Source organism: Brassica napus, chromosome C1 (genome assembly GCF_020379485.1).
Source record: "Brassica napus cultivar Da-Ae chromosome C1, Da-Ae, whole genome shotgun sequence".
In the NCBI taxonomy this organism is placed as follows: Eukaryota; Viridiplantae; Streptophyta; class Magnoliopsida; order Brassicales; family Brassicaceae; genus Brassica; species Brassica napus.
The window spans coordinates 14,526,498-14,807,809 of record NC_063444.1 but is presented as its reverse complement, the minus strand read 5'-3'; the positions used below and the strand labels follow the sequence as shown (position 1 = coordinate 14,807,809).

The window sequence follows — 281,312 nt, the reverse complement described above, 5'->3', positions numbered from 1 at the left end:
CATAAGAGCGAGACAAGCCCTCTAACTCAATAGAAGACTGATGGTAAGGCAACGTCTGCTGCCACGTTGAGTCGCTATAAACCGAGCTGCCTCTGTACAACTCCCCTATAGAGCCATCAAAACCGTTCGTGTTGTTGTTGTTACCAGAGAATGATAACGCAGAAAGTCCAGAACCTGTCCCAAAGCTTCTCCCATAGCCATTAGTATCAGAAAGGCCCCAGTTTCCTCTGTTGTTACCAACAGAGACACCTAAGTTCAAGCCTGGACTGTTTCCCCACAAGTCTCTATTGCTGGGGTTGTAAGCAGAGTCGCCTCTGTTGAATCCAATTGGAGAGTTGAACCGGTTTGGTGAAGCATTGTTGAAGTATTGGTCGCCAGGGAGCCGGTTAAACCCAAGTGTGTTTCCATTCAAACTCAGTTCTTGATTCGAGCCAAGACCAAAGTTAGAGAAAGCATTTCTACCGCTACCAATGGGACTAAACCGTCCACCAGGGTTGTTACTATAACCAGGAGCAAAACTATTGAAGTAGCTATTATTAGAGACTACTCCATAGTTATTACCGAACCCAAGAACCGGGCTGCTTCGGTTAACAGAAGCTTGGGAAGGCTCCTTTGGCACTGCTCTTTTAACCTCAACCATTTTGCCGTTAAGCTCGTGGAAGGTCTTGTGAAGAACTATATCCACAGACTCTTCGGAATCAAAAGTGACGAAGCCAAAGCCTCGTGGCCTCTGTGTGTTGTGATCATACATCACCACAACATCAGAAACTGTACCAAACTGATCAAAGTAGTTCTTGAACTCAGCCTCGGTGATGCTCGATGGTAAACCACCTACAAAGATCTTCTTTGTTCTCCCACCATTACCACCAAGGTGCATTGGACTAGCGTGCCGTTTCAGCACTTGCTGCTGATCATCCCGTGGAACAGCTTTCTTCGCCTCGACCTGCAACAACATAGAAATATTAGAGAAACCCCATTGGGCCATTGGTCAAGGCACATCAATGAAGGATCTTTTGATTTAGAGCAAAAGATTACTAACCGTGCGGCCATCGATGATGTGTTTCTCCATGATGACTCTCTCTGCAACAGAAGGATCTGCGAATACGATGAAACCAAAGCCACGTGCACGTCCTGTGGCACGGTCTCTCATGATCACGGATTCGACTAAATCTCCAAACTTGCTAAAATACTCTCCGAGCCGTTCTTCATCTGTGTCCCATGAGATGCCGCCAATGAAGAGCTTCCCCAGATCCGATACAGATTCCATCTTTTGCTCCTGCAAAAAAAAACAGGGATCAGTAGAAGATGTTGTGCAAATCTTAATGACGTTTTTATTTTTTTTAAAGAGCTCAAAGCTTTGAGATTTATGATGAGTTTCTTCATTTCATCTAATCGTAAGATAATCATCTACAGAGATCGAGACATATGGAAAACTGAAAAACAAACGGTAAGAGAAACATTGAAAATCTACTTCTTTTTTTTTTTGTCTGAGAACAGAATCCAAGTCCCCGATCAAATCGGAATTGAGTATCCTTCAAATCTGACAAATGGATCAACAAAGCATTCATTAAAAAAAAAAAATTATATATATATATATATATACATATATAATCTTGAGACAAAAGAAAAAAAAAACTACAAAGGAATGAAACAGACATTGAATAGGATGAAAAAAACGGCAAATGGACAATGACAGAAGAAAAAAGAAAAACGTTAGATTTGAAAAAATCAAAATCAAACTTGTGGGTGTTGAAACTCACCATTTTGGAGAGGACCCAGATGATGATAGCAAAAAATGTGGAAAACCTTAAGATCTGGAAAAGGGGACAAGGACAAGAGAAACGGAGGATGTTTTGTTCATTCTACAAGACATCCCACTCTTTCTGTCTAATGGGTTCCTTCTCTTATCAAGATGGCCTCCCTCTCTCTCAAGTTTATTTTATTAAAAAAGATTTATTTTTGTTTTATTTTCTGTAATGCTTTCTTAATTTTATTTACTTCGAATTCCTCAGGCTAAAGATGGTAAAAGAAAGAGGAAACAACAGTCACATATTATAATAGGGGGGCAAGATTTGAGATTTGCATCTCTCTTTTGGTATGTAAAGATTCATCTTTTAGAGAAGGCGGATGATATCCTTTAGTTTTTAAATTTACTTTTTCCCACACATATATTTATCTCATTAATTTATTTTCCCACTTATAATACATTTGTCAGTTGTGAGAAACAACCATGCTATAGTTACTTAACATTTTTACCAAAAAAAAAAAAAAAACCATGCTATAGTTACATTTTGTTTTTGTAGATTTGCTAATATACCGTTTAATTCTTTTTTTTCTTTTCGACAATATACCGTTTAATTCAGTTATTGAGTCGCTCAGTAAAATTCAATTCATGAGTAATCTCATAAATATATATTAATCTTTGAGCAGCATGTTTTCGTAGTCACGTATCATCATTACGATGATTCTTATAATTTTAAAAAAAATAATTGGTTCATATAAATATATATTATATTTTTATTAAATTAACTATCAAATTGATTAGTAGTGTAGAAAAGAATTGATAATAAAAGTTACGAAATTACATAACATGATTAAGATATATATGTTAATTAATGATTATGAATAATACATAATTGATAACAATTTTTGTATCATCTTTTTTTTTTAATTTTATATTATTAAAAAAATTGAACAATCATATTAAGCATATAATAAAAAAATTAGATTTTTTTCTTATATGTTATATTTTGAATTTTTTTAAACGACTATAAATATAAAAAAAATGGTAAAAGTCTCACATTGAAAATTTTGTGATCAATGGTTTAACTTTATTTTATTCAAGCAAGATATAAATGATAATAAATCGTATGAATATGAAGTTTCATTAATAAATATTCATATTATATATATATTAATATCATTTAAATTAAATTATATACTATATAAAAATATATAAATATGTCAATTTCAAAATTTGCATTGAAAAATTATTTAGATCTTAATATTTTAATTTTGAAATTTGTATTGAAAAATTTCATATTAAATTTGATGTGCTTAACGATTTAAATTTTTGTTACAACAAATATAAAAATGTTTATAAAATCATATGAGTAGGAAGTGTCAATAATAAATATTTATATTAAATATACTATATATATGTCAATATCATTAAAGTTTAATTATATATCATATAAAGTAAATAAAATGATTGTTTTGATTTATTTACCAATAACATGATTGTAAATAAACAAAAGGTATTGGTTTTGATTTATGTGTTTACTCTAATGTATATATTTTTATGTATACAAATTATTTTTTTTAATAGGTGATTTCTAATATGTTATTCGATCCTAACAATCTCAAAAATACACTTTTCAAATCGAAGCGATTTTTAATATTGAAAACACTATATATATATATATATTATTTTTTATTCAGATTAAATAATTTAGTCTGGATTTTTATTCCTAAAAAACTTTTAGTGAAATATCATGACAAGATTTCAATCACCTCTTTTTGTGTTTGTTCAAAGAATGAGAGATTTGATCATCCGTTTAATATTTATTTTTCCTAATACCCTATCTAGCTATTATAATTGTAAAAATGAGATATTTGAACTATTTGTTATAAGTTTTCTGGTTTATCATTTAATAAATCAAACAGTTCATAGTTTATACATAGTTTACATATACTAGAATGGTAAAATATTGTAGATATATATATATCGATTTATTCTTAAGTAACTAAACTTCAAAAGCGTAGGTTAATAAAATAAGTAATTTGTTTTGTTGTTCTAGAATTATATGATTTTTAGACCGAACTGGTGAATATATACTAGACAGACATTTACATTTCGAATTTGCACTTATATTCTATAATAGCTTGATGTGTTATATTTGAACACTAACTTGTGAATAGAGTTTGCTGGTGATTTTGTTCAAAAATTTGACTCATCTGGAGTGGAACTAATTTTTACAGATGTAAATCTTTTTAAATTGACACTCAGAAAAAAATTAAAAAGGAAACAAAACTCACACCAGTGAAACAAAAACGAGAATGAAAACAAAATTTTATAGATGTAGAAAATGAAATCACTTATGGAGAGTCAATAGTAGAAAAAATTGAGAGAAGAAAACCTAATTCTCTTTCGTCATTTTACAATCGATGTTGTCTATCTGGTTTTGGTGATTTGTGTCAGCCGCAAAACTTAATTTTATTTTGTGCATTTGAAGTCTTAAAAATAATTAAAATGAGCTTAATACGTTAACTTTTCAACAACGATGATACATTTAAGAGATCAACATTTGTATTCGTCATTTTACAATCGATAAAAATTGTAGTGTTACAAAATGTTAAAACCATTTAATGAACAAACATTAGTATAAAAAATTTACTCCGCGCATCTGCGTGGATTATCATTAATTAAGTGTATTAGAAAATCTACAAAAATAAGTTGAAAAAATGTCAACGAAGTAAATCGTTTTTTTTTAAGGATATAACATCAACAAAAAAAAATATTGTTTCTTTAACCTATCAAAAGCTTTTTAAATACAACACAATAAGAATAAAAAAAGCAATGTTAACATCAAAATACCAACATGTTTTCCAAAACCTCTATACATTATTCCTTGCTTTAGAAACAAACCATGCTGAAACTTTATGCATATAATACTATCATATAACTCACTTTTGCAACTAAACAGTCTTTGAGACGATTTTTTTTATTGGTAATTGGGTGAATTGACATATTGGGTAAATTGTCATATAACCAAAATTTACACCCAGTTAATATATATTTTTCCCTAAAAGATTCTATTATAATCTAAACAAGAGCTTACAAAGATGATGAAACATAAAGCCGACGAGTTTCAAAAACTTTTGGAGATAAAACCGCATCAGGACCGTGCTTCCATTGTAAAAAATGAAGCTTTCGCTTACGGCAGCAGTTTTTAAGAAAATTAATAGGGCATCTTTTCTTAGTATTTAATATGACACCAGGGCATCTTTCATTAGTTATTATTTTGCTTAAATCATCTTTTATCAATTATATTGCTTTAATCCTACATAATAGAATGTATATATACGTAAATGTCAGTAATTTGGGTAAGCTTAATATAGATTAGATGAAGAGAATCATAGATGTTGATTTTTATGGTTATAATGGTCTAATGGCTAGCTACCTAATGATATTCTGGTAGTTTTAATAGTAAAATAACCACATAAAAATAGACAACAAAATTGTTAATCTTATAAAAATTAAGATACAAAAAAAGATTAAGTAATATTGGTTAATTTGTGCATTGAAAAATGATTCAAAACATTAGAAAATTTGATTATTAATTTGATAAAAAAGCAAAATTTATATTTAGAACTTTAGAATGAATATTTTATTTTTTGATTTTTTTTCGTAAAAAATTGCTATGTAACAATAGTATTTTGTTAGTGTAATTTAAAATGTTGGGCATTATATTCTAACTGCGCTTTTGTTAGTCATAATTGTTCGCACGGCTCTGGCCGGATTGCAGGCTGGCTGATAAAAGACAATTCCCTAGATTCTAACCAAAAACTAACTACAAACCTAAGCTTGGGAACATCCAATTAATATATATATATATATAGCACATTAATAAACAAAATATATTATGTATCGACTTTTCCCACAATACATACTATACACTATACATATTTTGTATTAACAAACATCACAATCACATTCTTGCCTATAATAAGAGCTTTACCATTTTGAATAAAACTTATCTATGTAAAATTCCTGTCAAATTTTGGCTTAAGAAATTATATATGTAAAGAAACCCATTAGATACGTCTACGTTGACATATAATGAATTTATTTATGATTATACAAGATACGTGAATATATAATTAGGTACTTCACTACAAGAAAACTGCCGGATACCGACGGACAAAACCGTCAGAACTCGGTCGGGAAACAACGATTCCGATACACATTTCTTGTTTCAGATGCAAATTCGGGATATGTTGATTGAAAAAGCTTCCACGCTTTTGCATCAGAAGGATGTGTTATCTCACCATTTGTTGAGTGCTCTACATGTCATCTCATTGGTTCTGCTGTGTGTTCTGGCTGATATAACCTCTTCAATCTTTCAGTCAACGGCAAATACCACATTCGTTTGTATGGCACCGGAACTCTACCACTCGTTTCCTGATAACGGGGCTTGTCACAAAATTTACACTTCTTCCGGTTCTCATCTGCTCTCCGGTAAATCATGCAGTTAATGATGCATATATCTATCACTTGATAAGGTAAACCAATACCAGGGACCAATTTTTGAACCTCATAATATGAACCAGGTGCAAGATTATCCTTAGGTAGAACATCTCTAACAAAATCCTCAATCGCATCCACACATTCTTCAGGCAAATTATAGTCAGTCTTTAGCGCCATCAATCGACTTGCAGATGATAAAGGTGAATGTTCATCTCTACATCCTCGATACAATGGCTGCTTAGCTGCATCTAACATTTCAAAAAATCTTCTGGCTTCTAAATTGGGTTCTTCTCGTCTATCTCCTTCCTCTTCACTCGGCGGTAAATTTTCTCTATATGCATCATTTACCATCTGAACAGTCTCTACCCCAAAATCTACATCCGTGCTAGGTTCATCTAACCTATCGGCAATGTGAGGTTCGCTACTACTAGTCTACTACTACCATAATCAAATCTTTCTCCATGAAGATACCAAATCTTATAACCGGGTGTAAAACCTTTTAGATATAAATGATTCATACTTCCATTTTCTTAACGCTTCTATTATTCTTACAACTAGAGCATGGACATAACAAATACTTACTTGTTCTTGCTTCCGGTTGATTTTGAGCTACCGCCATGAATTCTTGAATACCACGTGTGTATTCTTCCGTAAGCAAACCTGTATTTGGATCCATATGAGGTTGATCTATCCAAGAACGAAAATTATAAGGAGAGGCCATGATTTTTATTGTTTTGTTGTGAGTTGAAAGAATGAAGGAACGGTTGTATTTATAGGAAAATCTGAAAAATTACCGACGGCAGATAGCCGTCGGTAATCCGTCGGGAAATCAAACGACTATTTTAACGTTCACATTCCATCGGGATTTCGTCTGTAATTCATCAGGATTATTCAACTTTAAACGGCTATATATAACGGTTATTTAATATGTCGGTATGTCGTCGGTAGTTTCTATATTTTTCAACGGTCATATTTTCCGCGGGATATCATCGGAATGCTGTCGGGATTACTAGACCGAATACGGACGAGCATAATCTGTCGGGAAATTCCGACGGAATACCGACGAATTTGACAAAGCTTATTTCCGACCATTTTTCGTCGGAGTTCTGTCGGGATATTCCGACGGAATTTTTTCGGTCGGGGTTTCCGTCGGGATATCCCTTGTTTTCTTGTAGTGCTTGATTGGTATCTTAATATTGCAAAGAAGAATCATATGCCCTACAACTACCATAAAACAACGCTAGATCTTGATCCGCGCAAGCGCACATGTATTTTTTCAATTTATATGCATATATATTTATTTTAGATTATTGGTGTTGGTGGTATACATTTTTAACGTTAATCATATATATAAATATTTATATAAATATTTCAAATACAATAATTTTATAGTTTATATGTTATAATTAATCAATTGTTTAAAATCGTCACATGCATTTGTCGCTTCTTATTATATATTTATCTTATTGTGTTTGCATTTAGTTACTGAAAAAAATTTAATATATGCATGAAACAACATATCTGAAAATTATTTGTGTTTAATTTATACTAAATTCTGACCCACCGCCCTTCTAAGCTGGATATTTTTTTACAAATATTTCTTACGCTTATTCATTTTAGATAATATATTATTGTATATACAAAATTTTAAGATATGTAATTTTTTTATACATGTATTATATAGTTTGCGAATATTAAGCCATTCTGTCATCATATTATATTTTTAACATAAATATTTATATGTATAAAAATAAATTTATCAATTTAATATAATTTATCACATTTAGTTCAATATAATAGTTTATTTTAACATGATTTATTATTATTGTAAAATATATAAAAATAAAACAGAATTTTTATTTTTCATTTTATAAACGATAACTCAATATATATCAATGCATAATAATAATTCTATTTAAAATTAAACTATATCATTATTAAAGTAGTTACAAAGATTTTCTCTTATTAGCTTTAGTGAATATATGGAATTTACCAACATAATTTCTGGTTTTATTTCTAAATTTGAAAATTATATATGGAAGTTTAATTAAATGGGACCTACATAATAGAAGAAATATTTTGAGATACTGTTAAGTACAACAAAAAATATTTTTAAAAGAGAAACTATAATATATTGTACTTATAAACTAATTTTGTAGTAAATATTTTTATTTGAAAGAGAAAGGATATTTCTTTCTAACAAAATCTTTTAGAGATCTTTATAAAATGTATTTTGAAAATTAATCAATTTAAATTTTTATTATCATTAAAATATAATTAAAATATTTATATGATTTAATTTTCGCTCATCAATCAAAAATAAATTTAATTTGAAATTCTAATTATATTTATGATAATTAAAATTTAAGTTAATTAATTTTCAAAAATAAATTTTATCCTGATTCTGAAAAGATTTTCTTAGAATTTTATTAAACAATATTTATTTTTATTTTAAATAAAAGATAAAAATATTAAAAGATATGATGATTAAGTTATGTACGTAAAATTTGATAAACTTTTTAGAGGATGGTCTAAACAAAAAAAATCACATATGAACAAAGTCATGACTTCTATTTTAATATATAAGATACTATTTTCTGCAATGTTATTATTTTTTATTAATTTTTTAAAAAAATTAAAATATATTTAACCTTATCTTCCCCAAAAAGAGACATCCGGTGGCATACAATTCCGGTTAACCGAACGAAACAGAAACCCTAAGTTACATGAAGCTAAAGCAACACCCCAAAACAGGCTAAACAACGCAGAGAGAAGAGGAATTTGATATTTATTTTAATATTCTGTTTTGTTGACATTTGATCTTTTCCAATATGGATAAATCTTCTGTTATGTGGGTGTATTATATATGATTTTTTTTTTTTTGGAACTGATTCATGCATTAAAATTAAAAATATAGTGGCAAAAATGATTACAAGACCAACTTTAGTAATAAAACCCTTTAGAAACCCATTAAAAACCCTTTAGAATATGATGTTTACACTAAAGTAATAATACAAATTTATAGAATGATTTTTATTTGATTAGGAGGAATTTGAGTTTTGAACTCTAACCTCTTTTTGATCCGGAGTTAGTTTCTACTGATACTAACACATCATAAACCATTTCTTTACTTTTTTGAAAAAGATCATAAACCTTTTCTCCCACCAGATTTTAAATTAGGAATACAATAACACCAATGTATGCGTTTAACCACCAGCATACTCCGGGCGGTTGGTAATTCTATAAAATTATTAGAGAAGATAGGGTCTATACTGCATACAGCTTGATTCTGTGTGGATGCAAAAGTCTACCGAAATGTTCTTTTTGGACAAAATGATGTTTTGAGTATCCAAAGGTTGCATTATATTTATATAAATATATGCAGACGGCCAAAAAGAACTATATAATTATATATTAAGCATTCGATGATCTCATTGACATAAATAATACATTTGTTTTAGTAATTTCCCCTCAGAGGTATTATTAGGTGCAGGGCCCGTGCCCAGACTATTAGAGGCCTAAGACAAATATTTTTTTTCATTTCCGAAAGAAAAATGTTTCAAAATAGTTTACAATTTTTTTTTAAAATTAATTTTTAGTTTTTACTTATGATGAATTATAAATTTAAAAAAATCGAATACTGTTGATTTAAATTATTTATATATTTAATTATAAAAAATTAATCAATTTTTAATATTTTTAATATATGCCAAATAATAGAAATAGAGTGGATGTGTAGATCTATATATTAAAAGAAAACATAGTTTTTCAATTATTGCTTTGTTGTGTTGCATGTGATTATTTATGAATATTGTCGGACCCTAAAACATACTAATCTGAGAGATTTGGATAAGCTTGCAAAATATCCACTAAACGCAATCGAACTTTGAGTACTACTTAAGTACTTAAGATGAGATTACCAAACCAATAAGCTATACAAAACATTGACGTAAGGGGCCCCTAAAAATCATCTATTTAATTTGCTCGGGGCCTAACCGTGCATTTTCCAATAGGCACTAGGCACGACTTTGATTTGGTGCAGTTAATAACAGTTTACATGTTTGAAACGTTGAGTTTATGTCATAACAGTTTTCGCATGACCATATTAATTCATATGTCGAACATTATTGATAATTAAAAATGTTTACGGTCAGAAAACTATAAATGTTCATCATTTATTTTCGAAAGATCTCACTCCTTAAAAGGTCTCTAGCACTTGAGTAATAAGATCACTATTCCTCAGTATATGCCTATAGTATGGACTAAAACAATTCAAAATTAAATTACACCAAACTAAAACATTGAAACCACCTTTTATATTGGTCAAATGTTGCCAAGGACAGCAACGTTCTTGAACTTTGTAAATATTCAGGTAAACTTTACCACTTCTAGTTCTAGATCATTGTCGAGTATTTTTATTTTCTTCCGATTAAATACAAAACTTCGATGTTTCAATATATAATTCACATGGAATTTTATCCTCCAGTGGATGGACTAGCATGCGAAATGATTACCCTAACAAGATAATTAGATCATTAGTTAAAAATGTAAATTTAACAAAAATATATTGACTTGGTTCCCACATAAAATTGGCTGGTTAAATCAATCCCAATATTTCTACAAGTCATACGATATACCCTAACAAGATAATTATATTCTTAGTTCCCACATAAAATATGTTGGTCAACTGTGTTTCTCTATAAGCCATAGGCCCATAACTTACAAATGGGCTATGTTAATGATAGTGTTAGTCGAGGAAAGCGTAATGATAGTGTTAAGTGGATCTAATTGCTCATTTTACAATGGGCCATGATCTAGTTGACCTTAAGATATTATGCACTGTGTTAGTTAATAGTGGCCATTAGCCCAATAAAGCTCGAAAATATAAGGATTTAATGATTTGAATATTATGACGTGAATTTCCTTGTTTACTTAATAAGGTCCGCTAATTTCCTTCTTTTAAATCAAGAGAAACGTGAATTTCCTTGTTTGTTTCCAAATTAATATGAAAATAAGAAATCCTCTATATATTAATTGAGAAGCATTTGAAAAATTAGAACCTTAATTTTGTATTAATTAAAAAAATCTCAAATCCTAGGTGGCACTATAAATGCCTTCTAAATTTCATTTTAAAGAATTCTAGAGCATCTAATATAAAATATAATTTAATCTAACGATGTCACATTATTTCATAATTATATAACACTAGAGAACATTATATTAACCTAAAATATAGAAAGTGTGTATTCTTTCCTTAAATAAAAGCTACGGAATTACCTAATATGATTTATATATATACGAGAATTAATGATTATAAATAATAAAGATTTGATAACAATTTTTGCATCCTTTTTCATTTTTGTTTAAATTTATATTTTAAAAAAAAACTTAAACAATCACATTAACCATATAATAAAAAAATTAGATTTTTTCTTATATGTTATATTTTGAATTTTTAAAATGACGTTAAATTACAAAAATGAGGAAACCTTTATATGTTATATATATATTTTTTAAACGACTTTAAAATACAAAAATGAGGACACCTTATATGTTATATTTTATTATATGTTAGAATTTTCTTATATGTTATATTTTGATTTTTTTAAAACGACTTTAAATTACAAAAATGTAAGTTTTCCTTAAGTATACGACTAAAATCATTAAAATGACATGTATCAATTCGATGGTTGATTTGAAAGCTTTCAAAACCATATGGAAGATAAAAGTCAAAATAATTCAATTGTGAAGACAATATTGTTTATTTTTTTCAAGAATGTGTTCGCTGGAAAAAATAAGGTTTTCATGTCATAATTTGTTTAATGTCCACTAGAGAACATTATATTAACCTAAAATATAAGAAGTGTGTATTTTTCCTTTAAATAAAAGCTACAGAATTACCTAATATGATTTACATATATATGACAATTGATGATTATGAATAATAAAGATTCAATAACAATTTTTGCATCCTTCTTCATTTTTGTTTAATTTTATATTATTAAAAAAATAAACAATCACATTAACCATATAATAAAAAAATTAGATTTTTTCTTATATGTTATATTTTGAATTTTTTAAAATGACTTTAAATTACAAAAATGAGGAAACCTTATATGTTTTTTTTTATTTAAAAACGACTTTAAAATACAAAAATGAGGACACCTTATATGTTAGATTTTTTCTTATATGTTATATTTTGAATTTTTTAAAACAACTTTAAATTACAAAAATGTAAGTTTTCCTTAAGTATACGACTAAAAACATTAAGATGACATGTATCAGTTCGATGGTTGATTTGAAAGCTTTCAAAACCATATTTAAGTTAAAAGTCGAAATAATTCAACTGTAAAAACAATACTATTCACTTTTTCAAAATTGTGTTCGAGGAAAAAAATAAAATTTTTATGTCATAATTTGTTTAATGTCCACTAGAGAACATTATATTAACCTAAAATATAAGATGACATGTATCAGTTCGATGGTTGATTTGAAAGCTTTCAAAACCATATTTAAGTTAAAAGTCGAAATAATTCAACTGTAAAAACAATACTATTCACTTTTTCAAAATTGTGTTCGAGGAAAAAAATAAAATTTTTATGTCATAATTTGTTTAATGTCCACTAGAAAACATTATATTAACCTAAAATATAAGAAGTGTGTATTCGTTCCCTAAATAAAAGCTACGAAATTACCTAATATGATTTACATATATATGGCAATTAATGATTATGAATAATAAAGATTTGATAACAATTTTTGCATCCTTCTTCATTTCGTTTAATTTTATATTATTAAAAATAAATAAACAATCACATTAACCATATAATAAAAAATTAAATTTTTTCTTATATGTTATATTTTGAATTTTTTAAAATGACTTTAAATTAAAAAAATGAGGAAACCTTATATGTTATTTTTTTTAAAAACGACTTTAAAATACAAAAATAAGGACACCTTATATGTTAGATTTTTCTTATATGTTAGATTTTTTCTTAGATGTTATATTTTGCTCTTTTTAAAACGACTTTAAATTACAAAAATGTAAGTTTTCCTTAAGTATACGACTAAAAACATTAAAATGACATATATCAATTCGATGGTTGATTTGAAAGTTTTCAAAACCATATGGAAGATAAAAATCAAAATAATTCAACTATAAAAACAATACTGTTCACTTTTTTCAAGAATATGTTCGATGGAAAAAATAAGGTTTTTATGTCATAATCCGATCAACCCATGATGTATTAATTATAGTTTTGTTCTATTATTTTTAATAAAAATTGATCTGATCCATCGGAAAGAAATTATATAATAACAACAAAAATATTTTATATATATAAATAAAATGATCACATATATAAAAAAAATTATTGATAATATATAGAAATAAACTCACGTCTTATCCTAGTTGATAAAGTAAAATAAAAAGGAGGTTAAGAACAAAAAAAAGAGAGAAATATATAAAAAAGGCAAAAACAAGTGGTCGGAAAGTCGATTACTTTCTTACAAAATCTTCACTAACACAAGCTTTTAGGGAGAAATAGCAAAAAGCTATCAATCCGCCATAGCCGAGCTTCCTTCTTTCTTTCTTTTTTTACTTGTTTCGTTTCTTATACCCTTGAAAAATCCTTCATTTCTCTAGATAATGAACCCTCAAGTTAATAATGACCGGAAGGAGTTTCCGGTAGATCCCACGGCATCCAGAGGAGGAGGCAATGGTGGTGGAGGTGCGAGGTACAAGCTGATGTCACCGGCTAAGCTTCCGATCTCGAGGTCTACCGACATCACTATTCCTCCTGGGCTGAGTCCCACTTCGTTTCTGGAATCTCCCGTTTTCATCTCCAACATCAAGGTTAACCACATAGCTACTCTTTCTCTACTTCTTTCACCTCTTTTTGTGGGTTCGATTGAGAAATTAGGTTTTCTGATTGCATTTTTTTTAAGACCTAAAGTATTGATTTTTATTTCGTGAAATTGGACATTGCATTCAGTCGATTTTCTTGTAGCAACCAAAAGAAAAAAGAAAACAGATAGTTTTGTTTTCTTTTTGACATTATTGTTCCACTTTTTTTTCAGTTTTTTTGTCGTTGCCTCAGATTCTGATTCGGATCACTGTTCATGTTGTGGTTTTAAGTGGAGCCTTTACGATTCTTCTAGTAGTGCTTAGTGGTGGTAGTGGGGGGTTTCTTAATTGGGTTCTGTAATTTGGTGGAAGATGCTTCCTGTTTGCTCACAAGGAAATGGCATCGTTTCCATTTTTTTGTTTCTTAATCATTTCACAAAGTGCTTATAATAAAACTATGATTATTTTTGCTTACGTTAACAGAGAGACTTTAGCCCAGAAGATTCTCATTCTTCACGTTACCTTATACTCTCTGCATCGGTGCATTTGTATCCGTTCAGCATTGTTCTCTCGAATAAACCCTTTCGTGTCTGCTACATAGTTTATATATATATACTCTGGCCTCTTTCTCTCCATCTCTTTTTACCTTCACATTGTTCAGATTACATTGCTTATATTAGAGGTATTGAATGATTCTGTTGGTATCTCGTTTTATGGAGGTTTAGGTTAAGTGATGCTCAAACCTAAAAGTGACGGATAGTTGGTGTTTATGTTTCCACTTATATAAACTTTCTATATGTGAATTTTTCAGCCTGAACCTTCCCCTACTACTGGTTCTTTGTTCAAGCCACGACCAGTGCACGTTAGCTCAAGCTCTTATACAGGAAGGCCATTCCACCAGGACAGCACCTTCCCCGAGCAAAACTCCAGTGAATTTGAGTTCAGACCTCCTGCATCCACTATGGTATTATTGTCCCAAGAAGTGTTTTTGCTTAGAATGTTATATCACAAGAAACCTTATATCCAGTTCTTGTATACTGTTCCGTGGTTGGCATTGTCTAAATATTTTTATTGATTTCAAGGTTTATGCAGAGCTTGACAAGCATAGAAGTGAGCCAGCAGTTCAATTTCAAGGCCAAGGCTATGGATCCTCACACTCACCTTCTTCGATCAGTGAGGCTGCAGCTAACTCAAGTGAGCTAAGGCGGCCAACTCAAAGCTCAGATATTCCGGCCGGATCTGAGGTAGATGAATCAGTCCAGGCATCGCAAGATGACCCGAGGGGAAGTGCGCCATCAGTATTGGCGGATGATGGTTACAACTGGAGAAAGTATGGTCAAAAGCATGTCAAAGGGAGTGAATTCCCGCGGAGCTATTATAAATGTACACATCCTAATTGCGAAGTGAAAAAATTATTTGAAAGGTCTTATGATGGCCAGATCACAGATATTATTTACAAGGGTACGCATGACCATCCTAAACCTCAACCTGGTCGACGAAACTCTTGTAGTCTTGGTATGTCTGCACAAGAAGAGAGAGTAGGTAAGCATCCTCCAATGACAGACAAGATTTCACATATTCTCCTTGACAGTATCTATAACTTCATCTGTTCCTTCTTCTCTTTATTTATGAATACAGAGAAGAGCGTGTACAACTTGGCACAAGCCATTGAGCAAGCTGGTAACCCTGAAGTACCTCTTACAACTGAGGATGGTGGAGAAGTTGCAGTGTCAAATAAGAGTAATGATGACCAGGATGAAGATGATCCATATACAAAACGGAGGTATTAGAATACAAGGATTCAGGTGATTTGTTTGAAACAGTGAGTGATTTAACATTCTTCTAACTTTACGCAGGAGGTTGGATGGGACCATGGAAATAACTCCACTTGTGAAACCTATCCGGGAGCCTCGAGTTGTTGTTCAAACTCTGAGTGAGGTTGACATACTTGATGATGGTTATAGGTGGCGTAAGTATGGGCAGAAGGTCGTAAGAGGAAACCCAAATCCCAGGTTCGTACAACCACAAAACTCTTTCTGCTCAAGTGTACATACACAAGCAAAACTTGCAGTTCAAAATGATAGCTAGTTGTTTGGTTTGTGCGTAGAGTGTTGATTCCTTTTTTTGTAGGAGCTATTACAAGTGCACAGCTCCTGGATGCCCAGTGAGAAAACACGTGGAGCGGGCATCACATGATCCGAAAGCTGTTATAACAACATACGAAGGCAAACACAATCACGATGTCCCCACTTCAAAGTCTAGCAGCAATCATCATGACAACCAGCCTCGGTTCAGACCAGGTGAAACAGACACCGTCAGCCTCAATCTTGGTGTTGGAATCTCGTCTGATGGACTTGACCACACTTCCAACGAGCGTCAGCATCAGAATCAACAACAACTCATCAACCAAACTCACCCAAATGGAGTCGGTTTCAGGTTTGTTCATGCTGCTCCCATAGCATCGTACTATGCTAGCTTAAACGGCGGTTTGAATCAGTATGCACCGAGAGAAACTCAGAACGAGACTCAAAACGGTGACATCTCGTCTTTGAACCATTCTTCTTACCCGTATCCGCATAACATAGGGAGAATACAGTCTGGTCCTTAGAAGACAAAGGAAGCGACAGTAATGGATTCTTCTTAGGTTAGGATTGGAATGAGACATTGTTCTATATGATTCATGTCTCTCTCTCTACTGCAGAGAGCTGATCTTGATTTGAAAATATTATAACCACCATATATATTTGTATGTGTCACCTGTTTTGAGTTCCAAGGATGTGTTGTAAAAATACAGTATGTTGAATGCTTTTTTTGAAAAACAAGAAACAGCAATATGTTATTAATTCGATAAGTTCTATTAAAGAAGCTCAGGTGCAGGACAAAGTCATGATCCAAGGTCCCAGGAAAAGCAATTTGTACTGTCCTAACTCATAATCCTCCAAGTGGTCCGCAAGCAGACTAATACAACAACTAGTAAGGAACCCGTTAAAACCCATACATAAGCCCAAATAAACACCCAAACCCATAGTAAGGAAACAATAAAATATGTTTGTACTTATTTTTTTTTTTTTTTTATAACGACTGTTGTTTCCATATCTTGTCGGTGATGTAATATTTATAAATGATATAAAAGGGTGGAAATTTTCGTATTAATAGTCAAAAATAAACAATCTCGGACAATTACAAGAACTAAAGATGTTCGTCTAAACAGTTCGTCTAAACAAGTAGCTTTCTATTTTATGGTTTGACGTCGTCTGGGCCGAGCTCGCCTAGTGGTCGAGGTCGTCCAAGACTTTGTCTGTGATGAAGAGGCGAGGTTCTCCTTTTATGTACTTTCTATACGTTTCTGACCGTCCTTTCAATGAGTCTGACGTCTTCTATTTATAGTGACGTACGTTTTGTCTTTTAGCGAAATCTTGCTTAGCGAGCCGGACCTGATTTTGGGCTTAGCTCTTAATGGGCATGTGCTAAGTCCATCTCCAACAATTGTCCCCCCCCCCCCCCCCACTGTTCGCCAAGTGTCGAGTCTTGGTGAATTCTTCTGGAATCTTCTGTATGAGAAAATCAGGCCAGGCTCGGGAATTGTCGGGAAATAGGCAACACATTTTTCCTTACATATATATATAAGTGATGGTTGGGTCTTATTTTTTTTTTAGTTCTTGTCCCCCACTTGGAATCAAGGTAAAAAAAAATTCTTTTGTGTCTTTTTTTTGTGTGGCTCCTTCTCTCTCTTTCTTATCTTTTTATTTTTATTTTTGGGTGGTCCTCCTCCTTTCCTTATCTCCCTGCCGACACAAAGAAAGAGGGGTTTTGGTCTTGGGTTTGAGGTGTAAGAAAGAAGAGGCTGAGTTCGTTGAAAACAGGCGGAAGCAATTGTTGGAGAGGCTGTGCTCGCCTAGTAGTCGTGGTCTGTGGTGTGAGAGAAGAGGTGCTGAGCTTGTTTTTTTTTTAAAAAGGTTTGGTCGTGGGCTGTGGTGTGGGGAAGAGAGGCTGAGCTCCCATTTTTTTTTTTTTTTTTTAAGGTTTGGTCGTGGTCTGTGGTGTGGGGAAGAGAGGCTGAGCTTGTTTGAAGGAAGAGTTGTTTGGCTGTGGTCTGTGGTATGGGGAACAGAGGCTGAGCTCCTTTTTTTTTTTTTTTTTTTTTTTTTAAGGTTTGGTCGTGGTCCGTGGTGTGGGGAAGAGAGGCTGAGCTTGTTTGAAGGAAGGGTTGTTTGGTCGTGGTACGTGGTGTGGAGAAGAGAGGCTGAGCTCCTTTTTTTTAAAAAAAAAGGTTTGGTCGTGGTCTGTGGTGTGGGGAAGAGAGGCTGAGCTTGTTTGAAGGAAGGGTTGTTTGGTCTTGGTCTGTGGTGTGGGGAAGAGAGGCTGAGCTCGTTTGAAGGAGGAGCTGAGCTTGTCACCGGTGAAAGGTTGAGCTCGTCGAAGGAGGGGCTGAGCTGGAGAAGAGCTCGTCAATGGTGGTTCTGAGTTCATTTGGAGAGGCTGAGCTCGTCGAAGGAGGAGCTGGGTTTGAGAAGAGCTCGTTAATGGAGGTTCTGATTTTGTCTTCTGTCGTCCCGAGTTTATCGACTGCGGCTCCGAGCTTGCCTCTTGATGTCTCGAGCTCGTCGATGGCAGCTCCGAGCTCGCCTATTGATGTCCCGAGCTCGTCAATGACGGCTCCGAGCTCGTCAATGGCGGCTCCGAGCTCGTTGTTGAGGATCCCGAGCTCGTCTCCTGTCGTCCCAAGCTCGTCAATGGCGGCTCCAAGCTCGTTTTTAAAGATCCCGCGCTCGTCTCCTGTCGTCCCAAGCTCGTCAATGGTGGCTCCAATTTCGTTGCTGGAGATCCCAAACTTGTCTGATGTTCCGAGCTCATCTGATGCTCTGAATTTGTTAATGGTGGCTTCGAGTTCGGCTTTTGTTTCAAGCTCTTCAGTTTTGTTCCAAGTTTGTTTCCTGTCGTTCCTAGCTCGTCCCTTGGTTCGAGCTTGTCGCTTGCTATCCCGAGCTTGCCGTTTGTCGACGGAGCCGTGTTGTGGTGAGGTGGGGTTGAGCTCGTCGTCTTCTGGTTTGAGCTCGTCTCTCATTTAGTTGGTGTTCCTCTTGCTCCTGGTGATAGTGAGTGCGTGGAATACTTCAAAGCGACGAGGGCTCGGGGTTGGACTGAGGTGAGGCGATCGGAGGTTTGGCAGTGCATCCCGTTTATTGACTCAGGTTGAAAATATGAAATTTTTTTTAGTTGTTGGGTTAAGTGTGAGCGCGGGGCTGCAGCATTGAGAACGGATCTCGTATATTTTTTTTTGCAAATTTTATTAAGTGTGAGCGCGGAGCTGCAACACTGAGAACGGATCTCGTATATTTTTTTTGCAAATTTGATTAAGTGTGAGCGCGGAGCTGCAGCACTGAGAACGGATCTCGTATATTTTTTTTGCAAATTCGATTAAGTGTGAGCGCGGAGCTGCAGCACTGAGAACGGATATTATATTTTTTTGCAAATTTGATTAAGTGTGAGCGCGAAGCTTCCACTGAGAACGGATCTCGTATTATTATTATTTTTTTTGCAAATTTGATTAAGTGTGAGCACGGAGCTGCATCACTGAGATCGGATCTCGTATTTTTTGCAAATTTGATTGTGTGAGCGCGGAGCTGCAGCACTGCGAACGAATCTCATTTTTTTTACGTGAGAGATGGTCGTATCCTGGTATTTGTTTGAAAATATAGATTTTTTTTATAGAACTAGCTGAGCCTCGTGAGAGGTTGCCTACGTACCCCACATGCGGGGATGAAGCCGACCGTAGTTCACCTTTACAAGGAAAGTAAATGCTAGGATTAAAAGGGCGGATCCTCCTGGAGTCTTATTTTTGGTACATCAGGGGCGCGCCGGTCTTCTTGCTTGCGCCTTCTTCTTAGGTATATTTTTTATATTTTTTTATAGAAATGCAATATGCCTGAGCATCTTCTGATCCTTTACTGTTGCGAGCGTGCTTTCCTGTGGAGCGACTGGATGGTTGGTCGCTGATTTGATAATTGGATTCTTTTCTGCTCTTTCCATCTCTGTACGCTTTGTCATAATGTTGTCTAGGTTCGTAGTATTCGTCAGGCTCTTTATCTTTCGAAGATAATTTTTTGGTGGCTGCGTGCTTTTTGCTGAATGCAGCTTTATCTTCTTCGATTTCGATGAAAGTTATCGCCCGATGGAGTGCATCTTCCAGAGTCAGTGGTATATACTTCATGAGCTCTTCTCGGAATGGTGATTCGTGCCAAAGACCGTTTTGGAGTGCGAGGACTGCTGCTTCGTCGAGTACGGTAATGCGAGAAACGATTGCTCTGAACTTGTCGATGTACGAGCGTAGTGTTTCCGTAGGTTCTTAAGCCAGAGTCCATAGGTCGGCATTAGTTGCACTCTGTTGGATAAACAGCGAGTAGTGTTTGAGGAAGGCCGTCGAGAGTTGATTGTAGTTGTCGATAGAATGAGTTTCAAGGCGTGAGAACCAACCGAGGGCGAGTCCGCTCAAATTTTCCACATACAATTGACAGAGACCGGCGTCACGTTCTTCTGGTGAGAAATTGGCTCTCCCGGTTGCGATGCTGAAGGCAGTGAGATACTCTCTTGGATCAAATGTTCCGTTGTAAGTCGGGAGTTTGATTTTGTTCTTCTGATGTCGGACAGGGATACTGAGGAGACGAGTTGTAAAAGGTGTATAATGGGTCTCGCGGAGTACACAATCGATCTCTGGTGCTGCGCTGGTTGCCTGATGGACTTTGGAGTTCATGCTTTGCAGCTGAGCCCTCATTTCTTCAATGTCGTCGTCTCTGTGTTGGGTCTCCCTGTTGGTGATCTGCGGGAAATTGATGTTTTGAAGATGTTGATCATTTAGATAACTTGGGCGCTGCTGTCTGGAGTCGATGATTGGTGCTGAAGATTCGTTCACATGATTCTGATGTTGTTGTCCGGAACTTGTGATTGGTGCACGTAGATCGTTGGCTTGGATTGATCGCTGCTGTCCTGAACTGGTCATTGGTGTTGGTAAATCGTTGAAAAGAACACGATGGAGTCGTGGAGTGATATCAACTTGTTGTGATCTTGATGCGCCAATCTCGACAGACTGGAGTTCGTTGATGCGGTTGTTGCAAGCAATCTGAGAATGCGCGAGGTCGTCCAAACAAGAGGTCGTTCCTCGAGCGAGCTCGTTGATCCTTCCGAGAACGGTCTAAAAGATCATGGAGATGTCTGGCTGAGTGGAGTACATCATTCTTGTGTTAGGTGGTTGTGTTGCAGCTGGGGTTACGACATGTGTTGTCCTGTTTGTGGGTTGCAGAGGAGTTCTGATCTGAGCGTAAGTCTCTAGATTTATTGGTTGGACTGAGGTCGTCGGTATGAGAGACGTGGTGCCGGCTGGATGACGCGAGGTCGTAACTGCAGCTGGTAGGGCCGAGGTCGCCACAATAGACGATGTGTTGTTGGCTGGAAGGGCCGAGGTTGTCACCATTGATGGCTGGGTCGATATCGTCGCCACTAACGTCGAGGTGTTGGCTAGATGGTCCGAGGTTGCCACAATTGATGGTTCGCCCGAGTTCGTCGCCACTAGCGTCGAGGTGTTGGCTAGATGGTCCGAGGTTGCCCCCATTGATGGTTCCCTCGAGGTCGTCGGTATGAGAGACGTGGTGCCGGCTAGATGACGCGAGGTCGTAACTGATGCTGGTAGGGCCGAGGTCGCCACCATAGACGATGTGTTGTTGGCTGGAAGGGCCGAGGTTGTCACCATTGATGGCTGGGTCGAGGTCGTCGCCACTAACGTCGAGGTGTTAGCTGGATGATCCGAGGTTGCCACCATTGATGGTTTGTCTGAGGTCGTCGTTACCAGTGTCGAGGTATTGGCTAGATGGTTCGTCCGAGGTCGTCGCCACTAGCGTCGAGGTGTTGGCCAGATGGTCCGAGGTTGCCACCATTGATGGTTTGCCCGAAGTCGTCGCCACTAGCGTCGAGGTGTTGGCTAGATGGTCCGAGATTGTCATTACAGCTAGTTGTGTGCTCGTTATTCCAGGATGGTCGGTGGTTGCAGAAATCGGGGCGTCTGGTTGCACTGTGGGTTCTGTGACTGTCGAGCTGTCTGGAGGTGAAGAAGAATCCTCTGCCCCACGGTGGGCGCCAATTGTTGTTTCCATATCTGGTCGGTGATGTAATATTTATAAATGATATAAAGGGGTAGAGATTTTCGTATTAGTAGTCAAGAATAAACAAGCTCGGACAATTAGAAGAACTAAAGATGCTCATCTAAACAGTTCGTCTAAACAAGTATCTTTCTATTTTATGGTTTGAGGTCGTCTGGGCCGAGCTCGCCTAGTGGTCGAGGTCATCCAAGACTTTGTCTGTGATGAAGAGGCGATGTTCTCCTTTAATGTACTTTCTGACCGCCCATTCAATGAATCTGACGTCTTCAATTTATAGTGACGTACGTTTTGTCTTCTAGCGAAGTCATCAATTGTTGCTTAGCGCGCCGGACCTGATTTTAGGCTTAGCTTTTAATGGGCTTGTACTAAGCCCATCTCCAACAACGACTTTCTTATTAGTCAATTAGAGGTTACATAATCATTATGTAGATCCAAAGTGATAGATGAAAGTACATAATAATGAAAATAGAATGAAAAATCAAATGGTATTTGTTGTTTGTAATTATTATAAAGTTAAACCTCTTACTTCTAATTAGATGGTCATTAATATTAAAAAGTCTTACATAGTTCCATAATACATTATGTGTCTTAGATTATAGCCTAAAAATAATTTCAATTTATCTGTATATATAAATGCAGTTAAGTTTATTACTTAGAAGTGAAATTTTATTAATTATTACTAAATCTTCCTTTTAATTTATATTAACTATAAGCCTTATAATAATAAATATAAATTGGTACGATTTAGATAATTACTAAAATAAAAATTAATATTTTGAGGTCACAAGCTATACCATAAGATAGATTTTTGACTAGTTTTCCGACAGTAACAAAAAACCTTTGACATATATGGATGTTCTGAGTATTTTTTTTTTGTTATACTTTATTATACTTTACATATATATATTCTAAAATGAAAAATGATTATCTATTTTATATATGATTTAAGTAAGATAAGTAAATGCAAAAATAACATATAATAGTAAAATAGAGTCACTACAAGAAAACGTGAGAGTGACGACTACCATTTACGACTACAAATGTGTAGTCGTAAATTAACTTCGACGTTACGTCTAACTTACAACTATGTTAAAGTCCGTCGTAACTTAGACGTAATTTTGCTACTAAAAGGTTTAGTCGTAAATTGGTCGTAAACTAACTTCGCATTTACGACCACACTTTCAGGTAGTCGTAATGTGGTTGTAAATGTACGACTAAATTACATCGACAAGCTACCATCTGATTAACGACCAATTTACGAGAAACGTAGTTGCACATTCGTGGTTAAGTTATTATCAAACGTAATGTTATTTATTATATAATTAATGAAATTATATATTTATATATATATCTTGATGATCCAGGTTGATTTTGATGATCCATTCTATCCTCAGTGGTTTCACGAATTCATACAAGGTCTGGTCCCTAAGGTCACCACATCAACTATGTATTTCACACGAGGCTACACTTTTCACACTTACGAATATGGAAGTCGGCGAGCAACAATGAAATATGGAGTATTTGTGAAAGGTGAAACTGATTTCTTTTGAATCTTACAAGAGATCATCGAAGTGGAGTTCCCCGGCCTGGTGAAGCTGAAATGCATTCTCTTCAAATATGTTTGGTTTGACCCCACCGTCAATAGAGGTGTTCGGTATAGCAAGTTTGGAGTTGTTGATATAAATGCTACACAGAGGTACAACAAATGTAAACCCTACATATTGGCATCTCAAGCAGACCAAGTTTGTTTTATTCCATACCCGAAGATCATACAATCTGGAATATCTTGGTTAGCCGCTATAAAAGTTACACCTCGAGGTCGAGTCTTGACTGATGAACAACAGCCTTTACAAGAAGATGCCGTAAATGAAGTAGAAGTACCTGAGCAAGCTACAAATGATATCTTACTTGTTGATCCACACAACCAGGGATATGAAGAACTTCCAGACGATGCAACAGACGAATCCAACGAAGATGAATTTGAAGAAAATGATGAAGTGGATGATGTTTCTGATGACGAGTGATTGAGTTTGATTATGTTACAGTGTTTGTGTTTTATTATATTATTAAACTCTTTGTATTGCATTACAAATAATATATAACTTATTTTCATGTTTGCTCAATTATATATGAACTTAGTTTAAAAAAAAATCTTTGTACTTTGGGTACTTTGGGGTTTAGAAGTGTATACAACTTATGATGTTTGGGGTTTGGGGTTTGGGGTTTCGGTTTTAGGGTATAAACACAAAACGAAGCTAATTAGTCGTAAAGTACGACTCAGTTACGACTAATCTTAACTCTTCCCACATTGGTCCCTAATTGGCCGTAAAGGACTTCGTCCCACATTGGTCGTAATTTTAATTCTTCTTTACGACTATTAGTCCTTAATTGGTCGTAAATAAAAAAAAAATATTTAGTCCCTAATTGGTCGTAATATTATTTTGTCCCCCATTGGTCGTAAATTTATGTCTCCTTTACGACCGCTAGTCTCTCATTGGTCGTAATATTACAACCCATTTACGACTAACACCAAAACTCTATATATACTCGGACCTCGCGAAGCCATTTGGTTGCTCATTCCCTTCTCTCTCTAGGTAAGTCTTTTTTTTTTTAGTTTTAGGTGGTTAGTTAGGTGATTAGATTAGGTTTGGAATTAGTTTAGGATGGAAGTAGATTAGGATGGAGTTAGATTATGATGGAATTAGAATAAGTTTAGATTATTTTTATATAAAAAATTGAATTGTTTATAATCATTTTTTTTTTGTTTTTTTTTTCTTTCAGATTGACGATATTGCTATGGCTGGCGGTAGAAAGAGACTTAGGAACCTTGCGTCTAGAAACTCTTACGGGAGTACCTTTCTCAGACATCCGGATCCATCAGCTTCTACCTCCGGCACATCATCCGACTTCTTCGACGAAATAAACCTTAATGCTTAGTTTTTTTCGGTTTTAATTAATTTGTATTTTGAATGTTTTATATTATGGATATTATTATGTTTACGGATGTTAGATATTTTCTTTTAATTTTATCAAATTTTAAAAAATTAAATCAAACTAAATTTAAATATTTGATTTTAATTAATATATAAAATTCGTAAATAAATTCAAAATTCAAAAATAAATAAATAAAGTTGGTCAAATTTACGACTAATGGACATCTAAAGTCGATGTAAAGTGGTCGTTACCTTACGACTAATAAACATCGACATTAGATGTAAATTGGTCGTAAGGTTACAACCAGTATACGACTAATATGTCTAGTCGTAATATTACAACCAATGTGCCTCTAATAATTAGTTACGACCAGGTTATAACGACCAATCGATTTTTGAAGTTAATTGGTCGTAATGCCCATATTACGACCAACTAGCTACTAATACTGTAGTCGTTAAGGTCCTGTTTTCTTGTAGTGTGATAACCTAAAACAATTTTAAAGTGAGAATCTATTTTTATTCAAATGGTTTTTGAGATTAATTCAAAAATAGTTGCTTTTAGGTCATTAGTAGAATTGACCCTTTTGGATTTTAACACTGGATTCATCAAATGAAAATTAAAAAAATGTTTTGTTTAATCAATTGTTATCATACTAGCTTAACTTACATATATTAAATCTCAATTTAATCAATTCATTAAGGATATTAATTTAATTTATATATTAAAAGCAAGTAAAAAATCTAAAAAAGTTACCGATTCAGTTAAGATGGATATTACAATTATTATGCAATAATTTTAATATATATATATATATATATATTAAAGTTTTATAAAACAAAATATAAGTTTACCAAAAATTACTAGGGAATTTAAGCCTATAAATCTTTTTGTAATAGCTCATTTTGATTATTTCCTAGTTTTGCCAAAAAAAAAAAAGATTATTTCCTTGTTTAAATTCTTAATTAATACTTTAGTTTCATAAAAGATCCTTTAAATACACGTTAAAGAGAAAAAAAAAAATTTATTCGTTGAAGATATAAGGTTCAACACGTGTTTCAAAACCGGAAGTCAGGCTAGTGTTCAACCGTCATCGATCCGCGAGAAGCATCAAGCATCAAATCTGGATCGTTGATAAAGTTCTTCAAGCATTGGAATGGACCGCGATGCTTATCCCTAACATCCGACGTGGCATTTAACTGTGTTTAAAAACTGGTTTTGTGTCCGAATACTTTTACTTCTCTCTCTCTCTCCTCAAAAAGCTATCGAAGAAAAAGCTATTTGTTCTGTTTCGAAAGGAAGAGCAGTGCTGAGTCTTGGGACAGTGAGGTGAGATTCCAAAGTCTTCTCCTTTAGAACCCTTTGGATAATCGTTATAAACTGTATGTTCCGTGCTTTGTTTGAAGTCACGTGCTCTTTGTGTGTTGTAAAGCTGGGACGAGAAGTTAGGGTTTCTCATGTGCTTCGTTGATCTGTGAATTTCGATGTTTTTGAGAAGTTATTGTCTCTCTCTTTGATTAATGCATGAATTTTTAGAGATTTAAGTGGAAAAAACGATGACTTTATGTGTTTCTCTGAATTTGTGTGATGTAAGCTGAAGTGATCTCTGTGAGTTATAGCGTGTGGTTTGATTTATCTATCTAGATCTTTGTTTTCATCCAGAATGCATTGAAAATTAGGATAAAGGTTGAACCTTTATGTGATTTTCAGATTTGTTTTCTTTAATGCTTTCCTAGATTTTTTTCTATCTTGATCATTCTTGTTCAGATCTAAAGTAGGAGTAAGAGATTTATTGTGGAACACACATGAGATCTAACTTGAATATCTCTTCAAGGTTTCTTGTTTACTCTATTGTTGACCAATTTTCCTAAAGTTCAGTCCTTTATTTGCTGCATACATGCCAAGTCAATTCGTTCTACATGTTCTTTATGAGATTGAGTTACTGTTTTTGCCTTTTTGGTAGTCTTTGGGTGTGGCTTCAGTTCAGCAGATGTTGAATTTGTTTATAGGGGAGCATGAATTTATGTCATCACAGCAATTTTGATTATCTTTACTGATTTGTCATGCAGCCTTTGGTAAGAAGTGTTTGCGGTGGAAGAGACCTAACAATGGGGGAAGAGGATTCAAAGGCAGCCGTTGAGCCAACAGCAACGAAGGCTACTTCTCTTGAAAAGCCATCAGAGGCTGTGGCAGGAAACAAGGAGGATAATGCTGGAGGAAAGGAAACACAAGAAATTAAGAAAGGTGAGGAGAAGGCTGAACCCGAGAAAATGGAGATAGATGCTGAGACTGATAAAATGGAAGAAGATGCTACGGTCACCAAAGATGAGAGACAAGCAGAGGCTACCAACATGGATGATGATGGTGTCTCTGGAGGTGGTAGTACAGTGGAAGATATTGTAATGAAGGAAAATGTGGAATCTAAAGACAGTAACAATGGCAAAGATGATGACAAGCAAGAGACTAAAGAGGCAGACCACAAGAAAGCTGGGAAAGAATCAGAGGAGGACGTAAAAGATGAAGAGGAAAAAGCAAATGGAACAAAACAGGAGGAGGAGAAGCTGGTAGATGGAGACAAAGGGACAGAAAAAACTGAAAACGTGGAGACTGTGGATGAAGATAAAGAGGTGCAGACTGTGGAGGAAGACCCAAAAGTGGAGACTGTGGATGAAAAGGAGGAGGAGGATAGTGCAAAAGAGCAGAATGAAGAGGGCTTGGTTGAGGAAGGAGAAGAAGTGAAAGATATGGAAGAAGATAAAACAGAAAAAGTTGAAGAGGGAACTGTAAAGGATGAGGATGGCGATGAAAAAGCTGAGAGCGGTGATGACAAGGAAGATGAGAAAGAAGAGAGCAAGGGTTCTAAAAAGCGTGGTAAGGGAAAGAGTTCTGGGAAGAAGGTTGGCGAGAAGACAAAAAAGGATACAGAACCCAAGACTCCTTTCCCTGACCGCCCTGTGCGTGAGCGGAAATCTGTTGAGAGGCTTGTCGCAGTGATTGATAGAGACTCTTCCAAAGAGTTCCATATTGAAAAGGTTTTGCCAATACTTTCTTGAGATTAGTCTAACTTCCTTTCTAGACGTGTTCATAATTATCTTTTGAATATTACAGGGGCAAGGTGTATATCTCAAAGATATTCCCAACGGTATGTTCCTGCAAACCAAAATTAAATATTCCTTTATTGGTTCCGTTTTGTCATATAATATATTAATATGTAATTGAAATGAAAATATAACTTGAATGTTTCTCTGTAGTTGCATACAAGGTAACGAGGAAGAAGTCGGATGAAATTTTGAAGTTGCTGCACACAATTCTATTTGCGAGGAGAGGGAAGGTGAGTGCCTTATTCCGCCACTCTAATAGTTAAACTTCTAAATTGTCAATCACAGGCATACTCTTGTGGGTTTGAACTCAAGTGCTGCTGCACTCTTATGTTAGCCTCATGTTTTATATATGACTCTTTCTTAATGTTTTTAACAGGCTGCTCAGATCAAGACAAACATATTGGGATTCTCAGGCTTTGTTTGGCATGGAAATGAGGTGTGTGATATCACACATAGAAGGTTATTTTAAGCATAGCTATGGTCTGTATATAATTTTTTGTCTTTGGTGTTTGCAGGAAAAGGCAAGAGAGAAAATAAAAGAAAAGCTTGATAAATGTAACAAAGAAAAACTGTGGGAGTTTTGCGATGTGTTTGACATACATGTTTCCAAGGCTACAACAAAGAAGGTCAGTATGGTTATAAATGTAGGCAAGTTTATGATTATTCATTTCCTTATTTAATCAAATAATTCTAACTTATTATGGCATGTTTTCTCAAGCACAGGAAGATATTATTACAAAACTGATTGAGTTTTTGGAGAAACCTCATGTGAAAAGCGACGTTGCAGCTAATGAGAAAGATAAGGTATTTTGGTGTTAGAAACGTTGTTTATATAGAGTTTTCTTTGTGCATGTTCCATTCTCTTTAACATTTTTCCGTTGAAACAGTCAAGTACGGGAGCTAAGCGCAAGAGAACTCCCAAGCAAAGCTCGCCTGCTGCTGGGAGTTCATCCTCCAAACGATCAGCAAAGGTATCAACTAGTCTCAAAATTACTTATCTGCAACTGTACATCACTGGTCCAAATTGATCTGATAATATTATTTCCACTGCCTTTTCAGAGAAAGCGAAAGTCTGGAGAAGGAACAAAGGCCGTCAAAAAGATTTTAGCTGATTCTGAAGATGAGTCTGAGGAGGAGAAAGAGGAAGAAGAGAAGGAGAAGAATGCAGAAGAGGAAGTTAAGAACAAAGAGGAGGAGAATGAAAACGGTATTCCTGACAAATCTGAGGATGAGGCACCTCAGCCTTCTGAAAGCGAAGAGAAAGATGAGCCTGAGGAGCATTCTGAGGAAGAAACGCCAAAGAAGAAGCGTGGTTCGAAAGTGTCAGCTGGGAAGAAAGAATCAGCAGGGAGAGCCAGAACCAAGAAACCTGCAGCTGCTGCAAAGTCCAGTCCACCTGAGAAAGTTACACAGAAGCGATCATCAGCAAAACGAAAGAAGACGGATGATGACAGTGATGCAAGTCCAAAGGCGTCTTCTAAGAGGAAGAAGTCTGAAAAAGCTACCAAGGCCCCAGCCCCTTCAAAGTCTGCTTCAAAAGAGAAGCCAGGTTTGGATTTTATCCTGTTTATTTTTGTCTTCCAGTAAAGATAATCGGTCAGGTAGAATATATCATGTGTGTGTGAGTGTAGGGGTTTATCAGATGCATTGGAGAGAATCTTATTCCTTGATGAACTCCATTTGCAGAAGCTAACTTATACTGCAGCCACTAATGTTTTCTGACATCATTTTTTCATCTGTGTTTTCGCCTATGCTAGAAGTAAAAAGTGCTGGAAAAGGAAAAGAGAAAACCAAAGGGCCAAGCGATAAAGTGCTAAAAAAAGCAATCGTTGAGATTTTGAAAAGGGTGGATTTTAATACGGTGAGTTAATGTCTCAACCTTTTAATGGCATTCTGCATTTTCTGAAAGCTATTTAGAGTTTGTTGTAAAATATCTATACAAACTATATATACCTTTTATATCTAGATAACCTTATGGTTGATCATTGTTGTTATTCTTCAGGCTACATTCACGGACATCCTCAAAGAACTGGGTATGAACAGATTGGTTTCATTAATTTCTTTGTGGTTAGATTCTGTTTTTATGTATGTAAAATATAATATATATATATATATTGTTTCACCCATATCTCAGGTAAGGACTTCAAAGAAGATCTCACCCCAAGAAAGTCATCTATAAAGGTGATGATCCAAAGCGAGCTCACCAAATTAGCAGAAGAGGTTGATGAACAAGAGGAAGTGGAGGAGAAGAAAGAAGATGATGCAGAGAAGGAGAAAGCAGTAGGGTCTGCTTCTGCTGAGGAGGAGGAGAAGAAAGAAGAGAATGCAGAGAAGGAGAAAGCAGGAGGGTCTGCTGTTGCTGAGGAGGTGAAGGAAGGAGATCATGCAGAGAAGGAGAAAGCAGGAGGGTCTGCTGATGCTGAGGAGGTGAAGAAAGAAGCGAGTGCAGAGAAGGAGAAAGCATGAGGGTCTACTGGTGCTCAGGAGGAGAAGAAAGAAGAGAGTGCAGAGAAGGAGAAAGCAGGAGGGTCTGCTGTTGCTGAGGAGGTGAAGGAAGGAGTTTATGCAGAGAAGGAGAAAGCAGGAGGGTCTGCTGGTGCTGAGGAGGTGAAACCTAAACTTCTTTTTAGTCACATACCGACTCTCTTTTTTTTTTTCTCTGTCTCTCTCTCTCTCTAGCCAACCATTTAATCACAGGCACTGTTGCCTGATGCATAGTGCAAATTTATAAGTTAAAAACTGTGGATGTAATATTTTGTTGTTGTTTTGTTTGAGTCTGGATTGCGCAAACCAGTTTTACTTTTGGTAGAGACAAGAGGAAGTTTAGCTGCTTGCATAGCCAAAGGATAGGGTTGCTTGTAAAATATACATATACCATTTAGCATAAAAGCCTCCTTGGATTGTCGTTTGATTTGTGAGGCTTACTTTTCAGACATTGTCCAGTTTTCTTTTAGTTTCCTTCTTCGGGTACAAAGGAGGAGGTCAAGGGTAATAAATGAATAAATATGGTTACCTTGCTTCCCTATTTGTTTTCATGTTGGTATGTGAATATAAAGATACGCGTAAAGGATTGAAACTGTTGTGCTGCTGTTACAATTAGAGTACTTCTGTGACTGTTTACAATTGTTGTTACAATTAGAGTACTTCTGTGACTGTTTACAATTGTTGCGACTGTGGCTTTCATAAACGTTTACTTCATAAACTTTAGGCTTTAAGAAGTTGACTGTTACTTAAAAAAAGTCTAAAGCCACTAAATACTGGCTATTGTAAAACTTGAACGTAACAAGTTAAAGTTTAATAAAAATGACTTTAAAGGTTTTAGAACAAACTCTGATTGGCTACATATTGTGGCTGTAAAAACTTTATAAGCATGGAGAACTAATAACACTTGTGACATTAACCAGATTGTTTTGCAATGTGACATTACAAATACACACCAATGGCTAAGCATGGAGAACTAATAACACTTGTTCAGGCTTAAACCATTATGGCTGCTGTGCTCTATTAGTAGACGGTCTACAGACAAATCAAGTTAAGCCTAGCTAAAGCTGAAGGTTTGGAACCTGATTCTTGATGGATACTGACACATTTTTTCCTTCACTGATCTTAACTGTCGATTACAATCAACAACATACAGCAGAAACTCAATAAATTAATAAACACTATAAACTAATAAATGTTTCTGCTCCCGAGTTGGACTGGTTCAGAATATGATAAAAATCAATAAAATAATAAAATAATAATATTATAGAAATTTCTATGTAAATATATGGTTCCATTGAAATCATAAATTAATAATTTTTGTATATCTACATTTTATATAAGTACAAAAAAAATTGCATTATTTGCTTTATTTTCACAATATAATTATCGATATATTTTTTTAACATTTCAATATTTTTGCTTATATTTAGTAAAATTATATCTAAACCACATTTAAATTTTTATAAATTATATTTTATATACACCAAATAATACAATAAAATAACGTGAAAGTCTAATTTAAAAATTTCAATTAGTGTATATACGGTAAAACCAATTATTTTGTTTATTTTATAAAAACATATATTCTAAAATAAAAAATCTAAAAAAAAACTTTTTGTAAATTATTAACTCTATAAATTAATAACATATCATAGTCCCAATATTATTAATTTACAGATTTTTTACTGTATGACTAAACAACCTAACAAAGAACAAAAAAAAAATCCAATCACAGATACCCAGCAAGCAAAGATGTCATACCTCTTATTCTTCTTTTCCTGCTCACAGTGGGTGCTAATCCTGACGATGGTGAGATTCAAAGCCCGAAATGGTGTCTACCAAAGCCGGGATCTTCTTGGGCGAGCCGGCGTCGTAATGAACCTGTACTACCAGATCTATAGTTGCACAGACCAGTCTTGCTTTTCTGGTGGCGACGGGATGGTCGTGACGACCAATCCCAGCAGCGGTGCATGCGTCTACGTCTACCCGTCCTCAACCGCTGACTTTATCCCTCCAACGATGGTTCTGTTGTAGACCTACACAGTACATAACATATTGGTTAACAAAGAACATCTAACACAGGAACCTAAGATCAGTTTCTTTCAATGTGTCAAAGTTTTCTCTTTTAGAAATCAACATAAGAATGCAAAACTGCTTTAAAAGTAACTTAACTAAGCTTATTGAGTGCTAAAGAAGTAGGAGTCATAGAAGCTCCCTTTAGTTAATGAGGTAAACCGAAGACTTTACCGGCTCGATTGCAAAATAGAATATCGGTTAGTACATAACCGGAGTTAAAAAAATACTTTGGGACCTCTCAGTAGAGAATCACCACTGAAACTGAAACTGAAACATTCACTTCTCTCTCTCTCTCCTCTCCAGAGTTTTCAGTTTCGATCTATCAAAAGTTTCGAACTTTAAATGGCAAGTGGAAGAGACAGAGACGACCCTTTATCCTTCACCAGCAACCCATCGTCGGCTTCCTCTCCGGTCACCGTATCCGATTACCTCGACAACTTCGGCGAGCCCACTTCTCGCTCCGGGAGCTTCCAAAGCGAGAGCTTGCTCGGCGGAGGCGGCGGAGATAGCAGTAACGACGCCGATTACGGATTCGCTCGTCCCGATTTCCGATCGGAGCAACTCGCTGGAACCGTTCAGTTCTACGAGAGGCATGTTTTCCTCTGCTACAAAAAGCCTTCCGTGTGGCCCGCCAGGATCGAGGCGGCGGAGTTCGATCGGTTGCCTAGGCTGCTCTCTGCTGCTGTATCGGCCAGGAAAGGCAGCATGAAGAAGGAGGTGAGTTTGATGTTAACTTGAATTAGAGTGTTGCTTGATTCATATATGTATTTAGGTCTGATTGATTCCAATGGGTTTGTTATTTGAGCTCATTTTACTCTCATTTGGAGATCTTTATGGTAAAATAAAAAAGACTTGCTTTCTGTTGTTTCGGGTTAGTTAAGGTATAATCTGTTTAAGGTCTTTTAAATGGATCATCAAAATCATTCTTATCCTTGGACTGTTGGGGTTTGGTATGGGTCAGTTAAGGTAAAGTGTCTATTTATGGTAAGAATCTATATAATAGCAACATGTAAATAATTTGTCTATACTGTTCAATATGGGATCATACAACATACAAGCCAGCTTTCGAGCCTTGATGTCAGTGGTGTCTCTGATTTATGATAGTAGATTGCTTACTCTTAGGGTGTGGCTTCTTGTGATCTTTGCATCAGTCATGAATATCTTTTTTTAACCTATGTGCCTTGCCATTTGTAGACTCGACTCACAATATGCGAGGGCCACGATGGAACAGAGACATCCAATGGTGATGTACTCATCTTTCCTGATATGATAAGATACAGGTAAGGGTCCAAATATTCTATAACAGTCGCGACTTATTTATTGACAGTTTCGTTTCTATAATAACTGCAGAAGGTTGACTCATTTTGATGTGGACACATTTGTGGAAGAGGTGCTTGTGAAGGATGGTGAATGGCTTCCTGGAAATCCTGAAATGCTTAAAGGCTCATATGTCTTTGTCTGTTCCCATGGATCCCGAGACCGACGATGTGGGGTTTGTGGGCCGCCGTTGGTTAGTAAATTCAGAGAAGAACTTGAGTTTTATGGTCTTCAAGGTAAAGTGTCAGTTAGCCCATGTTCTCACATTGGTGGTCACAAATACGCTGGGAATGTTATCTTCTACCAATCAAAGATCCACAGGAAAGTCACAGGACACTGGTATGGGAACTACAGATTTAAGCTACATTCATCTTCTTCTAGTTTTATTGCAAGATGGAATTAGAATATCAGAAGTCTCTACAATGTCTGCACTAATCATATCATACTTTTGACTTGATGATTGCTATCTCTTGTGTCAAGGTATGGGTATGTGCAACCAGATGATGTACATGTTCTCTTGGAGAAGCATATCATCAAAGGGGAGATTGTAGACCGGCTATGGAGGTAGTAAGTTCAAAGATTCTGGCTCTCACAGTTTCCAAATCACTTAGTAAATAGTAAGAAAACATTGTTACTTTCTGATTTCTAGGGGTGAAATGGGTCTATCAGAAGAAGACCAGAAGAAAACTCAAGAAAGACGGTTGCAGGTAAACGGTGCTGGCCATACAGTTAAGAACAACGGGAAAGTCACTCAGGAATCATCATCAGCTCACAGCGCCGATGTTTCCTGCTGCCAGTCAGGAGCTGCAGAATCTAATGGTTGTTGCCAACAAAACGGGAACAGCTCCTCGTGTTGTCAAGACACAACCATGATGTTGTCTCTGGAAACCTCGGAAGATAATCAACTTGAAAATGAGAACAACACTGAGAAGCTTACACCGGGAAGAAAAACTGCGGAAAAGACTTTCTTCAGAATAAATAGTGTCAAAGGATCTTCAACACGTAAGGTTTGCGCAATACCAACATGGTTAGAGAGCTGGGAGCGAGAAGATACGTATGCCGCTCTTGCTGTTGTCTGCGCTGCTGCTTCTGTGGTTGTTGCCTATACTTGCTACAAACAGTTATAATGAAGAAGTTTGTAGCCTAAGATGATTGTGCATTGTGTTTTGTTTCTGCTTTTAAACTACATGTCCCCTTCGTTTCAAGAGGAGGGTGATGTTAGTACTGTTTGGTAATATGTATCCAGTTTTAACTCTGTCCTACTACTTTGCAAGATTGGTCTAAATGACAAGACTCTCGAGTGATGAAAACATTCAGAATTTTCCAAGAATAGCATTGACAAAGAACTAAAAATTCTTGAAGAAACGGAGTTGCACATTGTTGATAACGGTTTGATAATCAATCAAATCTAATGGGAGTTTTCTTACTGAAAAATTTCAAAAGAAATCAAATTCAAGATAACTACTCTGATCAGACTTGACACTGGTAGATGTGGCTGGTGCAGGAGTAGCAGGAGCATTCTCAAATTCAACCTGCTTCGGTATCTCTGGAGGGCTTGCGCATCGAACCAATGCCCAATTCACTCCTTCAAAGAAAGGATGTTGCTTAATCTCTGTCGCACCACGCTTATACGCTAACCTATGCTGAGGCTCCTTCACAAGCAGACTCCTAATCAAATCCCTAGCAGCAAAACTGACAACTGGAGACTCAGGGAAACGCAGAGGCTGACCCACAACGTTGAAGAGCGTTGCTCTGTTTCCAGACCCTTTAAAAGGCGTTTTACCAAACAAAAGCTCGTACAGAAAGATCCCAAAAGTCCACCAATCAACCGCACTCCCATGCCCTTCACCTTTGATGATCTCAGGTGCCAAGTATTCATGTGTGCCAACAAATGACATCGAGCGAGCGCTTGTAGGCTCAGCGATGAGTTCAGGCAACGGAGTGACCTGGTTCCCGGTTTCGGTTTTTGTTTTCTTGTCCTTCTTGTCTTTCTTGGATTTACTTGAGAAAAACCGTGGAGAGAAGCATGTCGTTGGAGCAGACATGCAAGACGGCTGTTGGATGCAAGCGGGTTGCGCACAGTTACCAGAGTTCCTTTGCAAGGCTTCAGACACCAGTATAGTTGATCTGACCACTGTGGGGCTAACGGTACACCTCAAGGAGAGGTCGAAGTCGGTAAGCATCACATGTCCATCATCTCTAACAAGAACATTCTCTGGCTTAAGATCACGGTATATGATCCCAAGCATGTGAAGATACTCCATTGCTAGTAGTACCTCCGCTACATAAAACCTGTAAAAAGGTAAAAAGACCAATATGATTCAACACAACATTAACTTGATTATATGATTTTAAAGAAAGTCTTACTTTGCTGCTTGTTCTATGAAACGCTTCCCGGGCTGTCTTTGGCGAAGGGTATGCAAGTCACCTCCAGGACAGAACTCCATAACCAAACACGAGAACTTCTCAGTCTCGAAATGACTATACAAAGTAGGGAGAAAAGGATGGTCAAGACACTGCAATATCTCCCTCTCGGTCTGAACCCTAAGAAGCTTTTTACGGCTAGCCAAAGCTCCTTTGTCCATCACCTTCATCGCAAAATAGCACCTCGTTCCGTGCAGCTCAGCGAGGTGGACAGTTCCGATATCTCCACCACCCACCCTCTTCAAGAGCCTAAAATGGTTCAAACCCAAAGAACCCTGTTTCGCTCGAACGACTTGTATCGCTTCCCATCTCACGTCATTCGCCTTGTGAGGCTTGTTGGTGCTTAAACCGCTGCATGTGCTCTCATCGCTGATATCACTGCTTGTGCTTGGTCTGTACGTGTTGCGCTTTCCGGTCTCGGCAAGATCAGACTGTTCGTTAAGTTTAACTTCTCCGCTGGATTTGCTGCCACCGCTTTGAGCCATAGACAGAGTTGAAGATACTTGATCTGCCAAAGTGCTGACTGAGATACTTTGGCTGGAACTGGAAACAGATGCTTCAGAGGTTTTCTCATCGTCATTTTCCTTGTTATGTTCTGAAAGAACTCCAGGACCAGACTTCGAGGCCATGATTGATAAACTATCTACTTAGCACCCAAAGAGCTTCTCCTGCCTCCAGTTATCACTGTTGTGACCGATCCGTATGAGCTCTGAAATAAGCAAAACATAGCGTCTGTTACTTTGCCACAAAAGAAAAACAGTTTACAACATTGGGTCTCCTAGCTTATTAGGACAATAATTAAAACATTTCAAATTTAGATAACATAAAGTAGGGCTAGTTAGTAATAAAGAAACATACTTTTAACATACAGGTGAGCAGATAAGCTCCATAAACGCTTAAAAAAAAACAGAAGACAAACTCATAAAGAAAACCATGCCTCAATCATTGTAAAAACATCAAGCGTTATCCGTCAATTAACACTGAGAAATGTAAAATTATAAATCTTCACACAGAAAACAACACGTCTAAAAGAAAGAAGCTTTAGCTCTACACCGTTATGGATCTCGAGCTCAAAGTTACTGTGACAATCAATTCAGAAAATTTCACACAACCAAAAGTGATTCACTATTTCCACTATTTCAGAAATATTCTGTTTCTCCAATGAAACTGATAAAAAAAAACATAAACCATAACCAGACACTTCATGCAAAGTAGAATTGTATCCTAGATTTCAAACAGATCTCAAGAAAGTAAGAACAATTAAGCAACGCTCTTTTGGATCTGGAGAGAAACAAAAAAAGAAAAAGAAAAGAAAGAAGGGAAATTAACGAGAAATACCAAGAAAGTCATTACCTTTAAAAAGAGCTTTAGGAGAGGAGGATCTTGATACAAAATTGTTCTCAGGAATTGAGAAGAGAAAGAAGAAAAAGGGATGTTAAAAAGGAAGAAGAAGAGGAGAGGCTTTATTAATCATGTATTGCTAAAGAGGAAGATGAGGAACTCATCACCTTCCTTCCTTCCTTCAATGGCAATGAAATGAATAGAGAGATAAAAGAGAGAGATATGAATCAGAGAGTGAGTGAAAAAGAGAGAGAGAGTTGGGTCTACCATGAAAAGCAGAGGTGGGTCAAAGCAAAAGTTTTCGACTCTTTTTTTAGGGCTTTTCAATTTCCTTTTTTTCTTTACTTTCCATGTTTGTATATTTCCCAAAACTCGAATTCATACACAAATATCTCAACTTTCGAGAGTCCTCATATGTCTTGCAATTTGGCCACCACATTTTTCAAATAAAATAAACTCTATAAATTAATAAAGCTGAAACTATGATATTTTATTAATTTATTAAAAAATATTCTAGATTTTTCAAATTTAAAATATACTTTTATAAAATATTTTTTTAATGTTTAATTTCTAATTTTTAAAAATTTATTATTGTATATGTATTAACTAAATTTTAAAAATTAAACTTTTATATTATTTATCATATTATTTGTTGTATGTATTAATTATTAATTTATGATTTTAATGAGGCCATATAATTACATACACTTTAAAAAAATTAATTTCAATTTTGTTATATTTTAAATCGGTTTAACTTAGGATCGAATTTTTTTTATTAATTTATGTATGTAACTAGATTATTAATTTTTGGAATGGAATAATGTGAAATGACTTATTCCATTAATTCAAACAAAAAATTCACTATTTGACATGAATATAATGAAATACTCATTTTATCAATTCCAAAAATAATTAGAAAAAATATAAAGAAAACTATTACATAACAAATTTGTTAATGAATAAATAAAATGAATTTCAATTTATTTTTTTATTTTTTTGTTTTTATTATTTTTTTTGTTTTTATTCCAGTCCTATTATTCCATTTATTTTTATTTTATTAATTCATATTAGTTTATTAGTTACATCATACTTCCTCCGATTCATATTAAGTGTCGTTGTAGAAAAAAAAATTCGTTGCAAAATAAATGTCGTTTTAGTATTTCAATGCAGAATTTATTAATTTTAGTTTTCAGTTTATTTTTCTATTGGTTGGAATATGGTTATGTGTATGAGTATTGATGTTTTTATATAGAAAATATAAAAAATTAAATATCTTTTTAATTCATGTGCACAAATATAAAATAACACTTAGTATGAAACAGAAAGAATATATGTTTATTAATTTATCGAATATTAATTTATAGAGTTCCCGCTTTATATTTGCAATGTTTCTGAACTGTTATGAAAACTATGCAAGACAATAAATAATTATATGCAAGAATGATGTAAAAAGTAAATGTTATATGAAAAATGTATCTAATCCATTACGTTGTACATACATTTTGCAGCAACAAGGTTTTCTAGGAATTAATATTTACTTTTTACCTTTAAAAGCTGTATGTTTCGGGGTGCAAAGGAATCTGTTTTCAGTGTTCTTTATACGATTTTGGAATATCCATATGTTAAGTGCATACATCAATTATACAATGATACTTTTTCTCAATGTGTGTTTGTGTACTGTGTACAGCCAGGATAATATGTGCTGAAAATATAAAAGATAGTAACAAGAAGATTCGTTAAGAGAAGTTAATGATAAAGGTCCGTCCCCAAAGAGAATCTGACAAAAGATGGATCAAGAACTGAATGGATTGTCATGTTTCACAAGTCCCGCTTTAGAAAACCTTCACATCTCCCCCTAACAATGAACAGCTCACTCCAATTCCCTCTGTTTCAATTTCATCAGATTGATTCCCTCATTCTATCCTTTTATGTTGTGTAATGGACCCCAATCGACCAAACTTTATCTATTCAATAGAAGAGTTGATGTGATCAGAAAAATCCATAGTCTGTGATAAACACTTTTGTGGTTACCCTGTGACAAAAGTGGGGACTCATTTTGATTTTTTTTTCAACTAATTTATAATTCCACAATGGAAAAAGATACTAAGAACAGGTCCACACAAAACAATCTTATGAGATTGATACAAAACTTTTGTTGGACATGCATGCAACTTGTCCACAAGAGTGTCACTGTTTCTTTCCCATGGTTTTAAGTAATCCAACTCAGTTGATTAAACAAAATACAAAGCTACTGCAACAGATACCTTAGCCTCAGCCAACAAAACCTCCTTTCTTGTTTCCTTGGCCATGACCAGAACACCAATTGATTGTTCTCCGATATGCATCAAGAACCTATCTTCTCCCAGGCTCCTTAGTATTCTCTCTCATGACTTTTCTTTTATCTTCCCTGCAACATATTCAACTATTAGATACATATGATTCAACAATATAAAGCAGGAAAAACACTAGAAATCTTTTACCTAGCTTGTGCAATTTCAGCCTTCCATTGTGATCTCTTCTTCTTTTGCTTCCTGGGTCCTTCCACATTAGCATTTTCGGTTTTGAAGTTTTTGTTCTTTTTGCCTTTGTTGTTCGCCTTTGAGATTGAAATTCTTTGTTTGTTCATGTCTACATTGGCTCCAGAAGGTTTCTTCAACTCCTTAATGGACTCATCATCGTCATCTTCATCACTAGACAACTGAGCTTGCTCTTTTGTTTTAACCGGCTCATCACCTTCTGAAGCCTTCGTTTCATTGCTCATCTTCTTCAGCTGCAGGACGAATAAGAAAGAAATACATTATCGATTTGAGCACTATGATATTTTTCATAGAACATATATTCTAGTATCTTTCGGGGGAAAAAGCTGATCACAGGCTAAACCTCAGGTGTATAATACCTTTGCCACAAAGAATCCGTCCATGTTGTGGACGTGGGGATAGAAGCGTCTAGTTTTCTCCAAAGTAGGGTGGAACCGGTGTTCTCTAAATCTACTAAATCTGATGACATGAAGTAGAACATTTGTAGTTAGACGAAAGAGCATGAAACGTTCCTATGGAGATGAAAATGTATATTACCCTGCTTGCCCAAAATCAAGTCCACATGGAACGAGTTTGACATCCCTCTTTTTTAAGGCATAATCGATCACAGCTTCGTTCTGCATAGTTTTGTTTTATAAATCAAAATACTGACAAAACATGAGGACGCAAGAACAAAAACAGTGGAATAAAAACAATTACGGTTAACCAACCTCGGGAATCATAATGGAGCATGTTGAGTAAACAATATATCCACCGGTTTTGGATTCGGCGTCCACCAAATCAATAGCAGCAAGTATAAGTTGCTATGCAGAAAAATATAAAAAGAGTATGGTTAGCATTACAAGCCTCAGGCATCCTTCTAAGCTTATCACAGTAACAAAATGTAAAAGGTTGTTACAACAATTTTCATCATTAAAAAAAATCGTTTGGGAATGTAAAAGAGTAATAAAGGCCCAGCCAAACCTTTTGCAAATCAGCAAATTTCCTTATGTCATTGGCACTTTTGGAAGTTTTAACTGATTCATCTTTTGATATAACCTGCATTATGTAGAAGAAGACATAAAAGTTACGGACATGGAGAAAAACTTAAGAGACGATAAGAGGGCCGAAAGAAAGTTTCTTACTCCAGTTCCACTGCAAGGAGCATCCAACAATACTCTATCTACCGAGTTCGGACCAAAAACCTTGGGTAGCTGAGAGGAAAACAAAATGGTATAAACAAGAACTGCAATGCGAATAGTAGAGAAGGTGTCCGTAAAATTTTAGTTCCGTGATACAGTTTTGTCAGTAACTTTTCATTTGGTAGAGCTCATGGTCTACAAATAGTTTGCAGAATTTAATATCCTCAAGTATGTATATAGGTTCAAGAAGCTAACCTCTCTTCCATCATAGTTACAAACTATGGTATTTGTCACCCCCATGCGATGCAGATTGGCAGTGAGTGACTTAAGCCTAGGTACTTTCATCTCGTTTGCATATATTATGCCTGGTCACAATTATCATCATAACGTTAGGATAACCAACTAAAAATAAAAATTAGAGGTTAAGAGGACAAAGAAACCAATGAATGCATACCAGTATTCTTCATTAGGGAAGCAACATAAGTTGTTTTACCACCAGGGGCAGCACTGCAGGCATAGAGTATAAAGACCTTGTTATATATATATATATCACACTAAACTAATTGCATCTCCTACGTAATGGAGCATTCATATTGACTAGTCCGTTTCTAATAGAACTTTGAATTACAAGACATGATATAAATCACAAACATGCACTTGAAAATCAACTTAAGGTACAACTTTGTCAGCATAGATACAATAAACTTACGCCATGTCCACAACGCGCTCATTCTCTCGAGGAGCAAGAGCCATCACTGGCAAGAAGGAACTAGCACTTTGCAACTGCAAATGCACCAAGAAAAGACTTAAGAAAACAAGTACATGATACCCGTAAAGTAAGTATGAGCTGGAAGTACAAAAAGATCAAGAAAACACTTACCATATAGCAACCAGCCAAATATTCAGGAGTTGCACCAATTGGAACTTGTGAATCATAAACGACAAGTCCAACCTATAATTTTTAATCACAGGATTAGTTACAGAATGTCCACAAAATAGGACGAACACGATCTTCAAACACAACTTACTTTTGACCACTTGCTTAATGGGTCTAGATTAACTCCTCTGTTCAAAAGTACATCAGCCAGATCCCGTCTCCGAGTCTATCCAAAACAAACATCACCATATAATTATTTACACCTCAACAATTGAGAAACAGTTACTACTCCAGAGTAAAACTGTACAACCAAGTTCACCTTAAGAGTGTTGGTACGTATAGAAGTAGGCCTTTGCTTTTCAAAAGCTTCGATTAGTTCCATGAGTTCAACAGGAGGAAACATCTGCCAAAAATATCCCAATTCACCATATGTGAGTAACAAAATTAGCTAGCGCTTAGATCAAAGAGAGTGAACATAAAAAGAGAAGTCAGAGATAAGCGAAAAACCTCAACAAGAGTTCCAATAAGAAACTCATTATAGCCGTAATAAGAAGCAAGATCAGCCTTAAGCTGTTCAACAAACTCCTTCCTCTTGACTCCTTCTGGCCTTAAATCCTTAAAATTCGACAGCACTCTAACAACTGAAACACATATAAGTAACATCAAGCAACGAACAAAGGTCAAAGGCTGATTCCTTAGGAAGAATCTTAAAATTCGAAAAAGTTGCTCACTCTCTTTGATCCTAGTTTGCAAGGCAGGAAGATCTGGTGGCCCACTTGCCTCTTCTTCAAGTTCCTGAAACAATGTAGAATAATAACAATGATAAAATAGCTAAATTCCAAATACTCCATTGATCTTTTCAACAAAAACCAACTAACAATTGCAAAAATGTTAAAAAAAAAGGAATGAATTTGATTTGTAACATTCAAAAAGATTGTACCTTTTTCGTTGGTAGCCGAAACTCATCAGGTTGTTCCTTAATGTTCATCTGCAATTCATCTTTCGCATCTCGCTCCTGCCTTTCACGTTCTTCATCAATAGCTTTACTTTCCTTCTCGAGATCAGAGTCAGAATCAGAACCCAAAGTTTCCTCCTCATCATCGCTACCATCGAGAAAGTCGTCGCCCAACGGTTCTGTATCTTCTTCTTCTTCTTCTTCTTCTCCATCACCATCTGAGAACAAGTCAGAACCCAATTCATCTCCTTCATCAGAATGTTCACTCACTTCTTCTTCTTCCTCTTCCTCCTCATCATTATAAACTTCAGGCTTCTCATCCAATATACCTTTCCTCTGTTTCTTCAACGGAGGCTTATGGGATTTCGCCGCCTTCTTCGGTGGAGGCGTGGGATTCGATTTAGTCCGCTTAATCAGTGGAGGAGTCTGCGACTTAGCTCCCTTCTTCTTGTTACGCGTAAGAGCAGGCATGGCGACGGTGTTTTACGACTTTTGGGTGGTTTATTGCGGCGAAGGTTTAGCAGAGCTGTTGTGTAAGAAGACAGGGTTTAAACTACGCTGTTTAGTGGGCTTATTTGTATGAAATTAACTCTTAATGGGCCATTGTTAAAGATTTTACTTGCTAGCCCATTAAATTGTGTTCCATCTATTGGATTCACTTGTCAATGACTTTTTTACCACGCAAAAATATGATCGCTAAGACTCGACATGTCTTAAAACCGTGATCAATGGAGATTTCTTGAGGTGGGGTTCTGGGTTCTTAGCGGAATATAAGAATCCGTCCCTTAAATTTTAACTAAAAAAACTAAAAACCGACTCTTAAATATTCCGTTAGAAACCCTCACCCTAAGAACCTCCACCCTAATAATCTCCCATTAATTATGCTCTCACCGGATAGTGTGTAATAGCGTTTATGTCAATGTGACCCTTGGCCACTTTTCTATAATTCGTGTATGCATTATTAGCCAGCTTAATTTTATTTAGTGTTGAAAATTAATGCAAAGCTTATTAGTTCGTTTAGAGTTTGACATGCCGCATGCGTGTAGTAGAGACTTCACAACAAAATCATTATGCATGCTCCGTCGTTACCCATGCATGAATACTGCGATAATGAAACTAAATTTACTTATTTAAACAGGTTTTAACTTTTGAATTAGTTTTCCATCAATAATTGGTTTTATGCCTTTCAGAATCGTTTTTGAGATCAAATGAGCAAAAATCGATCATTAATTGGCTAAGGAAAGATAAATAATAATTAGGTTGACGAAAAATAAAGGTTTTGGCGATTTTGGGAGATTTCTAGATCTGAGCCGACCTCGAGAACGGCGTAAGATCCAGCGGTTTCCGGTTACTCTGGAGGGAGGGAGACTATCCTACACTCTTCTCGACCAGATCCCTCCTGCCCTTTGCAGTGTTCTGTTCTTCCACAGCTACTTCTTGCAATAATCGTAGTAGTTTTTACCGTGTGTGACAAGGCACAGAGGTCTGAAGAAACCTAAAGCATAACCTTTTATTCCCCTTTAATAGGGTGTACCCTTGGTCGATCTAAGCAATTCTTCTTTGATGTATCGAGCGAGGAATGATCGTACAAGAGCGGAAAGCTCTCGACAAGTCCGTCGGAAGCGTGAGGATGAGGATATCATTAAGGTTCCTGAGTTCGACTACACTGACCTTGTTGAGAAATATAAATTTTCGCTGGTGGGAAGGATGTTTCACCAAGACGGAAGAAGCGTTGATGCCCTAATCAACCACATGCCGAAACGCATAATTTGGGATGTAGAAGGTCGAGTACGGGGAACTAACCTAGGCAACAACAAGTTCCAGTTCGACTTTGATAAAGAGGAGGATCTACAGAAGGTGCTTCTCCGTCGGCCCTGTCATTTTAATAGATGGAGCTTCTCACTTGAGAGATGGAAGCCTACAATTCAAGAGGACTATCCAAACTCTCTGTTGTTATGGGTCACCGTTATTGGAATCCCAACTCATTACAAGAAAGATGAATCCTATAGGAGTATTGGACAAGCGCTAGGAGAAGTGGATAAAGTGGACGTGGAGGGTGGTAGAGTTCGGGTCCACATAAATGCAGAGGAGCCATTGCAATTTGAACGAAGAGCAGGATATGCGAATGGAGATGTGATCAAGGTTGCCTTAATATATGCGGAACTGCATAGGCATTGCTATATCTGTAAGCGAATCTCGCATGAAGAAGGCACCTGTCCTGAGCTAACTCCGGAACAGAGGGAAGCAAACCGTATCCTCCGGCTAGAACAAAAAGAGAAGGAGGAGTTAGCGGCTAGAGAGGCATTTTCTGTACCACTAAGAGGTCATGATACCTACAATAAGATTGATAATCATACGAGATACCCACGCGAGGCAATTCTGCAGAGGAGAACCTCGGCTGAGCCTACAAGAAGAAGCGAGAAAACGAGATTTGATGAAGGCCGTAGACCAGAACATGGAGATTTAAGAGACAATATCTCGAATAGGAGGGACAATCTCGCAAAAAATGTCTGGAACAGGCTTGACCAGAATTACGTAGGAAAAATTCCCCGAAATCGGGAGAGACTCCACCCCTACGAAGAGAGTCTGAGATACTTCATAATAAAGGAAAATATGGAGACTCTGCATCATCCTCCAGTTGGAGAGTAAAGGGTTCTAGCCCTCATAGTGGAGTTAGAATCAGGGAACAAACAAACGAGAGGAGTAGGATCGAAACTCCTACAACATCAACTCGCTCCTCACCAGATTCTCAAAGAACTATCTCAGAATCCCACCGTCCTTACAGAAGTTCGAACCAGGGGAGAAGACATGACAACCACAAAAGACAAGATCAAAGACTGGAGTGGCAACCGGTTCGAGCCGCAGAGAGACGGAACGAAGGTCAGGGACGTCCCCACCCTGAACGAGAAGCAGGGCATGAAACAGAGGAAGAAAGGAGGCGCTGAATCAAAGGAAAGATAATCGCAGGAACTGAAAAGGAAACAATAACCGGTCGAACTCCTAGCCATGTTGTTATTGGGAATGTGATGACTTCTGAACCAACTACAACAATGATCCCTGAGACTCAGGTGTACAAGTAAAAAACTAACAATTCCCTCTCGGTGGAACCAGTAAATGTTCTTATGCTTAAGAACAAGGAGACATCTTTAACTCAAGTGAGAGACATCGAGGAACAGAATAAAGAACATGAGCTGGATAAGGGAATCAGAGCTAGCGCTGAGAACCATAGGGATGAGGAGGACCTGCAACTGTTAACTGAGGAGGAGATAAACCAAATCGCAGAGCAGTATGGGAGTGTTAATCTCAAAATGGATGAGGATATGCTGGATGAGGACGATCTCCTGGATGAACCAGAGATCCCAGAGACTCAGGTTGTACCGGAAACTTTCATAGAAGAACACTTAATGCCCCAGTGCTTCCTCAGAGAGCGAATAAAGGGGATGAAGAAGTGGCTGACCAGATTAAGAAACCTCATCACGTGGCTGGACAAGGACAAGAATACCAAGACGGCAGGCGTGTAAGAAAAGACCAAAAGGATAAGGCGCAAATAACCAGCGATGGGAAGCGGAGGAGCCTTAGAAGCCCAGACAAAAAAGGTTTAATAGCTTCCAAGAAACTTGCTAACAGAGGACGTGCATCACCGAAAGGCAAGCTGATCAGATCGGCACGCCTACATTTGGGGAGAGAGTCGACCCCTATGGTCCCTCGTACTGAGGTGTATCCCTCGGCTGTAAGAGGCCGAAAATCTTCTACTGTGTCAGGTTCGGTGGGGTCCCAGAAACCACCCAGTACTCATATATGAGTGTAATCGCCTGGAACTGTCAGGGGGCAGGAGCCTACCTGACGAAGCAGCACCTGCGGGAGTTGCATCGCTACTTTCATCCTACTTTTATTTTTCTTTCTGAAACAAAAAACACCTATTCTTTTTTGCATGATTTTAAGTTGGAGTTTGGTTATGATAATTTGTTCACCGTGGATCCTGTTGATAGGAGCGGTGGACTTGCTTTGTTTTACATGAATGCTTCTGATATTGTCATTAATTTTTCCAATCCTCGTATGATTGACGTTGAAGCGCAGGTAGAAGGACATAAGGTGTATATCACCTTTATGTATGGAGATCCGGTGGTGGAATACCGAGAGAATGTATGGGAACGACTGCTCCGTATGAGTGCTACTAGGACTGGTGCATGGCTCCTAATGGGGGATTTCAATGAGATCACAAGCAACTCAGAGAAGAAGGGAGGGAAGAAACGTACGGAAGCTTCATTCCTACCATTTAAAAATATGCTAGCAGGGTGTGGGATGATCGAATTCCCATACAAGGGAAACTTTTTTTCCTGGGCGGGACGCACTAGAGCAGGACGGGTGCAATGTCGATTGGATCGAGCGGTGGGAAATGAAGATTGGCATAATATTTTTTCCCACACTTAAGTGGAGTATCTATTACGATGGGGATCGGATCATCGGCCTATTCTTGCGCGATTTCAAACTAAAGATATTCAAGGAAGAAGGAACTTCAGATTCGACCGAAATTGGTTTGGGAGAGAGGGTTTCGTAGAAGCCGTTCGTCAAGAGTGGGAATCTTTGAAAGGGGAGCCGGACCTGGAGCTATTTGATAAAATATGCAGAACTCGAAAATCTATATCGAGATGGAAGAAGCGGAACCCTACAAACAGTGCGAAACTCATCGAGAGTCTAAAACAGCAGCTGGACGCGGCTCAGAATGATGAAAGTATATCGAGCGAAGAGGATTTGGAGTTAAAATGGAAACTCTGCGCAGCTTACAAAGAGGAGGAACTCTATTGGAAGCAAAAAAGCCGCGTCTTGTGGCTTCGGGACGGTGATCGGAATACAAGATACTTTCATGCAAAAACAAAACAGAGACGAGCTCGTAATAGAATAACTCAACTGAAGAATTCCATGAATCAGTGGGTTCACACGGAAGAAGACATAGAAGCTGTGGCCTCTGATTATTTCCAGCATTTGTTCACTTCATCAAATCCAAACCCTCCGGTATATTACCACGGCAGTAAGCGACGAGATGAATCAACGTCTGTTACGTATCACTCAAGATGAGGAGATTAAAGAAGCAACCTTTGCTATCAACCCTGAGAAAGCTCCTGGTCCAGATGGTATGACTAGTCTCTTCTATCAACGGTTCTGGAGTTCAGCGGGCAAGGATGTTTGTGCTATGGTCCGAAACTTCTTTGAGACGGGCGAGCTCGATGAGAGATTGAACATGACTAATTTATGCCTTATTCCAAAGACGGACAGACCCGAGACGATGACAGAGTTTCGGCCAATCAGTCTCTGTAACGTTGGATATAAGATCATCTCTAAGATCTTCTCGTCTAGACTCAAGCGTATTCTGCCTAAGATTATATCGGAGACGCAGTCAGCGTTCGTGGCGGAGTGACTTATTACAGATAATATCCTGGTGGCTCAAGAGATGTTCCATGCTCTACGAACGAACCCGAGCTGTAAAGAGAAATTTGTGGCGATCAAAACCGACATGAGTAAAGCGTACGATCGTGTCGAATGAAGTTTCATGGAAGCGTTACTTTTGAAGTTTGGTTTTGACCAGCAGTGGGTGACCAGGATTATGAAGTGTATAACTTCGGTGTCGTACCAGGTGTTGATTAATGGAGAAGCAAAAGGCCATATTACTCCGACACGAGGCCTACGACAGGGTGATCCACTCTCTCCATTTCTGTTCATCCTGTGTACCGAAGTTTTGATATCACATATTAAAAAAGCTGAAAGGAATCACACTATTACGGGCTTCAAGATCGCGAGAGAAAGCCCCGCCATCTCTCATCTACTTTTCGCAGATGACAGCCTTTTCTTTTTCAAAGCGGAACTATCCCAATGCGAAGAATTGGTTCGTAGCATCGACGTCTATGGTAACGCCTCAGGACAACAACTGAATAAATTAAAATCTTCAGTTATGTTCGGTTCTAAGGTCATAGCGTCCACAAAAACCGATCTGAAAAGATCACTTGGAATCAACAAAGAAGGTGGTTTGGGGATGTACTTGGGTATGCCGGAGAAGATATGTGGATCAAAGAAACATGTGTTTTCATTTGTCCAGGAGAGGATGAATGGGAGAATAAACTATTGGTCTGGAAAACTTCTATCGAAGGGAGGTAACGAAGTCCAGATTAAATCGGTGGCACAAGCTGTCCCAATTTTCGTTATGTCTTGCTACCTGCTGCCTCAAGACATATGCAAAAAACTTTCCGCCGCAGTGGCACGTTTCTGGTGGAGTACGGGGAATAATAATCGAGGATTACATTGGGTGGCGTGGGACAAGATATGTGTGCCAGAAGATGAAGGAGGACTGGGGTTTCGAGACTTCCGAGATTTTAATCTGGCATTGCTTGCCAAGCAAGTGTGGCGTTTGTTGACACACCCACACTCCCTCATAGCACGAGTGCTGAAAGGACGGTACTATAGACACTCGAACCCACTGCGAACGGGGAAAGCCAACACGCCTTCGTTGGGATGGAACAGCCTAATGGCAGCGAAACCAATACTGGTTAATGAGATTAGGAGAACGGTTGGAACTGGCGCAAATACATACGTCTGGGAGGATGTCTGGCTCCCCACTAGCCCTGCTCGAGCGGCAAAACCTAGGGGGGCAGTATTGGATAAGGATCTTAAGGTGCATCATCTAATTGATTTTGATACGAAAGAGTGGAAGGTTGACCTTATAGAAAACCTTATAGAACCAGAGTATATACCTCGAATACTCTCTTTACGTACTAGTAAATCTGGCCGCCAAGATGGATACAGCTGGAACCATACAAATTCGGGATGCTATACAGTGAAGTCGGGATACGCAGTTGCAGTCGAACAACGAAAGAAAGCGCAAGAGAGAGTGGTCCTAGAACCGAACTGTAATAGCCTAAAGAAGAAAGTTTGGAAGCTAAAAGCGCCGAGGAAAATTAAGCACTTCCTTTGGCAAGCTCTATCAGGCTACGTTGCATCAGCAAGTAAACTGAAGGAGAGGCATTGCGGTACTGATACGGTCTGTCAACGGTGTGGAGCAGAGAGTGAAACCATCAACCATATTCTTTTCGAATGTCCTCCGGCAGTGCAATGTTGGGCTCTGTCGATGGTTCCATCGTCTCCGGGGTACTTCCCGTGTTCTTCTATATACGTAAACTTTGATATTCTGCTGTAACTAGGAGTAAATACAAACCAGCATGCCATGGATACCTCGATGTTCCCCTGGATAGTATGGTACTTGTGGAAGGCCCGGAACGACAAATGCTTCAACAACAAAGACACAACGGCCATGGATACACTGCAGCTGGCATGTCATGAAGCGGAAGCCTGGAGGATTGCGCAAATTACACCGGAGACGATCTGCGAGGAAGAAGCACACGTGAGGAGGTACACAGAGAACGCGACCGGAGTAGTGACTGGACGATGGAGATGCCAGATTGATGCGTCATGGATACAGCAGGGCGATGGGACGGGTCTGAGCTTTATACTCTACGAAGAGGATTCAGTCATCATCGAGGGTCAGAGAAGCTGTAGACATTCGAATTCACCGCTACATGCGGAGGCAGAGTGTCTTGTTTGGGCGATGGAGGAGCTAAGTGGTCGAGGTTTCAAGCATGTGAGCTTTGAATCTAACTGCCAGCAACTAGTACAAATCATCCAGTCCTCCAAGTTGTGGTCAGCCTTAGAACCGGAACTCGATGATATTGAAATACTTCGATCCTCTTTTTCATTTTTTTCTTTATGCTTCATTTCAACATCTTTGAACACCCGTTCAAGATCTTTAAACACCCGTGTGGACTCTTTGGCTAAAGAGGTCCGATCACGAGATTTAAATTTTGTAGACATTGAGGTCCTCCAACAACTAGCTCCCGCAGCTAGTATGTTAGGGCCGGTTTGAACTTTGAATGAAGCTTTTGATGAAAAAAAAAAAATTGGCTAAGGAAAGATCACCAAATAACATTCTATTCTAGTTCTATTGATCCAGTTCGTTGGGTTTCTGTTTCAGTTGTATTATGACAACGTATCATCACATTTAAATATAAAGTTTTTTGTCGAAAAGTAAGACTTCTTTAAAAACGCAAAATGAAAACACGAATTTTATTCTGGTGAATTCTGATCCATATAGTTGTAAAAAAATTAGTTCAATGATTGGTTGAACAAAATTGTATAATTCTATTACGGATTATGATTTTGCAGGTCTAATTATCAGTTCACAAACTTAGTATCATAGACGTTGACGTGAAACTGATTGAATAAGACAGTAGCTATAGAAACAAAAACTCGAATAAAAGTGGAACTTCAGAAGCATGCGTATAATATTGAATAACCGATGGATTATGGAAACTATGATACTTATACATAATATTTAGAATCTCACAGAACACAATGATACAGATGTGACTAGCTAGGAATGTTGAGCCCTTAATTAATACGCGATAATTAAGCGTCATCACCAACTACTACGGAAACTTGGTATCAATGAAATTAATCTATGTAAATGTTTTGCTTTTTCTAAAAATAATTCTTTTTTAGTAGTAAGAACAGAAAGAACACTAGCTAGCTAGTAATCCAAAAAGAATAAGACCGAACACACATCTATCTAATGTGACGCGCGTCCTATACATAGAAGAGCCTGAGTCAACTTGGGGAATGGATGAAGCGGTGCCAGCAAGCATTCCCATTGAATATTTAGCAAAACCGAGTAATTGGTGCATTCATTAGTCTATCGCTAAGTTTTTGTTTTCAGCTGCAGGTAATGGGCGCCAATTAGAATTGCAAACTCATACGGTCTTACCTCACAACATTTGTCATGTTCCATTTTTTTCTTGTTAACATCCGTTCCTTAAGTTATTATTGGAATGCTCAATTTATTTTTGTAACTTACTCTCTATCCCTTGGTTTACAAAAAAAAAAAAAACTTACAGTCTATCCCAAAATTTTACGTTGGCTGAAAGTTATTTTTTTTTTTAAAAAGCTTAGTTATCTTCCATAATTAGAAATAGAACTTTATATTTTATATAATTGGTTACAATTTGATCTTTAAAGCAAAGCTACAGAGTGAAAACAAAAAGCTGAGCTAGTGTTTCTGTTACTTACTGAATGCTATATTTAGTATCTTTATTCTTTTGGCTAAGGTGTATGTTTGGTTAAGATACCGATTTGTAGAATCTGCCACACCTTTATACTCCAAGTAAAGATTTCACTTTCTATCACGAAGTTGAAACATTTGTCTCCTTTCACTGAAACAGGCATAGTTTCAACGAATCAATATTCTTGTCCACTTTTAAAGTGTATTTAATTATGTTCATCTACAAATAAAAACTGCGTACGTCTTCTCACTTTACAAATTAAAGACAAAATACTCTCAAAGTGTTTTCTCTATTACTACATCCTCTTAATAGCAGTATATATATATTTCAAAAATAGTCTCTTCTACAAGTGTTTGCAAGCAAATTATCTTAGTCTTTCACTTTCCGGCGACTTATCAAGGACCCGGCCATACTCACCGGATCCGACATTAAATTCGCATACCTTCTCGAAGAAGAAGAGAGAAAAATGGTTAGCTCTCTCGAAGTCACAGGACCTGAATCCAATCCCCCGGAGCAGAAGTTTGAGTCCAACATCGTCATAGCTGGTAAATAAAACTCGGTTCTGTTTTGGCCATTTTGGTTCGGTTCGGTTTATTCTTGTTTAATTAGATTTGCATCCCAATCCTATCAATGTTGGTTGGTTCTCCATTAATAAACCGATTTTTGGCCCGGTCTATGACTTTTTTGGCGGTGCAGATGAAGAAGGCGAGGAGGAAAACGACAGTCCAATAGAAGAAGTCCGCTTAACCGTACCAATAACCGACGATCCATCTCAACCGGTCTTGACATTCCGTACATGGTTCCTAGGCATAATCTCGTGCGTGGTACTCGCGTTCGTTAACCAGTTTTTTGGTTACCGGTCGAACCAGCTCATGGTATCTTCAGTCGTGGCACAAATCGTCACCCTCCCAGTAGGAAAGCTTATGGCCACGGCTCTACCAACGAGGAAATTCCGGTTACCCGGTACAAACTGGTCCGGTTCGTTGAATCCTGGACCATTCAACATGAAGGAACATGTATTGATCACTATCTTCGCTAGTGCCGGAGCTGGAGGAGCTTATGCGACCAGCATCATTACCATCGTCAAAGCATTTTACCACCGGAATCTCAATCCCACCGCCGCCATGTTACTTCTTCAAACAACTCAGGTGTACAATAAGATTCAAGTATTATAATAAGTTGGTGTTACGTCAAAAATAATCTAATAATGAACGGTTTATTTAATTTAATTTATTTCTTATACGTTTTGTCTGTTTGTTGTATATATAAGTTGTTGGGGTACGGATGGGCTGGTATGTTCAGGAAGTTCCTTGTGGACTCACCGTACATGTGGTGGCCTTCAAATCTTGTTCAAGTCTCTCTCTTTAGGTACGTTTTTTCACCATGCACACGTGAACTGTCGATAAATTTCAAAATGTGCAAAAATCAATCAGTCAATAACCTTCGTTTACTTTTAGAGCGTTGCATGAGAAGGAGGAGAAGTGTGAAGGCAAACAAACGAGGCTAAGATTCTTCCTAATAGTGTTCTTCGTGAGCTTCGCTTACTACATAATCCCTGGCTACATTTTCCCTTCCATCTCATCCCTCTCCTTTGTCTGCTGGATATGGACACGCTCTGTCACAGCTCAACAGATCGGTTCAGGGCTACACGGGCTCGGCATTGGCTCGTTCGGTCTAGACTGGTCCACGGTCGCAGGCTTCTTAGGCAGTCCTTTAGCAGTACCGTTCTTCGCTATAGCCAATTTCTTTGGAGGTTTCATCGTCTACTTCTATATTATCCTTCCTATCTTCTACTGGAGCAATGCCTATGATGCAAAGAAGTTTCCTTTCTATACCTCTCAGACATTTGATTTCACCGGTCAGCATTTCAACACCACTCGGATCCTTAACCAGAAGACATTCGATATCAATCTTCCCGCTTACGAAAGCTATAGCAAGCTTTACCTTAGTGTTATGTTTGCTCTCATCTATGGACTCAGTTTTGGTACTCTTACAGCAACCATTTCTCATGTCGCTCTCTTTGACGGAAAGTAAGTACTATGCATCTCAAACTATAAGCATGGCCGGTCCTGAGTATAGCCTAGTGAACAGTGGCATAATTTCCCAAAATTTTACTAAAAATTTACATATATAAGTTTCCAAATTTACTGATTTTTTTTATATATTTAATTGTTTACAATCCCAAAATCTCACGACCGGCCCGGCCCTATGATTATTATATCAGTCTTCATCAGTTTCCATGAAAAATCTCTTGTTGTTGTTTAAGGTTTATATGGGAGATGTGGAAGAAGGCGACATTAACGACAAAGGACAAGTTTGGAGATGTGCATACAAGACTAATGAAGAAAAACTACAAAGAAGTACCGCAATGGTGGTTTGTTGCGGTTCTCATTGTTTCCTTTTGTCTAGCTCTTTACGCGTGCGAGGGATTTAACAAACAGCTTCAGCTTCCATGGTGGGGACTTCTCCTCGCTTGTGCCATCGCCTTTACCTTCACTTTACCTATTGGAGTTATCCTAGCCACTACAAACCAGCAGATGGGTCTTAACGTTATAACAGAACTGATCATTGGGTACTTGTACCCGGGGAAGCCACTTGCTAACGTGGCTTTCAAGACTTACGGTTACATGAGTATGTCTCAGGCATTGTACTTTGTTGGAGATTTCAAACTTGGTCACTACATGAAGATCCCTCCGAGATCTATGTTCCTTGTTCAGCTTGTTGCGACCATGGTTTCTTCAACCGTCTGCTTTGGGACAACTTGGTGGCTGCTTTCTTCCATAGAGAACATCTGTAACAAAGATAAGCTCCCAGTGAGTAGTCCATGGACTTGCCCCGGGGACGAAGTGTTCTACAACGCGTCGATCATATGGGGTATCATTGGACCTGGAAGGATGTTCACTAGTAAAGGTGTTTACCCTGGGATGAACTGGTTCTTCCTCATCGGCCTCCTTGCTCCTGTCCCGGTCTGGTTCTTTGCAAGGAAGTTCCCGGAGAAGAAGTGGATAAAGAAAATTCACATTCCTCTGATTTTTTCAGCGACTACAGCGATGCCAGTGGCTAAGGCTGTGCATTACTGGTCGTGGGGCTTTGTTGGGGTGGTGTTCAACTACTATATCTTCAGGAGGTACAAGGCGTGGTGGGCAAGGCATAACTATATTCTTTCTGCAGCTCTTGATGCAGGTACTGCGATCATGGGAGTGTTGATATACTTTGCGTTACAGAATAACAACATATATTTTCCTGATTGGTGGGGGAGTGAGAACACAGACCATTGCCCATTGGCGCAATGTCCTACGGAGAAAGGGATTGTCATTAAGGGTTGCCCGGTTTTCTAAAGAGTATCTGCTCTAAAGTTTTTTAGAGCTACAGGTGAGTGATGGTCTGCCAGATGGTTTGAGGGCAATACTATTATTGTGTAACTTTTGTGAGTTTAAGAATTCAAACAATGTAAGAAAAATTGATTTAGAATATAAAATTGATTTAGAATATGTTTCTCAAGAAGTAAGCGATCAATTCTTGAGAATTTTTTAAAGCTGGAAAACAACACTTTAACAAGATTTATAAATCCAATCAAGTCTCCATGAGCTAACCATGGAGAATTATGACTAGAAGTAGAAGTATGGTATTAGCTACATTGCCTGTTTAACTTCAACTGAACAGTGCAAGTTTCAGTCAGTCACTGTAATTAAAAAAAGAGGACAGTGACTAAAAATGATATACTACCGTTCTGTACCTTTAATGTCCTGCTTTAACAATTCATGCGTCTCACCCTTTTTTTTTTCCGTCTCACTTACTTGGTTACAGCGTCAAGAAGCTGTTTATCAAAATCTGTGAAGGCCATTTCATTTATCTGATGAACTGTAGAGTATATAAAAACTACATTAGCTGATGACTCCTTTAAGAGAGTATAGCTTGCTGCCTCCATCTGCTCCGATCAATCTCCAGTTCTTGAAAGCATTCCCCACATAAGCGAACAAGGACTACATAACAGATTATTTGGTCACAAAACAAGATAATATTACTACAAAACTGATATATTGGAAAAAGCTAGCATTGGCTAGTTCAAGAGCTTTGGAGGCTTACAAATATTATTGTACTGATCAGAGACTACATGGAATAAAAAGGAAAACGATTACACTTCCAAGTAGAGTGGAGCATGAGGTATATAGCAAGATATGATATCGGCCGAGTTCTTGGCCACAACATCATTCAAATCGTTTATTTTCAAGAAAGTAAGTACCCAACAACACCCATACATTAATGTTCCTCTATCTGATCCATCAAAGAAACAAAAAGAATAGAAGTTTACTTGACGTCATTTCAAGTCTAAGGCCAAAATTTTCACGCAGTGACACAAGTACGGTTCCACTATGTTTGAAGCTTCCCTGGTTGTTAATTCCAAGCAATCTATTCTATTAAAACAGCAGTGTGACCCATTGATAACAAATTATGTCCAATTGATTTTTTTTTTATAACCGCATCTACTTTAATTAAATCAATAACACGTTCTCTTTGTATAATAAGCAATTACGTTTTCTTCCAACACAAAGGAGTTTTTGTAGGTTTATGATTTTAAAATTGGGCCATGGGCCTCGATTTTGTTTTTAAAATCAACTGATTTGTTCCATTTGGTCTGATTGCAAGGAGCCATATAAATTTATATTGCTTTCTTAACCACATCTAGGTTTATGGCTAATTTAATTTTAATAAAAGAAGACTAATAATATTGATTATTAAACAAAATTGCAATTATACTCGATTATTATCTATTATATTAAAACATAAATATAACCAATTGATAAAAAGTTATGTCCAACTAAAAAAACTAATTTTTATATAACTGCACAAGTTATATAACTTCATCTAAATGAATATATTTTAAAGTCAAGGATAACCACTTTAAGTCATGTTTTAAAGAACTACTAGATTTTGACCCGTCATTTCAAGGGCGGGTATATTTTTTGTTTTAGTTATTTTTGAAAATTTTAATTTTAATAAGACCTTCACTAACTTTAAGTAAAATTACATTTAATAAATATTTTTTAATCGAATAACCTATTTAAAACCCGTTATACTAAATGAGTTTCATTTATATGAATATTTATTTCCATTAAAATTTCACTTAAACCCTATTAAATCCTATTTTTAACATCAAATGCTTTGTTAATTGATAAACTTAATGTCTGTGTAAAATATTTAAAATTTGAAAGAAAAATGTCTAGTCGAATAAATCTATTTTTTTGGCGGAGATGTAAGCTATGCTGTTGTACTGTGATAATATTTTTTGAAAAAAATATATCAAATTTTATTATAATTATGAGGAATAATTATTATATTATGTCAATAACGTAACGCTATACATAATTATATAAAATAATGTGTTATATTAATCAAATAAAAGGTTAAAATAAAAAAATAATTTTTATTTAAACACCCAATAACAAAAAAAACCAAAAATATATGGTAACAAAAATGTCTTTTTAATGTCGAGAATCAGTTTTAACCTTTATAAGGGTTTATATTTTTATTTAAACACCCAATAACAAAAAAATACAAAAATATATTTTTATAAATTTTTGTTGCCATATACATAGTTCTTTAAAATTATCACAATTATCCTGGTCACCTAACACGGATATGAGCATATTATGGTCCATTTGAATACCCGGAAAGAAGGTCTATCCGTGGGTTGCACCTCCCCTTGGGCATTAGTCTTAAGAGAAACTAATTCAAACAAATAATATTTTTTTTAAAAAAAACAGTCGTATAACAGTTTCGTGAAACCAACTACATTACCCATGATCATTCTTCTTTATCCATGACCATATATATATTTTTTTTCGTAAATGATCATATAGATTTTAAAGTATAGCATACGGTAAGCATAAAGATCACCTATTCTCTGTTACATTCTATTTTTTTATTGTTTTATTAGAGTTATAATATTAGTTTTGGTCGTAAATTAACATACTGAATGAATTACTAAATGAATTTAGTCAAAGAAACATAAATTCAGGTCACAGTCAAAAATTAGGAAAAATAATGAAAGCAACAAAAAGCTGTGAAACGGGAAAGCTTTGAACTAATATTTATATCAAACAAGCTAACTAAGATCAACGTAAAAATATTTAAACAAATCTAACTTCATTTTATAGTATGTTTGTGGTTAAATAATGATAAGTGTGTTAAAATTTTCTTATATATATACACATATCCTTCTGATAAATCAAAGGTAAATAATACATGTTATTTTAGTTATATATAATTAAAATTTATTTTATTTGTAAGCAAAATAATTCTCATGCAAAGCATGGGCTCAATACTAGTATTACGATATTATCTCATCTATGCGGACATAAACCTTATTAGACGTACCTAACTATGGGCCTCGGACGGATCGGGTATCCGGATAATTTTAAGGTATCCGGATTCGGATCCTTATCCAGCGGATCCATAATTTTACTATCATTATCCGGATCCGGAGTTCTCGGATATCCGGATCCGGATATCCTTCTAAAAATTGTAATATCCGGATCCGGATTTGGATCCTTAAAATAAATAAAAAATAATATTAATATATATAAAATATTAAAAATAATTTTAAAAAATATATATAATGTTTTTAATTATTTCTATGTATAATATTACAAAATTTACATACAATTTATATATAATATTATAAAAATGAAAATATATTAAATAAAATTAATTTTTATATATAAATATTATTATTTTTGAAATAGTTATTAATAAAACTTACGGATCCGGATATCCGGACTAAAAAATAAATATATCCGGATCAGGATCCGACTTTGACGGATCCAACATTTTACTATCTGGATCCGGCCCCTCCGGATATTCGAATTTTCGGATTGGATCCGGATCGAATCTCGGATCGAATCCGGATCTCGGATAAAAGTCCCAGGCCTACCTAACTACGACAAATCATTTAGCTGGTGGTGCAGACAGCTTATACAAAGGTTCTTGATTATATATTTAGAAACAAATCGTTGTGGAGACCGTCTAAGCATATGTTGATCTAATCTATTCTTACTGGAATAAATAAAAGTCCAATGCGAAGTTAAGATTCTCAGTTTATTAAGTGTCCAGTTCATAGTTAAGATAAAACAAGAAAATAATCTTGGAATGAATGCTTGATAGCAACTACCAAAACAAAAAGTTTGAATTTAATTATGTTGGTTTTTAGTTTGAGACCATAAATAATACTCCCTCTCTTTTATTGTAGGTACTTTTAGCAAAAAAAAAATTGTTTCACAATGTAAGTAATTTACCTATTTCAATGCACTTTTTTTACATTTATTGGATACTGTGTGACCATTTAAATAATGTTAAGTTTTTCATAATTGGTTGAATTTATTGAGTAAAATGATACTTTTTAAAATATAACAACTTTCTTCCTATTAGTACTTTTAGGCTACTTTACTTTTAGTGTTAAAAAAAAGGCTGCTTATATTTTTAAACTGGAGTAATAAAACTCGTATATATGTAGTAGTTACCTGGAGGTAAACGAGTGGAGAGTATAAAAGATCAGGACCAAGAACGTGATCGTAGACAAGGAACCGGTGGTCGATGGAACGGTCGTCCAAGTCTAGCCACTCCTGGACCGTGAACCCTTCGACTTTAGCTTCAACTATGCGCATGCCACTGTCATGTCGTTGCAGCGAATGTAAGGTATGGCTTGAGCTGAAGGGTTTTTGTTGTCGAGAATCCGGATCCGACCAGTCACATGGTCATAACACTGGAGGTCGAGCAAAGGAAACGTGATGTGATTCAAGTCGACGATGGTGAAGTCACGTGTACCCTTGAAGAAGTAAACAGCTCGGACGTAGTGGAGCTTCACGGCCAAGTCCATGGCCGTGAGATGCCGTGGCTTGTTCTCGCCTGTCATAGAAGCAGGTACCACCGACGAGATCTTCATATCTGTCACTGGGCTTGCCTCCATTTCGAGTGATAGGAGAGAAATAACTAATGTGTACTAGTTTAAAGCCTGAATAGATGTATATGGCAACAAAAATTTATAAAAATGTATTTTTGTATTTTTTTGTTATTGGGTGTTTAAATAAAAATATAAACCCTTATAAAGGTTAAAACTGATTCTCGACATTAAAAAGACATTTTTGTTACCATATATTTTTGTTTTTTTTTGTTATTGGGTGTTTAAATAAAAATTATTTTTTTATTTAACCTTTTATTTGATTAATATAACACATTATTTTATATAATTATGTATAACGTTACGTTATTGACATAATATAATAATTATTCCTCATAATTATAATAAAATTTGATATATTTTTTTCAAAAAAATATTATCACACTACAACAGCATAGCTTACATCTCCGCCAAAAAAATAGATTTATTCGACTAGACATTTTTCTTTCAAATTTTAAATATTTTACACAGACATTAAGTTTATCAATTAACAAAGCATTTGATGTTAAAAATAGGATTTAATAGGGTTTAAGTGAAATTTTAATGGAAATAAATATTCATATAAATGAAACTCATTTAGTATAACGGGTTTTAAATAGGTTATTCGATTAAAAAATATTTATTAAATGTAATTTTACTTAAAGTTAGTGAAGGTCTTATTAAAATTAAAATTTTCAAAAATAACTAAAACAAAAAATATACCCGCCCTTGAAAGGACGGGTCAAAAATCTAGTTAAGATCTTAAATTTCCCACCCTTGGGTTGTACTCTAAACCTCATAAATCTGCAAACAGATCAACGCGATCAGATAATAAAACTGCATTGTTCGGGTTCAAATCATCAAAAATCAGGACAATTATGACAGATGATAAGGGAGAATCAGTAGGATGAGCACAATCTTTAGAATAATTATGACATATGATAAGGTCGAATCAACATTTGGTTTGACTTGGGATATTTTTCTTGTTTTGGATGGATTTACCTTCTTGATTTTCGCTTACAGTTTAATTATAATAAGTACTTTATCAACAGAATAAATGTTTTATGATGTTCTAATCAAAAACTATTTGCCTTCGCATTGAGGGAGAGAGGGAGTTTTTTTTTCTGAAGAAGAAGAAAATAAACGAGAAACGGTTAAAAGCAGCGGTTGCTGTCGAAGTATTGCTTCAAAGGCAAAAACTTAGGTTGTTAGGTACTTAGGTTTATAGACCAGCGGTTATCTTCTCCCTCTCCTGCGTCTGTTTCTTCAATCCTAAGCAAAAATCCATTTTCTTTGGTTGCTTCCTCGTCGCCATCACAACGCCTAACTTCATCTTCTCTGACATAATCAGTATACCATCCCTCCTTCCTCTTCTTCTTCTATGATTTTAATCTTTTCTTCACTATATCTCAAAAACGTGCTCCATCTAGGTTTTAGCAGTCTTTCTCATACCTTATTATGTGTTGATAGTCTTTTTGGCCTTTCCTCTGTTTCGCTCTGTTTTGCTCTGTTTTGCTCTGTTTTCACTCAGGTATTCATGTGTTTTTTTTTAGTTTGCATATACATTTTAATAGCATTTTAAAGATTTTTATTTACTTTCTAGCTCCAGCTTGATCAAGTACTGTTGTAATCTTTTTTTATTTTGTTTATCATTCTCAGGTCCTAAGAGGGATCACAAATCAAACTCTCTGTTTCTTGGCTTAAACACTCCACTATGAGTACACGTTATACAACTCAACTGCAATCATCAGCCATTACATCTATCACCGTCTCCTCATCTTCTTCCTTAGACACCACTCCACGAGATGATGATAACACTCGCATGGTTTCAGCTTCCAACGCTGGCGTTAACTCTCCAACGCCCTTCTTGATAAGACTTGCAATGAGGGTATCTAGAGCAAGGTGGTTCATTTTCTTGAGAAGAGTGTTTCATTACCAGAACGGTTCAAGATCCGATCTTGGCGCCAACCCTTTTGAGTCAACCACTTGGATGATATCAGAGCTCATCGCTTTACTCGTACAGATCACTGTGATCACATTCACACTAGCTTTGTCCAAGAACGAGCGGCCTATTTGGCCAGTGAGGCTATGGATCACCGGGTACAACGTCGGATGTCTGCTCAGTCTGATGATATTATACGGTCGGTACCGTCAGCAAGACGTTAGCCAAGGCAATGGGTTTACCTTTGGTGATATTGAGCAGCAGCAACAGAGAAGCAGAGAAGAGACCAGGTGCTCGCATTTGATGAACAGATGCAGGACATTGCTGGAGCTGTTCTTTGCGATATGGTTTGTGATAGGAAACGTATGGGTGTTTGATTCTCGGTTCGGTTCTTTCCACTATGCTCCAAGCCTTCATGTCCTCTGCATCTCTCTTCTCGCTTGGAACGCTCTCTGCTACTCCTTCCCGTTTCTTCTCTTCCTCCTGCTATGTTGTGTTGTGCCTCTCATTAGTAGCTTCCTAGGCTACAACATGAACATTGGATCCTCGGAGAAAGGAGCTTCAGATGACCAAATCTCTAGTCTCCCAAGCTGGAAGTACAAACTCATCGACGAAACATCTGATTCTGATTCTTCTCACGCAAGCAATGATCCGGAGTGTTGCATATGTTTGGCGAAGTACAAAGATAAAGAAGAAGTGAGAAAGCTACCGTGTTCGCATAGGTTTCATGTAAAATGCGTAGATCAATGGCTTCGTATTATCTCGTCTTGTCCTCTCTGCAAACAAGATCTCCCCAACTAAACGAGTCAGAAGATTGATTGGAATCTCTGAGTTCAACCAAGTTCCATGCCTTTGTTGTTCTTTACTTGCGTGTTTCTTGTCTTTTATGTTGTCCCTCACACGGACCACACCGGGTTACTTGTGTGAATGTTATTGTTTTTTTTGTTTGTACAAAAGGAGCTCACCAGGAACCGTAACCATCATACGCCATATACATGAATAAATAAGATTCGAGATAATGATCAATGTGTTTGTTTACGGATACAGCGCATCATGTGGTCTCTGGCTCCACTGGACGACGTGTGAAAGTGAATGTAAACAATAACTAGATCTTGGCGCGGTTGCGCGCGGGTGTTATTTTCCGGTTTTATAAATATATCTATATCTATTCTATTAAAACAACAGTGTGACCCATTGATAAAAGTTGGATCCAACATTAACGGCAACAATACATGCATCCATCATTTTCGATCCAACATTAACGGCAACAATACATGCATCCATCATTTTCGAACATAACCACCCCTTTATATAATTTTCCAACGTAACCACTATTCCTTAATAGCTTTAGTTTATCCTTCACACGCCTAACAAACTAAAGTAACCCCCACATCATAATCACAGCGACAATATAGGGAACCTCTATTTATATCTAATTTCCTTTTTTTACAATTTTTTCCCTACTAATGGGGACCATTATTTACTATCAGTTAAATTAGCAACTAATATATTTTTCTGGACTTTACCACCATATTATCGATAGCTAATAATATGTAACCTTAATACCATATTTAATATCGATTGTATCTTAATAATATGGAGCATATCTATTTTTTTTTAATTATTTATCCAATAAAACAAGAACATTCCATCAAATCAATTATTCTAAAATCAATTTCGAAATTTGATCATCTAACTTCTTAATCCCGTAAAATATGCCCTCATATTTTGCAACAATTTTTTTAAACTAAAAACTTTTTCCTTCCCCACAATCGTTTCTATCACCATCCTCTTGTAAATATTGAAAGAACAGGAAAACAGTTACAAAACCCTTTAAAATTGGGCCATGGATTTTGATTTACGTAACCCATTTATAATTTCTATACAAATTATCATGTGTAATATTATGTGTATTGTATAATAATGATGTAATTATAATTATATACAAAATTAAGTAATTCCAATTTATGAAAAAAAAATTGCAGTTATTTAATCTGTCTATTTAATTATTGTTTTACTAGATGATGACCCTCACATTTGTGCGGATTAATATATATCCAAATAAATCAAATTTTAACATTATTTTTAATTTTAATTTGATTTATTTAATTAATTTCAAATATTAAATTAAGTAGAAGATATAATTTACTTTATTTACTACAACACAACATAGATAAAATGTTTTGTTACTTACAAAAATTTTCATTTATTCTATCACCAAACTACACATATAAAAGTATCATCATCATAACAATATAATAAAATTTTATTAATACTGTAGACTAACATAAAAGATAAATCTATAAAACCTATCCCCTCTTCATTAAAAATTTAGTCGCATTTTATCTGAATTTATTTTTATCGGAGTTTGTAGTGACACATATTAACAAAATCTACAATGATTAAAAACATATTTCTATTTAACTAAAATTTTATAAATTAAAAATAATAATTATATATGTCTAATAAAAGCTGTTTTGTAAAAAAAAAAAATAACGGCTAAAGATTGCATTCTTTAGACTCATATTTTTTGTTGGTAAGATAATTCGATGATCTAAATTAGAAACAAACGTCATTTAAAAACAATTAATACAAACATCAACCGATTTTATATAACTAAAATAAACATAAGATGAAACTATAAAATTATTGCTAAAATTTGATAATATTCGTTAATCATAATTACCCCTGAATATAATGTGAATATTTATTAAATAATCACTAAAACTGTTTTAAAACTAACAAGTTAAAAATTATTTATTAAAAATAATGACTCCGGCTAAATCATGAAATATGACAAATAAGTTTTTCAAAATAGTAAAACATAATCAAAATATCTTAAAATCATAGAGAACTTGATAAATTAACAAAACTAAAATTATCACCTAAAATTATTTATGACAAATAAAGAAATTTATCAATTAAAATTATTAAAAATATGACAAATAAATAAATAATTTAAATATGAAAAGCATAACTAAAGCAAAAATTAAAATTATCAAAATATAACAAATAAGTAAATTACCTAAGATTATGGAAAATAAGATACATAAGTAGTAAAATATGATAAATAATCAGAATTACCTAAAATCATGTAAAATATGACAAGTAAGCAAAATCTCACTAAGAATTATTTATTATAAATAAATAAAATTATGAATTAAAATTACTAAGAATATGATATATATATATATATACTTTAAACTGTGGAGAGCATGAGAAATAAAAAAAATATTAAAACATAAAGAATAAGTAAATTTCTTAAAATTGTGAAACATAAGACAAATAAACAATAAACAATGACAAATAATAAAAATTAACTAAAATTATGGAGAAGATGACAACTAAGCAAAATCAATTCTCAAATAATAGTATAGATAATGACTCAACCTAAATCATGAAATATGACATATAAGTTTTTCAAAATAATAAAACATAAAATATAATCAAAATATCTTAAAATCATAGAGAACATGATAAATTAAAAAAACAAATTATCAACTAAAATTATATATGACGAATAAATAAATTTATCAAATATAATTATTAAAAATGTAACAACTAAATGAGTTAATTTAAATATGAAAAGCATAATAAAGAAGCAAAATTAAAATTATCAAAACATAACAAATAAGTAAATTACCCAAAATTATGGTAAATAAGATACATGAGCAGTAAAAAATGACAATAATTAAAATTCACCTAAAATTATGGAAAATATGACAAGTAAACAAAATCTCACTTAGAATTATTTATTATAAATAAATTAAATTATGTATTAAAATTACTAAGAATATGAAATATATATATATATATATATATATATATATATACATATATAATTTAACTGTGGAGAGCATGACAAATAAGAAAAAAATAAAATTATTAAAACATGAAGAATAAGTAAATTTCCTAAAATTATGAAAATTAAGACAAATAAACAATAAACAATGACAAATAATCAAAATTATCTAAAATTATGGAGAAGATGATAGCAAAATCACTTTTCAAATAATAGTATAGATTACTAAACAAAACTATATAAAGGGTTTGTTATGTTTACAAAAATACTGTTTGAAAATTAAGTATCATATTAATGTGTTAAAAGGCTATGGTGTATAGTTTAACAATATAATAAATTTAATACAACTCTTTTTTTTTGTCAGCGAATTTAATACAATTATCAAAATACTTTACTAATCATTTTTTTTTTAAAAACGCAAATATGATCACAGATAAAAACGCAAATATGATTACAAAAAAAATACATATATGGTACAAAAAATACATATATGGTACAAAAAAATACACAATTATATACTTATGAAACTTGATTAATCTAATATATTTACAAAAATTATCTGTTCTATTAAATTCATATCATACAAAAATATTATTATACAAACACACAAACATATAAATTATATTAGGTAAAAAAATTTAAAAACAAAAAATATACCCGCCCTCGAGAGGGCGGGTCAATATCTAGTCTTATATATTAAAATAGAAGTCATGACTTAGTTCATGTGTAATTTTTTTTATTTGGACCATCCCATAGAAAGTTGTTTAAATTATATTAATTATTTTTAGTTATTCTAAAACAAAAACCAAATAGATATTCCTATATTTTCTCTGAAATTGTATATGAATAAAATCTTTTCATATCTTTTTTTCTACAAAAAAATATATTATTAATTTTCATTAAAATAAACCTTTAAAATATTTAATTAATTTCCTATTTATTTAGATAAATGAATATTTAATTTTTTACGTAATAATTTTTATAAAATTTTTGCTAATTTCGTGTTTATTTAAAACATAAATGTATATTTCATTTTAAATCAAATTTTTTTTAAATATCTAATTAATTTTGTAATTATAAATAAAATTATGTATAATTTTATATTAAATTTGTGATATTAATTTAATATAATAATTTTCAATTAAAATTTTGATCCTTAACCAATAATATATTTCAATTCATAATTTTGTATCACATAATATAAAATATGCTATCACTGAAAATTAAAAAAAAAATTATTGTACGTGAACTATAAAAATGTTGTATTTTAAAATATTATATCAAACAATTAGTAATATTGTAAATATTACAATTAGTCACGTAAAGCAAATAATTTTGTGTGCACAAACAAAAATAATCACCCACACGGTTGTGCGGTTCAAGATCTAGTTTATTTTATTTCATTAGTGGTATACAATTTTAACGTTAACCATATATTTAAATGTTTATATACCTATTTCAAATGTAAAAATTTTATAGTTTACATGGTGTAACAATCAATAGTTTAAAACCATCACATGTATTTGTCATTTTTTATTATATATTTATGTTACTGTATTTGGATTTTGTTATTAAACAAATTAATATATGTATGAAACAAGATATTTAAAAATTATTCTGTATCAAATTTATATTCAATTTTGACCCGCCAACCTTCAAAATCGTATTTCTTTGTAGCAATATATTTTACGTTTATTCATTTTAAAAATATATTCTTTATATATACAAAAAAATCTAAGATATATCAATTTTTATACATGTATCATATAGTTTGCAAATGTTAAGTGGTTATGTCATCGTATTATATTTTTAGTATAAATATTTTATATGTATGAAAATAAAATTAAAAATTTAATATAATTTATCATATTTAATTCAATAAAATATTTTTACTTTAACATGAATTATTATTATTATTATTATTATTATTATTATTATTGTAAATAGATAAAATAAGATATAATTTTTGTGTTTCATTTTGTAAACGATAATTGAATACATATTAATGAATAATAATAGTTCATTGCTAATTACAAAATTAGTTAAAATATTTACATAAACTTCCTGAAAGTTAAGATATTGTTAAAATATTTTTTAACAGATTTGTTAGAATTATATATATCTTATATATTAAAACAGAAGTCACAACCTTGATTCATGTGTGATTTTTAAAAAAATGGACCTAATGGATCTATTCATAGAAATTCATACTACATTTTAATTCAAACTAATAATAAATAAAAATTTTAAAATATTTTAATCATAGTTTTGATATCTTTTCATTTTAAATATAAATATCTTTTTTTTTTAAATCTAACAAATCTAAAAAAATACAGTCATCAGGTTTCCAAATAGACAAGTCTCTAGATTCAGATCCGTCACGCAATATGATTACAGATGGTAGGCATATTACAATTCAACTTCAACACAGAATACAGACAAATATTAACTGCAAAATAAGCCATACGCACCATTAAATGCTGAAACTTTTCCGTGTCGGATAAATCTTTCTTAGATATGTTTTCTTCAAGATGTGCACGTTCACTATACATCTGTTGTGCTTTCTTGTTTGCAACAGCAACCTGTGGAGAAACCTTACTCAAATCATCAGATCCAATATCAAGGTCCGTGCCCTGTTCCAACTCCCACGCCTTATATGTAATAAGGGTGGAGCTCAAATCTTTCAGCGGAACAGACAGGTGACGGTGAAATATGCTTCGAATCCTTTGTATCTGTTTATTCCTCTCCTGCAAAATAAAACGAGCTCTTAGTAAATTCAAAGAACTATAAACAAATGTAACTTTATGAAAAAATTGTTCTCCCGCATCTATCTCATAGAGGAATCTTCCTCGGACACAAACCTCGCTAACATGCTGCTAGAATGCAGTGAATAAAACTTAAATGAACAACATCAAGAAAATAAATCCCACCTCAAGGTCAGCCTTGTCAATAGTGTCTAAGATGCCTTGCTCGAACTCTCTATATCCTTCCCATATTCTATTGCCTTCAGTAACATGGAATCCCGCAGCCGGAATAGCACGTTCAAAAACATTCCTCATTTTTGAGACTCCATCAGGTGTATACCCATTTACGGATGGATCAAACTCACGCAAGAAGTTCAGGTATTCACACCAAAGAGATACAGACTGCATACAAGAACAAATATTAGCTTATTAATATAATAAAAGCCTCAAAGGTATACAATTCTTCCCACAAGTACTCACGAGTCACTACTTTATAATCAACAGAAGAAGAAAATGGTATACAATTCTTCGAGATGTTGTTTCCAGTAGAGAAGAGAACATACCTGATAATCAGAAAGTCCTCGTTCGTAAAGCTTAACAATTTCAGGCACATTATCACTGCAGAATGAACCGTATGCAAAGAAGGATTAAAGCAAAGCAAGTGAAGCCTAGGATGAAAACAGAAGTACAAGCAATAGATCATTAAAGAGACAAAAAAAACAGCAGATAATATCTTACCTAGAGGCTAAAGATGCCTCATCCCTAGCCCATTCAAGCCACAAAGAAGGACTCAACGGAAACATAGCACTCATAGCTTCCCTTGCTTCTCTTAGCTTCTCAAGGTTCGCTGTTTTCCTCAGAAGCTTTATATACTGGCAACAAAAAAAAGTTTGAAAACCTGTAAGAACCCATCCATCTCTAACGAGAGAGAAGAAAACGCACAACTCAAAAGGCTCTCAAGCAATAGCACAATTGTTCAAGTGTTATAGCAAAAGGGAAGAAGGTGAAGGGAGTGATTATTACTTGTACATAAGCGTCGTAGTTGAAGGGAGTGATTATTACTTGGACATAAGCATCTTACTTTAGATTTTCTTAAATTTATCAAATTGCAGTGGAAATAAAATAGAAAAATATTAATCAATGCTTTTTTCTTAGTTTTTATTTATTAGTTTGGTATCTAACAAAAAAATGTGAATGGTCTTTTCAACTCAAACCAACAAAATTTAATAAAATTTACAATATATATGATCTTAGAATAAAAACAGTTTAAAGTAAATTGTCAAATGTTTTATAGAATTAAAATATATTTTAGTAAAAAACAGTTTTAATGTATACTCATCCGTCCATAGGGCAGGCCAACCCTAGTTAAACGTAATACTAATCGAAATAAAATTCACAATAAATCAACAAATTGTAACAAAATCTTAAAAGTCGGGAGCGCCTCCAATGGTGAAACGCAAGGAACATTAGAAGGATAGCTTGGAGCCGATCCCTCTGAAGAAGAAGATGGTGACCCATCACCAAAAAGAAGTCTTTTGCGACGAGTCAAATGACAATGGCGTTTGAAGCGGCGACAAGAGCCCATGTAAGAAGCTAAAGGTCCTCCTCCCTTACGATATGGAGGTGGAGACACTGAGTAGATTGCCTGGAAAGTCGCTTATGAAGTTCCTATGCGTGTCCAAGATTTGGCATTCCCTTATCCGAAGCCAAAGATTGGTCGCTTCTTACTACGCTGCGAAGCCATCCCGTTTTATAGCCGCTTTCATCTAGATAAGTATTTTAAATGTTCAATATTTCTTAGTGTATTTTGGAAACATATTAGGAATTGAGAACATGTTTAGTACAAGATCTTTTCGAGGTTTTAAATGTTTCGGGTTCTATCGGATATCCATTTAGATTCGGATTCGGTTCGGATAATATCCATAACCCGAAATACCACAAAACAAGATCCATTCGGTATTTACGTCGGGTTCGGATCGGTTCGGATTCATTTTTATCGGATCAGATTCGGTTCGGGTTTTCGGGTTCGGTTTATTTACCGAGCCCTACTTTTTCTAATCATGCAACTCATCTGTCAATCAAATAAATTATATAAATGATGGAATGAGAATGTGTTGCAACATGCCTAGGCTAATATTATAATTACACTATGGAGGAGCAAGTTGTATTAATGAAGAAAGAAGGTTATACAAAAAAAAACGGTTATTGTCTTAACGCATATAAATGGTGTAAATATACATATTTTTGTGAAAAATATAATGTAAGTATTATTTATTATGATTGCATAAGAATAAGATAGTTTTCAAAAGTATAAACTATTTAGGCATATTTAACAGAAAGAAAGAAAAAAAAAACTATTTATTGAGTATGAATAGTTAGAAATTTTAAAAATAAAAGCATATAAAATACAATAGGTTAAAATAAACATATAGGCAAAAATATTAAAAGGAATCATATTTTAATATTTAAGAAACATAGTATGTTAAAACTGATAGCAATTAAACATAATACTCGAAATAAAATTCTAAGAAGGTTAAAAGTGAGTCCGACCGAACCTAGTTACAAAATCTATTTAAAATAGATGTGTCAGAGGTGTTAAAAAGTTAAGTTCAAACGAACGGCTGAGATCTGTCTGAATTAACTCCTTTGTCTTTACATATCGATCTAGATCTAGCATCAATACGAGTAGAATTAAGGGTTTCGTCGGGAGCGCCTCCAATGATGAAACGCAAGGAACGTGAGAAGGGCAGCTTGGAGGCGATCCCTCTGAAGATGGAGATGGTGATCCATCACCAAAAAGAAGTCTTTTGCGACGAGTCAAAGGACAATGGCGTTGGAAGCGGCGACAAGAGGCCAGGTAAGCAAAAGGTCCTCCTCTCTTACGATATGGAGGTGGAGACACTGAGGAGATTGCCTGGAAAGTCGCTTATGAAGTTCCTATGCGTGTCCAAGAATTGGTATTCCCTTATCCGAAGCCAAAGATTCGTCGCTTCTTACTACGCTGCGAAGCCATCCCGTTTTATAGTGGCTTTCACCAACAGTGTATTTGGTAAACCCGAGCGTCTCTTCATCATGTCGGGAGAGGAGGAGGAGGGAACTTCTTCTTTGGTTGCCAATCTAGACATGACAGTACCCTCAGTGACCTTGCCTCACGGCAGCGCCAAGTTTTCTTCCGTCCATGGCTTTCTCGCTTGTTTTGACTTGTCAAAGTTCATTATATGTAACCCTAGCACGGGGCAAGTCATTACCTTTCACTGCAAGGCAACGGGCACATCCTTGGGATACGATCCTGTAGATGATCAATTCAAAGCATTGACCCAGGTGACATCTATCTATGTTCATAACCCTAGTTCCATGGTGCACGAGGTTATAACACTTGGAAGAGGAGGAGTAGTATCTCGTACCCAAGTTACCTCCCCGCCTCATCACCCTCTAACTATGGGACGATGCATCAATGGTTTCATTTATTATGCTGCTTGGGCTCCAATTTTTGGAGCAACTCCTGTGTTTGTGTGTTTTGATGTTAGACATGAGAGGATACTAAGTTTTATCACAACGCCTAAGGATGTCATGCTTCGGGGGGCTTTTACCCTATTGATAGAATACAAAGGGAAGCTAGCTGTCGTTGTACCAGACTGTTCTAAATTTGGTCTTTCTTTCAACCGTTTTTATCTTTGGATACTGGAGGATTCGACGAAACATGAGTGGTCCAAACAAACATTTGAGCTTCCCTTGTCTCTTCCCTTCTCTCCTGCGGCGGGTGAGCGTATGATTTCCCAAGGAACCAACAAGGCTGGTGACATCGTTTTCTCCCCAACAACTCTGCCAGGCCGTGCCCAGCCCTTCTATGTTTTCTACTTCAACCCAGACACGAAAAACATTAGAAGAGTCAGGATCCACGGAGTCGCTGATACTGAAGAGTTCTGGAGCCGTTATGGACTCACTGACGTTTGTCGCGCCTCCTTCTCACCCCAACACGCTGATAGTATTGCTTCTTTATAAATGTGTGTGTGTTTTTAAGAGCTTTTGATAAACAAAACTAAACTCTGGGGATTTTCATCAAATATTTATGCACCAAACTTGTTTTTGTTATCTTTAGTTACTTGCATTTGTTTCTTCTTCCTTCTTTATTTTTTGTTTATTCTAGTTTCACAACTCGTTACTTATATTTGTATATATTGTCTAATAATATGCACTAGATTTCTTTCAACTTGTCTTGCTACCTGTGTTCTCTGTTTTGAGTCAATGATGTTTCCTTGCGACAGCCATATCCCTTAAAATCTCAGCCTGGTTGTGTATGAATGTAGCCAACTGTTGTACTCAGCTGTTTCTGTTTATGCTAACTGTTGCCTGCACCATCTTTTGTTCATTGTGACCGAACAACCAGAGCCTGCAGCAGCTGTATCAGTTGTGAGAATCATCTCGTTCCTTTCTACCATATTATGCAATAGGTGCACAGCTTTCTTCTCTTGTTAATCAGTTTCCTTGATTTTGAAATGATTTTTCTGAGAGGATTGCTTGTTTTGTTGGTGGGTGTGGGGTGGCATGAGCAAACTTGAAGCCAAGTGCATTGTTTTGGCTTTGTGTGCATTGAAAGATCTTACCTCCTTATGTTACAGTCCAAGATACATTTACTCTTGTGTTTAGGCTTGTGTGCTTTGAAGGTGATGATGATAATAAAACAAGTTATGTTAAACGAATACCAGATGGCACATGATTATTATTATTTTTTTTTTTTATGAGTGGAATATTATGGGTAGACTAGTATTATGATCCCACTATGCAGGAGCCCATTATATTCATGAAATGTTATACCAAAAAAAAAACGGTTATTATCTCAAATCATACTAGACTTTGATCCGCATGGGCACGCGGATGTATTTTTTCAAAAATATGTTTCTATTTGTTTTTTCATGTCACTAATACTTGGACTAGACAAAATATCGAATCTAAAAGAACCGACCCCGATCCGAAAAATTAGTACCAAACCCGAACTGAAATTGATTAAATATCTCAATTATTCAAAATGTTAGTTGAACCGAAACCGAATCCGATTCGAACCGAAGTATTTCGGGTACCGAATGTATCCGAAATAGATTTATATACTTATATATTAGTTATTTTCTTAGATTTAATGTATATAAAAACATCTAGAATATATATGATATTTTTAAGCTAGTTTAAATACTTGAAAATATATATAAATAGTTAATAGTAAATATCTAAAATAGTAAAAGTATACTTAAAACACCAAAAATATTTAAAACAATTATTGATTCTCTATCCAAATATTTGAACTTAACTAATTTATATATTAAGTTTATGTATTCTGATATATGTTATTCAAATTTATATTTAATATATTATTTTGTTTATATTTTTTTAAAAAAAATTGAAGTATATAATGAATTTTAAAAATTTAAGAGTAATTAAATGGGTTATCTGAACCCGCAAAAATCCAAAGCGAACCCGAACTGAAATTTAAAAATATTCTTATAGGGCTGAAATTTTTGACCCCAGAAAACCAGATAAATAGTTTCTCATAATATAATGAATTTCTAATTTTTTGAAAATATAAACCCATTACTTTTTTTCTTAATATACTGGTATCCATGTTTCCAAACAAACCTATATTTTAAAACTGCAATCTATATTTCCAAACAAATCTCATTTTTTAAAACTGCAATCCATGTTACCAAACAAATATTTTTTTAAAAAAATTGCAATCCATGTTTGCAAACAAATTTTTTTTAAAAAATTTCTAAATTATTTCTAGAATATGAGTGTTTTAAAAAGTTTAACACAATAATAAGTATATATTTTGATAAAAAAATATTTTACATATATAAATACTTTGATGTTTGATTGAACTATTTGAAAACATAAATAAAACTTATTATACTGGTTTTACATTAGTAAGACATAAACTAATAAAAAGATTATGTCTGCATGTGCGGGTAAAACACCTAGTTAATCAAATAAAATTCACAATAAATAATAAAATTGTAAGAAAGTTGAAAACAAAAAACAACTCGTGCAAAACCTGATTTGACAATAATGTCTAAACTCATTAAGTTGTGGAATCCTGATAGTCATCTATTTTTCTGCAAATTTGGGAAGAGAATCACATAGTATTTTAAATAACCACAATTCAATAAACTTACCCAAGATCACAAAATATCTTCTTTCAACTAACATTGGTATAGTTATATAATTAACACAATGATCTCGTGAACAAACAGAAAAGGAGTATGAATATTTTTGATGTTTGTTTGCATAGAATAAAAAGTAGTAAAATCATTGATGGTAAAAGAAAAGTCGAAGTGATTTATACAATTTTTGTAGGTGAGTTGGGATAGTGGACATGAAAACAATTATAAAGATCATGGGTGCCATAATGTCTTTTGTATAAACTGTTTATTTTCGATTACTTTTTAAGACAAAATTTTTTTAATTTATTTTTAAATGACATATGTTAGTCAAAAAATTGTGGACTTCTATTTTATAGTATAAAAGACACATTTAAACTGATGAAACTTAGATTTTTTTTCATATACATGTAACATGTTTTTCAAAAAACTAACACCATGGAAATTGGTGACGTACCTCATTGTTAGTGTTAACATATACCTTACAACAAAAATATTTCTTACATAATTACTTTACATCTAACACTACTAAAAGTCGAATATGAAGAGCAAAGAGGATGTCCACGTGGACCATTAAAATCAACCAATGAGGTTGCTTAGTTTTTCCACGTCAAACCGAATTGGACCGGTCTTGGGCTGTATTTTTTTTTAACCGTGAAAAACGAAGAAACATGTTGATCAAAAGCCGTGGTCCGATAAAGTCGGATAATGTCGTGAATCTTTGACGTCTCTCTTCTCTTCGCTCTTTAGAAACCCTAAATGAATCTCTTCGACAACTCCTCCCTTGGCCGTTTCCCCTTCCTCAACGGATCGATCAATGGACACCGTATTCATTAGTGAGCAATGAATCCTCTGAGTTTCTCATTAATGGACTCCTTTCGCCTTATCCTCTCTACCTCTCTTTATAAGTCTCTTCTTTTCACAGAATTGTTACAGAAAAAAAAAAAACACTCAAACGATGAATTCCAGCAGAAAATTCCAAAACGATCTTACCGCGAATAAACCAAACGGAAAAGACGTTGTCTCCTCAGAAGTCTCCGGCGATCCTAAGTGGAAGAAACCAAACGGCAAATCCGTTGACTCCTCCGCCGAGCCGCTATGTTCAATGATAAAAAAAAAAGGAAGAGGTCGTCTCAACTGGAGATCTTCCCACGCTCATCTCAGACTCCAACGAGCAGGTAACTCATGATTTCACTATACTTTATTACTCAGATCAAAATTGAAACAACTAATGGTAGTCACCTCCGCTACTGACTGCTGAAAAAAGAAAAAAGAAAAAAGATCAAAGCTTTATTATTATTATTTTCTCTTTTCTTCTTTGTATGACTGCGAAAGATTTTTCATTCTGTGTATTAACTGATAGTTCAACCGATTGCTTTATAACTACGATGTTATCTTATATTTTCTTCTCTTCGTTTTTGTTCTCTGTTTCTTTTTGTGTGAATCTAATTGATAAAAATGTTCCTCTTGGACATGTAAACTGGTTTCTGACTGGTGCTTGAAGCCCTTGAAGATATACCTCTGTATATTGACTTCTCTCTATGAAAAATTACTCTTCTAAAAGGATGAGAGCAGGTAACTAAATTTTTTTAGCTTTTGAATATTTTTAGTTGTTGAATCTTTTAGTGGTTTCTGCTTTGTAGCTCTCAAGCTGTTTTGATGGTCGTTACATGTTTTTGGATCTTGCAGTTTTCTATTTTCAGAAAATGATCATACCGTCGGAAGCTCGATGGAGAGCTGGAAGATGCAGAGCAAAAGGTCCCGGAAATTAGGAAGACAGATAACAACGTGTGTGAGTTGTCTATGATACAAGAACCGGCAACTAATGGGGTAAAGAGAATGATGGAAACCATGGAGATTCTAATGACGCTGAATGAGTTGATAACATCAATGCCGACAGTGGTTTTCCTGAGGCAGAGTATCCTGGTGACGATATTCCTGGAGCTGGAGCTGGAGCTGTTACAACAAAGCTCTCTCGAGGTGTGACCAGGGAAGCCCCAGAAACAAGCATTTGGGATGGTAGAAGGAACTACAACCGCCACAGCTGTCTTACCTCCTGAACCTGTTCCAAGTGGATTCACTGCTGGGAGGTCACCGCTGCAGGAAGACACGTTGCTGCTGTTTTTTTTCTCCTTTTTCTTTCCTTTCTCACTGTGAAATATTGATTTAAATGTTTACAAATTGAACTCCCTCCAGAATAAAATTAGACTCATGTACGTGATCGATGTACAGTCCCAGACTGTTGAAGCATTATTCAGCCAAGAAACAAGAATCGCGTGTTAGATTTATCAGCATCCGGCTAATGGATCCCCAATCCTGTACTCTCGCGCTGCAAGCTTATTTAGAAGTGAGATCACTACTTTGATGTCACCAAATGAAGAAGAAAATATAACATACAAAAATCTTTCTTTTGCTAGCTATGTTACAATTTTAATTTTGATACTAAAATCAAGAAAACTAATATGGAGTAGAGAGCATCAATGGTTGCTCAGTTTGCTGCAGAAACCATCTTAAGAAGGGTCCATGTCGGAACATAAATATGATGACACGCTATCAATTGAACTTATCTTTGCTCCATTAGAAGCTGAGCTTAAGCTTGCACGATCAGAGATATTTAATTCGTCTGCATAAGTTTAATTGTTTGCATAGGACATAAAATTTATCACGACACTGATACTGCTTTGTTTATGCGTATATTGGGAAACTTCAAAAAATAATCGGTCTTTGGATCATCTCACTAACTCAAAATAAAATTGTGAAAGAAAAAATGAAAAATGGGAATTTGATTGAAGTAAAATATCGTCCAAAGTTGTATGCCGACTTTCTTTATATTTCTGGTTCGATTGTAATATATGTATAAATTAGGTATATTATTTCTTCAAAAGAATATTTTTATTATATAAAATTAACCATGTGAATATGATACAATAAAAAACATATTTCAGTATATACTTCTTAATTTTTATTTTCTTCATATTTCTTCATATTGATATTATTCTTTATTTTATGATGATTAATTTTTTTTCTGAGAAAGACAAAATAACAAAAATTATATTTTAAATAGAAATATAAATGATAAAATCAAAACTAAAGTATAAAGAAAAAAATCATTTATAAAAAATTAAAATATCATTTTTTAAAATAATAATGTTTATATACAGTTAGTGTTCTTTTTCGTAACTGGAGATGATGCCACATGACCTAAAATATCGAAAACCACATTAAAGTAAAGTTTTTCTTCAAATTTATTGGATATGCAATACCGTGTGATTTAGACGGCAAAACATGCCATCATTTTGATTGGTTTCCCTCTCATTTTGAAGAAGTAATTCAGATGGCGAAACATGCAACCACATGCAATCCTTATAATCTTCTCAGACTATGGTTAATTAATTTATTCACTTTTCTTACAATAATTTCAGGACCAGTAATGTAGAAAGTGAAATAAATTATATCTTCATATTACTGCACAAGTGACCTATCATTGTTTACATGTGCTGTGCATATATGATCTGAATATGATCTGAATAGTAGAAAGTGAAATAAATTATATCTTCATTTTACCGCACAAGTGACCTATCTTCCTCTGAGTTTCTTTATACGCCGCTTACCGTGTTCAACTACGGCTTTTGTTCTGTCACAAGGAGTCCTATGTCGTTAAGGTTTTTGATTCTTGAATATTCTCTTCACCAAGTTTATATAGTGAGCTGATTCATTCTTCATTTTCTCTGCATCATCAGATGCAGTTTATGATTATTTTTTTAAGGCAGAGCATCCGTCTACTTTCTACCTCACGTATTATAATTTGAAAATTTTCTCTGGCGAGATGGATCGTTACGAGCTAATGGTGAAGTTCCAAAGTGATCTGAAGATTATAAGTGATTGCCTTGATGCTTGGTCCTCATTTTGTTATTTTCTCTAGCAGGAAATATATGTTGAGAAACTTCATCAAAGGGACTATTCTAATCTCAAACTTGAAGTAAATTAATTTATTTCCATTTTTACACTTAGGAATATAATTTGCTACTTGATATCATCGGTGTTAGCTATTTTAGATGAGAATCTCAACCTCTCATTAAACCCCTTTTATGCATAAGTCATCAACTATACGTCGAATAAGGCTTACAAGAAGAGCATGCAACACTTTTCCTTTTTGGTTTCTCATCTAAAACTCTTAACTTCACTTTAATACTTTTTTGGTTTCTCATCTAATACCATTATTTTATTGGCATGCTCCCTCCAGAGTTGCAGGCGTAAGTGTATGGTTCACATGTTTCTTTTGATGAGACTGAAAGGTTTGTGGAAATTACTAAAAAAAATACTTCTTACCAGGCAAATGGACAAAATGTGATCATGACACCGTAAATGTGGGTTCTGATCTTAAGCTATAGAGGTGAAGTGAATAGTGTGTTTATTGTATTAACATGCTAGACTTGATCAATTGAGTAGCTTCAAATTGCTTTTTCTTGCAGAGTGCATACTCTGTATGGAGCGCGAGATTAAAGAAATCATGGAATCCAGTCCGAGAAAGGATATATAGTGCTCTCTAAAGACGATAAAGAAGTTGGGACTAACTAAGAGGGAGGGCGGCAAGAAGATTTTGTCTTAAGATTAGTCTAAAGTGATTCCCTGATCAGATCATTGTCACGTGAATGATTATAAGTGTATGCAGTCTTAAATATCAAGTTTTGGTAATGGTTTGTCTTAAAAAATTGTTCTTTAGTTTGGTTTGGCTTGGACAATGATACTACTTTTACATTTGGATCAATTTTTTATACAATTTTATTTCTATTATAAAACTTTTCAATCTCATAAGAACCCAAAGATTCTAAAATCAAAACAAGGTTTAAATCAGTTGTAAATCTTACACATTTTTATACAGAACAAAAACTTTCTTTTTAAGTTAACAAAAAATTATACGAATACCCCGGGCATAGTCCGGGAAAACCCCTAGTAACAATAACAAAACAAAATAACAGGATTGTAAAAATCTATGATAATCTATAAATATGGATTAACATAATTGTTAAAGTGTATGAAAAAAATTCAGTTATTTTAAAAATCTATAAACTTTAGAAATCCACAAAATCTCTTGTGCTCCGAGTGAGAGAGAGAGACGGCAAACTAATGAGACATACAAAACGACTTCCTAGAATTGAGAGGAAAAGAGGATTTGCATACCACTCCTTTAGCGTTTCTCTGCCTGAGTAATGCCACAGCTTGGATCAGCGAGTTCGTTAGTCTACTCCGAGCAAGGTCATGGACAACGCCTTTTGCCTTTTCCACATCAATACTGAATAGTTTGCCTCCTTGAGCTCTCTCGTATCTGCTTTATGTTCTGTCTTCCTTGGTTAACAGCAGTTTCTTTCGCGTTTGCCATTTTTGTGGTTGTTATGTTCTTTATAACCTTCTCTGTTAGTGGCTGAGGCAACCCAACTTGTTCTTGTTTCTGCAGCTCGTCTAGCTGCTCTACTCTAGCCTTTGTCAACTGCCCATCAGCTAGAATCACTGCAGCTTGTTGCCTGAACTCCTGCTCGGCTAAACCTACGTGAATGTTGACTATTTCTTTCGAAGTTAATCCAAGGATCCCACCAAGCTGATTCAGAAGCAAGTACTCTGAGTCGTCTCTCTTTGTTGTGATCTGGGCGCCGAACGGGATTCTTGTTACCTCTCCTGTTAGACAGTAGAGCAAGTATTGTTTTGTAGAGATCGATCCTGTCCCTCTCGGGAAGGTCGTTTTTAAGAGTTATCTCAGTCTGGCCAGGCTTTCCCATCTTCTCCGCGAGTTCTTTGTCAGGTCTTGTCTTTCTGAGCGATTCAAGGCAATCATCTTCTTGAGCTCCTTTGCTGACTCTCTGCGGTTCTCTGCCGCTCTTGCTCGTCTGATATATAGTTTGTGAAAACCCTACGGACCTGCATCAATGAAGGTTTATCTTATTAATACCAAAATATGGGGAAAGTAAAGAGTGCGATGATACTCACAGCCTTGCTAGCAACAGACATGGCAGTCTCTCTGATAACCGAAGAAGACCATGAGCAGCCTTTCTTACTGATTTGCGAGTTTCAGCATTCGTAACCATCTCACTCCAGAAGAAATTGCTTCTCTGACAACCTGCAAAAGTGGTAACGAATAAGTATCTGTATTCAAATATGGTCAAAAGGAAGTTAACGGAAACGGATTGAAAACAGGCAAAAAATTACTATTAACATGAGAGTTTAAAAAAACAGCGTTAAAACTGCAGCACTAAGACGAAAGACCATAGGAACAAACTAGGACACAGACGGGGACTAATAAGCTGGATTACCTTTTCAAATATGCTTCCGCAGATTTCTGCATTAGCTGCCTCAATAGTTTGCTGAGGAATACAGAGCATGACTCTTACCCTTAACAAAGCAGCGACATTGTCATCGCTCGGCTCTCCATCAGAACAAATTGTTGAAGCTTCTGCCTGTAGATTTCTGAAGAAAAGCAGGTTATTGTCAGATGACTGGGAAGGAAAGACTTCATTCAATAGACATCAAAACTGTTAGATAACAGCATGTAAACCCACACGAAAGTGCCAGACTTGTTGCAAGTCTGTTAAGAACCAAAATTCACAACAATTTAAGCTAGTTTGCAAGGTAAGGGACCAGCAGGTTCACAAGCCATCAACCAAATTGATAAGAATCTAGTTTTCCATGGACCCATCCATCGTATCTTTGGGCCATACAGTGGTAAGTTAAACTATATAACGAAACAACATAAGGTCAGGTGGTCCCAATATACCTTCATGGATTGCAAGTCTTTTACGGTATGCCTTAGACGTGAAATCAACACTAATAGCTTCAGCCTCCCGTGTCCCCAGTCCGAGAATGTTTCTCAATTGGCTCACTGCCACAAGCTGCCATTCAGCAGAAAGATGATCAGAAATGAAATTGCAAGGGACGGAGATAGAGAAAAACAGAGTCTGAAACACATGCTCCATAACGTACTCACTTTACTATATATTAACTGATACAAATCTGGTTAGCTTACCTTGTTTTCTTCAACGCGCCCACTCGATATAGCATCTGTAACATATGCTCTATAAAGTAGCTTTAAATCATCCATCCTCCTCTCAAAATCAGCTCACCACCTATGCCATAGAGATCCAACGTTAATGGCCTATAATTAAAATCATTTACAGCAAAAGAAAGCAATTCAGAGAACAGCTTTAGAATCTGACGATTGTTTTGATTAAACTGCTAAAAGAAACTGATGGATTCTTCTACAAACTTATAGGGATCACAGAAACAAACTAAAGTTTTGGTGAAATCTCTTAATTATCTGATATGACGGATGTTACAACTCATTTCAAAGTAGACACTTCTGATGGATTAGTTGAAGTACCATTTTTTGGTTCCTCAGTTTCTTCTTCTTGATCAGCCTCTCATCTTGAAGAAGACGAAGAACAACTTTTGGCTTTTTCGCTTTCGAAGAAGCTTCTTCGTGAAGACTTATGCTCAAAACAGACAATATCATACTAAGCTAGGAGTTAATAATTGTGACGTACATTTGGCTTTAGTAGAGCGAGGGCATCTAGTCCGTCACAACATCATTAACTACAATTTTTTTCCAAAAAGAGAACTAACCTGAGCTCCGGGAAGCTTGTTATCCCAGCTAGGTACGCCACAGTATGGGCTATCCCTGAAGGCACTAGCTTTCCGAGCCATTTCGTGGCTGGTAACATGATCAAGATAGGTTAACATGGGCTATCCCTGAAGGCACCAAAATTTTTAAAGAAAATTATATAAATATAAATCTATAAATTGGTAAAAAAAAAATTTATTAAATCAGTCTCCAAAGCCCTGATAAAGTGATAAGACATTAGATTAAGACATGACAAAACATAACTGAGTGTCTAGATTAACTGTTAGTACTTTTGTTTTGTTGAGCTTACATTTCTGAGCGTTGAAGAACATGAGAGCTTTACGGAGAGCGACAGTGTAGTTGTCAGGTTTAGGTTCCCTCTGTTTGTGGTGCGGCGCGTGCCTTACGATCATGGTTATGGAGCCACCGAGAAAGGTGTGAAGATGAAGCAATAAGAAACAAGATGATTGGTTAAGGTCTCAAGACAATGGAGATACCACTACAAGGGACAAGCATGCATGGTTGGTTAAGGTCTCAAGACAATGGAGATGCCACTACAAGGGACAAGCATGCATGGTGGGTTAAGGTCTCAAGACAATGGAGATGTCACTACAAGGGACAAGCATGTATGGTGGATTAAAGTCTCAAGACAATGGATTATTAGTTTATCATATCTCATCTACCATTTGCCATACTTGTAACCCTTATATATATGGGATGTTCCCATAAGCAAATCAATCAAGCAAATAAGATTCTCCTTATTTACTCTATCTCTCTCTACTTTCTAGATTAAACATCTCTCTCTCTCTTGTTCTTCACTATGTTCTTCAATTTCTAACATGGTATCAGAGCATCCAAGCTCTTGAACACCAAACTGCTTCCGCAAATTTACTCTATTCACCTTACTCTTTCACTTGTTTGGTTTACTTTCTTCATTTCTAGAGAACATATCTTGGCTTCCCTTGTTTTCTCTCTTGCCTAGCCTCAGAAATTCAAATTTCTCCTTGGCAAATTTTTTATTTTTTACCCGCTAGACAATAGCAAGCAAAGATGGAGCAGCACAAGCTAGTTAGGATTCCAGTCATCCTGAAAGGTCCTAACTACATTACCTGGTCGAGATTGACCAGGACAGCTCTTGGAGGAAGAGGTCTATGGGAGCACATCACCACAAGTGAGGCCCCAAGACAAATCACCCAAGGAGAAGATGGCAAGGAGGTTGTAGTGGTAGATGAAGGCAAATGGGGTCAGGAGGATCTCATGGTGCTGTCTATCTTGCAAGGCTCACTTGATACTCCTATCATGGAGTCTTACTCACATTGTGAGACTGCAAAGAAGCTATGGGATACCTTACACAAGGTATATGGCAACACTTCAAACCTCACCAGAATTTTTGAGGTTAAGAGGGCAATCAACAACTTACAGCAAGAGGAGATGGACTTCACCAAGCACCTTGGGAAGTACAGCCAGCTGTGGTCTGAACTTGAGATGCTGAGACCAAGTACCACTGATCCTAGTACACTAGAAGAGAGGCGTGAGCAAGACAAGGTCTTTGGATTGCTTCTCACACTCAACCCAAGCTTCAATGATGTACTTAAACACATATTGAGAGCTAAAGAGCTTCCAAGCTATGATGATGTGTGTGCTCAACTTCGGAAGGAGCTAGGCTCAGATGGTCTCTTTGGTGGAAAAGGGGAACTGTCTATGGCAAACAAAGCTGAGAAGATGGAGAGTGCTTCAGTCAACAAAGCACACTTCAAACCAAGAAGAGGAGGAGACAAGTCTGTGACTTGTGAGCACTGCAAGAATCTAGGCCACTCCAAAACCAATTGTTGGATCCTCCATCCTCACCTCAGACCTGCTTCAACCAACAGATACAACCAGGCCAAAGCACATGAAGCAAGAGCTCATGAAACCACAGTACCAGGCTCCATGCGCATAGGAGAAGATGGAAGAGCTATGATCTCAACCACCCACACTGGTGGATCCACATCCCATGCCATGTCCCAGCCATCCCCTGATGATGCCTTCATCCGCAAGTCAGACATTGAAGCCCTTATCAAAGCTATCAATGCAAACTCTGGTAACATCAGTGTCAATGCTTTAAATTCTATTCACAGTGCTTCACATACTACTAGACCTTTGATCATCGATTCGGGAGCTTCTCATCATATGATTAGGGATGCTAGACTGATTAGTGATGTTAAACCTGCTCTAGGGAGTGTAGTGATTGCTAATGGTGATAGAATTCCAATTGAAGGAGTAGGAAACTTGAAACTGTTTGATAAGGAGTCTCAAGCTTTTTATATGCCTACTTTCACATCCAACTTATTATCTGTTAAGAGAGCAACCAATGATCTAAATTGCAATGTTATTTTCAGTCCTAATGATGTGTGCTTTCAGGATATTAAGACCAGGAAGATGCTGGGAAAGGGTGTGAGCAAGGGAGAGCTTTACTTGCTTGAAAACACCAAGCTTTCAAATTTATCTTGTGCTTTCAATTCTGCTTCTGTGTTAGCTAGTGATGTTTTATGGCATGCTAGATTAGGTCATCCTCATTATCGTGCCTTAGGACTGATGTTACCTAATCTATCTTTAAAGAGTGGAAGTTGTGAGGCTTGTATTCTTGGTAAACATCAGAGATCTGTTTTCCTAATTCTAAGACTATTTATGAAAATTGCTTTGATCTTGTGCACTCTGATGTTTGGACAGCACCTTGTATGTCTAGGGAGAACCATAAATATTTTGTTACATTCATAGATGAAAAATCAAAATATACATGGCTCACCTTGATTCAAACTAAAGATAGAGTTTTAGAAGCTTTTATTAACTTCCAAAACTATGTATCTAACCATTTCAATTCCAAGATCAAAATTTTTAGGTCTGATAATGGCGGAGAATATACAAGCACTGCTTTCAAACATCACTTAGCAAATCATGGCATAATCCATCAAACAAGTTGCCCATACACACCACAACAAAATGGAGTTGCTGAAAGGAAGAATCGCCATCTTATGGAGGTTGCAAGGAGCATGATGTTCCATACCAATGTTCCAAAGAGGTTCTGGGGAGATGCTGTGGTCTCAGCATGTTATTTGATCAACAGGATCCCCACCAAAGTCCTCCAAGATAACTCTCCCTTTCAGGTATTAAACAAAATAAAACCTCCAATTGATCACTTGCGTGTTTTTGGGTGTGTGTGCTATGTCTTGATACCAGGGGAACAGAGAAACAAGCTTGAAGCCAAGAGTGTCAAAGGCATGTTCATAGGATATACTCATGCGCAGAAGGGGTACAAGTGCTACATACCTGAATCAAGAAGAGTTATGGTCTCAAGGGATGTTAAGTTTGTGGAATCAAAGGGATACTATGATGAGAAGAGTTGGGAAAGCCTTCAGGATCTCTCACAAGGATCTTCAGATAGGGCAAACAACTTGAGAATCATTCTGGAAAACCTAGGCATCAGCCAGCCTCAAACAAGTGGCGTACCGAGCACTTCACATATACCTCCAGTTGTGGATGAAGCTACATCAATTGAAGAAGCAGTCCATCCTGATCATGAGGGGGGAAACCAACCTAATTTGCAAGTTATCCATGAGGAAGCTATCCCTGAAGAAGATATCCATGACGAAGCTATCCACGAGGAAGCTATCCAAGAAGAAGCTATCCAAGAAGAAGTTGTTAATGATCAAGATGGAATGCAACAAGAAGTTCAACCATTAAGGAGGAGTACAAGGGTGAAGAAACCATCTCAGTGGATGGACACCAAAGTATACTTCAACAACAATGCAGTAGCTCATCCTATCCAAGCAACATGTTCTTTTGCGAGACTATCTGAAGAGCATGTAGTCTTCATCAGCAACCTAGATCAAGAGTATGTACCAAAGACTTATGAAGAAGCCATGAAGCATGAAGAGTGGAGAGCGTCAGTTGGGGATGAAGTTGGTGCCATGATCAAGAATGATACTTGGTATGAAACTGAGCTCCCCAAAGGAAAGAAAGCTGTTACAAGCCGTCTACTCTTCACCATCAAGTACCTTGCCAATGGGAAACCAGAAAGAAAGAAAACAAGGCTAGTTGCAAGAGGATACACCCAAGTCTATGGAGAAGACTATCTGGATACATTTGCACCAGTAGCTAAACTCCACACCATAAGAATTCTACTCTCATTGGCAGTGAACTTGGAATGGGATTTATGGCAGATGGATGTCAAAAATGCTTTTCTTCAAGGAGAGCTGGAGGATGAGGTTTACATGAGGCCACCTCCGGGTATGGAAGACATGGTCAAGCCAGGGAATGTCCTAAGGTTGAAGAAAGCAATATATGGGTTAAAACAGTCACCAAGGGCTTGGTACCACAAACTGAGTACAACTCTCAATGGAAGAGGGTTTGTAAAGTCAGAAGCTGATCATACACTCTTCACACTCACAAGCAAGCAAGGAATTGTGGTGATTCTTATTTATGTAGATGATATTATCATCACAGGAAGTGACAAGGAAGGTATTATCTCAACCAAAGTCTTTCTTAAGTCTACTTTTGATATTAAAGATTTGGGTGAGCTAAAGTACTTTCTAGGGATAGAAATATGCCGCTCTAAAGAGGGGCTTTTCTTATCTCAAAGGAAGTACACACTTGATCTTTTGAATGAGGCAGGAAATCTTGGAGCGAAAGTAGCCAAGACTCCACTAGAAGATGGGTATAAGGTGCTGCGTGAGGGGGAGATTGAAGACAAGCCCTATACTGACGTTAAACACTATAGAAGAATTGTAGGAAAGCTGATATACCTCACCATCACCAGGCCTGATGTATGCTTTGCAGTTAACCAAGTAAGCCAGAATATGCAAGCTCCCAAGATACACCATTGGAACATGGTTGAAAGGATCCTAAGATACCTAAGAGAGGCGCCAGGGCAAGGAGTGTGGATGGGATGCAACAAAAATACAGAGATAGTTGGGTATTGTGATGCTGATTGGGCAGGAGACAGAGTGGATAGGAGATCCACTACCGGCTATTGTACATTTATTGGAGGCAATCTTGTCACTTGGAAGAGCAAGAAACAGAAGATAGTGTCATGCTCAAGTGCTGAAGCTGAATATAGGGCAATGAGGAAGCTCACTAGTGAGTTGATTTGGATCAGAAACCTACTTCGAGACTTGGGTATAGAGACATCAACTCCAATCACCATGCATTGTGATAATCAAGCAGCAATACACATAGCTTCCAACAGTGTGTTCCATGAGAGGACTAAACACATTGAGGTGGATTGTCATAAAGTTAGGCAAGCAGTGGAACAAAGGATCATCTTACCCTGCTACACAAGAAGTGAGGATCAACTAGCTGACATCTTTACCAAGGCTGCAAGCACCAAGGTTTGCGAGTTCATACATTCCAAGTTAGGACTCGTAGATTTTTCATCACACTAATCCTCTTAGCCATGAAGTGTTCTACTCTTTTTCCTTGGCTTGGTTTTTATCCCATGAGGTTTTTCCAAGCTAAAGGTTTTAATGAGGGAATGCTTCATGGTTTCCAAGTTTGACCAGTCCCTATGGTCAAGCTTGAGGGGGAGTGTGAAGATGAAGCAATAAGAAACAAGATGGTTGGTTAAGGTCTCAAGACAATGGAGATACCACTACAAGGGACAAGCATGCATGGTTGGTTAAGGTCTCAAGACAATGGAGATGCCACTACAAGGGACAAGCATGCATGGTGGGTTAAGGTCTCAAGACAATGGAGATGTCACTACAAGGGACAAGCATGTATGGTGGATTAAAGTCTCAAGACAATGGATTATTAGTTTATCATATCTCATCTACCATTTGCCATACTTGTAACCCTTATATATATGGGATGTTCCCATAAGCAAATCAATCAAGCAAATAAGATTCTCCTTATTTACTCTATCTCTCTCTACTTTCTAGATTAAACATCTCTCTCTTGTTCTTCACTATGTTCTTCAATTTCTAACAAAAGGAGGTTACAAGAACGGTCCCGAGAGTCCACAGAAAGATCTTGCGGCTAACTAGCATACAACCGAGATCAACGTACTTCTTTTTCTTCGGCTGTGGTGGTTCGAGTAGCCAGCTCCGCCGCGTCACGTCGAGTGGAGGAGGAAGAGTGGCACGGTCCGAGTTCTTGAATGTTTCGGCTGCGATCGTCGTTGGCGATGGAGTCTGCTGCATTGACCTCTAGAGAACCACTCAAGGGTTGTCGTCCGTACATATTGATGATGGGTCCCACTTTGATAAGATCTGAGGAAGTCTCTTTGTCTTTTTGTTTTCAGAGTACAAAAGACGAAGTTGTTTGATTAAATACTCTGCCACGTGTCGGAATGTTTTATAAGATGATGATGTAATAGGAACTAGGAAGATGTAAACAAAACTCATGTAACATGTCAAAGATAATGAATTATTGTCGTAAATAGTTTTCTTGATGGCGGCTAAAACAAGGGAAGAAACAACGAACTACATTTGAGCTTAACTCGATAACACAACCGAATATTCCCACTGATGATCTCTTGGCTGGAGCTGCTTCTACGATAATAGGAACATGACAACTTGGATTCGGGACCATGTACTGCTGATAAGACTGATTGATGCGAAGATCAGACACTTGAGACAAGGGTTTTATCTCGACGATGGTTTCTTCTTGTTTCTGAGGCAACGGAGTGTTCCAAGGAGATGCTAATGATGTCTCTGGCGCATAAAGACGCTGAGTTTCATCGAACCAAAACGAGAGAGGAGGTGCTGTTGGCTCAAGAAGAGGAGCTGACACTGCGGAGGATTGGTGTGGCTGAGAAGATGAGGAAGCTTGCTTGTGTTTCTTCTTCTTTCTTGACCAGAACTTGAGCTTCTTCACTGCTTTCATAACCTTCATTGGATGGATACTCCTTTAGGCTTAAGAAAATGGTACACTGCTGCCTTTTTGTATCAAAAGGTGATTATTTTGTAACCGTTGCAACAAAAAAAAAGTCAAAATGAGCTATAATCAAATCTTCTTTAGCTTTTTGTGATTTTTTTTCAGTTTTTCTGACCGTTTTATTATCACCATCTTGCAGAGGCCCCACACACCACACCAGTACCACTAATGATAACGACATTCTTTATCTAAATGCAAGTTATGTCGATACGTTCATCTTTTGCCCATCACTACCAAACATACCTCTAAATTAAAGTAAAACTATCGGTGAAGCTCTTAAAACACATGATTATATATGGCTTTAACATCAAACGAAATACCAGAAGCAGAAGATTTACGCATCCTATGGACGGATAAAGACATTATGACCAGACTGAAAACATGGTCTTCTTGCAATAACTTCAAACTGTATGTTTAGTCATTGATGATTATCTAATTATCTTCTTAAACACATGAGAGAGTCGCAGATGCGATATTGTCAGTCTACAACATAAGATTGGTTCAGAGAGTGTGTTTAGAAAAGAAGAACAAGAAAGTTGTATCCAGGGGAAGAGAAGAGAAGGGACCAAAGCCCAAAGCCTTACTTTTTAAGGAACATATTCCTGAACTCGTCATTTGATTTTGGCGTCTCATCTGCTGCGATGGGTTTGGGTGTCGTGAAGCCGAGTGCTTTAACAGTTCGTGGGATGGCGAACGTGTTCTTACCCCTCACCTCCACTTCATTTCCTCGCTTTTCACCCTCTGTTTCGCCATCAAGAGGTGCTTTCGCCTTGTCAGAAACCTGGGATGTGTCCTTTGAATTCCCCGAACCTTCTGTGGAAACAAATCATACCAAGGTTAAATATTATTTGCACCACAAGTAACTACGTAATTAATAAACTAGAAAGACAGAGATTCTCACCATTTCCACGCCGAGTGAAATCTTTTTTACCCTTCTTTGGATTTGACCGTGCTATACTGATCTTCTTACCAAGTAACATCTTTCTGTTTTTTGCTATAGCTGCTGCAAGGTGCTCATCATCCACAAAGTCAACGTATGCCAGTCCCTGCGAGATACAAGAGCATCAAGCATATCAATCCACAATATTGGCATGCTTCACTAAAACAAATAGTCGTTGGCAGTATGCATTTAATTGCTATCTATGGTGAACAGTTCCCAGCAACCACCGCGATGGAAAGATCTAGTTGCTTATTATCTATTACAAACAGGATTTCATCTAAAGCATGACCACGCGGAGATTTTCAGATTCATTAACAGTAACAGTAAACAATGACATCACATGTATGAAGGTGTGTTTATCAATCGCAATTGTTATTTATATATATAATAAATAAAATTTTAAATAAATAAAAATCTAAAATTTTTTTTTCGAATTATACTATTTCAAATTCAAACCCTAAACCCTACAACTCAACTCTAAACCCTAGACCATCAATCATAAATTCTATTTTTTTGAAATACTAACCCTAGACCCTAAACCATCAATCCTAAACCCTATTTTTTTTAACTACGAACCCTAAACCTTGAAACATAAACTTTAAACCCTAAACCCTAAAACATCAACTCTAAACCCTAAACTTCAGCTCTAAACCCTAAACCATCAACACTCTAAACTATCAACACTAAACCCTAAACCTTCGAAACTAAACTCTAAACCCTAAACTCTAAAAAAATAACCCTATACCCCGAAAGATCAACTCTAAACCCTAAACCCTAAAATGTAAACTCTAAACCCTAAACCATTAAAAATTAACCCTAAACCCCGAAACATCAACTCTAAACCCTAAACCTTCAACTCTAGACTCTAAAACATCAACTATAAATCCTAAACCCTAAACTCAACTCTAAACCCTAAACCATCAACACTAACCCTAAACTATCAACTCTAAACCCTAAACCCTAAAAAGTAAACTTTAAACCCTAAAAATTTAACTCTAAACCCTGAAACATCAACTCTAAACCCTAAACCTTCAACTCTTAACCCTAAACCCGAAACCCTAAATCCTAAACCCTAAAACCCTAGAGTTGTTGTTTTAGGGTTTAAAGTTGAAGGTTTAGGGTTTCAGGGTTTAGGATTTACATTTAGGGATTAGAGGTGATGTTTTAGGGTTTAGATTTGAAGGTTTATGGTTTTAGGGTTTAGGGTTCGAATTTCAGAAAATATAAGGCTTAGGGTTTACGTTTAGGGTTTAGAGTTGATGTTTTAGGGTTTAGATTTGAAGGTTTAGAGTTTAGGGTTTAGAGTTGATGTTTTGGGGTTTAGGGTTTAGAGTTGATGTTTCATGGTTTAGGGTGTAGAGTTGATGATTTAGGTTTTAGGAGTCACAACATTGATTCATGTGTGATTTTTTAAAAAATGCTCCTAATGGATCTATTCCTAGAAAGTCATGTTACATTTAATCTTTAATCTTATCATTTAAATTTTGGGTCAACCAGAAATTTTTATTGGGCTATCAATAATTAGATTTAAACAATAAATGATCCATTGGATTTATAGATAGTATAAATTAAATAGATATAATTTAATTTTGTAATACTATACCTCCATATGTTAATTATTTAAATATTTATCGATGTTAACTTTTAAAATTATAAAGAATTTTTTTAAATAACAAAAATCATATTATCTAACAATGATTAATCTTTACTACCTTAAACCAATGAATTTTTTTTTTTAAACTATATAGTTTATTTTAAAAATTAAATAAAAACTAAATGTTTAATTATTTACTCGATAATATAAATCTATGAAGCAAAAAATTTAATTTTTTAAAAACTTTCTAAATTTGTGAAATGTTACAATATTTTGAATATGGCAATAATACAATATTTTACTAATTTTATATATATAGTTACGATGTTAATAATGAAATAATAATCCAAAAATATATATATAGAAGAAAATACAAATTCATGTGAAAGTTTGAAACATGTATTCAATGGAACAAATATACCGTCAACTTATTATGTTTTAGAAATTGATAGCCACATATATATTTTAATATATATTAATTTAGAATTGAAAACAAAATATTTATATAAAAATAAATGCAAACAAAAATCTGAAAGGAACTTATTATGTTTTAAAAATTGATAGCCACATCGTATAGGAACTTATTATGTTTTAAAGATTATTATACTATATAATACATATATATTAAAACAGAAATCACAAACTTGAATCATGTGTGATTTTTTAAAAAATTGACATAATGGACCTATTCATAGAAATTCATACTATATTTTAATTCACATTTCACACAAATAATAAATAGAATTTTTAAAATACTTTAATCATAACATCTTTTGATTTCTTTTCATTTTAAATGTAAATATATTTATTTTAAAATTCTAACAAATCTGTTTAAAAAGATTTTTACAAGATCTTCATTTTCGAAATTATATTTAAATATTTTCACTAATTTCGAAATTAGTTTAAAATATTATTATACATTAATACATTCAGTTATATAAAATGAAAAATAAAAAAATCTATAATATATTATTTATTATATAATCATAATCAATCATATTAAAATAAAATTATTATATTGAGCTAAATATAATAAAATTGTATTAAATTTATATATTTATATATTTTATTTGCGTAATTATAAAATATTTATATTCAAAAATAAAATCTAATATGTTGGTAAGATGGGTTAACATTATCAAACTATATAATACATGTATAAAAATTAACATGTATTTCTTTAAAGTTAATAATATAAAATCTTTGTAACTACTTTAATCATAATATATTTTCATTTTAAATATAATATATATTTATTTATTATATTTTAAAAATTCTAATAAATCTGTGTAATATTTAAACAATAACTTAATGTATTTTAAGTTATCGTTTAGAAATGAAAATAAATAAATTATATCCTATTTTATCTACTTTTATAGCCATGATCATGTTAAAATATAATTATTATACTAAAATAAATATGATACAATTATATTTAATTGATAAATTTATAAATTTTATTTTCATAAATATAAACTATTTATTTAAAATATAATAGGATGATGGAACGACTTAAAATTAACAAACTATATAATACATGTCTAAAAAGTAACATATCTTACACTTTTATATATACAATAATAAATTATCTAAAATGAATAAGCATAAAAATATTGGTAAAAAGAAATCCAGTTTTGAAATACGGGTCAGAATTTAGGATAAATTAAATATAAAATATTTTTTAAATATATTTTCTCATGAATCTATTAATTTGCTTAATAACTAAATGCAAATATAATAAGATAAATATATAATAAGAAGTGGCAAATCCATAAGGTTTAAACAATTAATTAATTATAGCATGTAAATTATAAAATTGTTGTATTTGAAATAGTTATATAAATATTTAAGTATATGATTAACATTAAAAATATATACCACTTATGTTCTAAAACAATAATTTATGTATAGAAAAGTAAAAATAAACATCCGTGCGGTTGCACGGATCAAAATCTAAAACAAATAAACCTTTTTTTTTTGAAATATGAACCCTAAACCCTCAACCATCAATCCTAAACACTATTTTTTTAAAATACGAACCCTAAACCTAGAAATATCAACTCTAAACCCTAAACCCGGAAACATCAACTCTAAACCCTAAACCTTAAACCTTCAACTTTAAACCCTAAAACATCAACTCTAAACTCTAAACCCTAAACTTCAACTCTAAACCCTAAACCATCAACACTAAGCCTAAACCCTAAATCCTAAACCATCAACCCTAAACTCTAAATCCTAAACCATCAACTCTAAACCCTAAACCTTAAATCTTCAACTCTAAACCCTAAAACCCTAGAGTTGATGTTTTAGGATTTAAATTTGAAGGTTTAGGGTTTTAGGGTTTACGTTTAGGGTTTAGAGTTGATGTTTTAGGGTTGATATTTGAAGGTTTGGGGTTTAGGGTTCGAATTTCAAAAAAAATTAGGGTTTAGGGTTTAGAGTTGATGTTTTAGGGTTTAGATTTGAAGGTTTAGGGTTTAGAGTTGATATTTCGGGGTTTAGTGTTTAGAATTGATGTTTCATAGTTTAGGGTTTAGAGTTGATGATTTAGGGTTTAAAGTTGATGTTTTAAGTTTAGATTTAGTGTTTAGAGTTTACGTTTAGGGTTATAAATTTAATGTTTTAGGGTTTAGATTTGAAGGTTTAGGTTTAGGGTTTAGAATTGATGTTTCATGGTTTAGGGTTTAGAGATGATCTTTTAAATTTAGATTAGTTAACCATATATTTTTTTTTGTCACAGTTAATTAAAAAGTTATAAATATCTTTTACCTTTCATTAAAGATGATGGTAAAAGTGGTTAGTGTAAACATAAAAAGTGGTACTTTGAAAATGGTATTTTTGGCAATTTCCCAATATATTTTCTCATAAATATATTAATTTGCTTAATAACTAAATGCAAATACAATAAGATAAATATATAATAAGAAGTGGTAAATACTTAAGGTTTAAAAAATTAATTAATTATAACATGTAAATTATAAAATTGTTGTATTTGAAATAGTTATATAAATATTTAAGTATATGATTAACATTAAAAATATATACCATTTATGTTCTAAAACAATAATTTATGTATAGAAAAGTGAAAACAAACATACGTGCGGTTGCACGAGTCAAAATCTAGTATATAGTTAAAATGAAAAGATATCATAATTAAAATAAATACAACATTTTTTTATATTATTAGCTTTAATAATATACATGTTAATTTTTATACATGTATTATATAGTTTGCTAATGTTAACCCATATTACCAACATATTATATTCTGATCATAAATACTTCTAAAAATAAAATATATAAATCTAATAATTTAATATAGTTTATCATGTTTAGTTCAATATAATAATTTCCTCTTAATATGATTGATTATAATTATATAATAGGTAAAATAAGATAAAACTTTTATTCTTCATTTTATAAAATATATTAATGTATAATAATATTTTAAAACTAATTACGAATTATAAAAATATTTACATAGAATTTTTGAAAATTAAGATCTTGTTAAAATCTTTAAAACAGATTTGTTTGATTTAAAAAATAATAATTATATTTAAAATTAAAAGATATCAAAAGATATTATGACTAAAGTAGTTCAAAGATTATATATATTATTAATATTAATAAAATACATTTAATATATTTTTTAAATGGTTCAAATTAAAAAATCTCACATGAAAGAAGTCATAATTTCTATTTTAATACAACTCATTATATATATATATATATATATATATTGGTTAAATTATTTAAATCGGTTTAGTATTTTGAACTATACAATGGTTTATATTACTACTATGTATAATTTATTAAGGAATCAAATATGTGTTTGTTAATCAATCCGGTTTTATAAGAGTGGATTGTTATATTAGGAAAGATATATTATTAAGTCATATTAGTAGGAACAAATGAATCATAACTGATTTCTAGTGAAAGTCTATTTTTTAAAATATCACACATGAATCAAGGTGGTGACTTCTGTTTTAATTAGTATATATAATAAGCTGTTTTTCATCAACATCCGGTAAATTTATTTTAATTATTAAAACATGCCAATAATATTTCTTTTTTTGCTTTTGCCAGAATATTTTGATTTTGTATTTTTTTTCTGCAAACAGAAAAATCGTGTTTGTATGTATTTTTAATTATTAAAAATATGCCAATAAAATATTATTATTTTTGCTTTTGTCGGAATATTTTGATTTTGTATATTTAAAACTTTTTTTTGCTGCAAACAGAAAAATCGTGTCTACCTTTCTCTCACTTTGTTTGTTTGTTTTTTTGGGGCGTAACCATCCATCCATCTTCAGCTTCAACCGCCAGAGCCGCCGTAAAGAAGGCTCCTCATCGACCGTGACGTGACGTAAGTAACGGTTTTTTTTTTCTCTTCTCCCTTGTCTACGATTTTGCTTTCGGTCAGATCGATTGCTCGTAAATCTCATCTGTTTCCCGGGAAAAATCGCCATGGGAAAAAAAAAATTGAGATTGAGAATCCGTATTCGCTAGATTTTCAGATTAGATCCTTATGCTGAATCCGAGTTATATAACGAGAGAGATTCATCCCGTCTCTCTGAAATTGTATCTGAATCCGAGAACTTTGAATCTAACTAGAACTTGATCTCATTTGCGTCCTAGTTTGATCAATTTCTATGTTTCATTTCACCACCAGATTCAGGGTTCGAACACCCAGGGATTTGTTTTTTTTTTACAGTTTTAATTCCGCAGCTTTATCATTCTTTTTGAGCTCTTGTTTCTTAGATTTGGGTTTGGATTCTTGCCCGAATCATGCTTGTTCCAACCACTAGGATGCTTTTAACAAGACAACAGTACATTGGTTAATCTGGCAAAAAGTTTAGATCTCTTTAGGACATGCGTCTTTTCCAGTTTGTATTTTAACATATGAAAGTATCTGTTAGCCTTTGTTTTTTTACTCCAGATCTGAAACAATGAATCTTGTTTGCTCTTGTGATATTTTTTTTTTTCTGATTAGCTAAAAGTTAAAATGACTACATTCCATTTCATATTAATGACTAAACTCCATTTCTTAATAATGACTACATTCCACTTTTCCCTTTTCCATGGCAGATATTTTTGTGGTGGTCTATAAAAGCGTTTCCTTTCTTACCTTTTCATACGGACTAGGAAATGGTTAAAAGGTAAAGTGTCTCTTGTTCATATATGTATTTAGTTTTTTTTTTTTTTTGAAAGTTCTTATGTTTTTGGTTGTTTATTTAAACAGGCATGGAGAGTTTTGATTTACTAGAGAGATATCATCATGTCGCAGTGCGTAGACGGTTTTAAGCATGTATGCAACTCTTTGTTGCGCTGTTTTGATATTGATATAGGCAAATCTTCTGGAGGCCCTGGAGACCCTGAACTACTTGCCAGAGACACTGTTTGTAATGCTCTCTCATCTCTTCTTCCATATGCACTCCCCTTTTTTTTTTGTTTCAGTTATAATGATTAAAAGACACGCTATTCCTCTAGTTGGTGTGGAACTTTCTTCCGTGTTTTGATAATGGATCGTTTCTTTTGGGTGCAGTTAGTGTGAGTGAAATAGAGGCTCTCTATGAACTGTTTAAAAAAATCAGCAGTGCTGTGATTGATGATGGGCTAATAAACAAGGTATGTAGCTGTCTTTCTTTACCCTACACCGCTTGTACTCCTCACGAATGTTACTACTTTTGGACACTCTTTCTGAGTTTCCCTCTTGTGTCTTTGTTATGCAACAGGAAGAGTTTCAACTGGCCTTATTTAAGACAAATAAAAAAGAGAGCTTGTTTGCAGACCGGGTATGTTTTTTTTTTTCTTTCACCAACAAGTGTGTGTTTCTAATCCATTTGCTTAGATTCTATTCAAAGAATATGCTGACATGGCCAATCACAGGTGTTTGATTTGTTCGACACAAAGCATAATGGAATACTGGGGTTTGAGGAGTTTGCTCGTGCTCTCTCCGTTTTTCATCCAAATGCTCCTATAGATGACAAGATTGACTGTACCTCTCTACCCTCTAAAATTTGAAATGGGAAACCATTCACATATGCTCTGCCGTTACCTGAAATATTATTTTGCAGTTTCGTTTCAGCTGTATGATCTTAAGCAGCAAGGTTTTATTGAGAGGCAGGAGGTAAAGCTCTATATATATGCTCAATAGCCTCTCACCAAAAATCCTGAAGATCTAGTGTGCCCTTAACATACCAACTTTCTTATCATTGTTCAGGTGAAGCAAATGGTGGTGGCTACTCTTGCTGAGTCAGGCATGAACCTGTCAGACGAAGTCATCGAGAGTATAATCGACAAGGTGAGCTTTCCTTCCTTTATACTATGTGCTGAGGTTTACTTTTTCCTTCCTTTATACTATGTGCTGAGGTTTACTTTAGCATAGCCAACCTCTGAGGAAGTAAAGAGTGATCTTTGAGTTTCCGTGGCAGACATTCGAGGAAGCTGATACCAAACATGACGGGAGGATCGATAAGGAAGAATGGAGGATCCTTGTACTTAGGCATCCTTCGCTTCTGAAGAACATGACTCTTCAGTATCTCAAGTGAGTTCCTAAAAACACTAACCCGAGGGGGTTTAAGCCAATTCGTTCTTATTAAAACCCATCTCTTATGATGCCTGCAGGGATATCACAACTACGTTTCCGAGCTTTGTGTTTCATTCGCAAGTGGAAGATACCTGAGAAAAACATTATTAGAGCAGGCAATTTGGCAAGTGTGTTTGTGTTTCTGAGTGCATCATGTTTATTTGTTTCAGTCTGAAACTCCAGTTTCCATGAGTTTGTTGTTTCTTCTCTGAAAAAAACAAAAAGAGAACTAAGTTGTTATCTTTTTCTCTATCTTGGTTTTGTTTATATTTATTTTCTCATGCGCAACTGTAGATATACATTACTACAAATTTATTGCCCCCATGGCAAGGGTTATATGATTGACTGGTAGCACTTTTGGAGTTGATAAATGAAAGATGATTTCAAAGCTTCCTCTGGGAAAATATCATATAATAGATGTTTCTTATCATAACCTTTTTTGCTTCCGTTTTTAATTGCCGTTCACCGGTCACACACTCACACTCAAGCTTGCTGTCAGGCATGATCGACAGGTTCCTCTCCGATGAAGTCTCCTGATAAGCATATCTATTGGGCCTTGATATTTCTTAGTGTGCTGGAATTATTAGTAGCCTGTTATAGCTTTCCTTTGTTTAGTAACGCTTATGATCTGTATGTAACAAAGACTTGTTCGAAATATAACGATCATTCATCCCTTCTGTAACAAGACTTGTTCTTTTATTTATATTTAAGTCCCTCGCTTACGATCTTTAACAAAGGACTTGTTCGAAATATCACGATCAACCTTTTTTCTCCTTATCATTCTTCAATCTTCCTCCTCTTTCTGTCACAAATCAGATGAGCTCTTTACCGATCTTATCATCTCCCTCTGCAACAAACCAACCTGAAACCAAGTCATCCGCAGTAAACAGGTGCAATTCCGAGTCAACAGTACCTGGAAGTTCCATGGAAGCGAAAGAAGCACCACCACCTACCACTGTTGTCTCGACTCAAACTCAGCCCATTACTGAGCCTGAAACAATTATACGACCTGAAGAACAATCAGGAACAGTGGAACACAATCTCTCAGAGATACTTGCTAGAGAGACAGTTTGTAATGCTCTCATCTTCCTTCCATATGCACTCTCTTTTTCTTTTCTTTTTTTTTACTTTTCAGTTATAAATTATAATGATTCAAAGGCACGCTGTTCCTCCAAGTTGGTGCGAATCTTTCTTCCGTATTTTTTTTTTTTGATAACGAGTTGTTCTGAGTGCAGTTAGCTTGAGTGAAATAGAGGCTCTCTATGATCTGTATAGAAAAATCAGCAGTGCTGTGACTGATGATGGGCTAATAAACAAGGTATGTAGGATTTTATATGTCTTTCTTGGCCCCCACGCTGCTTGTAAGATTGCTACTTTCATTTGGACAGTCTTTCTGAGTTTCCTTCTTGTTGTGCATCAGGAAGGGTTTCAACTGGCCTTATTCATGAAAAATAAAAAAGAGAGCTTATTTGCAGACGGTGTATGCTTTTGTCTTTACCAACAAGTGTGTGTTTCTAATCCATTTGCTTAGATTCTATTCAAAGCTGACATGGCCAATCACAGGTGTTTGATTTGTTCGACACAAAGCATAATGGAATACTGGGGTTTGAGGAGTTTGCTCGTGCTCTCTCCGTCTTTCATCCAAATGCTCCTATTGATGACAAGATTGACTGTTACGTCTCTAAAACTTGATCTGGAAAACCATTCACATATGCTATATATAATCTATTTACCGTTACCTTTGAATGTTATTATGCAGTTTCGTTTCAGCTGTATGATCTTAAGCAGCAAGGTCATCGAAAGTCAGGAGGTAAAAGCTCCATACATCTGCTCAAGCTCAATAGGCTCTTGTTAATCTTTTACCAACCACTTGTGTTACACAATGATCACAGTGTGTTACACGTACGAGTTCGAGAGAAAGAATAAGATAGACGTTTCAGGCTTATAAAATTTTCTGAAAATACTTTTGTATTATTGAGATTCGGTGATGTGTTTACAACAGATGATTGATCTTTATATAGAGATCGAATCAGTACAAGTATAAGAGACACAACTCTTTATACTAAAGGACACAACATGAAGAGTTACAACTCTTTGTGTAATAACATAAATAACTAATTTATGTAAATGTATTAAGGAGAGATTAGATTATATAGTTTAACACTCCTCCTTAATCATATCTCGACTTGACTCCAAGCTGCTTCCTTAGATCTTCAAATCTTGAACCGCCCAATGCCTTTGTGAGAATGTCTGCGAGTTGATCATCCCCTTTGCAATACTTCAGTTCAATGATTCCTTTCTGCTCAGCTTCCCTCACGAAATGGTATTTGATCTCTATGTGCTTCGTCCTTCTTTGTTGCACTGGATTCTTCCCAATTGCTATTGCTGATTTGTTGTCACATAAGATCGGAATGCCTCCTTCAAACTTCTGACCAAAGTCTTCAAATAGTCTTTGTAACCACACTGCTTGATTTTCTGCTGCACACACGGCTATGTACTCCGCTTCAGCTGTTGATTGCGCCACTGTTTGTTACTTGCTTGACTGCCAACAAAACATGGCTGATCCAAGAGTAAACACATAACCTGAAGTGCTTTTCTTGTCTTCTTTAGAACCACCCCAATCTCTGTCTGTGTAGCCTAGAAGTCTTGGTTCTTTCACGCTTGTGAAGTACACTCCAAAGTTTGATGTTCCTTTGACATATCTTAACACCCTCTTGGCTTCTTGGTAGTGCTTCATGCGGGGTGATGACATGTATCTTGAGAGATAGGCGCTTGCATACATCACATCAGGTCTTGATGCACACAAGTACAAAAGCCCTCCAACGATGCTTATATACTTAGTCGGATCTCCATACTCCTTGTCATCCTCAACTCCTTTTCCTTGTGGTGTAAGTGGGTTGCTTACACTCTTGCTGTCTCGCATCCCAAACTTGTCTACAAGTTTGTTTGCATACTTTTCTTGTAAAAGAAATATGCCTCCATTGTCTTGAATTACTTCCATTCCAAGAAAGTAGTTCAATAATCCAAGATCCACCATCTCGAATTTTTTCTTCATGTTCTCCTTGAATGTGTTGATGCTCTGGATGTTGCTTCCTGTGATGATTATATCATCCACATATAGACTCACGATCAACACATCTTCTCCTTGCTTCATGATGTATAAAGCCGCATCATTCATACTCCTCTCAAAACCGTTTTGAAGAAAGTTTGAATCTATTCTTCCATACCGTGCCCTTGGGGCTTGCTTTAAACCATATAAAGCTTTGTGTAGCCTTAACACCTTGTGTTCTTTCCCGTGTGTCACATACCCAGGCGGTTGTGTGACATACACTTCTTCCTTGAGGTCGCCATTGAGAAAGGCTGAATTCACATCCATCTGATACAATCGCCACTTCATCTGAGCCGCATATGCAAGTATGGCTCGTATTGTATCATGTCTTGAGACATGAGCAAACGTCTCAAGGTAGTCAACACCATACTCTTGAGAGAACCCTCTTGCAACTAGCCGCGCCTTGTGCTTGATGTGATTGCCGTTTGCATCGGTCTTGATCTTGTAGATCCACTTCACACTTATCACATTCTTCTTCTTTGGCTTGTCCACTAGTTCCCACGTCTTGTTCTTCTCAATCATGGCTATCTCCTCATTCATCGCTTCTCTCCATTCCTTGGTACCACACGCTTCATCATAAGTGTATGGTTCTTCATTTGCACGAAGACAAGCTTCTATCGCTTGAGCCGCTTCATCAAGCTCTACTCTCGGTGCCCTTTCCATGATATCAACCATGGACTTGAACTTCTTTGGTGCCTCAGAAGTTTCTTCATCTCCACTACTAGTATCATGATTATCATTTTGAAAGAGAATAGGACTGAAAGTACCTCCAAATTGTTCCTCGGGACTAGATGCACCTTCGGTTTGTTCCTCAGGGCTGAATGCACCTTCGGTTTGTCCTTCAGACGAGTGAGAGTCTTCCATAGACAACTCCAATGTCTTCCTCACCTCTTGTTGCCTTTTCCAATCCCACTTCTTGCTTTCTTCAAACTCGACATCTCTTGATACTTCAATCTTCTCATTCTCCAGGATGAGAACTCTATAGCCTTTGGATTGGTTGCTATATCCAACAAAGACTCCACGCTTTGCCTTGACGTCTAGCTTCCTCCTCTTTTGATCCGGGACATGTATGTAGCATATGCTACCAAACATTCTCATGTGTGACACATCTGGCTTGTGTCCACACCACTTCTCTATAGGAGTGACATCTTCTTCTATTGCCTTTGATGGCAGACGGTTTTGAAGATATGAGGCAGTGTATACCGCTTCTGCCCATAACTTGAGCGGTAAGTCTTGCTCTGCCAACATCGATCTAGCCATTCCACCAAAGTCCTATTCATGCGCTCTGCTGCACCATTTTGTTGTGGTGAATAAGGCAAGGTGACTTGCCTATTGATTCCTTCTTCTTCACAGAACCGGTTGAATTCTCGTGAAGTGAACTCACCACCTCCATCTGATCTCAGCGTCTTGATGGTACAATCCGATTGCTTCTCCACCATTGCTTTGAACTTCTTGAACAGTGAGAAAGTCTCTGACTTTTGCTTCATGAAGTATACCCAACACATGTGAGTATGATCATCCAAGAATAGCAAAAAGTATCGGCTTCCATCAACAGACTGATGCTGCATCGGCCCACATACATCCGTATGTACAATCTCAAGCTTCTCTCTTGTCTTAGTTTGAGATTCCTTTGGGAAGCTTTTGCGTGATTGCTTTCCAAGTCTACACGCCTCACATGCTTCCTTCTTGACTTTAAACTTTGGTAACCCCTTTACCAAGTCTTTGTCTTGCATTTGTTGCAACCTTTTGTCGCCTACATGACCAAGTCTCTTGTGCCATGTCTCCATTTTTCCTTGCTCACTAGCGCTCATGGCTTCTTCTACCTGAGCCGAACTCATCCTGATTCGATAGCTTTTGTGAGTCATTGGGATATCCATTATCCTCCTTCCTTTTGCATCATCTATGATGCATCTCTTCTCTTGGAATCTCACCCGGTATCCGCTTGAAACAATTTGTGGAACACTCAACAAATTTTTCGCCAAAACCGGAACCAAGAATACATTTCTGATGGTCTTCTTGCCACCTTTAGTCATGACGGTAATGTCTCCTTTACCGGCTGTCATGACTGTGCTTCCATTTCTAATCTTTATTGGAACCTTGATACTCCTATCAAGTGTTGAGAAGTAACTCTCCTCCTTTGTCATATGATTAGTTGCTCCACTGTCTACTAACCAGACATCTTCCATCACTGTTGTTGCTGCTTCGCTCGCACTGAACAACATGTGATCTTCATTTGAGTCTTCTTCGAGACTCACATGTGCCTTCTCTTTCTTCTTTGAGTAGCACTGTTTTGCAAAGTGGCCTAACTTGCCACAATTGTAACACTCCTTGTTACTTCTGTGATCCTTCTTTGAATCATCCTTCTTCTGTTTCCTCAGACACTCGCTCTCATTGTGGTTGTTCCTCTTGCAGAAACCGCACCACTTCTTGCCTCCCTGGCGCTTTGAGTTGTCTTGTGTAACACCAGAATTTTTGTGTTTAACACGAGCATCGAATGCTCCTTCACTGGTGCTTTCTTCTCTTGCAGCCAGCCTTGCTTCATGAGCCTTCAAGATCCCGATCAATTCTGTCATCTTTGTTGAAGTCAAATCGCTTGTTTGCTCCAACACACTGACTATGCTATCGAACTTGGCTGGGAGAGAGATGAGTATCTTCTGTATAAGTTGAACATCCGACTTCTGTTCACCATGATAAGTTAGTTGATTTGCCAATTCAACTATCTTATCTGTGAAGACCTTAATGTCTTCATTCTCATACATCTTCAGATTCTCATACTCCCTTCGCAATGTTTGAAGTTTAATCAAACGAACTTGAGGAGAGCCTTCATACTCTTCCTTCAATGCATCCCACGCCTCTTTGGATATTGATGCTGCTGCAATCCGTGAGAAGATATGATCCGATACAGCAGTTTGCAAGATTTGCAAAGCCAATGTATCGTTCATCATCGCTTCTTCTCTAAGCGATCTTGCCCTTGCTGTTTCAGGGGTTTCATCCACTTGTGCTGGTGGGGCTGCTACGCCTTCTTAAACCACAGACCATAACTTCCTGGTCTTGAGAATGGTTACCATCTTAATGCTCCAGAAGTCGTACTTCTCTCCATCAAATATGGGGATTACTTGATTCTTCATCGTTTCGAGTGATTCTGAAATCGTATGACAAAATCCTCTAGCCTCCTTTTCTCCACGCCAAGTGTTTCTCTTACTAGTGCTTTGTTCTTTGTCCTCTCAAACGTAAAGATCTGATACCATGTTAATCTTTTACCAACCGCTTGTGTTACACAATGATCACAGTGTGTTACACACGAGTTCAAGAGAAAGAATAAGATAGACGTTTCAGGCTTATAAAATTTTCTGAAAATACTTTTGTATTATTGAGATTCGGTGATGTGTTTACAACAGATGATTGATCTTTATATAGAGATCGAATAAGTACAAGTATAAGAGACACAACTCTTTATACTAAAGGACACAACATGAAGAGTTACAACTCTTTGTGTAATAACATAAATAACTAACTTTAAATGTATTAAGGAGAGATTAGATTATATAGTTTAACACCTCTCACCCTAAACTCTAAAAGATCTTGTGTGCCCTTAACAATATTCCTACCAACTTTTTTGGTTTGAATCATTGTTCAGGTGAAGCAAATGGTGGTTTCTACTCTTGCGCAGGCAGGCATGAAACTGCCAAACGATGTCACAGAGAGTATAATCGACAAGGTGTGCTTTCCTCCCTCCGTTAATTTTATACGACCAACTGTTGTAAGAAGTTGAGAGTGTAGTAAAGAGTGATGATCTCTGAGTTTCTGTGGTAGACATTTGAGGAAGTTGATGCGAACCATGACGGGAGGATCGATAAGGAAGAGTGGAGGATCCTTGTTCTTAAGCATCCTTCGCTTCTGAAGAAGATAACTCTGGAGTATCTCAAGTGAGTTACTAAAATGACTAACCGGGGGGAGGTCTAGCCAATTCTTTCTTAAGGCACATATTATTAAAAACCAATCTCTCTCAAATTGTGTGCAGGGATATCACGACTACGTTTCCGAGCTTTGTGTTTGATGATGACTATTGCGTTAGTGGTCTCTGGTTCGAGTGACTGCTGAAACAAAACTAATATTACAAGATGACGTGGTTCCTGGTTTTACGGGCTTTGTCCCTGAACCTCCTGATATTCAGAAAAAAAAAAAGATACATGAAAAAGCATTACTAGAGCCAGACAACTTGGCAGTTGTGTTTGTGTGTTTCTGAGTGTATCATGTTTATTTGTTTCCAAAAGTTAGTTGAAAGAACTAAGTTTGTATTTTTCTGTTCCTGGTTTGGTTTTACTACAAATTTATTGACCACGTCAAGGGTTATATGACAAGACTGGTAGCATTTCTATAGAGTTAATAAATGAAGATGATTTCAAAGTTTCCTCTGCTAACACTTAGTATATCATATAGAATTTTTTTCTCATCATAACTTTGTTTTTTTCACTGACGTTTAAGTACTGTTGTTCATGACTACTCTCATCTTGGGTCTTGATCAAGTTTTAAAACTTCCTTGGTGGTAGAGACTAGCTTCTTACCCTCGTACTCATCAATAGCGTCAACCATGTACATGAATTCATAGCCCTTCTTCTTGAGCTTTTCAAGGAAGGTAGAGTTCTCCACAGCCTTTTTGTTCTCATGGATGATCTCTTTGCAATTTGTCTATGATGAACACCTCTGCGAACGGAAAGCTGGATGTTGTTTGGCTTCTTTTCTGCGTCAAAGAGGCGAATCTGAGCTATCTTAGGAACAAACAAAACAGCCTTGAATTCAAGTTGTCCCCTCAACAGAGAAGTGCTTGACAACAAACAAACAAAAAGCATCCAATTCTTATCGGAAGCATAGTCCTCTTAACCACAAAGTAGTGGTTTAGCGGTAGGCAGACTTTAGATTGTTAAGCTATCTGAATGCATACCACTACACTTCACTTTATAGTCACGCAAATATGAACTTTATCCCACAACACTTTTGAATGCTTGGAACGAGAGTCCATCCGTGGATTGCACCATTCTTTGATAAATAGTCTGGGCTTTTTCATGAATTTGGTATACCTGGGAATTTAAAAAAAAAAAAAAAAAACTCTCATTGAAGCTGGATACCAAACGACGCCATTTTAGCCAAACGACTCACACCGGTTTGACGTTACTACAAGACCCGGTTCAATTATTCATCGTCGACTCGTCAGTGTCTACCAAACCTTAAAAACGCTCACGCTCACGCTCATCTCCGATCGGCTACGTTCTGGTGATCCTCTCAACTCTTCGATTTCGAAAGCAAAGTTAAGCTGAGGATTGGAGGAAGATGTCACAAGGATGGTTCTCGATGAGCAGCGGAGATCAGCAGAAGGAGCAGCAGAATCAATCGGGATCATCTCTGCTCGCGGACTGGAATTCATACGCAGCCTCTAGAGATGTCGAAGAAGGTGGCGGAAGCTTCGGTTTCGATATCGAATCCGCCGTTAGATCTGCCAACGACACCGTTTCGGGCACCTTCAGCGTGTAAGTTCATCGATCCCAGATTTTTGGTGGTAGTTAGAAGCGTGTCTGTTAGCGAATCTGAGCAATTGAGATTTAACTATGCGTTTATGCACATTGCGTACCAATGGATCTTATAGTTAGTGAATAGGTCTGATGCTGATGAGTTGTGTAGTTTGTGTTTATCATCACTCTCTGGCATCAAAGCAATTTGGTTGTACTTGTGAGATCTCAACGTGAAGAGCTCTCTTATGGAGGATTTTTCATACAGATTTGCTGAAAAAATGTTCTTGCTCAGTGGATGTTCAAGCTAGATGTATTTGTTTGATGAAGGATTGTGTTTAGCTTTGGATAAGCAGTTTTAGGAACTGTGTCTTCATTATCACATAAAGTCTTATGTAGTGAAGGTTTTGCATAGAACATATTCATCCCTCCAGCGAGTGAAGGTTCATAAAGTTTTGTTCTTTTGTTTGATTTTTGCGAATTGTAATTGTAATCCATGACTACAGTGTTTCAAAGGGAGTGAGAGATATTCCTGGGAGCCTGTCGTCAGCAACCAGCAGCATGCCTTCAGGGAAAGCCCTCATGTATTTCGGTTTACTTCTCGCGAGCGGTGTATTCTTCATCTTCATTGCCTTCACTATGTTCCTTCCAGTCATGGTGCTTATGCCTCAGAAATTTGCTATTTGTTTCACCCTTGGATGTGGATTTATCATCGGATCTTTCTTCGCACTTCGTGGCCCACAGAATCAGCTCGCACACATGACATCCATGGAGGTATACTCTACATTATTTTATATAGTGTCTCTCAAGCCTTAAATCCAAAAAGAAGTGATTTCTTTCCACTCTTTCTAATTCTTGTTTGTTTTACTTCTCCAGAGGCTTCCGTTAACCATAGGTTTCATTGCCACCATGGTTGGTACCATTTACGTATCCATGGTTCTCCACAGCTACATTCTCTCGGTGCTTTTCTCTGTCTTACAGGTACTACTTTTTCTTCTTTCAACCCTTAACGCTATTCCCTTTTAGTCTGTGTTTGAAGTATTTAAGATCACATAGCAACTCCCCCCGTTGCCAGAATGGTGTTTAGATGAGAACCCCATTGGGGTTCATTTTCTGAGAAAACAAAAGGTTAACACTCCTTACACTTAATTATCATTTTAGGTTTAATAACAAACAAACATTAGACTCTCGATCAAGTGGCGTCTGCTTACCTGGTTCTTCACATGTTATATGCGATTTAGGAACTTGTATCCTCGTGTTCTGCTGAAACTCATGATTTCGGGTATTTGTTTCTTTGTGCTAATGGGACAGGTGCTTGCGTTGGTTTACTACTGTATATCATACTTCCCTGGTGGATCATCGGGCATGAAGTTCCTCGGTTCGGCTCTTACCTCATCTGTTCTAAGAGTTTTTGGGAGATGAGCTTTTCGCAGCCAATCTCGGAAAAAGGACAGAACTTTACTTCTCTGGTGTATAAAGAAAAGATGTCAGAGCTTTTTTCGTGTTCTAATTAACATAGATTTGATGAAAAATGTTTTGTTTGAAAAGACAAATTGTAATGGAAAAATATGTTGAAGGAAGAACTCAAGTAGCAAATATATCATATGTTTATTAAATTGTTTTATTCAACATTTCCCTAAGATCAAGTGATCGCATATTCAATAAGGCTTTTGTCTTTTGTTGGTGTTTAAATGCTGAGCAAATATATGCAATACAAAATTGGTTGGGCCCAGTAAAGCCCAAGAAATATTATTCGGCCCTTTCCGGTGGGACCATCAGTCGAAAGCAGTGGGTATAGAACCATATCGAGTAAAAAATAACTTGGCAATGATGCATAACAGCTCTTGGTATTTGATTATTTGTAACGTTTGTGTTTGCATTTACAGTTTACTTATTTTCAAATGAAAAAAATATATATTTTCATTCGTTGCCAACTATCATTGATAAATTTTAAATACGTTCTCCAAAATATTAAAATATTAGTAAAAAAGTTCGAAATATGAAGAAGACATTAACTGATAAATTTAAGCACAAAAACAATACTTATTTTTGAAGTAGTTATACCATGCGCAGTTGGGGTTTTTACCGGGTTCATGGGCTCGATATCATAGGCCCGATTGATTAAAAAAAAAAACTTTAGTTTAGACGGACCGGGCCTTACGGATGAACCCGTATGAAGCGGTAGTTACCACGCGTCGCGCTGTGGTTGGTCGTTGGTTTCTGCGTTGTCGCGGAGGAAAAAAGGGATTCGACGACATATTTCTCATTTTCCCTTCTCTCTCGAAAAGCTAGGGTTTCGCCGTGAGAGGCGATATATCGTGCGACGGCCCCTCCGTGAGATTTCTCCAGCTAATCGACGACGAATCTCTAGTATCGACGAGCGTAGGTGAGTATCGAGTAGTTTGACATATATATTGGGTCGATTTGGGGCTCGGATGCCATTATTCGATTTTGGGAAAAAATTGGGGGTTTTTGGTGAGGGGTCTAAATCTATTTATGGGTTTCGATAAACGGTTGTAGATCGTGATGGTGGTTTGTTTTAGACTTCTTTACTCTGAGATTTCAAATCGAGTTAGGGGTTTCGAGTATGGTTTCTAAATCGAGTTATGGGTTTCGTTTTATTGTTTAAATTGTCACGACGGTTTGATATAGGTTTCGTTGAATCATTTTGTTTCGTTAATAATTTTGGATTTATTTGACAAATTTTTTTTTTGTCAGATGGATCCGGTAGAAGATAGAAGATAGAAGACATTCGAAGAGGCAAACCCAGCACATCAACATGTCAGGGTTCGTGGCCGATTCAGAGTACGACATTCCTACAAGATGTCCGTGTGGTGGGAGAGTCATTAACGAGGTTGCCGGGAAGGAGGACTACGACACTCTCTCCGGGAAGCGGTTCTTCACCTGCAAAAACTACGAGGTAAAATCAATGATGTTTTTGTTTGTATATCACTTTCACGAGCTATAGTATAAGTTTTATACTTTAAGACTCTGACTGTTTTTATGTTGTAACCAAGGCTGATGGGTTCCATTATCGTCAGCTTTGGGTGATAGGTGTGCAGGAGGAGCTCGAGAGGCTGACTAAACGGGTGGAGGAGGCTGAGGAGGTGATGATGGGGGTCTCGAATCTCAGTAAACAGATTGAGTCAGTCGAGGTTAGTGATACATTGTTAGCTGTTTCATCGCTTTAGTGTATTTTTCTATTTTTATAAAACTGACTAACACAATTCTTCTTTCTTTTTCCCATGTCCAGGAACAGGTTAAAATCCTCAATCAGTAGGTCTCTGTCCTCAATGACCAGGTCTCTGACCTCAATGAGCAGGTCTCTGACCTCAGTGTGCATGTCGATACCCTCGAGAGGGTCTGCTTCGATTGACAGCCAAAGGTTAGCCTCAGCTAAACTATATTGCTTCTGATTGCTATCTCTCGCTTGAATTAGAACTAGAACTAGAACTATAAGTAGAAGTAGAAGTAGAATTAGAACTAGAATTAGAACTACAACTATAAGTAGAGCTAGAATTAGAACTAGAACTAGAACTATAAGTAGAAGTTGAATTAGAACTAGAACTATAACTAGAAGTACAAGCACATTAATTATCTGTTGGTTGGTTGCTGTAATTAATTTAAATTGTACTTAGGAGCAGTTAATTGTTTCGCCTGATTTGATGTGTATTGACTTCTCATAGGTATCTAGTAGTTGTGCTCTTGGTCTGTAACGAATTTTGGTTGGTAGAGGTAGTTTAATTTCTACCTTTTGAAACGTAAAATGTAGTTTAAAAACATAGTAACTCCACCCTAAAATTAACACAAACATCTAAACAGCACACAAAACCAAAACACCCGTAACCAAAACACCCGAAACATGGACCCTTTTCCCCTTAACTCTACCGGGTTTGTTAACCTGTTAGCTTCGCAGAGCAGTCCACCAATAGACGTAGACTCTGCTGAGCCAGGTGTTAACTCTCCCGGGTTAGTTAAGCCTGCGGAAAGAAGAAATTGGACTACCAAAGAAGACCTTGTGTTGATCAGTGCTTGGTTGAACACCAGCAAGGATCCCATATATCGTCAATAATGAACAGAAGTTAGGCTCGTTTTGGAAGCGTATAGAGGGGTATTTCAATACGAGTCCTCAGCTGAGTGGCTCTGCTCCTAGGGAGTGGGGTCAGTGTAAGCAGAGGTGGGGAAGAGTGAATGAGCAGGTTTGTAAATTTGTGGGGTGCCATGAGGCGGCGTTGAAGGAACAGGCGAGTGGCCACAGTGAGAATGATGTCATGAAGGCGGCACATGACATCTTTTTCAATGACTACAAAGTGAAGTTCCAGCTTGAACACTGCTGGAGAGAACTGAGGTTCGATCAGAAATGGAGATCACACGCTATCTCGAAGGAGAAGAGGCAGGAAGCTGATGCGGAGGTGGTGCCTGAGGAGGAAGAGGTGAGGCCGCCCGGGGTTAAGGCCAGCAAAGCAGCGAAGCGAAAGAAGCCGAACGAGGCAGCTTTTGATCAAATCCATAGCATCCTAGCTCAGAAAAATACCATTTCTAGACAAAAGATACTTGATCGCCTCCTAGCCAAGAAAGTGGAAACACTTTCTGATCAAGAAATTGCTCTTAAGACTAAACTCATCTTAGAAATGCTTTAGTTGGTCAGTTAAGTAGTTTTGCTTGCTTGAATGTTTATTAATTTGATTGAGTCGTATAGCTTCAAATCTTGTTATTTTGGTTGATTGAAAATCTTGTCTTTTCTTCTGCAGGTCACGGGTTTAAAGGACACAGTCTAGCAGGTCTCGGGTGGGAAGGTGTTGCAGGTGAAGGTGTCTTTTCTTTGTTTCTATATGTCGCGGGTAGTAGGTGAAAGTGTAGTCTTTTGTTTCATGCTACACTTCAGTCACGGATGTACTATGTCTACATTTCTTTTGGTTTTGTTGTAACATTGATTCACGGATGTAAACTTGATGTATGTCTCTATATAAACTATGTGTTCCTAACTTTATAAGCACAACAAACTTGTTTCTCTCTTACTTCTCTTCTCTTGTTTGTCCCATTTCACTACAATAAAAGCGACAACAAACTTCAAGCTTCCAACCATTTCACTATAATAAAAGCAACAACAAGTTCTTTCTTACCACAATCATCTAAACCATCTATCTTCTGTAACAACACACTTCAACAACATTCTTTATCATCGTGCTGCTCAAACAACAACCTTGAAGCTTCCAACCAAAAGAACTCTTCAACCTTCTTTCTTCAAGGTATCAAGGTAAGTGAAACATTGATAGAATAATAGAAATATGTACAATTTTTTAGATGATAAAAATTGAAAATCCAATAGATTTAGATACAAAATGAAATAAATTGGAAAATTATGAGAGAATAATAAAAAAATATGTACAATTTATTAGATACAAAATGTAAAATAATGGAAAATTATGAGAGAATAATGAAAAAAATTGATATAATAGGATGATGAAAAACAATAAAGTGATGAAGTTTATGAAAAAATATGAGAGAATAATGCAAAAAAAAAAAGATTTTGATAGAAGATCATATAATAGAATTATAGAAATATAGAAATATGTACAATTAATGAAATTGTAGTTACAAATCTCCTTTTCTTTTTTAGGAAAAAAAAAAACCCACCAATGTCTTCCTCATCAAGTGATGAAGTTGATGAAGCTTTAGAAGAAATGGTCGACCAAGTTGTTGATAATTACATCGACTCAGTGATTCATGGTCACCCCAACAAGTCCAAAAGACGGGCTTATATCAAAAGAGCTCGGGAACAAGGACACAATCAGCTGTGGAACGATTATTTCAATGATAATCTTACATACCCACCGGAAATGTTTAGGAGGCGTTTTCGAATGAACAAATCATTGTTCCTTCGCATTGTGGAACATATAAGTAATGAAGTTCCATACTTTCAGCAAAGACGAAGTGCTTGCGGAAGGAACAGGCTATCTCCACTTCAAAAGTGTACGGCAGCTATACGTATGCTGGCATATGGTCAATCGGGAGATACATATGACGAATATCTCCGACTTGGTGACAGTACAACACGTTTATGTTTGGTAAATTTCACTGATGCAATAATACTATTGTTTGGAGATGAATATCTACGAAGCCCTACAGCCGAGGATCTTCAACGATTACTCGATGTTGGAGAGGTACGGGGGTTTCCGGGAATGATAGGCAGCATCGACTGTATGCATTGGGAGTGGAAAAACTGCCCAACGGCTTGGAAAGGTCAGTTCACCCGGGGTTCAGGAAAGCCGACAATTGTCTTAGAAGCCGTGGCATCACAAGATCTTTGGATATGGCACACATTTTTCGGCTTACCAGGTACACTCAGCGATATCAATGTTCTTGATCGGTCACCTGTTTTTGATGACATCTTACATGGTCGAGCGCCTAAAGTTAAGTTCAAGGTCAACAACCACACTTATCGTATGGACTACTATCTTACTGACGGAATTTATCCAAACTGGTCAACATTTATCCAATCCATCCCACTTCCTCAAGGTCCTAAAGCCGAGAAATTTGCACAAAGGCAAGAATCCGCCAGAAAAGATGTCGAACGAGCTTTTGGAGTATTACAGTCGAGGTTTGCAATTGTTAAAAACTCAGCTCTACAATGGGACAAGGAAAAGATAGGTAAGATAATGAGAACTTGTGTCATATTGCACAATATGATAGTAGAGAACGAACGACACGGATACGCTCAAATAAATACTTCTGAGTTCGAATCAGGAGAGTCAAGCAGAAGTTCAAAGGTGACAAGCAGAGAAAGTATTCAAGCTGGTGATATGTTAGGCATGCGCAGAGAAGTTCAAGATCAAGAGAAGCATGCTCGTTTGAAAGCTGATTTAATGGAAAATATTTGGCAAAAGTTTGGTGATGAAGATGAATAAGCTTTGTATATTTTTCAATTTCTCAATTTATGTAATCTACTCTTTTAATGTAGGGGTTTTTGCCAAAACTAACCCACAACTTGATTTTAACCCCAAACCTATACCCAAACTTGAATCAAATGCAAAACTAACCTAAAAGCCTAGTGAAATTACAGCTCAGCCCTTTGTGACCAAACAAAAAAACAGAAGTCATTTTTACGAATATAGCCCTAGTAAATCGTCTGAGTCGTCTGAGATGTTGGAAGTCGTCTGGACGACTGAAGTGTAAGTTGTCTGGTACCGGTTTATTTTAAAAAAAATTTATAAATCTTGTAAAAAAATATTTTGATGCGTGAAAAATAAAAATCAAGTAATTATAAACAGTTTTAAGTGATATAAATTAAGATATGATAAAATTGATTTGTTTTGAAGATAGATGAGTGGAAGTAGTGAATCATGAAATACTTTAGTTTAGGAGTTTGGCAAACATATGTTGTACTATTGTATGTATTGTTAGGGTTAGATTTTGGAAAACTAAAATGTTTTTTTTCAAAAATTAGTTTTCACCTATATTTGTTTATTTATGTGTATAGTAAATACTTTTCAAGTTTGATTTGATTTTATGAAGTCTTTAATTAGATAATTAAGTTTAGGGGTTATGTTTAGGGTGTGGAAGACTTATATTTCAGTCGTCTGTTGAATAATTTACTCGGATGACGTATATTTCAGTCGTCCACATCGTACCGAACCTTTAATTTTACCAATGTACGTTTTAACCTAACCGGATCATTTTACTCGGACGACTTACATTTCAGTCGTCTGGTGAAGAAATTAAAACAGACGACTTACATGTAAGTCGTCCAAATTTTCCCGCCTAAATTTTTTTAAAAAAATTATTTTCCCGCTTAAATAATTTAAACCAGACGACTTACAAGTAAGTCGTCTGGAAAGTCTTCTATTTTAGTTTCCCGCTAAAAATATTTAATTTCACGCTAAAAATATTAAACTCTTCTGGACGACTTACATGTAAGTCGTCTGTTTTAATTTCTTTACCAGACGACTGAAATGTAAGTCGTCCAGGAAGTCGTCTGAGTCAAAAATATTTAACCTAATTGGATTTTTTATCTCCCTATATAAAGAAAAATTTACACATTCTCTCTCCTCCTCTCAAATGGCTGCAACAAAAATGTAATGTTCATCATTCCTAAACTCTCCAACCTCTCTCTAATCTCTTTGACTTGAAAACACCAAACTTTATATGAATTTTTTCAGTTTTGTCTCATGTATTTCTTACTAATCTATCTCTTTTGCAGGTTTTTAATCAAATGGTACTCATCTTCCACTTATTTAAAGGTAAATCTATTAATTTTAGATATGTATTTTTGTGTGTTCTATAAATGTAGATTTATCTAATCTTCCACTCGTTTTCTCTATTTTAAGTCATTTGAACGTTTTTGGATATTCAGGTTTTTCAGATCTGGATTTGATATGCAGGTTTTTCAGATCTGGAAGACTTCTTGGACGACTTACCTGTTAGTCGTCTGGAAGTCGTCTGGACTTCTTGGAAGTCTTCTGACAAAGTCGTCTGACAAAGTCGTCTGGACTTCCAGGAAGTCGTCTGGACTTCATGGAAGTCTTCTGACGAAGTCTCCTTTTCATAATAGATCTGAGCGTTTTGGTAAGTTCTTATGTCTGATTTTTCTTCATTTGGTAGCTTCCTGTTGTATAAAGTTCTTACTTTTTTCCCAAACTAAAACTCTCCAAACCCACTCTAATCTCTTTGACTTGAAAACACCAAACTTTATATGAATTTTCCAGTTTTGTCTCATGTCTTTCTTACTAATCTATCTTTTTTGCAGGTTTTTAATTAGATGGTACTCATCTTCCACTAACTTAAAGGTAGATCTATTATTTTTAGATATGTATTTTTGTGTGTTCTGTAAAGGTAGATTTATCTAATCTTTCACTCATTTTTCTGTTTTTAAGCCATTTGAACGTTTTTGGATATGAAGGTTTTTCAGATCTGGATTTAATATGCAGGTTTTTCAGATCTGGAAGACTTCTGGGACGACTTACCTGTTAGTCGTCTAGAAGTCGTCTGGAAGTCGTTTGGACTTCTTGGAAGTCTTCTGACAAAGTCGTCTGGACTTCCTGTAAAGTCGTCTGGACTTCCTGTAAAGTCGTCTGGAAGTCGTCTGAACTTCCTAAAAGTCTTCTGACAAAGTCGTCTGAACTTCCTGGAAGTCGTCTGGACTTCTTAGAAGTCGTCTGGACTTCTTAAAAGTCGTGTGGTCTTGTCTACTCAAGTGGAATCCAAGCTTGTCTTTGTAGAGGAATGATCTATAATAGTTTTGTTTGTGGTCTGTTTTGTGAATTGCATGTCTACTCTTTTAGTTGTGATTTTTTTGTAAAATCAGTAATAATGTTTTCCAGGATGTATTAAATGTGCTAACAATGTGTTTACACATTTACAAATCAATAAAATAATAGACTTCAGTAGCCTTTTTCTTATCTTTGGATCTCTCATATGCAATAATAAACTCCAATGGCCTTTTTCTCATCTTAATAAACAAGAATGTTGGTAGCTTTATATTGATACAACATTTTAAGAAGTATTTTAACTCTTCTTCCAACTCATAACAATAGTCATCATTATTGTCTATAACAATAATACTTAAGAGATGGAAACAAACAATAGTAACTAGTCAAAGCATATCATATTTTATTATAAGTTTGCGTTGAAAAACTTAGTCAAATTTAGTAAAACTAAGGGAGAGAACATATTTTGTAAATATGAGTTTTACATATCTTGAAGTTACTTATCACTCTTAAAAATACAAGTTATTCAAAAACTAACGTAGAAGACTTAAAAATTAGAGGAGAAGACGCAGACGACTTCAATCTAAGTTGTCCAGACGATTAAACTATACGTCGTCTGGTCAACGCAGAGGTTATTTTTGCAATTGACTTTGAAATCTGTTATTTCGGACGACTGAAAAATAAGTCGTCTACTATTGTTTGGCTAAAAAAAAACTCCAAAAAAGCTAGACGACTTACATTTCAGTCGTCATAGGTTAGTTTTGCATTTGACTGGATTATTTCAGAAGTTTGACTTTTCTGGACGACTTACATTTCAGTCGTCTAGTGAAAATTAAAATAATAATATTTTTTTAAAAGTAGACGACTTACAGTTAAGTCGTCATAGGTTAGTTTTGCAATTGAAAAAAAAAACTTCAAGATTTAATTATATACAGACGACTTATAATTCAGTCGTCCACGAGACGACTGAAATGTAAGTCGTCGAGGATTTACGAGGTTTGACCAGAATCTCGGAAAAAAATCCTGGACGACTTACAAGTAAGTCGTCTCGTGGACGACTGAAGTATAAGTCGTCTGTGTATAATTAAATTTTGAAGTTTTTTTTTCAATTGCAAAACTAACCTATGACGACTTAACTGTAAGTCGTCTACTTTTTAAAAAATATTATTATTTTAATTTTCGCCAGACGACTGAAATGTAAGGCGTCTGGGGAAGTCAAACTTCTGAAATTATCCAGTCAAATGCAAAACTAACCTATGACGACTGAAATGTAAGTCGTCTAGGTTCTTTGAAAATTTTTTTGAAACCAAACAAAAACAGACGACTTAACTTTCAGTCGTCTCAGGTTAAAGATTTCAAAGTCAATTGCAAAAATAACCTCTGCGTTGACCAGACGACTTCCAGGTAAGTTGTCTACAGCCAGACGACTTCCCAAGTAAGTCGTCTGACGAACAGATCTGGAAAAAAACTCGATGTCATACCTTAAATTGGTGAGATAAGTTCCTTAGCATACATAAGGCTTCTCCAAGCACACAGAATCACAAACGAAAGTAACCCACCCAGAATCGTTAGCTTCTATGACTCTATGAACCATAAAAAAATTTAGAATCAAAATCTTGGGTTTTTTTAGCTCATTGTGGAGAGAAAGTGAGAGATATGTTGTGTTTAGTTCACAAGAATGAAAAAAGAAGAAGGATAAATCGATTTTGGGAGCATTAAGAGATTCAAATTGGTTGTTCATGGTGGTTGTGGTATTGATGACAATGGCAATCTTGTAATTACTTGAAGATGATGAGGGTGAGAGAGTAAAATTATCATTTTCGGAAAAAAAAAAAAAAAAAAAAATTAATGGCATTTTCGTAAATTATATGAACTTGTGGGGTGAATAGGGCAAAACCAATTTAAAAAAAAAGAGGTTAGTTTTGTGTTTGACTTTAAGTTATAGGTCAATTCTGCAAAAAGCCCTTTAATGTATTGAATAAATAGTTTTCACAAATTTAATAATATTTTTAATATTTTATTCATGTATTCTGAATAATTTGAATTTAAAAAAAAAATATTATTATTTTAGTCTTATGAACTGTTTCTTTAGATTCACCAATACAGAAAAAGACAAATACAGGTTCATAACTATTCATGGAACCACAAAAAAATATTAAAAAAATCATGTGAACCCAATGCTCTTAGGCCAGAAGTTCTATTCCATCAATCAAAATCATATGATAAGAAAATAGTAAAATTCTTGGTCTATTTGCTTATTGGGTATATAATTGTTCAGTGAGCGGGAAACCCAATTCCTGAAAATACGGAAACAATAGAGCAAGAACATTTGACCTCAAATCTACACCTTACACTGCATGTATTGTTTGCATGACGTATTGTTTGATATTTATTGTGTAAACATCAGTGACCCTTTAGTTTCATTAAACTAAAGCTTTTGAGAGAGGAAGATTAGTTGAAAGCAAAAGCTCATCTTCTCCACTAAGCAATGCTAATTAAAATTAAGACATAAGATTATTGTTTTAATCAGTACAATTCTTATGTTACAAAAAAAAAAAAAATCAGTACAATTCTTGAAACTTAAACATATTGCTTTTGCTTTCTCTAATCTAAGAAACCCGTGGCTGTATAACAATTTTAAAATGAAAAAGGCCTTTTAAAAGGCTGAAACATCTTAATTAATTTTTCATGGTTAGGCACAGATTTTAAAAGCAGGAAATAAAGGAGAAATTTCAAGCGGAAAGTTGGGAAAAGCTGAAAATTTTGACAAGAACACTGAAAAAGGCTTGCAAATATATTTGCATTTGATTGACGAGAAGGCTTGTATGTCGTGCTTAAAGTTAATATCAATTTCGATCTATTTTTTTTTTGTTTTTGAACATTCGATTTCGATCTATTAAAAACAATTTTCAAAGATAAGCTAGCAAAAATTAGAAGAAAATTCAGGTAACAATAAAGCTAAATATCCACATATATTTTTAAAAGCCCACTGTATATAAACCTAAATGCATTTGTGAAGCAAAATATATTTGATGATTCAAGCTGAAAGCAATTGAAAATATATTATAATTAAAAAATTTATAATTATATAACGTACTAAATTTATATTCATTGGATCACGAGATCCATATATTATTTGGACGAAGTGCCCACTTCATTTCACACTTCTGATGTGCAATACTGCCACTACATTCTTGGACTGTTTCTGCCGCTGAATACCCTCACAATGGACCATTCTTTATCAAGAAAAATAAGTTAAATAAAAACTGAAAGTATACTGACAAAACCTTCTATTATAATATAATTAATTAACCCATCATATTCTTGGTTAGATCCAACAGCTTTTACTAATTCTCACTCACTTAAATCTGATCGAGCCACTTAACAGAGGTTAGCTATCTTTTATGTATATACTTCCTCTATTGCATGTGGTGAGATCTCTGACCTAATTGAATCGTGGTTAGATCTAGATCTTGTTACATTTGTCTTCATCTACTATCAGCATTGAAGCTTTTGCTATTTATTATTATCAGTGGTAGTCTCATCATCCGATTTACATATTTCATTACGGATATTCAAGAGTACCCAAATAGACTAGTTTCTAACGTAAAATTTCATATTGAATCAAAATATATTAAGTGTTTTGTAAGTCATATGGGAAGCAAACTAGATAAGATATTGTATTACTTGTTTCCCACACTATAGGCTTGGAAACCCAGCTTTTCGAAGTGGTGGACCTGAAAAATGACAATGTACAAAAATAAATTGTTGATCCAGGATTAAATCTAAAATTTTTGAGATCAAATTATTTAATAAAATATTTTTTTTATAACATCTAATTTTATTGATTTCAAATCATTGTAAACATATTACATGAATCATAAATTACAACAAACATGTTGTTAAGAAAAACAGGTAGTAATATTTAATAAAATATTTATATATAATTTTTTTCACAAAGAGCACATCAGGATTTATATTTATATATAAATTAGGGGTATGTATCTATATATATTAATTTTAAATTCTTTGGGAATCAAAAATAATATTTCGCTGGGCCCAGAATCGGCAATGCATCTTAGGAACATCATTTGAGTAGGTTTTATGAGGATTCTCAAGTGTTTGAGTAATCCGGTAGTAATATGATGGGTTGAAGAAACATAAGTTGAACAACAGATTTTAGATTACTTGTGGCTTCATACTGGATTCTTTCTACAATTTGTCTTTCGAAGGGTGTTTTTTTAGTTCGTGGGATTTAGTGGATGATCACATATAGTTATGAAAAAGTTATGCATGTAAGTAAATACAGTGTGATTTAATATAGCAAAATATGTTGATTCGGTGCTCCTTTGGTTCTTTGCGGCACAAATGACCTTTGGTCATCTTTCATTTTGATGGTATTGTGGACACATGCAACGTGTATCAGTTCCATCGGGTGGGGATTCATTCAGCTGCATTGAATGCAATCTCTAAATATCAATTGTACAATGTCTTAATTCTGACATGCTTTACTACACATTTAATGACCATTTATCACATTTAAAATGAAACTTGAGCTATTGTGTCGGTATCTCTCGTAGATTATTCAGCCCTCTTTGCATGTTCGAGTCCTTAATTTGGAGGTGAAGTGTGATTGTCCTTAATGTCTAGTTTGGCAAACAGTTAACCTTTCTATGCGCATATTAATGGTAAATGAGATCGTTATCGTCTTGGTAATTGTGACCATGTGTTACCTAGCCTAGACGATAAATATAGCGCTACGATCGGTTGCAGTTGACCACATGTTTGTATATTTGCGCCACTATCGTCGTATTATTCCTTGGTGTGTATGCAACTTTTTATCTTCAACATTGTTGTGTATTGTGGTTCACATGTTAGATCCATTTTCCTTAGTCACCTATAAGTGTTATATATTCGTCTATGAAATTTCATTGATGAAGCAGAACAATTACAGTAGGACCAGAGACATGTAAACATAAGAAGATACAATGATCAGTTCCGACCTACGATCGAGGTACGTATTGATGATGATCACTGAAAATACCAAAGCAGCTTGATCCAGATCTTTTCTTTGACCAAAATAAGTTATATATATACATACAAACATACTTGTTACCTTCGGTATTGTCTTCAATTATTATTATTATTTTTTTATTAACCTGGGAGTATCCCATGTCCATGGAGAAGCCCAGACTAATCTCCAATGGGAGGTGCAGCCCACGAATACACTTTCTCTCCGGGTATTCAAATGGGCCCTAAAACATAGGCCCATATTCATGTTAAGTGACCAGGATAATTGTAACTTAATTTCGCGCAGCAGGTGGATCCAATCTGAAACGTGTTAGCGTCACAGCCCCGTCTCCTTACCACTTGACCACAATCACCCGGTCTTCAATTATTTCTAGACACTGTTTACAAAAATAGTATTAACAATATATTTAAAGAAACAATCATATAGTTTTAAAAGTTAATAGTTTCATCTATATATGTCTAATTTAAAAAAAAAACTATCTGTGGCAAATTTAAAAATAGAATTAAAATTTAAAGTTTAAAACCTGCATTTATACATCTATTAAAAATTGTTTTCTTAGAATTACACTAACAACCCAAACCGATTTTTCTTAGAATTACGGTTGAAACTGATATGATTCGTGCTGGCCAGTTTCGATCCGAAAACAAACCCGATATATGGTGACATGGTACCTATAGCACAAATAAATGTAATCACATCATTAATAATAGGCTTGCTGGATATATATTAATGTAGAGAATTTAGGAATAATGTTTGGATGAAAGGGTCTTGTCACCCAACAAACAGGGACCATCAATAACGATAATCATAAGATTTGTGAAAGAAATGTTTCACTCATTTGGCTGAAGTACAGTTGGAGTGCCTTGTCTTTTCTCATTTTGTTCTCTTTACTTCCTTCTTGTTTGTTCTTTTTTGTTCTTTTATTCTTTTCCCCATCTTTTTATTTCTGCCAATGACCATTTCTTTCTTTGTTTCCGCAAACTGTATACTTAATTAGTTTTAAAGTTGTGTGTGTACATATGCTAAGAACTTCTAATGGTTTTACTCAATCCTTAACTATGCATGGTTTATATCATGAGTTAAACCCTACACAAATGAAAGGATATTAGGATGCTTCACCCATGATTTTTTATGGACAAACAATTTAAGAAGTTGTTATAGAACAAACATGTTATTAACTTATTATTTTTCCATACAAAATATGTTATTTTTCTTATTATGTAACATTGTAATGTAAGTTAGATATCTCATATGCATCCTCATTCATGTCTACTAATTATATTTTCACTGTCTTTGTTTATAATAAGATGAAACCATTTTAGATTATATTTTATATATTTTTTAAAAAGTAATTTCTGAATATATGTATATTGAGACAAAACATTATATATTATAAAACAGAAAGAGGAGTAGTATGTAACCAAAACAAATTGGCATCTACTCGAATCGAACTTCCAGCTCTCCCACTTTATATCTTTGTATATACATATACAAACGACTTTTAGTATTATACATATTTAATATATACATGCACATGACCTTTCTCTGTCATGTGCCTTAGCTCTTATATATATAAATAAATTGCTTGACCCGTTACCCTAAAATTAAAACCAATTTCCCTCTTCTTAATCAAATTCTAGTGTAAGTGTTTCTTAAACCCGTTGCAAATATGTAGGTCTTAAATCTAATTACATTGCAGTTTTGAAAAGAAAACAATTACTCCCTCCGTTTCATATTAAGTGTCGTTTTAGAAAAAAAAATTCATTACAAAATAAGTGTCGTTTTCGATTTTCAATGTAAAATTTATTAATTTTATGCAAAATTTATTTTTCTATTGGTTGAAATATGGTTAGGTGTATAGGTAATAGTGTTTTTTTTATAGAAAATGTACAAAATTAATTGTTTTTTAATCCGTATGCCAAAACCTAAAACGACACTTATAATGAAACATAGATATTATTAAATATCCGATGCATAAGGCATACCAATGTAAGAGGGATCTATTGGAGCAGGTCGATCCACTTTAAGAAAAATAAAAGACCGACAATGAGAGCAAGGGACAGGGGTATAAATAAATTGTTTCTCTTTCTTTAATCAAATCTTTCACAAAAATTCCTAGCTTGCATGTGCAATTTTCACTATTCAAGATTCCATGTTTACGTCAACTTTATTTAGTTTATATATCAGAGACACAACGTAAATGATCTATATACAGGATTCTATATCTTTTACGTTAATAACATTATCATATTTTCGATCTAACCACTATTTACCCACTTCTCATCGATCATCTCTATCAAAATAGAAACATAACCCACATGGACCACATTATACATAGTGATTTTTATAATTCACACACCACAATGTCGCCATTTAGAACTAACACTTAAATGAAACTACGATCGTATAATTAAATGCTGAAAATCTTGGGTGCGTTTAGTGTCTTTACAATACGCTGAACACTTTATCGCATAAAAAGGTAAAGTTCATCGTGCCCGCTTCTAAGATCCACGAGTTTTTATCTTTGTTCGCGGTGAACGGTGTAGCCGAATTTGATACTGCTAATACTCTACTCTCTAATCGTTTGAAAACACCATGTAATATGATTAACCATGGTAATTTTATTTTAAATAAACTGTTTTGCTCAACTCTTAGAAAAATGACCGGTTTGAATGTGATTAATTTTCCTTTTATCAATTTAATTTGCCATTTTATATTTCAAAGAATAGCCAAACAGTGTAGTACGGTGGTAAGAGAGAAGTCTTGTGACATTATGTAAATCTATCGATCATAAATTCGAATCTTGTTAGGAATTAATTAATTACTGCCTAGCTAGACGATGCAATGTAATTGAAACCATATATTTAGGTCTCATTAGAAAATCTGGAGTCAGATTAATCGTCGGTATTATCTACTTAAAAGTTAGCTGGGTCTAGTTAAAAGAAAAAAATGTAGACCGTACTGCTTAGCCTAGTTTTTCTTTTACTTTGCATCATTGAACAATACGTATTATTATATTTTCCTTGTTTTTCTTTTTCGCTTGCAGCCACAATTCATCTAGGTATTTACATCATTTCTCTAAAGTTAATTTATCTCATCTCACCATAGACACAAAATGATTAGTTGGATTTTCTTATTGTCGTCAATATATATGCATTTCATATAGTGGTGTTAAATTTTTTTTTTGGATCAAATAGTGGTGTTAAATAACTTTGCAAATTAATCAGAACGTCCATCATCGTATTATAACATTATTTTATGAGCAAAGTTAGACTTTTCTTTATCAAAGTGGAGAACACTTCTCTTCACATGGTAAGACCATCACATGATGCTCTCTAATTAATGGATTTGAGTGAAAGTTCTACACATTGGAGATAAGAACATGTTTTGATGCTCTATGATACATTTTTGAGCCTTTTTTAGGTCTAAAATTTTAAAATAGCATTGCTTAAATAAAATATACTACGTTATGTGTTTGAATTTGATTACCAATTTGCGAGTTATACAATTCATAGAAGTTAGTTATTTCCATTGTTTCAATATATTATGAGATTTTAAATTCAATATTTGTGAAGATATTTGAGTTGAAATTATTACAAAAATCTTTTTGAGTTTTTCTGCCTCTATATGTGTTCTTTTTTTCAGTTTAATTAGAAAAAAAAAGAAGAAGATTAAAGCCGACAAAAAGATTAAAATAATAGTAAGGTAGAGGCAGAAGTACTTTTTTGGGATGGGATCCAAATCATCTTTTGCTGCTGCTTCTCTGCTCTCTGTTTTATTTATATTTCCCATTAACAAAGAAAACCCCAAATCCATGGGGTTCTTCGCTTTACAATCCCAACGCACTTCTCTCCTTCTTCTTCTTCTTCTTCCTCCTCCTCATCTTCATCTTCTCCAATGCCACCACATATCTACAGACTCCCCTTCTTCCCGTTCCTACTCTGTTTCTTTTTCCTCCCCTGTTTCTCCCTCGACGAACAGGGTCAAACTCTCTTCTCATGGAAGTCCCAACTAAACATCTCCGGCGACACTCTCTCCTCCTGGAACGTCGCCGACGCATCTCCCTGCAACTGGACCGGCGTAAAATGCAACCAGAAAGGAGAAGTTTCGGAGATAGAACTCAAAGGCTTCGACTTGCAAGGCTTCCCGCCGGTGACGACTCTCCGGAGCCTCAAGTCCCTTACTTCCCTCACTTTGTCTTCACTCAATCTCACCGGAGTAATCCCCAAGGAGATCGGAGACTTCCCGGAGCTCAAAGTACTCGACTTGTCGGATAATTCCCTCTCCGGCGAAATCCCCGTGGGAATCTTCCGGCTCAAGAAACTAGAGACTCTGTCTTTAAACACGAACAATCTCGAAGGTGTGATTCCGACGGAGATTGGGAACCTTTCGGCCCTCGTGGAGCTCATGCTCTTCGACAACAAGTTGTCCGGAGAGATTCCAAAGAGTATCGGAGAGCTCAAGAATCTAGAATCCTTCCGTGCTGGTGGGAACAAGAATATAAGAGGTGAGGTTCCTTGGGAGATAGGTAACTGCGAGCATCTAAAAATGCTTGGTCTCGCCGAGACTAGCCTCTCCGGGAGACTTCCGGCGTCGATTGGAAACCTGAAACGCGTTCAGACAATAGCGATTTACACGTCACTGCTGTCTGGTCCGATTCCAGATGAGATTGGACACTGCACGGAGCTGCAGAATCTGTACTTGTACCAGAACTCGATATCTGGATCGATCCCTACGACCGTTGGAGGTTTAAAGAAGCTGCAGAGCTTACTCTTATGGGAGAATAACCTCGTCGGGAAAATCCCGACAGAGCTTGGGAACTGCCCTGACCTCTGGCTTATTGATTTGTCTGAAAATCACCTCACCGGAAACATCCCGAGGAGCTTCGGGAGCCTTACAAATCTTCAAGAGCTTCAGCTGAGCGTTAATCAAATCTCCGGAACGATCCCTGAAGAGCTAGCGAATTGTTCCAAGCTTACGCATTTAGAAATTGATAATAACCTCATCACCGGCGAGATACCGGCGCTGATGGGTAATCTCAAGAGCTTGACGATGTTCTTCGCGTGGCAGAACAAGTTAACCGGTAACATCCCGGGAAGTCTCTCGGAGTGTGGAGAGCTTCAAGCTATTGATCTCTCTTACAACAGTCTCTCTGGTTCGATACCAAAAGAGATCTTTGAGTTACGAAACCTCACGAAGCTGCTTCTTCTCTCAAACGACTTGTCCGGAGTCATTCCGCCGGAGATCGGAAACTGTACAAATCTCTATAGATTAAGACTCAACGGAAACAGACTTGCCGGGAACATCCCAAGGGAGATGGGCAATCTGAAAAATCTAAACTTTATTGATTTAAGCGAGAACCGCCTCGTCGGAGTAATCCCTCCGGCGATCTCCGGTTGTGAAAGCCTCGAGTTTCTTGATCTTCACTCCAACAGTCTCTCCGGTTCTTTCCTCGGTACGCTCCCGAAGAGCTTGAAGTTCATCGACTTCTCTGATAACTCTCTCACGGGTCCTCTCCCTCCGGGAATCGGGTTGTTGACGGAGCTCACGAAGCTCAACCTCGCAAAGAATCGACTCTCCGGCGACATCCCTAGAGAAATCTCCACGTGTCTGTCTCTACAGCTTCTCAACCTCGGCGACAACGCCTTCACCGGAGAAATCCCAGACGAGCTAAGTCAAATCCCGTCTCTAGCAATCTCACTAAACCTCAGCTGCAACGCCTTCGTCGGCGAAATCCCGGCGAGATTCTCCGATTTGAAAAACCTCGGCGTGCTCGACATCTCTCACAACCGTCTCACGGGAAAGCTAACCGTCTTATCAGATATGCAGAACCTCGTATCACTCAACGTCTCCTTCAACGACTTCTCCGGCGAATTACCCGACACGCCGTTCTTCAGAAAGCTCCCGCTCTCCGATCTCGCCTCTAACAAAGGACTTTACATCTCCGACGGAATCTCGACCCGACCCGACGGGTTAGCATCCTCGACCCGGAGTAGCTCCGCTGTTAAGCTAGGCATCTCGGTCCTCATCGCCGTCACCGCCGTCCTCGTTCTCCTAGCCGTTTACACTCTCGTCAGAGCGCGAGCCGCCGGGAAGCAACTCCTGGACGAGGAAATCGATTCCTGGGACGTGACGCTTTACCAAAAACTCGACTTTTCGATCGATGATATAGTGAAGAATCTAACGTCGGCGAACGTGATCGGAACGGGAAGCTCCGGGGTGGTTTACCGTATCGCGATTCCCTCCGGCGAGACTCTTGCGGTGAAGAAGATGTGGGCGAGGGAACAGAGCGATGCGTTTAACTCAGAGATCAACACTCTCGGATCGATTCGTCATAGGAACATCGTGCGTCTTCTTGGTTGGTGCTCGAATCGGAATCTGAAACTCTTGTTCTACGATTATCTCCGCAACGGAAGCCTGAGCTCTCGGCTTCACAGCGCCGGTAAAGGAGGAGGAGTTAGTTGGGAGGCTCGATACGACGTCGTGCTAGGTGTGGCCCACGCGCTTGCTTACCTCCACCACGATTGTCTCCCCGCGATTATACACGGTGACGTTAAAGCTATGAATGTCTTATTGGGCCCCCAATTCGAGCCCTATTTAGCCGATTTCGGTTTAGCAAGAACCGTAACCGGTAATGCTAATACCGGAATTGATTCATCGAAATCGAGCAACCGGCCTCCTTTGGCTGGTTCTTATGGTTATATGGCTCCGGGTAAGCTTGAAAACACTTATACATACCCTTATCTAAATTTGTTTGATTGTCGACTCTTAATTTATTTTTGTTTTTATAGAACATGGTTCCATGCAACGTATAACCGAGAAGAGCGATGTTTATAGTTACGGAGTGGTATTACTAGAGGTTTTAACCGGGAAGCATCCCTTAGACCCGGATCTACCAGGAGGTGCACATTTGGTTAAGTGGGTGAGAGATCATTTAGCTGAGAAGAAAGACCCGAGCAAGCTTCTTGACCCGAGACTTGATGGACGTACCGACACGATTATGCATGAGATGCTTCAAACTCTTGCGGTCGCGTTCCTATGTGTGAGCAACAAGGCAAGTGAAAGGCCTATGATGAAAGATGTTGTGGCAATGCTCACGGAGATAAGGGATATTGATGTTGGACGTTCGGAGACCGATAAGATAAAAGATGGGAGTTGCGGAAGCAAAGAGCCGCAGGTGATATCGCATGAGAAAATCATCATCGCTCACGGTTCGTCTAATTGTTCATTTGCTTTCTCGGATGACTCTGTTTGAAACATACTAACGGTGAAAAGTATGAATTGTGTGTGTATTTAAAAAGTTTGTGTGAATATCTTTTTGTTGGATCTTTAAGCATTTTGAAAAGCTTTTTGTATAATCAATTTGGGGTCACAACAAAAAGTCTTATGATTGCAATAGATTTGTTTCTGTAATCTTAATTTTCAAGTAAAACAAGTTACATGAAGAGGATACATCACATACATGATGTGAATGTCATTAAAATGTTCTTGTTCTAAACTAATTGCCTTTTGATTTTCTATTTTCTCTCTTAACCCATTTTGTATTTTTCATAAATTTCAAGAAATACATCTGTGTACAGATCATATAAAAGATACATTTTTGGATAAAATCATCTAATATTTGGATAACTATACCCTGCTAATTTAAAGAAATGTCGTAATTAATTAATTTTACCAAAAAAAAAAATGTCGTAATTAACATAAATGATATTTTCAGTTTTTTGGTCCACAACTTTTTTAATAACTGAACCATCATGGACAAATAACATGTGAAGATTCCAAAAAATTTTAAAGTGTAATTTTTTCCTATATCAATAAATTAGTTAGATTAGAAGTAGTTTGAGAATTAAGTTGTCTATCTTTCAAATTAAATACGTCGTACGTGTCTTTAAAATTTGAATATGAAATGAAACATGTGAGTCCAAGGAGTTCATGTGTATGTAGACGCATAAATATTCTCTAGTCTACCAGTAATATTATTAGGAAATGGGTCTCATTCAATTTAATATATATGCAACAATAACAACATGATAACATCCATGCACGTAATGTTCTCAGAACAACATGATAACATCGACGTAGTATTAAGACTGTAGTATCATATATAGTATGAACATACAACTCAATGAAATCTATGTTATGAGATTTATTGTTATAGAGAAATCTAAAGGGAAAGGGAAATAATGACTAATAATTAAGTTTGGTAATACAGAAAAGAATGATTGGGAAGGGAGTATTTGGAGTTATACGCGAGAAAGATTCGTATTTCGTTTTGTTTTTGTTGTTGTTTGTTTGTTAATTGTAGTGATTTGTGAAATTTTGAAGAATAAGAAGAGAGGCTTAAGACAGAAGCGAGTGGATAACGTGGACCCTTACACCACCCTCATCCACATGAGCATGTGCTAGCTGTCTCAATATATAACAATGACTTTCCAGCCAATATAACACCATTTTTTGTACGATTAGTATTGTGATTGTCACTCATATATGAGGTATATAATTTTTGAAGTAATATTGTATCTTCAACTCTCAAATTATCGCTATAAGTAATTGAAACTCTTCTCTCGTTTGTTCAAGTAGTGTGGGAAGACTTTCTGGTGGTCATATATATGAAAGTTTTAGATCAAAGCTTTGTATTGTATTATCATAATCATTGCCAACACATACTTTTCTGTCAGAACTAATCTTTGTTTATTCTTATGGTTTAGTCATGTCTCTGTTCTATATTGTATATATTGTTTCTTCAGCAAATATTTTTTTTTAACGCAGATTTACTATGATATTACAATTATAAAAAATATTATATAAATGACTCTGTAAATGAAAATTATACATAATTTTTGAAAATTAATTTTTAAATTTATCACATCACCGTCTTATGAAGATCCATGTTTGATCGGTTTTACTTGTATTATATTGAATATTTCATGTGAAATTTATATATTAATCTATATAATTGTTTAATAAATTATCTTTGCCAAAACTTAAAGTCCGGAACCTATGATGTATAAATATTAATAAAATTTTTGTTAAACCACTAGACTAAAATAACTTTCACTAGTAAAGACTGGTAAAACATGCTATATAAAGTTTAATATTTGGTTTTGAGAACTTTTAGTCAAGATATCTTTGTTGGAACTCATAAAATATAAATATCAAGTAACTATCTCAACTTGGAAGTGACTATAAGTTTTATGCATAAGAAAGAGGGAAAGATAGACTCCTCTGTGGGACCCACTGTTAGGATATCACCGAACTTTTGAACCAAACAGTTATGTATTGGCGCCAAAAATAACGTTAAAATAACCATCACAAGAGCCTTTTGACAAAGAGGGAGAGAAATCCATAATACACATAACTTAAGACATTACACAATTTGGTCAAACGATAAACCAAATCCAACAGACATTTAAACCAAATCGAACGCCAACAAAACATTCATATATAAGATATACCCAAACCGTATCAAACGCAGACGCCGCCCTAGTAACTGTATCCTTTCACAAACAAGCTCTCGGAGGCAGCAGAGTCACCAGAAGCCCCAGCAATGTATTTCCCAAGTGTAGCGTCCGAGTTAGCCTTGCACCTGACCAAGAACGTGGCCTGTGCTTTGGCTACGTTCTCTTTCTTACCTCCCCAAGCCTTGAGTGTGCTTTGCTGGAGGGCTCGGCCAAAGGAGAATGTGAGCGTCCATGGCTTCAACAGATCGAGCTTGTTCATTGCGTTCAGATTTTGCGTTGCTTCCTCTTCGCTCTGTCCTCCTGAGAGAAACACGATTCCTGGAACTGCGGGTGGAACCGTGCGACGGAGAGCATTCACTGTGTACTCAGCTATCACTTCCGGTGCAACCTGGAAGAAAAACAATTATAAGTTTTTGTAAACCTCAACAAACCACGCCTGGTTTTGTTACCTTAGCGCTGTCTGAGCCGGGAGTGACCATGTTAGGTTTTAGAAGAGTGCCTTCGAGGAGGACGTGGTGGTCGTTCAAGGCCTTGTACACGGCAGAAAGAACCGTCTCAGTCACAGCCGCACACTTCTTGATGTCGTGGCTCCCGTCAGTCAGAACCTCTGGCTCGACGATTGGGACCAGTCCGTTCTCCTGGCAGATGATGGCATAACGTGCCAGCCCCTTGGCGTTCTCTTGGATCGAGAGCTCGCTCGGCTCGGTGGCACCAATCTTGAGGACAGCACGCCATTTGGCAAACCTGGCTCCTGCCTTGTAATACTCCTGGCAACGTGCACCAAGCGAGTCTAGACCCTGAGTAGTGGTCTCACCATTGGTTCCTGCTAGATCAACCACACCCTTGTCCACTTTGATTCCGGGGATAACTCCGTTCTCCTGATACACAATAAGAATCAGATTAAGAGCTTCAACTCTGCATCTCTTGAACTCAGTGATTAAGACGAGCTGGAGTTCAGGAAACGGACCTGGAGGAACTCGACAAAAGGCTTGCCATCAGAAGTTTTCTGGTAAAGGGTTTCCTCGAAGAGGATAACACCGGAGAGGCAAGGGAGAGCGCCTGGGGAAGTGAAGAGAAGCTCACGGAGAGCTTGGCGGTTGGACTCAATGTTCTCAACATTGATGCTGGAGAATCGTTTCCCAATGGTTCCTGTGCTCTCATCTGCCGCCAAAATTCCCTTTCCCGGTGTTGCAATGTACTTGGCCGTCTTGATCAGCTCATCTGAACTCAGAAGACACATAAGACAGAACCTGTAGAGACTGCAGTACAAACAGAAGAGTGCATGTTTAAATGCTACGTACCTGCGTATTTGCCGACAAAAGCAGACATGGTTGCTTTTTGGAGTTGCAAGAGAGACTTTGCTGAAGAAGACGAGGAGGCCAAGACAAAGCCTTAAGTACCCTGCAACTTTTGACTATATAGGTGTAATAATATCTACAAGGAATATACTGTTACAATTCTGACATACGTGTCAGAAGGAGAGCCTGAGGAAGATTATCAACCTCGGATAAACAAATGGGTGATAGCTTCTACTTCCAAACGGCAGCCAATGATCCCAAAGTTTATCCCCAAAGTCTTGGATATGTGGAGAAGAGAAAAGAGATAGGTACCAAACAAAAGCAGTCTTTTGTATCCTACCTCTCTCTCACACACTTCAAAATATCTCTTGTTTGTGTGTGCATCATCCAAACACAAACAAGAGATATTTTGGACACTGAATCCAAATGATGTAGTACGGTTATGGAGCATCAAGAGTTCCAAGGATATTAATGTATGACACACATGAGTTTCTGAAGGAACATTAAATTTTCCAAGGATAATTGTATATTGCACAGGACTTGCAGAGAACAAAGTAACTCAAAACTGTTCCCAAGAACTTGAAGGCGTTTAAATGGGAAAACCAACAGAGTTCAAGGTGATTCATTTGATAGTTTGGGTAGCAGTTGTAGGCTTGTAGCGGATAGGACGGTGAATGCATCCATAATCTGCACTGCAGTCCATGGAAGGGACAAGTAATGCTGCAGGAGGACCACAACTAGTCGTCGTCTGTGCCAAAATATCGGTCCCCAAACTCGCCCATTCCAGGAATAACACGAAACTCTTCGTTTAACCCATTATCGATCTCAGATGTCACTATCTTTATTCTTGGGAATTTTTCGCAGACCACATGAACACCTTGAGGTGCCTGGTTGAACAAAGAGGAAAGAAAATATCTAAATCCAGCTGCATTCTTGTGGATAAAGACGATATGGGGAGGGTGTGTGTTAGCTTACTGAGATAAGGTTTAGAAATACAATGTTTCCCTCGGGTACACCTTTGCTAATAAGAAGATTGATAGCTTCAACTGCTGAGTTTCCTGAAAAGATGTTCGTTTTAATGTCATTAGGCACTTAAAATGTGTTGTTCACAAAAAAAAAAAAGGCACTTAAAATGTGTTGTTAAATTCACAAACCATGTTACACTAGAGCAAGAAAAACAAGAGCTAAAGTGTTTTCAGTGATGAAGAATGACTGGTCATTTACCTGTGCCGAGGATAGGATCCAACAGTAGGACGTGTCTCTCCGAGATATCGTTTGGTAGCTTCTCATAGATGAGCTGCAGAGTTATTTAGATATCAAGCACCGGTGAAAGAGAACACCCCGGCTAAACTTGGAGTGACTAATGTACCTGTTGACCATTGTCGCCTTCTCTGTGAATTAGGATCTTCCCGATCTTGATACCCTTGCAACATGCTCGCAGCGCATTCTCCATGCTCTCACCGCTAGCATTATTTCAAAATACCATCAGGTTGGTGAGAGAATAAGATATGTAAGGATACCAAAGTCCCTCTTGAATAGCACTAGTATATCGGAAAGTACCTCCTAATCACGGAGACACCACATAACCGTTTACAGAAATCCACACCAGAATATACACATCCTGAAACAGGTGACGGGGATATTTATAAATTATATGATATTTTCCACTACATCCATAAACAAAACAATCTTGTGAATTCACTAAAAACAGAAAGTTCATTCCCAAAAAACCCCACCAGTTGGAGTGATCACTTGCTTTTCAGTAAAAGGAAGATGTCCAAGACCATGTTCGACGACCTGATAAATGTAAGAAAACAATAACACAATGTAAAGAGACATGTGAGAGGGAACTCTGTTCAACCATTTTAAGACGTTTGATAATCCTACCAGCCGAATCAAACGATCAGAATAAAAGACAAAATCATGTTTGGTTGTCTGAGCGTCTCGTATAAGGGTGTGCATCCCTCGTATCTGCAAGAGAAAGCAATTTGCAGTGTAATCTTTGTTTGATGGTAATGAGAATGCCAAATGATATAACTTGTAGTTCCATGAGAGAGAGATATGAGTTACCTGAAATGTTGAGTGTATAACATAGAGATTAGGATATATTTTACAGAGATCATGTTGACCCAGCTTGGTGCATATATGTTGCACAATTAAGTCAACAGCTACATGATTGTTCCCACCACGAGGGATTATAATATCTGCATATTTCTTCGTCGGAAGAATGAAGTCATCAAAAGCAGGCTTTACAAACTTTGAGTACTGCATCAAAAGGGAGACGCAATATAAGATATCGGCAAAAACATATGGACTTACAAACTCCAAACTAATATGGCTGTCAGAGGCATTCTCATTGTTTCTTGAAGATGATACATGCAGTAACAAAACTAACACAGCCTAACCTGGTCAAGTACTGTGCCGATATCTCTTCCATTCTCGACAGTATCTCTTCTTATCCTTCTTTCCAGACGAACGTCAGAATCTGCACAGGAATTTTTGTTTTTTTGAGATGTGTAATAGGTGAACTGCTAAATTTAAAAACTTTAAGAGCGTAAGAAGATGTTCCTTCATGTGGAATCTTACTAGCAGGGAAAGCCAAGGGAAGCTATAAAAACGGAAATAAATTGAAGTAGAAACTAGAGTTCACAGTAATTATCATCGGAGGAGGCAAAAAAAAAACTGACCTGTACAAACAAAAATCTTCATGTTCATCAATCTTCGGACACGAGGATCATGGAACAAAAGTATCCCTTCAAGAATTATTACATCCGTAGGGTTTACCTGCAGATTTTGTTATTTCTGTCAAAATCAGGGCATCAGTAAGATAAACATATATGTTCGGCTAGATCCCTAACCAGATAAGACATTGATACTTTTACAGGAATGGGCAGTAAGAAAGTCATCAAAAGTATCCATCATTATCCGAAGACCACAAATATCAATTAATAATATGATTATGAGCGATACTGAGAAGGGAGATGGTACCCTTCTGAAGACACTGCTCTTGTAAATTTTGCAATCATATTTGGGAATATCTACCGCTTCACCTTGCCTCAATTTCTCCATACAAGATAGCAAATGGTCCGTATCAAATGCGTCTACATAAACCATAATACATCATTACGATAAAGATCAACAAAAACATACGGTGACAAAGAGCACTACGTAAAAAAATTGTTCATAACTCCCACCAACTAGTAAAGTACAGTCAGAGATGAAATTCCTATGAAAACACGATATATATAATATAAGGGAATAGACCAATCACTGGATGTCACTAGAGAATATGTATGTTGGTTATGCCATAACATTCTTAAGAAGATGTGAAATACATTATTCTCTTGAGAGACAAGAGCAGATTACAGAAAGCATCCCCATTCCAAAATTATTCTCACCCGGATGGTCAAAGTTGTATTCATGAACTCTAGCAAGTTCTTCTTCAGTCAAACTATGATAGAACGAGTCCTGCCAAATTATTTATCATTGAATATTAAGTGGAAGCTTGGAGCAATTTGTGGTTTATCATGATGAAGAAAGTATTTGAGAATTGGATAATAGATACATACGCTGACACAAAAATATCTAAATAATAGTGACAAGGTTCAGGCAATATACAAACTAGAAACACAGATCAGGCCGGTGGTTATCACTTAACATCATGAAACAAACCAAACAAGGTTACCTGATTAATAAGTACAAGACGCTGATCATGCAGTTGCTGGATAATCATATCACAGACAGTAGTCTTACCCGATGCTGCGCCTCCAGCAACACCTAACCAATCAAAACTCAAAGCCACAACATCTCAGATCAAGACAAGACCACCGGTCTATTCAGCCAAGTAGAAAAAAGCTCAACTGACCTATCACAAAAGGCTGTCTTTGGATCTCTCCTGATGCAGAAATGGTTTCCTTGGAAACTGCCTTTTGCTCCAATCCATTCACGTGCCCGTTCACATGGAAACCAGAAAAATGAACCTTGGAGGAGGCTTGAATCATGTCAGCAACGGAGTTAGAACCCATCACGACGAGGATTCTGAACAAATGAAAACAGGTAAGCCATATAAAATAAAGTTAAGCGATTTAAAAATATCTTAAATCTCTGTCATAATCATGCATATGCAAACAAAACAAAAGAGAATCTTACACCACCGCGCAATCAAGACTAACTTTGATTTTTCAGAACCCTTAAACTAGATTCCCATGGTGTGTATAGCTCTCAATACAGTCACAGTGAACTTGAGAGTAATTATTACAATGCGAATTCGAACAAAAGAGTGAAACTTTAGCTGAAACGAAGACATATTTGTTTTCATAGATAAAAAAAAAAAAATGCGAAAGCTAAACCCTTTAATGATCACGTTTAATCTATATGGAAGAAATCGAAAGCCTGGACCATAATCTCCATGATCGAACGTTGTCAAGGTGACATCGTGTTATGTAACAGAAACAGATCGTGAATCAAAAGGCAAAGGGAATGTCAGAGGATGCAATGGAGTCACAAAAATGAGATTCGAAATTACCCAGATTCAGCTACGACCTGAAGGATCCTATCAAATCTCAGTTAAAATGGAGATGCCGTTTCTCTACAACAGAATCTCAAAGAAGAAAGGAACAAAATTTTAATTTGATTATTTAATTATACAACTACTATATAAGTTTTTAATTGGTTTATAAAGGGAGGAAACAAGCTGGATTCGGAGATGATTGGTTTTGGTAATATTATAATAATGGCGGAGTGTGGTGAGATGACGAACGCGAGACGAAGAACAAGGACGACGATGGAATCTAGATATTTTCTCTTTCTTTCTCCCTGTATTTATTTATTTGTTTGAAAACAGTCTCATACTTTATAATCGTTCAGAATCAACCCCATAACTAATTTGGATTTTGGTTGAACCAAAGCAACTCCGATACATTCCGGTTTAATTATCTAAAACCGGAATTTTCATAGCTTTATTACTCAATTGGGGATTGTGGTTTGATTTGGTATATACATTCATCCATCTCCGTCTCTCTCGAAGCTTCAAAGTCGACTTCTATGGCAGCATCCATGTCTTCTTCTTGCTGCCTTTCATCCCTCCGTCTAATCCCATTCAAACGAACCTTCTTCTCCTCCGTTAATCCTCCATCCAAAAACCTAATTCTCCGGCCAATCCCCTCTTTCCTCCGAACGATCGTCACGTTCCAGAAAATACCAACCGTTATCGTCCCTCCCTTATCGGCTTCATCATCATCTCCGTCGAGCTCCGTCGACCTTCAACCGATCGAGGAGCTTCCTCCGAAGCTACAAGAGATCGTCAAGCTATTCCAATCGGTGCAGGAGCCAAAGGCCAAGTACGAGCAGCTCCTCTTCTACGGGAAGAATCTCAAACCGCTCGATTCGAGGTTCAAGACGAGGGAGAATAAAGTGGAAGGATGCGTTTCTCAGGTGTGGGTTAGGGCTTTCTTCGACGAGGAGCGCAACGTCGTCTACGAAGCTGATTCCGATTCGGTTCTCACCAAAGGCTTAGCTGCTTTACTAGTTAACGGCTTATCTGGAAGACCAGTGACGGAGATTCTGAGGGTAACGCCTGATTTCGCGGTTCTTCTCGGTTTGCAGCAGAGTCTAACTCCTTCGAGGAACAACGGGTTTCTCAATATGCTCAAGCTGATGCAGAAGAAGGCTCTGAGTCTTGAAGTGAAAGCAGATGATGGTACGTCAGAGTCAACAACCGATGAAGCAAGTGTTGTTGAGGTGGATTTAGAGTCAAAGCCTCCTAGTGTTGTTGAGGTTGAAGAGTCCGAGAGTGTGTCAAAGATCGTTGCTTTAGGGAGTAGAGGGATGAGGATAAGAGAGAAGTTGGACAAGGAGCTGACTCCTGATGAGTTAGAAGTTGAAGATGTGTCTTACCAGCACGCAGGACATGCTGCTGTTAGAGGTAGTGCTGGTGATGATGGGGAAACGCATTTCAATCTGCGAGTTGTTTCCGATGCTTTCCAAGGTAAAAGCTTGGTGAAGAGACATAGGATGGTATATGACTTGCTGCAAGAGGAGTTGCAGAGCGGGTTACATGCTCTCTCTATTGTGGCTAAGACTCCTGCTGAGGTTTGAGGGCCGTTGCAATGGAAAGAGACAGTTCCAGATTCGTTTTCTTCTTTTACTCCATTTTGGTTTGGGTTTTGTACTCTGGTTCTTTTAATAATGTTGACGCTTTGAGAGCTTGATCAGGATTGTGTTATATATATAGATTCTATAAACGAGAGAGATGTCGCTTGTGCCTAAAGGATTGAATCATATATATAATGTTTACACTTCACGTTTCCCCATTTTCAAGGTCTTGTATGTTTTGTTATGGTTTCTTGATATTTAGTTTTCATGTCTACACTTTGAGGGTGCTCCAGAGATGAATAGTTGCAGAGAATATTCAAGATTGGTCTGCATATGGCCAAGTTTGAATTGCTAGGATCACAGCATCTTACCAAAGTAAAAGGTAAAGTTTCTCTTCTTCATTTCTCTTTCGTCTAGATAGTCAAAGTTGGTACTGTGTTAATCAAATGGTGCAAGTTGGTTTAAGAGATTGCAGATACAGAAAGAGATTTGGTTGCTTTATTTCTGATAAAACAATTAAAAAATGTGAAAGGAGTTTCAGTTGATCCCTGTTTCAGTCTACCATTTGACATGTGGTGTCTTTCTTAAAGCCTCCATTAGGTAAGGCTTGTGTGGTTTTATATACAATCAACTTTACATGCCTGTCTACTGAAACCAGTTGCGGTTTTAGCCAATCAATTTTTGCTTAACTTTTCACTATGTGACTCCACTGTATCTAATATTTGAAGTTTCCTGTACAAAGTAATAAAATGTTAGTTGAGATTTTGAATTTTAAAATCCTCTCTGTTGGCATATGCTAGAAAATGGGTAAGCTTCCTTTTTCTTTGTTTGTGTTTTTGATTACTTTAAAGCCCTGAAGGGGTACCCAACATGAGAATCTTATGTGTGATACCTCTTTTGCTTTTGGTCTTAAATCTTTTCTCCGGTGGTTCAGGTGTGTTCAACAGTACAATTTTTTAAACCCTGTTCTTGGAACTGTATCCAACGGTGATCAATTATGAATCTGTTACCAAGAAACATAATATCTTTTCATTTTCTTATTTTTATTTTTTAAATTGTACTACAAACTCCGATCTCTGTTCTTGGCTAGAGTTCACTAGGTCTTCTTCTTCTTTTATACATTTTGTGAGTAAGCAAAAAAATAGATCTATACTTGAATAACATACCAAAGCTAAAGACTTTGAGGTTTCTCTGGGACAACCTATTCATCTTCTTCATCGTCTCTTTGTAGTGCAGTTATGAGAAATTAGGATTCCGGTTGGTGGACCGGTCATCTGGAGTTGGCACCTTCCGTGCAGCCAGTAAGAGTAATGAATCAACCCAAAATGAGCTCTGACTTTAAAGGTACCACTAATCTGATATTCTATCTTGTTGTTCTGCACCTGTCTACTGAGCTCCACCGCATGGTTTACAGGCAAGTAGACCAAGCTTGAGATCAAACGGATTGGTTCCAACCTTATCTCCCGTTTTCTCTGCGAAAACGGCTGGACCCCTTGCACCGCAATCAGTTTATTGAAGAAGAAGAGCTTTATATTAATCTTCTCAAACCTCACTTCTATCTTCTTATTAGGGTTGGTGAAGTTCATCATCATCGATAAATCTCCGTTGAAACTCACCGGCGAGTCGAAGTAGATAGTGTGTAGACTCGCGGTTGGGATGTCAAATTCAGGGGTTCTTGGTTTAACCGCAAGAAACACAATCAAAGTAGCTATCCCGAAGAAGATAAGCACAAGGCTGAACAAAAAACATAAACCAGCTACACACCATATCAACGGATTGGTCCTGCTGCTCCGTGGCTGCCGGAGAATCACCCTATCTTCCCTCGGCTCTGTATCAAGACCGTTGAATTTAACTGCCGGTGTTTTTTGGTTAAGTGGTGTGGACTGTGTGCTATGTGGTGTTCTCCACGGCGTGGTTCTTGGAGTATACCATACAGAAGACGGTGTGTCCCATGGCGGCGTTTCAGGCGGTGGTTGAGACGGCGGTGGAGGAGGTAAAGGAAGTAGATTTGACATGAATTATGTGATCATGGAAAGGGAATTTGAAAATGTGTAATGGTTTTGAGTTAAATAAGAAAAGAACTAAAGTTTTGTTGTGTGTATAAAGTGAAAGCTGAGAGTTTAGGCGAAAGAGGGGAGCTTTTGCATAATGGGGTTTGGTTTTGTAATAAGTGGGACCATGCGTGTCGTTTCGAAAAACTGGTAAAGCAGATCTCGGTGGCTTTAAAGTTTGAGAACGACATGCGCTTTTCATAGAAAATAGTAAGAGTTTATTCTTAACAAGTGGCTTTTCCTAATTAAATCTAAGAAGATTAGTAGAGTTTTGATCGGTTACAGGGGACATATACTTGTTAATTGAACAAGGTCTAAAAGTATACTTATAAAAAATGCAATGACCACATTAGCATATCACGACACATGGCAATCATATATTTAAGATTGTGACATGTGTTAATCTATCTCATAATTAAAATATATATATACTAAGATATTAACAAAAATGAATTTTATCAAAAAGTAATTATAAATTATTATATAAAGCTTGGTTCTTCAAAGTTTCTAATTAACATGATCGCGACACATGGCAATCATATATTTAAGATTATGACATGTGTTAATCTATCTCATAATTAAAATTATATATACTAAGATATTAACAAAAATGAATTTTATCAAAAAGTAATTATAAATATTATTTAATAGTAATTTTTTTTTTAAATCCTAATCAAAATATAATTGCAAAAGATTATTTGATAATATTGTGACATGTGTTTGTATGTATAAGACAAAATATATAAATAATTTAACATTATGTATAAGACAAAATATATAAATAAGTTAACAGAATTTTTTATGCTAAAAATAAAATAGCTGTATAAAAATATAAAAGAAAAACTAATTATCAAATAATTAGTTTCCCTTTTAAAATCTTATTATATAAAGTTTGGTTCTTCAAAGTTGCTAATTAACATGATCGCGACACATGACAATCATATATTTAAGATTGTGACATGTGTTAATCTATCTCATAATTAAAAATATATATACTAAGATATTAACAAAAATGAATTTTATCAAAAAGTAATTATAAATATTATTTAATAGTAATTTTCTTTTTTTAAATCCTAATCAAAATATAATTGCAAAAGATTATTTGATAATATTGTGACATGTGTTTGTATGTATAAGACAAAATATATAAATAATTTAACATTATGTATAAGACAAAATATATAAATAAGTTAACAAAATTTTTTATGCTAAAAATAAAATAGCTGTATAAAAATATAAAAGAAAAACTAATTATCAAATAATTAGTTTCCCTTTTAAAAGTCTAAATAAAATAAACATATAAAAGTAATCTTATATATGTGATTAGTTTCCCTTGCAGGAAGGCTTCGAAGATGTTAGCCTGTCTCATATTCCTCGGAGTAGGAATGGTCGAGCGGACACGCTAGCGAAAGAAGCAAGAACTAGAGGATATATCTTTTCCCATATAGATCAGATCCGGACAGACGGAGATGCTCCTCGGAGAATCGGCTCGTCTGCCACCATTTGATCTAATTCACATGGGTAGCCGACAAAAAAAAAAAAAAAAAAGTAATCTTATTTTTCTTATAATTAACTAACTTTACTTTTTTAATAATTTTGTCTTAAAAAAAATATAAACCAAAAATAACTTCAAATATTTCATCTGATATGATTGTGACATGTGTCAACTAAAAAAGTTAGATAGTGAATGTGTCAATAAAAACTGTAATTATGTGAAAATAATTTTTTCTTTTTCTAAAATCCTAAATAAAAGAGATTTCTAAAAAAAATTATTTTCTAATCTTAACCAATTAAGATTTTTTTTATATATCCAGACCAGAGAGAATTGTAAAATTTGATTTAATAGTAATTTTTACTTTAAAAAAAATTAATGATAAACATGATAGTAACAATTATTTAATTAACAATAAAATTGTAAAAATATTAATGATATTGAAAAAACAAATTTCGAAAATGGCAACTTTAAAAAAAAAATATTAAATGGAAATATTTATTTGATAGAAATTTTATTTTTCTAAATCCTAGACAAAATATAATTGTAAAAGATTATATAATATTAATTTTCTTTTCTAATATCCTAAAAAACTGTAAAAGAATAGTTGTTAGTTGTTTTTGTTTTTTATAAAAAAATCCTAAACAAAAGAAATTTGTATCATATTTTTAAGTCCTAACCAAAAGAGAATTGTAAAATTTTATTTGATAATATTTTTAAAAGAGTATTTGATGATGAAAATGATACTAAAAATTATTTAATTAACAAAAAAATGTAAAACTAGTATTAATACGAATTGTAAAAACTGTAATTTTAAAATTATATATTAATAACTGAAAATAATTATTTTATAGCAATTTAATTTTTTCTCAAATTCTAAAGAGAAGATAATTGTAATAGGTTATATGGCAATAATTTTCCTTTTCTTAAAATATTAAAAAAAATTGTAAAATAGTTTTAATATTATTTTTTATTGTAAATAAAAAAGAGATTTATTAAATAGAATGTTTTCCTTTTTTAAAAAATTCTAGCAAAATAAAACAATAAAGAATTATTTAATAAAACGTTAAATTAGTATATAAAACGTGTATAATATTGTCATGATTAGTATTTGACTTTTATTTCTTTTTACTTTTCATTCAATTTCTTATTTCAGGTTGTGTTCAGTTTAAACGTTTATGTATAGTATTTTCTATGTACAAAGTTTATAACAATTCATCTATGTACCATGATTATAAAATACAAATATTAACTTGAACTTATATGTGAAAACGAGTTTTTATTATAAAATAAATCTCAAACAACATATGCAAAAAACAATCATAAAACTATAATAAAATAAAATAATTTATTATTTTATGATTTTTATTAAATTAAAACATCAAACAAAACCCGTTGCAACGCAGCGGGCTCATATCTTGTCATAGAATATTTTTTTGATTGATGTATTGTTATACATTTTTGAAATCAAAGTTACAATAAAAAGATAAAAGTTAAATGCTATGATAAAAAAAGTTTAGATGCATGCATGACTGCATGTACTAATGCTTCAAACCCGGGTTCGATGCTAAGGAATTGTATTCATTCCAAAAAAAACAAAAAAGTTCAGTAAAAAGTAATTTAAAAAAAAAACGTGAGAAAAATATCATCTTGACGTGTTTTCCATTGATATCATATGAGAGTATGGACTGGCAAAACAAAAAGGTTCCAAAAGCCGATCCGTCTCGCAGGATTAATACTTGACGTTTTTTTTTTCTTTTTTTTTTTTCTCACAAACATACAATAGCTAAGGTATTTATAGTTGTAGTAAAAAATTGAGTTAGTTTGATTAATTACAAAACTTTAAAATTAATGGTTTGAAGATAATTGATAATATTTGATATTCGTTACATGACAAATATTTCATAAGCATACCACCTCAATTCGTGATAAGTTTTTTGTGTTGGAGCCGCTACTGAAATTTATTCAAAATAAATACTCTCCAATACTTATTTGTAAGTGGACTATTCATGATTCTAAAGTGCTTTCTTTGCTTCAGTATAGCCTTTGTAGATCCTAAAATCTAAACTAAGAATTTGATAGTGATCGGGAGTTCAATCTAAGGAAAAAATAACGTGGGCAACGATATCCTCAGAACACGACGATATAATCAGGTCTGAATCGTCAAAAATGGACTATATTCGTAGGTCGAATATCATAGAGATATCAGGAGAAGGAAGGATCGTGACTGAACTCGGTATCGAGCTGCCTACGTACCCATCAAGGGATCAAGTCTAAACGTAGTTCGGTTATCATCATCTCGAAAGAGATGTCGGTATCACTGGTCTCGAGCGTGACATCGGCTTCTTCGGTTCTCGAGAGAGAGGTCGGTTTATTTCTTACCATCTTGGACGAGAGGTCGTTTGAGTTTGGTCGGGAAGTCTTTAAGAACTTAGGGTTCAATATCGGTGAACAAGGACTCGTGTCTTGTTCGTTGTAGTGAAGAGAATTCGACGTCGTGAGCATTACATAGACGTCATCGGGATGGTGGTGAAGAATGATATGGTCTCAGGTAGTTGACGCTCTATCCCTCAATAAGCGATAATCCTCTTTAATTCAATAGGAAGATCGTGAACAATTGTATTCATGGTCGTGAGTCCTCGTGAGCTCTTCAAAATGGGATCCTTGTGAAGATAACTTTCTTGTCCTTTTATAGGACTTTCTCTACATATTCTTTTGTTGTTACACATGCTCCTCATTTTCAGCTTTGACTTATTCTCGCGTTGAATGAGGCCGAGATTCTAGGAGGTCGACAACTAACATATTTGATCCAATCTAGAATAGTAATCAACGCCCAATATTAATGGAAGAGATTTGTACCAAATCTCGGTCCAACAGCCTTGTTAAATCTATACTAATAAAGTTGGGTTTTCTCCCTTTTCACGCGTCCACGTCAGCAAGGAAGGAGGGGGCAATTGAGGACACGTGTCTTCCTTTTAAAACATTTACTCTCGATCTGTTTCAAGTTTAGACATCTTTTTCACTTTCAGTTTGGGCTCATTTAGTTGTTTTGGCCCAAATTATAATTACGTTAGAGAAACCCTACCTTTCATCCTTTCGCCAGAGTAAAAAAAACGCAACTTTGGCGACTCCCTTTCATCTTCTCAGACGACGTTACACCTTCGAAAATGACAATTAATCAACTACTCCCACTACGTACTCTTCAATCCTTCTTTAATTCGACTCACCTTTCACCTGCTTCGTTACATATAAAAATGAGGATGAAGCGTATGAGCGATAAAGCGAAATCCTTTTGCTTTTTGAATTCTAGAATTCGAGTCCATTATCACTAAAACACCTCCACATGGTGACTTCTCAAGTTCACTTATCAGAGCTGAAGGTTGGCTGCTGCAGAGAAACTGTTCAGATGAGACTAATTCGATTTGGGAGGCCCTCAATGTGAAAAAGGCGGTGAGCTGATGGTGATCGACATGCTGCTTATTAATGTGAAGGTTAGCCGGAACCTTATTTCAATTTTTAAATTGCGATTTAAAGTTTTCTAACTTTTCCTGTAAGTGGTTCATTACAATCTGTTGATCTGAGTGCTTTTGATGTTGCAAGAAGCAAACCAAAATTACGGTTTGGTGACGCTCCTGTCACGATTAGATTTCAGAGTTGTTCCCATTACGTTCTCAGTAACTTACCGAAGCGTGTGCCCAAACCGGAAGTTATAGCGTAATCATCTTCCTAAAGCAAAAAAAAAAAAACGTGTTCTTCAGGTCAATGCTTTTGTAATCTAATTATGAATTTCCAAACTTTCTGTGAAGTGGTTGAGGATGATAATAGTAGTGCACAATCCACGGAGTTCCTTCTTGCTAGGCAGAGTAAATGTAAGCTTTGACAATGAGTGTAATCAACTTTACTTAACGTTTCATGTTATTTTCTGAGTATTCTTGGATTTGATTTTGTTTGCTTTAGGAAAGATCATTGTGCAAGCAGAAATAGGAGAAGAAAGTTTGTTTGCTTTTTAAGTTGGAACTTTAAAGTTGACTTTAAACATATTCTTTTTGCTAACTCTTTCAAACAATGATGATCTATGTTTTCCTTTTGCATTACAGTTGCTGCTTCTCAAGTTGTTTGGATGGGTGGTGTGGTGAATTCAACGAGGTCAAATAGGTTCGCCAATGGATTAAATATCACTCATGTTGCTGCTCTTTTTTATTCTTCTACAGCTTTTGCGATCAAGAACCATGGGTGAGTACTATAGCAGTAACATGTTATGTGATCTCGAACTCAATATACTAAGATGATGTTATGCATGGCGATATAAAACCCTTGAAATTCCTTTGGTCAATGCTTCCACGTTCCAACTAACACCATTGTAATTTTGTAGGGATGTCTATATATGCTTAAGTGTGTTCGATGGCATAGCCTACAAATTTCATATAAAATTTCAAGCCTTTGGCTCAAAACCTAAGGTTTGTTTTGGTATAAATCCAGAAAAATGTTAGAGGTGATATACTACGTGTCTTTTTAATCTCCTGCATCTGGAACATAATAGCGATGTTTTAGTTATTCAAATGCGTCAATTAACTCATCTCCGTATTAACCTTAAGCTAACTTTCTGTTCAGGTCGGTTATTCCTCAACGCCACTTCGAGCACTCATTTATTCTTTGACTTGGAAACTTCAGGTCAAAAGGTTGTTGACTGCTTAGTGGGTAAGGTTGAAGATGAAGCCTGGAGCTTGAGGATACAGAGGTCGAGCCGCTCGCTGCACCATACTTATAGAAATTGGAGCTGAGGGATATCATTTCCTTGGGTTTTCTTGATGATTCTAGAGATTTAACTTCTTTGAACCGTGTAACTGCACCACCTTCTGAGACAGGAAAACCAATAATGATAGATAAACCCAATCCAGAGGTTCACCAAGAACCCGGAGATCGGAGAATCAAAGCCTAGAGGACGACCACGAAGGAAGAAGGATCATCCCGAAGAACAGAGATTCAATGGTGAATGATGATGAACATGATGATAGAGAGAGTTAGGGTTTAAGAAGATTGTTTTAATGTTTGATTGATTGATTCCCGTAAATGGGAAAATGTGTACATATAAGTGTTTACTAAACCAAAGCTAAACCAGTAAGCTAAACCAAAATGCATAAATGAAATATCTAAACCGGAATTAACCATAATTCCTGTCACAATACTCCCTTCTTCGGAACATCCTTGTCCTCAAGGATGATAGCATGAGTATTTGGTCTGGAGGATGCTCCTTCCACTGGACAAGACATCTAGTGACAGCTTTCTTGTGAGCTTTAACCTCCTTTAGCGAGTTTCTATCATCTTGAACCATCACTTGTACAGGCTTGTAACACTGAAAACTGATGTAGAAAGCTTCTCCATAACTTGTTAAATCACCATAACAGTTCGCGACAACTAGCAAAACCTGAGACATCTCAATAGTTCTGCCAACTTCAACATGCAGTGATACCACCACGTCTCTTGCTTGGCCAGTGATGTAACAGCTCAACATATCTTCATTTCTAGTACCAAGTGCAGTCTCATCCTTTAGTTCCAGTTCTGAAACGATTGGAAATGGTTTATATCTCCATTTATGCTTCACTTGGAACATCTCTGTATCGAAGAAAAACTGATTGAGGACTGCATGATCTTGCATTCCATACCTGAACCAGTTTATATACTCTGTGTAATCCTTTGCTATGCCACATCCTGGATGTATTTCAACCGTCACGTCCCAAATAAGCAGTCTCATGCGTACACGATCATTAGCTGCAAACTCTTTCACAATATCTACTATGTGAACATCTTCTTTTCCTCCAACAAACTCAATGCAAATAAGTTCTAGCTGTAACGAAGCCGTGTAATATGAGTACGTGGAGTCAAACTTCACCAATATGACCTTAGCATCCTCAGCCATTCCATCTAGAAGCATCTGATTGTCTCTATCCAAACCCACAACTCCATCGAGGCCGAATTTTTCATTCTTTACCCAGTGTGGAACTTCTTTAGCCGCTTGAATGAAGAGCTCCGGAGCGTTTTGTACACAAATCCAATGAAGCTTCAAGGTTAGCTTCAACTCCTCACAATGACGGGGATACTTCACTAACATGTTCCATGTATCTAGTTGAGCAGATGAACCACCCGGCTCCCATATACGCTTATCCCAAAATCTGTTTCTCAAGTCAGAAATGATCGCAAGAAGTTTCTTGCCCTGCTCAAAAGTTTCAGGAGAGGAGATATTGGACGTGTATGGTATGGATTTTCCATCCTCTATGACAAGAGCTAATGAAATAGCCTTTACTGAAACTTTACTCTCGATGCCACCATATCTGATTGGCCAATCAAACTCATCACATCTACCATATACGTCTAAGTCACGTAACATCTTGAGCAACGATGTATGAGAACATGCTACTAACCAACCGAGTTCTTGAAACTTGATTCCCTGCCAACACATACTACATTGCCGTTGCACTAAGCTCGTCAATCTACCGCATATGTAACATTTCTCTAGATCTTTCCACTGATCATGTTCAGTAACTACTCCACCAGGTTCCCAAACTCTTGGATCTTGATCAACGAGAATGATTGTCTGGTCCTCACACTCCCAGCCATAGCTGTCAAACTCAATCAACGCTGCTAGGATAAAATCAGTGCATACCTGAATCTTTAACACCGATTGCATACTCTAATCTTGAGTTTCCTTCGCCAATGGGATGGATATCGACATCGTTGTGATTTTCTGTATATAACTCCCATGATTCTTTGTAGTTAACCTCAACACTTCATCATGACTGAGGTACTGGCCTAAACATTCCAGAGAAACTCCAATCTCAAGAGCAGTAGTCACGATCTCTTGAAACCAAGTATCCATATCTCCAAAAGGCCTTGAGAATATCTTGACATCGTTCTTATCTCTGCTGGTTCTGATCTCATATGGTCGCTGCTGCACCACCTGCAACTTCTTGTTCTTGACAGTCTCTATACTCAGATCATGTAGAAAACTCCTAACCATATACTCCCCATGTTTGTACTTGAAGTTCCACGATTTGGGACATTTTTGTTGCTTCAAGAACTGATTCCAGCAACTTGTATCCACTGAATGAAACAAATCAACAGCCTTTACCCATCCTTCATGTTTCTGGTGCCTATTTGCTTTCTGAAACTCTGTGAGCAAATCTTTTAAATGGACACAGCCAGCCTCCAGAACTGAATCTATAAGCTCAGATTTTTCATGTTCTTGAATAGGAAGATCAACTCAAATCGTTTCTGTGCTGTGGGTAACTTCTTTTTGTTGGATTGTGCTGCAGAAACTCTCTATGCCGTGAGATTGTGTTGCTGGCTTGATTATAAACCCACCTGGTTCCCATACACGATCAGCCTCTTGAGATTGCTTGCCCACCATGTGTTCGATCTTATTCCCAAGAGCGAAGCTCATGTTTTCTTCTGCAACACTTTTGTTCTGAGCTTCTTTTGGAGCTGCAGCATCAACAACCTGTAAATCTGAAGTGAAATCCTCCAACGATTCAGAGAACGCATCAGGCTTCATCATGGTTTCGGATACATACTCGTCAGATTCGACCAAGCTTTCTTCAACGATGGGTTCGCTTTTAGTCACGATGGGTTGGTCGTCACTTTCGATCATGATAATCTCCACCCCTTTGTGCTTCAAATCATGGTGACCAGGTGTATCAAGATCTTCACAAAAGATGCATAATCCACTTGACATCCTGTCATAAATCTCCTCACATGAATACTTCAGAGGAATCTTGCGTCTAGCCATGGAAATAGGTTTGCCGAGGAAAGACTGCTCTGATACCATTGAGACAGGAAAACCAATAATGATAGATAAACCCAATCCAGAGGTTCACCAAGAACCCGGAGATCGGAGAACCAAAGCCTAGAGTACGACCACGAAGGAAGAAGGATCATCCCGAAGAACAGAGATTCAATGGTGAATGATGATGAACATGATGATAGAGAGAGAGTTAGGGTTTAAGAAGATTGTTTTAATGTTTGATTGATTGATTCCCGTAAATGGGAAAAGATGTACATATAAGTGTTTACTAAACCAAAGCTAAACCAAAATGCATAAATGAAATATCTAAACCGGAATTAACCATAATTCCTGTCACACCTTTTAATAGGAAGTATGTTGCTCTCTAGGATGGAATTTTCGTTGCTGATAATCTCAAAGTATTAACCGCGTTTAAACCAGAAAACTTTACGTCGTATGCTTCTGATGCTCTTCTTCTTCCGGGGCTGAGCAAAGCAGATAAATCTAAGCATGACAATCTATCTTGTAGTGTAGTTTATTCTCATAATTTTCTATAATATATAAAGATATATTGAAATCTTTTGTTATTTTGCAATACCAAATTGATCTCCACAAACGGTTGTTCGCATTCTTTATAGGAGCCACCTCTATGTTTTGACATGTAGTTTCTGTGAAGGAAATTTTCTAAACACATTCTTACAACACCAATTGCAACAGATCAAACAAGTTCGTGTGCTTAAAACTGTCGGCTGAATACTGTGCCCACATTTAAAATACTACTCAAATCACACCTATACAACCAACTAACGAAAACCAGTTACATTCTGGGCACATATGCTAAAAGACCCATGAAAAATAAAATATATATTTCCTCACACCAACGTACGAAATACTGTATTTATTTCAATTATAAAATACTAAAACAGTTATAATTTTATTTAGTTTTACCTAATATAAGTATTACATTAATTAAGTTATGAAAATCAATCAAATGAGTTTATTATATTTTTCAAAATCAATTATTTTATTCCAAACAAAACTTAATATATTTTTTCTTTTGACTGAAGGCATAAACTTAATATATTTATTATAGAAGTAAACAATCAGTTTATAAAAATATTTTTTAATATATATCTTTATCATTATTAAATAAAAATAAATTAAAATAACCTCACGATTTAAAAACAAGAATTATTTTTACATTTTAATTAGCCAAACTTGAAAATATATAAAGTGATGTATAGACTGAGTGAGACAAGTGAAAATGGAAGTAGATGAAACAAAAGAGAAAAAAATATAAGAAAAAATAAAAAATTCAGATTTAAGTTGCATTTTTTGTATTTTATTGTGGTCCTGTTCGTTTACCGTTGTCTCATACGGATCAAAATTAGAAATAAAGAGAGAGATAGACAAAAATCGCATGTTGTTTGGACAAAATATCAAATCCTGAATTCATTTCTCTGTGTAACTTTCTGCCACAAATGGCATAATCATAGAGAGAGAGGGGGAGAGGGAGAGGGAGAGGGAGAGGGAGAGGGGGGGGGGAGAGAGAGAGAGAGAGAGAGAGAGAGAGAGAGAGAGAGAGAGAGAGAGAGAGAGAGAGAGAGAGAGAGAGAGAGAGAGAGAGAGAGAGAGAGAGAGAGAGAGAGAGAGAGAGAGAGAGAGAGAGAGAGTAAAAAACATTTAGTCCCAACGAAGTAGAAGATCAAGTTGGTGAGCCGTGTGATGGGAAACCTTCCCGCACGGTTCCCCTATTATCCAATTGAAAGCATGGAATACATGTTAACATACCATGACATTCACAACACTCACAACAACAAAAGCATGGAATACATGTTAACATACCATGACTTTCACCACCCCAATTCAACATACCTTATTGAAAAAACCACCCAAAACGTGATGAATGAAGTAAGAGACGACATCAATATCTTAGCTAATCAAAGTTACTCTAAGTATCAAAGACTATAACCAAAACGCAACATCAAGACTAGACGTTGATATGATCATCACCGATCTAGAGGGTACTAATATGCCTCCAACTACGGAAGAGGAAAACGATATATGCATTGTATGCTACGGAAATTACAACGATGGAAACAATATTTGCTCTCTTACTTGCGGACATAATTTCCATTTTCCTTGCATTGATCAGTGGCTTCGTACAAAAATAAGTTGTCCGGTATGTAGAGAATGTAATCTAATAAAAAGGATTATTGGGTGCTAATCTCCAATATCATGTCACTTTTCTCCTCATTTCGATATTTTTCTTTTTAATATTTTTCTTTTTCTTTTTCTTTCACACCATTTAGATATTTTCCTTTCTCACCATTACAAATTTCTATATTTATTAAACCACACCGTTTCCAAATCAGAAACTCAAATTTACATACCGCAAATATAAAATCACCAATGCAATAAAATATATCCATAATCGTGTATTGAAAAGTACCAAATCGCAAGTTAAACTCCCGAAAAATGACATTGTTTCCTTATGAAAACGGACCGAAGCTACAGAATTCTAGATTTATGTTGATCTTCACTTTGTACCTCTATGCTTTGTTTGATGCTCCTTTTTATTTAAAAAAAAACCCCCCTCCCTTTTAATATATTATACTTATTAACCCTACTCTTGCTGTTCTCATGCAATCTCCTCTAATCCCACGTCCTTATACAACAATAACTTTCAACCCAAGCTCCAACAAATTCAACCTTAATGATAGGTAAAAGGTTGACACCAAAATTCTATTTAAATTTTTTATCATATACATATAAACTCTACTATTCATGTTCCCATCCATTCTCCTCTAATCACTCATCCTTTTACAAGAATAGCTTGCAGCCCAAGCTCCGGCAAATCCACAACACTCACTTCCACACAAACGCCTATGAGTGGTATTGTTAAAGTTATATTTAAATAAAATCAAATTAGATCACGAAAGAACACAGCTTGAATATGTGTTGGTTGAGAAATATATCTCTAAGAAGTATGTGTCGATTAGAGGTGTCTTTGATTCAGTATATAAAGCCTTCACTTGATATATGTAAAGATACAAACTCATTTTATTATCCAAATTATATTTAATTTGGTGCAATTGTCACCTATATATTATATTATCCAAATTATATTTAATTCTTACTTCATTCAAATATGGGAAACAATTTACGATATTCATCTTTTGCCTGGACAATTACAAAACAGACAAATATATTACTATCACTAACCAATACCAAATGGATCAACAAATCCTTAACAGCTTATTAGACAACAAAACATACGAGGAATACCCCTAGTCTTTAATAATAAAGTTAAACTAGCTGCCTTTTTAGGCATCCACCTCATCAATCACGTAGGGGTTTTTTTTGGACACGTGGCATGGTCTTTTGAAACTATTCTCTCGCTGTATTGCAATGGGCTTCTGGTTTGTAATTGTGTTATTCAGTGGGCGTTTGATTTTTTACTCAGGCTGGCCCACATTTTTTTTAGGGTTTCTTTCAAGTCGCCTTTGGGGATCAGAGTCACTGTACCCCTTCGGATCTCACCAAATCCGATTAACGTCTATGTAACGGCTTCGATTTTCCAATATACAAGCATTGACGTCGTTTCCATCTCTCCTCCCACTCTTTCACATCTAATCATCGAAGGTGACCGATTGAAGTTCCGCCTATAAATATGTTTTTGACTGCGATGACCAGCTTCACCGCTCCAAAATCTGAAAGAACAATCTCTGTCAAGCATCAATCCCAACTATGGTGAGTTTATGCATTCCTCTTGCTGCTGCTCAAATACGGCAGAGGTTTGTCTTGCTGCTGTTCAAACACCATGAGATTTAGAAACATTCTAGCTTCTTTATCACCTTGATTGCATGTTTTAGAGTTGTCGTAGGAGGTTCTTGTCTGAAATCTGAAAGTTTTTGATGATCAATGCTTTATGTTAGCTTTACCTTATCATTATGACTTTATGTTTATTTCAGATTCCACGACTGAGAGTGATAAATAACTTACAACCCTTGTGTGCTCATGACTTTGTGTATTCCAATTGGTAACCAGACTTCTATTACAAACGATGACGTCAACATCCACATCGATGTTGTTCTCTACTTAAAGCTTATTATCTTCAGTTCCTTAGTTTCTTTATCTTAATTTAAATAAATGCTGAGTTTTTCGTTGATATGGATTTTGTTTGCAGATTGTCAATCCACATCTGCTGTCTCAGAGCATTGAGAATCCGATCTAAGCTGCTGTACAGTTAGTTTAGTACCAATTATGGAAGTGAACTTGGGAAGATTATGCTTGACACGACGTTTGAGGAACGAGATTTACTGAATGAAAAGACTGTGGTTCGTTTTCTATGCTTCTGGCTATAGTTTTTATTTGTCTCCTTAAATTGAGCTTAGTTTGGAATAGAAAACTAGGGTTCTATGATGCCATGTTCTTGTGTTACAAAAAAAAAATGTAACAAAATAAAAGAAGCTTTTTGGTTCTTTTAGTCATTGCTGAGTCTGAGTTTGACTTTAGCTTTTATTGGATAAGAGTTTGTCAAATGAAGCTGGTGAATGCAGTTTATGTATTGAATATTACAAAAGTGTGTGATGATTTTGAGAAAGAATCATTCTTGCAGGAAAACATGGGGTCTTCAGTGCCTTCTTTATGAGATAAATGAATCATTTTCTGTTTTGACTCTTTTGCTACATTCACTTGCTTGTCTATTAAGTACAATAACTGTTGTGTAGCCAGGGGATATCATAGCTCCTAATGGAGTGAGGGTGGTGCTATGAAAATGCAAGTGGAAGCTAAACATAAAAAGAGAGTCCAGGCCAGATTCTTGAGTCTAAAGGTAATTATGCATTGCTTATCTTTGCATGTCTGCTGATTTTTGCTTTCCATTCCCTTAAAGAATAGGTAAAGCGAATGTTATATGTTGGCTTTAGTGGCTGAAACTCCAATATGCCTTTTATGGTTATTTTCCTATCAGCTGAAATATATTTCAGTTTATCTTCATTCTTTCATGCTCTTCAGATTGTTCAGGATTTATAATGATTTTGATTGTGTGTTTGTCTACTTAGGCTGTTGCTTTTAAAATGGTTTTCGTATATATTGATTTTGGGTTTGATATCTTTATTATCGTACCGTGCCGAACAAGGAGAGGAGTGTTAATTGCAGTGAAAAGCCAGAAGAGAGGGATACCCAATTAAGAATTTAAAAGTCTGTAGAAAAGAAGATGACAATGATGGGAAATTTCATCATGAGAGCTTTGTGGAGCAAACTTCTAATAGCTCAAATGGAGGTGCATCATGAGTAGCAGTAAAGTTTGGACAACTTCTGACGTGGGAACTTAAACGGGAAATTCATATGATGATGATAACGGTGTGGGGATGATTGGGAAGCTCTTGCTGATGTAGTAACAGCTGAAGAAGAGAATAAAAATATGATCTCCTCCATGAGTACGTCAAGGAGCAATAGAGTTTGGACAACTTCTGATGTGGGTGATTCCAATCTTGACGCAACATATATTGTGGGTGTTAGAGATAGAAAGCATGATTGTTAGAATACCATCAAAGAAGGAAAAAGCAGTTGACGAAATTCTCCAGCAATCGATGCCATTATTAAGTGCCTCGACAACCATTATTTACTTCTTCAGTTATAAGTGTTTACCGCTTTGCGTTACATTTTGATTTATATATCTTTTTGCATGCAAGTGACCTGTTAAAAAATATGATCTATAGATAATGCACACACTACCTGATTCAAAGCTCTCTCGCTATGTTTTCTACTAGCAGCATACCTATATATATGATTTATGATTAATGTCACTAAGAAGCCAAAATAAATGGGACAGGAAACCTTGCTGTGAAAATATTGGATTGAAAAAGGTCCATGGATCATTGGATTGTATAAGATCGTAGACTCATGAATTTCTTTCTTATCAAATGGTAGCCAGTGACCATTGTTGACCATTATTAAAAAATACTAATTATTTTAAATAAAAATACATATAATGGTTGTTGACCATCAAGTTTGTTACAATACATATAATATTTTTTTCCTAAATCTACAGATCACTATTTTTTTTTAATATAACACATCTTGCCATAAAAATCACTAATAAGTTGGAAATAAAATTTTGGAGCTAAAATCATGAAGATATTTATCTTCTACAATATGGTAAAACGAAATATAGAAAAGCTCAAAAAGAAAAAAAAACATTATTACATTTTTAAAAATAAATTTTCTTTTTTCAAATAAATTATTATTCTTTGTATTAAAATAAAAAAATTAAAATATCATACCTTTATTTCAAACATTTAACTTTTAGTATCTATTAAATAATTTTTTTCTCTTCACAACAAAATAGTGACAACAAGAAAAATTACAATCTATATACACAAATATTTCTCGAACCAATAAAAATATTTAGTTTTATTGAAATAAATAATTCTAAACAATAAAAATATCACAATTTTTTGGAATTGAGAAAATATTTCTTTCCTTTCTTTGTTTAATAGGAAAATAAAATTACTTGAAAATTACATCTAAAGCATTAGTAAAACTTAAAAAAAAAAAATTCAGTGTTTAATTATTTTAGATATATAAATCAACAACGTATGAATTTTAAGTCATAAAATATCTATTTTCATTGTTATTAGTGTTTGCACTCTAATACTTTAAACTTTATCTTATAATTATATTTGTTAAAAACGATAAATATGTATTATATATATTTAAAAAGTAATACAATAGATTAATTTAAACTAAAATTTATATAAGAAAACCCGGGCGTAGCCCGGGAAAACCACTAGTGTTATATATAGCAAAAATCATGAAATATAAAACTCTTCTCAAATCGGTATAAACCGTATAGATATGAACGTAAGGATACTAGGTTTGGTTCACTGTCACGGATAAAATCATATTAAACCGGTACTAACATCTTGATCAAGCGTCATGTTTTGTAGATTGGCGATGATTTGTTTTATACATTTTGAGTTGAATAATTCAAATCATATTTAGCATCCTAATTACAAGAAGAAATAAATGTGAAACGGTAATGTTAATACGAAGAAAGGGTTTATGAAAGGTTAACTTTGGAAATACAAACCCGCACCAGAAGTCTAAGAGGCAACATTTAGAATAGAAACAACGAACCGAAAATTAAATGACACTGAAGCAATCTTTGTATTGTGACTCTATTGAGTATGTGTGTATATATATGCATGGTTTCTGAAATTTTAGTCTTCAGATGAAAGTAATGGAGGATTCAGAAATAAGGATAATTAGACACTACAGTAGCAAACACAAAATCCTTCTCGTCGGAGAAGGAGACTTCTCTTTCTCACTATGTCTAGCTTCAGCTTTTGGCTCGGCAACAAACATCACAGCGACCTCACTCGATTCAGAAGGTACTTATCAAAACTTTAAATAGGAACATATATCATCTCACTAACGTTATTAATATTAGATCAACGTTAATCATAAAAGTTTTACATGTAGATGAATTGAGCAAAAAATATATGGATGCGATGGTCAATGTAAGCATGTTGACGAGATTCGGGTGCGATGTCCAGCATGAGGTTGACGTCCACACAATGAGCTTTGATAACAGTTGAAGCCTGCGACGCTATGACCGCATTGTGTTAAACTTCCCTCACGCAGGGTCTCGTTTCTTCGGACGTGAATTTTCCTCTAACGCCATCGAGTAAATAAATATATTATCTTCATTTTTCTTATTATATAGTTTGGATGTAAGTGATTTTGATCAACGTAAAACAATGGTGTTTTGGATCAGGGGTCATCGAGTGCTAGTCCAGTTAGAAGAAAACGGGGAGATTCATATCACACACAACACAAGACAACGTATCCGTTTAGCGATTGGGAGATAAAGAGGCTAGCTAAAGCAGAAGGTTTGAAGCTGGTTAAGGCGGAGTCCAAGTTCGAGCTGAGTCATTATCCTGGTTATACCAACAAGAGAGGTAGTGGCCTAGTGGGTGGACGTCGGAGTGATGATTACTTTCCCGTTGGAGAATGTTCTACTCTCACCACTACAAGAAAACAGCGGCATACCGAGGGAAAAAATCGTCGGTATGTCGTCGGAATAACGTTATTCCGACGACATACCGACGAAACAAGTCCTCGGAAATAACTCTTCGGAAATTCATTTTTCCTCGGAAATCCCTCGGAAATTTCCGACGGAATTCCGAGGAAACTCCGAGGACCACCAGTTCGTCGGAAAGGTCCTCAGAATATACCGAGGGAGAACTTCCTCGGGATATTTCGATGGACTTTCCGATGGTCCAATCCTCGGAAGTTCCGACGAAATGTTCCTCGGAATTTTCATCGGGAATTTCCGAGGAACGGAGCCCTCGGAAAATTTTGAGGAAGGAGTCCCTCGGTATATTTCGACGACTTATTCCGAGGAAATGTTCGTCGGAAATTTCCGAGGGTTCATTTCCTCGGAATTTCAAAAAAATTATTTTTTTAAAAAAATAAAATTTTTGAAATTTAAATTTGAAAATATAAAATTAAAATTAAAATTGAAAACATATTAGATAATATTCAAAGTTGTACAAATAAAAATAAAACATTCCGAGTTTTTGAAAAAAAAAAAAACTACGGGTCTTGCACGTTCGGGAACACCTCGTTCGGGTATATCCTCTGCATCATCTCCATCATTTGCTGGTTCAGCCTCTTCTGTGCCTCATAGCCTGCCTGTTGAGCCGCCATCTGGGTCTCCAACAAAGATATGCGATCATCCTTGTCCTTCAACTGAGCCGTAAGTACTTCTGGATCAACAAAGTGCGGTGGTGCAGAAAAAGGAGGAACCGACCGGGAGGGACGACCCAAACCGACCAAACGTCACTTCTTCTTTGGAACCGACTGAAATAGAAAATAGCCAAATTTAAATAATATAAAAAGATGATAAAATAAAAATCAAGAAATAAATTAATTGAACTTAAAAAAAAAGAACTTACCGATTGAATGATTTCGTTGATTCGAACCCGGGACAAGTTGGTCGAAGCCGTAGAATCGTCATCCTCGGTTTGAAGCTGAGACACTTCGTCTTGCACCTGAGTTTGGACCAGGGTGACCACTTCCCTCACAAGACCATCATCAATCTGGCCGGTCTTCTTGTTGGTATACGTCCTCTTCATTAGGGCGAGATCATCAACCGGCTCTCCATCATTTTCTTCCGCCTTGAAAAAAACATAAATTAAACAAACATTAGAAATTAGAATAAATGCACAAAAAATAAAATTTCAAAACTTAAATAATTGAAGAAAAAGCGGCTAAACTTACCATGCGATCCCCCAGAGTGGCAATAGATTGAGCACCCAAGTTATGCTTGAAGACGCCCTTCCCTTTACGCTCGCTCCTGCGGTTGGTGGAGTTGGTGGAAGAAGTTTCTTTCGTCTCTTCCGTACCCCAATGCACACACAACTCCTTCCAGACCGTGTCGTTAATCGACTTTGGGACCTTTTAATAAAAAAAAATAGTTAAATAAATAAAAATATAGTTCAATAAATTATGGACGAAGTGGTGATAGATAAAGAGCGTATCATCGGAATTTCAGTTGAATTCTTGCTGAAAAAAAACACAATTAGTAGAAAATTTATATTAAAGATTAAAAATATAAGTAAAAAATTAGAATACTTACCGCAAACTGACGAAACCACAAATGCTGCTTGTCGGTAGGGAAGTCAGTGAAAGTCGGATGTCCCTTGTCGAAGGCCGAGTACATCATATGGTTGATCCATGCGCTGATCCCGTTCCCGGATCGGTTGAACCTAATAAAAAGAACAAATTATTAATTATGAATCAAATTTTAATGAAAAAAAATACGTTTAATTACCATGTTTGACCCCGTCAATGTGGATACGGAGTGAGATAGGGAAGATGGTCACGACCGGGCTGTCGAACCAACTCCGCAACACTCATCACTCCCGGAGGACCAGGAGGAGCAGGAGCGGGTGCAGCAGCGGGAGTGGGAGGAGCATGAGCGGGAAATGGAGAGGGAAATGGAGAGGGAGATGTATGGTAGGAGCTGTGGGGCGAAGCGGAATCCTGAATCTGGCTGGAATCCCGAGACTGGCTCCCCCTACCACCACGACCACGACGCTGTCGAGGCCAGGTCTGATCATCATTAGACCTGTAAATTAAAAAAAATATATTTAAAAATTAGTTCTAATAATTTTAATAAATAAAAAACATATTTAAAAAATAGTTTTTAATCACAAATATAAATAGTTTAATAATTACAAAAACTAGTTTTAATAAATAAAAAATAGTATAATAATTACAAAAAATAGTTTTAATAAATAAAAAATAGTTTAATAATTACAAAAAATAGTTTTAATAATATTAAAAATGTTTAATAAATATAGAAATTTATATTATATATATATATTTTTTAAATCCCAATTAATAGTTTTTAATCACAAAAAAGTTTTATAGATATTAAAAATGTTTAATAAATATATAAATGATTTTATAATGCAAAAAATAGATTTTATATACAAAAAACGTTTTCATATTATATATACATAATTATCAATTAGATTTTTATAACCACAAAATTAATAAAAACTATAAAAAAATTCCAAATCAAGTGAATACCATAATCAAACTCGATTTTACACAATCCTACCATTCACCCTAACAAAAATCTAAAAATATCATTCCAAAATCATCAAATCTACTTAAAAACCTAACAAATCTAACCTAAGAGAGTGGGATAGGGTTCATACATGATGCAGTGACTGAAATTGAGGAGGATTAGGGCGGATTCGCCGGAAATCGCGAGAGAGAAGGGAGGAAACGCCGGAAATCGCGAGAGAGAAGAGAGAGCTTGGCGGAGAGGAAGAGAGAAATGGGGAAGAAGATCTGGTTCGACCTAATAAAATGAGGCGTCCGACGGAAAATGTCCGTCGGAATTTCCTCGGAATAATTAAATATTTCAGTCGGAATTTCCTCGGAAATCATTAATTCAATTTTCGCGAAATATTTGGCGGCTTGGTTTACCCGGTTAAATGAAAATATTCCGAGGAAACAGGGTTTGGAGTTTCAAAACATCGATTTTTTTTGCCGTATTTCATTTCTTATATAATTGTAATGCATACCATTGAGGATTCTTTGTATAGATGATCATAAAACATGAAATAACAAAATTTCAAAAATAATTGTAAGTATTCCCTTTACCGTTTATTAAAGTGTATAAGTGTTTCTCTTATGTTGTGTGGTTTTCGTTCATGCAATCGTAAAAGTGTTTGTTATTGGGTAAAACACCAAAGTTTGACTTCATAATCTGGTTAAGACACTTAATGAAGGTTATATACGTGTTATTCAATCCGCAAAATGTTTTTTTCGGTTAAAAAACCCCTAGTTCCTCGGAATTTCCTCGGAAATTTCCGAGGAAATTCAGAGGAAACAGGGTTTGGGGTTTCAAAACATCGATTTTTTTTGCTGTATTTTATTTCTTATACAATTGTAATGCATACCATTGAGGATTCTTCGTATAGATGATCATAAACTATGAAATAACAAAATTTCAAAAATAATTGTAAGTATTCCCTTTACCGTTTATTAAAGTGTATAAGTGTTTCTCTTATGATGTGTGGTTTTCGTTCATGCAATCGTAAAAGTGTTTGTTATTGGGTAAAACACCATAGTTTGACTTCATAATCTGGTTAAGACACTTAATGAAGGTTATATACGTGTTATTCAATCCGCAAAACGTTGTTTTCGGTTAAAACACCTAGTTCCTCGGAATTTCCTCGGAAATTACCGAGGAATTTCCGAGGAAATTCCGAGGAAACAGGGTTTGGGGTTTCAAAACATCGATTTTTTTTGCCGTATTTCATTTCTTATACAATTGTAATGCATATCATTGAGGATTCTTTGTATAGATGATCATAAACCATGAAATAACAAAATTTCAAAAATAATTGTAAGTATTCCCTTTACCGTTTATTAAAGTGTATAAGTGTTTCTCTTATGTTGTGTGGTTTTCATTCATGCAATCGTAAAAGTGTTTGTTATTGGGTATAACACCAAAGTTTGACTTCATAATCTGGTTAAGACACTTAATGAAGGTTATATACGTGTTATTCAATCCGCAAAATGTTTTTTTCGGTTAAAAAACCCCTAGTTCCTCGGAATTTCCTCGGAAATTTCTGAGGAAATTCAGAGGAAACAGGGTTTGGGGTTTCAAAACATCGATTTTTTTTGCCGTATTTCATTTCTTATACAATTGTAATGCATATCATTGAGGATTCTTTGTATAGATGATCATAAACCATGAAATAACAAAATTTCAAAAATAATTGTAAGTATTCCCTTTACCGTTTATTAAAGTGTATAAGTGTTTCTCTTATGTTGTGTGGTTTTCATTCATGCAATCGTAAAAGTGTTTGTTATTGGGTAAAACACCAAAGTTTGACTTCATAATCTGGTTAAGACACTTAATGAAGGTTATATACGTGTTATTCAATCCGCAAAACGTTGTTTTCGGTTAAAAAACCCCTAGTTCCTCGGAATTTCCTCGGAAATTTCTGAGGAAATTCAGAGGAAACAGGGTTTGGGGTTTCAAAACATCGATTTTTTTTGCCGTATTTCATTTCTTATACAATTGTAATGCATACCATTGATGATTCTTTGTATAGATGATCATAAACCATGAAATAACAAAATTTCATAAATAATTGTAAGTATTCCCTTTACCGTTTATTAAAGTGTATAAGTGTTTCTCTTATGTTGTGTGGGTTTCGTTCATGCAATCGTAAAAGTGTTTGTTATTGTAAAACACCAAAGTTTGACTTCATAATCTGGTTAAGACACTTAATGAAGGTTATATACGTGTTATTCAATCTGCAAAACGTTGTTTTCGGTTAAAACACCTAGTTCCTCGGAATTTCCTCGGAAATTACTGAGGAAATTCCGAGGAAACAGGGTTTGGGGTTTCAAAACATCGATTTTTTTTTGCTGTATTTCATTTCTTATACAATTGTAATGCATACCATTGATGATTCTTTGTATAGATGATCATAAACCATGAAATAACAAAATTTCAAAAATAATTGTAAGTATTCCCTTTATCGTTTATTAAAGTGTATAAGTGTTTCTCTTATGTTGTGTGGTTTTCATTCATGCAATCGTAAAAGTGTTTGTTATTGGGTAAAACACCAAAGTTTGACTTCATAATCTGGTTAAGACACTTAATGAAGGTTATATACGTGTTATTCAATCCGCAAAACGTTGTTTTCGGTTAAAAACCCCTAGTTCCTCGGAATTTCCTCGGAAATTACCGAGGAAATTCCGAGGAAACAGGGTTTGGGGTTTCAAAACATCGATTTTTTTTTGCCGTATTTCATTTCTTATACAATTGTAATGCATACCATTGAGGATTCTTTGTATAGATGATCATAAACCATGAAATAACAAATTTCAAAAATAATTGTAAGTATTCCCTTTACCGTTTATTAAAATGTATAAGTGTTTCTCTTATGTTGTGTGGTTTTCGTTCATGCAATCGTAAAAGTGTTTGTTATTGGGTAAAACACCAAAGTTTGACTTCATAATCTGGTTAAGACACTTAATGAAGGTTATATACGTGTTATTCAATCCGCAAAATGTTGTTTTCGGTTAAAAACTCCTAGTTCCTCGGAATTTCCTCGGAAATTACCGAGGAAATTCCGAGGAAACCCTTATCTTCCGCGGAATTCCGTCGGAATATTCCGAGGCAATTCCGAGGAAAAAAACTCTATAATCAAATCCCTAAATCGACAAGGTCTATTCCGAGGAAATTTCGAGGAAAACCTATATTCCCTTGGAATTTCCTCGGTATTTCTATTAAAAAAAACAAAAAGTCGATGCTAGTCTGTTTCCGAGTCATCATCACCAGATGAATCTGAATCTGGATCTTGGTGAAACTCTCCAATCACTAGTTCATCCTCTACGTGAACGACGGCTTCCTCTCCGAAGTCGGTTAAATCGACTACAAGGCCAACTCCAGCTAAATCTTCTGCTTCACTTAAGTTGCCGGATGTGCTTGGTTGTAGTGGATCTTCCAGCTCAGAACTTCCCTGAACTCGGCCTCTCGGGTTGAGTCTTGTAACAGTAACCCATGGATCATCTCTGTTCCTTATACGGGGGTACTTGATATAACAAACCCGTAACATTTAAAAATTATTAGTAAAATTATAAATTAATACACATGATGATTAATCATTCCGGATAATTAACATTTAATTACCTGATCGGCCTGAGAAGTAATAATGAAAGGATCATAATATTGCAGCTTTCGCCTCGAATTTACTGATGTAACACCAAATGCATCTGTTCTCACACCTCGATCTAGAGTGTTGTCGTGCCAATCACAATAGAAAACAGTACAGCGCAATCCAACCATGCCCAAATACTTGATTTCTAAAATCTCATGTATGTGTCCGTAGTATACATCATCTACTGATGCAGAACAAACGCCAGCATCATAAGTCGTACTCGAACGTCTCCTCTTATGAGTTGTGAATGCATATCCTCGAGTACAAAATCTCGGATATGACTTCACAACAAAGTTTGGTTTAACGACCATCTCGCGTATCCAATCGTCAAATGTTTCACCTCTGGCCAAACCAGCAGACACCTATTAATAGCACATATATATGTTATATCAATAAATGTGAATTAGTATAAATATGTGATAAATGATATTTTAATTTGTTTAAAGCACTCACATAAGTAAACATCCATCCAGCAAATTCTCTCTGCTTCATTTCTTCTAGTTCGTCCTCTGTGGCGTATCTATATTTGAACCGATTTTCTGCCATGAAAATCCTGTACATATGATGACAATAATGTAATTAATTAAGATTTAAATTTCAACTTATTAAAATAAAAATTTGTAAGCTAATTTAATTACCTCTCATATTGAAGAACATCTTCGCAGTTGGTGAGCAAATATGTTTGCAAATTACTGGGCTTCTGCTCAGTAAGTCGACGGTCCTTTGGTTTTCCGCTAAGTCGTCCAACGTCTGTGAAAATGTCTGGAACCGTAACATGATATGTTGCCCGTTCGCCTCTATCATCATGCCGAGCAGGTCTTCTGTTTTTGGTCTGAACTTCTGCTGAAAAGTAGTACTCGGCAAAGTTTGAAGTTTCTTCATTGATCATCTGTGCGACTATAGAACCTTCTACCCTACTTAAATTTTCACCATCTTCTTCAAATGGAACATATACCGCTCATACATATACATCCATCTATACTGCATAGGACCACCAAGTTCCAATTCTCTTGTCAGATGAATAACAAGATGCTCCATAACATCAAAAAATGAGGGAGGAAATATCTTCTCAAGGTTGCACTGAATCACGGCTATGTTAGTCTTCAAATTTTCAATACCTTCAAGAGTCACTGATCTTGTGCATAAATTGCGGAAGAAACCACTTATCCCTGAAATTGCTTCATGAACATTTCGTGGTAATAGTTCCTTGAAGGCAAACGGAAGGAGGCGCTGCATCATTACATGGCAATCGTGGCTTTTCTAGCCAGTAAACTTTTCTTCCTTTTTGTCGATACAGTTACGCAAATTAGATGCGTAACCGTCTGGAAATTCCACATCGTTTGAAATCCAATCAAAGAACGCATCTTTTCCCTCTGCATCAAGTCGGTATATGGGAAAAGGAGCCCTACCATTCTCATCAACATGAAGTTCTGAACGAGCACATATATCGACTAAATCTAGTCTTGACTTCAAATTATCCTTTGTTTTACCTTGAACATTAAGGATCGTGTTCATGAGATTGTCAAAAAAGTTCTTCTCAATATGCATGACATCTAAATTATGCCTTAGCAGATGATCCTCCCAGTATGGCAGATCCCAGAAAATACTTTTTTGTGCCAGTTATGTAGGTCTCCAACAGCATCTACCGGAAAACGCTCATGTCCACCGACGTCTGGTGTCCTTTCTGCACCAAAATTTCTTAGTTGTGTCTTCAAATCTTTCCCACAAATTTCCGGAGGTGGACTGTCAAACACCCTCTTGTTCTTCGTAAACAAATTTCTACTCCTACGATATGGATGATCAGGTGGTAGGAATCTCCTGTGACAGTCAAACCAACACGTTTTCCTTTCGTGTTTTAGTTGGAAAGCATCAGTGTTATCTTGACAATATGGACATGATAACCTTCCATGCGTTGTCCATCCAGATAATATACCATATGCTGGAAAATCACTTATTGTCCACATTAGTACTGCCCGCATTTGAAAGTTTTCTTTACACGAAACATCATATGTTTCAGCACCTTGAGCCCATAGTTGTTGCAACTCATATATTAGTGGCTGAAGAAACACATCAAGTGATCTATTAGGATGCTCTGGTCCGGGAACGATAATCGAGAGAAACAAAAACTCTCGTCGCAAGCACAAGTTTGGGGGTAGGTTGTATGGTGTAAGAATGACTGGCCATAGAGAATAATTTCTTCCACTCTTGCCAAACGGGCTGAAACCATTAGTACATAATCCAAGGTAGACATTTCTTCTCTCATACGCAAAGTCGGGATAATTTGATTGGAAATGCTTCCACGTTTTTGCATCTGAAGGATGTCTGATCTCACCATCTGTTGAGTGCTCCGCATGCCATCTCATTGGTTGCGCTGTACGTTCAGACAGATACAACCTCTGCAACCTTTCCGTCAAAGGCAAATACCACATCCTTTTATATGGCACTGGAACTCTTCCACTCGTATCTTTATAACGAGGCTTCCCACAAAATTTGCATTTAACCCGCTGTTCATCCGCCCTCCAATAAATCATGCAGTTCTCGCTGCATACATCTATTACCTGATACGATAAACCAAGACCAGCTACGAGTTTCTGAACCTCGTAGTATGAACCAGGAGCTACATTATCCTCGGGTAGAATACCTTTTACAAAATCAGCAATCGCATCCACACAGTCTTCAGCCAAATTATAATATGTTTTAATGCCCATCAATCTTGTAGCAGATGATAAAGCTGAATGACCATCTCTGCAACCTTCGTACAATGGTTGCTTTCCAGCATCCAACATATCATAAAATCACCTAGCTTCTGCATTGGGTAAATCTTCCCCTCTAAAATGATCATTTACCATCTGCTCAGTACCTACACCATAATCTACATCCGTTCTAATTGGTTCTTCTAATCTAACCGCTGGCTGAGGTTCGCTAGTACTACCATGTTCATAATCAGTTTCCCCATGATGATACCAAATTTTGTAACTTCGTGTAAACCCTCTCAAATATAAATGAGTCCAAACATCCCACTCTTTAATAACCTTTCTATTTTTACAATTAGAGCAAGAACATCTTAACATACCTGTTTTTGCTTCCGGTTGTCGGTGAACTTACCCCATGAATTCGGTTATACCTCGTTGGTATTCTTCTGTAAGCAATCTCGTGTTCGGATCCAAATGAGGTCGATCTATCCAAGAACGAAAATAATTTGAAGAAGACATGTTTTTTATGAATCAAATTCTTGTGTAAAGAGAGTAAGAGGGAGGATGAAGATATGGAGTGAATGAAGAGGAAGAGGGGTGCTTGTATTTATAGTTGAAATCCTGCCGACAGACCGAGGAAATTCCAACGGAATTCCGACGCCAACGGCTAGTTCGTCGGAATTTCCTCGGAATTTTTAAAATCCCCCAACGGCTCTCCAACGGCTCTCTAACGGCTATAATATATACTCGGAATTCATCGGTTTTTTCCGAGGAATACATTTTTCCTCGGTATTCCATAAGAATATTCCGACGGATTGATATTTCCTCGGAATTCCGTCGGTATATTCCGAGGAAACCAAATTTTGTGTTTCCTCGGAATATCCTCGGAAATTCCTCGGGATATTCCGAACATTTCATTTTCCATCGGAATGTCCGTCAGAATACCGCTGTTTTCTTGTAGTGCATGTTTATCCAAACAAGAAAACATTGATCCAACTCCAACGTCAACTTCTCTAGATTTCAATCTATTTATAAAACTGTTATAATTTCTGGTAGTGTTTCTTCATTTGGTGATGCAATGCTAATAATTAGTAAAAATCTCTCGATTTCAGTCTAATACTACTAGATATTATGATTAAAAACATTGAGATGAAAAATTATTAAAGTTATACGCCTTTTCATTTACTACATTAAATGTTAAAATATCATCTACCTAATTATAAAGATTAACCATGAGTCACAAAATATCAAATACATTTAACATAAAACTTTAATAAATTCGAAAATGGAATAAACTTGACAAAATGTTTATTTATTTGTTGGTCCGAAGATTTTCTTTTAATAACTATTTTTATCAGGGGTTGACATCCAAATTATATAGTAGTTAAAAATGTCCTAGGTAATGCGTCCAATTTGTTACTCCCTCCGTTTTTTAATATAAGTCCTTTTAAAATTGGGGATTCCCTCAGAGCATAGTTCTGGTGTACCATTTGTTCTCATCCCTGAAGATAATATTCAAGCTGCGAAGAAGGAATTCAAAGACTTTATCTACGCTAAATTTCACAGTGATGTCCCTCAGATGGGTAGAATCATTGGTGTTTTGAATGCTATTTGGGCGAAGTCAGGACCTCATATTTATGTTCACAGCTTGGGTAAGGGGGCATTCTTGCTGAAGGTCATAAATGCCAGAACTCGAGAAGCGTTGCTTGCTCGTTCTTGCTGGAATATTGCGGGTGTTCCAATGTTTGTCTCTCCTTGGTCTCCTGACTTCACTCCAGAAGAGACTCCTCTCACTAGTGTTGTGGTTCAGGTTGAGATGCTCAATGTCCCTTATCTTTTGTTCAATGACGAGAGTCTAAGCAGACTTGCAACTGCTGTGGGAAGGCCAATTGCTCTCGCACCAGAAACTCGAAGGAAACAGAATTTTCAGGTGGCTAAGGTGTTCGTTAAGGTTGATCTTACTAAAAGGCTCCCAGATACCATTGTCTCTGGTTTCTCTAATGGGCATGAGCTGATTATTGATGTGACATATCCATGGCTCCCGATTAAGTGCCTAAATTGTGGGAAGTATGACCATAAGAATGAAGATTGTAAGGTGGGTGTTCCTACTGGGTCTCCAAAGCTGCCTGCTGCTTCGAAATCGGATATTGGAACACATCCAGAGCGATCTGAATCAGGAGAGGATCGTCAAAACTCTGTACCTCAGGTTGATGAGGCCTCTCCGTCTGTCTCTCCTACTGCTGTGCTAGCAGAGCCTGTCTCTTCCTCTGGAGATAGTGGGGCTGATAATGTTAGCTCTGAAAGTCTTACCCCAAACCTTGTCGACGATATAGAACATGGTGAGATTGTTGAGGAGGTTCCTCCATCACCTGAGTTTGTTGCTGCTATAATTGTTCACGAATCTACTGGGACAGTAGGAAGTCCGGGAGTGCTGATGGCAGGTTCAGATGTTCCACTGAATTCGTCCGAAGAAGAAGTTGTAAGCGTTGATACTCCTGTGGATTCTGGCTCTCCTGTTCAAGATTTTCAAATTGACAATGCTGGTACGTTACATGGTTCAGAAGGGTCTGTTCAGCCAGTTGCTTGCTCGGCTGATGAGGGGAACAATGTTGAGCCAGTTTCCACTCAAGTTACAGAACCGTCCATTCCACCTGCTGGCACCAGCTTAGATCCTGACATGAAGCAACCTACTGCAGATGATGAGGCAGAGCAGGTTGAAAATCCCTACCTCCTAGTCCCGTAATAGGAGGAGTGGCCGCAAGGTCACTAAACACTAAAACCCATATTATTAATGTTTTTTGCGTGGAACATAAGAGGGCTTAACAGCAGCATACGCCACACGATGACTAAGGACTGGATTAATATCTACAAACCTATGTTCGGAGCTTTTTTGGAAACTCATATTTTGGAAAATAATAAAGATCGGATACTTCATGCTATTCCTCGTGGTTGGAGGTTTTTTGGAAATTATGCGGAGCATGTTTTGGGAAGAATTTTCATTGTTTGGGATCCTCGGGTAACAGTTTTTATTTATCAGGCAACAGCTCAATCAGTTACTTGAGGTGTCCACATTCCCTCTAAAAATCTGAATTTTACGGTCTCTTTCGTTTATGGCTTCAATTTGCTGGAGGATAGGACTTCTTTATGGACTGGATTAGAGGATCTACAAGCTACAACCCTGGTCTCTCGCTGCCATTGGGTTGTTCTTGGTGACTTCAACCAAATTTTGAGAACTGAGCATCATTCAAACCATCTATCGGCAAGGGTGGATACTGCTGGTATTGAGGATATTAATCTCTCTCTTCAGAAGACAGAGCTTTTCGAAGCACAAGCGAAGGGACTTACTTATACATGGAAAAATAACCAGGATGAGAACCCCATCTCCACTAAGATTGACCATGCTTTCATTAACCACCAATGGACTTCAACGTTTCCTGATTCTTTTGCGGAATTCTTGGAACCGAGTCAATCTGATCATACCCCTTGTCTATTTCGGCTCCCTTCTCACACTCGACGAGTGCGTAAGCCGTTTAAATTCTTCCACCATGTTATTGACCAGCCTCAATACTTTGAGTTGGTTAATGAAGGATGACAGTTTGATCAGATTGTGGGGACAAATCAATTTAAACTGGTGCGGTCTCTAAAGTTACTAAAGGTGGTACTAAGAGGCATAAATACACGACACTACAGTGGAATTTCCCGTCGGATAAAGGAGCAATCTGCCATTGTTGATAATCTTCAAAGGTCTCTTCTTACTGCTCCAGATCAGATTACAGCGAGGGAGGAACATGTTCAGCGTGCTCATCTAAATACCCTCCTAAATGCTGAACACAAATTTTATAGGCAACGCTCGAGAGTGAGATGGGCGGATGTTGGAGATCGTAACACACCTTTTTTTCATCGTATGGTCTCTCAACACGCCACAAGGAACCATATACATTTTTTGAAAGACCAGGATGACCGATTTATTGCTTCTGTGGATGAACTTAAGGAACATTCAGCTTCTTATTTTCAAAACATCCTTGGGACCACGGACATGCCAAGCTCTTTGGCTACTGTATCAGATATTCAGGACCTCCTTCCTTTCAGATGCACAGATCTTCAGAGGGCATATCTCAGCAGAAATGTCCTGGAGTGTGAGATTAAGGCAACAATCTTCTCTATGCCACTAAATAAGAGCCCCGGTCCAGATGGATATTCTGTGGAATTTATCAGGGCGTCGGGGGATACTGTGGGAGGTGATGTGGTTGCAGCAGTCTCTGAATTTTTTCGGAATGGGAGACTACTCAAGGACCTAAATACAACTGCCATTGCTTTGATACCAAAAAAATTAGAAGCTTGCTCGCTTGGAGACTACAGGCCAATCAGCTGTTGCAACGTTGTCTACAAGGTTATCTCCAAGATAATTGCTAACAGGTTGAAACCTATCCTTCAGAAATGTGTCAGTCCTAACCAGGCTGCGTTTTTAAAAGGAAGAGATCTTGGGGAAAATGTTTTACTAGCTTCTGAGCTGATAAGGGATTATAATAAGAGTTATTGCTTAAGGAGTGGCATGCTAAAGGTGGATATCAGGAAGGCTTTTGATACTGTTTGTTGGGATTTAGTCATCAAGATTCTAGAAGCTCAAGATTTTCCTCAGATGTTTATTACTTGGATAAGAGAGTGCATCTCATCTCCAAGGTTTTCAGTGGCTATAAATGGTGAGTTAGCATGTTTCTTTGAAGGGAAGAAGGGCTTGAGGCAAGGAGATTCCATCTCTCCTTATCTGTTTATAATGGTTATGGAAGTCCTCTCTAAACTACTAGAAAGTGCTGAGATGAATAATGCTTTCCGACTACACCCATTATGCTCCACTCCTCGCCTTACTCATTTGCTGTTTGCAGATGATCTACTGGTGTTTTCTGATGGTTCCAGGTCCTCAATCAATGGCATTAAATCAGTTATGGCTTCCTTCAAGACTTGGTCGGGCTTAGATATGAATAATGAGAAATCTGAGATCTTTTATGTTGGCTATCCTGACATACAAGCTGCAGTAATGGCTGATTTATCTGGTTTTAAGAGAGGTCTTTTCCCACTCGGTACCTAGGGCTTCCGCTGGATCCTAAGAAAATTAATATGGCCACTCTCCAACCATTTTTGGAGAGGATTACCTCCAAACTCCACTCATGAACAGTCAAGTGACTCTCTTTTGCGGGAAAGGTTAAGCTCATTTACTCGGTTATCTATGGCATGGTGAACTTCTGGAGTTCGGTTTTTGCTTTACCAAAGAGGTTTTATGAAAAGGTGGACTCTCTCTGTGCATCCTTCCTACGGAAGAACTCCACTTCACCTTCTTCTAGGGCTCGTGTCTCCTGGTCCAATATCTGTAAGCCAAAGAAGGAGGGAGGCCTCGGCCTAAGGAAGCTGGAGGAATTTGATTTGGTCTTCAAACTGAAGAGACTTTGGATTTTTTTCTCCAACTCCGGTTCGCTGTGGGTTGCTTGGTTATCGCATAACCGTTTTCATGACAAGAACTATTGGCTTGTTAATGATTCTCAGCGCTTCTCTACTACCATAAGAGGAATGTTGCAGCTCAAGCCTCTTCTCACCCAATTTCTCAGATGCAGTGTGGGTGATGGACATCGTGCTTCCTTCTGGTATGATTACTGGACTGATTTTGGCCCTTTATTTCAAATGTTTGGCTCGACGGGTTCACGTCAGCTACAGGTTCCTCTCTCTGCTTCAATATCCGATGCAGTAGTTAATGGTAACTGGGTTTTTCCTCCTGCTCGATCAGAGGAGGCAGTTACGTTTCAAATTGTTATGTCCACAACTACGGCTCCTTCTTCTTCGTCAGGCCCAGATGTGTACTTGTGGAGAGGTCAAACCGGTGGGTTTGTTTTGGACTTCTCTACTCATGTGACTTGGGACAGGTTGCGTGCAGCTTTCCCTGTGGTTACGTGGTCTGACGTGGTGTGGTTCAAGGAGGAGATCCCACGTTGTTCTTTTGTTACTTGGCTTGCTATGTTGGCCAGACTCCCAACAAGAGACCGGTTACTATCTTGGGGTCTTCAGGTTCCGGCTTCGTGTGTTCTTTGCGATGCAGGCACGGAGTCTCATCAACATCTCTACTTTGATTGCTCGTTTGCGGTTTGAATTTGGTCTAGGTTCTGTGGTGGTTTCATTTCAGCACCCCCTGCTACTCTACAAACAGTTGTTCTTTGGTGCTCTCAGTACCAAGGTATTCATTCCTATCAGGTTAAGGTTATCTTCAAGCTAGTGCTTCAGGTCATTGTTTACAGCCTGTGGCGCGAGCATAATGCGCGTATCTTCAGGAATGTCTCTCTTACTCCACTGGCTTTCTTCAAGTTGGTCGATCGTTCTCTGCGTGACAGGCTTCTCTCCATAACCCGAGATCCTTCTCAAGCTCTCTCTTTGCTTCAGCTCTATTTTTGGTTTCTAGATCCTTATAGCTAGTCGATGATGTATCCTTCTCTTCTTTCCTTTTTTTTTTTCACTTTTCACTCTTTGTAATAAGTTGCCTTGCAACAATGTAAACTCTAAAATGGTATGAATTTTAACATTTGCACCCAAAAATAAAATTGTGCACATAGATTAAGAAATCATTAATTTTTTATATTTTCCAAACAAAAACATCATTAATTATTTACCTAACCACAAATTAACCAATAATAAAATGGAAGGTATCATTGGTCATATAACATTAAGTGTTAATAAATTTTATATAGAAAACCGAAAATGTCATATAATTTGGAACATGAAAATTTCTCTAAAACGACTTATATTAAAAAACGGAGATAGTAGAAATTTATAAACTAACTAGTGGTATTCCGGCGCTACGCGCCGGTGGTCCGTATGTTTTATTCTTACATGAAATTACAATTTATTTTATTGTTTTAGTAAATAAAATATGTTCAAAAATATGAAAATGAAAATATGTTTTAAGAAAATGGTATTTTTTTTCTGATCCATTTGAAACTGGTTATCGATCGTAGTGTATTACTTTGTTTTGAAGTTGTTTAATTCAAAGTGGAATAGCATGAGTGGTTGTGACTATGGTTATTTGTTTATTTTTTTGTATTTTATGTTATACTGATTGTGATATAAGTTATTAGATGTGGTTTCAGTTGTGTTGTTTTTGTCAGGGTAGTTTTTTGAGGCGTTAGCGGTGGTATGGATTGTTTTGTGTTTTTTTTTTTTTTTTGTAAAAGGGCATGTGTTTTGTTTATTTGTTGTGTTGCTTGTAAATTTTTAAGTGGTTTCAGGAAAATATAACCCGTATCTGCACACAAGACATATCATCATCATTACCAAGTTTGGGCATCTTGGACAGGTAAAAAAACAGAGCCTGCATGATATGTAATGACCAAAAAGTTTGGTTAATTTAGACGTTGCTTGTTAAGGTTTTGTTTTGTTTTTGATGTGGTCGTAGAGTCTAGACAGTGACTGTTTTAAGTCTGGGTATATGTTTATAAAGGAGACGTTCAACTGAAGAATTTAAATAGGACAATGGAGGTAATAAGCTGGAGTTAATTCTCCGGAAACAGGCAAATAACAATTTAATTTGTGTCCTGAAGCTTGGGCTGCAGCTGTTTTCCTTGAATCCTTTTTTTTTTGTCACAGCTAGAATTTTGAATGTGATGCTCCTTTTGTTAGCTTTCGAGCGAAAGTTCGATCGATGTTATCTATGACCTGTTGACAAAGTATTAGATTTTTAAGTAGGAGTGGAGTAATCTAAATCGTAAGTGGTTAAGTGATTGTGGGCAAACCTTTTATTATTGGAAGGATGAATCCACAGAAATAGAGGCTGATGAACAATTGGAAAAGCACTTTATCGTAGTTGCAATCATAGCTGGTTGTTCTTAGATAATGCAAGTCCATATTGTCTGTTTTTTATTTATGATATTATTCAAAAGAGGCTGCAGAATATTCAAAGTTTTGTATTCACGATTTTTGTAATTGTATAATATATGTTTTAAAAAGTACGACATACAGAAATACATTTCTTCAAAAAAAACATACATAGAAATATATAATTAACCATTTGCATGTGGCATTTTTTCATTTCCTACTTGAAGATGAGAGAAAATATTGTCAACAACAAAAAAGAAAATATGCAGATAAGCATGAAAGAGGAATGAACTCGCAAAGTGTGTGGAACTATGTTTAGGGGAAAAACCAAAGAGCCTACTGTGGGGTTCAGAATATCTAGGAAATATAGTTTTTATGGGGTGGTACAGAAACAAAGAAGTGTATAGCGAAAGTTTCCTGGAGCATAGTATGTTTGCCAAAAAATGAAGGGGGGCTTGGCCTTCGAGACATTGCTCGCTGGAATAAGACACTATCTCTGAAGTTGATATGGAACCTCTTGACAAGCGCTGGCTCCCTATGGGCTGAATGGACTCGAGAATATCGAATCAAGGGAGAAAATTTCTGGGGAATTGATGATTCTAAGACGTCATCTTCAACATGGAAGGCCCTGCTGTCTCTCCGAGGATTAGCGTCAAGATTTTTCAAACCAATATTGGGAAATGGCAGAAGAATTAGCTTCTGGTTTGATAACTGGACGCCTTTAGGACCTTTGTTTCACAGGTTTGGGGACCTTGGCCCTCGAGAGCTTCAAATCCCTCGTACGGCTACTGTCTCCGATGCTTGCAACAGAGCAGGATGGCTATTGCGAGGTGCTCGTTCGCAGGCTGCTGAGGAGCTTTCAATCCATCTTACTTCCCTGCAGCTCCCATCGCTCTCTCCAAATGAAGACTATTTTGTGTGGGAAGTTGACAGCGAAGAGCTCACGAACTTCTCTTCTAGCAAAACGTGGAACGCAGTTAGAAATAGGGGACCCACTCGGAATTGGACACAAAACATCTGGTTTAAGGGGCATGTTCCAAAGCATGCTTTCACAATTTGGATTGCTCACCAAGATCGACTTCCAACCAGATCTCGTTTGTCTAGCTGGGGGATGAACGTATCTCCGTTATGCTGTCTCTGCGCAGTTTATGAAGAAAGCAGAGATCATCTCCTGCTGCGTTGTGAAGTGAGTGAATCAGTCTGGGAATTGGTCTTGCAGAGACTGGGATATAATCATTTTGGTTTTCATACATGGACAGCTTTTTCAGACTGGCTCTCCATGCGCGACAAAGTCACAAGCCGAACTCTCAAACGACTTGTTGCCCAAGCGACGATATCGAGCGTATGGACAGAACGAAACAAACGCTTGCACGAAGGTGAAGCTCGGACGCCACAACGGATATTCAGAATCATTGATCGCTTCATAAGAGACACCATCCTTGGAAAAAGAAAAAGGAAGGAGTTCTTGCCTCTTATGCAGCAATGGCTACGTTATGAGTAACCTACGGGATCTCATCTTTTGATAACTTAGCTTTGTTTTACTTTTTTGCCGAAGCTGACTTATCCAAGTATTAAAACTTTTGTAAAATTTACAAACTCTTCTCATATTAATATGAAATTCACATTTTGGCAAAAAAAAAAAAAAAAAAATAGTTACTCGGATGCAGAAACATGAAAAGACAAAAGTATGACATGCAAAATAGTTGTAACACTAAATCAGCTCGCTCTTACTGCCGGTGTAAAACACCTAGTCTTTGGGGCTCTTCATAGGGCTGCGACCTTTTTCTTCAGCCAACTCATCTCCAATGTCACTGTCTGGCTGAATAGGGCATACCCGTGGAGTGCTTGACCTGTAACATTCACATTAGTTGTGCAGCCTTCATTGTTCAGGCGAGGAGGATTGTCAAAGCAGGTGTGATTTTCTTGATTGCTCATTTGCACAAGGTACTTAGCACATAGAGAAAAAGATATTGTGCTACATATACTGTGTTTGTTGCTTACATAATAAATACACTATTTCTTTAGTGACATTGTGTTCCTATAGAATTACCTAACAACGCCAACTGCATTGTCGACATGCATAGCATGAAAAAGCTGAGAATCCACGTTGCAGTTTGCGGTAGCACTTCTGAAATGAGAAATAGCACCATCTGTGTGCTGTGTCAATGCAATCGACGACCACAGTGCAAAGGAACTCTGGTTCCTGCTTGTGTATAACTTTAGAAGGGGTAAAGATATGGTCAGCAACATGTTCAACGAAGCTTGAATATGATTATGTGTTTACCTCTGGTGATGCAGTGAAGCCGTGGGTATTGAGTTCAGGCAGTGTAACTGATTCAACGTTTTTTAACCCCACCATACTTAGTAAGAGCTCAGGATGATCCTTCATCATTGCCACTCACCCTAGCAGACCAACAAGTTACGATTGAGTTATCAGTTGCCGTTTAAGATGAGCATGTCAATCAACAAAATGAAAGGATTCAAGCTTACTTTTTAAGATAATTATTGCTAACTCCACCGTCGTTGTCAAAATAAAAGTGCATGAGGTTGCGTTGAGAAGCAGCCGCCCTGGAATGATAAAAATTTTAAAAACATATAACAAAAGTGATTGGTCGACTATTTTAAAAAGCTATTAGTCATCTTTGTATTGAAACCTATCGTGATGAAAGAGCATTCTTAAAGGTACATGTGCTTAAAATATAAAAACATGAGCACAAATACTTTGAACAAAAGCAAAACTTGACCTTAAGACCATGCTGCACCTAGCTTAACATTGAGAGGTTTTTGCCACCAACAAACTTTGAGTTAATATTTGTTGCAATAACCACCATTGGTTCAACACCAGAATTCAATAATATTTTATCCAGGTCTGCAGCGACCCCATCAAAACACTCAGACATAAAGGAATGTCCTTAACATGGGAGAATAAATCCAAATCATCGAACACAAAAATTAGAAAACACAAATAAGTTAAACTTCCACACTTCATGAAATCAGGAGAATTGTCATATACCTATCGAGCTTTAAGGTTGCCAACATGCCATGAGGCGTTGAGCGCTCTAGGTGTCATGGTTGTAAATGGTTTTGATGCGCCTCTAACTTCTCCAAAGATATCTGCAAACCAAGACAATCATTGACGCTAGTAGCTGTGATATATATATATATATATATATATATTTATTGTATGGAGCACTTGCACAGGTTGCTAGCAATACGTACCTGTAAAATAAGTGTTGCTATTGGCAAGTGACATGAGCTGATCGTATTTCCGGAACCTGAAGCACACCTTGGGGATTCTCACTTGTATCTGCTACCCCCAACAAAAACAGTATGCTCGGTGTCTAATAGACACTGGCGTCTCATCAAACTTGTAGGTCGGATTGCTTTTTGCAACATCGAAACCATTCAGCTCATACACATTGCTTTCTTCCAAGATATGCCTGAAGGAGTTAAGACGGTAGACGCTGATTGACCCTTGCATTAGCCTGGCCTGCGAAAGTAATATATGAAAGAGAATTCGACGATCACCGAGTTAAAGAATCTGCTTAAAAATATGTACAAACATTTGCAGTTACCTTGTAAAAATAAGGACTATATGAACGCCCATCAGTCTGTGACTATGTAGTCACATACACGCAAGTCCCATCAAGGGTCTTGTAGTTTGTTCCAATAATCTGGGGATAAAAAATAAATAAACTACGAACAAATATTGGTATGTAATGAATCTAATGACACAAAGCAAAGAGAGCGATAGCTAGACCGGGAATGATGCTTCGTGCAACATTAAAGCCAGCATCAGAGATCCTTCCATGCTCTCTGAGTTGATAGCGAGGCGATAAGATCAGCTGAGCCGCACTCTTCAACTCCATATATATAGGGTTTGAGGAAATTGAAGAAATGAGGGAAGCCGGAAGGATGAAGAAGTTGTCGATTCCTACCATTGAATGCCATCACTAACCTCTATCAATTAATCATGGAGAGTGGAGTCTTAAATTCACTTCATCGGTTACAAAACAACAGGAGGCAGCTTGGAATCGCTACGAAAGAGACGACGGTGCAAAGGGTTTTGGTGGTGGGTTTGGTAGCCTATTTTTGATGAACCATTAAAAAATTAAAATTAAAGTTTAATGTTACTAATCTCGCTCCTGGCCGGACCAAATAAAATGGAAAACTAATGGACCATTGAAATACTGCAGTCACCAGTGGCCCAGCCCAAGTAAACGATATAAATAGTTTGGAAAAGTAGGTGTCACGTGGCGCAAAACGCCCTCCTCTACCTGATGACGTGGACGCTTGTGGAAAAACCAAAGTCTATTTTATTTATTAAGATAAATGGAAAGACGAAGAAGTAATACTTAAATTAAATATCATAAAAGAAAACGTAATTCCAAACATACATGGGTACACGTTGAAAGAATGTAACATAGAGCTGTTCTTTTTTTTGTCATCCGTTCGACATGGACACACATCAGACACGTTAGATGAAGGGTATATTATTGTGAGACCATTCAGAGTCTTGAGAGACCAAACTAAAATCTCGTTTTAGTCTCGACATGGCTTGCCAAAAGGCTCATTTTAAGAATCAAATTCTCGAACTGTATAATAAAATCTCCAATCTTAAGAGTCTTAAACCTTCCAAAAATGTCGACACTTTGTTCCAAGAGCTCATGTCCACATGCTTACCCACGGAGACAAATATCGACGTCGAAAAGTTGTGCCCAAAAGTGCAAGACATCAGAACCAATCTCATCAAGCTACGCAGTGAAGCTATAGGGTATTCAGAGCAACACTTTTCTACAGTCCTGGGATCTCTCGAAGACAACCCACTTCACCATTTAGATCTCTACCCTTACTACACTAACTACCTCAAACTGAGCAAAGTTGAGTTTGATCTCCTCATGCTACGCACGAGCCATGTCCCAACCAAGATTGCGTTCGTGGGCTCCGGTTCGTTGCCCTTCACATCCATCATCTTAGCTAAGTTCCACCTCCCAAACACGACGTTCCACAACTTCGACATCGACCCTCAAGCTAATTCCCTCGCCTCCAAACTTGTCTCGCGCGATCCTGATCTTTCCAGTCGCATAATCTTCCACACAGTAGATATACTCAACGCCACAGAGATTCTACGTGACTACGAGGTCGTTTTCTTGGCATCTCTTGTTGGGGTTGATAAAGAAGCAAAAGTCAAAGTCATTGAACACTTGGGGAAACACATGGCTCCTGGTGCTCTTCTCATGCTTAGAAGTGCTAAAGGCCTTAGAGCTTTCCTATATATAGACGTTGATCCTTGTGATCTAAGAGGTTTCGAGGTCTTGGAGACTTATCACCCGTCTTTGTCAGATGGGTTTGTGAACTCGGTAATGGTCGCACGCAAACTCAGTGATTGATTTATTACAAACGGTGTATATTGGAACTTGATCGGTACTAAACTTTTTTATTTATTATAAATGTTTGTTAATAAAGTATACGTAACCACGTATCTTTTTCTAAACACCATTAGTGTGAATGTGTTGTTAGAGTGGTTTGTATCTTAATTTTTTGATATGTTTGTTAGAGTGGTTTGTATCTTAATTTTTTGATATGTTTGAAATATATTGAGAGGATACGTAGCGGTGTTTCTACAAACTATGCATACTTAATTTTGTGATATTTTGCAAATCCCCCATGAATTTGAGGATCAAATTAAATGTGTATATCATATTTAAATCAAATAATCAAAATAGTACAAGTATGGCAACATCTTGACAAAAAAAACACCAGGAAATGGAATCATCTTGCTGGCTCGACCCAACCAATTAACAACAGAATCCAAGTTGGTGCATGATTATGAATATTCCGATGATTCAAAATTTGTCTGTATACACTTTAGCTAAATAAGAAACTAAAGGCATTCCACGTTTGCGGTGCCACATATTGCAAAAAGCATAATTATATGGTAAGGTTCTAATTTTTTTTTTTAAATAACGTACTATCAATTAGTTACGGTTACGAGTATATGGAATCAACTCAACTAACTAACATAATATCATCTATATTTTTATACAGGAACAGTTGTATATATGATTTAGCTTTAAGAAACCATACAAAACCATAAATATTTGTTATTAGAAATGAAAATATTCAACTGATAAATTCAATCCACATACATTTCTACACCATTCGTAACTCATTTCACTCAAGTGTTGGGTGAGACGATAGTAGAGTTGGCTGTTAGGTTTTAATAAATTAGGTCAAGACTGTAGAAGCTTATTGTTAAAGGCAGATGCTAATCTACCGCATGCGACTCACTTCCATAGTTCAGAATTGTGAAATTTTCTAATCATCTATTTATCTTTCTCTCCATAGCTGTCTTTTTCAATTTCTTGACTAAACCTTGTTTCTAGCTGATTATATAATGTCTCTTTGTCTTATATTCTGCTTGACTGTTTCCATATTTTTTTTTAGTAAGTTATGTTAAAACATAAAACAATATCCATATTCAATAGAATAGAGAGAGAAAGAACATAGTACCTACCCCATATAAAATCCACAATGCTCGACTATAAACAATTTGGTGCCAATACAATTACAGGCCACAAAGCAAAAGAAAAAGAATGATCAGGAATCCAAAATAACTTTAAAACAGAAACAATGGAGCATATACTACTATATAGCAATGAAGCATGAAAAGCATTATGTAAACCATCAGGAGTCCATGATAATGAATATTCCAACGAACATTCTGATAATTAAAAACAAAAAGATGATGAAGATTCTGATGATTCCATATTGTGCGAGGAGTTATTGGTAAATGAAGAGATTAAGAAATTCTCGTTTGGCTTGCTTTTAAAACGCAGCGTTTGATGAATTCTTGTAAACAAAGAGAAATAATTACAGTACCGAACCGATTAAAGAAAAACAAACCGGAAATAGGAAGCGGGGCCCAGGTCAAGTAAAGGTTGGTAGCCTCAGAAATGATTAAAGAGGAATCCAGCTGGATCCAGACCTTCTGAGTCAGTAAGAAGCTTCTTGTAAGAAGAGTGACAAGGGAGGGCGGTAATAAAAAGGAGAATAAGAAAGAAAAAAAAAAACTTGCATCGTTGCGTTTAAGGGTAAAAAGTAGCTTTAAATCATCATTTCTCTCTCGAGAGAGAGAGTCCCACACAGCTAGTAGAGGTATATAGGCCCAAAACCACCGACGTGTGCAGTAGATTTGAGACTCTTTGTGTGTGCCAGATTCACTCACTCTTCTCCGCCGCCTCAAGTCCTCCTCGGTCTCCGTCTATACTCTTAGAGATCCTCAGTTGTATCTTTAGGCATAGATAAGTCGGTGAAGTAGTAGCTGATGATGATGATGACTTCACTCGGTGGTGGTGGAGGCGGAGGAGGTGGTGGTGTTGGACCGGTTGGTGGAGGAGGAGGAGGGAGATATATGCCGTATCCACCGCCTCTCTCCGTGCCTCCGTCGGCTCCTCAGTCACCTAACTTCTCTGGTGGTATCCGATCACAGCCTTCTTTCCTCGTTGAGCAGGAGAAGTAATTCAAATCTTTTTGTCTCTTCGTCTTGTAGTTGACTTGTTTCTCGATCTTGCTTCTATGTACCTATTGGATCCTGAGCTCTTAAGTTCTCATCGCAAATCTGATTTTTTTCATTTGTGGTTGCTGTTGATTTGTATGAAGATCTATGCTTTCTATATTTGTTGCTCCCGTATATGTTTGAGTTGAGTTCCTACCTACCAATGAAAATTAAGCTCTTTTTTAGCTCCATCTACTTTAAATTTTTTTCACTGGGTTTTAGTCAAGTGTTATACTTTTTTTTTAACTTGATAACAACATTTTTTGAATCTATGAACCCATTTTCTCTGTGCCATATGATCTTATTAGAATCATTGGTTGTGTTCGTTTTGCGATTGTTGACTTGTGTCTTTACTCGTGGGAGATTAACCTAGTTCACACCCTACATTTGATGCTAATGTTTTAGAGTGAGGAGGATTTGCTGAAAAAAAATATTTGACATGAGAGTGGATCTGATTGGTATCTTGTGTGCTCAAGGTCTTACTGATTTGGTTAATCTTTTGTTTTCCCTTTTGGCAGGTATCTTTCTGAATTACTAGCAGAGCGTCACAAGCTTACTCCCTTCTTGCCTGTGCTTCCACATGTCTGCCGTCTGATGAACCAAGGTGAGCAGCCATACTTGTTATAGTACGAGAAAATGTTGTGGTTTCTTCATAAATATCTTATACGACAATTCTTTTAGTTTCCTGCTTTAGAGCTCCACATTTTTGTAACATTTGATAAACATCTCATCTCACTGGTGGTTCTAAGAGAGAGAGATCATTTAGCTAGCTGTTACAAGAAAAAAACATGACAGGATGATTTTGTACGGTTCCTTAACCAAGATATCGTACTATCCATTTAGACAGTTAGTCTTTCTCCCCTTGCAATGAAATACAGTTACTAAGAATTTGTGGTCTACTAAAGTTTAGATATGATTTTTTTTTTTTTTAACTCATATAGATTTGATTTTCAAATCCAGTTACTAAGAATTTTACTTGAAATTTAGTTTCTTGGTTTTCTTATTGTTCTAAGTAGTTTAGTATGGATACCTTCCCCATAATCAACCCTTGTGACATTGACCTTCGTATAGATCATACCAACGTTAGAGACTACTTTACCTTGTTTGTTGTGTGTAAATCTGTTTATTAAACTATATAGTGTGAAAGTTAATATTCACTAACTTAGTTTAGAGTCTTGAGACTAAGCTTGTCTCTTCATTCCACTATCATTGGTGAAGGATTTGTGGACTAATTACTAACTTGGTGCGTCTTACTCTTGCAAAATTTGACATTTTTTTGAAACAGAAATATTGCGTGTAACCACGCTGTTGGAGAATGCCATAAGTCAGAGTAGGTTTGACCACCCTAGCCCTCTGTCTTCTGGAGGGATATTCCAGAACTCAAGAGCTGACATGAACGGATGGCCCTCACAGTTTCCATCAGAAGTATGACTCTACTAACATAACTCCTTTTTCATCTAATTCATACTATTGCTGACATAACTTGCTTTGACTTACTTTCTAATCGTAGTTCATCATGACAGGTAGTAGTCTGAAGCCTCTGGGCTAACACTAATTAGATACTCCTTAAACTTCAGGAGCCATATAGATATAACAAACTCTGATATATATATATATATATATATAAGATTGCTTTGTGAATGTTATGACTTAGGATAAACATTTACAGGTTGCCACTATTGCCCCTTTTCCGTGGAAAAAGTGTTTGATAAGATATGCAATCATATGTCCGTAGCTGCTTTGAGGTTAACATGGCTTCTAACAAGTTGTTGGTTAAATCATATTTCATTTACAGAGATCTGTTTCATCCTCTCCAGCACCAAATTGGCTAAACTCTCCTGGTAGCTCCTCTGGTCTCATTGTCAAGCGAACTATCAGAGTGGATATTCCAGTCGACCAATACCCAAACGTATGATTCTCATTTCTCAACCCCCTTGCTGAGATCCTAAACTATATCTAGCCAATGTATAATATAAACTTTAATTCAATAATCTGCAGTACAATTTTGTCGGTCGCCTCTTGGGTCCTAGAGGAAACTCCCTCAAAAGAGTTGAAGCTAGTACTGATTGCCGTGTTCTTATAAGGGGGAGAGGCAGCATCAAAGATCCGGTTAAGGTGTTTACATATGTTACATATAAATACACTTTGAATGTGTATCTGTATCTTCATTTGTGTGACATTGTTGCAGGAGGAAATGATGAGGGGGAAGCCTGGTTATGAGCACCTGAATGAACAACTCCACATCTTAATCGAGGCTGAGTTACCCATTGAGTTAGTGGATGCACGTCTCATGCAAGCTCGTGAAATACTAGACGATCTACTCACTCCTGTGGTATGTTCATAACTCTTCAAAGATATTTGCTTACTATTTTTGTCTTAAATACTTTTTTGTATTTTTTTTTAAGGAGGAAACGCATGACTTCTACAAGAAACAACAGCTCAGGGAACTGGCTCTTCTCAACGGTAGTCTTCGAGAAGAAGGATCTCCAATGTCTGGTTCCGTCTCTCCTTACGATAGCCTCGGCATGAAGAGAGCCAAGACAAGGGACTAATGAAGCTACGTCGTTTTCATCTTTTTCAAAGCTTGCCTCTATTCACCTTTTTCAAGAAGGTAATATATGCACACCGTAACCGCTTCCTTCTTTTGAACGAGAAGAGGCTTTTGAAGGTTCTGTCTCCATCCCTTCCTACTTCTCCATACTCCTCTGGCTACCGGTACTGTCTCTTATCCATGGAATAATATAAAAAAACACCAGTCCTGAGTCTGTGTCTCTACTTTGTATCTCAGTGAGAGTATAGACGACAGAAAGGGATCAGTCTCTGTTTGTGTTTGCGTCTCTGTCTTTGTATGTTAATGTTGGCTTGCTTTTGTTTGCCCTTTCTCTTTATACGGTTTAGTGGAGACTACTAATAAGCTTTGTTGCTTAAAAGCAAGTTTTTTTTGGGTAAAAACATAATGGTTTGTGTGTTTGGTAATGAATTAATTCTGTTTGCATTATAACATAAAACATAGTTTGTTACTATTACATTCTTGCAAACACAAAATTCAAGCCTTGTCATTGTTATCATCATCGTCTTCTTCTTCATTCTCATCTATTCCAACCCACTGCGTAAATGCGAACAAGAACTCTTTGAAGTTCACCATTCCATTCTTGTCCCAGTCCATCTCCTCTGCAAACAAAAAGTTGAATCAAAATCAATATTCTTTGCTCGGTGAAGGGAGAAAGCTATATAGAGGGAGAGAAAGTGTGAGACTAGACCAAATCTTTTCATTGCTATCCTCCCGGAGGAACGCTCTCCAGATTCATCAATGGCTCGGACCATCTCCTCGCGGCTCACGAGTCCGTCCTTGTTCTCATCCAGGAACACGAATGTGTCCACTAGCGTCTCAAACGTTGGTTCCAGCTTCGGCATTCCCAGTCTCCATTTCTATTAGATAAGCTTAAACCAAAGCTCAGAACGTGCATAGAAACATAGAACTAACCATTTGAGTTTCGAATTTGTTTGATTGATTAGGATTTTTGGTAACATGCTTATATGTTCCATTTGGATTTTTACTAATTTTTGGGTTAAGTTTGATTCGGTTCATTCTGAATCTGGTTCATATCAGATTATAGTCAATATCTGAAATCGTCACAAAAAAAATTACAACAAATAGTCAAAATATATAAATTAATCAAAAATCTAATTAAAACCTAGTTAAACTATCTAAATTAACTAAAAAATATTCACAATAATAAATAAAACAAACTAAAAATTGTTTTGAAATATTCTAAAATATCTAAATTACTTTAATATATATTAAAACATTAACATATATAACTAATTTTGGATATTTTTCTATCCTACTTTGGATTTCGGTTTGGGTTGTACCTATCAAGCTTTTAAGTTATGTTTGAATATTTTTGTATAGCAGCTCAAATGGAGTTTTAGTTTTTCTGTTCGGGTTAAGGTCGGGTCTTTGGTTCGCGGGTAAAAACGTTTGGGCCTGCATAAAACGTTGATAACCAAAGTTACCTTTTGGAGGGTGGATGAATCGTCCTTAAGAAGATAGACGAGACAGAGAAGAACAACGAACTCAGTAAATGTAATCCCCATATCCTCGTTGATATCACAAGCTTCAAACAAGTCATTGATCTCGTCTTCCTCGAACGAGATCTCTAGCTTCCTGAAACAGTTCTTTAGCTCCGTGTGATCAATAGACCCATTCGAATCTTCATCTGTCCAAAAAACGTAAATAACCATCAAAACCATGAGGAAGCCAACGTTTTAAGAATCTGTGTATATGCACTACTCACCAAACTCTTGGAAGATAGCTTTGCAGTTTCGAAGACCCTCGTCGATCTTTGGGAACTTGAGAACAATGCTGTTGAATGATTTCATCGTGGTTCCTCTCGATGCCCTGCGTTGCACGGCTTCTATGATCTTAGCCTCTAGCTTTGTCTCTTGACCATCAGATTTCGTCACCGCAGCTCCCATGTCTCTGTTGATTTGGTCCTGCTTTGAGATCAGATCGTTGATTCACACACCACAGACAACTCCAGTTTCTTGTAAGACAAGGCAGCTTAACCAGATCTACTCAGAGATTCAATAATCAAAAGACAACATGTAAAGGGACAAGTCTCACATTCAGACAACAGATGTCACAAGAATCAGGAAGAAAGAAGAGAAGAACCTGTATCGATTACTTGTTTGTCACGAGATGCAGACATACAAGGACAGATCTCTTTATGGTTTTTTGTTTACAGCGAGTTTTACGCTGAAGATTCCACGTAATTGCGCATCTTAAGTAACGATTTGTCAGCTATTAATTATTTTTAATATGATGTGTCTCCTTCTCTGACTTTTTTTTTTTTTTTACGTCTAATTAATTATGCTATTACAACGCTGAGATATATTACATAGACAATTCTACAGCCGACAATTCTACCACCATATGAGAATACACGCCTGACTACGTCACTCCGAGCCGCCCTATGAGATCCATGTTCGATGATATGCCATGCACCATGCTGAAGACCTCTTGTAACATTTTTTCTTCTATAATCTACATAATTTGCGTTTCCCTAGAACCCTGGTGTAGAAGCATTAATGAACCGTAGACCCTCTGGTGTAGAAGCATTAATAAACCTTTAATCAAACCACTGAACTAAGGGGGCTTCCACCTTCTCTGACTTTTCTCCATGGTTATTTTATATGATTTTAGTCTACACAAATCAAATGGTAATTTAACAATAGTTATAATTTATTAGATCCGTTTAACTGGTCAAACTCGTCTAGACCGATTACTCGTTTCGATTAAACAAACGGTATATCTTCTTAAAACCAATCTTTACCATATTTATTACGTCAATATATATATATATATATATATATATATATATATATATAGAGGGTTTCCTCCCTCCTGGTGAAGCCACCTAGGATTCCAGATCAGAAAATCAACTCTTCTGAACGCGACACCTGTCACCTAATTCAATCCGCACCGTTTCACTTACGTAACTTTGCAGAAGATGTAGGCTTTGTTTAGTTTTTGGGCCTAATGTTATGCTGAAGGGACCCATACGGCCATACCATAAGAGAGTCGACGTGATCATCGTAACCTGCGCTTCTCCTTCTCTGCCATTATCAGAGATTGCCATCGTGAAGAATCTCCTCCTAGGGTTTTCACGACATCGTTTGCTCTTCTCTTAATCAACTGAAACACCCACATTTACAGATCCATTGCGTTAAACGCCTCTTTGATCCATCAACCACGATGGGTCTTTAATGCGAGTCTCTCTTCTCCAGGGCGGTCTATTTGTTAGTATAAATAGGTATGCCTTCGTCCTCCAGAATACCTTAATTTTCTTCTTCCCTTTTTGATTTTTCATGATTTCATCAACATATACTCAATTTCTATTTTTTTCTGTCTAATTGTATGTGCAAACAAATATTCCCAATTGTAAAGAGAACCCCCAATTTGAAAAAAGTTTTCAGGCGATGAGTGATCTTCGGCCATAATAAAGGTTTGTAGGTTTTCATGTGTTTTTGAAGAATATTGTTTTATTTGACATGTGTAGTCGATTTTTGTTACAATGTGTTTGTTCCTGGACACCATCGAATAAAGTTTGTATGTACTGATGTTTCCCACTAACTAAATTCATTTTTTTTCTTATTTCTTTTGGAATTGAAAACTAACGATAGTTGCTGATATGATTTTTTGCATTGAAGATCGTTTCTCCATAAAATCTTAGACTACGAAGACGAGTTCTTTGCTGCTCTGATGCTTATCCTCGAAGGACATAGCTTAAGAACCACAAGTTAGATTTTGGGATCAATGTGTTTGGATTGGAGTAGTGTCACTGTGTGTTAAAGTTTAGTTTTTTTAATGAATTGTTTGCAGATGCTTTGTTTGTTGAATCATTGTATGGTTTGAGGAGAAAGTCAGTTAGGTTGAGATTAAGCAAAGGTTCCAGTACAGAAGTTCAACGTTCTGGTTTAGAGAAACGCCGGAGAGTCCTCTCTGTTGTGTTTCTGGTACTTGCACTTTGTAGTTTGTTTATCTGTTAAAAGCATAAAGCTTGTGCCTTTAAGCTTGGTACAACTTTCTGATAGGTGCCTTTTTTTGTAGGTTGTGTTACCGTATTTTAAGTTAAAGTTGCATGGTATATATAACAAGGAAGGGGAAGTGAGGCTCTGGGAGAGTTTATGGAGATCAGAGGATCAAGGGTTTGATGAAGCTAATTTCTTTACAGGAGAGGAAACAATTGTTTCAAGAAGGGATAATGGGAATCATGAGCTTTCTGTTTGAGTACAGTTAGCTACGAGAATTAAGAAGTTTGTAGCTGTGTGCTATCCTTGGATAGATGTATCAAGTGAAGGTAGTTTCTGATTTATGTAGAGCACGAATGTTTTGTATAATAGCTGATATGATTCTTTCTAATAGTTAGGTTGAGCTTCATGTCTAGAGTTGGTAATCTTGATGTTCTAAACTGAAACCACATTCCGTGCTGTTAGTTCATTTCTGGATGGTTCTGAGTAATATACTCTAAGCATGTGTTTGAGTTATATGGCTTATTTTATGTTCGATTATTTTTAAAACTATATAGCAAAAATTTGCTTATAAGCACAGTAAAAGTTAATAAATAATCAAAACATAAATTTTTTAAAAGTATAAAATATAAAATGATAATATAAGTTTTTTAAAAAAAAACATTAGTGTAAATTAGAAATATAACCAGAAATACATCAAAAAAATACTTAATTTCAAAAATATTATTTTTTCTATAAAACACAAATGAGGAGGATCTATTCATCAAATCAAAGTAAAAAGTGAAAAAGAATAAATCTAACTGTTGTTTTCATGTTTTGATGATTGAATTCAAATTATGAGAAACTAAAAATATTAAAGAAACACAACAAAAATTAATACATAATTAAAACATAAAACTAACTGGGAAACAAAATATAACAAAATAAAACTAACAAAAACGAAACATAAGATGAAAGTTGTTTTCATGATATTATAAGATATTAGAAATATTGTATGCAAACAGATGTAATTATGTCATGACTTACCCAAAAAAATATAATTAAATACTGATATGCAATAGAATGTGTATAATTGCATAATTTAAATGAAAAACGCAAGAAAATGATAAAATAATAGTATAAATGAAGTAAATGATATAAAAACAAATAATTTAAATAAACTAAAATTTCTTTACTGCCAAAATAAAATAAGGATGCATCTCCATTAAATTTAACTTACGAAATCTAATTAGTTGTAACAAAACCGAAGTTGAATATTCTAACATCTGATAGTTTAGAATAATATAAATAGTTATTAAATAAAAGATATCAAGAAAATAATAATTCACACCACATATATAACCAAACTTTTCCAAATAAAAATAATTGTTAAATCGAATACATACACTCCCTGGCGAAGAAATGGCTAGACAAGCCCTAGAGATAGAAGCTGGTCAAGAAGGAGTTTTGGGAAGCGATTTCTGAACCAACCGAAAGCATCAAGATCTCGAATAATATGCCTATGGAAAGATTAAGCTGCAAGGAATCCCCAGAAAGATAAAGTGTTCAAATCAATGGTAAACTCCATCTAAAAATCTATAAAAGGCTGATGAAAAGTTTTATGTTTCTCTGATCCAAAACCTGCATTTTACCTTTTAAATCAGTATGCATGTAGACTACTTTGGAGGTGGTTTATGGCCAGATATAATGAAACTAGATCACAATAAAGTTATATATGGAAAGATCTCATGCATAGAGCTCATTGGATCAATCGAATTATGAATATAAGTTATAAACAATTCGTATTTCACCTTCAGAATTGGGCCAAAATCATCTGAATCTGCAAAAAGAGAGAAAACTGCTATGTAACCGTATTTTTAGGAGATTGTTTGACTAAGTAAATATATCCTGATCGAGTTGAACTTTTGTATATGCTTCACAATCAACGGTGGGATTTAGGAGTGAACGGTTCGTTTGTTAATTATTCATGTCTTCTTGAGCCTGTTTGATGCAATATAAAATAGTGTGGCATGTATGACAAATATGATGTTTGGTTAGGCAGAAAAGTTGGTTTGGCCTAAAAATCGGTAAGAGTATTTGGGGACTCATGGATATATCTTCAGATAGAAGTATAGATGGTCTAGAGACATAATTTACATGCATCACTGTGATGTTACCAAAGTTGTTGGTGTCCTCAATATACAGTTTTTCCATTATATTCATAATGTATATTGTTGTTTCGCAACCAAACTAACATTTACGTAACAGAAAGTATAGATGTATGTAACACATTTTAAAGGAATATCTTAAAAATTAGAAGTATCAGTGCATTGATATATGCTCATAGATATCTACATTAAGTATTTTAAAAATATACATATACATAAAAATCTTCTTAATAGCATGATAAATATATGATATCTAATGGACAATACTCATCGATTGTATCACACTGGCTCGACTTTAAAATGCAACAACAACACACATTAATGTTTCTTGCACTTTACATGTTGTATCGAACATATTTGCCACAAGTATTAACAAAAATAATATATGGATTGATTTTTATACTTGATGTTTCAAAACCAAATTAGTCGACCAAGTCAATATTCTATAAACTACTAAAATGTAAATGTACGAATAACACAATAGACTGGTGTAGACAAGACTCATCTGCCAACCAAATGAACATACAAAAAATACATCACATCCCGTGCGTAGCGCGGACCGACCCTAGTGTAACATAAAAAAATACATGCTAGCATAAATGAAGATTTAGACGTAGCATTTAGTTATTATATAAAGTTAATAGATATTTCGTTAACATCTTAGGAATAAATGGTATAAATTATTACATGCAGATCAGATAAAAAAAAAAACAGATTGGGTTACGACAACTGTTTGGTTCAATATGTGTCTACAATGAAAAATAAAATCAATAGCTTTCATTTAACGAAGGGAAAATTCTTTAAAAATACGCAGACTAATTTTCATTTGCTAATAAAATACACTACCTATTTTGGATCCAGTTTAATACACGAACTAATTTTTGTTGCCTATTAAACACACAAAATTTTGAAATTCGTAGATTTTACACATCATTTTAGACGGCGTTAAATATATTTAACGGAAGTCACGATGACGTTAGTGTTTAATTAATACATGTGTTAAATTGTGAAAATAAAATTCTTTAAAAATACACAAACTACTTTTCATTTGCTAATAAATTATATGAACTATTTTGGATCCCCGTTTAATACACAAACTAATTTTTGTTTTCTATTATATACACATACTTTTAAAATTTTCAGATTTTACGCATTGATTTAGACGATGTCAACTATGTTTAGTAGAATTGAAGACAATGTTAGTGTTTAATTGATCATGTGGTTAAACTGCGAAGAAAAGTTTTCTTAAATGTCCTCCAATAGATTATATTATTAGCTTTCTTCTCCATTACACTTCCATAGTGTAAAAAAAAAAGTTTGATGAAATTTTAATTTTTTTTATCATAGTAGAAAGAATATATGTAGAACTTAATTCATAACACTAAACTTATTTATCATAGTGTAAATTAACCTTGAATCATTATCACTACTATCAAAACGAAGAACAAGAATTAGAAATGCATAACACTACACTAATTCCAAAATCAGAAACTCGTTTAAAATTACGTAGTTTTCTTCGTCCTTTTTCACGACATGGAAATCGACTCCACTTCGAATCAATATAAAATGAAATCAAAGTAAATAAGAAGAAAAGAAACATAGTTTGGAGATTTAAAGAGTTTGGAACAGATTAGAGTGCCAAACTCGAATTGAAACTAAGTCAAATTAACTTCAATTGGCTGAGGGTGAGCGTGTTTTTCACTGTTAAACCACTTGTTTAATTAAAACATTGTCTTCACTTATGTTAAACATAGTTGACATCATCTAAATCGATGTGTAAAATCTGCAAATTTCAAAAGTTTGTGTATTTAATAGAAAACAAAAATTAGTTTATGTATTAAACGGGGATCCAAAAATAGTTAGTGTATTTTATTAGCAAATGAAAAATAGTTTGTCTATTTTAAAAAAATATTATTTTCAAAATTTAAACACGTGTTAATTAAACATTAACGCCGTCGTCACTGCCGTTAAATATAGTTAACGCAGTCTAAAATGATGTGTAAAACCTACAAATTTCAAAAGTTTGTGTATTTAATTGGCAAAGAAAATTAGTTCGTGTATTAAAGGGGGATCCAAAATAGTTCGTGTATTTTATTAGTAAATGAAAACTAGTCTGTGTATTTTTAAGGAATTTCCCCTTTAATCAAATATGAATGATGCCGAATACACACTATGAAATGAAATCAAATGCCAAATTTATGAGATAAAATAAGATGAACTACAAATGAAATCAAATGCCAAATTTATCAGGTCATTTGAAATACTCCATTGCATCTTTATCATTGCATAGTTTTAAACTTTTTGTGTGTTCTCCATATTTTTAATTAAATTATAAAAATTTGGTAAATGTAGATAGTTTAGTGGATGAGATCACTTGTGTATCATCCCATATATATTAAAAAAGAAGCATTACAACATTTTAGGTAGCCACGTGTCATCACCACAATGATTCTTAGAATCTTTAGAGAAATAGGTTGGTCCATCTAAATATATAATAAATTTTTTATTAAACTAACCATAAATTAATTATTAATGTTCTCAATTATTTCTTTAAATAAAAATTATGGAATTTCTTAATGTGGCTAAAGTATATATGACAATTAATGATTTTGGATAATAAAAATTTGATAAAAATTAGTGTATTCTCTATCATTTTTGTTTAACTTTAAGTTACTAAAATAAATTAAACAATCACATTAACCATATAACTAGATTTTGATCCGCGCTTTCAAAGCACATAATTTATTTCTTTTTAAATAAAGATATTATATAATAAATATGGTCGGTTATAAATATAGTGCGGGATTGGTTATACATATTTTGGTTACAAATATTATTAGTTATAAATATGGCAAGCGAATTAATTACGGGTCAATAACTTTTTTAAAATGATAAGTTATAAATATAGCAAATGAATTAATTAAAAAAAATCCAAATTAGATAATGGCACTCTCTTGTAAATAACTTCAAAAACTATGGGTAGAATCCTAGTAGGGATTCTGCTTTAATAGTATAGATACAAATTTAGATTTTTCCGTATATGTTATATTTTGGACTTTTTAAAAAGTCTCACTTAAAAATTTTATGATCCATGATTTAATTTTTTTTATGACAAGATACAAATTATTACAAAATCATGTAAGTAGAAAGTCTTATATATATATTAATATATTTTAATTAAATTATATACGATAGAAAATACATAAATATTTCATTTTGAAATTTGCTTTGAACTATTTTTTTTGATAAAATCTTTGAAAAAATACTGACAACTTAATATTTAAAATTTGCATTAAATGTTTATAAAAATGATAAATTACTAAAACTTTCAAAAACATTGCACAATGAAAGAATGTTGTTCAGCGTTTAAAGAGTTTGCATGTCCTTGCGTTAATCAAATCAATAACATGAACAGTGACTGTGCAAAGACATTAATGTTCAGCTACATGACCAATCTCCAGCTGCAGAATTTTATTCCAACAAAATATGAAGTAGCATGTCTTTTAATTCTATAACCAAAACTATAGCTGAAATGCTAACAAGAAAATGCGAAAAGCCAAAAATAAAAAATAAACAACTCAGTTTGCTACAAAAACCAAAAAAAGTCAGGTGGGTACAATAACGATATCAGAAGACTCCGGCACCAATTGAGACATGAACACCATAACTACCATCAGCAGCAATACTAACTGTATAAGAAAGCATGAAGTGATCTTACATGCTCTCTTCTTGATGCTTCCGGTGGTTTCTATGCACTCGTTTTGCAGGTCTTTAGCTCTGTTTCTTAAACTCGCAGCCTTCGTTTGAACTTTGTCCAAGCTGTTCAGCGTTTCATAAGCTTGCTCCTCTGCCAATGACTCTTTTGTTTCAACCAGCTTCATCTGATGATTCAAGTTATCAACAGATCTTGAATATATCAGATATTCAATCTCGGCTTCAATCTTTTGCCGGAAGATATCTTCAACCACCGTCTCTGAAACGTTTCCTGATCCTCCCCACGAGCGTTTGTTTTGGTTCGTGGTGGATTCAAGCTCACGAATGTGTGATTCTTTCACCTCAAGCATGGACTTTGTTTCTTCTAGCTTGATCTCCAGCTGTTCAACAGTGTTCACCAGAGTTACAATCTCTGGGCCAGGTGAGCTTGTCTCACTAGCTCCTTCATGATGCTGTGGTATCTGTTCCTTCCCGATCTCTCGGTATTCCTGAACCTCTGCACATGAAATTGCATAAGGACTCATAACAAGAAACCTGTACGGAAACAGCAGTAAACATAATCCAACTTTTAGTTACCATCAGCTACAACAAGGAACAGAGTGGATACCTTTTTCAAGAGCTTCTTGCAAGGTGAAGAAACCGTCGATGGCCTCTGTTAACGGATCCAGCTCCTCTGAGAAACCATTGTTATTATTGTTTATCGACTCTTCTCCTTCAGCATCATCATTTCTCTTTGAAGTTTCTCCATTCATATCAGCTTCATCACCAATCATTCCCTTGTGGTTCACCATTGGGCTTCCACTCGGCTTTCTTGAATCAGATTCCAAGCTGGAATGAGAGTTCTCCTTCTCGACACTTTCTCCTCTCTGCTTCTTACTATTCTCTACCCGACCTTTCCCTCTCTGATCCGAACTAATAATCACTGGCGTAGAAGACTTGCTACTCCGATCATCATCCTTTCCTAAACCAACAACACCAGCTGAAAAGCCAATCCCTGCCATAAACCTAGCATCATCAAAACCATAACCGCCGCCACTTTTCAACATATTCACAGACCCCTGACTCTCTTGCTCAAGTTCCGGTGACTGAAACAGCATCTGCTTATTACCATGCGAATGAGCAGCAGAACCGGACAAGCCTCTCTTCAGAACTTTACTATTCTCCATGTTACCAGACGTGTCTTTCACAAGGTCTCTCCTGATCCGCCTCCATTTCCTCAAACCACGCCCCTTTGAAAGAACCGGAGAGCAAGAACCAAAGTTCAACGCTTTATCCAGTTCAACAGATGTCTCGTTTTCACCACCACTTATCGTCGAAACAAGCTTCACACTGTCGTCAGAGAAGGACCCCTGATCCAAACTCCTACCATTATCATCATCATCATCGTCAGCAGCAGCAGCAGTGTTGATGGAAGCTTGTTGGATCAAACCATTATCACCAATAGACTCAAGCGCAGAGCTTTCACTCTCCAAATCCATCAAACCCCGAATTCAACGATACGCAAATCAAAAGTCAACTCAAACAAAGTTACAATTCAAGGAAAGTTCGGTACTTTCGTAGCGAGAACCATCCACTGAATCAAGGGTACGCGAGAGAGAAGCAATGGAATAATCAAATCCAACATAAATTAGAGAGGATCCAGCTCGATCGAGAGCATACACACACACACACGCGCGCGCGAACTGAATCGGAAGCGGAAATGAGAGAAGGTAAGGTGATGCGATGCGAAACCCTAATCCCACGACGACGATGGGATTCGCAGATCTCTAATCTAATCTATCTCATACGTACATGCTCGTTCAAATGTAGAAACTTTTTTACCTTTTTATTTTATTTTTCCCTTTGCCGTTATTCGTTTCCATTTTATTTTATTCTTAATGGACGTGTGGGGTTGCTGATTCTGACACGTGGTGAGATCCTTTGCCCCCTCAGCAACAATTATTATTGTTTTTTTAATGTATTGGAGTGGGAAAACAGGAAATAAAGGCATCTATCTCCGTCTTTATTGTATCAGAATCAAAAATCAAATTGTTTAGATCCCACTCAGATTTCTTACCTGTTTTGATGGAAGTCGTTTGCACAAAAGGGAAGAATGTTTTTTATTTGATTTTCACACTGAGAAAAGATTCCTCTCATATTCATGTACTTGAATCTCAAATACATGCATGTATATAAACATCATGCGCTTGGGTTATTACTTGTAAGAAAATGTTGGAGGTTGGAGACTGAACTACCTAAAACATGGGCGACACATGGATAATAATAAACAGAGAATTACAAGGGGTACAATCATAAACACACACACACACAAAAGTCTTTTGAATCTTTTACATCTGAGAGGGATTAGCACCAAACGAGATGGCTACACAGACAGCGGCTTTATAGTAATACTAGTAGAAGAAAGAAGGGCGTATCAGAAAGGCTTCTCGTAGCCTCGAGCTGGAGGTTGGTCCCAAGTTTGCAAAAATGCTGCAACACACATACATGAATAAAGCAAGGTCTTTTAAAGGTGAACGTAAAACAGCTAACTGATGTGGCCTTACTCAAAGGTATTTCTCCTAGCGACATGAATATGGAATCGTCGTCTGTATTATTTGGTGCTTGGTCATTTCCCTGGGACATTTTCAGGTAGGTGATAGTTAGCATTAGCAACCAAAACCCATTCTATGCGCCTTAAAACACTTGACAAGTAAAGTAAGTACCTCTCTGTCTTGAACGACAACATCGTTATTCTGTGGCACACTAGTACTGATTCCTGGGTTTATTGCAGGAATGTTTCCGAATGAATCAAGATACTCTACCATCATGAGCCCTTCATTGTAGTCTGGAACGTCATTGATGCCCATATATGCCCCAGCTTCTTGCCTGTTACATGTTTCAATCAAACTCATTAGCCAAAAATTTCAAATTTCAAAGATGTGTATACAGGTGTAGAATGGGACTTAGCCAGTACTTTCTCCCGGGATTGTTGCTGGACTTGACCACATCCGGAGTATCATCGTTGTCCAGATCAATCACTTCTATCTCTTTACCATTGCTCATCCGAGTACTAGTACTGAAGTCAAGAGACTTGCTAGAACTGCTCATTGAGAGATCAAAACCAACAGGTTGGCTAGATTCCCTTTTGCCATCATTCGCACCATCCGATGCTCCCCCTAGGTTTAGGTCACAGATCTTAAACGAAGCAGGAAATAGCTGATGCTCTTCTGCATACCCGGGACCTAAGTCAATCAGTCTCCTGCTGAACGAGCTTGTCTTTTCATTTCCTTCAGGACCACATTGGAGTTCGCTTGTTTTCAATACGTTGAAGTGTTCATTGGTTTCAGAAGCTGGCACAGGGACCCAGTTTCTCTGTCTTTTTGCTCCTTCCTCCAAGTCACTGTCTTCAGCAGCCCGCTTCACGCCTCCTTTCCCCAACGAATGTGATCTGTGCATATTAGGCAAGTCTAGTCCTGCTTCTTTCTCACTACTTTCCCTGAGAATGCTATTGGGGAAAGAGTTAGACCTATTGCATTTATTGTTCTCAACAAATTGAACAAGAGGCAAATCTTCAACTTGGTCGTTAACATATCCAGATGACTGGCCTTGAGTCTCTGATAGCTTTTCGGTTTGATCTTCTTTTGGGAGTCCAGGGTTATGTGAGGTTTCCTTGTTATTTTGACTCAAATAAAGCTTTGGACCTTTAGCAGTCAGAGAAGAGCGTGTCCTCGTAGGCACCTTCTCAAACTTACACAGTGTTGCCAAATCAATACCACTCTCGGTAAATGATTCATCACCACCACAATGGCCATCGATAGATGCATCTTCACAATGTTGAAGAACCGGTGCATCTTCGATAGCAGCCTGACTCTCATTTTCTCCACCAATCCTACCCTTCATCTCCCCGGAACCAGCACTCAAGCTAGAAGAACCTTCCGACTCTTTCGAGATTTCACAATCATGTACAACTTCTTTCCCAGCACTGGAGGAACCCGTCTTACTCTGTGCCTCATCCTGGAGACTGTACTTGTCCAACACAAACTCGGAATCACCAGCTCCTTCACGTTTCCTCATAAACTCACCGGAGGTTGTTGACCTCTGAACGGAGCTAGCAATATCTTCAGCAAGTGGCTGTTCCTCTCGATGGCCAGACCCAGAGTCATCACCAGCATCGGCCTCATAAGCTTTACTCCTCTCAGACCAAGATCCACTCCTGTCAAAATCAGAGTCGTAACGGTGAGACCTCCTTCTGGATCCAGCTGAGTTATAACCATCAACAAACCTCCTTCTATCTCCACCAGGAGCTGCTGCTGCTGCTGCTTCTTTAGAACTCTGAAACTTCCTGAAATTACCATTCTGCCCCTTGCTGGAAAGAGCAGTTTCTGGTAGAACACCCTGAGAAACCAAGTACTCTGCTGCTAAACGACCTGCCTCCATGAAAACATCACCGCCGCCGCTTCGGCGTTGAACAGGTGGAGGAGGGAGAGGAGGAGGAGGAAGCTGATTCTGGAACGATTTAGAACGTCCTCTTCCACGTCCGTATCCACGGTTAAACCCACGGTGCTGGTGGTGGTGGTCCGAGGCATAGAAGCCACGTCCTCTGATAGGACGTTCAGGTGAAATTCGAGAGCCAGATCTATAGCCATTCCCGAAACTGCGTTGCCTACTACCATGCATCTTAAAATAATAGCTGTGGTTCAAGTAATCACAACCCAATCTGTTCTCAGACTCAAATCAAGCGAAACGATGGATCTCGAGTTCACGATTCGGCAAAGATCGATCTAACCTCTCCTGCTACCGAATCGGAAGATTATTGGATCAGCTTGTTCGATTCCGTTGAGTGAAATGGAAGCATCACGGTGAGGTTTAATGGTGTCAATACACTTGAGTTCTTCATCAATAAGGACCCTACCCGAACTGAGTTTCAGTAGTCAAAAGTTTTACGGCGAGTATTTCCGATCTAGGGTTTGCGATGACGATGAGCACGAAGAATAATAACCAGTAGTGGTTTCAGTTATCCAGATTACAGCGGCGAAAATATCTTCAAACGCTGATTCCACCGATTTGGGGGGGGGGGGGGGGGGGGGTTTCGCGTTTCTATTTTTGCGTCTGTCTACAAATATTAATTAATTAGCAGCAAACGACGGGACAGCATGAACTTGACACGTCAGCTTTTTTATACAAAGACTGGCACTAAGAGCATGTTTATTGGTAAACCCCACTCAAGGGCTCTTAATGATTTTTTTTAGTATTTAAGTGAAGTTAAGCTACTTTGTTAAGAGATCCTTAATGTTAGTGGTTTATTGGTAGTATCTTAATTAGAGATTCTTAAAAATAAAAAATTATTAAACATAATTTTATTTTTAAAAAAACAAAGTTAAGCATATTATTTGAAACATAAATTTTAAAATAAAAACATTAAAGCATAAAAACATAAAACAAAGATTACTTAAAAACGATAATAATTTGAAAGAGGCATCGAAGCTCAGTTGTTGTCTTGATCATGTCCAAATTTACGCCATATATGTTCAACCAAATCACCTTTCAGTTGTTGATGTGCTTGTCTATCACGAATTCTGGTTCGAACACCCATCTGATTGGCGATATTTGTTGGGATATCTGTCGAATATGTGAGATCGACATGTGAACTTCCGCTGCCTTCTCTTTGTTGGAAATCCGAAACATCATATTGAGTGTATTCATCTCGTTCGTCTTCTACTATCATATTATGGAGTATGATACACGCTCTCATAATCTTTCCAATCTTGACTTTATCCCAAGAAAGTGCCGGAATTTTAACAATGGCAAATCGAGCTTGTAAGACTCCGAAAGCACGCTCGACATCTTTTCTGGCAGCTTCTTGACGTTGAGCAAAAAAACTGCTTTCGGCCCTTGTGGAATTGGAATAGATTGGATAAAAGTTGCCCATTTCGGATAAATACCATCGGTGAGATAGTAAGCCAAATTATACTCGTTTCCGTTGACCGAGAAATTCACTTGCGGAGCTCGACCATTTATTATGTCATCAAAAACAGGTGAGCGATCAAGAACATTAATATCATTTAAGGTACCTGGAGGTCCAAAAAACGCATGCCATATCCAGAGATCATATGAAGCAACCGCCTCTAAAACAATTGTGGGTTTGCCCGAGCCACGAGAATATTGCCCTTTCCAAGCGGTGGGACAATTCTTCCACTCCCAATGCATACAATCGATGCTTCCTATCATTCCGGTAAATCCACGAAGCTCTCCAATATGAAGAAGACGTTGAAGATCATCTGGTGTTGGTCTTCTTAGGTACTCATCGCCGAACAAATTTGTTATTGCTTCCACAAAATTTTCCACACATAACCGAGTAGTGGTTGAACCGAGCCTGAGGTATTCGTCGACCGCATCAAGCGCAGAACCATATGCCAACACACGAATAGCTGCTGTACACTTTTGAAGTGTAGAGAGACCAAGCCTTCTGATACAGTCCTTCTTTTGACGAAAGAATGTAACTTCATTGGAGAGACGATCAACAATACGCATGAACAATGGCTTGTTCATTCTAAATCGTCGTCGGAATAGATTTTCAGGATATGTTGGAGTGTCACTGAAATAATCATTCCACAACCGGATATGGCCTTCTTCACGATTGCGTTCGATAAAAACTCGTTTTTTTCTTGTCTTCCTTTCAGCTTCTTGATCTCCATTCACATTACACAAATTTTCAAAAGCTTTATCGAAATATTCATCAAAAGCTTCGTCAAAAGCTTCATCAAGTGATCGGTCGAAATTGTGATGTGAAGAAGATGCCATGAGAGGTTTATTTGGTGAGAAGAGTGATTGTTTAGTGATTGGTTAATGATAAGCGAATGGTGATAAACGAGAATGATAAGCGAAGAGAATGGTGAGAAGGATGTGAGACGAGAATGATAAAGAGAAGAATGATTGTTTAATGATTGGTTAATGGTAAAGAGAAGAATGATAAACGAGAATGATGAGGAGAAAGATATGAGAGAGTTGAATGTGAGAAAGTTTAGTGATTGTTTCAGATATATAAAGAGAAGTATTGTATCTGAAATTTATAAAAAAGTACATACTTGACACACATATATAACTTGACACAAGAAGACATACATGACAAGGGTACAACAACAAGAGCCAAAAATGCTCTGATAATCAAAACTCGTGACACAAGAAGACAGCAACAACATAAATAACGTGACACAAGAAGACAGCAACACAAGAGTACCAGCTATGCCCTTATTTTCGTGACACAAGAAGTCAGCACACACGGACTCCCAATGCTCCATGCTGTGAACACACACCTGCATTTTAGAACAGAACATTTGATCAACACCACTAGCCATAACCGAGAAACATTTTAGCCATAACCGAGAAACATTTTAGCAACAAGAACATGTAACAACAAGAAGTTTAAACAACTACATTTTAGCCATAACCGACACATAACATTTTACAACAACAAGAACAAAGAACAACATAGCAACAACAACATAACAAGAACAAGAACAAGGGAAATTTAAACAACTACGCTTAGAGCTAAACTAATTAGACAACAAATCATTAATTAGCTTATTCTTGAGGGCTTCTTCAGACTCCCCCAACGGTTCTTTTTTGGCAATAAGATTGTCAAGTAGACTCATCTTAGACAACCGTTCTTTGATGACCAAATCCTGGTGTTTTATAGACCACATTGTCTGAAAATCATTAAGCCCTTTCTCCTTTACCACCGGCTTCTTCCCACTACCCTTTGCAGCCTTAACCCCCTGAGGACGGGTGGATTCAGTTGCTTGAGTGGTTGATGAATCTGCACCGTCCTCACATTTTCTTTTTTTTGAGATTCCCTCGGTCTTGGCAGTGGATTGCTCACACCACTTCTGGTCGTTCCGGAGCTTTTTCCAAGCGTGGTCAAGTGTAAATTTCTTGTTGTGGTTGTTGTAGAATATCTGATGAGCCAATTTGAGAATATCATTCTCATTTTGCCCACTGCTTTTCTCTCTAGTAGCCGCCTCATATGATCCACAAAACTTGCAGACGAGGTCGTTCATCTTGTGCCAACGCTGCTTGCAGTGGGCTGCCTCTCTCTGTTCGCAGCCAGCAACTTGAGGACTTGCCGCGAAGTAGGCCGCAACTCGTGTCCAAAATGCTCCTGATTTTTGCTCGTTGCCCACTACAGGGTCTTTGCTCGTGTTTAACCACGAGCTGATGAGGAGAACATCATCCGTAGGCGTCCATTTCCTCCTTTCTCTACGCTGGGCAGGAGTAGGGCCAAAGTTTGAAGATTGTTCAACACAATCTTCAAAGTTACCGAAGGAAATGGTTTGTTGACTGTTAAGTAAGTCAACAAACTTTGAAGTATGCGTGGATGGAGAAGAATCCATACTGAAGCACGCTGAAGGGAGAAAGAAACAAAAGAACAGAAGCGAGAAGAAAAGAAGTGAGAAGAACAGAAGTGAGAAGAACAGAAGTGAAAAGAAGTGACAAGAACACGGTTTGAATAAGAGGAGAAGGGAAGATTTTTAAAGACGCAAACCTTGGATGAAAGCATTGATCACACGAGTTGACATATATCTACACCATTCATTTCTATCTAACAATTGATTTCTATCTAACCATAAAAATCTATTTATTACAACTCTAATCTAACACTAACCACTTGAACAGAGAATTTATTACCAAACCTATAACAACAGACCAAAGAGATAGCATTTATTAAATACAATAGACCAAAGAGAAAGCTTTTACCTTGATGAACAATCGTTTAGCTTTCTTTCCTGTGGTCAGAGTGGAGGATTCTTCAGTCATGTGGTCTTCATTACGCTCCAGTCTACATAGAGACAATAAAAACCCAACCATAAACCACAACATAAGGCACAAGACAATGCTATAACCAATTAAAGATAGCAAAGACATATTTTTGATCAAATTCAACAGAGGAAGTTATGGCTTTTACCTTGATGAACAATCGGAACCATCAGTCTCCAGTTTCTTCATCGTCCCTTAACCTTCATCTTGCCTCTTGATCATTCAATCCAAAGACACAAAGACATGAAAGATCAAAACAAATTAAAGTTCTTTACATAGAGATTCATGTTAAGACACAATCTAAGACATCATTAATCGATATATTTAACCATAATTTACAAGACTTTGCTTTAACCAATTAAAGACACCTAAGACATGATTTTTATCAAATTCAACAGAGGAAATTGATGGCTTTTACCTTGATGCACAACTGGAACCATCAGTGTCGAGTTTCTTCATCGTCCCTTAACCCCTTCATCACGCCTCTTGATATATCAATCTAAAGACAGGAAGACATAAAATATCAAAACAAATTAACATTCAAACATAGATATTCAAATTAAGACACGATATGAGACATGCATAATCGAAATCTTCAAACATATATACATATCAACGAAGCTTTACCTTTCGATTCGGCGGAGCAGTCGATTGAGATTCACCGTTTGGTCTTCGCCTCAGAGAACCACCAAGATAGAGAGGTCCCCGGCTTCCTGGGTGGAGGAAAGCACCGGAAAGAGACCCGCCGTCTTCCTTCGTCCACGAGAGTCACCGACAGAAACTTCACCGCCGATACAATGAGAGATCGTCTTCTCGCCTCGGAGAGAATCAAGACGGAGAGAAAGAGAAACAGACGCGACAAATGAGACGGGACCAAGGTCTCCACCTATCCTCTGCCAAACTGAGGCGTGACACGTGCCCCTAAGGGACCGTGTCTTATTGTTCTTAATTAAGAGACGCGTTTTCTGCTTTTCATTTTTGGTTTAATTCTTTTAATTACATTTAATGTAAGATATGCTGTTAAGATACAGCAATAAACATGCTCTAAATTCATGAAAATTCTTCTCCTTCTCACGCGCCCTCCATCTTGCACTATACTTTTTGTCTGGTCCAATCAGAGTTTTTGGCGTGGTGATGAGTGACTTTGAATTTGGGGTTGAATCTTTGACCAATGATATCTGTTGGTTTCATTTTATAAAACTTTTCCATCTCTTTAGTTGATGACATAAATAATTTGAGCAGTCATAAATAGAAAGTTTTGTGTTTGTCTAAAATCTAAATCATGTGTTATTTTACCATGTCAGAAATGTTTGTCTTCTTATATCAAGAAAGTAGTTCATGGCAAAGTTTTGAATTAGTTCGATCTTGATATAAACTATCATTAATAGAGTTAGATACTGAAGCTCAACAACGAGTTTTACACCATCGGCTAAACTAACATTAATAGAGTTTAGACAAGTCCAGTACTAGCATTTGGTACACGATTCAGAAGCAGCTGTTTCCAGGCCTTTACAATTTTTGTTGGTTTATCTATGACAGGTTTAACGTTTAAGGTTTGAACTTCTTTCACCATGTTTGAATATTTTCTTTTAAAGCTACTACTATTAATTAATAGGCCCAAATTTTGTTGTTGCTTCCGGTTCTTAATTTAGAGGGCCGGGTTTGAACACCACGTTACCTATTCTATTACTTTAAGTTGTTTTTAAGGATTTTGTACATATATTAAGAAAACACAAAGTAAAACAAAGCATTATACTTACTCTTGCTTCTTAATGCACAAGTAAATAAAAACTTAGTTTACATGATTTTTTTAAAGGTGAAGAAGAGTTATGATCCGGAGAATGAAGTTTAAATGTATTTTCGTATTGATTTTAGATTTGAACTATTAAATTATTTTATAAATTCTTGTTACATTTTAATTTTTTTTTGTTTTTTGATGTTTTTGTAAAACATTTTGGTTGCCGAAACATTTTATTTGATATGATTTTTTTAAGAATAAGTATATTACTTACAACATATCATTAAAAAGAATACCTATATTATTTACAACATATCAATAAACTGAAAACCAAATTGAACCAGTCAAACCATATTGATCCATGACCCAAAACTTTTATGGTTCACTTGCAAGTCCGGTTTAAAAAACATTGGTTGTTAAATTCCATTTCGGATTATATATGTTAATCTACTTTATTAAAACAAAAGTACACGTTAAAAATACCTTTAGAATTGCACAATATTTACAACCCAATGCCACTGAAAATTTAATTAACTTATCGTTAAAAAATTCTCGTCTTTTCCAGCTATTAACTGTTTTCCTAAAATGATCAAACCTACCTAAAACGACGATAGCTCCTCCACGTAGAAAATTATTTCCTTTACCATCAAATAATTTCTCTTCCAATATCAACAATAAAGCATAGTTTATATGTCAATAATATTTTCTTTTACTTTATTTAACCTGAATCAACAGAAAAGTTATGTAAATTTTATAAATAATTCAACACCTTAGAAGATATGATGAGCTCATGCTTGGATTGATTTCAATAAGGTCTTACTTCTATATCTCAAAGTGAGAAACTTATTATATGCTAATTCATATGTAGGATTCATTGCTTTTTTATATATATTCCCCTCCCAAAATATTATACTTTTAATTTATTTGTGTGGGAATTTGGAAGATCACAACTCAATTACACCTACAATTTTGGGAACAATCACAAATTCTCGAATAATCACAAAATCTTAGCCTTTATCGATTTCAAACAGAAGTACGTACAAAATTATAATTGGATCCCAAAGTCAAGCCTAAAAAAGCTAGCAAATCTTAGTCTTTCATATTTCTTTGGTTCAAATCAAAACATACCATATTCTTTTTTTTTTCTTTTTTCAATTTTGTGTTATGAAATGGACGTTTGCTTTTTTATTTATAAATACATGACTATTAGGAAAATTATGTTACAGCAATATTTGTATTATAATTTTTTTTCAGCATTTGTATAGTAAATTATATAAAGCATACAATAGTGTAAAACATTTAATTACATTACGAAAACAAATAAAAAAAACATATACGCGATCGCGCGGATCCATCTCTAGTTTAGGTTTTATAGCAGTAGTACAGATGGAGATGACATTTTTTCCCATCATCATAAATAGTAATAGTATACGCTAACTTGATTTCTTTGGTTTCGTTAGAGCACCATTATCATGGGCTTTTAAGAGCATCTCTTAGATTTATTAGGATTAAAAAAATGGAAAATAGCAATAAACCTAAGCGATGTCTGTTAATCAGGGACAAGAAGAGACGTCTCTTGTGATTCCTCTTCCTCCCTCTTCATCTTCTCCAGAACTTCATCCCACTCTCATCTCTATCTCTCTTCCGACTTGTGAAATCCGTAGGTTTCAAATCCAAGTCTCCTCCATTGCCCAGACTTTGGATTGGGCTCAGTAAGACGGGACGAAAGCGGAGACGTGAGCGCATCGGTCGGCGTTGAGGAGAGCGAGCCTGAAGCGTCCTTCTCGGAAGATGAAGGAGATGCGAGCGAAGGAGGATGCGATTTCCCGGAGCCACCGGAAGAAGCTAAGCTCTTCGTTGAGAATTTGGCTTACGATGTTGATAGCCAAGCCCTTGGCTATGCTCTTTGAGCAAGCTGGTACTTTTTGAACTTTCTTGGTTGCTTGCTTCTTCTACTTGTTCAATAGCATTGCTTCAAGGTCATGTATGTTCTCTGTGCATTGGTATTTGCATCAAATGGGAGTCAAAATGAGATAAAGTTAAGTTCTTTGGATTAAGGGTCATGTCTGGTTCGAGAGAATTGTTGAAGTGATTAGAATTGTGTGAATTGAGTTGGTATAAGCCTCAGCGTATGCATTTTTGTTCACTATGCATTGGTCTAAGGTCTTGTGTGTTCTGTGCATTGCAATTTGAATCAAAATGGTTGAGAGAAGGTGAAGTTCTTCTGTTCTTGGCTTTTAAGTGTTTGGAGCATATCTGCTTCGAGAGAATGGTTGAAGTGATCAGAATTATGTGGATTGAGTTCGTATAAGCCTCAACTGATGCATTTTTGTTCGTCTCTCTGACAGTGGTGCTTCTAAAACTGCTGCTAACCTCCACGCTGTGTCGATCTTGCTGAAGCTTGGTCGCTCTTGGAACTGGTTCATTTAGCTTAGTGCCTTGGATTATCCCCTCATTAGATTCTGCTCTTGTTTAGCTATTAGATTCTGCTCTTGTTTAGTTGTTACTTGAATGATGTGTGTTTAGCTTTGTTGCTTGAACGATGTGTGTTGTGTTTCATCTCTGCCAATGGTTGGTATATGAGCTTGGTATATGAGATTTGGTCGTTCTAGATGGTAAAGACATGTTTTTTGTACGTATATAACTTGCTAATGCTCTGAGAATAAAAGTCTCTTTTACCATTTTAAGTTTTTAACCTGAAGAAACTTATTTCATTTTGTGTGATGATGTTGTCTCCTTTTACTCGCAACACCTTCTCTTGTAGTATTAATAAACTGAAATCTTTGTCACTTAAACTTTGTGAAATTTGGTTATTGTTAGACGCATCCTTATTTTCTTTAATTGACTGGAAGTTCTATAAACATCACAGGACAAGCCTATAATGGCCTCGTGTGGCACTGGCGTAACAGCTTGCATCCTGACTCTGGTAATAACCAATATAAACGGTGCAGATGAGAACTGACTTGGTGGCTTGCTCTGCTAGGGGCTTCACCGGCTGGGGAAAACTAAGGTTCCAGTGTATGATGGATCGTAGACTGAATGGGCAACAGAGCTAGACTTACCCATGGATGGTGATGAATCTTTTTTTAAGAACCCATAATTAAAATACTTGCAATAAACCATTTAAATATTCAAATCTCTTTTTAAGTTTCTTAACTCACTTTTACACTTTAAAAACTATTAAAAATTAATTTAGGGATAATGATGCTCTTATGATTTCTGTCCAATCACAATTTTTTTTATTAATTTTTAATGATTAACATGTTTGACCGTAAAATTATTACAAATACATTTTATCAGAATAAAATATATAGAATTTAAAGAACTTTGAACCACTGGCTCGCTGGGTCACACGAAGCATCCTTAGTCAAACACTTGCAAGGGTTAGCGACAATGCTGTTGTCACGTTCATCCACGTCAAGACATAGTAACAAGCCATTACTTGTCTTAAACGACAAATGCATCTTAGTAGCTGAGATTTGTCCCAACTTAGAGCACTTAGTGCCAACTCCAAGCTTCACCTTTTGTCCAGCAACATTTGGAGTTTCAACGCACATTTTATTGATCCAGAGAATGCCTTCCTTGGGATTAAAGGTTGATGGCTCGGATTTAGTGCATAGTTCAAGTCGAAGTGTGGGTACATTGGCTGAGTGGTTATTGGTGACACATAGGCCAGTATGTGGGTGCAAAAGAAGCTTTTTCTCTTGTAAACCGGGTCCTGCACATATATATATATATGTTAGAAGATTGAATCCTAAATTTTTTTGTATAGTTTTATATCTTATTAAAAAAAAAAGAATCTGACCTCTAAATGGATGTTGAATTCCGGAGAGTTTCTGCAAGTAAGTAGAGTTTCTGACGTTTTTCCAAGTAGCATCCAAAACGCCATAAGTCTCAACCATGTGTTTTGTACCGGTTCTCAAATAATAATCTCCGGTTAATGCCCAAACCGCCCAATCCAAATCCTTCTCAGCGGCCCAAGCCACCAAACAATTCATATACCGGTTTCCGCTGACGTCAACGCCTCTCTCGTCGGTCCCAAACTCACTCAAAATCAAAGGAAAGCCTCTGTCGAGCAAGAATCCTCCATTATGATTGACTTCCCCGATGATTTTGGCGCAAATATCGTTGGAGTTGTGTTTTACCCACGCGCCTCCCTCGTGGGAGAAGCTGTACCAATGCTGCTCGAAGACGAGTTTATCGGTGAAGCTGACGTTGAAGAAGCGGTCACGGAGGAAAGAGAGGTTTGTGTCGAAGTCTATGCCGGAGAGGATAACTAGTACTTCAGGGTTTGCGGCGTGCACTGCTTCTGCTCCTTTTGGCATGAACCTTCACGTAAAACCATTAACAGTTTAATATGCATGCATGTACTTATTTTCTTATATACCTGAAAATTTTGACAATGAAGGTGAACCCTTGTTTATACGTAGATAATTTTATGAGTTTTCAAACCAAATAGTGAATTTATAGCCAAAAATAAAATAAAACTTTAAAACAATAATACAAATGAAAGAAAAAAGTTGATACAAAAGGTGAATCCAAACATTTTCGCGTAAATGCGTGTGGACATATGTTAATCTTATATATACTGTATATGTATATATTTTTATTAATAATCATGAAGATGTTTACAAAAATGGTAATTTCAAATAATTTCCATGTTGAAATTGCTTGGTTATATTCGAAATGAAATACACATTAATTGGTGATGATTTGAAATGCGTACCTAAACCATAGGTCGGGGTAATCTCTAGTACCACGTGGCTCGTTCCTTAGGCTCATGCCAATGACATTAGTGACATTGCGGAAAAGAGTAGCCATCTTGCCCAAGCCCTTGGCCCAAATGACGGGATCAAAGTTAGGGTAGCCGAAGAAAGCGTCGAGGTCGTTGTCGCTGCAACACCAGCCTGGATATGTCAAGTGGTTGTCTAGTATCACCATCAATCCGTTTTGTCCAAGGTTCGATACCACTTCCTGGTTACAGAATAAAATCAACACACATATTTATATCGAGAGAGAGAGAGAGAGAGAGAGAGAGAGAGAGAGAGAGTTCCATTAAAATAAGTACATTTCTTTCTTTCGGTCAATTTTGGTTAGTTTTTGTTATTGGATTGACTAACTAGACCAATGCTATAGCATTAAATATGTTACCTGGAATGCATTGAATATGGGAAGATTAAGGATTTTGGGATTGTGAATTTGAATCCCAAGAGCATCATCAAACAAGTTCAAGCTTTCAAAAGACTGCTTGACCGTGATTTTACGAGCCAATGTGTCATTAGTCATCAAATCAAGAGGCCAAGTGAGTCTAACACAGTTAAATCCCATTGAGACAATTTTCTTGGAGATGGAGTCTAATGGTTGTTTGCTTAGCCCTTCAGCCACAGCGGGCTGGAGATGAGCCGGCCAGTTCACACAAGCTAGCTTAACCCTTTGGCCTTTCTCGTCCACGATCCATCGAGTTTTTGTGGAGAGCGGAAAGCTTGTGGATAGAATTGGAATCCAAGTAATGAATAATAAGAAGATACACAAATAGATAGATCTTCCCATTTTGTTTATGTATGTTTCTTTTGTTTTTGATTATGATTATTTTGAATTTCATTCGCAATTTATATAGAAAAGAAGTTGATTTAGTTTCTGATTGTTGGCAGATTATAAGTGTTTATGGTTAGAGGTTAAATTTTTCCAGCCAAAGAAAACAAATGAAGATAAAACAATAGTTTTAACTGTAAGAAAAAAACAGCAATCGACGGATCATGATGTTAACAGATTCTGAGCTGTATATTTTCTTTTAAAATTTAAAAGACTTTAATATAATACATTATTAGAACATTATAACAGTAAAAACGAAGAGGGGATACTCTCTCTCCTCTCTCTCTCTGAGAGACAGAGAGTCGCGGTGGTTCCCTTCCGAACAGTGGGTATCGCTTCTGTTTTGGTCTCGGAGACACCTAATCTACGGTGGTGTTCGTCCGCTTTGTCTCTGGGAAGGGGAGGCTTCCAGCTTCTACTTCGCCGGCTTACGTTTCCGGGAAGCGGTGGCTTTTTCAGTCCCGCTATTGTCGGCTTTGTCCTTGGGTTAATCCCGATTTCGTCGATCTACGAATTTGTGCTTCATCCGATACTCTGCCTCTCGATCTGATATTGATGTCGCATGTTGTATGTCGGTCATAGAGGATTGATGGTAGACGTTTTAGTCTCTGGTGATTTCGTAGATCTGTGTGGTTCTGCCTTAGATCGGGTTTGCATGGCGTTATACGGCCCGCAAGGTCCGGTCGAGGAGATGAGTCGATTTGTGGGTGGTTTGGTGGCTTGCAGTCTTGAGATAAGATCTCGATTGTCCGATGATGCTCTCCCAAGACGTTGAATCAAGCGAGGAAGATGATGGAGTTTGGTTGAAACCGGTGTGGTTTCATTGATCGTGGTTCAGATGCGTCGGTTCCGGTGAACGTCCGGCGGGTTGTCCCAAGCGGTGAAGGCGATGGGAGGCTCCGACACGTGTTTTCGGTGTCACAGTGGTTTCGATACGTAGCAGGGCTGTCGAGTCTTGTTTTGGTTTGGGTTGGATGGGCCATTGTTTGGGCCTCTTTTAGTTTTAAAGTTGGGTTTGTTTGTTTTCGGTTTGGGTGCCCTTTAGTTTGTTGGTTCTTATGTTTGCAAACCTTTTGATAAATAATATTATAGATGGCAAAAAAAAAAAAAAGAACATTATAACAGTAAAAGTTTGTTTCTGTACTTATCTTATTATATATAGCGAAAAGCAAATAACCATATCTTTTGATATTGCATGTTACTTGATCTTTTTGTTCTGTTATAACAAAAAGGTAAAAAGAAATTTAACATAATATTAGTTAACAAAAAACTTTCGCATAATACTGTAGCTACATTATTGTGTATGGCATAAAAGTCATGTTGACATTGAGATCAAAACATATCAAACCATTTTACAACAAATCATAGTTTTCTTAAATGTTTATAGGCCTAGATATGCTCTGATGATCGTTCATTAACATATATACACTTTTAAATTATTAGCTGTACTAGCCTTGCATTGCTCATGTGCTAGGCACGAATACCTTTCTGCTTGCAAATAAGACCAAATTTGTGACAAAAAAAGAAGAAGACCAAGTTTCAGTTATATATACCTGAAATTACATGTATAAAATAACTCTGATTTATCATAAAGAGATTGAGTATACATAAATAAACCAATACACTTATTATTGATTAACCACACGACATATAAAATTAGATTATATTAGTCAAAAAATTATATTGATCTTAATATTAGCCCATTGGATACAAATATTAGTTTGCAGCTTTTCTATTCTGTTTTACTTGTATCTGCTTTGTTTAACTTGTGGTTTTCCTAATTATTAACCTGCAATTTATTGCTTCTTTGTCTTATCTATATTATTAAAAGTTTAAAACTGAAATATTTTTTGATACTATTTGAAAACATAAATAACAGTATAAATGAGAATTATTTAGAAACATGTATTTTTTTAGTAATTTCACTTATAGAACTAACATTATTTTCAACAGATTTATTACATTTTTTCCTTATTTTCATTCATCTTAACTACTCTATTAATTATATTACTTTAACAATACATCACATTATTAATTATATTACAATAATAATATTGCAGATTTTACTTATTAGTTAATCAACAATAACTTTGTACCAATTATAAAATCGAAATGTAAAATAATCGGGTTTTTCAAATGGTTAAAAGTTCGGTTTATTCTATTTTACTATTTTTATCTTAATTTCAATCGGTGACAAATTACGTAGCCAAACACATAATTCAAAAACATAATTGATGTGAACAAAATAATAACTTAAATTAAAATAATAAAAATGTATTACATATATATATTTTCACTTAATTTTTTTCAAAATATAAACAATTTTACTAAATATTTTTTTTTTATTTCACTTAATTTAGGCAAACACAAGAAAAAGTTTTTTTTATTTGTTTATAGAATCAATTAGGCATGGACACTCAGGTACCAATTCAGGTATGGATAGTTTCTTTCAGGTATTAGATTTTTTAAAAAATTAAGCCTGAGTTGAGCCTTCTCGGGTTTAGATGGTTCGGTTCTGATGCATACGAACATAAAAATATCAAAATAAACAATGTATCTGAAATAGGTTCGGAATATTTGTACCAAAAATAACTATATTACCCAATTCAGTCTTGATCTTTTGAATACAAGTAATTATATTGTAACACATCTAAAATATATCACTAATCATGAAAAATAAATATTAATTTATAAAAATAAAATAATCAATGTCCGCGCGGACGCGCAAACCAAACTCTGCTATATGTTAAGCACGTAGTGTAAAACACAAGCACTATGGCGAGTTTGGCCATTTAAGTGAACTAAATGCTGTGTATATTTTTTGCTTTTTTTCTAAACCACAAAAATTTTACATTTCTAAAAATAGTTAAACTGTTAGTGAATTTTAAAGGAATACGTTGTACAAATTTTTGAACTTTTGTTGGGATTGTGAGAAAGTTAAGGAGAAAATTTATCTATACAAGCTGTTTTATCTCTTGAAAACCTTTTGCCCACATACATCTTCATTGTGTTGAGGGGCACTGATGATCAAGAAAGAAAGAGAGTTCAGTTCTCACATAAGGTTTCATCTTGTTCATTTTCTGAGATTACTTTTGATCCGTTAACAAACAGGTAATGGTGACCATTCTAATGTTGTATATTTTTCTCATGATTTATCATGTTGTCTTGTTACTATGTGAGCTTTCTGCTGATTTTGAGGTATATCATTATCAAATTTCAGGTTAAGCCCAAAGTTGAAGCTGAATCTTGTGTTTGTAATGACTGGTTTTAGTGATAACTTTGCTGTAATGGGAGAATGGGTAGACTGTAGCATTAACCACAAAAAGAGATCCAAAGCAGAACTCGATAGAGAGACTTTTTTAGAAGAAGACGTTGAGAATAAAGATCTTCTTCAAACCAGCTTTCAAGAGAGATCTAGTTACTCAGGAGGTGGTCTTAGTGAAAGGATTGCTGCTAGAGCCGGGTTTAATATACCGAATATAAACATAGAGAGTAATCTTTGGTCTTTAAACATCTCTTCTCCTGGTGTTAGCCCTGCAACTCTGCTAGAGTCTCCTGTCTTCCTCTCAAACCCTTTGGTAACTTCTCAAACATTTCATTATTTTCTTCCCATTAGCATATCCATTTATGATCTAACTCGTAGCACGTGTAAGCGCAGTTATCTCCAACAACTGGAAAGCTCTCATCACTACCTTCAGATCATAAAGCTAAGGATGAGTTCTTTGATCCTACACTCATCGGTTTAGAACATGATGATTCCCAACCCCATGAGCGTACACATGACAGCGGTTCAAGAAACTCTATGGCATCGAGTGGTGCACCTGCAGATGATGGATACAACTGGAGGAAATACGGACAAAAGCTAGTTAAAGGAAGCGAGTATCCACGTAGCTATTACAAGTGCACACACCCAAACTGTGAGGTCAAGAAGAAGGTTGAACGGTCCCGGGAAGGTCATATTACAGAGATCATATACGCAAAAACTCACAACCACCCAAAACCTCCACTTAACCGCCGTTCAGGGATTGGATCATCCGGTACATGCAATGACATGCAAATAGGTGGAACCGAACAACAAGAAAGTTTTGCTGGAACTAATGAAAACATAGAATGGACATCACCTGTAAGAAATTATGGATCAATGCAGGTTCAAAGCGGAACTCAGTTCGGGTATGGTGATGCAGCCTTCTTTAATGACGAAGAAGATCGCACGTCTCACATGAGTGTTTCCATGGGTTACGACGGAGAAGCAGATGAATCCGAGCCAAAGAGAAGGTTAGAAATTAAAATTTACTCTAATAACTACTGAACTATTCAGAATTATGACTTATGATGCTATTCACGTATCAGGAAACTCGAAGCTTGTGCAGCACGAGGAACCCGTGCGCCAAAGGTCGTGGTGAAGACCACAACTGACGTTGACATCCTTGAAGATGGCTATCGCTGGCGCAAGTACGGACAAAAAGTCGTCAAAGGAAACCCGAATCCAAGGTTCTTGTGTCCACCTGCTCTCTCTTTCTGCTGTAGCTCTTCGACCAAGTTTTTATCACAATCTGTTTTATTGTGTAATGCTTCAGGAGCTATTACAAATGCACAGCTACTGGATGCATAGTAACGAAGCATGTGGAGAGAGCTTCTGATGACCTCACGTCCGTACTAACCACTTACATAGGCAAGCACACTCATGAAGTACCAGCAGCTCGCAACAGCAGCAGCCACATGAGTTCAGGCAGCTCAGGGACCATCCAAGGCGGTTTACCGACTCAGACCCAAAACTACCATGTGCACTATCCGGAGCCACACAGTAGATCTGAGGGACTGGTCACAGCCAACTCATCTCTATATGATTTCCAGCCATCCATGAGGCCTCCTTGGGCTGGTTTCTCAGTTTACGGAGGCGAAACTGAGCTTCTGGGTCTTTCAATATCTGGTTTAGCTATCGGACAAGAGAGGTTTAGCATGCCTGCAACTGGTGATCCAGCTGGGCTGATGTTGCAGTTACCAGCAGTTGGAACAAGTCTCACAACAGGAACTTGGATTCTCGAGGAGCTCGTTGATATACAGAGATACGAGTAGCTTACCACAAATATAAAACCAGTTTATTTGTGCACGGATTGTTTTGTTCGTATTTGAATAAACAGTAGTTAGAGTTAAGGGAAGGTAAAGGCTGCTTAGTTTTCAAAGTCTTGTCGCGTGATTTTAAGTGCTAAAAATAGAAGTAATCTAATAAACATAGCTTGTAGTCTTAAAGAACGTCATTAGCTCTTAGATTCCGAAAAGTGAAATACCTTAAAAGAGTTCTAGATTTCTCTTTTAGGAACCGCAAAAAGGGTTTTACGCTGAAACTAATCTCTAAATGAATGGAGTCCTACCGCCTCTTCGACTGTTCCTCTCGTATGCAGTGTTGAATTTGTCCACCACCTCGTTCATGTTGCTGCATTTTGGAGCAAATAGTAACAAAAAACAATAAGAAAGACACTAGTTGACATTTGATCAAGGCATAGCATATGATTAAGATAAAAAGAAAGTTATGTTCCCCTAGCTCCTACAGGCTCGCTATCTTAAATTATAACAAGGATGGTGCAGCAAGGATTAGGATTTAGTTCTCCACCTAGCCTAAAGCAAGTAGTGGTGATTTCCTCTAATCTTTGTATCAATCAAAAGATAGCCATGTACATCCCTGTCCATCATTGATTAACTAAATTGAATATCTATGTAGAGCGCATACCTGGTACAATTAGTGATCATTGCTAGGTAAGACATCAGCAATTTGTCGTTGTACTCCTGCAAATTAATTAAAAATATTTATGCCAAGATTAATCAGAACACCAAAAAATATTGAGAATTTAAGACAGTCAAATGTCATTTTTTACGTAACATATTTAAGGAACAGTAAGGCACTACTTACCATCAAGAAATCCTCTTTAAATTTTTCGGATTGTGCGGCAGGCAGACTTCTGAGCAGACTAGCTACTTGCCTCAGTAATGAGTTGTCGCAAGGAATATCACCTAGATACAGAATCACACAAGTCATTAGAACCACAGGGACCCCTGGAATCTAAAGTACATAAAACTATCATTCAGCAGTGTCGTCTAAACCACTTTTTTATTCCGTTTCCAACATAGTAAACACACAAATACAAAATTTCCAGCTACGATCAATTGAAACAAAATTGAAGAGGGGGACTTGAGAAAGAATACAAAATACCTTTCTGCATTGAGCCAAGATATTGATGAAGCACTCTGATTCTGCTATTAAGCATTTTGATGGCACTGTGTATGCCAGTAAGATGAGCAGCCACTACACAACATCTTTGTAATCAGCCTAAGTTCCATAGGAACGTGTAACAAGATTATGTCAAATACGAAGTGTACAATAAGACTTACATTGAGTCGCTGCTGAGCCTCCATCAGATGGCTTAAGATGTGCAACATGATCCACCGATATTCTTTCAGCTTCGACAGTCTGCACACGTTACAAAAATCATCAAACGTCCACTCTAATATTATATCACATAATCACAGATCAAGCGGATTAAGAACATACCTCGATTGTGTAGCTTGCATTCACGAAAATTGGCTGAGGAATCCCATCAATGACATGGAACTCTTGAAAGTTTTGAAAGACAATCACATCACAGGATTAAAAAAAAAGTTATAATCTTTAAAGCAAACAAAACAGGTTCAATAAGATGAAAAGCAGAAACTAGTAATGTGAATCCTCCACATAATCATGAGCCACGACATTATACTATATGCAACCTTGCTTAGTGAACTGAAAACCAAAGCTTACCACTTTCATAGATAGTTACAGGGAGATCCTTCTGAGCGTGATTGATAGCCGGATTCAAAAGCACATAAACAGGAGATTCATTAATGTCCATCAGCTGCACAAGACATTATCAAAACTCAGACAATCACTTCACAGAGACCTTAAAAAACTCAAAACTTTCAAAACAACAATGAACCTCTCAAACTCACAGCTTTGTGGATACTCATGTCAGATTCATTAGCTTCGCTTCCCGTAGAGTACCATCCCAATATGTAGAAGTTAGGAAACACCTTCTGGTCTAAACACCCAAACAAAAATCAAATCGATTTAGACCAAAGAAGAGACGAGAAAGAGAGAGTTAAAAAAAAAAAAAAAAACCCTTACAGAGCTCTTGCTTCTTCTCTAAGAAGGATCTGTCGAGAGTATCAGTAGTGGGATCCAACAGAAGCTCGAAGCTGTTGAAGATCTCAACCGTCCGTCCTTTCTGTGCGCCGATCACGCACCCATAAACCCTAAAATCCTGCGGGAGCAGCGTCGCGTCGCCGGTGCTGGGGTTATTCCCGTTCGCGCAGGAAGAGGCTGGAGGATTGAGCTGAGTTTTGACCCTAGTTAAGTGATCGGAGATGTTGAGCATCACCAGAGGGTGGAGCTTGAAGGTCAGGCCGCTCGAGGAAGAAGGCGCCATTGATGTGTGTTCTGTCTCGAGAGAGATTTCTTTTTTTTTTTTCCCCCGGCGATTGTTAATTCTTTTTGGTTCCTCCTCTTCTAAAGTCGGGATCTTTAAATAAATTGCCTCAATTCGGATCTTCATATGGGTTTGGGCTGGTCTTTCTAGCCCATTACGTAATTTTTAATAAATAGTTTTGGAAACTTTAGCACAAACTTTTTAGATTACTTTTCCTGTTATAAAATTAAGTGAAATTGCCTTGGATAGCCATTGACCAACTTTTTCTTTCTAATCTAGATTTCAAGGTCTTGTTTCACAAAAATGTTTCATTTAAGATGGTTAATTACCTTTTTATTTTTTTCATTATTTTCCCAATTAATTTAAAACAAAAAAAATTGAATCGACGATTATTCAATCATCGTCGTCGTCTTCACCTCTTTCATTTCACCGTCATCAGCTCCGGCGTCACTCTCCTTCGCTGTCCCCTAGATCCGCCTCGCCGTTTCTTAGCTTTGCAACAATCTCTCTCAGCTCCATCAAAGCCAGTTATGACGGACTCTCTTAGCTCTGTCGTCGACAATCTCTCTCAGTTCTGTCGTTGTCAATCTGCCGTTGATGATATCCCTCAGCTTTAAGGTCGGCAATCTCTCTCAGTTTTGTTGTATCTTATTCTGGTCATCATCAAGGTATATCATATCCATATTTCTCTATGGTTGATTATTTAAGGAAAAACAATCTTTTCAAACCATTTTGGAAGGTTTTCAATTAGATTGGTTATGTTGTTTACAAAGTAACATAACGATGATTGACATAATGTTTAGCTATGGGAAAATAAAATTGATGTTGTGATTCATCATGAGGATTGATTAGCTATGGAGAAAAGGCCTCATGTTTTGACATGTGTTGAATAAGAATATTGTGTACAAAGTGTTTGACATAATGTTTCTAATAAGACACAAAGTGCATGGAAAGAAGAAACATATGTTGGCTCCTAAATCATACAAATTAAGTAACAAAGAGCTACTTTACTGAATTTACTTCCCAAAAATCAGGTTTTCAGCTCTTATGTGAAACCCAGTGGTAGATGTCACATAGAATTTTTAGTTGTTACACGTAAGAAGAAGAAATATGCAAAAGGCTTACACTAATATACGAAACATTTTAGTTGCAGTGTTTCAGAAGAAGATGATTTTGGATACACATATATTGGAGAATGGTGCAATGAGAGCTTGGTCAAAGCTGAAATTGCAGAGATAGAAGATGCTTTTATGTGTCTTTTGCTAACCGCTAATGTCCGTTTTTGTTTAAAGGATCTAGAAAATAAATGTTAGAGTTTGTTAGAGTTTGTGTATAAAGGTTTGTTGCTTTATATTAAGAAAGCACTATTTAGGATAGCTTTCCTTGATTATGTAGTAAACCTTCCAAAACAACTTAAATTCTGCAGGTTCTTCCTGGTTCAGCTAGCTCTAACAAGCAAACTACAAATACATGTGCTTCTCTAGTTCCTTTGAATTTTATTCCAAATTTTGGTTCTACCGTGAAGAGAGAACAACATGTACATTGTTTTAAATCTCTTTTTGTGTTTGTATGATTGTATTCTATCTTAGACTATTCATGATAGTCTTCCTAATCATGTACTAATCATTCCTAAACAACTTGAATTTTGCAGATTCTTCCTTGTCAAGATGTTTCTGCAGTTCCTCTTAATCCTAGTCCAGATTTTAATCATGTTCATATTGAACTTTCACCAACCACGAGAAGAGATGGTGCTATGAAGGTGGATAGCTATTTTAAGAGCAAGTGAGAGTTAATGTTGAAGATGAAGAAATGGGCTTTAGAGTGGAAGTTTGAGTACGAGATCGTTTATTCTAGCAAGTCAAGAGTTATATTGCGGTGTGTTGATGAAATTTGCTCGTGGAGGATGTGTGCCACTAAGCTGTCTTGGCAAGATTTTTTTGTGGTTAAGAAATATGTGCATGGGCATACATGTGATACAACACATATGAATGCGCACCACAGACAAACATTTATAAAGATTTTTCTAAAAATGTCATTTGAATACTACAATCATGTTCTATTGTTTTTTATTTCAATGGTCTATTTGATTATTTAGATGTTTATTGAACATTTTCTAGATGTTGTTTATTTGATGATTACATGATATATATGCACCAGACCACATATATATTTTCTTTTGGAATCTCATCCTAAATATGCAAAATACTTTCCAACATTGATAATATATAATTTAGGTTTAAATATATTTATGTGTTCGACAATAGCATATGATTATCCTCAGCATAGGGGCCAAAATACTACGTTCCCCTTCCCTAAAGCTCTCAGATTCTATTGAACTATTTTTCTGTGAGAATCTTCTTAAGAGTCTTGATATAAGAAGCGCTTGAATGTTGGTTTATTGACACTCTTTCCTCTGGCTATTAACCAATACGGTACTTCAGCTCAGGCAATGCTAGTTTGAGAGGTAATGAATCTCTCATCGTGTTACTATCATGTGTAACCAAGCAAACAAAAATCCCAAATTTGTTAACATCGAATTTTTATGGAAAACCTTCATGAAATTATACAAATCTTTCGTGAAAAAATTACAAATTTTCACAAGCACAAGCAATCGACTAAAAATTTCATAAGCAAATTCACGAGCCTACCAAACATATCAACATCCGTAAGCCAAACAAGACACCAAGCAAAAAGTTTTTCAAATTTGTTAACATCAGATTTTCTGAAAAGCTTTCTTGAAACTACACAAATCTTTCATGAAATTTTAAAACTACACAGTTTCATAGGCAAAAGCAAGAGACTAACAATGTCATAAGAAAACCATATCAACATGCGTAAGCCAAACAAGACACCAAGCAAAAAGTTTTTCAAATTTGTTAACATCGGATTTTCTGGAAAGCTTTCCTGAAACTACACAAATTCTTCCTGAAATTTAAAAACTCTCAGTTTCACAGGCACAAGCAAAAGACTAAAAATATCATAAGCAAATTCACAAGCCTACCAAACATATCAACATGCGTAAGCCAAACAAGACACTAAGCAAAAAGTTTTTCAAATTTGTTAAAATCAAATTTTCTGGAAAGCTTTCCTGAAACTACCCAAATTCTTCATGGAATTTGAAAACTACACAGTTTTATAGTCACAAGCAAGAGACTAACAATGTCAGAAGAAAATTCACGAGCCTACCAAACATATCAACATAGGTAAGCCAAAGAAGACACCAAACAAAAAAAAAATCAAATTTGTTAACATTATTTTCTAGAAAGCTTTCCTGAAACTACACAAATTCTTCCTGAAATTTGAAAACTACACAGTTTCACAAACACAAGCAAGAGATTAACAATTCATAAGCGAATTCATGAGCCTACCAAACATATCAACATGCGTAAGCCAAAGAAGACACCAAGCAAAAAGTTTTTCAAATTTGTTAACATCAGATTTTCTGAAAAACTTTCCTGAAACTACACAAATTCTTCCTAAAATTTAAAAACTCACAGTATCATAGGCACAAGCAAGAGACTAATAATGTCATAAGAAAATTCACAAGCCTACCAAACATATCAACATGCATAAGCCAAACAAGACACCAAGGAAAAAAAATTCAAATTTGTTAAAATCAAATTTTCTGGAAAGCTTTCTTAAAACTACTCAAATCCTTTCTGGAATTTGAAAACTACACAGTTTCACAAGCCCAAGCAAGAGATCGTAAACCAAACAAATAAAATAAAGAACAATCTTACCAAAATTTCTATGTGTCATTGGGTGTTAAAAATTTATTACCAAATTTTGTAGATGGTCACGAGATTTTTGTAGGTGGTTTAAACTCCAATACTTGTTTGTAGATCCTTTTTGAAATCAAACAAGTAAAATAACGAACAATCTTCTCAGAAAAATGAATAAACACTTATCTCAAAAATATTAGTAACTAAGGATCTTGCCTTGTTAGATAGTCCTTTCACCACAGGGTTGCAGCTACTACGACTAGGCTGCAATTTTCAAATGCCAAAATTTAACATCATATCGTATCAAATGCTTAGACGTGAGACTAAACATGATTAAGACCTTGCAGATGAGCTGCTATCATTGGTATTAAAATAGCCTATCAGATATATATTCCACAAACAAACTTAGCATAAAACTACTAGACAAGATCAAATACAATACATAACACACACAAAAAGGCAATCCTTTGGGAGGCTGGGAAGAAAGCGGCTACCTTGGAGAGAAATGGAAGCTTAGGCTTGGTAGATAGACGAAAAAAACTCTTCAAGGGAGACGAGAGTTGCTTACTCACTAATCTCTTTGAGATATGTGTTTATATGTTCGAAAATTCAGAGTAAACAAGGTAACATTAAGCATCCATTTGCGAAACATCCAATTTTTCAATTAAGAACCCTAATTTTGATTTTGAATTGGAAATATTTAATACTTACGTGGCTTAGTTTGATTTTCGACTAATAAAAGTGTCGACGGTTGTAGATTCGCGGTGATTTATCTTCGGCGTCGTCGAGAGAAGAAGGTGATGATGGTGGAGACGTCAAATATCTTTGACTCTTTTTCTGTTTTAAGCTTTATTAGTAAGAGGGTAGTTTAGACTTTTGATCTATTAATGAATGCTATTAATCTGATTTCCAGTTTGAGAAGCTATTTTTGAAACATAAACTTAAATAGATCTATTTAGGAGAATTGATCTATTTAATATTATCGTAAGTGTTGTAATATTGTATATGATCGGTTTTAAAAGAATAATGATCGGATATACAAAAGGAAATTTGGATACTCCCAAATGACATTTATTTATCTGCTGATTATTAGTATACTCCCAGATGACATTTATTCTTTAGAAGTTTTCTCGAGTTTAATTCTGGGTATTGGTCAAACCTTTGCCCGTGAGAGAAGACTTCTAGAGAAGTCATCCGACGGAAGACTTCTAAAGAAGTATTCTCTTGAAAAGTCAAATATAGTCAATTGCAAAAGTAATCCGGCAGACTTCTTGCGACATTGAGAAGACTTCGGAAGACTTAGAGAGGACTTCTTTTGAAGTATTCTCCAGATAGACTTCCCTAGAAGTCTTCTACAAAAAGTCAAAATTCTGGCTAACTTCGGTCAAATTCAAAAGTAACATGTTTATCCGAGAAGACTTCAAATTCTAAAGAAGTCTTCTTTGGGAGTTTCGAAAAAATTTGAATTTCAAAAGTAAGCCAATATTTACAAAAGAAGTCTTTTGTAGAGTAGACTTCTTAAGAAGTCTTCCTTCGTTAATTTGCAATTGCAAAAATGACCTAAATAGAAGACTTCTTTTGAAGTCTACATAGAGTAAACTTCTTTTGAAGTCTTCCGTGGATGACTTCAAAAGAAGTCTTCTACGTAAATCTTTATTAAACTTCAAATTTATCCAAAATTAAAATGAATTTTTAATATCTTCTTGCTACTGAGTCAAATTTACAACTTAATTGGTGATAATTATGAAACTACAAACATTGATGTTTAATAATGTTTCTAGCTAAACAGAGAAGTCTTCTGTAAGTCTTCCTCATAGAAGACTTGTAGAAGACTTCATAAGAAGTCTTCTCCGATGAGTTAATGTTCTGTGTTTGTGTTGTCTTCCTCATAAGATACAATTTTTGATTTCCATGAGATTTAAAATTTCAACTTTCGCTTAAAATTCAATTTTGATCTTTTGTGAATTTGACTAAGGTTTCTTGAGAAGTCTTCTCTCTTAGTTTTAGCAAATTTTACTAAGTTTTTGTGTTGGTGTGCTTTGTTATGTGTGGGTAGAATGATTAAAATATTTTTTTGGTATGTTGCATCAATAACTTTAATGAAGTCAAGTACTTTTGGCAAAACATGAACATATTTACCATTCTTTTGATTAACATCTCTTGAAGTTTACAAAATAATTATTCACGACTAAAATATTACACAAACAAATCATAAAAAGACCATAAACAAAATTATTACACAGCTAGATATTATTCCTCAACATAGATAAGCTTGGACTCCACTTCATATCATCTCTTTGTACCACTTTGGACAGAAGACTTTGGAAGACATTCTGAAGACTTCGTGGGAAGTCTTCTAGCATAAAATACATTAGAAGATTTCCCAAGAAGTCTTCCAAAAATTATCTCCGAAGTCTTCCAAAATCTGTCTCAGATCTGAAAAATCTGCATATTCAAAAGCATTCAAATGACTTCAAAATAGAGAAGACTTCAAAAATATTTTTTTAGCTAATAAACAAAACAGTCACATTAGGTTTGATCTATAAATTTTTAGAATCTAATATATAAAACACACAAAATACATATCCAAAATTTATATCACTTTAGGCAGAAGACTTCGGAAGACTTCTTGAAGACTTCGTGTGAAGTCTTATAGCATAAAATGCATTAGAAGACTTTCTAAGAAGGCTTCTGAGAAGTCTTCCGAAAGTCTTCTGAGAAGTCTTCCGAAAGTCTTCTGAGAATCTTCTGAGAAGTCTTTCAAAGTCTCTCAAATCTGGAAAAACCTGAAAATTCAAAAACATTTAAATGACTTCAAAACAGAAAAAAACTTCAAAAATGAAAATTTTAGCTTACAAAATAAACAAAACAGACACAGTATGTTGAATCTATAGCTTTTTAGAATCTAACATATAAACACACACATAAATTCATATCCAAAATTTAGAGATCTACCTTTGAAAGAGTGAAAGATGAGAATCATGTAATGAAAAACCTGCAAAAAGAAGATGAATTAGTGAGAAGACATAAGAAAAAGCGAGAAATTGATATAAAGTTTGGTGTTTTGATGTTCAAAGAGATTAGAGAGAGGTTGGAGAGTTTTTGAGTGAAAAACTTACATTTTTGTTGCAGTCAATTGAAAGAAAGAAAGAGAATATGTAAATTTTCTTTATATATGGAGACAAAAATTCCAATTAGGTTAAATATTTTTGACCCAGAAGACTTCTGGAAGACTTATGTAAGACTCATGGAAGACTTATGGAAGGTTTTGATTTAGGCGGAAAACCTAAATTATTCCAAAATTCAGGCGGAAACTCTAAATTTTACTTAAATTTGGGCGGGATGTGTCGGAAGACTTCTTTTTAAGTTTTTTGTGAGTCTTCTAGACCCTAAACTCAAATAACTATGCAAAAAAATCTTTTTAAACTTAAAAAAAAACTTAGAAAGTGTTTAAATCAAATTATTAAATAGTTACTAAACATGTATATGTCAATTTGAATAAGGAAAAAACCGAAGATAAGATTTCAAATCTAACCCTAAAGATACCAACAATACTATAACATATGTTATCAAACCCTAAACCAATGATTCATGAACCAATCTACATTCACTCATATATGTTGAAAATAATTCAATTTCAGATAAACTAAATTTACATCATTGAAAAATGTTTATTATTGCATGATTTCAAATTTTAACCCATGAAAATATTTTTTATAAAAAATTTAAATTATTTTTAAGATCTAATCTATGAGAAAACTTTCTCTGGAAGACTTCTGGAAGACTTATGAAAGACTTATGGAAGACTTTGATTTAGGCGAAAAACCTAAATTATTCCAAAATTTAGGCGGGAACCATAAATTCTACTAAAATTTAGGTTGGATGTGTCTGAAGACCTTTTTTTAAGTCTTCTGTGAGTCTTCTAGACCCTAAAATCAATTAACTATGCAAAAACACTTTCTTAAACTTAAAAAAAACTTAGAAAGAGTTTAAATCAAGTTATTAGATAGTTACTGAATATATATGAGTCAATCTCAAAAACAAAAACAAAAAAGAAGGTAAAATTTCAGAATCTAACCCTAAAGATACATACAATACTATAACATACTCCCTCCGTTTCACTTTATTTGTCGTTTTAGACTTATGAACACGAATTAAGAAAACGTTTAATTTTGTACATTTTCAAAATAAAAACATCATTACCCATACACCTAACCATATTTCAACCAATGAAAAAATAAACAGAAGAATCTTATTAATAAATGTTGCATTGAAATCATAAAACGACACTTATTTTGAAACGAAAATTTTCCTCCAAAACAACATTTAAATTGAAACGGAGGGAGTATGTTACCAAACCCTAAACCAATGAGTCATGAGCCAATATACATTCACTCATCTTTGTTGAAAATAATTCAATTTCAGGTGAACTAAATTTACATCATTGAGAAATATTTATTATTACATGATTTTAATTTTTTACCTATCAAAATATTTTTTTATAAAATTATAAAACTATTTTTAAGATCTACTGAACGAGAAGACTTACAAAGAAGTCATCGTAGAGAAGACTTACAAAGAAGTCTTCTCTAACGGAGGGTTATAATGGTAAAATTGAATACATGTTTTTTGCTTGTTTATAAGGGAACTTGTAATTTCACTATGCTTTTGGGTTACTTTTGCATTTGATTGAATTTGGGGTACACTTTTGTATTCAAAATCAAGTTTTGAGTTATTTTTGGCAAATCCCCTTAAATAGTATTACTTCCATGTTTTAAAAATGTATAATTCGAAATTTTCATACATATTAAAACTATCTTAAATTTTGATTATAAATTATTATTTTTTTATATTTAACTACTTTTATTTTTATAATTTTTAACCGATCAAAATTTAATAAATACAGTTAATTTTTTCGAAGTTACACTATTATATAAAAAATGATGTTATAATTTTGAAATATTTTTTTTAGAAAATATATATTATTTTGAAACCAAGAGACTACAAATAAAGAGGCTAAGTGACAGTATACTGAATGATTTCGCCATCGAACCATTTATTTCAGAAGCTTGATGTTTTGTAAAGCACTAAGAAAATTTTCCTTTCTACTGAGAATGACAAATATAAAGTATATGGCGAAGAGGATAAAATAAGTTTTTAATAAATATGTCGTATAAACCTAGTTAATATTATGATCTGGATAAATAAAGTTGAAATTGAACAAAAATAAATCATAATAATAAATGTAAATGCAATAACTAATCCAGAAAATAAAGTACATAGTATACCAGATAATATCTTTAAAAATATATGTGTTATTACTAATATTTTTTTAAAGAGAATTTACAAGTCTCTTTTTAAACAGAACTCAAACAAGATCAATACCCTTCTTGACTTACTCTCCTACCCTCACACGCCATAAGATCGAATACAAGATCTCTAGAACCTCTACCTCTTAGCCCTCTACCTCTTAGCCCTTAGTATTATTCACTCGCTTACAAGCTTAGCGAACTCCACTCATATGCTAAGAATATAATTCTCTCGACAACCCTAATCCACATGTCGAATATGACTATATATACAATACATCCAAGTCGGCTATCCACGCTTATCTACCCAATATTCACTATCTACACAAATAAGGCAAGTTCCCTAAAACCTCTCCAAAGCCTTTTAGAAAACTTCCCATCGTGAGATCTCCCTTCTCCAAGATGAATCTCTTCAAGCTTACTCCCCAAGATATCTTCGTATTAACTTCGCCTTGGTCCGCAATCCATTCTTCAAGTTGCAATCTTCATCTTGACTTATTCATCCGCACGTACACTTCTCTGTTGCAGACTCTGCTCCATTTGCTGTTGTACTTGCGTTTGTATCAGAACGTTCATCTGATCTTTGCATCTACAATCTCCTCCTTTTAGCTTTGGATGCCTCTCAAGTACCTGCACAGATCCGCTCAAACAACCACACACATTCGAACACATATATCCTGAATAATACATGTATTAAAATTGAAATGAAAGGTTCAAAACATGCGAGTTCAAGAGTTAGAGATAAACATAAAACCAAAAAATCAAAAACCAAAACACTAGCGATATTGTTTTATCTCTCACTCCCCCATAATTAGGTAAACCGAGAAAAAACTAAAATTTTCTCCCCCATAATCTAGTTCTCCTGGTCATCCTGCTGCTGCGGATCGTCTGCCTCTTCTTCTCCCCCTGCTTGAGAGCATACAGAGTTAAAATTCATAAAGATCAGAGCAAATAAAGAACCAGATAGAAGACTTACTTGGGAACAACATTCTTGCAATCTGTCCCACGACGCTCGTCAGAGTCTGCATCGTAGTTGCACGCTGTTGAATTGCTGTGGGGGTCGTATCTAGAGCCATCTTTGCCTCTTCAGCATCTATCGGTTGTCCTGGAGCTGCAAGTGATCCGAGGTGAATGATCTGGAACTTTCCAGCAGACCGCAGAGACTGTCTTAGTGGCATATATCCAGAAGGACCAGTCCTCTCAGATCGAGGAGTGCTTGGAGGTAGTCCAGACGAGGGTGCTGCAGTTGATATTTATGCAGATTTTCCTTTCTTCTTGGCCTGCCTCTGAGCCTTCTTTGCAGCTTCTCGTTCTTCCTTTTGGTTCTTGAGATAAATCACCCCCAGACGAGAATCCTTCTTATATGGAATTACAGGAGAAAGTTTCTCCCTTGGCTTTCTCTGCATCTCTAATTGAGTCTAAAGCACACCAAAGATTGTGCGAGGAAGAATTAGCCAGCGCGTATCTTTCTTACCTCCCTCCTTCTTAAGTACTGCTAGGTTCAGAATCTGGGCGTAAAACATCTCTCCAACATCAACTCTTATTTCGTGAAACATTTTGTAGATGAGTCGAGCATGATCAGCTGATACATCATTCTTGTAAGAGGATGGCACCCAGTTGTATGCTGAGAGGATTACAAGTGCAGCCTTGCACGGAGACAAAAATCGCATTGTGAGATTCATGAGACTCAATGTGCCTTCTGTCAAGAAGTCTGCCAACTCATCAATCGTGAGTGCATCAGCCATCTCATCAGCTTTCACTTCTTCTTCTGATAGTGACATGAGATTCAAGTACTCATTGATCTTGGTTGGAGAGAATTCAAACCTGTGGCCTCGAACGATCACCTCCACCCTGTCCTTGGATGCTCTGGTGATTTCTCCAGGCAATGCAGCGTAGAACTCCTTCACAATTTCTGGAATATACACAACAAGACTTGTGACAGTTCTCTCAAGATGACCTTTCTTGATGATATCAAGAAATCCCCAGGTGTCTTCAGCATCCAAATCAACAGATCTCTCTAGTATGAACTCTCTAGAGGAGAAACTTTCATATATATGCTCAGCCATAAGCTCTGCATTCACTGATTTCCTTGTTGCCCTCGTTGAGGATCCTTCTGTCACAGTTGGTGGTGTAGATGTCTGAGTTTCCGCGACTGATGGGGTAGAATTTCTTGTTGTCTTCCTCACTATATTATTCCTTTGAATTGATGTTGGGGCCTTCCTTTTCTTGCTTTTGGCCTTCTTTTTGATGTTGATCAGAAGCTTCACATCCTCAATATTAGCTTCTTCAATGCCTTCTGACTCGGTCTTCTCTGACTCTATCTCTTTCTTCTGAATCGTTACCAGCAGTCGACTGGACCTGAGTTGATTCGAGAATTGGCTCTGCATGGTCTGATTTCTCTGCCATCTGTTCGTCCTCGATGTGAGGCTCTGCTAGATCTGATTCAGCGTCTGATTAAGTGTGGAGATTTTCAGCCGCAGTGCCGAATACATCTGATCTGGATTGGGATGTCTGACTTCCCTGCGGAGTCGTTTTCTCTTCATCATCGATGTAATCCACGAGAGTCAACGGCGGTGGGTTTGAAGCTTTACCGGCGGCGAAAGTGTTTTTATTCATCGACATGGTTTCTTGAGAGAGAGAGAGAGAGAGAGAGAGAGAGAGAGAGAGAGAGAGAGAGAGAGAGAGAGAGAGAGAGAGAGAGAGAGAGAGAGAGAGAGAGAGAGAGAGAGAGAGAGAGAGAGAGAGAGAGAGAGAGAGAGAGAGAGAGAGAGAGAGAGAGAGAGAGAGAGAGAGAGAGAGAGAGAGAGAGAGAGAGAGAGAGAGAGAGAGAGAGAGAGAGAGAGAGAGAGAGAGAGAGAGAGAGAGAGAGAGAGAGAGTTTTCTTTCTTCTGAAACTTTTGATATTTGAGAGCAAAGAGAATTGTGAGAGAGATAAGTTGGCGTCTAGGGTTTATCAAGGGGTAATCATTTCCTTTTTGGTGCATTACCCCATGATCTCCTAGATATTTGCCATATCTCCCACTTTCTCTAAAATGGAAGTTTTTCAAATTTCAAAAATTTGAAATCTTCCATTTAGGCTCACACGATCTCTCTTTCCTTTTCTCTGATGTCGACACGTATTGTCCACTCAAGACTTGATCGGACCGAATCTCCACTGTTTCACTGTGACACTTGTTGACATAGACTGGTAACATTTACGCAATGACTTTTCCTGACACAACCACTTAGAGAAAAGAACATTTAGTACATTAAACACGCAAGCAATGAGAGAACATGTGTCACACAGGTTAATTTTCAATTCTTTAAGTACAAAAGGATTTTTGTTTTAGCTTTTCCCGTTGACAACTGTTCGTCGAGTGATCCAGAGGCTGACATTGCTTCTGCTATAGATGCACCCTTCTACTCTACTAGATCATCATCTGATCATCAGACTTATTTCATGTCTAACTTTCGCACAAATATGCCTTTATAATGTCCTGACTCAGTTTTCAACCTTTATTCGTCATGAGAGGAACTGGGAGTTGTTACTTCTTTTCTTCTTTTTTTTTTCTTTTCTTTTCTTTTCTTTTATTTTTTTCTTTTCTAAGAGTTTTCTTGTGCTCTTTTTTTGATGATGGGAAACACAAAACATCTTCTTCCCCTTGTTACTTGATTGCTCTCTCGATGCGAAACATGTACAATTTGAGATCATGACGACATATTTGGCAGCTCTTTTCCACTACTTGCTTCTGATGTAAGACAAAATCTGAACTTTGGGTGCCTCTGCATCAGCCCTTCCGTCATCCCTTGTACACTTACACAAACTTGTTACATCTCACAAACCCCAATGGAGTTTTGGAGAGTAACAAAACGGTTAAGATCTAAAGGTTTAGTGAAAGATCAGCTAGTTGTAATTCTGTGACAACGTGTTCAATCACTACCTGTTGTTCATCAACTAGTTCCCTGATGAAGTGATGTCGAATGTCAATGTGCTTGGTCCTTGAGTGTTGCACCGGGTTCTTTGATATGTTGATTGCACTCTTGTTGTCACAGTAAACCAGGAATGATCCCGTATCCATGCCATAGTCAGCAGACATTTGCTTCATTCACATCAGCTGCGTGCAACAACTCCCCACAGCAATGTATTCTTCCTCCGCGGTAGACAATGATACAGAGTTCTGCTTCTTGCTCAACCATGCAACCAGGTTGTTTCCGAGAAAGAAACACCCCCCCCCCCCCTCTGGTACTCTTCTGATCGTCTACACTTCCAGCCCAGTCTGCATCACAGTATCCAGCAAGATTTCCATTTGATCCCTTTGAGTAGTAGATCCCAAGGTTAACTGTGCCTTTGACATATCAAATGATTCTCTTAGTTGCCTCCAGATGAGACTTCTTTGGTTTTGCTTGATACCTAGCACATATCCCCACACTTAGACTTAGATCTGGTCGACTCGCCGTCAGGTAGAGTAAGCTTCCGATCATTCCTCTACACAGCTTCGTGTCAACTTGTTCACCCTCCTCATCTTTGCAGGTTTTATTTGTAGAGCACATCGGATTTTTTGCCTCCTTGCAGTGATCCAGTTGAAATCTTTTTAGTAGTTCTTTTGCATAGGTACTTTGCGAGATGAACACACCTTCCTCTGTCTGATGTATTTGTAACCCGAGGAAATATTTCAACTCCCCCACCATGCTCATTTCAAACTCTTTGGTCATATCTCGAGTGAAACTATCTACAAGTTGTTTAGATGTTCCTCCAAAAATAATGTCGTCAACTTAGATCTGAACCACCAGTATCCCTGTTTTATTCTTCAGCACAAATAGTGTTTTGTCGACACTTCCTCTGATGTAGCCTTTGTCAATCAGAAAGTTTGTCAGCCTTTCATACCATGCTCGAGGTGCTTGCTTCAACCCGTATAGAGCTTTGTTGAGTTTGTACACATACTCATGATTAGTTGCAAGTTCCCAAAAGCTTCTCCAAAGTCTTTTAGAAAACTTCCCATCGTGAGATCTCCCTTCTCCAAGGTGAATCTCTTTAAGCTTGATCCCCAAGATATCTTCGTATTAACTTCGACTTGGCCCGCAATCCATTCTTCAAGTCGTAATCTTCATCTTGACTTGTTCATCCGCACGTACACTTCTCTGTTACAGACTCTGCTCCATTCGCTGATGTACTTGCGTCTGTATCAGAACGTCCATCTGATCTTTGCATCTACATCCATGATCATCAGGGACCTCAAGTTGTAGATTCTGAATGCTGTGATGTTCGCTGAGTAACCTAAGAACATGCCTTCGTCGCTTCTTCCATCAAACTTGCCAATATGCTCTTTGTCATTCAGAATGCAACACTTAGACCCAAAAACGTGAAAGTAGCTGAGATTTGGTGTTTTGCCTTTTCATAGTTCATATGGAGTCTTGATAGTTCCTCTTTTGACATATACACGATTTATGATGTAGCATGCGGTGCTAATAGCCTCTGCCCAGAACCTCTGCTTCACATTATTACCATGCATCATAGCTCTCGTCATCTCCTGAAGTGTGCGATTCTTCCTTTCTACCACTCCATTTTGTTGAGGAGTTCTTGGTGCAGCAAATTGCTGAACTATTCCGTGTTGGCCACAGAAGTTACTCATGGCTTCATTCTGGAATTCTCCCCCATGATCACTGTGAATCTGCTTTAGTTTCCTCTTCCCATTTGTAACTTGAAGAGTTCAGATCTTGAAGCTTTCCAGTGTATCAGACTTTTCACGAATGAATCTGACCCATGTGAACCTTGAGTAATCATCAACTAGAACTAGAACATACATCTTCCCTGCTATGCTCTCTGTCTGCATAGGACCCATCAGATCCATGTGTATCATTTCAAGCATATCCTTTGACTGAATATCTTGAATCATCTTGTGTTGGACTTTGACATGTTTTGCTTGATTGCACGGTCCGCATACTGTCTTCTCCGTTTCTTCCAGCTGAGGAATGCCTCTGACTGCACATTTTTTTATGATGTTCGTCATATGCCTCATATTCATGTGACCAAGTCTTTGATGCCACCGACTTGTTTCATCATGTGCAACAAAACATTGTTGTACACTCTGCCGTACATAGCAATTGTTAGCAGATTGTACCCCATGTAGCATGACTCTGTTCTCCATATTCACAACTTTGCACTCTCTGCTTGTGAATTGAACCATCAACCCTTCATCACATAGTTGACTAATGCTGATTAGGTTCGCTTTTAGTCCCTTGACTAAGAACACATCCTTCAGAGGCGTTCTGGTTTCGACGGTCTTTCCTTTGCCTTTGATCGCTCCTTGGCTTCCATCTCCAAATGTAACTCTTCCTCCTTTCAACGGCTTTATATCTCTGAGATTCTTGCGTGCTCCTGTCATATGACGAGAACACCCGCTGTCGAAGTACCATGGATTTTCATCTTTGGATACTAATGCCACTGCTTCTGATACATGTGCCATGCTGCATCTTAGACCTCTATGGATAGGCTGTTGAGTGGATTTCACTGTTGTATGTCCTAAGTCAGATTTCCTGATCCAGACTTGATTTCGAGATCCATTCCTCCAGTACTTTTCTTGTCTCAACAACTTATTTACTTTTTCCCGATAGTGATAGCATTTTTTCTTAATGTGACCTGGTTTTCCACAGTAGTAACAACCTCTCTCCTGCTGAGTCTCTGATCGTAACCCCTTTTGGAGATTCTTAATTTTCTCAGCACCAGTCTTTGAGGTAGTACCTTCATTGTTTGTTTTTCCTTGGGAGTTTGAGCTTGGAACAAATTTGATGGGTTCTGAATCACTCTTTCCATACCCAGTGTATCCTAGACCTCGAGAAGTTTGATCCTATCTTCCCAGATGATTTTTATCAAGTTCCTTAGACCCATGAGCATTCTGACAGTCTTATAATGATGTTCCAGCTTGGCATTTAAGTCTGATGATCGGGCCTTCTCGTTTTTCACTTGTTTCTCTAGTACTTCAATTTGTACAACAAGCCGTTCATTCTCCTTCTTCAGATCTGAGGTATTTGCCTCCTTCTTTCTTTCATCATCGAGTTATTTTCTGAGATTTATCATCGTGTCTTTCAACCAGATTTTCTCCTTTTTGAGACATAAATTTTCCTTACCAATTTGAACTACTGTCTGACACAGTTCTGTGATACTCAGGCCTCTATGGATAGGCTGTTGAGTGGATTTCACTGTTGTATGTCCTAAGTCAGATTTCCTGATCCAGACTTGATTTCGAGATCCACCTCTAGTACTTTTCTTGTCTCAGCAACTTATTTACTTTTTCCCGATAGTGATAGCATTTCTTCTTAATGTAACCTGGTTTTCCACAGTAGTAACAACCTCTCTCCTGCTGAGTCTCTGATCGTAACCCCTTCTGGAGATTCTTAATTTTCTCAGCACCAGTCTTTGAGGTAGTACCTTCATTTTTTGTTTTTCCTTCGGAGTTTGAGCTCGGAACAAATTTGATGGGTTCTGAATCACTCTTTCCATACCCAGTGTATCCTAGACCTCGAGAAGTCTGATCCTATCTTCCCAGATGATTTTTATCAAGTTCCTTAGACCCATGAGCATTCTGACAGTCTTATAATGATGTTCCAGCTTGGCATTTAAGTCTGATGATCGGGCCTTCTTGTTTTTCACTTGTTTCTCTAGTACTTCAATTTGTACAACAAGCTGTTCATTCTCCTTCTTCAGATCTGAGGTATTTGCCTCCTTCTTTCTTTCATCATCGAGTTATTTTTTGAGATTTATCATCGTGTCTTTCAACCAGATTTTCTCCTTTTTGAGACATAGATTTTCCTTACCAATTTGAACTACTGTCTGACACAGTTCTGTGATACTCAGACCTCTATGGATAGGCTGTTGAGTGGATTTCACTGTTGTATGTCCTAAGTCAGATTTCCTGATCCAGACTTGATTTCGAGATCCACCTCTAGTACTTTTCTTGTCTCAGCAACTTATTTACTTTTTCCCGATAGTGATAGCATTTCTTCTTAATGTGACCTGGTTTTCCACAGTAGTAACAACCTCTCTCCTGCTGAGTCTCTGATCGTAACCCCTTCTGGAGATTCTTAATTTTCTCAGCACCAGTCTTTGAGGTAGTACCTTCATTTTTTGTTTTTCCTTTGGAGTTTGAGCTTGGAACAAATTTGATGGGTTCTGAATCACTCTTTCCATACCCAGTGTATCCTAGACCTCGAGAAGTCTGATCCTATCTTCCCAAAAGATTTTATCAAGTTCCTTAGACCCATGAGCATTCTGACAGTCTTATAATGATGTTCCAGCTTGGCATTTAAGTCTGATGATCGGGCCTTCTCGTTTTTCACTTGTTTCTCTAGTACTTCAATTTGTACAACAAGCCGTTCATTTTCCTTCTTCAGATCTGAGGTATTTGCCTCCTTCTTTCTTTCATCATCGAGTTCTTTTCTGAGATTTATCATCGTGTCTTTCAACCAGATTTTCTCCTTTTTGAGACATAGATTTTCCTTACCAATTTGAACTACTGTCTGACACAGTTCTGTGATACTCAGACCTCTATGGATAGGCTGTTGAGTGGATTTCACTGTTGTATGTCCTAAGTCAGATTTCCTGATCCAGACTTGATTTCGAGATCCATTCCTCTAGTACTTTTCTTGTCTCAGCAACTTATTTATTTTTTCCCGACAGTGATAGCATTTCTTCTTAATGTGACCTGGTTTTCCACAGTAGTAACAACCTCTCTCCTGCTGAGTCTCTGATCGTAACCCCTTCTGGAGATTCTTAATTTTCTCAGCACCAGTCTTTGAGGTAGTACCTTCATTTTTTGTTTTTCCTTTGGAGTTTGAGCTTGGAACAAATTTGATGGGTTATGAATCACTCTTTCCATACCCAGTGTATCCTAGACCTCGAGAAGTCTGATCCTATCTTCCCAGAAGATTTTATCAAGTTCCTTAGACCCATGAGCATTCTGACAGTCTTATAATGATGTTCCAGCTTGGCATTTAAGTCTGATGATCGGGCCTTCTCGTTTTTCACTTATTTCTCTAGTACTTCAATTTGTACAACAAGCCGTTCATTCTCATTCTTCAGATCTGAGGTATTTGCCTCCTTCTTTCTTTCATCATCGAGTTCTTTTCTGAGATTTATCATCGTGTCTTTCAACCAGCTTTTCTCCTTTTTGAGACATAGATTTTCCTTACCAATTTGAACTACTGTCTGACACAGTTCTTGATAGCCAATTCTCTCATCACCATCTGCGCTTGACTGATCATTGTCAGTGTCAGTTATTCCTTCCACGAACTATGTGATGCCAATGAATGCTATGAAGTTAGTCAGCTCCTCTTCATCACTATCTTCTTCAGAGTCTATCTCATCAATTCCGATCATAGACTTCTCACGTCTCCTCTTCTGATCATTGACGCATTCCAGCTCAGTGTGTTCAATTCTTTGCACTTGTAGCACTTGATTTCTCTCATTCGGACAGTTGGACAATCAGTTTTGTAATGTCCATATCCCTTACACTCATGAAACTGAACCTCCGGTTTATGATCGTTCTTTTCTGACTCAGATGTTCGTTTCTCACCTTCTGTAGCACGTTGTGATGTACTTCCTCTTCTCTGACCTGATTCGGCTCTACGAAGAACTCTGTCAAAACGCTTAACTAGCATGATTACTGGATCATCGTCATCTTCTTTGTCATCTAATTCTTGTGATACCAGTGCGACTCCCTTTCCTTTCTTTCCTCCGTCAATCTCCATTTCATGTGCTCTCAGCATCCCTACTACTTCATCAAAGCTTATCTTATTTGTATTCAGCGAGACTGACATAGCTGCCTTGTATGCAGTATACCTAGCTAGATGGTAGACACCTTAAGAACTTCTTGACCAGCTTCTTATCCTTGTATTTCTTTCCCAATATCAAGGATTCCTGAGCTATGCCACTGAGTTGTGAACTGAATTCTTCAACTGACTCACTTTCTCCCATTTTGAGATTCTCAAACTTGGATGCTAGATAATCCAGTCGTGAGCTCTTTACTTTTGAAGTTCCTTCGAAGTGAGTTTGCAGTATTTCCCATGCTTCCTTGGCGGTCTCACATCCTTGAATCAGCTCAAAATGCTTCTTTGTAACACTGGCATGTATAGCTGAAAGTGCTCTGGAGTTGAACTTCGCCATCTTGAGTTCTGTCTCTGTCCAAAGTTCTTCTTCTTTATTTGATTCAACACCATTCTCGTCCTTGGCCTTTGGTTCTGACTATCCAGTTGTCACAGACTTCCACGCAATGGCATCAATCCCTCTAATGATAGACCTCATCCGTGACTTCCAAAGTCCGTAGTTGGATCTATCCAACATCACCCTTGTGCTTGACACCAACTCATGATAGTTCTCCATTTCTTCCGCAGGATCTCACCTGTTATATAATCGAACGGGTGACCGCTCTGATACCACTTGTAAATGCAAGAACTAATCCACAAAGTAAAGCACAGAGTACACCAGAGAATATCTCTACAAAGATATGTGTTATTACTAGTATTCTTTTAAAGTGAACTTACAAGTCTCTCTTTAAACATAACTCAAACAAGATCAAGATCCTTCTTGACTTGCTCCCCTAGCCTCACACGTCGTAAGATCGAATACAAGATCTCTAGAACCTCTACTCCTTAGCCCTTAGTGTTATTTACTCACTTACAAGCTTAGTGAACTCCACTCTTATGCTAAGAATACAATTCTCTGGACAACCCTAATCCACAGGTCGAGTATGACTATATATACAATACAGCGAAGTGGCTATCCACGCCTATCTACCCAATACTCACTATCTACCCAAATAAGGCAAATTCCCTAAAACCTCTCCAAAGCCTTTTAGAAAACTTCCCATCGTGAGATCTCGCTTCTCCAAGGTGAATCTCTTCAAGCTTGCTCCCCAAGATATCTTCGAATTATCTTCGCCTTAGTCCGCAATCCATTCTTCAAATCGTAATCTTCATCTTGACTTGTTCATCCGCACGTACACTTCTCTGTTGCAGACTCTGCTCCATTTGTTGTTGTAATTGCGTCTGTATCAGAACACCCATCTGATGTTTGCATCTACAATAAAAATGTGAATAAGCATCAATGGTTTTCATTAATTGTGTGTGTTTGCATGTATTATTTTAATAAACATGTCATATATATATAACCTAGTTGGGAATATTGTGCTATACGTGTTGTGATATTTTATTTATATGTATATCGAAAGAAGAAAAAATAATAGAGGACAGACAGCGAGTTGTTTTATAAATAACCATATCTACTAATCTTTATCGATACCAAAAGTTAAGACGCAACTGCTAATCTCTTTCCATTTTCCTTTGTCAACCAACTACTAATCTCTTTAGACTTTGGAGACAACGACGAATACTTTAATTTAATTTACGTGTAAAACATTGAAAACGTCTACTAACAGAAAATTTTGTGAATTTTGAAACGTTCTCTTTTGGTCCCTCTCGGAAAGTTTTTATGCATTCTGCTTTTATGATTAAGGTTAGTATATATTTTACACGCTATAACCTATATATAGCTCATATACTTCTTCCATGGAGACTGAAGTCGTTAAACATTATTTAACGAATGGACCCCACGAGATGGAAAATCCCAGCTATCAACAGTTTTATTCAGTTAATTTATCCTCTAAACTTGTTCCACACTTTTACAAAATTTCATTGGTTGCGTATTAATACATTTTCATTATACTCTACTAGGAAACAAACCCGCGCGAATGCGCGCGGACTATTGAATTCTTTACTACATTTTGTATTTATTTAGTTTAATAAAATATATTTAATTTATTTATTATTTATAAAAACTTATCTGTGTTTTATTTTTCTCCCACATTTATTAGCTTTATATTTTTATTATACACAAGTTGTGGAATGTACTATACGCATATGCAAAATTAGTTTGAGTTATTTTTAAATTTATTTTAAATTTTATTTTAAAATACTGATCAATTAAGAAATTTATGAATAAAAAAGATAAAATTGACAATGTTATGTATCCAAAAATAACAAAAATAATCGTAGAGGTGTATTAATAATCTACGAAAAATACATTTAGAACAAATAGAATCTTTTAAGCAAATCCATTTACAATTATAAACAAAAATTAATCTTGGCTTTTTATGACTGGAAAAAGTTTCTTAGATATGAGATTTTTATTACAACGTATAATATTGGTCTAATATTAAATAGCAGATGAATACTGTCTAAATCGTTGTAACGCCACTAATGGATAACCAATAAGCATTGTTCTGATTGCCCATATCTGATTCGAATTAATTGATGTTTATAATTTTTTTTCAAAAATAGCAGATGGGTGATGCAAATATATAATGTTCAGACGAGTGATGCAAATATATTATGTTAATAAATTGAGTTTCTTACAAATTGTATAGAGTTTATTATACAGTTTTAGAAGATGCAACTGTTCAAAAACTTTTAACGGAATGAAATGGCTATTTTAAGAGATGTAACTACTTCAATGAATGCCTTCTCATCTCAACCCTACGTAACTAATTCATAATTATAATAAAAATAATCTAAAATATTAAGTTAAAAATTCCAATAGAGAATATTGATCTAAGAAAATTAAAAAGTGAATTTTCTCCATATTCTAACCTAAAAATACGATAGAAAATTAAATTAAGATTAGATACAAAATGATGGGTACATGAAATATTGTGTAATGGAAATAGAGTGCCAAATATATGTTTCTTAGAGTTCTCCAAGATAAAATATGTTTTCAAAAACATTATATTATAGAATAACAAAATATAAAGTAACAATTGGAAGAGATAAAATTATGTCAGTGAATGGATGTCTTTTATTTCCGATATGAACCCTACATACATAATTCACATTTCAATATTAACTGAAACCATTAAATTAGACTTTCCTAACAACCAACTTCGTGTATTGTCACCCATGGAAGTACAACTTACAAACGTTCAATTCTAAACCTATTTTTCATTTTAGAGATATGTTTTTCAATTTTATGCTTAGTTTTTTTTTTAAGATTTAGTAGTTATTTTATCAACAACATCACCACATACAGTTAGATATTAAATTATATTGTAATATAAAACATTAGAAATATCTACCTTATTAAGTTTCAAACTTTACAACCGTTAGATAAACTATCTTAGAAATTCAAACAAAAGTAGAATAAACTAATATACGGAAAATATATTTATAAAATTGCAACAATATTTTAAAATTCATTTTATATGGCACATTCACATTATATTTATGGTAAAATCCAAAATATTATTAGATGTTATCAATTTTTTTAAAACATATTTCTATAATATATTGTCGAAGATGATTTTATATCTATCACATTTATATATTTGTTTACTTTTATTTTTTATTGGTATATTTGGAAAAAACAAAGATAAAATATTTTTATATAAAGTTTTATGAAAACATAATTCTCCCACCAAAAAAATATACTATTTATTGAAAATCTAACCTCAAATGATTTGTTCATGATTGTGATCATATGATATTTGAGATATGACTTTCTGTCTGTGATCGTTATCGAACGGTGTAAAAATGCGGGATTGAGCAAATTTTTGTGTTGTGCAAAAAGCATGATGAGAAGTAGGCCTAGGCGTTCGGGTCTTCGGGTCCGGTTCGGTTCCTTTCGGGTCCGGGTCCTTTGAATCCTAAAAATTTAGACCCAATAGATACTTAGAAATTTTCGGTTTGAGTTCGGATCGGTTCTTCTCGGGTCCAGGTCGATTCGGGTCTATAATTAAAATATCCATTAAATACCCATAATTTTTCGGATCCATATCGGGTCCGGTTCGGGTTCGGGTATTTAAGATCTGAAAAATACATGACGTACTCAACTCCATAAAATTTAGTCGATATTTGTCATTTATATCTAAAATTTTATAAATAACTTAAATGAAACTTTTAATAATTAAAATAAAACATTTTAAACTCTAAATTTTACATTTTAAAGCTTCATATTACTTAAAAAATGTTACAAAATAATAACAAATGTTGTTAACAAAAAAAATTTCAACTACATCAAAAATAATATATATATATATAATAGAACATAATAGAACACAAAAAATCATAGTTTTGAATATACTTGTTTTAAGTCGGGTACATATCGGTTCTTATCGGGTCGGGTCTATTCGGATCGGTTCTTATCGGGTCCGGATCTATTCAGGTCGGTTCCTTTCGGTTCCGGTTCTTTCACGTAAAAGAAATTTAGACCCAAAAGGTATTTTTAAATTTTCGGTTCGGTTCCGGGTCGGGTATTTTTCGGTGGTTCCGGTTTGGGATTTCGGGGAAGAGAAATCACCTCTTTCATTGCACTACTTTTGTTACAATTTGGTCACATCTAAGTGGAGCATTCACTAACCCTAACTATAGCCTAAACTGCTCGAACACTATTCTTTCTTCTCTTCGATTGGTTATCGATCAGAATCTTATGAAGTTCCTAATCACGTCAAAAAATTCCCTCGTCTCAATGGTCTATATTCGATTTAACTGCCATGAGCTCATCAAAGCTATACACTCAACTTCATATCCTATGGAGCTTTATAGAGTTTTCATGGATATTGAATGCTTAGCTTCTTGTTTCAAGTTTATCTACCTTTCTTTCACTCCCAGGGATCAGAACTTGTTTGTTGATTCATTGGCAAAAAAGATCTACGTCTCACATTATCTCTGTATTAAACTGCTTTATGATTAATGCATGATTTGTTTCTCAATAAAAAAATATTGAAATCAGTTATGATCCATATTTGTTATACAAACAACAACCTATTAACTTTCACTAACCGAGCTAGGAAACAATAGACAACATGGACGGAAAAATCTTGTTACAATAAAGTTGTGGTTCAGCAATAATTAAAAAGCAGTTTGGAAACTACAAATAACACATAAGTGCAATGTTTAGTCATATTGCAATGGTTGATTACCAAATGTTGCAAAGATTGATCATCAAAGGCTACATTGGTTATCAAAGAATGCAATGGTTCACTTGAACTGTTGCAAATATTCATTACATATTACAGTTCTACATTTAAATAGTTGCATTGATTCACTTTTTTTTTTTTTTTTTTTTTTTTTTGTCGTCGCATTGATTCACTTAATATCCCAAAACAATATTTAATCTGCTAATTAAATTATATTTTCTATTTATTTAATATGTTGATTTTTGTTCCACGCGTACTTTGCTTGAATTGAACATAACATAGCAATGTATAAAAAATCGATTTGAGAAGATTTAAATAGCATGATCTTTGATTGAGATGTTTTTACTAATTGAAGTAAACAAAGCTGTAAAACAAATGATTTAATATGTAGTTTTCTTATAAAAAGCGGTTGTAAGATAAAAACATAAAACACATAATAAAATAAAAATATTATAACATCATGAAAGAAATATTAAAGGAAAGATACTCGTAAAACTGTTTTATTAATATTATATGGTTATGAAAAATGTCACTTCTTGAAGCTTAATACAAATACTATTTGAGTTAAAATGTCATGAACCTGCAACTGCAAATATCAATCCAGCATTCGATTTTAACTTTGGTTTGCAATGCAGTTTGCTTTAAAAATGTTATGACCAAATGTTCAAAAAAAAAATGTTATGACCTGTAAAATGAAAGCGATTAAAATTTCCAGAAGTGTGTTATGGACCATCAAGTTCTTGTCACACAAAATTTCCTGCTGTTCCAATAATCTTGATGAGATTCTAGCAAGGTTTTTGTGTTTTACCAACTCACATCTTTAGATTTGGCAATTGGCTTTCAAAATTTTTTGTGAACATGTTTCTTCAAAAGAGAACCCATAATTTCCCGCTGACGTTAAATCACAAAAGCAACAACAACAAAAGAAAATAGGACAAAAGACAGCTATTGCCAAGCAAAATACAGACGAACAAGAGAAATTTATCAAGCCTTGAAGGTTACAATTATCCAAACTGTGTAGTTTTGACGTTAAACAAAACATTGCCAAAAATTTGAGAGGTTACGACACACCAAAACGACATTCTCTTGACTAATTAATTTAGCACCAAGACTGATTTTCTCGCATGTACAGATGATAAAAAAAAGAAGTAAAAGAGGCATTTACCCGACTGTATCTGGTCCTAAACCCTCGAGTTGAAATCCCAATTGTTCGGTGAGAAGAAAACACATTGATAATATATCTCTTCCTCTTGTCCGGCTGCAAACTGGAAACCAACTGGAAACCAAAAGAACATTTGAGAAAATGTTTCGTGTGCTCTACTCAATGCCATCCCGATATATTTTGACATTTTGTGGCCTAAAGAAAATTTATGTGGTAACATATATATATTTAAAAATTAATTTTAAATATATGTTGGTTCAAAATATATTTAATATTTTCTCTTTAAAATATAAAATGATATAGTAGTTTAGTAGAAGATATTTTAATAAATTAAAATCACTCGCTTGTTTGAACTATTATTATCTTTAGTAACACAGAGAAAAAAAAAATAGAAAACAAAAGAATAACATTATTCAAACTAAAAGAGGAACACACATTTCAAAATAGAAAAAAAGAGAGGATATATTACAAGTCCAACATTTTTGACTTTGAAGATGTAAGACTCCAACTGAAACAAAAGGTGAAAATTAATGTTTTAACCAAACTATAATCATCATTCAAAAAACAATGTGCCTCAAAAATTGTAAATTATTTTTGTGGCCTTAAGCTCCAGCTTCACTAACCTTATGGCAGGGGCGGCCCTTGCTATATATACTACAATATATGCAATCAGTTAAATCTCATCTCTAGCTATCTAACGTGCCTATCAAAACAAATTTGGTAAAAATACCTTTCCGACTTAACTGATTCATGGAATTGAAATGGACAAACGATGACAATCTGCTTCGTTGAACAGAAAATCATAACTTTTCACTTTGGATCTTTTGTTAAATGAAACAACTTTAGGTGTTGCAAATCTTACCTGCGTTGAGTTCCTACGGCGATTCAATCTAGAAAGATTCCTTTCTGATTTCGAGATAGATGAATAAGTGGTTTTAAATCATCGATTCTATAGACATATTAACTCTAAAATTCTGGATGGGAAACAGTATCAGAGGAATCAATGAATTTTGAGAAGAATATATGTTTTTGAGATTGAGTAACACCACATATGAACGGTAAATTAAGGTTTTAGTGGGTTAGAGATACAGAAAATAGGATGAGGACACACACAAAAGGAGATGGCGAGAGAAACATCAAGACCGCGGTGGGAAAATTCAGAGAGAGATAATTTTCAAAAAAAAAAAAAAAAAAAAAAAAAAATTCAGAGAGAGAGAGACAGTTGTTTTCATAACGAAAAAAATTCACGGTACATGATGGAGAAAATCTGTAGGACCCTTGATTATTATGTCGTTTCATGGCTTGGTGCAGTTGTTACGCTGACCCATTTTGAAACTCTTTTCAGGGAGTTACATATTCTCAACGGAGGGGGAGTAACGTCCGTCTTCACTCCTCTGTCCTAAACCGGCACATGTTCTTGTCAAGGAAGTATAATTGCAAATCAGGGTTCGCCTCCTCGGCCTTGATCAAGATAGTGCTTCTAAGAGTCTGACTTTGGCTCATGTGAACCCTCCATCAAATCGTCAATCACCTGCATCTTTCTTGCCATTGTGGTTTGACATGTTCCAACTTCCAACCGTAAATTATCTTTATCATAATCGTATCTTCTGGCTTCTACGTCACAAACGTTTCTTAATGCGTTCTCTATTTCTCTCATGTTTCAAGTTGTTGTTTCAAGTTGTAATGATGTATCTGATGAGAAGATAAATGGAAGAGAAATTAAAAAAAAAAAATCTGGATGACAAGAAATTTGAATGAAAGAAAAACGATGAAGAAAACTGATAAAGGAACAATATATATATATATATATATATATTATTTTTTTTGGTCAAAAAGGAACAATATATAAATTTTAGAAATTTCATTTTGAAAGGGTAGCGTGAAGCGTTGTATCTTTTGAAAAATGAAACGTGAAGACACATCGTTTGGATTTTTTTTTTGTCATCAGACACATCTTTTGGATTACTAACTGATGATGTCATAACATTTAAATGCAAGTAAAACATAACCATTAGATTGGACAACGAAGCAATCTTTACCGTCTGATTTAATTTTTATTTTCCTATAAAAAAATGCTGACCTCAACAAAGATAAAAAAATGGGTTTGCTATTACGAAAAAGAAAACGGAGCTTACCCGATTCAATCTATTCCCAAAGGCGAGTCGATATACCGTAACTGTTCGGTGAGATGGAAACGCATCCCTCAATGTATCTCCTCCTTTTGTTGCTAAAACTGCAAACGAAATGGACATTTGAACCACTGTATTATGTGCAATTGTTAGAGTAATAAGAAACGGACAGAAAATCTACAAACTATTTACTCTCATTTCACAAAGCATATCCACAATATGTGCAATCAGTTAATGGCATCTCTATCTAACGGCATCTGTGGATGATAACTCCACACAAGCAGTAGATTAATTAATCAGTGGGTTGGGGAGACAGAAAAAGAGAGTGGAAATAATCAAAAAAGAAGAGACGAAGATAAATCAAGAGCATTGGAAAGTTGACATTTGAGATCAGCGGTTGAGAAACAAGTACTCGATTAAGTTTAGTGGTGATGGAATCAGATAAGAGATTATTCTATAATGAAAAAAATCCACAAAGCAACAGAAAAAATTGAAGATAGTATGATAAAACTGAATGTAAATAAGAACAATGAAGATATTAGGATAAAGAAACGATATATAAACTAAAAGATTCTATTTCGAAAGGTTGTGTCTTTCGGAAGTAACGATTCATGAAAAAGAATCAAAGAGATGCCATTTGCATTATTATTGATGATGTCAGACGTCTAAATGAAACTAAAATTGTGTCCATTAGATTGTATAACCGCAACAATTTTAACCGTACGATTTTACTTTTATTTTTCTATAAAAAATGATGACATCAGCAAAAACAAAAAGTAGGTTTGCTATTATATATAGATTGCTTCTTGCAGTATATAAGTAAAAAGTTCATAAAAGACCACAAACAACATTATAAGTTGAAAACATTATATTAGAACAATGTAGGTTTAAAAATGGTTAGTAAAAGTTTGGTACAATTCATTAAATCACATAGAAACTGACACTTTAAGGACGTGTCTTGAATCAAATTAAGTAAAAACGAATAGAACCCTTTGAGTCCATAATGTAGCTGAGTATATCTGTATATATAGAGATGTTTGGTCCTAATGCAACTTCATTAAGACCAAAAATAGAGACCCTCCTTTGATCAACTTATCTAGTAGTTACAACGTTCACCTAATAATTTTCTTACACACATTTTACGATTAAAAATATGAATTCCTCCCGGAGCCTCGAATACGTGCTCTCCATGCAAGGCGGCGATGATGACCACAGTTACGCCAAAAACAGCTACGGTCCGGCGGCAGCGTTAGCCTCAAGCAAAACAATGCTGACGTCAGCCATCGATTCCATAAAGCTCACCATAGGAGGCTCATCTCTCATAAAGATAGCAGATTTAGGCTGCGCGGTCGGAGACAATACGTTTTCCACGGTGGACACGGTGATTGATGCTTTAAGTCGGAAGCTAACTGTGTCTGACGGAAAATCTGATCAGCCGGAGCCGGAGTTAGAGGTGTTCTTCTCTGACTTGCCTTCGAACGACTTCAACACGTTGTTTCGATCGTTGGAAGACAAAGTTAACGGCTCGAGCAAAAAGTACTTCGCCGCTGGAGTTCCCGGCTCGTTCTATGGGAGGCTGTTTCCGAAAGGAGGGCTACATGTTGTCGTGACCACGAGCGCCTTACAATGGCTCTCTCAGGTATAGCCTATATTATTTTTAGGTATAGGTATATATATATAATTTTTTTTTTGTTCACTTATTGTACGAATTTGGGTATTTAATTATCTATGTAACTTATAAAAAAAAATGTAATTTACATTGGCTGTGAAAACAGAAGATTCAGATTGATTACTATAAATAGAGATAATATATACATTTAGTAAAACTATATAAATAGAAAATAAAACTCTAATATTTCATCAAATGTTAATGAACAATATCTCAAAAACAACAATCAGTAAAGTCTGATTATGGTATCCTCTAATAAAATTGTCTCCGTGAATCTAAAAGTAGCATTATTTGATTTTTTGGATATTCAGGTACCAGAAAAAGTGATGGAGAAAGGATCGAAGACATGGAACAAGGGAAGGGCGTGGATTCAAGGAGCAGAGGGAGAAGTTGTGGAGGCATACGCGGAGCAGTCGGACAAGGACTTAGTCCAGTTTTTGAAATGTCGGAAAGAAGAAATTGTAGAAGGAGGAGTATTATTTATGTTGATGGGTGGTCGACCTTCTGGCTTAGTTAGCCAAGTCAGTGATCATGACTCCGGTCTCAGGCACCTTTTCACTATTTTAATGGATCAAGCTTGGCAAGATCTAGTAGATGAGGTCATCTTGACCTCCATGTTTTTATTTTATGGACCGTTTTTTATGTTCTATGGAATTGACAAAATGTTTCTTTTTTGGGTGAGTTTGTAAAAGGGTCTAATAGAAGAGGAGAAAAGAGATGGATTCAACATTCCGGTGTACCTGAGAAGCACAGAGGAGATAGCGGCTGCGGTTGATCGTTGTGGTGGTTTCAGGATAGAGAAGATGGAGGTACTGAAAATAGCTGACCCCATGAATGCTAAACAGCAAGAGTTGAAAGATCCGGAGTCTTACGGTCGAGCCATGTCTAACTCGGTTCAAGCCGGTCTAAAGCCAATTGTTGAAGCTTATCTCGGCCCTGACCTGACCCGGAAGCTCTTCAAACAGTACGCAGTTCGAGCTGCTACCAACAAAGAATTTCTCAAGGAGAATTCTTTCTATTACATAATCGCTGTCTCAGCGATTAGGGTTTGATATATGTTAATGTTATCTATGCACGTATATGCTTAGTATAGCATGCCAAAAGATTATTATATCTACGGGCTACGACATCATTTAATGCATGCTGGAATAAGTGATTATTAGACTAAAACCATTGTATTTCAGATATAGCATTTTCCCTAAAGTCTGAAATCTTACAATCTTTCCCCTACATTTTGTGGTTTTAGTGAATTTGAGAAATATATCCTCCGTGAAACAAAGAATGGCCCTGGAAACAAAACATTTATCTAATACGTGAGAGATGAGAAAAGAGAACCTCCTGACCACCAATGACACTTTCCTACGTGACACTCATTAAAACCGGTTTATTTGCTGAATAACCATATTCACAATGAAAATTAAGAAAATGGCAATGATTTTGATATTATTAAGAAACTAACATTTGTGATACAATTTATCCGGTTATACCCTTTTCGTTAACAATTACCCGGTGAATGTATTATATATTGATGACGTAACTGAGAAAAGATATGGATAAGAGGGAACCGAAAACTTTTCATATTAAAGAAGAAGTAGACATCCACGTGACAAGTTTATTGACCACATATATATATACATCCAATGTTCTATTTTATATTGTCGAAGTAGTATAGGATGCAAACTACACCCTATAATCCCTATATACTAAACACTAACCCAACCCAACCCCAACTCATAAATACTAAACCCTAAACCCTAATCACTAAATTTTAAACCCAAATATAAACTATAATACATCCACGTCAAATGTTTATTGATCACATACATGTACACCGAGTGTTCTATTATAAATCGTCGAAATAGTATAGAAATCAAACCACACCCAGAATCCATAAACACTAAACATTAACCCAACCTCAACTCTTAAATAATAAACCATAAACCGTAAATACTAAACCCTAAATCCTAACTACTAAATTCTAAACCCAAATATAACTCTAAATCAATTATAAAACTAAATCCAAATAGAACGGAACAAAATAAATATCATACTATATATTGGTAAAAGTATGAAATGTCTATGATTACATTAAAAAAAGTTAATGATGACCTTAACTTCAACATCCACCTTCCAAATACCAAACCCTAAACCTTAATTACTAAACCCTATACCCAACTATAAACCCTAAATTCAGATATAAACCTTGAACTCAAATAAAATAGAACAAATAATACATATCAATGATCGAAACTATGCTATATAAAATGAAAATAGAATGGACTTGTAAAATCTATATTGCTCAAAAGATCGATGACAGAAGAATTAAAAATTGACGAAATCATAAGATATTCGAAAGAGATTAACGACATTAGAGAAAAAGGTGGAAGAGACAACATCGTATGAATGCCATCCCATTAACATTCTGTTTTATTTGATGTCATAGTAAATTCTATTCCATTTACGTTTAACTATACTATTTATCTTTACAAAATTATATACAAAGGTAAATAACAATCCCGACATGTAACAAATGAAGAACTCAGATTCGTAGCTTATAAGAGGACAAAGGCAAATTAGAGCCTTGAAATTCGTTTCTGCAATTTCCAGTCTCGTACACGAATCAAAATATAAACTTCAGCTCGTCGTCTACTACTTGCCATATTCCTTGCTCCAGTCAATTCCGACAGACAATCAACTGCACACGTCACTCGCTGCACGCAACTTTGGAAGCTATCTTCTCATCAGCTTCCATGATCCTGTTCTGTTTCGTTGGGACTGTCGATTTCAGAATCTGAGAAGCCTCCTCTAGCTTTCCTCAACGTCGGAGCCGTTGAAAGTGGTCTTCTTCTTCATCGAGAATGTAAACGGTGGTGATGAAGGTCTCGTAAATCTGAGATGGAACATATTCACTTTCACCAAATTATCAATTAAATATTTATCTAGCAAGTGGTGTGTGAATAATAAAGAACCACAAATTATTATTTATATTTATTTATGATTTGTTTTAAAATTATTTGGTAGCAGGTTTCAGCGGTCAGTTAGGAGGGTAGTAGTGTATTAATATATAAAATACACGTTGTATCGATGTATGGTAGGACATTTAGCTATAGAGCTAAATATTTTTTTTTTCTTAGCCATACCACCTAATTTCTCTAACGTATATACTTAATTTTCACCCCAAAACTTAAAGAAACTCTCTCCCATCACCTTGAATTCATTCCTCTCACGCCACACACCAGTACACAACCATGGCTTCTTCTCCTTCACCATCAGTTTCAAATCCTTAAGGAAATACCCAAAAAACAAAACAATGGAAGATCTGTATTTCTTCTTCCTCAAGAAACACTATCTAGCGTCGAGAATGCGAGGACGAGGTCCACGTGGTGGCTTTCCGAGCTCTTGTGGTGGTGATGGCTCGACTTCCACAAACCAACATCAAAAAAACATCGACGTGATCAGACCATCTGTCACACCTGAAAACACACCTCTCGGTGGAGGGTCGCCGAGAACGCTAGAGGATATGATACTTCAGCTAGAGGTTGAAGAAGATATTGTTCGAAGAGCTAGGCTCCGTGAATCTTACTACGGTTCTTTTGATAATTGCGACGACGATGATGATAACCTATATCAGCCAGTTCGGATGTCGTGCGTTAACAGCTCTGATATCTTGAGGTGTGTCATGCTTATGCATATATAGTGATCACTCATAGTCATGAACTCCAACGTATAGTTAAATACTTAAATGTTTATATATTAATATATATCTTACGTAAATTTGTTACCAAATCATGATATTAGAGACTACAACTTAAGTTTTTTTCATTGTGAAAGCTATAGTTTTGTTATACTTGTGAGTTGTGTAAGAGAGATTTTTTTTCTGTACGATCCGTATTGATACCTTAAGTATTACCTAATTACTGTGTGCTAATTATATTTGCTTGCCATTAAGGTCGGCGAGGAACGCGTTGAACCAATATATACCCACGTTTCTCTCTGGACGGTAAGGATGCGATGTACCGGTCGTCATTCTAGTGCCAGCTTGGTGCTAGTGCTGACGTGACAAGACTGTTGGGAATGCCCTAAAATCATTTTGTACTTGATCTCGTTAAAGTCTTAGTGTTGAGGTTTGACAATCCTATAAAATTAAGTAGTTATAATGTTTAGTTCGATTATAATCTATAGATTGAAAAACTATTACTAATTTTATATGATCCTATAGGGTCACACACCTGAACAAACTAAACAAACTAAACAAACTAGATTAATAATTATGGTTTTGGAAGTAATATAATACATAAGATGTATTATACTAAAGTAAGTGATAATTATAATAGTTATAATTATCTTAATGGAAACGTGTATGTGCATGGGCTTTAGCCCACCAGCCCTTAAGTTGACTAGGTTAAGCACATTGCCATGTTATTATATATATACATGGTGTTGTCCTTTCATTAATTACGACGAATGCAACTAAAACCCTAAGGCGACCAAAGACAAAACGTTTGTCTAGTTTGGCGGAACTAGCATCCCGTTGTGAACTATAAGTTATTGAAATCCATAGTCAAGGTTGTAAATTATACATCATCATTAAAGTAAATCTACTCAAATATGACATTAAATAATTTTATATAATAATATTTTACAAATTTTGAAATATTATTTATTTCTATTTTTATAACTATAGAATTTCATTACCATGTATTAAAAAGATAAACAATACTATTTTGTATAATACTATGTGTTATATTAGTGTAGTATATTGGAAAAGAAAAAGAAAAGCAGAGAAAAAAAGCTGGAGGCACGAGTGAGAGGTATGGGACCGTGGTTTTAATTTGGAAGTAGTTCAGGTGTTTGAATGTGTAATTTTATAATGTTTTCATTGTGTGTAATCGGATTATTAGGATTATTGGCTTTATTGTGTGTAATCAGACTACTATGATTACTAGATTTATTGTGTATAATTGGACTACTAGAATTACTGTGTTTATCGTGTGTAATTCGGATTACTAGGATTACTGGATTTTATTATGTATAATTTGAAACTCCTATATATTACAAGTAGTACCTATATTTAGCATATCTAACCAATATATCTATTAGTAGACTTTGTATATAGTAAATAAGACTATTAAAACTATTTAGATAAATATTTTCTAAAGTTTTAGGAATATTTATCATTTTTCGAAAATGTTTCCTTAACTTTCATGGTTGTTACAACCATGTGAATCGTAAAGATATAATAAATAGAATCTATAAAAATACTTATTTCAGGTAAAATATTTATGTAATATTCTTCCCTAATGATATTAATCGTATAAAAAATTGGTTTTACTACAAAATATATCAAGTTGACATGGCTTTACTAAAAAAACTTAAAATTGTCCAAAGTATTACTATGTGTAAAGTAGTATTACTATTACCTCGAAGGTTACCAAAAATTACGAAGTATAATTAGAATAGTAAATCTCCTATATATTAATTGATAAACATTACAACTTTTTTTTGTAGCCATGTGTCATAACTAGGATGATTGTTAGAATCATTAGAGAAATAGGTTGGTCCATCTAATTATATAATAAGCTTTTTATTAAACTAATCATAAATTCATTATTATTGTTCTTTATTATTTCCTTAAATAAAAATTACGAAATTACCTAATGTGGTTAAAGTATATATGGCAATTAATGATTTTGAATAATAAAGATTTAATAAAAATTAATAGATCTTCTATTATATTTCTTTAATATTAAACCATATAATAAAAATTAAACAACCACATTAACCATATAATAAAAATTTAGATTTTTCTGTATGTGTTATATTTTGAATTTTTAAAAATTACCATAAATTACTAATACTCTTAAAAGTCTCACATTCAAATTTTGTGATCCATGATTTAATTTTTTTTATGACAAAATACAAATGATTACAAAATCATATAAGTAAAAGTCTAATTTAATTAATTATTAAGATTATATATATATATATATATATCATTTTAAATTAAACAATATACCACATAAAATACACAAATATTTTAATTTTAAAATTTACTTTGAACAATTTTTTTTCTGATAAAAGCTCTGAACAAACATTGACAACTTATTATTTTTTAAATTACAAATTACTAAAACAATTAATCCCACAATGGAAATTTTGTTATCACTAATTTAAAGTTTTTGTTATAAAAGAAACAAATGATCAAAAAATAATATGAGTAGAAAATATTTTTTAATAGATATTAATATTAAAAATATACTATATATGTTAATATCATTTAAATTTAATTATATATCCTATCAAATAGAAAAAAATATTGTTTGGATTAATAAAATTGATTTATATGTGTAATAGTTACTTATTTTTAATTGTTTAATATATATTTATTATTTCATAATATGTAAAAAAATATAATACATAAAATAATTTTTATATATAAAGTTCATCCCGCGCAAAGCGCGGATCTTAATCAAGTATATGTATATAACGGCTACATGTTTTAATTTGTAAATTGTTTATTATTATTTTATCTCATCATGTTTTTATGTGTTATCGTTTTGTGTTTCTATATCCAAATTAAATAAATTTAATTTTTATTTACAGATAATCAAAATAGACACGCGCTAAATAAATTTTTGTTGGATATAATATTATATATATATATATACTAGGGTTGGTCCCGCTCTTCGGGCGGGTAAGCAAATGAACGAAATAATACAAATATATTTTAAATTTTAATGAAATTTTAAGTTTTAATTTTTGACTATTTTACTACAAATATTACCATTTCTTTTTTTAGAAATTATATAATTGTTACTATATTAGAACAGTTCTTAAAAATATAAGTATTTTACTTTGTTCACAATATTTTTTATTCTTGAATTGGATAGATTTGTAATACATTGTTCTTAAATTTTATAATTTAAACAATTTAAAAAACAAAAGCCAATTTATTAACTTTTTGAGAAAAAAAGCATGTAGCATAAAAATATGATATTCATTGTTACTGTTTCAAAATTAATAAATAATATGTTAGGTTATATATTTTTGTATTATTATATTTGAGAAACATATATTTAAGTTTGTCCTATTATAATTTGTTTCACATAATATTTTTAGTTAAATGATTTTACTTTAATTTTCAGTTTTTATCATTTTAAATAAGAGACTCAACTTCAATTTTTTTTTTTTGGGGGGGGGGGGGGGGGGGTTAAATAAATTTTCAAATCCGATTATTAATGAATTTGTGTTCTATTTTTACTATGTCGGTATAGATGTTTTAATATGTTTGTTTTAGTATAAGTTATCTAATATCATTTCTTTTATTTTGTTTTTATCGGGTTATTTTACATTATTATTTTGTTCGACTATGAAACTATATATTTTTTATTTTCATATTAGTATTAATATTATGGTTGAACTTTTGATTTTTGTACTTAAAAAAAAATTACATTATATTAAATATAATAACCTTACCTTTTATGTTGACGATACTTACAAAAATATACTTATTTTACCTTTTCTTTTTTTTTTCTTTTTTGACGTCACTTATTTTACCATTAAAAACAATTCTGATATAATTTTATTAAAATGCTTAATTTATTCTCAATTATATGCAACATTAATTTGGACTATTTTTATAACAGCTTTCACTATATATTTTACTATTGTTTTGTAAGTTATATATGATATTGATTAATTTTTCTAAAACAATACTGATTAATTTTTAGAGATATAATGATAATGATAAATATTTTATATCAATTTTTAAAAATTCATATCAGTATTAAAATTATGGTTGAGATTTTTATTTTCGTATTTAAAAAAAAAATTACATGAAACTAAATATAATAACCTTACATTTTATGTTCACATTACCGACAAAACTATACTTATTTTAACATTACAAACAATTTTAACTCGAGCGGGTGTCAATTTTTTTTATCTCCGTTTGTCATAAATGTTATACAAGATTTGTAATGTGCGTACTAATATAACATTTTAAAAGATAATAATGTGTTTAATTACATCAAATATTATTTTGCGTTTTACCGTAAATTATATGACTGATATTTATTGGATATCATATACACAAATCCAAAATTTACAAAAAAAAAAAGAAATTTATGTATAAAATATCTAGAAAATCAAAATTTTGAATTAAACAGTAAATGTTAATTTTCTGAAAATCAATCCAAAATTGTATGTTTACTTCTATTTTAGTAAAGCAGATGTTAAACATAAATGTTGATTGATCCGCAAGGTTAGGGGCGTGAATGATTCTGTTAGCTAATTATATGCAAGATATATTAGGTAACATGATTACGGTGGCGCATATATCTGGTTTCCAAATTTTTTGTTGATTACCCAAAGATTTTCTGCAATTGAAAGTATCCCGCTTATGAAAATGATTTTCTATATATTGATAATGATTAAATAGTAAAGATTTTGAATATATGCATATCTAATATCGCTTGTAATTAGGATCATGTTTATTAACAAAGATTTAATAATTTCTATTTTCAAATTTGGGCTGCTTTGTTCAGCAAGTCTAGGTGCGGTGATGCTCAAATTGCTGATGATAATTTTAGTATCAAAACTGTAAATATAAAATTTATATTAAATATATATTGGTATGTTTGTATAAATTAAATATAAAAAAGTTTATTGTACATTGATTTGTATGGTTTGTAAAATTATAATAGGAAAAGAGGTTCAAACATAATGATATAACCAAAGTACATTTGATATATGGAGATGTTTGTTTACTTTGTAAATGACATAAATAGATATTTCAATACAAAAAAGAATAAATAAGTGAACACTGGAGACGTGAACTTTAAAGTAAGAACTTATTTTTGTTAAGAATAGAATTATGAAACGTAATTAATCCGTAAAAGATAAAATATCCATAAATATAGCTTCATTTAATAGGTCAGTGGCATGACAGTGTAAATATTGTGGAAAACAAAGGGGTAATCTAATTTTGTACTCCCCTTTTAATATATTAGATATTAGATGCAATTTTGCTTGATATGCATGCTTTTGTAATGCCTGATACATGGGTGATACGTAGTAAACTGCCAACAACCTTTGGTTGATCAGTTTCCTTATTTTGTTGATATGTAGGTAGCTTGTAATATTATCGACCCATCTGCTATGACTAAGGCCATTAGTTGACTGCTCATCAATATTTTGTGATTTGTATTGTTAGGTCTCTTTGTTAGTCGCCTCATATCTCTCATTTGATCTGTATTCATATTTATGTGTTCTTAGAGAACATTTTATTCTGGACTCATTCTATTTCTTCGCATTGTATCCTGATTGCCTTTTACTTTATGCAGATTGCAGCAAACTTGGTTCTAAAGGAAGGGATCGTCAGGCGCTGATCAGATAGATAAGAACTCTTCAATCTATCATTATAGATTTTACCACATTAAATGTTTGCAGTGTTCATATTGGAAACCACTTCTTTTAAATAAGAAATGTCTCAGTATTACCAATTGAACACTTTAACTATTTATTTTTAAAATCACAGTCCTAGCATTTCTAAATATGGCTTCACTTAAGATCCCTTAAATATGTTATTATGACGACACGTATATATATGGCGTTACGGCATCCACGGTTGAAGGAGATCTTGCGGAGTGGGAGATGATGAAAAGAAAAAAGGCTTGGGTTTGTGGGGGAAAAGTCAGAATGTTGTGGCTGAGCGATTGAGGAACCATGGAGGAGCTGGATGAAGCTGAAAATCTGATAGTTACTTTAGATCTGCATGATGAAATTTGATTATCATGGTCGGCAGTTCTTCTTTAGGCTGTGTATGTCAGTGTCTGAGAACAAAGCTTATTCTTTATTTCAAATCCAACGATTAGTCAGTTCCGTAGATTCTTAGTTTGATTTTTTAAATCTATTTATCTTTCAACCTGTAGTATTTAGTAATTAAATAGGAAGCTTTCACATGAACCCATTAAATTTCTCTGCTTCTTTTATACTACCGTTTACAGACACAACATACAACAAATTGGCCTAAATAATTTATAGAAATAAACGAATCATAGCCCAATATTTCTATTGAACGACTTTATATACAATGGCAGTATGGCACACTAAAGTAATGCAATCTAATTGTGCATGATGGTTGATAGAACTCAAAGATATTTGTCCTTTGTCGTACTTAATTATATGAAAGTCAAGTCACTAAAACATAAACTTTTGAAGACTCTCACTCAAAACAACTTAGTTCCTCCACTGCTTCGCCAAACTCTGTCACCACTTTACCCATATTAGTAGATTCACAATCTACTCCCGTTACAACACCTATTATGAAGTCTCCATCAATCATTACCAACACTAAGGTTTGTGAAACTTTAATTGTTGGTCCCTAAACCACATCATCTAACCCTTACGCATTTGAGAGTCCTTCTCGGTTCGAAGTGTTAGGTGATGTAGATGAAGTTGTGACAGAGCCATCTAGCTCGCTCAGCTTGGCAAGAGGTGAGAGAAAGACAAAACTTCCTCTTAAATACCAAGATATGGAATGGAAGACTATTCGAGGGAGAGGAAAACGTGGTCGCCGTGACCGTGGTTCTTATCACTAAATATTATCTTTCATTGCTTTATTGGTTATTCTAGTCTTTACCTTTGTCATTTTATAGGTTGAGATTCAATGATTCATGAAGCTTATTTCATGCAAACTTTATCCAACTATAAGACTCATAGTCTTATCTTGTAATAATTTATATTTTTTAATTTGAAAGCCTTTATTCAAAAAAAAAAAAACTTAGTTCCAACACAAACGAAACACTCAATAATAACTCGCTGTGAAAAATATTATTTGGAAGACATCAAAACCAGCAGCTGTGGTAATTCCATTGAGAGGTTCTCCTTGCAAGACTTGGCTCACCAGAGAGAACACGAATATAGATCCTAATGCTGCTACCATACTGTAAAAGTCATTCAAGAAGTAGTAACTTAATAAACTTATACATAAATAGCTTGTGAACTGATACTAACGCAGATTCGACTTGCGTAGGTTCAACTGTTCAAGATCCTCAAATCCTGTGACATTAATATTGAATCTGTCAAAAAAAGTAATATCTTCATTTAAAGCACATGTCTCTTTGTCTCAGTAAGTTCAATGTTGAACTCAACCACAAAAATTTAAAACTTTCAAGCGAGAGAAAGAAGAAGCCCAAAAAACGCATACTACAGAAGGAGAGGAGATCTGGACTCCCAAAATCTCAGCAGGCAAACTTCGAAGGTGGAGCTACAACGACGGCTTTAAAGTCAGAGAGCATGAGAAGAAGTTTTATTGCCATCTGATGAGCCTTGATCCTCTATTTTCTCTCCTACATGTCGTGCAGTTTAGGAGGATGAGACGGTGCATGTCTTCTCACGTCCCTCTCCAAAGTATATGTCCTCTCGTGTCCATAAAAGGTATCTCGTAATGGCTCAGATTCAAGACGTTTGGTATAATCCGAAGAGACCAAAGGAAAATCTTTTGTCCCTGGTGGAACAATCTTAGGCGGTGCCTGAAAATTAGCTTCCCCGGGATGACTCAGTGACTCAGGTTGACCTGTAACACCGCCGCGAGTATACACTGTGCCATTCAGACATAAAACAGAGAACCCGTTAATGTCACAAAACATAACACATATGTCTTTTTCAAAGGTGAATAACAAATCTGGCTCACCGTGCCAATTTGATTCTTGTTCGCCATATTCTTCTTCCTACACATCATGAACGTGGTAATGGCCATGACCATGACCATGTTTGGTAAGACTGTTTTTGATCTTCTTAGCTTTTTCTTTCTCTTTCTTTAACACCTTATTTGTTCCATTATTGATTATCCCTCTGCCCCTGTCTCTTGTGTTGATATCTACATGAACCTTGGGTGATTCATATCTGATGCGCTAATCGCATCTGTTTTAATCACATTGACCAAACACCAGTCCAATTCAAGTTTTTGTTTTCACTCTTTGTGTTAGAATATAGATATATATGACGATGAGATTAGTTTAAAAATGACCTTCAAGTTTTCTTCTTTGCTTTGTAGCGCGATACAGAGCAAGGTTTCTCTCGAGGCTGGTTATCTCAAGAGGCGACCTTATATGATCCGAGATGACCTCAGTGAAAACCGGAACCATCACTGACGATAAGTCTTCTTGAGTTCAGCCTCTCTGGTTCACATCATATAAATTCACCTCCACGATCTTTATGTTTCACCGACGACCTTTCACATTACTTAGATAAGCTTTGGCCAAACAAAAGGGAAAAAACCTCCTTATATTGTATAAGACAACATAACAAATCAAGATAGAAAAGGCTCACTTAGCTAGACATTATACTGAAAAAATTGGGAGGAATGAGGATGATGTTCAGGGGAGGAAGACTGACTTTATGACTAATCGTCATGATCGTGGGTCAAAGAAGTAAAGAGGTTTTAATGGCGACGAATCATCGCATCTCGTAACGTCTCGAAAAAAAAGGTTTGACGAAACGACGCGAAGAAATCTCGAGCAAGAGATTCCTTCTGAATACTAGGATTGTCCGCGAATTGTGGATAGAGTTATTGTTTCATCTCAATATTTGTTAGGGTTATTGCACTACAAGAAAAATGGGCTTTGATAGCAATGAAAGATAACGTTTTTACTTTTCTGCTATGGTTGACATACCCGTTAGTTTTAGATAGCGTTTGTATATTTAGAACCGCTATGATAGAACTGTATATTTAAAAACGCTATGCTAGCGTATTTTTAATAGCGCATTATTAAAAACGCTATCTTTGACTTTTTAAATCTCTAAACCCTAAACAAGTTTTAACCCTAAACTTTAAACATAACTTCAAAATCTAACTATTTTGATATCAAATCTTAAATTTAACCTCAAATATTATAAATTCAAAAATTATTTCTTTTTCAATAATTAATCTTAAATCCCAATACCTTAAACCTTTAACCCCAAACCCTATACTCAAATCTTTATTCTAAACTCATAACTTTAAATCTAAAATCTAAATTCAAAAAAAAAAAAATCAAACTTAAACTTAATTCTTCAAATTAATTCAAATTTATTTTCGAATTTTAACTTAAAGTCTTAACCTTGAACTCTAATTAAACCTTATATACTCAAATCTTATATATCATAATAAACCTCAAACCTTCAATATACACATTTAGTTATTAAACTAAATCATAAATCACAAATCTAATGTTCTCAAAGTTAGACACCAAACTTTGAGCATACATTTTTAAAAATTAATATGTTTAAATTTTAAACCTTTAAACTAATTTTATTTACTATACTCTTGTATTTTAAACCTTTAAACTAATTTCATTTTACATTTAAAGTAAATCATAACTTATAAATAATATTAAAATTTTCAGTCTATTATTTGAAACATTGAACCAAACTATAATTACATTAATTATATATATTTTTTGGTCGAAATTATATATAAATATTTAACTTAATTATTATATTAAATGAAAACAGTTTTTAATGGATTAATTTTGGCCTTTGATTGATTTCAATCCAATGGCCACAAATATGTTTGATTTATCTTTTTTCTTCTTTCTCATTGGTCAATATCTTAATCACAAGGATAGCAATCTTAACCATTGAATATTTTTGATCCTATGGCTAGAAATCACACATCTCATATCTCATATCTCAATCTCTTTCTTCTTGTCTCACGTTATCTCTCTCTCTCTCTTTTTTGTTACAGATCTAAATATGATCTCATATCTTTTTTAATTCTTTGGATCTCTATCTTCCTCAATCACCACCACCACAACCACCCGTTTGTTTTCGCCGTCCCAGCATCACAACCACCACCACACGACCGTTCGTTCGCCGTCCAAGCATCACCACCACCACACAACCACGGTTAGAACTCATCTCTCTCTCTCTCTCTCTCTCCTCCCTCTCCTCCTCTCCTCTTCTCCTCTCTCTCTCTCTCTCCCCTCCTCTCTCTCTCTCTCTCTCTCCTCTCTCTCTCTCTCTCTCTCTCTCTCTCTCTCTCTCTCTCTCTCTCTCTGTTTTGAACTGTATTATTTTTTTTAGGGATGGAGGAAGCAAGGCAAGGCAGGTATGGCGGCTAGAGGAGGAAGATGACGGCTTCAGATTCAGGAAGAGGAAGCTGATGGCGAGTTGGTGAGGAGGCGACGAGATTAGGTCTAGATGGATGTGACGTTTGCCTCCTCTCTGCAACTTGCATCTCAAATCCCAGGATGAAGAAGAAGAATCATGGCTGGAAAAACACGAAGACGAAGGTGGTGGTGCGGCCGGTAGATGAAGAAGACAACGAAGTGGTGGTGTGTTTAGTTAGTAATTAGGTTAAAGTCTAGTTTAGTTTTTGGTTTATTTAGTTTTGTTGGTTTATTATTTAATTAGATTTTTTTTTTGTATTTTTGTAAACAAATTTCATTATAGATAAATTTAAGTATAAAGAAAATTTGATTCTATGAATTTTAAATTTTAATAAGTTTTATTTTTTAAATAATTAAATAAAAAATATTCTAAAATAAATAATTCTAAAATAAATAATTCTAAAATAAATAAATTTAAAAGTAAATAATAACAAAAAATTCATGCTATTAAAGACTCTTTAATTGCATACAAAAAAAACGCTATAATATATGACAATAAGATAGCATCGCAAAAAACCGTTATCTAAAGTGCTTGACCTATTATGACGGGCGATGATACAGCGCTTCATAAACCGCTATCGTATTGATAGATAGCGTTTTTCGTCCGCTAATAAAAGTCATTTTTCTTGTAGTGTTGTAGTTATGAATTTTGCGTTTTGGATTGATCATTGTTTTTCAAGTTTTTTTATTGTTATAGTGTGAGAGTTGTGATGATGAACTGTATATGCAATGTTCTCCACTCACGAATGACTAAACTGTGTTAGTAGTGTGATTGATATAGTTCGTGGTGTTGCTTGCTATGTCACTGAGACTTATTGTTTGTTTGTTTTTTTAATTTGTTACTTGTACTGTTGAGATTACATAAATTATATTAAGGTTGTTGAGAGTACATTTTGTTTCTGAATATTTTTTTCCAGTTTAGTTGTGTAAGTTGTGTGTATTAAGTAATAATTTTTTTGTTCTTATTATTTTAGTTATATGTTTTTTTTTTATTTTTAAACTTGTTGCTTTTACCGGACCTTTAAAACAAATACATGAAGACTTGTAGAAATAACTATAAAATGAGTGACAATTAGTATTTGGGCATTAATGGGTTTTAAAAGAATATATGTATTTCTCATAAGAAGACAATACCATTGGTCTGTTGACATTGAGCATGTAAGCTATTTTCATAAGACAAGAAGAGTTAGCATGTGGAGATATTGTTGCCGCCTTTGTGTCTGTTGGGATTGTCTCTTGTATCTCCTGGTGTGGCTGTGTTTTTTTTCTCTTTTATTTGACGGGTAATATGTAAACAAAAATCATTGTCAGTTGTATTTATCAGATTTTGTAACTTACTCTGCTTTTTTGTTTAGGTAATTTCACTGATCTTGGCTGTCGTCTTCGTCTTCTTCGTAAGGATCTGAAAAAGTAAGTTTGTAAATTGTTAAATAGCTGGTCGTGTAGTTTGTATTTGTTTAGCTGGCTCAATGTATGTGTCGTTGAGTTTTAGTTGAGTTGATTGGTTTGGTATATTTGTTTTGAAGTTTATTTGTAAGATTAGATAAAAAGAGAGGTGATCATTAATGATTCGTCTTTTTTAGGATTCTAGTTTTTGGTGTTTTGATTGTTTGGGTTATTGTGGTTTCTTTTAAGCTGTAAAATAAAGATTTGTGTAAAATTAGATTGATAAGTAAGAGAGATCAATAGACGACCACAAATCTTGGGTAGAAAATATTTTTGTTTATTGATGTTAGCACAATATAGACAGTAATATAAAAAAGAATTATGTGTTGATTGTTTTTTACGGATCAATGAGGAGACAGATAACGACTCGAGTTGTTTCTTTGGTGAGGTCAGAGCCCTGGACATAACAGATTTGCCCAACCACATCTGCGAGTTTAAATATCAGTTATGATATCGAAACATAATATAAACCCAGATGCAATATGATAATATACCTGAGAGCTCTAGGTTTGTGTTCGCAATCACTTGGAAATTATCGAACAGTATAATCTTTACTGGAGATTTATTTCAGGAGCACCCGTGATGACTTCATCAATAATGGTTAGTGAGATGAAACAAATGAGGAATTACATGCTTGAGCACCTAGCAACCTCAAAACGATCGACTTTCACAATGGAATCTGCTTTGAAAGATGGCTTGTAATGATTAGCACGTCCGACGGGAGTAAACCCATGAATCACAGAATCTGCAAATAATATTATTCAACAAAGAATCAGAAAATCAATTAAATCAATTATGTTAAATAAGTGTGATAGATCGAAGATTAACTTAACTTTTCATCAAGTAAGAGAACCGTGATTTCCACAAACTCCCTGTCTTTCTTGAAGTTCAGGGAATCCCAGAAGCGGAGGAAGCCAGAGGCTATGCTCTGACTACTACGACCAAGACGGAGAGACTCGAAGGTTGAGTGACGGACACCGGTTTGAGGAGTTGGAGAGGCAGAGAGAAACATTTTCTAGAAGATGGTTAAAGCTAAGAGGAATCAATGAGTTTTGTGGAGATGCAGATTGAGTTCATCAAAGATGAGAATCATATATATAGAGTTTACAGATGGGCTACAAATCAGGAACATTTATGATTAAGCGATTTAAGATGGGGACATGAAGAGTTCACCGGTGAAAAAATAGATTACAAACAGACACACGGCGCAACTTTGTAACTCAGATTTCTTTGAGACAATGATGAAAAGAACTCAAACTCATGTTAAACGACAACATTTTTCAATATGGAAAAACTATAATTGTTGCAAACTTGAGCTTTCACTACAAGAAAACACATGCTTAACTACGAAAATTAACGAGGAAAAACAATCCTCGTAAATTTGCGTCGAGTTTACGACGAATTTACGTGAAAAACTAAAGTCATCGTTATTTCCTCGTAACGTAACGACAAAACTGTTTCGTCGTAAAGTGGATGTAATTTTACGAGTATTTTACGAGGAAAAACTATTTCCTCGTAAATACGACGTAAACTTTGCGTGGTATTTACGAGGTAATAGTTTACGTGTATTTAGCGAGGAAATTTTTGAATCCACCAACTTTATAGGTGTTACACGTTTTTTTTGCCCACCTAATTAATTTTCGTCGTAAATTCATAGCAAAATTACAACTACCAGATTCGAATTTTCCTATAAATATGGATGTTTGAACATCATTTTAAACACACCAACAACAAAAAACGTGAAAGAAAAAAAATGGCTGGCTCCGGGACTATTTACGAGTTGCGGAAGTGGATGTATATGCATAGAGATGCTAACGGGAGAGTGACGAAAGAATACCTTGCGGGTCTGGAGACATTTATGCATCAAGCAGATTCAACACCGCTCGCCCAAGAAAGTGGTAAGATGTTCTGTCCTTGTCGGAAATGCAACAATTCGAAACTGGCAAATCGTGAAAATGTTTGGAAGCATTTAATAAATAGAGGTTTCACGGCAAATTACTATATCTGGTTTCAACATGGAGAAGGTTTTAATTATGATCAGAATGAAGCAAGTAGTAGTAATAGCAATTTTCAGGAAAAAGAACCGGTTGATCATCATTTGCATAATGAACATAGTTACCATCAGGAGGAGATGGTAGATTATGATAGGGTTCATGATATGGTAGCTGATGCATTCGTAGCTCATGATGAAGATGAAGAACCTAATATAGATGCAAAAAAGTTTTACGAAATGTTAAACGCGGCGAATCAACCACTTTACAGTGGTTGTAGAGAAGGTCTCTCTAAATTGTCGTTAGCTGCTAGAATGATGAATATTAAAACTGATCACAATCTACCTGAAAGTTGCATGAACGAATGGGCGGACTTGTTTAAAGAGTACTTGCCGGAAGACAATGTGTCTGCTGATTCTTATTATGAGATTCAGAAACTGGTTTATAGTCTTGGGTTGCCTTCGGAGATGATAGATGTTTGCATCGACAACTGCATGATCTATTGGGGAGATGATGAGAAGCTAGAAGAATGTCGATTCTGCAAGAAGCCACGATTCAAGCCGCAAGGACGGGGACGTAATAGGGTACCGTACCAAAGGATGTGGTACCTACCAATTACAGATAGATTGAAAAGATTGTATCAATCAGAGCAGACTGCTGGAAAGATGAGATGGCATGCCGAGCATACTCAGACGGATGGTGAGATGACTCATCCATCAGATGCAAGAGCCTGGAAACATTTCAACAAAGTACATCCAGATTTCGCTAGCAATATCCGGAATGTGTATCTCGGATTATGCACAGATGGATTTAGTCCGTTCGGAATGTCAGGGAGACAATATTCATTGTGGCCAGTCTTTCTTACTCCATACAACCTGCCACCGGAGATGTGCATGCAACGGGAGTTACTATTCTTGACCATATTAATACCTGGTCCGAACCATCCAAAAAGGTCCCTGGATGTTTTCCTACAACCACTGATAAAAGAGTTGAAGGATTTGTGGTCAACAGGGGTGAGGACGTATGACTGTTCAACGAAGACGAATTTTACGATGCGAGCGATGCTTTTGTGGACCATAAGTGATTTTCCTGCCTATGGGATGTTGTCTGGATGGACTACACATGGGAGATTAGCTTGTCCATATTGTAATGGAACGACAGATGCGTTTCAACTGAAGAATGGTAGGAAGACAAGTTGGTTTGATTGTCACCGTCGATTTCTTCCCATTGGCCATCCTTACCGAAGAAACAAGAATTTGTTTAGGCACAAAAGGGTTGTGAGAGACACTCCTCCTCCATATCTAACTGGAGAACAAATTGAAGCGCAAATCGACTACTACGGAGCTAACGAAACAGTTCGTTGGGGTGGTAATTGGCATGTCCCTCGTAATATGCCAGATTCTTACGGTGTTCATCACAACTGGCACAAGAAGAGTATATTTTGGGAGTTGCCATATTGGAAGGATCTTCTTCTGCGCCACAACCTCGATGTGATGCATATAGAGAAGAATTTCTTTGAGAACATCATGAATACAATATTGAATGTCCCAGGGAAGACAAAAGACAACATAAAATCGAGGTTGGACTTGCCGGATATTTGCTCAAGAAGCGAGTTACATATTAAAAGCAATGGACAAGTTCCCGTTCCGATATTCAGATTATCTTCAGAAAAAAGTCGGTGTTGTTCAACTGGGTGGCATCAGAAGTGAAGTTCCCCGATGGGTATGTTTCGAATCTCTCTAGATGTGTTGAAAAGGGTCAAAAGTTCTCCGGGATGAAGAGTCATGATTGTCATGTATTTATGCAACGACTACTGCCCTTTGCATTTGCGGAGCTACTTCCAACAAACGTACATGAAGCACTTGCAGGTACGTAGTGTATTATATCACAATAATTTACAAAATAATATATGACTAACAATGTGTTTAATTTTTTTTGAATATAAAAGGCATTGGAGCATTTTTCAGGGATCTGAGCACACGCACTCTTAAAGAAGAAGTTGTGGAACAGCTTCAGGAGAACATTCCCATCTTATTGTGCAACTTGGAGAAGATATTTCCTCCCGGATTTTTTGACGTCATGGAGCATCTAGCTGTCCACCTCCCATATGAGGCATTGCTTCGTGGACCTGTACATTACGGATGGATGTATCAGTATGAGCGAGCCATGAAATATTTGAAGGGAAAAGCAAAGAACCTCGCCAAAGTTGAAGGTTCTATAATTGCTGGAAGTTTGACGGAAGAAGTTTCTCACTTCACATCGTACTACTTTGCGTCAAAAGTACGTACACGGAGAAGAGCTCCAAGAAGATATGATGATGGTGGTGTTGCGCCAACATATGCAGTTGCTGGTGTTCCAGACATCTTTAGCCAGATTGGGCTACTCGGTGGGAAGTCTAAAGAGGTTTGGTGGTCGAGTGAATAAGACGCTCATAGTGCACACACCTATATTCTACTCAATTGCGAAGATCCATTGATTCGTTATTTTGAAAGGTAACATATATTGACACTTCGAAACACATATAAGTATAATTAATTGTATAATTGCGAGAGATTCATTCCTATAAAATGTGATTTTACAGCCTATTTGTTTCTAAACATTTCCTGGTATATCCACAAGTGACGTAGACAAAAGGAAAGATCAACACTTCATTAAGTGGTTGCGGAATCAGGTATTAACTAAAAAAAATTTCATACATTATCTGTATTTCATTAACATTTTCTTTATTTTTGCAGGTTGATTATGACGACGACGATGCAGATTATCCTAAGTGGTTACACGAAGTAATTCAATCTCCACTTGTAAAGGTCACCACATCACAGATGTATTTCACACGAGGCTATACTTTTCATACATATGACTATGGTAGACAACGGGCGACCAGTAACTATGGAATATGTGTGAAAGGGGAAACAGATTTCTACGGGATCTTGACGGAGATTATTGAAGTCGAATTTCCAGGGATACTGAAGCTGAAATGCGTCCTCTTCAAATGTGAATGGTTCGACCCCGTCGTCAACAGAGGTGTTCGGTCTAACAAATTCGGTGTAGTTGATGTCAACGGTGGACGAAGGTACAACAAATTCGAGCCTTTCATCTTAGCTTCACAAGCAGACCAAGTTAGCTTCATTCCATACCCTCGGATGAGAGATTCAGGTATAAATTGGTTAGCAGTAATCAAAGTTACACCTCGAGGACGAATCATCAGTGGAGAAGAACCACCATTGCAAGAAGAATAGATAAATGAAGTTGAGGAACCTGAACAAGAAATTGATGATATTCTTTTCATTGATCCGCATAATCACGAGTACGAAGATCTTACCGATGATGCCACAGACGAAGCTGTTGAAGACGAGTTTAATGAAAATGATGATGTTTCTAGTGATGACGAGAATGTCGATGTATCCGATTGATGTATTTGTTTTATGAATAAGATGAGGGAGTTTGTTTTATGAATAAGATAATGTGGGGTTTGTTTTATGAATAAGGTAATGTGGGAGTTTGTTTTATGAATAAGCAAATGTGGGAATTGTGGTTTGGAATGGAAATAAAGATGGGGTTTGAAATATATGAAGTAGAAAATAAGGAATATGGGGTTTGGGGTTTCGGGTTTCGGGTTTTGGATTCTAGGAATTTAAACATATCACTCGTTAATTCCACGTAAGCTTAAATCGTCGTAAAGTCCTCGTATTCCAACGAGTAAATAACGACGAAGGACTCGTTAATTCCACGTAGGACTAAATCGTCGTAAATACCACGTAGGATGAATTCGTCGTAAAAACCACGTAGGATGAAATCGTCGTAAAAATAACGTAATACAACGAGGAAATAACGACGAAACCTAAAAATAAATATGGGGTTTGGAATATATGAAGTAGAAAATAAGGAATATGGGGTTTAGGGGTTTGGGGTTTGGGGTTTCGGGTTTGGGGTTTGGGGTTTGGGGTTTGGGGTTTCGGGTTTTGGGGTTCCGGGTTTTGGATTTCGGGTTTCGGGTTTCGGGTTTTTGGTTTCGGGTTTGTGGTTTCGGGATTAGGTGTTCGGGGTTTGGGGTTTCGGGTTATGGATTTCGTGTTTCGGGTTTCGGGTTTCGGGTTTCGGGTTTCGGGTTCTAGGGATTTAACCATAACACTCGTTAAAAATAACGACGAAACTTAAAATTAAATATGGGGTTTGAAATATATGAAGTAGAAAATTAAAGATGGGGGTTTGGGTTTCGGGTTTCGGGTTTGGGGGTTGGGGTTTGGGGGTTTCGGGTATGGGGTTTCGGGTTTCGGGTTTCGGGTTTCGGGTTTCGGGTTTCGGATTCTAGGGATTTAAACATAACACTCGTTAATTCCACGTAAGCACAAATCGTCGTAAAGTCCTCGTAGGATGAAATCGTCGTAACTACCACGTAAAATGATTTAAACAAAACACTCGTTAATTTCACGTAAGCAGAAATCGTCGTAAAGACCACGTAAATGGATTTATACATAAACCCGTTAATTCCACGTAAGTACAAATCATCGTAAATATCTCGTAGTGTACAAACTTGAAAAAAAAAGGAAAATGAGAGAAATACTAGATTAACATGTGGCAAGACTTCCAGCAATTATAATACGTAAGTCTCGCCCACATGAATTCTAATATCTTCTCCTTTTCCTATTTTTTTCAAATATTTATAATTTGAATAGGATTTTTTTGAGGATTGTGATTTGAGATAAGGTGTGATTTGGGAGTTTGTGTGTGGTTTGAGAGTGAGAGTTGTGGGTATATTTATAGGAAAGCAAGCCTCGTTAATTCCTCGTAAGGTAAATCGTCGTTAATACCTCGTATAAAAAAATACGGGCCTTTGTGATTCCTCGCAATTTCCTCGTAAAAAAAAAGACGGGCCTTTGTAACTGCTCGCTATTTCGTCGTAAACTTACGAGGAATTTGCGACGATATGTAATCTTATATATACACCCGAGCGCTCACTCTTTCTTTCCTCTCTACTTCCTCTCTACTTCCTCTCCATTTCGTAGCAATGGTTAGCCTCTCTGATTCCTCTCTAATTTGGTTAGTTTATGATAGATTAGGTGGTTAGTATAGGGAATTTAGATAGGTTTGCGGATTTTATGTTGTTTAGTGTTGATTATGTGGATAATGTTGGGAAATATATTGTTGATGTTAATTTTAAAAATTTCATTTTTTTTCCAGGTTCGAAAAGGAAGACTTACTGCCCATTACAGAGAGATCTTCGGTGAGCCGGGTAGTCGTTTAGACCCGGCCTCTTCTTCCGCTCCCAGTTCTTCGGGCCAGGAGACTGTCCCCGAGACTCAGTACACTCAGAGAGTCTCTGGGTCTACTTCTTCTACTGCACCATCGGCTCCTCATGTGCCTCCTCCGATGCCTCCTCCTGTGCCTCCTCCGATGGCCGCCGATATTCATCCTGATTTGATGGTGCCTCCGAGTGCTCCTTACTCGCAGTACACTGTAGAGGACATTCTCAGTCTGCCAGGCAGAGAAGGTTTACCAGTCATCGACCCAGACCGACCGGACGGAACTTTGTGGTATGTTGCATTAATTTTTTTTAATTCGTTTAAATTTCTTTTATAACATTAAAAAATAATTTATATTTTAAATTTGTATTTTCCAGGTGGGGGGTTGACGGATGTCTTGCATCGGACGTAACCGACACGATCAAGGGTTACTTCTCCATGCGACATCCAAACTGGAGTAAGACGCCTCACTACGTCAGAAAGACGTGGTTCAAAATTTACGCTGTAAGTTTCTATTAATTAATTATATATACTTTAATTTTTTCATGATTTATATATATACTTTCTAAAAAACTAATTGTTAATTTATTTTTCCAACAGCAAAAATATACTTGGGCCTTGGGGATCACTCAGAGGGTGAGGAAGAAGTTTAACGCGAAGGCGAAAGTTCGCTTGTTGGACACGGTCTCCAACTGGAAGGGTGACTGGATCGTGAAGGGGTATCAGCGTGGCAAACCCGCTGAGCTCACCACGGATGTGTGGGATGGCCTCATCCGTTATTGGCGCCTTCCTGATTCCATTAGAATTGCCCAGGCTTGCTCTAACTTCCGTAACACGGTCGATGAGCACGGGAACGGGCCGATGCTTCACACTACGGGCCAAAAACCCCACGCCGGTGTCCGTTTGGAAATGGTAATTAAATATTTTATTAAATAATTTTTTTAATATATATATTAATTTATTCTAACTTTCTTAACTGTTTTTAGGCCAAAGAGACGGGACATCTCTCTTCTCTTATGGAACTTTACGAGAGGACCCACAAGAACAAGGCGGGCGTATTTGTAGATGGCAAGTCCGAGCAAATCTACAACGACGTAGTTGCTCGGGTTGAAGACCGCCAGACTCAGCTGACCCAGCAGTCTACCGACGGATTACCCGTCACCTTATCCACACTAGACGTGGATAAGATTTACGAGGAGGTAAATTTTCAAAAAAATTAATTTTTTATTATTCATTTAATTTAACTTTAAATTTTTAATTACAATATTTATTTTTTGTTTTTAAGGTTGTCCCTAAAAAAAAGGGACGGACGTTGGGTATTGGTTCCGTCAACGATGCTCCGAGAGCGACATCGTCTTATGGTCAGCGACGGGATGATGAAGTCACTGAGCTGCGTAGAGAGTCCGCTCAGCTGCGTAACGAGTTGACCGCGACAAAATCTCATATGGGTGGAGTCGAGGGTTTCTTGGACGTTATTGCGGCCACAAATCCGGAATGGGAGTCCATGTTGAGGAACATGCGACAACAACATCCCATTCAAGGCGAGTCATCCGACGTACATAACGAGGCGGATGTTACGAGGAGGAGTGATGAATTCTACCGGGCGATGAACGACCCTTAATTTTTTTTTTGGTTGTTGTATTATATAAATTCAAAACTTATTTATATATAAAATATTTTCATTTTGATTTATTTTTATTTTAAATTTTAATTTATTATTAAATTAAATAATTTTAATTATTTTTTAATTATATTTTTAAATTCTGTAAAAATAATAAAAACGAAGTAAATTGGTAGCTAATGTACGACCTCTTTACGTGGAAACCTTACGAGGAAATGACGAGAAACAATTAACGACTATTTTACGAGGAAACATTTGCGAGGAAATAACGAGGAAAAGTTTACGAGTATTTTACGAGGAAATCGTTTCGTGGTTGTTACGTGTATTTTGCGAGGAAACTCTTTCAAGGTATTTACGTGTAGGTTACGAGGAACTCATTTCGAGGTATTTACGAGGAATTGTAGCGACGTCTTTGCGTGGAATATTGACGTGGTCTTTACGACGAATCGCCCTACTTCGTCTTTACGACGAAATATATTCCTCGCTAAGTTACGACGAATTAGCGAGGAAATATGTGTTACGACGGACGAGTAACGAGCAAACGCGCTTCCTCGCTATTTCGTCGTAAAGCCTCTTTTACGACGAAATAACGAGGAAAACCGCCCTCGTTAAGGTGATGTTTTCTTGTAGTGTTTTTTTCATATAACATGATGAATCCCATTTAAAAATGAAACTCATAATACATTTGTATCCCCGACCCTCATAGGAAGCCGAAGAAGCAAGGGCTTCTGACCTTCATAAATATATATTAGGTTTGGTATAAATGTTGGTGTTTATATCTCAATAACCCGGGTTAGAAACACGGGCTTGACACTTTTTCACACTTTTTAAAAGTGGAGCCCACAAAACGCTGACGTGTCGCGCTGAAGAGTGAGCAAAAAACTCAACTATTATAATATAGATATATTAGGTTCGGTCATCAATGTACAAAGTATCATTTAGCTTAGTGGTATAAATGTTGGTGTTTATATCTCAATAACCCGGGTTCGAACCATGAGCTTTACACTTTTTCACATTTTTTAAAAGTGGAGCCCACAAAACGCTGACGTGGCGCGCTGAATAGTGAACAAAAACTCAACTATTATAATATAGATTCTCCTGAAACTCCATTGGACAAGCCATCAAAGAAGACAATGCAGATCAAACCTAAAATTCGAAATTGCCATTCATCGTGAAGAAGATGTTGAAGGCGAAAAGGCAAAAGTGAATGGGTCGGTCTTTGTTCATTATAATTCAAGCCCATAAAATACAAATGAAATCAAAAAATTTTATTTAGAGAGGACATGTGTCAGCAGCTGGTTAACCTATTTGATGATATGTCATCATGAAAAAATAGAGTGAATCTCTACTTTATATAATAAGATATAATGATTGCACATTTTAAATAGATAATATTTTTTTTATTATTAATTTATCTCATGGTGTTTACAAGTGTGTTATCTGTTTTTGGTATATCTGTTTATACTGTTTTTTTTTGTCTTAATAAAACCTAGTAAATCCAGTTTGTCCAATTAACTCATTTTCGTTCATAATAAATCTAGTTATCCAAACTTGTCTTTTGCAACATATACCGAATTTTAAATATTCAAAAGCAGAACCCTACCAAGTTTTAAACAAAAACACAACATTTAAAGCCTTTGCTTTGTTCCTCTTCTTCTTCTCCCCATCAATCTTGATCACTTGTTATGTAGATGTTGTTTGTGTTACATGAGTCCGGATGCATAGGAGATGATCCTCAAAGGAAATCACGAGCTCTCCGCGAAATTCCACACAGACACGTTGCAGTTCCTGAATATTAGAAACAGCCGGTTCACATAAAGAATATGAACGCAGAGGATGTCATGAACTCTGCGCTACTAACTTCCACTAGTTCAACGGTTCTGACCTGTGTTGACAATCAGAAACAAACCTTTGTAAAAGACATGTAAAAAAGAATTAAACTAAGAGATTGATTTGAATGTGATAAAAAGCTAACTTACGACAAGAAAAGCAACTTGCTACTCCCAATACTTGCAAACAAGAAACACAAAAAGGGCTAAAGATAGTGGAGTAAAGTTACTTTATTTTAATTCTTTGTATATCAAATACAACATGGTATAACTTTTCAGATCAAAAACCTTGTACACACTGCACAAACAACTATAAAGCTCAGAAGAAGAAACTTGTAGTAACAAAGTTTGGGTAGTGAAACCCAATAAAATAACATGTCCTGCGCAGAATACGTAAGAATCATCAAAATTATTGTTTTAACAAGGCATATCAACAATTTCTATACAACTTTATCCTCACCAAAACTCTCACAAAAATCGCATGGTTGTGTTCCAAATTGCTTTCTATTTAACATATACCTAATCATAAGATTTAACAAGTTATTCCCCATTGTCAAATACAATATTCCATTTTTACAGACACATCTTAAATTTTCCCAACAAGTACGAATTATCCCTAATTTTTTTCAAACCTAGTTCCAAAAACGATCAAATAAGGAGAAACAACTCAGTTACCAGAATAAATGAAGGATGTAACCTGGATTTTGATGGAGCGAATCGATTCTCAACTCACAACGCGATTCGTTTCTCAACGCGAGAGAGAGAGCTATTTTACCTAATACACCATGCATCTTTTATATAATAATACTACTATGCCCTCTTACACAACCAGTAAAACCTGTAAACAAAAAAAAACTAAAGTAATAATACTTACCTAATACACATACATCGTGGCCTTTGGAGAATCACATACTGAGTTGTTTCTTTCCCATTTTTGATCCACAATAACCACCAAAACCATTTCTGGAGTAACTTTGCCTAGGAGATGCCCATCTGCAATGGCTCGCTTGGCTACTGACAGAAAATATTGCGCATCTGAAATCTATGGAGTCGCCGACAACGTAAACGGCACCGCCGCGAGGTTCGTCAACTCTTCCTTCAATTGCTTTAATCTCTTCGGTTTACGAGGCAGTTACATGTACTATTCCCATGGATGTCGTCAGTTACACATATCTTTCTTGCTGTGAATGTTCTTGAATTGATCGGAGAAGATGAACAGTTTTTGTAACATTGTATTCTATACTATTTTAAGCGTATGGAATAGAAATGTAAAACAATATGTATTATGAATGTTTTATTCATGTTATGTAATGTGAAATAGTATGTTACTATACTTATTTATCATGTATCGTTCCATTTGATGAGTAATAAAGAAAGTGTTATTTTGTTCACCAATATGTACTATACTATGTATTTTGTTCCATTTTATTTGGGTTTAGGGTTTATACTTGGGTTTAGGGTTTAGTGATTAAGATTTACGGTTTAGTATTTGGAAGGTATGGTTGAGGTTTGATAGTGCCCCTATCGTGTATCGTTCCATTTGATGATTAATAAATAAAATGGTATTTTGTTCACCAATATGTACTATACTATGTATTTTGTTCCATTCTATTTGGGTTTAGGGTTTATATTTGGGTTTAGGATTTATATTTGGGTAAGAGTTTAGTGATTAGAGTTTAGAGTTTAGTATTTATAAGGTGAGGGAGTATGGTTAGTGTCAACATTAACTTTTTCTTTGCAATCATAGACATTCAATAAATTCACTGATATGTGCTATGTTATTTTCTTTGTTCCATTCTATATGAATTTTTGGTTTATATTTTAGTTTATGGTTTATATTTGGATTTATGGTTTACTGATTAGAATTTAGGGCTTAGTATTTAAAGGTAATGGTAAGATTGGGATTTGGATATGTTTAGTATTAATGAGTTGTAGGTGGAGTTATAATCCTATACTACTTCGTTGATATGGAATAAAACACTCATGCATATGTATGTGGTCAACAAAAGTATACGTGGATGGTTCCTCTTTCTTTTATTTGGAACAATTTTAAAGTGCTTTTGACCTTATATTCTATTGGCCACGTTATCCACTCCAACACAATTACCTGATACCTACAAAGAAAAACACTACAAGAAAACAGGGGGATTCTGATGGCCGAAATCGTCAGAAATTCGTCGGAATAGACCGATTCCGACGAATTTCTGACGAACCTGTCCGTCGGTATCGTTTTGTTGGAAAAAAAAAATTTGTCGGAATTTCGTCAGAACTTCCGACGACTTTCTGACGAATACCGAGAAACGTCATTCTGACGAACTTCCGACGATATTACGATGTGGACACACGAGACCATAGTTCATCGGAAAAACTATGTACCGACGGAGAACGTTCCTCGGACGATTCCGACATAGTGGATTCCTCGGTATATTCCGACGGACGTTGGTTCGTCGGAATATACCGACGGACATTGGTCGTCGGAATATACCGACGGATATTTGTTCGTCGGTATATTCCGACAGTATTGGTTCGTCGGTAAATTCCGACGGATGTTGGTTCGTCGGTATATTCCGAGGAACCGTTGTCCGTCGGTATATTCCGACGCCCAGAGTTCGTCGGAATATACCAATTTTAAAAACGAATTAATTTTGCATTTTTATATATTTTTTTATATTAAAAATTAATCAATAAATTAAAAAAATCAGAAATTTAAAACTAATAATATTATATAATTTAAATTCATACAAACCGAAATAGAAAAAAAACATTTAGAAAGTTTAAAATTCATACAAACCGAAATAGAAAAAAAAAACATTCAGAAAGTTTTAAAAGCCGAAAAAAACTAAGATGAACTCGAAGACATCAAACGATCTAGCTTCTGCATTATCTCGGTGTTGAACTTCTTCTGGGATGCCAACTCAGCAAGGATAGTGGCATTCTCCGAACGGATAGTGGCATTCTCAGAAAGGTTAGTGGTGTTCTACTCCTCCAATGCCCCAATCCGTTCATCTTTTTCATGTAGCTCCTCGAGAATCATGGGATCGGCATACAGAGCTTGCGAAGAAGATGCCGGATACGAAGAAGCACGGCGGGCCAACCCAACTAAACGGCCTCATTTCCTTTTAGGAACCGCCTACAAAAATATTTAAAGTTAGTAAATAGGGACAAGTTAGTAATCGACATTATAAAAAAAATATATTAATAAAAAAAATTACCTTTTCAACCATCTCATTTATTTGCAATAGAGACAAGTTGGTTGAAGCTCCCGTAGAATCGCCGTCATCAGAGAGAGGCTGAGATTGAGATACTATTTCAGCTTCCACCAAATCAACGACACCTTTGATCACGGGGTCCTGAATTTGACCCGTCGTCTTGTTAGTGTGAGCCACCTTAATGAGTTGGAGACGATCAACGGGATTACCGTCATTTGCTTCGATCTAAAAAAACCGCCATTATTAGCCAAGGAATATATAAAATATTTATTTAAAAAATATAAAGATAAATAATAATAAAAAACTTACAAGTTCATCCTCCTTAGTAGACATAGAGCAAGCGCCGAGGTTGTGCACATACATACCTTTCCCGCCACGATCGCTCTTCCGGTTCTTGGAGTTCCTAGAAGACGTCTCTGCAGTTTCTTCCTTCTCCCAATGAGCTATCAACTGCTCCCACACCGTCCCGTTGATGAACCGTGGCCTCTTGTTCTTCTGCCAAACTGTCTTCCACGCGTTTATCTGCTTCGTATAAGAGTCCATGGCCTTTTCGTTGAATTTCTTACGGACTGTTTCCGTAAGATCGGAGTGCCAGTTGAACTCTTGCTACAAAACAAACATAATTTAATAAATAAATATATTTAAAAAAATGTAAAAACTTTAAAAAAATGAAGAGTTACTATACCGCAAACTGACGAAACCACAACTCTCGTTCGTCGAAAGGGATCACACTCCACTTTGGATATCCAAAACGGAGCATGGAGTACATTATCTGGTTGATGCTCCGGCTAATGCCATTTTTCGACTTGGTGAACCTTTAAAAAAAATACAAGTTAGCAAGTTAATTAAAGGAAAAAAACGTAATGGTACAAATAAAAAAATACTAACCAAGTGCTATGTCCTCGTCGTGGTTTGGGTTGGAGAACCGGGAGATGCTCTCGACCTGGTTGTTGAACCAATAGTTGAACTGGCATGACCCCCGGATCCTGTTGAGCAGCAGCGCGAGGGGCAGCGGGAGCTGGAGTGGGAATATATGCGGGAACCGAGTCATGAGACGATCCCGATGCACGGGAACTGCTCACCGAACTACGTCGAAGACGGGCTGCGGGGCGGAGTTCATCCTCGGCCCTAAAAAAAAAATTAATACATCAAAAATATTTTCAAATCATTTCTATTTTTAATGTTTTCATTTATATATTTACAAAAGGTTTTATAAACGTTTTAAAAAAAACTATTAAACCTTTTATTATACATAGTTTATTACTAGAAACTTATAAAAAATAATAAAAAATTTAAAATTTTTTATTATACATGATTTATATATATATATATGTATACACAATTATAAAAAATTTATAAATGTAAAAAAATGTTGTTAAATATTTATAATTTTTTTAAAAAAACGTTTTATTACATAGTTTATTAGTGGAAACTTATAAAAAATTATAAAAAAAATTAAAACTTTTATTATACATGATTTATATATATATATATATATATGTATACAAAATTATAAAAAATTATAAATATAGAAAATGTTGTTAAATATTTTTAAAAAATTTTAAAAACATTTTATTATATATATTTCATTACTGGAAACTTGAAAAACGTTTTTAAAAATCAAAAAACGTTTTAAAAATATTAAAACGTTTTGAATTTTAACAAAAAAAAAAAATCCAAAAAAAACTAAAACAACAATCCAAACAACAATCCTAACTTATATATCCTAAACTATCCATTCAATCCTAAAATTTTCAATCAAACAACCTAAAATCCGAGATCTAACTTCCAAAACCCTAAACAATTGATATAAAAGAAGGTTTGGGATGATTCTTACATGATTTGGGGCTTGGGGAAGAGATATGAGGGTGAGAAGAGGATTCGCCGGTGAAGAGAGATGGAGAAGGGCCGGAATCGCCGGAGAGATGGAGAAATCGCCGGAGAGAGTTCGTTTTGAAAGAGAGGCGGAAATAACGAAGAAGGAAGAAGAAGGGTTATTATATCCGAAGATTCCGACGGACACGGGTTCGTCAGTATTCCGTCGGTATAATTAAAATATACCAAATGGCGATTCGCGAAAATTTTCACGCGGTTTGGCTCTCCCGGGCAAATTGGATTTCCGACGGAATGTGTCCGTCAGTATATTACGACGAAATTCCGACGACTTAGTGTTTAGGGTGTTGATTACAAGTTTCTAAATGCAAAATCCATATCTTTGATAAGATATATAGTATTTGCATAAAGATTTAACAATAAAAATGTTTTTATAACACGATTTTACACAACAACATTTTTTTTAATGTAAGATTATATGAATACGATTGTATAAGTATATGAGTGTTAAGATGAGATGTTATGAAAACAATGATATGCATATATAAATATTTTAATGAGTTGTTATATTTGAACGGTTGCGATCTAATACTATACTAAACACTTATTATGTGTTATTTTCATAGTTTTGGCATCTAAATTTATAGATTTTTATGATTGAATTTTTTTTAGAAACACATGTCGTCGGTAATTCGTCGGAATATACCGACGACATTCCGACGAACTAGACAAATTCATCGGAATGTCGTCGGTATATACCGACGAATTACCGACGACCTTTACAAACTTCAACGAAACCCTTGGTCGTCGCTATGTCTTCGGTATATTGGGAGGGATTTCCGACGGACCAATAAAAAAAAATAATAATAATAATCAGAATCTTCTGAATCTTCATCAAACTCCCCAACCTCGGCTTCTGGCTCCGAATGTACAACAGCATCATGTCCAAACACAGTCAAATTCTCAACAAGTTGAACATTTTCCAAATCTTCAACTGCCTGGGCGTTGCTGGTAGACTCTGGTTGCAATGGTTCATCATCATCAGAAGTTCCATCCACTCGTCCTCTTGGGTTGATTTGCGTTACAGTAACCCATGGATCGTCTCTGTACGTCACCCGAGGGTAACTGATGTAGCAAACCTATACATATCAATTATACAAGTATTAGTAAAATATATAACATTAATTAATTATATTGGTAAAAAATTATGAATAGATTGACATACCTGATCAGCTTGCGAACCAAGAATGAAGGGATCATAATATTGAAGTTTCCGCCGCGAATGAACTGATGTAACACCAAACGCATCAATCTTCACTCCTCTATCTGGGGTGGTGTCATACCAATCACAATAGAATACTACACAACGCAATCCAACCATTCCAGGAAATTGGATTTCCAATATTTCTTTTATGTTGCCGTAGTAGACATCGTCACCGGAAGAAGATGAAACACCAGCATCATATGTTGTCTTAGAATGACCTTTCCTTGTGAATGCATATCCTCGCGTACAAAATTTAGGATATGATTTGACCACATAGTTTGGTTCCTGCACAAATTCGCGTATCCAATCATCGAACACAAGACCTCTGGCCAAACCATCATTCACCTATAAATTAAAAACATATATGATTGAAAAGTTAATTAGTTTATATTAAATTTAAACTAATCATTTGCATAGGGTAATATGATATATGACTCACATAACTACGAAGCCACGCAGCAAATCCGTTATCTCTAAGTTGTCGAAGCTCATCTTCTGTTGCATGCCTGTGAGTCATACGCAACTCCGCCATATATACACTATATACAAAAATATTATCAATATGAAATAAATTTATTGAATATTAATCTAACAATAAATGAATAAATATTTTTACCTCTCATATTGTAGAACATCTTCACAGTTGGTGAGCAAATATGTTTGCAAATGAGCGTGCTCAGTGTCCGTAAGTCTCCGCTTCGTGAATTTTCCACTAAGTCGTCCTATTTCCTTGAACATGCTTGGGACAGTAACATGATATGTTGCTCTCTCCCCTCTATCATCATGCCGAGCAGGTCTTCGGTGTTTTGTATGCACTTCTGGTGGAAAATAATTTTCAGCAAAGATTGCAGTTTCTTCATTGATCACCTGTGCCACTATAGATCCTTCCACCCTGCTTTGATTTTTGACCATCTTCTTCAGATGATGCATATAACGCTCAAAAATATACATCCATCTGTACTGCACAGGACCACCAAGTTCCAATTCTCTTGCGAGATGAATAGCAAGATGTTCCATTACATCAAAGAATGATGGAGGAAATATCTTCTCAAGGTTGCACATGCTGACTGGTGCGTTTGTCTTCAAATTATTAATACCCTCTTCAGTCACTACTCTGCTGCATAAGTCGCGGAAGAAAACACTAATCCCTACATAGATAAAAGACATAATTTTCGTAAGTATTAAGTTTTTATAAACATAATTGTTAAATATAAAAATAAATTAAATTGTAAAAATATAAGATACCTGCAATTGCTTCATGAACATTACGTGGCAATAATGCTGAAAAAGCAAACGGAAGGAGGCGCTGCATAATTACATGACAATCATGACTCTTCAAGCCAGTAAACTTTCCTTCGCTTCTATCAACGCAGTTCCCCAAATTTGATGCATATCCGTCAGGAAATTTCACTTTATCTGTAATCCAATCAAAGAACTCTTCTTTTCTAGCACCATCCAGCCGATAAATGGGAAAAGGGGCCGTACCGTTCTCATCAACGTGAAGTTCAGAACGATCACAGATATCGACAAAATCCAACCTTGACTTCAAATTATCCTTCGTTTTACCTTGGATGTTAAGGACTGTGTTCATCAGATTGTCGAAGAAGTTCTTCTCAATATGCATGACATCTAAATTATGCCGCAATAGATGACTCTCCCAATATGGGAGATCCCAGAAAATACTTTTTTTTG

At 35.8% G+C, this 281,312-nt stretch overlaps 32 protein-coding genes, 6 long non-coding RNA genes and 3 pseudogenes across 50 annotated transcripts in view; 23 read left to right on the top strand and 18 right to left on the bottom strand.

The window, feature by feature from the left end:
- Positions 1–1,993, bottom strand: part of LOC106428262 (heterogeneous nuclear ribonucleoprotein 1-like) — a 2,642-nt gene extending 649 nt beyond the window's left edge. The window contains exons 1-4 of one of the 2 annotated variants that reach the window (XM_048744268.1): positions 1,761–1,955; positions 1,472–1,540; positions 1,040–1,276; positions 1–943 (exon numbers count right to left, since the gene is read on the bottom strand). The exon at positions 1–943 is cut by the window's left edge and continues 99 nt beyond it. In XM_048744268.1, coding sequence (XP_048600225.1) covers positions 1–943; positions 1,040–1,267 — 1,171 coding nt within the window. In that variant the 5' untranslated portion in view covers positions 1,268–1,276; positions 1,472–1,540; positions 1,761–1,955. Of the gene's footprint in view, positions 944–1,039; positions 1,277–1,471; positions 1,541–1,760 lie in introns of both variants that reach the window. The other variant, XM_013869011.3, reaches the window with a different exon arrangement.
- Positions 1,994–13,720: 11,727 nt separating this feature from the next.
- On the top strand, positions 13,721–16,939 carry LOC106428312 (probable WRKY transcription factor 20). 2 transcript variants are annotated; one of them, NM_001316043.1, is given in 6 exon segments: positions 13,899–14,105; positions 14,908–15,060; positions 15,179–15,638; positions 15,735–15,879; positions 15,953–16,108; positions 16,227–16,704. In NM_001316043.1, coding segments are annotated over 6 exon segments (1,599 nt in total).
- Positions 16,940–26,205: 9,266 nt separating this feature from the next.
- Positions 26,206–31,189, top strand: LOC106428289 (DEK domain-containing chromatin-associated protein 3). Its single transcript, XM_022694790.2, has 12 exons — positions 26,206–26,506; positions 27,247–28,209; positions 28,286–28,319; positions 28,429–28,508; positions 28,655–28,714; positions 28,794–28,904; positions 29,002–29,082; positions 29,166–29,249; positions 29,338–29,827; positions 30,036–30,139; positions 30,281–30,311; positions 30,413–31,189. Exons 2-12 carry the CDS (start codon positions 27,286–27,288, stop codon positions 30,742–30,744), a joined length of 2,331 nt encoding a protein of 776 aa, XP_022550511.2. The 5' UTR covers positions 26,206–26,506; positions 27,247–27,285; the 3' UTR covers positions 30,745–31,189.
- A 434-nt stretch (positions 31,190–31,623) lies between these two features.
- On the bottom strand, positions 31,624–32,994 carry LOC111202249. The gene is made up of 2 exons (XR_002655146.2): positions 32,524–32,994; positions 31,624–31,888 (listed from the first exon to the last, which is right to left on the bottom strand). It is a non-coding gene; the product is annotated as an uncharacterized LOC111202249 (long non-coding RNA).
- Positions 32,995–33,082: 88 nt separating this feature from the next.
- On the top strand, positions 33,083–35,467 carry LOC106428293. The gene is made up of 5 exons (XM_013869034.3): positions 33,083–33,555; positions 34,033–34,118; positions 34,189–34,494; positions 34,636–34,719; positions 34,805–35,467. Exons 1-5 carry the CDS (start codon positions 33,181–33,183, stop codon positions 35,280–35,282), a joined length of 1,329 nt encoding a protein of 442 aa, XP_013724488.2. The 5' UTR covers positions 33,083–33,180; the 3' UTR covers positions 35,283–35,467.
- Positions 35,468–35,490: 23 nt separating this feature from the next.
- On the bottom strand, positions 35,491–38,301 carry LOC106428292 (serine/threonine-protein kinase D6PKL1). Its single transcript, XM_022694793.2, has 3 exons — positions 37,933–38,301; positions 36,523–37,288; positions 35,491–36,447 (listed from the first exon to the last, which is right to left on the bottom strand). The coding sequence occupies exons 2-3, from the start codon at positions 37,206–37,208 to the stop codon at positions 35,592–35,594; spliced, it is 1,542 nt and encodes a 513-aa protein (XP_022550514.2). The 5' UTR covers positions 37,209–37,288; positions 37,933–38,301; the 3' UTR covers positions 35,491–35,591.
- A 1,731-nt stretch (positions 38,302–40,032) lies between these two features.
- Positions 40,033–43,948, bottom strand: LOC106428291 (26S rRNA (cytosine-C(5))-methyltransferase NOP2B). Its single transcript, XM_013869032.3, has 16 exons — positions 43,396–43,948; positions 43,187–43,250; positions 42,963–43,096; positions 42,775–42,858; positions 42,607–42,681; positions 42,459–42,530; positions 42,288–42,361; positions 42,033–42,085; positions 41,834–41,943; positions 41,582–41,650; positions 41,421–41,495; positions 41,168–41,260; positions 40,995–41,074; positions 40,817–40,916; positions 40,401–40,690; positions 40,033–40,327 (listed from the first exon to the last, which is right to left on the bottom strand). The coding sequence occupies exons 1-16, from the start codon at positions 43,879–43,881 to the stop codon at positions 40,273–40,275; spliced, it is 1,914 nt and encodes a 637-aa protein (XP_013724486.1). The 5' UTR covers positions 43,882–43,948; the 3' UTR covers positions 40,033–40,272.
- Positions 43,949–44,973: 1,025 nt separating this feature from the next.
- On the top strand, positions 44,974–46,059 carry LOC106428274. The gene has a single exon (XM_013869018.1). It carries the CDS (start codon positions 44,974–44,976, stop codon positions 46,057–46,059), a length of 1,086 nt encoding a protein of 361 aa, XP_013724472.1.
- Positions 46,060–52,647: 6,588 nt separating this feature from the next.
- LOC106428294 (oligopeptide transporter 5) lies at positions 52,648–56,002 on the top strand. Its single transcript, XM_013869035.3, has 5 exons — positions 52,648–53,056; positions 53,208–53,659; positions 53,782–53,879; positions 53,969–54,541; positions 54,778–56,002. Exons 1-5 carry the CDS (start codon positions 52,978–52,980, stop codon positions 55,847–55,849), a joined length of 2,274 nt encoding a protein of 757 aa, XP_013724489.2. The 5' UTR covers positions 52,648–52,977; the 3' UTR covers positions 55,850–56,002.
- Positions 56,003–61,643: 5,641 nt separating this feature from the next.
- LOC106428285 (E3 ubiquitin-protein ligase At4g11680) lies at positions 61,644–63,408 on the top strand. The gene is made up of 2 exons (XM_013869024.3): positions 61,644–61,978; positions 62,107–63,408. The coding sequence occupies exon 2, from the start codon at positions 62,162–62,164 to the stop codon at positions 63,188–63,190; it is 1,029 nt and encodes a 342-aa protein (XP_013724478.1). The 5' UTR covers positions 61,644–61,978; positions 62,107–62,161; the 3' UTR covers positions 63,191–63,408.
- Positions 63,409–68,510: 5,102 nt separating this feature from the next.
- Positions 68,511–69,908, bottom strand: LOC106428288 (squamous cell carcinoma antigen recognized by T-cells 3-like). Its single transcript, XM_022694251.2, has 4 exons — positions 69,674–69,908; positions 69,499–69,553; positions 69,122–69,337; positions 68,511–68,938 (listed from the first exon to the last, which is right to left on the bottom strand). Exons 1-4 carry the CDS (start codon positions 69,745–69,747, stop codon positions 68,570–68,572), a joined length of 714 nt encoding a protein of 237 aa, XP_022549972.1. The 5' UTR covers positions 69,748–69,908; the 3' UTR covers positions 68,511–68,569.
- Positions 69,909–71,601: 1,693 nt separating this feature from the next.
- LOC106428320 (F-box protein At1g30790-like) lies at positions 71,602–73,145 on the top strand. The gene has a single exon (XM_013869065.3). The coding sequence runs from the start codon at positions 71,654–71,656 to the stop codon at positions 72,935–72,937; it is 1,284 nt and encodes a 427-aa protein (XP_013724519.2). The 5' UTR covers positions 71,602–71,653; the 3' UTR covers positions 72,938–73,145.
- Positions 73,146–75,803: 2,658 nt separating this feature from the next.
- LOC106428318 lies at positions 75,804–77,346 on the top strand. 2 transcript variants are annotated; one of them, XR_007317901.1, is made up of 3 exons: positions 75,804–75,920; positions 76,010–76,659; positions 76,774–77,346. It is a non-coding gene; the product is annotated as an uncharacterized LOC106428318 (long non-coding RNA). The 2 variants fall into 2 exon arrangements; XR_001285603.3 differs by having other exon boundaries at positions 75,828–76,659.
- A 2,742-nt stretch (positions 77,347–80,088) lies between these two features.
- On the bottom strand, positions 80,089–82,595 carry LOC106428273 (annotated as a pseudogene).
- A 5,854-nt stretch (positions 82,596–88,449) lies between these two features.
- Positions 88,450–90,776, bottom strand: LOC106428271. Its single transcript, XM_022694250.2, has 2 exons — positions 90,507–90,776; positions 88,450–90,418 (listed from the first exon to the last, which is right to left on the bottom strand). The coding sequence occupies exon 2, from the start codon at positions 89,561–89,563 to the stop codon at positions 89,096–89,098; it is 468 nt and encodes a 155-aa protein (XP_022549971.2). The 5' UTR covers positions 89,564–90,418; positions 90,507–90,776; the 3' UTR covers positions 88,450–89,095.
- Positions 90,777–96,344: 5,568 nt separating this feature from the next.
- LOC106428321 (calcineurin B-like protein 3) lies at positions 96,345–99,069 on the top strand. The gene is made up of 10 exons (XM_013869066.3): positions 96,345–96,505; positions 97,228–97,298; positions 97,382–97,541; positions 97,685–97,767; positions 97,875–97,934; positions 98,029–98,137; positions 98,217–98,269; positions 98,363–98,443; positions 98,574–98,686; positions 98,767–99,069. The coding sequence occupies exons 3-10, from the start codon at positions 97,418–97,420 to the stop codon at positions 98,822–98,824; spliced, it is 681 nt and encodes a 226-aa protein (XP_013724520.2). The 5' UTR covers positions 96,345–96,505; positions 97,228–97,298; positions 97,382–97,417; the 3' UTR covers positions 98,825–99,069.
- Positions 99,070–107,074: 8,005 nt separating this feature from the next.
- LOC106428264 (protein transport protein sft2) lies at positions 107,075–108,957 on the top strand. Its single transcript, XM_013869013.3, has 4 exons — positions 107,075–107,362; positions 107,848–108,115; positions 108,218–108,322; positions 108,653–108,957. The coding sequence occupies exons 1-4, from the start codon at positions 107,166–107,168 to the stop codon at positions 108,761–108,763; spliced, it is 681 nt and encodes a 226-aa protein (XP_013724467.1). The 5' UTR covers positions 107,075–107,165; the 3' UTR covers positions 108,764–108,957.
- Positions 108,958–111,203: 2,246 nt separating this feature from the next.
- On the top strand, positions 111,204–111,981 carry LOC106428269 (glutathione S-transferase T2-like). The gene is made up of 2 exons (XM_013869015.1): positions 111,204–111,294; positions 111,389–111,981. Exons 1-2 carry the CDS (start codon positions 111,204–111,206, stop codon positions 111,979–111,981), a joined length of 684 nt encoding a protein of 227 aa, XP_013724469.1.
- A 12,529-nt stretch (positions 111,982–124,510) lies between these two features.
- On the top strand, positions 124,511–128,992 carry LOC106428306 (LRR receptor-like serine/threonine-protein kinase RGI3). The gene is made up of 2 exons (XM_022694788.2): positions 124,511–128,291; positions 128,371–128,992. Exons 1-2 carry the CDS (start codon positions 125,477–125,479, stop codon positions 128,832–128,834), a joined length of 3,279 nt encoding a protein of 1,092 aa, XP_022550509.1. The 5' UTR covers positions 124,511–125,476; the 3' UTR covers positions 128,835–128,992.
- Positions 128,993–130,858: 1,866 nt separating this feature from the next.
- LOC106428297 (fructose-bisphosphate aldolase 5, cytosolic) lies at positions 130,859–132,560 on the bottom strand. The gene is made up of 5 exons (XM_013869037.3): positions 132,543–132,560; positions 132,342–132,441; positions 132,008–132,261; positions 131,490–131,918; positions 130,859–131,428 (listed from the first exon to the last, which is right to left on the bottom strand). Exons 2-5 carry the CDS (start codon positions 132,367–132,369, stop codon positions 131,063–131,065), a joined length of 1,077 nt encoding a protein of 358 aa, XP_013724491.1. The 5' UTR covers positions 132,370–132,441; positions 132,543–132,560; the 3' UTR covers positions 130,859–131,062.
- A 221-nt stretch (positions 132,561–132,781) lies between these two features.
- On the bottom strand, positions 132,782–137,160 carry LOC106428295 (uridine kinase-like protein 4). The gene is made up of 15 exons (XM_013869036.3): positions 136,864–137,160; positions 136,204–136,376; positions 136,024–136,115; positions 135,737–135,806; positions 135,327–135,439; positions 135,026–135,122; positions 134,744–134,823; positions 134,409–134,603; positions 134,226–134,309; positions 134,075–134,135; positions 133,899–133,959; positions 133,708–133,801; positions 133,563–133,635; positions 133,314–133,396; positions 132,782–133,225 (listed from the first exon to the last, which is right to left on the bottom strand). The coding sequence occupies exons 2-15, from the start codon at positions 136,361–136,363 to the stop codon at positions 133,076–133,078; spliced, it is 1,413 nt and encodes a 470-aa protein (XP_013724490.1). The 5' UTR covers positions 136,364–136,376; positions 136,864–137,160; the 3' UTR covers positions 132,782–133,075.
- Positions 137,161–137,290: 130 nt separating this feature from the next.
- Positions 137,291–138,649, top strand: LOC106428298 (sufE-like protein 1, chloroplastic/mitochondrial). Its single transcript, XM_013869038.3, has one exon. The coding sequence runs from the start codon at positions 137,382–137,384 to the stop codon at positions 138,432–138,434; it is 1,053 nt and encodes a 350-aa protein (XP_013724492.1). The 5' UTR covers positions 137,291–137,381; the 3' UTR covers positions 138,435–138,649.
- Positions 138,650–139,444: 795 nt separating this feature from the next.
- Positions 139,445–140,872, bottom strand: BNAC01G18620D (NDR1/HIN1-like protein 10). The gene has a single exon (XM_013869039.3). It carries the CDS (start codon positions 140,444–140,446, stop codon positions 139,646–139,648), a length of 801 nt encoding a protein of 266 aa, XP_013724493.1. The 5' UTR covers positions 140,447–140,872; the 3' UTR covers positions 139,445–139,645.
- Positions 140,873–143,807: 2,935 nt separating this feature from the next.
- LOC106428322 lies at positions 143,808–147,145 on the top strand. Of its 3 annotated transcripts, none has more exons than XM_048744264.1 (5): positions 143,808–145,465; positions 145,578–145,843; positions 146,072–146,207; positions 146,347–146,431; positions 146,586–147,145. In XM_048744264.1, exons 2-5 carry the CDS (start codon positions 145,756–145,758, stop codon positions 146,667–146,669), a joined length of 393 nt encoding a protein of 130 aa, XP_048600221.1. In that variant the 5' UTR covers positions 143,808–145,465; positions 145,578–145,755; the 3' UTR covers positions 146,670–147,145. The 3 variants fall into 3 exon arrangements, with proteins under 3 accessions (XP_048600221.1, XP_048600220.1, XP_013724522.2); XM_048744263.1 differs by having other exon boundaries at positions 145,575–145,843; XM_013869068.3 differs by having other exon boundaries at positions 143,808–145,843.
- Positions 147,146–151,398: 4,253 nt separating this feature from the next.
- LOC106428284 lies at positions 151,399–155,564 on the top strand. Its single transcript, XR_007317900.1, has 4 exons — positions 151,399–153,504; positions 153,726–153,840; positions 153,941–154,091; positions 154,485–155,564. It is a non-coding gene; the product is annotated as an uncharacterized LOC106428284 (long non-coding RNA).
- A 1,707-nt stretch (positions 155,565–157,271) lies between these two features.
- On the top strand, positions 157,272–170,309 carry LOC106428267. The gene is made up of 4 exons (XM_048743701.1): positions 157,272–157,280; positions 157,538–157,721; positions 168,187–169,456; positions 169,853–170,309. The coding sequence occupies exons 1-4, from the start codon at positions 157,272–157,274 to the stop codon at positions 170,307–170,309; spliced, it is 1,920 nt and encodes a 639-aa protein (XP_048599658.1).
- Positions 170,310–172,111: 1,802 nt separating this feature from the next.
- LOC125580161 lies at positions 172,112–176,220 on the top strand (annotated as a pseudogene).
- A 2,268-nt stretch (positions 176,221–178,488) lies between these two features.
- LOC106444095 (nicotianamine synthase 2-like) lies at positions 178,489–182,729 on the top strand. The gene is made up of 2 exons (XM_048744260.1): positions 178,489–182,086; positions 182,645–182,729. Exon 1 carries the CDS (start codon positions 179,122–179,124, stop codon positions 179,956–179,958), a length of 837 nt encoding a protein of 278 aa, XP_048600217.1. The 5' UTR covers positions 178,489–179,121; the 3' UTR covers positions 179,959–182,086; positions 182,645–182,729.
- Positions 181,642–185,149, top strand: LOC106444085 (KH domain-containing protein At4g26480). Its single transcript, XM_013885609.3, has 7 exons — positions 181,642–182,086; positions 182,645–182,730; positions 183,412–183,551; positions 183,922–184,035; positions 184,125–184,241; positions 184,315–184,458; positions 184,532–185,149. Exons 1-7 carry the CDS (start codon positions 181,896–181,898, stop codon positions 184,676–184,678), a joined length of 939 nt encoding a protein of 312 aa, XP_013741063.1. The 5' UTR covers positions 181,642–181,895; the 3' UTR covers positions 184,679–185,149.
- On the bottom strand, positions 185,095–187,068 carry LOC106428316 (probable calcium-binding protein CML21). Of its 2 annotated transcripts, XM_048744261.1 has the most exons (5): positions 186,802–187,068; positions 186,425–186,701; positions 186,144–186,346; positions 185,387–185,555; positions 185,095–185,297 (listed from the first exon to the last, which is right to left on the bottom strand). In XM_048744261.1, the coding sequence occupies exons 2-5, from the start codon at positions 186,603–186,605 to the stop codon at positions 185,173–185,175; spliced, it is 678 nt and encodes a 225-aa protein (XP_048600218.1). In that variant the 5' UTR covers positions 186,606–186,701; positions 186,802–187,068; the 3' UTR covers positions 185,095–185,172. The 2 variants fall into 2 exon arrangements, with proteins under 2 accessions (XP_048600218.1, XP_048600219.1); XM_048744262.1 differs by having other exon boundaries at positions 186,425–186,808.
- Positions 187,069–187,666: 598 nt separating this feature from the next.
- Positions 187,667–189,176, top strand: LOC106444114 (peroxisome biogenesis protein 12). 4 transcript variants are annotated; one of them, XM_013885639.3, is made up of 4 exons: positions 187,667–187,942; positions 188,340–188,428; positions 188,512–188,645; positions 188,740–189,176. In XM_013885639.3, the coding sequence occupies exons 1-4, from the start codon at positions 187,896–187,898 to the stop codon at positions 188,917–188,919; spliced, it is 450 nt and encodes a 149-aa protein (XP_013741093.1). In that variant the 5' UTR covers positions 187,667–187,895; the 3' UTR covers positions 188,920–189,176. The 4 variants fall into 4 exon arrangements, 1 of the variants encoding a protein (XP_013741093.1); XR_002662310.2 differs by adding an exon at positions 188,077–188,134 and having other exon boundaries at positions 187,668–187,942; positions 188,340–188,645; XR_007317899.1 differs by lacking the exon at positions 188,340–188,428 and adding an exon at positions 188,077–188,134 and having other exon boundaries at positions 187,675–187,942.
- A 5,078-nt stretch (positions 189,177–194,254) lies between these two features.
- Positions 194,255–196,357, bottom strand: LOC106444125 (WPP domain-interacting protein 1). Its single transcript, XM_013885649.3, has 2 exons — positions 195,129–196,357; positions 194,255–195,017 (listed from the first exon to the last, which is right to left on the bottom strand). Exons 1-2 carry the CDS (start codon positions 195,997–195,999, stop codon positions 194,413–194,415), a joined length of 1,476 nt encoding a protein of 491 aa, XP_013741103.1. The 5' UTR covers positions 196,000–196,357; the 3' UTR covers positions 194,255–194,412.
- Positions 196,358–196,752: 395 nt separating this feature from the next.
- Positions 196,753–199,573, bottom strand: LOC106444136 (uncharacterized protein At4g26450). The gene is made up of 4 exons (XM_013885656.3): positions 197,475–199,573; positions 197,224–197,386; positions 197,065–197,134; positions 196,753–196,990 (listed from the first exon to the last, which is right to left on the bottom strand). Exons 1-4 carry the CDS (start codon positions 199,175–199,177, stop codon positions 196,935–196,937), a joined length of 1,992 nt encoding a protein of 663 aa, XP_013741110.2. The 5' UTR covers positions 199,178–199,573; the 3' UTR covers positions 196,753–196,934.
- Positions 199,574–199,617: 44 nt separating this feature from the next.
- Positions 199,618–206,312, bottom strand: LOC106375531. 2 transcript variants are annotated; one of them, XM_048744258.1, is made up of 5 exons: positions 203,942–206,312; positions 203,733–203,813; positions 203,463–203,527; positions 203,255–203,336; positions 199,618–201,813 (listed from the first exon to the last, which is right to left on the bottom strand). In XM_048744258.1, the coding sequence occupies exon 5, from the start codon at positions 201,299–201,301 to the stop codon at positions 200,249–200,251; it is 1,053 nt and encodes a 350-aa protein (XP_048600215.1). In that variant the 5' UTR covers positions 201,302–201,813; positions 203,255–203,336; positions 203,463–203,527; positions 203,733–203,813; positions 203,942–206,312; the 3' UTR covers positions 199,618–200,248. The 2 variants fall into 2 exon arrangements, with proteins under 2 accessions (XP_048600215.1, XP_022567788.2); XM_022712067.2 differs by lacking the exons at positions 203,733–203,813; positions 203,942–206,312 and having other exon boundaries at positions 200,352–201,813; positions 203,463–203,715.
- Positions 206,313–206,400: 88 nt separating this feature from the next.
- Positions 206,401–208,208, top strand: LOC106444147. Of its 2 annotated transcripts, none has more exons than XR_001288179.3 (2): positions 206,401–206,970; positions 207,922–208,208. It is a non-coding gene; the product is annotated as an uncharacterized LOC106444147 (long non-coding RNA). The 2 variants fall into 2 exon arrangements; XR_002662308.2 differs by lacking the exon at positions 207,922–208,208 and adding an exon at positions 207,401–207,747.
- LOC106375539 (glycosyl hydrolase 5 family protein-like) lies at positions 207,732–212,187 on the bottom strand. Its single transcript, XM_048744259.1, has 3 exons — positions 210,204–212,187; positions 209,779–210,026; positions 207,732–209,381 (listed from the first exon to the last, which is right to left on the bottom strand). The coding sequence occupies exons 1-3, from the start codon at positions 210,600–210,602 to the stop codon at positions 208,370–208,372; spliced, it is 1,659 nt and encodes a 552-aa protein (XP_048600216.1). The 5' UTR covers positions 210,603–212,187; the 3' UTR covers positions 207,732–208,369.
- Positions 212,188–212,191: 4 nt separating this feature from the next.
- Positions 212,192–215,736, top strand: LOC106444159 (annotated as a pseudogene).
- A 58-nt stretch (positions 215,737–215,794) lies between these two features.
- LOC106444170 (COP9 signalosome complex subunit 6b) lies at positions 215,795–218,242 on the bottom strand. Its single transcript, XM_048744257.1, has 9 exons — positions 217,801–218,242; positions 217,626–217,714; positions 217,438–217,531; positions 217,192–217,253; positions 217,032–217,110; positions 216,853–216,945; positions 216,553–216,653; positions 216,373–216,428; positions 215,795–216,078 (listed from the first exon to the last, which is right to left on the bottom strand). Exons 1-9 carry the CDS (start codon positions 218,225–218,227, stop codon positions 215,997–215,999), a joined length of 1,083 nt encoding a protein of 360 aa, XP_048600214.1. The 5' UTR covers positions 218,228–218,242; the 3' UTR covers positions 215,795–215,996.
- A 23,935-nt stretch (positions 218,243–242,177) lies between these two features.
- On the bottom strand, positions 242,178–246,068 carry LOC125580160. The gene is made up of 2 exons (XR_007317897.1): positions 245,369–246,068; positions 242,178–244,925 (listed from the first exon to the last, which is right to left on the bottom strand). It is a non-coding gene; the product is annotated as an uncharacterized LOC125580160 (long non-coding RNA).
- Positions 246,069–246,321: 253 nt separating this feature from the next.
- Positions 246,322–248,263, top strand: LOC111211796 (gibberellic acid methyltransferase 1-like). 2 transcript variants are annotated; one of them, XM_022713067.2, is made up of 3 exons: positions 246,322–247,001; positions 247,343–247,630; positions 247,724–248,263. In XM_022713067.2, the coding sequence occupies exons 1-3, from the start codon at positions 246,516–246,518 to the stop codon at positions 248,081–248,083; spliced, it is 1,134 nt and encodes a 377-aa protein (XP_022568788.1). In that variant the 5' UTR covers positions 246,322–246,515; the 3' UTR covers positions 248,084–248,263. The 2 variants fall into 2 exon arrangements, with proteins under 2 accessions (XP_022568788.1, XP_022568789.1); XM_022713068.2 differs by having other exon boundaries at positions 247,714–248,201.
- Positions 248,264–258,106: 9,843 nt separating this feature from the next.
- On the bottom strand, positions 258,107–259,588 carry LOC106400082. Its single transcript, XR_001280241.3, has 3 exons — positions 259,063–259,588; positions 258,727–258,956; positions 258,107–258,633 (listed from the first exon to the last, which is right to left on the bottom strand). It is a non-coding gene; the product is annotated as an uncharacterized LOC106400082 (long non-coding RNA).
- Between the last annotated feature and the right edge of the window lie 21,724 nt (positions 259,589–281,312).

Excerpts from the sequence above, each read along its gene's own strand:
- LOC106444095 (XM_048744260.1), top strand. The coding sequence starts at position 179,122 with ATGGCTTGCCAAAAGGCTCATTTTAAGAATCAAATTCTCGAACTGTAT.
- LOC106428306 (XM_022694788.2), top strand. The coding sequence starts at position 125,477 with ATGCCACCACATATCTACAGACTCCCCTTCTTCCCGTTCCTACTCTGT. Across the intron at positions 128,292-128,370 it reads TTATGGTTATATGGCTCCGG|AACATGGTTCCATGCAACGT; the intron begins GTAAGCTTGAAA and ends TTGTTTTTATAG.
- LOC106428267 (XM_048743701.1), top strand. Across the intron at positions 157,722-168,186 it reads TGGTTATACCAACAAGAGAG|AGCATAGTTCTGGTGTACCA; the intron begins GTAGTGGCCTAG and ends GGATTCCCTCAG. Across the intron at positions 169,457-169,852 it reads AATCCCTACCTCCTAGTCCC|GACTTCTTTATGGACTGGAT; the intron begins GTAATAGGAGGA and ends GCTGGAGGATAG.
- LOC106375539 (XM_048744259.1), bottom strand. The coding sequence starts at position 210,602 with ATGGGAAGATCTATCTATTTGTGTATCTTCTTATTATTCATTACTTGG. Across the intron at positions 210,027-210,203 it reads CCATATTCAATGCATTCCAG|GAAGTGGTATCGAACCTTGG; the intron begins GTAACATATTTA and ends TTCTGTAACCAG. Across the intron at positions 209,382-209,778 it reads TACCCCGACCTATGGTTTAG|GTTCATGCCAAAAGGAGCAG; the intron begins GTACGCATTTCA and ends TTTTACGTGAAG.
- LOC106444170 (XM_048744257.1), bottom strand. The coding sequence starts at position 218,227 with ATGAAGATCCGAATTGAGGCAATTTATTTAAAGATCCCGACTTTAGAA. Across the intron at positions 216,946-217,031 it reads AGGCTCAGCAGCGACTCAAT|TGGCTGCTCATCTTACTGGC; the intron begins GTAAGTCTTATT and ends GATGTTGTGTAG. Across the intron at positions 216,079-216,372 it reads ATGATCACTAATTGTACCAG|CAACATGAACGAGGTGGTGG; the intron begins GTATGCGCTCTA and ends TCCAAAATGCAG.
- LOC106428269 (XM_013869015.1), top strand. The coding sequence starts at position 111,204 with ATGGACCCTTTTCCCCTTAACTCTACCGGGTTTGTTAACCTGTTAGCT. Across the intron at positions 111,295-111,388 it reads CGTAGACTCTGCTGAGCCAG|CAAGGATCCCATATATCGTC; the intron begins GTGTTAACTCTC and ends GTTGAACACCAG.
- LOC106428285 (XM_013869024.3), top strand. The coding sequence starts at position 62,162 with ATGAGTACACGTTATACAACTCAACTGCAATCATCAGCCATTACATCT.
- LOC106375531 (XM_048744258.1), bottom strand. The coding sequence starts at position 201,301 with ATGGCATCTTCTTCACATCACAATTTCGACCGATCACTTGATGAAGCT.
- LOC106428293 (XM_013869034.3), top strand. The coding sequence starts at position 33,181 with ATGGCAAGTGGAAGAGACAGAGACGACCCTTTATCCTTCACCAGCAAC. Across the intron at positions 34,495-34,635 it reads AGGAAAGTCACAGGACACTG|GTATGGGTATGTGCAACCAG; the intron begins GTATGGGAACTA and ends TCTTGTGTCAAG. Across the intron at positions 34,720-34,804 it reads ATTGTAGACCGGCTATGGAG|GGGTGAAATGGGTCTATCAG; the intron begins GTAGTAAGTTCA and ends TCTGATTTCTAG.
- LOC106444085 (XM_013885609.3), top strand. The coding sequence starts at position 181,896 with ATGATGATGATGACTTCACTCGGTGGTGGTGGAGGCGGAGGAGGTGGT. Across the intron at positions 182,087-182,644 it reads TTCCTCGTTGAGCAGGAGAA|GTATCTTTCTGAATTACTAG; the intron begins GTAATTCAAATC and ends CCCTTTTGGCAG. Across the intron at positions 184,036-184,124 it reads CAGTCGACCAATACCCAAAC|TACAATTTTGTCGGTCGCCT; the intron begins GTATGATTCTCA and ends AATAATCTGCAG.
- LOC106428321 (XM_013869066.3), top strand. The coding sequence starts at position 97,418 with ATGTCGCAGTGCGTAGACGGTTTTAAGCATGTATGCAACTCTTTGTTG. Across the intron at positions 97,935-98,028 it reads AGAGCTTGTTTGCAGACCGG|GTGTTTGATTTGTTCGACAC; the intron begins GTATGTTTTTTT and ends GGCCAATCACAG. Across the intron at positions 98,138-98,216 it reads TATAGATGACAAGATTGACT|TTTCGTTTCAGCTGTATGAT; the intron begins GTACCTCTCTAC and ends ATTATTTTGCAG.
- BNAC01G18620D (XM_013869039.3), bottom strand. The coding sequence starts at position 140,446 with ATGTCAAATCTACTTCCTTTACCTCCTCCACCGCCGTCTCAACCACCG.
- LOC106428322 (XM_048744264.1), top strand. The coding sequence starts at position 145,756 with ATGAATTTCCAAACTTTCTGTGAAGTGGTTGAGGATGATAATAGTAGT. Across the intron at positions 145,844-146,071 it reads TCTTGCTAGGCAGAGTAAAT|TTGCTGCTTCTCAAGTTGTT; the intron begins GTAAGCTTTGAC and ends TTTGCATTACAG. Across the intron at positions 146,432-146,585 it reads CCTTTGGCTCAAAACCTAAG|GTCGGTTATTCCTCAACGCC; the intron begins GTTTGTTTTGGT and ends CTTTCTGTTCAG.
- LOC106428316 (XM_048744261.1), bottom strand. The coding sequence starts at position 186,605 with ATGGGAGCTGCGGTGACGAAATCTGATGGTCAAGAGACAAAGCTAGAG. Across the intron at positions 185,556-186,143 it reads ATTCATCCACCCTCCAAAAG|AAATGGAGACTGGGAATGCC; the intron begins GTAACTTTGGTT and ends CTTATCTAATAG. Across the intron at positions 185,298-185,386 it reads GATAGCAATGAAAAGATTTG|AGGAGATGGACTGGGACAAG; the intron begins GTCTAGTCTCAC and ends TTTTGTTTGCAG.
- LOC106428271 (XM_022694250.2), bottom strand. The coding sequence starts at position 89,563 with ATGAAGGTTATGAAAGCAGTGAAGAAGCTCAAGTTCTGGTCAAGAAAG.
- LOC106428298 (XM_013869038.3), top strand. The coding sequence starts at position 137,382 with ATGGCAGCATCCATGTCTTCTTCTTGCTGCCTTTCATCCCTCCGTCTA.
- LOC106428294 (XM_013869035.3), top strand. The coding sequence starts at position 52,978 with ATGGTTAGCTCTCTCGAAGTCACAGGACCTGAATCCAATCCCCCGGAG. Across the intron at positions 53,057-53,207 it reads GTCCAACATCGTCATAGCTG|ATGAAGAAGGCGAGGAGGAA; the intron begins GTAAATAAAACT and ends TTGGCGGTGCAG. Across the intron at positions 54,542-54,777 it reads GTCGCTCTCTTTGACGGAAA|GTTTATATGGGAGATGTGGA; the intron begins GTAAGTACTATG and ends TTGTTGTTTAAG.
- LOC106428295 (XM_013869036.3), bottom strand. The coding sequence starts at position 136,363 with ATGGGTTCTAACTCCGTTGCTGACATGATTCAAGCCTCCTCCAAGGTT. Across the intron at positions 133,397-133,562 it reads GGATCCTATCCTCGGCACAG|GAAACTCAGCAGTTGAAGCT; the intron begins GTAAATGACCAG and ends ACATCTTTTCAG. Across the intron at positions 133,226-133,313 it reads TATTTCTAAACCTTATCTCA|GCACCTCAAGGTGTTCATGT; the intron begins GTAAGCTAACAC and ends TTGTTCAACCAG.
- LOC106428274 (XM_013869018.1), top strand. The coding sequence starts at position 44,974 with ATGTATCGAGCGAGGAATGATCGTACAAGAGCGGAAAGCTCTCGACAA.
- LOC106428289 (XM_022694790.2), top strand. The coding sequence starts at position 27,286 with ATGGGGGAAGAGGATTCAAAGGCAGCCGTTGAGCCAACAGCAACGAAG. Across the intron at positions 28,210-28,285 it reads AAGAGTTCCATATTGAAAAG|GGGCAAGGTGTATATCTCAA; the intron begins GTTTTGCCAATA and ends TGAATATTACAG. Across the intron at positions 29,828-30,035 it reads TGCTTCAAAAGAGAAGCCAG|AAGTAAAAAGTGCTGGAAAA; the intron begins GTTTGGATTTTA and ends CGCCTATGCTAG.
- LOC106428292 (XM_022694793.2), bottom strand. The coding sequence starts at position 37,208 with ATGGCCTCGAAGTCTGGTCCTGGAGTTCTTTCAGAACATAACAAGGAA. Across the intron at positions 36,448-36,522 it reads TTCATAGAACAAGCAGCAAA|GTTTTATGTAGCGGAGGTAC; the intron begins GTAAGACTTTCT and ends ACCTTTTTACAG.
- LOC106444125 (XM_013885649.3), bottom strand. The coding sequence starts at position 195,999 with ATGGATTTGGAGAGTGAAAGCTCTGCGCTTGAGTCTATTGGTGATAAT. Across the intron at positions 195,018-195,128 it reads GCAAGAAGCTCTTGAAAAAG|AGGTTCAGGAATACCGAGAG; the intron begins GTATCCACTCTG and ends TTTCATGTGCAG.
- LOC106428312 (XM_048743574.1), top strand. The coding sequence starts at position 13,899 with ATGAACCCTCAAGTTAATAATGACCGGAAGGAGTTTCCGGTAGATCCC. Across the intron at positions 14,106-14,907 it reads TTTTCATCTCCAACATCAAG|CCTGAACCTTCCCCTACTAC; the intron begins GTTAACCACATA and ends TGAATTTTTCAG. Across the intron at positions 15,061-15,178 it reads GACCTCCTGCATCCACTATG|GTTTATGCAGAGCTTGACAA; the intron begins GTATTATTGTCC and ends ATTGATTTCAAG.
- LOC106428264 (XM_013869013.3), top strand. The coding sequence starts at position 107,166 with ATGTCACAAGGATGGTTCTCGATGAGCAGCGGAGATCAGCAGAAGGAG. Across the intron at positions 107,363-107,847 it reads GTTTCGGGCACCTTCAGCGT|TGTTTCAAAGGGAGTGAGAG; the intron begins GTAAGTTCATCG and ends CCATGACTACAG. Across the intron at positions 108,323-108,652 it reads TGCTTTTCTCTGTCTTACAG|GTGCTTGCGTTGGTTTACTA; the intron begins GTACTACTTTTT and ends CTAATGGGACAG.
- LOC106428288 (XM_022694251.2), bottom strand. The coding sequence starts at position 69,747 with ATGAGTGCTATGTTTCCGTTGAGTCCTTCTTTGTGGCTTGAATGGGCT. Across the intron at positions 69,338-69,498 it reads GAGGACTTTCTGATTATCAG|TCTGTATCTCTTTGGTGTGA; the intron begins GTATGTTCTCTT and ends TCTTGTATGCAG. Across the intron at positions 68,939-69,121 it reads TTGACAAGGCTGACCTTGAG|GAGAGGAATAAACAGATACA; the intron begins GTGGGATTTATT and ends TTTATTTTGCAG.
- LOC106428297 (XM_013869037.3), bottom strand. The coding sequence starts at position 132,369 with ATGTCTGCTTTTGTCGGCAAATACGCAG. Across the intron at positions 132,262-132,341 it reads TTTTGTCGGCAAATACGCAG|ATGAGCTGATCAAGACGGCC; the intron begins GTACGTAGCATT and ends TTCTGAGTTCAG. Across the intron at positions 131,919-132,007 it reads CTTTTGTCGAGTTCCTCCAG|GAGAACGGAGTTATCCCCGG; the intron begins GTCCGTTTCCTG and ends ATTGTGTATCAG.
- LOC106428291 (XM_013869032.3), bottom strand. The coding sequence starts at position 43,881 with ATGCCTGCTCTTACGCGTAACAAGAAGAAGGGAGCTAAGTCGCAGACT. Across the intron at positions 42,531-42,606 it reads CATTAAGCAAGTGGTCAAAA|GTTGGACTTGTCGTTTATGA; the intron begins GTAAGTTGTGTT and ends TAAAAATTATAG. Across the intron at positions 40,691-40,816 it reads ACGGATTCTTTGTGGCAAAG|CTGAAGAAGATGAGCAATGA; the intron begins GTATTATACACC and ends TTCGTCCTGCAG.
- LOC106444136 (XM_013885656.3), bottom strand. The coding sequence starts at position 199,177 with ATGCATGGTAGTAGGCAACGCAGTTTCGGGAATGGCTATAGATCTGGC. Across the intron at positions 197,387-197,474 it reads AGCAACAATCCCGGGAGAAA|GCAAGAAGCTGGGGCATATA; the intron begins GTACTGGCTAAG and ends AACATGTAACAG. Across the intron at positions 197,135-197,223 it reads TTGTCGTTCAAGACAGAGAG|GGAAATGACCAAGCACCAAA; the intron begins GTACTTACTTTA and ends AAAATGTCCCAG.
- LOC106428320 (XM_013869065.3), top strand. The coding sequence starts at position 71,654 with ATGATGAAACGCAAGGAACGTGAGAAGGGCAGCTTGGAGGCGATCCCT.
- LOC111211796 (XM_022713067.2), top strand. The coding sequence starts at position 246,516 with ATGAATTCCTCCCGGAGCCTCGAATACGTGCTCTCCATGCAAGGCGGC. Across the intron at positions 247,002-247,342 it reads CCTTACAATGGCTCTCTCAG|GTACCAGAAAAAGTGATGGA; the intron begins GTATAGCCTATA and ends TTGGATATTCAG. Across the intron at positions 247,631-247,723 it reads GGCAAGATCTAGTAGATGAG|GGTCTAATAGAAGAGGAGAA; the intron begins GTCATCTTGACC and ends AGTTTGTAAAAG.
- LOC106444114 (XM_013885639.3), top strand. The coding sequence starts at position 187,896 with ATGCGAGTCTCTCTTCTCCAGGGCGGTCTATTTGTTAGTATAAATAG. Across the intron at positions 187,943-188,339 it reads CTATTTGTTAGTATAAATAG|ATCGTTTCTCCATAAAATCT; the intron begins GTATGCCTTCGT and ends TTTGCATTGAAG. Across the intron at positions 188,429-188,511 it reads ACATAGCTTAAGAACCACAA|ATGCTTTGTTTGTTGAATCA; the intron begins GTTAGATTTTGG and ends AATTGTTTGCAG.